At 61.1% G+C, this 241,015-nt stretch overlaps 5 protein-coding genes and 1 non-coding gene across 10 annotated transcripts; 2 read left to right on the top strand and 4 right to left on the bottom strand.

The window, feature by feature from the left end:
- Positions 1 to 3,675: 3,675 nt before the first annotated feature.
- UBE2Q1 (ubiquitin conjugating enzyme E2 Q1) lies at positions 3,676 to 10,761 on the bottom strand. The gene is made up of 13 exons (XM_044266452.1): positions 10,420 to 10,761; positions 8,171 to 8,275; positions 7,747 to 7,851; positions 7,287 to 7,337; positions 5,898 to 6,038; positions 5,712 to 5,796; positions 5,439 to 5,499; positions 5,255 to 5,345; positions 5,089 to 5,147; positions 4,958 to 5,006; positions 4,776 to 4,871; positions 4,539 to 4,605; positions 3,676 to 4,152 (listed from the first exon to the last, which is right to left on the bottom strand). Exons 1-13 carry the CDS (start codon positions 10,744 to 10,746, stop codon positions 4,121 to 4,123), a joined length of 1,269 nt encoding a protein of 422 aa, XP_044122387.1. The 5' UTR covers positions 10,747 to 10,761; the 3' UTR covers positions 3,676 to 4,120.
- A 4,042-nt stretch (positions 10,762 to 14,803) lies between these two features.
- Positions 14,804 to 14,909, top strand: LOC122918918. The gene has a single exon (XR_006386705.1). It is a non-coding gene; the product is annotated as a U6 spliceosomal RNA (small nuclear RNA).
- Positions 14,910 to 18,807: 3,898 nt separating this feature from the next.
- Positions 18,808 to 26,446, top strand: CHRNB2 (cholinergic receptor nicotinic beta 2 subunit). The gene is made up of 6 exons (XM_044267598.1): positions 18,808 to 18,813; positions 19,965 to 20,162; positions 20,327 to 20,371; positions 20,777 to 20,886; positions 21,665 to 22,565; positions 26,202 to 26,446. Exons 1-6 carry the CDS (start codon positions 18,808 to 18,810, stop codon positions 26,370 to 26,372), a joined length of 1,431 nt encoding a protein of 476 aa, XP_044123533.1. The 3' UTR covers positions 26,373 to 26,446.
- Positions 26,447 to 30,688: 4,242 nt separating this feature from the next.
- On the bottom strand, positions 30,689 to 67,372 carry ADAR (adenosine deaminase RNA specific). 5 transcript variants are annotated; one of them, XM_044266457.1, is made up of 15 exons: positions 67,310 to 67,372; positions 46,088 to 47,478; positions 44,399 to 44,582; positions 43,912 to 44,060; positions 43,373 to 43,517; positions 43,084 to 43,274; positions 36,868 to 37,090; positions 36,520 to 36,691; positions 36,078 to 36,171; positions 35,635 to 35,757; positions 35,301 to 35,434; positions 33,739 to 33,921; positions 33,337 to 33,449; positions 32,923 to 33,050; positions 30,689 to 32,836 (listed from the first exon to the last, which is right to left on the bottom strand). In XM_044266457.1, the coding sequence occupies exons 2-15, from the start codon at positions 46,774 to 46,776 to the stop codon at positions 32,599 to 32,601; spliced, it is 2,766 nt and encodes a 921-aa protein (XP_044122392.1). In that variant the 5' UTR covers positions 46,777 to 47,478; positions 67,310 to 67,372; the 3' UTR covers positions 30,689 to 32,598. The 5 variants fall into 5 exon arrangements, with proteins under 5 accessions (XP_044122392.1, XP_044122391.1, XP_044122389.1 ...); XM_044266456.1 differs by lacking the exon at positions 67,310 to 67,372 and adding an exon at positions 66,802 to 67,066; XM_044266454.1 differs by lacking the exon at positions 67,310 to 67,372 and adding an exon at positions 51,977 to 52,045 and having other exon boundaries at positions 36,943 to 37,090.
- A 35,153-nt stretch (positions 67,373 to 102,525) lies between these two features.
- KCNN3 (potassium calcium-activated channel subfamily N member 3) lies at positions 102,526 to 220,430 on the bottom strand. The gene is made up of 8 exons (XM_044266466.1): positions 219,508 to 220,430; positions 187,172 to 187,267; positions 149,580 to 149,998; positions 122,719 to 122,860; positions 116,871 to 116,981; positions 109,398 to 109,525; positions 108,643 to 108,712; positions 102,526 to 103,864 (listed from the first exon to the last, which is right to left on the bottom strand). Exons 1-8 carry the CDS (start codon positions 220,378 to 220,380, stop codon positions 103,574 to 103,576), a joined length of 2,130 nt encoding a protein of 709 aa, XP_044122401.1. The 5' UTR covers positions 220,381 to 220,430; the 3' UTR covers positions 102,526 to 103,573.
- Positions 220,431 to 228,169: 7,739 nt separating this feature from the next.
- Positions 228,170 to 231,932, bottom strand: LOC122918798 (translation initiation factor IF-2-like). Its single transcript, XM_044267621.1, has 3 exons — positions 231,835 to 231,932; positions 229,377 to 229,530; positions 228,170 to 228,847 (listed from the first exon to the last, which is right to left on the bottom strand). The coding sequence occupies exons 1-3, from the start codon at positions 231,930 to 231,932 to the stop codon at positions 228,170 to 228,172; spliced, it is 930 nt and encodes a 309-aa protein (XP_044123556.1).
- Positions 231,933 to 241,015: the final 9,083 nt, after the last annotated feature.

Below are 241,015 nucleotides of genomic sequence, written 5' to 3' on the forward strand. Positions count from 1 at the left end.
GACAGCAGGGGGGCAGCCGAGGGCAGCAAGGGACAGCAGAGGGGCAGTAGGGGGCAGCCAAGGGACAGCCGAGAGGCAGTAGGGGAAGTTGGGGACAGCAGAGGGCAGCAGGGGACGGTAGGGGGCAGCAGAGGCCTCAGGGTGCCTCTCAGTGTCTCCCCTTCTCCCAGTTTTTGGAGCTGCCCTTTGCATATTTGCTGTGTGCCCCAGGCCTCCGGTGCTGCCCCAAGTCTGCGGTCTGTGGTACAGAGCAGGGAGCACAGCCCCCCCGCCCCGCCTTCTGCCAGAGCTCCGCCACTTTCCTGTCACGTACGCTGAGTTTTGCTCAGTTTCCCTGGGAAAGGAATCCGTTATGGAAGAAAACTAGGATCTGGAAACCACTGATGGACATGGCTCTCCTGACCAGCTGTTTCTTCGGATCCGAACACCTGTCGGGGCGTTTTCACGTCCTTGAGAGGGTGCGGGCTCTCCTCTGCTCCGCCTTTTGTCTGGGGTTCGGTGGGGTGGGAAGGGTTGAGAGAGTGTGGGGAGGTGGGGGAGCCAGGAGGGCAGGGGGAGGGGGCACAGGAACAGGGAAAGGCCCCTCCCCAAAGCACCGAGGTGAGGGCCAGGGCCTCGGCAGCGGGGTGCCCCCCAGAGGTCATCTTGGGTCACTGCATGCAGAGGGCCCCGCGGCCTAGCATGGGGAGTGCCGGGCTGCGGCCAGGGCCCAGGAGCTCCGGCCAGGCGCCTGACTGCTTGGGGGGGGGCGGGCATGGAGGAGCCCCAGGTCCTGAACAGCAGCTCCCAGACAGGCCGAGGGGCCGGGGTGCCTGCCCCAGGCCAGGGGCTCTCAGCTCTGGTGTGGAAGTTGAGGGGGCTCTGAGAGGTCAGCAGACTGACAATTTCCCCCCTCAGGGAGGAGGACAACAAGGTTCAGAAAAGTGACAGGAGCTTACAGCTGGGGACAGGCCTGAGGGCCGACTCTGTGGGGCCGGTTCCGTGCTTTCAAGTGGCCCCGCGTTGGGGGCCACGCGGCGGGACCGAGCAAGGGAAGGCCTCGGAGCAGGGCGTCTGACCCCGCTCCCGGCACAGAGGAGCAGCTCGCTCCCGGCCTCTCTGCTTTCCAGCATCGGGCCCTCCAGCAGGGGCGCTCAGCACCGAGTGAGTGAGCGCAGGCCGGGGCCCCAGACGGCCCCACAGGCCCCACAGGCCCCACAGGCCCCACAGGCGGTGTGCAGTCCCAGATCCCTGCCAGGAGGGAGGCGCAAGAGTGAGGCCTCCTTTGATCAGCTCTTCCTGCCCTCCCCTCCCACGCCCACAACTGGGTTCAGCCCCCCCCACCCCCCGGCCCGGGGAGCCCGCCGCGACAGGCACAGACTTGCAGGTTCGCAGCTGTCCCCCTCTTCCCCGCGGCCTCACCTGGAGCCACCCAGCCTTCCTGCTGTGCCGGGCAGACACTTGGGGTTCCTGCTGGGTCACCCCACACATCCTGGTGTTTGGACCTTGGAGGTAACTGCCCGTATCTAAGGTCGTAGGTCCATCGTCACCTGGGCCCAAGGGCACACCTTGACCTGGCTGAGGTCATGGGGGGGGCGGGGGCGGGGCTTCCTTCCCACTGAGACTCTCTCTTCAAGTCACACATCTTGATGGTCAGCACGCCCCCTCTCCATCCCATTCTGTGTCCCTTGTCCTTAAGCACAGTGCGCTCTTGAGGCCTTGAGGTGAGAAGGCCACCAGTGCCGGGATTGCTTTGACCCCCATTTGGCCTTGACCCCCACCTCACCTCTCAGGGCTGGTCTCCCAGTGTCTCAGGTTCCCAGCTCAGCCTGAGCGCCCGTGCCACACCCAGGAAGCTTCCATGAGGTCGGAGCCGGAGGTAGCTGGTGGGTCCTCCCCACGTCTCTGGGCGCCCCCAGAGCACGAGAAGTGGCCCTGAGATTCCGGAGAACGGAGGGGCCCACGTTTGGTTTTCCTGGCGTTCCAGGCGAGAATCCGGAGCCTTGCACCAAGCTGTCACCTTGCTGAATGGACAATGGCAGGTCTCAGGGGTTGGGGTTTCGCTCCTGTGTAGCCGCCCTCCCAGCCCCTCCTGCAGACCCGCTGTGGTGGGTCAGAGGCTGCCGCCCCCTGCGAACCCCCGCGACCCGGGGAGCGTGGTTCGTCCCCCTCGGTCTTCCCAGGGCAGAGAACATTGATTCAGGGTGTTTCGAAGCTTCTTGTGCTTAGGAACGTTACAGTCCCTCGTGCGGGTCGTCATGGAGGGGAGCGTTAAGTCTGAAGGGAAAGGTGGAGGGTTCTCTCCCGCTCGGTGCTCTGCTCCCGGGAGCGGGCGCCTCCCTTCACGCCAGTGGACGCGGACCCCACTGGTCCTTCAGTTGTTGTCAGGGGCGGCCGGCTGGCTCCGTCCGTGGAGGGTGTGACTCCGGGTCTTGGGGTCGTGAGCTCGAGCCCCTCATTGGGTGTGATAAGTTAAATAAATAAATGTAAAAAAAAACTTGTATCAGAGCCAAACTATTTAAATAATTTTATTTGTTTCATCCTTTGGTAGATGAGAAAATACATTACAAAATACATTGTACAGAGAACAGCTCACAGTACACATTACTAAAAACACCAACTACATCCCAGCCAGGGCTGGTGTGAGTTCAGAACAAAGCCACAGAGGCCTCAAGACCCAGATTCCAGCTCTCTGGAGTGTCTCCCCCGGGGCCCCTCTTGATCTCGGCCTCCATGGACATTAGCACCTGTGGCAGGTGGTGTGGGCAGAGCAGGAGCAGCACGGGGCAGAGCTGGCAGCCTCTCCCTGCGCCCGAAGCAGCGACACTTACGGTCCCCAAGGGAACAGGAGTTGGGGGCAGGGATGACCAGGGTCTCCGACAAAGCAGGACAGTGTTGGCGTCCCACAGGCCCGTGGTCCTCAGCCCGGGCTCCCCCACGCCAGCCTACACCGGCCTCGCTCGGCCCAGCCCCCAGCCCGCAGGCGGACAGCCCAGGGGCAGGCTCACGGGCTGGGTGGCAGCCAGTGTCCCATCGGGTCCACACAGCACCGCACAGCCTCCCCACCCCCCGTCCCCTGACCAGCAGTTCCCAGAGCCAGGGTGAGGCCCCGGGGGCCCGGAATGAGCCCCTGGAAGCGAACCTTCCCAGCAGGACCCACCTCAGGCCAGCAGCTTCGAAGAACCCCCAGTTCTCTGGGCCAGACAACCTGCTTCGGAGTTCTGCCCGTCTTCCCGTGTGAGCCTGACGGAGGGAGAGGGCCGAGCCGTCAGTCTGGGCCAGGGCAGGCCCGTCCGAGGCAGGGGAGCCGGGAAGCCGGGGAGCAGCCCCCCACCCCTCCATTCATTTTGAAGCAATTCTCTGAAGCGGCCTCTCCAGACTCCATCCTCACTTTCTCTTAGAAATTTGGAAACATCGGTGACTAGTAGGAACAGTCGCCGTGAGCATGAAGCGTCAGTGCAGCCTGCCGTCGTGGCTCGGCGGGCAGGCTCTGCGTTCCGAGGGGACAAGTGCTGGTCGCTCCAGGGGGGCCTCCGGGAGGAACCTGGGGGCAAGCCGGGCAAGCCTCCGCAGCAAACTGCAGCCTCTGCTCCAGCCGCCGCGCCCTGCCCCTCCCCCACTGCCCAGACAGCGGGGGAGGGGGGCATGGGGGGGCGGGAGGTGGAAGAAAGAGAAAGATGAGTCAAGACCAGCATCTTCAAATTAACAAACTGTAATTGTTTTCCCAAAGATACATTTTTCATACACATCCGTCATACACTGTAACCAAAAAAAGCAGTGTACATGAAATAAGAGAAAATAAATTAAAAATCCATAGCATAGGTAAGGAGGCTCTAGTCTGGAGCACGGCTGAGTTTCCAGCAATAGAAGGAAAGTCTCTTCTAGAAGAATGCCTGCTAGCAGGGGTTCCAGCCAGGTGGTCGTTGGTCTGTCAGTCGGTCTGGAGTACTTGAAACAGGTCTGTGTCTGCTGTTTTCCTTAGCGTTTAGAATAGCCATCATTGTCCTGCATTAGGGCAGAGCTATCACGTCCAGGAAAAACGAGGGAGGGAACCACAGAGGCGGCGTGAGATCCGAATACAGCATTCAAAGGGAATTGGTCCAGTGGCGCCTGGGGAGGAGGGAGGGACGGTTCTCCGGGTTTAGCCATCTTCCTTGGGGGGTGTGTACCAGCCTGCAGAGAAAAGCCAGGGGACAGTCACCGGGCGCAGGCCCGAGCCTGCCCTCCCAGCCCTGTCCCTGAGGGCACCTCCAGGGTCATGGGTCAGAAGATCCCAGCAAGGGTTCCCAGCGTGGGGACTGGGAACCTGCCTGCCGTGGGAGGACACCGCGACACGAGCTTTCTGGAAAGGCGGTCGGGCCGAGGGCAGCACCGAGCCCTGCCAAGGACGGGCAGGCGCTGCTCCTCTGGGAACCGAGGGAGTGGAAGGCAGCACCGCCAGCCCCTCTCGGGAGGACAGGGCGGGCGCGTGCTCGCGGGGAGTAAAGGCACAGGAGCCGAAGACGGGGTTCTTGCTCTCTGGCAAGAGCTGACGACCCGGGGCCCCGGCCGCGGCTCACCGTTCTTCTCGTGGATCTGCACCAGGGACTTGTAGGACTGCTGTGCTCTCGTCAGGCTGTACTGGGACTAGGACGGGAGGCCACCATCAATGCAGCGGGCCGGAGACCCCGGTCCCCGGCCTGGCGCTCCGCGGACCCCGCGCCCCCTGCTCCCAGGCCTGCTCAGCAGGGCGCCAGCCAGAGGCCTCACCCTGCGGTCCGGTCCTGCGTGAGCGGCCCCGCGGCCCGGACCCTCACCTTGTTGGCTCCGAACTGCACGCGTGCCTTTCCCTTCACCAGCGTGGCGCAGATCTGCATGATCACGGACTCGATGGAGTAGGCGCTGCTCCAGCCCTGGGGACGGGGGAAGAGGACGGGTCAGGAGGCTTTTCAGAGGCACCAGTGGGTGCAGGCCCGGCCCGGCCAGGGCCCCGGCTCACCTGCTTGGTGAGGAGCTCCATGCAGATGGCACCTCCGCCCAGCACGTACCTGCAGACGAGGGTCCGTCAGGCGGCTGCGGCCGGCCGCAGCCCCGCACCTCGTGCCCCCGCACCCCCGCCGAGCCACTCACCCTCCGGAGAGAACGGGAGACACAACCCTGACAAACGGCGGGTCGAAGGGGAAGTTATCCTGCGAACGAGACGGAGACGCCGTCAGGGGGAGACGTGCCCCCAGGCCTGCCTGCCCGAGGCGAGGACGGCGCCCGGCCGAGCAGGGGCTGCCAAGGGAAGTCTTACTTTGAAGGAAAAGTTGAGGAGAATGAAGTCCGCTCCTTCCTTCTCTTTGAGGATCTGGAGATCGTTGTGCAAAGCGCTGTCCTGGTCGACTCTGGGAAGCAAGGAGCGTGGGCTCAGACGCTGGGCCCCGCCCGGGAGCCCCGACACGGCTCTGTCCCCCAGGCCGCTGCCCGCCCGCACTCACTTGAGGAGTTTCACGTTCCAGTCGTACAGACTGTCATTCACGAGTTCGACTGCATAGTTTCCTGGGAAGAGGGAAGACCACGGCGTCATCAGGAAGGCTGGACGCAGCCCCTCCCAGGCCGACAGAAGGGAGGTCCGAGGCTCCAGGTCCACCCCAGGCGGACACGCACATGACCTGAGCCGCGGAACGGAGGCGCCAGATTTGTGGGCCGAAAAGCTCCCGCAGCCCCCGCGTACCCCAGCACTTCTCGGGGGCCCTGGGACGCACACTCACCGCCTTTGAAACTCTGTGAGCGGTAAATGTCCCTGAGCTCCTTCATGAGCCGGTCCGTGGCCTGCACCGAGCCGGACACCGCGCCCTGCACGGGAGAGCACGTGCTGGAGACGCGCCCGCAGGGCCGCACGGGGCCGGCGCAGACCCTGCAGCCCCCCAGCCCCCTCTCCCGGGGAAGGCACGTACGTTTAAGTAATCTTGCCTCTGGTTCTTCTTAATCTTCTCCAGGATGGCCAAGTTTTCCTTCCCGATGCCGTCATCTTCGGATTTCTTGCCCTCGGCTGGCTCCTCCTCCTTCATCTCATAGTGATCCAGGTCTTCTGTGTCCTGGAGCAGCGTGGGGCAGGGCGGTAGAAAGGAAAAGAACCGGCACAAGTTGTGCAGGGAGCCGCCGTTCTCCCGGTCCCGTCCAGTCCCGTCCCGAGCCATGGGAGAGGGAGGAGCAGCGCGTCCATCTGGCTGGGGACCACCGCACCCCTCCACGGCTGGAGCGGGTCCCAGCCCTACTCCCTCCTCAATCTGAAGTTCTCGGGCGGCAGAACCACCAAGGACCCGGGGAGGCAGGCAGAGACTCAGCCGTCTCGTCCCCTAGAAGGACCCTGCTGCAGCGGTCTCTCAAGCCCTCCCTTGGCAGCGATAGTTCCTCCGTGAGTCCTAAAATGACTCTGCCTGGCACCGGGACTCAAGCTCACATCTCACCGGGTCCCTAGGGCTCCCGGGAGTTCTCAGGGCTGCGGCTCCGGCCGAGATCGGGTCAGAAGTCTCCCGCCCGCCCTGCCGGTGAGAGGGCTGGGCCAGGCTGCTGACACGGTAACGAGGGAGGGGGTGAGGTCAACAACGGAACGAGCCCCTCGCCCCGCTCCGGGTGGGGAGACACACAGGCTGCCCGCCTTGTGCAGAAGCTGCGACCCCAAGGCCACGGAGCGAGCAGCTTACCCAGCAGGACGTGGTGACCGTCAGCCCACTGTCGCCCCAGCAGCCGCCCTCCCCAGAATGCCCGCCGCGTGCCGGGTGCTGTCCTCGGCCACTTCTCCCTGTCCTCACACCGCTGTGCGGTCGTCAGCCCCCCCGTCCAGACCAGAGGGCGGCGGCCAGGGAGGCTCCCCGGCACCCACGGCGACAGCGGAGCTACGACCCGATGCTCCACGGGCCCCAAAGCTCAGCTGCTGACCACTGTGCAATGGCCCGTGACTGTGGAGACCGGGTCAGGGGGTTCTGCACTTGCCGCCCACTGCGCAGCGCACCCCATGCACAGCAGCGGGGCCCGCGCAGGAGCTGCTGCGGTCCCGGCCCACGGGCGAGAAAGCCTCAGTCCAGGGAGACACGGCGAAGCTCCCCAGCAGGACACAGATGCGTGTGGGCCCCACGGCAAGGCCCCGAAGCCGTCCTGCTGACCCCGTGGCTCAAAGGCGCGGGGGATGGGGGCAGGCCTGTTTCCTCCAACACTGGCTGCTCCTCCGGGTCCCAAGTCTGTGCTTAGTCCTCCCCAGTCTAGACCGCAGCGCGTCAACAGTGGGTGCCAGGACGGCCAGCTGCAAGGGCTGCCCACCGCCGCCGCCCGGGGGGCGCCCCTACCTCAGGCATCTCCTCATCTTCATCTTCAGAAGACAAGTCCTCCTGCGTGCACTGTGGGGGCGGGGAGGGAGGGCAGCGGTCAGAGCCCCGGGTCTGGCGTTGGGGTGCCTGTCCGCACGCCCCGACCGCTCCACCAGCCAGGTCAGAAAGGAAGCCACAGCCCCGGGGGCTAAGAACCCCTCCTTTCGCCTCTACACCGAGGCCATGCTGTCGGTTCTCAGCGATGGGCCTGGGTCCCAGTGGCTACCCACTGCTGCCCCTTCCTCTCAACCTGAAGACCCCGCCCGTGGCTAGGCATGACGGGCCAGGCCACTAGTGCCTCACCGGGAGACGGAGCACCGAGGGCCACGACCCGGTACGAGTCTGGAGGGGCGGGGAGAGCCCCGGGGCAGGTGTGCGTCCGTGCGCGGGTGCTCACGGGCGCTGTCCGCGGGGCGCTGTCCTGCGCCGGGCCGCTCACCTGCTCCGCCGGCAGGGGCTGGTCCAGCATCTCCACGTCCGGGTGCTGAGGGAGATTGTAGAGCTTACACAGGTCGGAGATGATCCTCTTCAGGTGCTGCAGCAGCTGGGGTCGCGACCGTGCGGATGGGGTCAAACGCCCGTCCCCGCCCGCTCCGCACAGGGCGCGTGTGAGCTCCTAACTGGCCCCCCACCCCCGCGGTACCGAGTTCTCTGAATCCTGGGGCGCGGGTGGCTGTGGGGGGCCTTCATGGGACCCGTGCCGGGTTGGGCGCAAGGCTCTCCCTCCAGCTTCGGAGAGCACTTCCTGAGGAGTCTGCCCCCAGGTGTGCCCTGTCCAGGTCTGTCTCCCTGTCACAGGGCGTCTCCGTAACAGGGGCCTCCCAGCAAGAAAGAGCCCCCCGCCTGGCACCCTGGCATCTCACCAGAGTATTCCCTTTCTTGATGTCCACCAGCCTCTCCAAGACGGCGGCCAAGTTCGGGTCATCGGACTCCACTGACCAGATGGGGGGCACAGCAGGGTAGGACTCCTGAGGGGAGAGAGCAGCGACAGCGGTCGAGACGGGAGACCCTGGGAAGGGCTAGGTTTGCCTGCCTCCTCCCCAGAACATTCCTAGTCCCTCTGCCCCTCCTGCCCCCAACAGAAGTTCGGTATCCAACTGAACACCCTCCCAACCAACCCCAGACCAGAAGTCATCCCCGAGGGGGCCCTTTCCAAAAAGCCTGAAGGCTTTTCTCTCTTCTCAGGAGCAGGCGTCCGAGACCCCGCAGCCACGCGGCCCACAGTGGGGGGTCTCCTCTGCACAGCGCTGCTGCCGAGGCGGGCTCTCCCACTCCCCACACAGAGCCCTCCAGCCCCGCCGCTCCTCAAATCCCATGGTCCGTTCAGGAAGGGGTCCCCTCATCACAGCCACACTAATGTGGAAAAAAGCGAAGGTTCCAGATCACTTTCACTTTAGCTGGGGAAGGAGACACGCAAATAGATCGCGTCTCCAGAACCTAAAAGAAAGAAGCTGGAAGACTCTTCCCCACCCGGGTCACCCCCAGCAGCTGCCCTGGAAGGCCGGTTCTCCCCATTGCTCCCTTGGGAGCCTGCCACCCTCTCCGCCCAGCGTAGGCTGCAGGGCTCCGCATGGCGGGCTGGAAGAAGCCTACGCTGCGAGCATTCCCGGCATTCCTGAGCCACGGTGCCAGATGCAGCCTGACCAGACTCCCCCTCTGCCCAGACCCAGAGGCCCAGGTCAGGCTGAGTCTCCCTTGCAGGGGCCACGGGGAGTCTGCTGGAGAACCTCCTCACGGAACTTCCTTCCAAGCACAAAGCCAGGCGATGGCCTCTGGCCGCTAGAAGGAGGCAAACCTACTCTCCAGGAGCTGAAGTCCAATATAGGAAGAGAAGTCAGCTCCTGGGGCTTCTACCCACATCAGGGAAACCTAGCCACTGTCTACTGGGGGACTTAGCCCCGTCGCGGCGCTAACCCTTGATGCTAGAAAAACCGAACACGAAAAAGATGATCAAGTCTTCAACCAGTCCTTCAATCTCAACTTTTTAGTGCAAAAAAAGTGGAGAAAGAAGAAATAGGACACACGTTTTGGTGGGGCACCATCCAACCCAGGCCAAGGCTTGCCATACACCTTGACCTGGTTTGATGGAGGGAGAGAGAAAAGAAGAACCACGCAAACGGCAATCACACCCCCTGGTACCCAGACCACTCCAAGCTGCAGTCAGCCCACCTGCCCCCTGGCTCCCTAGCGCCCCTGGCAGGAAGGACACTATCGAGGCCAATAAGATCAGCCAGTATCAACCCATGTGAAGCAGTGAAAAACCTCCTCAGGTTATCACTCGCTGACCCTCCTCCAGGGGCATCTGAAAGTGCACGGGCAGAGGATACGTAAGGTGTCTCCTAGATGAGCAAGCCTAGTACGGCCTGATGTTCACTGGGGAGAAAAGGGGCCGTTACCGCTCAGAACCAAGGGGATGGTCTTCCCACCTCATCATCAGGAAAGGCAACCACCCAGGACAACTGGAGATACCCCAGGGCACAGGAGCGGAGTGGCAGATCTGCCACCAGCTGGGGCAAGAGGAGGAGAGTTAGAGGTTACACTGGAATAGAAAGGGAACCAAAGGGGGGGGGGAAGAGTCCACGATCTGCGGATCTCCACTTGGGTCATATTCAGGGAGCAAAGGGGGTCTCCTGAGAGGTGCCCAGGCAGGGATCCCACAGGTGGCAACGGCCTAAGTCAAAGGTAGGAGCGACCAGGGGGCATCCCTGAATGTGCGGGGCTCCAGGCCAGGGAGGTCCCTGCGGCTGAGCTCAGGGCAGAGGCCTGGAGCCCCGCGATGACAGCAGGGGAAGAAAGGGGCCTTCGCAGGCGGCAAGGCAAAGTCGCGAGGGCCCAGATCACGACCCTCGGGATGCGGGTGAGCGGAAGGGGCCAGTCGAGGCGCCATATGTCGGGGCGCCCCTCGCCACCAAGGGTCCGTGGCCGACTCCGGGCGCACGGCACAAGCTCCAGCGGCGGCAGCAAGTGGAGCCCGCGGGGACCGGGCCGAGCCCCGAGACGGGGTGTGGGGGGGGCCCTGGGCCTCCCGGGTCCTCGGAGAGCACGAAGCTGTGCGGGGTGGTCCCGAGTCCCTGACAAGGGGCCCCGCACGGGCGCGCCGAGGGGTCCTCACCGTGATGTTGCAGTGGATGCGGACGGGATCCCCGGGCACCGGCCCCCGCGGGGGCAGATGCGGTCCGGGCGCGGCCCCCGCCCCGGCCCCTCCAGCCCCGGCCAGCAGGAACTCGCAGCTCAGCTCGTCCAGGCAGGCGCTGGCAATGCGGAAGCGCTCGTGGCCGCGGTGGAAGATGGACTCGAGCAGCTTCAGCTCCCGCCTCAGGCAGGGCCCCGGCCCCGGGCCCCCCCCCGGGCCGCCCCCGGCCCCCGGCGCCGCCCCCTGGCCCCCCAGCTGCTGCCCCGGCCCCGGCTGCTGCTGCCCCTGCGGCTGCGGCTGCTGCATCCTCCGCTCCGCTCCGCTCCGGGGCCGGCGGGCCGGGAGCCTCCGGCCTCCGCTCGGGCTCCGCCGCCGCCGCCGCCGCCGCCGCCGCCGCCGCGGTCCGCACTTCCTGATCCCCCCTTCGCCAAGATGGCGCCGCCGCCGCCTCCGGGACGGGGCCCCCCCGCTCGCCGGCCCCCAGCCGCCGGAAGCCGCGCGCCCCTCCCCCTCCGCTTCGGCGGCCCGCCCCGCCCCTCACGTGACCGCGCGGCGCCGGCCTCCCTCACGTGACCTCTCCCTCTCGCCCGCCCCCTGGCGCTCGCCCGCCGCCCTCCGCACGTGACCTAGGGGCTTCGGGCCCGGCGCTTTCGGAGGCTGAGCGCGTGCTTACGCACGTCGTGCGCGCGCGCTCCCGTCGGCCCTGCCGGCGCTCCCCTGTCACGTGTCCGAGCGCCGCGTGCGCCCAGGGCCCCCCCTCCCCCGGTCCCCGCGCGGACCCCGCCTCCTGCCCCGGCGTGCGTGTCCCGCCCCAGCCTGCGCGCGCGTGGGGGCCTCCCGGCGCCCGTGGGGACCGCGTGGCGGCTGCGGCGGCCGGCGGGGCGACCGCTCGGGGGCGGCCACGGGGGGCCCTGCAGGCTGGTCCCCGCCCCGCTGCCCGCCGGCCGCGTGACCTTGGGCTCGTCCCGCCCCCTCTGAGCCTCAGTTTCCCCGCCTGCGCGGAGGCTCTGGGCCGGCGGTGCGCGCTGCGCCTTCCCCGAGCGACTGCGGGCGGCCGAGGGGAGACGCCGGGGCGGGGTCCGGTCCGTGCTCGGCCGCTGACCCTCCGCCGCGTGAGCCCCGCGGGCGGGGACGAGGCTGGGGGCCGCGTGGGCTTCCCTCGGGGCCCGGGCGCTTCCGCCGGCCTGAGCGACCGCAGCGGGGCCTGGGCGGCGGCCGCGGCCCCTCGCAGTGGCCCCGGCCCTCGCTGGGGGCGCTGTCACGAGGCCCGGGGCCCCGGCTTGGCCTGCGGCGGGGCCCGGAGAGCTCTGCCCGCCACGCAGCGCGCCGGCCGGCCGGGTGGCCACCCCCTGCCCCCCGCGCTGAGAGGAGCTGCGGACGCCCGGCCCGGGCTCCTCGTTCCCCTGGTCGGCGGCGGCGGGCACGTGGAGCTCGGGGCGTCTGGAGACGCGTCCTGCCCATCTCCGTGGGGGAGCGCCCAGGGGGGCTCCATGTCCCCTTTGTGTCCGGGGGTGCGGGGCGTGCAGGTCGGTAGCGTGAAAGGCTGTGGTAAGAATCCCAGTTCCCGAGCTCTTCCCGGGCCAGGGCCTTGCCGGTCCCCCAGCAGCCTGGCTAGGTAGGAGCCTGTACCCCCGATTTACAGGCGGGGAAGGAGTGGCTGCCCAGGGGCGCGGCCGGTAAGCGGCTCGGTCCGTGGCCCTCTGCCCAGCTCGGCCTCCGTCTGGCTCCCCCTGATGCTTTCTCAGGAGGGTCTCACCTAGCTTGACGGCAGGCCTTAACCAAGAAAGCCGCACAGATGCAGCCATTTGGAAAATCCTGAATTCCATATTTATTTATTTATGGTTTAAAAAAAAAATTTTTTTTTTAATTTTAGAGAGAGTGGACAAGGGGAGAGGGGCAGAGGGAGAGAAGAGAAAATCCTGTAAGCAAGCTCCACGCTCAGCCCAGCGCAGAACTGGATCCAGGAGTGAGGTCATGACCTGAACCAAAACCAAGAGTCAGACCCGTAAGCGGCTGAGGCACCCGGTCACCGCTGAATTGCGTACCTTTTTTTCTTTTTTCTTAAGACTATTTATTTATTTATCTGACAGATCACAAGCAGGCAGAGAGGCAGGCAGAGAGAGAAGCAGGCTCCCCGCTGAGCAGAGAGCCCGATGCGGGGCTCGGTCCCAGGACCCTGAGATCATGACCTGAGCGGAAGGCAGAGGCTTTAACCCACTGAGCCACCCAGGCGCCCCTGAATTCCGTATCCTATAAAGGGTTTTAATAGGAAGAAACAACCCAATGAGACACTCGCACCGTGTTGCCCAGACTCCGGGTTCCCCAGGGAGGAAACTCAAAGCCATCAGGGAGCGGGGAGCGCCGTCTTCCCCCGCCGCGGTGCTGGGCGTCGTGGCTCTCAGGCTGGAGAGCCCTCGGGTGGTAGCCGAGGGCGTAGTCCTGTCCGGGTTCTGCTGAAACGTGGGGGGCAGGACGTGGGCAGGACGTCCTTAGACGTGGACGGAGGTGATGGGTACAGTCCCTGAGTGGACCCTCGGGCGCTAGGGAAGCAGGAGTGAGTAAAACGAGGCCGTGCACTTGGGTGGGGGCACAGGTGGTCTGGGAGGCCCGCGGACTCCCCAGGCTGAGCGCGATCGGGAGGTCGGGGAGAGCCGGCCCGTCCTCACCTCTCCCTGCCCGCCGAGGTGGGGGAAGGAAGGGCCAGAAGGAGCGACGCCGCTGAGGCGGGCAGCGCCTTGGGCCTGGTGACACTCGAAGCCGGTCCGCGGACGTGGGCGTTCCTTGAGGGCCGAGGAAGAGCGGCCCGGCAGGTTCCGCGCGGCCTGTGTGCGTGGGCTTCGGTTCCTGCAGCAGGGGTGTGGCGGGGCCGTCGGGCGAGGAAACAGAGCAGCGCTGAGAGCCGCGCTCGGGGTGAAGACCGGCAGTTTTGGGGGAAGCGCCGGTCAGCGTCCCTGCAGTCCAGGGCAAGGAGAGGGCAGGACACGGGGGGTTGGGAAGAGTCATTCTGGCTGCTCTATGGAGGACGAATTGTCGAGATTTCTGTTTTCTCCAAACGGGCTTGTGTTCTCAGAGTGAGAGATGCCCTGTCCGGGCGGCAGCGAGCGGCTCTCTCCCTTCACTTGCTCACGGGAGCCGGAGAGGCCCTGGGGAGACGGTGACTCCTGGCACACAGGGCAGGCTCCTGCCACCACAGCTGGTACTCGCTGGGTCCCGCCCTCAGGAGCGCACGGTCATGGGCGAAGGGCAGGTGGATGTAGTCAACTGTAATAGCTGACGAACACAGGTCTCCGGCTCACAGCCGTCAGGGCCTGGAAGGGTGATACCCGTCAGGGTTAACTCCCAGAAAGGAAGGTGAAGAGGTTACTTCGGTGGAGACGGAGGACAGTTTGAAAGAACCCGGCCCCAAAGCAGGAGACTGGGAAAAAGGGTACGGGGGAAGGGCAGGCAAGGGGAGGGCTGGGCGTAGGCAGGAGGGTCCGGCCGCTCAGCAGAGGCAGGGTGTGTTCATGTTGTGAAAATTCACTTGTAATTTATGTGTGTTTTGTGTGCTATATCTGAGTGCACATAAGTTTGGAGATACACGAGACCTACCTGTCTATGTAGGCATCTGCTATATAGATATATATCTATTCTCTGTAGATGCTTAATAAATAAATCATTTTATTTTATTTAATAAAAATATCTTTTTAATGTATAAATTCGATATTTATATGGTAAGTGTGTTAACAGTCTTTTCCTCTAGGAGGTAGGACCATGAATCTTTTTTACTTTGTTTTGCTAATTTGTGTTTTCCAGGTGGTTTTCATGAGTATGTATTACTCTGGTAATAGTTTTTAACAGTTAGGTAGTTTTTAAATTTAAAGTAACTTGAGATGCCTGGTTGTTTCAGTCAGTAAAGCATCTGCCTTAGGCTCAGGTCATGACCCTGAGATCCTGGGATCAAACCCCATGTTGGGCTTCTTGCTGAGCAGGGAGCCTGCTGCTCCCCCTGCCTCCTGCTCCCCCTGCTTGTGCTCTTTCTCTGGCAAATAAATGAATAAAATCTTAAAAAAAAAAAAAAAAGTAAATAAAGGAAAGCAGCATTAATTATAGTGCCTCCCAAGAGAAAAAGTTCCTTACCATCAGAGACAATGGGAGTGTACCCGCAGAACTTTGCCCACCTTTTTGCCTCAGGGCTGACCCTTCTAGATCTGTCCATCACCCTGGATGGTTTTGGCCCCGTTCTCTCTCCCTGACTGCCTTTCTTTCTGGTGGGGGTGGGAGGACTGTGTGTGGGAGACATGAGGGAGGGAGGTCCCACTATCCTGGGCACCAGTGGTTGTACTCAGAGGACCTCTGCCGAGCTGGAATTAAGCTTGAATGGGAGCTCGCTTCTCAGCACATAGACTGAATTTGGATCGATACACAGAAGATGTGCATGGCCCCTGTGCAAGGCTCACCTGCGAATTCATGAAGCATTTCATATTTTATTTAAAGATAAAATGAAAAACTGAGAAGCAAAAGCTGGGGAATCTGAGAAGACAGAGACCAAGGGAAGCAGCGCAGGGCTTCAAGAAAGCACAGGACCAGTCCGTCAGCCCAGAAATAAGAAGCCACTTTGGAGAGATTTTCTTAAGAGGACACTCACAGCCTTCCTCAGTCACCCTGCATCCACCCAGAGAAAAACCTGAGTCCTAAGTACTGAAAGACCCCCTTCCTCCTTGGTAAGGTTTGTTTTAGCAACCTATTGAAAGACCCCCTTCCTCTAGGACCCCCTTCCTCCTTGGTAAGGTTTGTTTTAGCAACCTATTGTCCCCATAGCCTGATGGCAACACATTGTCTGTGGTCACCCGGTCTGTCAAAGGAGAGACAAATGAGAAACGAAATGTACCGGGACTTTCCAGAGTGCTGTCCCAAGGAACCGCCAGAACGCCCTGACCCCAACGCCCAATCATGACTGAATCAAATTAATCAATTAGACTCCTGTAACCATGCATATCTGCTTCTGTAGGATCGCTTCCTGCCACCGCTTCCCGCCAGAACAAAACGTTACAGTGCCTAACAATGCTTGATTTAGGTTAACCAATCAGATTCCTGTAACCAAGCATCTGCTTCTGTAAACTCGCTTCCCACCACCCCAACCTTGCCCTATATAATCTGCTCCCCAACTTAGCCCGGCACGCTCAGCCCACAAAGGCTGATGCGTCCGCAGGCGCCTGTGTAACCAATAAACCTCTTGCAATTTGCATCCAGTGGAGGTGTGCTGTTTGATTCTTGGGTGCGACTCCAGGATCTTTCAGTACATCTTCGTGCACAGCTCCCTGGCCCTCTTGTTAAGGACTTTGAAAGACCTTTAAGCCACCTTGTCTTGCCGACTTCCTCCTCTCGGAAATCTCGGTTTCGGCTGCATTTCCCGCAGAAGCTTGGGCACTCCGACTCTCCCCTCCTTGTAGCACCTTGTCCACATCCCCATCACACTGAGCAGTGAGCCTTTGCCGACAAACTGTGACCTCTTTGTCGCCCGGGTGCTTTGATCACTGTATCCTCAACACCTGTACATCCTTGAAAAGCAGCAGATACTCAGCCAACGTCGATCTGGGCTGTTGAAGCTGGGTCTTTTTCCCACCTCCAACCCTTCCGCCAAATGGAATGCTTGCACACATTTCTTCTCTCCCCCCCCCATATTTTATTTATTTATTTGAGAGAGAGAGAGAGAGACAGTGAGAGAGAGTATGAGCGAGGAGAAGGTCAGAGAGAGAAGCAGACTCCCCATGGAGCTGGGAGCCCGATGCGGGACTCGATCCCGGGACTCCAGGATCATGACCTGAGCTGAAGGCAGTCGTTCAACCAACTGAGCCACCCAGGCACCCTCTTCTCTTTCCTTTAAGGCTTTATTCTCCATGCTTTTCCTCGCTTCCAAGATTTAACTGAGGAGATCGTTACACATAGGCATTGGTCCTGAAGCCTGTGGTGCAGGTCTGTGCCCACTGCCACGTGCATCACAGGCCGCTGGCCACCCACTTCTTTTCTGGTACTTGTCTTGTTTTCGCCCTTCAATATCAGGAACTGAGGACGTGTTAAATATGTTTCTTTTAGCTGAGTTTTATTTTTTTAAATAGCAGTTTCTTGGATTTATTTATTTATTTTGGATTACTTATGTATTTAATTTTTTTTTACAATAAACATAGAGCATATTTGTAATGAAAATAAACACAAAATCAAAAATTTATAAAAGACCATGCAGTGTAAAGCCAATGTGTAGGCCATCACTGAGAGTAAAAGGCAACAGCTGATTAAAGCATCAAGTATTAGCTGATAAGAAGAAAGGGTTATAAAGGACACAGGGCCATTATGGACAGAACAGCTAATACCTGGTACAGAGAAAGTAGTCATTTGTTGTGTCAAGGCAATGGGCTGGTGGAGGGAGCTTTTTCTTGGAAACCATGACCTCGGTAACATTTTACTTTTTTTTTTTTTTTATTTGACAGACAGAGATCACAAGTAGGCAGAGAGGCAGGCAGAGAGAGAGGGGGGGAAGCAGGCTCCCTGCTGAGCAGAGAACCCGACGCGGGGCTCCATCCCAGGACCCTGGGATCATGACCCGAGCCGAAGGCAGAGGCCTTAACCCACTGAGCCACCCAGGCGCCCCAGTAACATTTTACTTTAAAGAAAAATAAATATCCTGATTTCCTTAAATCTTAAATTAAACCACAATATATAATTCATGTCCAAATGAGTGTGATGATACTGGGTATTGAAGAAGGTTTAGCCGAACTTTAAAAGGAATTTTTCCATACACAGTAGAAGACGTCAGGCCTACACTAGCCCCTTTTCTTCTTTGTTGAGCCTTCATGACAAGCCTGGCGCCGTTCTGGTTCAGGACCTGGCCACAGAGGCAACCACTGCTTTAGCGTGGTTCCTTCAGCCATTGGACACCGTTTGCGAACAGCAGAGCCTTGTCTTAGTCCTTGGACAGATACAGCTTCCTTGAGGAAATGACATTTCTGTCAAATATCAAAGTTGACTAGTTGAGGGGAAACAGGTGACAAGAGAGTGGAGGGAACAGCATGTTAAAACCCCCGGCACTGTGGAGGATGGGGCAGGGGTGGGGCAGGGGTGGGGCAGGTAGTGTTTACCGTCTGGAAGGCCTCACTGGAAGCTGGAGCGTGGGCGGGCGGAGTGGTCTAGAGGAGGTTGAAAAAGTAGGCAGAGAGGGACTTGGAGCCTGGACGTATGATAAGGTTGCTTGAGTCAGGAGTCTGGGTTGTAAGTGACAAAAATCCACCCAAGAGAGAAGGGAGGACTTAATTGGCTTTCATGGTCAAAGATGTCATTGAGTCGTGAACCCTCTGGCTCATGTGAGCTCTCCTCTGGGTTAGCTTCGTTCTGGGGCCTCTGAGAAATGGTCCTCTGCTCCCTCCGTTGCACAGAAGCCAAAGACTGGAGTGGAAGGGAGGGGAGCAGAGCCACTTACCCTTCCAGCATCGAAGGCTGCCCTCTCTTCAGCCCCCCCGCCCCCGGGGAAGGAAGGTTGGCCTTCGAGGGAGTCCGTGGAGGTAGAGAAGGGGACAGGTGATGGATTCCGTTTCCAGACTCCAAAGCTGTTTGCTTTTGAGAAACAGCAAACTCACAGCCCCTCTCTCTTTCCGGAAAGGCCTAAAAGGCAAAAGGCTTTCTCCAGCGGCGTCCTGAGCCTTCCAAGGAAGCGGGAGCATGCGGACTGGTAGGAGCGAGCAAGGAGGGCGGGAGCCCCAGAAACTGCTCCCGACGCCCGCCCCTCATTCGGGCCCTCGGCCCCACTGCGCTGAGCAGGTCGTGACCTATTTGTCTTACTGGCTCGGCTTCTTCCCGCCCTTCTCAGAGTCCTTCAGGTCCTGCCCCAACTTCGGGGCTCCAGGACGCCCCCGTCCGGTGACCCGCTGAGCAACGAACGTCCCACCCAGGGACCCCCTTTTTTCCTGGGCTTCAGCGCTTCCGCCTCCGGGGCGGAGACTCCTCCCTCTCCCCGTCCGCGTTGTGTTCCCTGGAAGAGCAGCCGGGAAAGCGTCCGCCGGCTCGGCCGGGGCGAGCGAGAAGCCGGCTCCCTCCCGCCGCCGCCCGCCGCCTCCCGCCGCAGCCCCGCGAGCGCAGGACCCTCCGGCGGCGCGGGCGCGGCTTCAGCACCGCGGACAGCGCCCCGCCCGCGGCATGGCCCCGCGCTCCGGCCCCGCGGCGCTGCTGCTGGGCTTCGGCCTCCTCGGGCTGCGCGCAGGTAAGGACCAGGCTCCAGGCCGCAAGGGGGACCCCCAGAGGTGGACGAGCCTGCAGGGGGACGCCGGGGCGACCGCGCAGGGATGAGGACATCCCGGAAGGAGTAGGCGATGCAAGAAAGCAAGCGAGATCCGGGCAATGGCGGTGGGAGGGCATGGGCATGGGAAGGGAAGGGAGAGGGGGTCTCCCCAGGCTTTCTGGGGTGGCAGGAGGGCTCACTCTGCGACCGGATGCCATTTGACTTCCCGTGAAACATGATCTCCAGAACTCCACCTGGATGGGTACCCTCCCGTGGCATCATTTCCTGTGTCCTACATTGTAGCCTCCCGATTCTGGCCACTCCACAGGGGCAAGACAGGAAGGGGAGAAAAGTGGCTTCTCAACTCTCTTGTAGGGTGGGATGGAAGGCTTGGAAGGGAAGGTGCTCTGCCAGGCTGAGGACCACCAGGAAGGAGCTCTGAGGGCTGGGGGTATATCTTTGCAGAGCCGTAGGACAGACAGTCTGTGCAGGGGCGGGTACAAAAGGATTGTGCAGCTAAACAAGCTTCCCACACCCGCACGCCATCTCACGGGAGGTGGGCTCCCCATGTGTGGAATTTGGGGCTGGATACATGTTCAGATCCACAGCACAGGCAGCCCAGCCATCCACTCCAACCCAGTGCCTGTGAAGGTGGGTGTGGAGTGGGGTCACAGTCCACGTCACAAGTGGAAGTGCATAACGTTACTTGTGTACAGAGATGGACCTGGCTGAGGTAGGGCACCTTCCCCACCATCCCAAACCCTCCTTGAACTACAGGGACTTTTTAGGAGAAGCCACAAAAGCAAGAAATCTCAAGTCTAGGGGCACCTGGGTGGCTCAGTTGTTGAAGTGTCTGCCTTCAGCTAGGGTCATGATCCCAGGGTCCTGGGATCAAGCCCCGCATGAGGCTCCCTGCTTGGCGGGGAGCCTGCTTCTCCCTCTCCCACTCCCCCTGCTTGTGTTCCCTCTCTTGCTATGTCTCTGTCAAAATCTTAAAAAAAAAAAAAAAGGAAAGAAATCTCAAGTCTTTTGAAACCACAGCCTGAGAGCTTGCAGGAAGAGTGGGTCTCCACTAATCCTTACAGAGTGGACTTTTAGTCTGGACACATCTGTGTGAGGCTGTCTGGTCTCCCTGGCAGGTGATCTCAGAGAAGAATTTCTCTCTGCGGGGCCCTCATGGGATAACAAGCATTTTGCTGTATCTTTAGGGATGGAGTGGGGGAAGCTCCTGTTTTGGCCTGGTTGCCCCACTTGCCTAAGGAGAGTGGGATGCTAGGGGGGTCCTCCTTGCCTACTTCCTTCATCCTGCCTCCCGCCCCCCTGCCCAGGAGTCTGGGGTACAGATACAGAGGAGCGCCTGGTGGAACACCTCCTGGACCCCTCCCGGTACAACAAGCTCATCCGCCCGGCCGCCAATGGCTCTGAGCTAGTGACCGTGCAGCTCATGGTGTCCCTGGCCCAGCTCATTAGTGTGGTGAGTGCAGGTCCCAAACTCTGCCCAGCTGCTGAGGTCAGAAAAGCCAGAATTACCTCTCTGGAGCCCCCTGGTTCGGGGAGGTATGGGAAGGATCGTCGTGGGTGGCTGGGGCGGGCCTGCAGGCCGGGCGGCCTTCTCAACAGCTTCTCTTCTTCCTGTAGCACGAGCGGGAGCAGATCATGACCACAAATGTCTGGCTGACCCAGGTTAGTGCTCGTCCTGCCCCAGTCCGCACCCCTGATCTGCTCTTCCCTCCTTGGGTTTTTTGCATGTGCTTTCCCGTCTTTCAGTCTCCTCAAAAAAGGCAGAAAGGTACAGACTCTGGAGAGCCGAACAACTGGCCTGGAAGCGTGGTGCTTCCACTCACCAGCTGTGACTCGGACCATGTTAATCTCTATGAGATTCATTTTCTTATTGGTAAAATATAGATTCTAATACCTTGGTTTAGATGTGCAAATTAAATGAGAAAGTATCTTGCCAGCCACATCTGCTGGGCAGAGAAGTCACTGTGGGGAGGGGCTGGATGTTCAAAGCCTCCTCAAGCCAGAACCACCCCCCCATCCTTGACCCTGAGCCTCAGCTTTGCAAGGTTCCCTCTCTCCCTTTCCCAGGAGTGGGAGGACTATCGGCTCACCTGGAAGCCTGAGGAGTTTGACAACATGAAGAAAGTTCGGCTCCCGTCCAAACACATCTGGCTCCCAGATGTAGTTCTGTACAACAAGTAGGTGGCCTTGGAGCAATGGGAAGGCCGGAGGAGACCACAGGAGTGCTCTGGGAGGGATGGGGTCTTAGGGAAAGTAAATGAGCTCATGCAGTGGGGCAGAAGGGACTTCTCGCTGGCACAGACACAATCACTATGCAGGAGACAGACCCAGATTAGTGAGGTGTAATGTGGAGAACCCAAAGGACTCCAGGGTGATTTGGGCCATGGCCAGTCCCCTCCCCTCCAAATCCGAGTCCCACTGTTGGGAGCAACAGTGGGATGTAGACAAGGTCTGACAGCCCCAGGGCCCTACTGATTCAGGAATAGGCTTTCCTGGAGGATTGTTCAGGATCAAAACTTGGAGGCCCCAGTGTCTCCTTTGGGTTCCATCCCCTTTCCTGCAAAAATCCCATCTCCTTCAAGATCCCCTACCACTAGTGGGTGCCTTTCCTGCTCCAGCTGCACCTGTCCCCCTCATTGCTTGGGGTTCCTTACTCTGGTCTCCCTGGCTCTCCCGACTTCTCTGCCAGCCTCAGGGAGCAACCAGCTTGCACAGTGCATGACAAGCAGCAGGTGTACCCATCACCCACCCTCCTCTGCTTCCAAAAGGCCTCGGGGACCTCCTGACCACCAACTCACCCAGTTCCCCCTCTTGCTCAATTCCCGCCCCACCTCTCCATGCTCCTGGATGCTTACCCTCAGACCTGGCTCTCCTCTCCTCCCGCTCAGCGCTGGGTGGACGGGTGGGGCGCAGGAACAGCGTCAGCCAGCGCTGGTCCTGCTCGTCCCTCCGCAGTGCTGACGGCATGTACGAGGTGTCCTTCTATTCCAACGCCGTGGTCTCCTACGACGGCAGCATCTTCTGGCTGCCGCCCGCCATCTACAAGAGCGCCTGCAAGATCGAGGTGAAGCACTTCCCGTTCGACCAGCAGAACTGCACCATGAAGTTCCGCTCGTGGACCTACGACCGCACGGAGATCGACCTGGTGCTCAAGAGTGACGTGGCCAGCCTGGACGACTTCACCCCCAGCGGCGAGTGGGACATCGTGGCGCTGCCCGGCCGGCGCAACGAGCACCCGGACGACTCCACGTACGTGGACATCACGTACGACTTCGTCATCCGCCGCAAGCCGCTCTTCTACACCATCAACCTCATCATCCCGTGCGTGCTCATCACCTCGCTGGCCGTCCTCGTCTTCTACCTGCCGTCCGACTGCGGCGAGAAGATGACGCTGTGCATCTCCGTGCTGCTGGCGCTCACCGTCTTCCTGCTGCTCATCTCCAAGATCGTGCCGCCCACCTCCCTGGACGTGCCGCTGGTCGGCAAGTACCTCATGTTCACCATGGTGCTCGTCACCTTCTCCATCGTCACCAGCGTGTGCGTGCTCAACGTGCACCACCGCTCGCCCAGCACGCACACCATGGCGCCCTGGGTCAGGGTCGTCTTCCTGGAGAAGCTGCCCGCGCTGCTCTTCATGCAGCAGCCGCGCCACCGCTGCGCCCGCCAGCGCCTGCGTCTGCGGCGGCAGCAGCGCGAGCGCGAGGCGGGCGCCCTCCTCTTCCGGGAAGCCCCCGGGGAGTCGTATTCCGGGCCGGCGCGCGGCGGGTCGGGGGCGGGCGGCTGCGGCCTCCGCGCGGCGGTGGACGGCGTGCGCTTCATCGCGGACCACGTGCGCAGCGAGGACGACGACCAGAGCGTGAGTGCGGGGCGCGGCCGCTGTGGCCTCCGCGGGCTTCCAGGAGGCGGAGCCGCGGGGGCTGGGGCGGCGGGACGCGGAGGCGGCTTTGGGAGGGGCCACGACCCGGAGAGGCCCAACCCCCGCTGCCCCCTCCCCTCCCCCCGAGTCTGCGCTGGCGGCTGGTGGTCCCAGTTCCCCGCACCAAGGGCTGGGGGGGGGTCCCTCGCGCGCCCCACGAGGGGCGGGTTTGGGGGCGGTCGAAGGTGGGTGGGGGCAGAGGCGCACGTCCACACCCCCTTTCTGCGCCTTCGGGACGGCCTGGTGAGATCGTTTTGGAGGAGGGACAGGTGGAGGCGGAGGGGGGTTCCCAGAGCTCCCCCTCCTCGCGGTCTTTCGGGCGCGGTGCCGCGGAGCGGGGGACGCGGGAGCCCCGGGCCAGCATACCGGCCGCTCCAGGCTGAGGCGAGGCCGCGGTCGCCATGGCGACAGGCCAGGTTTCCGCCGGGATGCCCCCCAGTTCCCTTCCCGGGGCGAGGGAGGGCGGCTCCAGCGCTGCCGCCGGGGGGTGGGGCTGGGGCCTTCAGAGCCTGGCGTTCCGTTCCAGGGAGGGCAGAGCTGGGGGCGTCCGGAGCCAGGGCTCCGCCAGGGACAGATCGGGGCGCGGAGGGCAGGACCAGGCCCGGGGAGACGCCCCCGCCCCCCCTGCCGCAGCCCTCTTGGGGCTCCGGGCTTCGGTGGTCCCTGCTCTGTGCTCAGTGCTCGGGGGTCCGTGCAGTGGCAAACGTGGACGCTGCACTGGCAGCTCCGACTTCGCACGTCCACGCTGCGGCGCTCCATCTACAGCCCCACCGCCGGCTGGCTTCCCCTGCAGTCCCCCCTACTTAAGGTAAATGGCATCACCGTCCACCCAGGGGTTCAGACCAAACACCTGGAGTGGTTCTTGACTCTTGTCCCTCTCACCTCCACCACCGCCCAAGTCCCGCTCTTCGGAGATCCTCTTTTCTCCCCCGCTCTCCAGGCTGCTCCCCTGGCCGTGGGTGCGCCCTTCCCCAGCCCTACCTGGCCCCAGGCAGAGTCTCCTGAGCCAGCTCCGTCATCCAACCAAACCCACGCGGTCTCCTCACCTTGTGCCTTCCCTCCCTGGCTCAGGTCACTGGGTCCCCCGCCGTCTGGTCTAAGCAAGCAAAGCGTTGTGTGCCTCAGGATGTTTGCACACGTTAGTCTCATTTCCTTTTAAAAAGCTATTATTGCTGGGGCTCCTGGGGGGCTCCGTCAGTGACGTGTCCGACTCTTGATTTCGGGCGGGTCATGATGTCAGGGTTGTGGGGCGGACCCCACCCTGGTCTCTGCTTGAGGAACTTTCCCTCCCCTTCCCTCCCCCCTGCTCTCTCTCAAATAGATTTTTTTTTTCAAATATTGTTACTGTTAATATTTGCTCCGGGGTGTGGTTGCAGAGGTCGTGACCCTTTATCCTGAATGTTTCAGTGTGTCTGTCCCCAGAATAGGGATGTTGTCTTGCATATCCAGGATCAGTGATCAAATCCAGGAAATTCAACATCCATATAACATCTTTAACTGATATAAAATCCATATTACAAGTTTTCCAGGGGCGCCTGGGTGTCTCAGATGGTGAAGCGTCTGCCTTTGGCTCAGGTCATGATCTCAGGGTCCTGGGATCGAATTCCCGTGTTGGTCTCCCATGGCTCCCCAGGCTCAGTGGGGAGCCTGCTTCTCCCTCTCCCTCTCCCCCCTACTCATGCTCTTTCTCTCTCAAATGAATAAGTAAAATCTTAAAAAAGGTTTTCCGGGTTTTGGGGCACTTGGGTGGTGCAGTCGGTTAAGCATTCAGCTCTTGGTTTTGGCTCAGGTCGTGATGTCAAGGTCATGAGTTGGAGCCTCACATCTGGCTCTGTGGCAGCTTGGGGTCGGCTTGAGATTCTCTCCCTCTGTCCCCCGCCCCTGCCGTGCACCCGCTCTGTCTTTCTCAAATAAGTAAATCTTAAAAAGCAAAAAAACCAAAAACATCTCCAGCTGTGGTGCCCATTGCAGCGCTCTCTGCCCTGTCCAGGATCTCAGGTTGGATCCAGTTGTCCTTTTCTTTTTTCCAGTCTGGAACAGGTTTTCGCTTTGTTTTTCACCGCATCAACATTGTGCTGGGTGCCGACTGGCGGAAGGGCCTTGTTTCTTTCTTTGCTTTGTTCCTGCCAAAGCTGGTGCCTTCTTATGGTCCAATGTGACCTTCCGTGTCCCTTCCTCAAGAGGCCATTCCAGGGGCGCCTGGGTGGCTCAGTGGGTTAAGCCTCTGCCTTCGGCTCGGGTCATGATCCCAGGGTCCTGGGATTGAGCCCAGCATCGGGCTCTCTGCTCCATAGGGAGCCTGCTTCCTCCTCTCTCTCTGCTTGCCTCTCTGCCTGCTTGTGATCTGTCTCTTTCAAATAAATAGACAAAATCTTAAAAAAAAAAAAAAAAAAAAAAAAAAAAAAGAGGCCATCCCAGACCACACCCTAAAGGGTGTCTACCGCCTGGGGTCTCTGTCTCAGGTGTTTGTTTCCTTACCAGCATCTAGCAGGGTAATTATCTTATTCTTGCTTCTGGATGGTAAACCATAGCCTGCGTTGGTTCCCGCTCACACCTCCGTGCCTGGCCCGATGCCAGGCCCACGGTAGGCACAGGCGTGAACAAGTTCTTTCCTCAGTGCCTGACCCAATGTAGGTGCAAGCGGCCTCCTTCCCGGCCCCTGGATGAACATGTGCAAAGGCCCCGCCTCCGGCCTGAGCGGGGCAGACCCCGTGAGAGCCATCAGACCCACACCACATCCTCTTTCCGGCAGACTGGTGCCGCCCGGGAGCGAGTCCTCCCCTGGGGGGCCTGTGCGCTGGAGGTCGTGCTGTCGGGCTGGATTCCCCAGGTGGCCCCGGAGGGAGGGGGCCTGCCCAGCCAGCTGCTGGTTCAGTCCTCCAACCCCCATTTACTGGCACTGACTGTGTTGCAAAGGTTGGGGTTGCAAAGTGAATCGGTAAGGTCCCTGTCGTTAGGAACTCGCGGCTGGCTGGAGTAGGGGTGGGTGGCAGTGTGCAAATGGACATGGCGATTCTGTGCGGTCAGAGCACGGTGAGGGACGTGTGGCCACCTGCTGAGGGGCCCAGAGAGGACAATGGTTTATTCTGAGCAGGAGTAACAGGAAAGATCACTCCAGAGAAGAGGTAACACCTGATTTGGGCTTTAGAGGATGTGTAGGAGTTCACCAGGCAGAGAAAGGGCAGACCAGAATTCTAGACACAAAGGAAACTCAAAGGCATAGAGACTTGAAAGCAGAGAAGTGTGGGTTAGAGGGTGGAAAGGACGGTGAGCGGGAGGGTGCGTGTTTGTCACAGGCAGGTCTTGGATCCGAACTTGGACTCTGGAGGGGCCCTGAAGGCCGTGGGGCCACCAGAGGCTTCTAAGCAGGCAAGTTTGGAGCCATGCTTTGGAAAAGTCGTTGTGGGGTCATGGAGGGAGAGGAGTGAGGTGCGTGTGTACACACGTGTGTGTGTGTGCGTGCATGTGTGTGTACATGTATGTGTGTGCATGTGTGTTGTAAAACCTGCTTGTCCCCCCCCCCCCCGCCGTTGTCCAGCACCACGTGACTGACACCGGCCTTTGTGTCCTGTGCAGGTGAGTGAGGACTGGAAGTATGTCGCCATGGTGATCGACCGCCTCTTTCTCTGGATCTTCGTCTTTGTCTGTGTTTTTGGCACAGTCGGCATGTTCCTGCAGCCCCTCTTCCAGAACTACTCCCCTGCCCGCTTCCTGCAGGCCGACCGCTCGGCCCCCAGCTCCAAGTGAGGCCGCCGGCTCCACGCTCCACCTCACCCTCCGTGCTTGGTTGGTCTGGTCGTTTTAGGCGGAGGAGGACGAGTGGGCTGCAGGTGGGGGGCTGCTGGTGCAGACCCGCCTCTCCCGCCCCTCCCGCAGCCGCTCCCGCCCCCACGGCAGACAGCCAACCCTGGAGGACCCCAGCCAGGTTGGTGTGGGGCTGGGCGGGCATGTGGGCTACGAGCAGGGGTGTGGAGATATTGGGGCGTGCACACGGAGGGAAGTGTGAGGGGCTGAGGCGGGGCAGAGTCCCAGGGCCCCTGAAGTGGCGTGCTGGCCTGACACAGCAGCTCCAGACCCGACTCGGGCCTACCCTCCCTACGTACGTGGCCGTGGACTGGCGGGTCTGTCCAGGGCTTACCTGGTGCTGTGGCCAGACCCCTGGGGGCCCTCCAGCCCAGCCCTGCAGCCCCCTGCTTCTATGGGCTCCAGAGCCCAGCCCCAGGTCCCTGCATCCCTGGACGTCCCCCCACTTTCTTTCTTGTTCGGGCCGGGTGGGGCGGCCAGGCTGGGCATTGGACCCCTGAGTTTGGAGCTTCCGGTGCTCCGTTTGGAGCCCAAGGGCCAAGTCCTCCAGCACAAACGCAGGGTCTCCGGTGGTCGTTCCCCACTTGACTGGAGCAGGGCTTTGGAGTCAGAGAAGAGAAGGTGTTCGCTTTCCGCAGCTCCAGGCTCTCTGCCCACAGCACAGGGCGCCGGGCAGGAGGGAGTCAGCACTGCCTGGCTGTCCCCCGAGACCTGAGCCCGGCCCAGGCCAAACCTCCCTACCATCATCGGCTCCCTAGAAACACAGCCTTTGCTTCTGTCCCGTGGACTCGTGAGGCTATGTCCTGACGCTGCTCCCGGGGTCCGGCCGGGGGACCGGGGGCTCTTAGCTGAGGAGACAGGCCTCTGACGGGCGTCCTGCCCCCACTCCTGCCACGGGACTGGCTCTGCTCTGTGGTCCCGGCCTGTCCTCAGCACCAGCAGGGGGCTGGTCCCCAAGGGGGCTGTCTGTCCAGCGCAGCAAGAGGGCCGGCTGACACAGACCACGCTGTCCTCTGGAACCCGGCTGGAGCCCTGCTTGTGCGGGCGCGGCAGAGCTGGGAACAGTGCCGAGGGCTCGGGGGGACGCACCGCATCCGCCCCGGGACCAGACGGTCTCCGTCTGGATGCCAGTCCCAGCTCACAGCTGCTTGCTCAGCCGCCGCGAGCAAGTCCGTTTGCTTTTCTGGGCGTCGGCGGCCTTGTCTCCCGAGCGGGGACAGCAACGAGGAGGAAGCAGCCTAGTCTGCTCTTGGCGGACCTTGACCGGGTGTGCGGTGTGGGGGCGGCCAGAGCGGGGGACGCCTGATCCTTAGAGCCTCGCACAGCCCTCCTCTTCCTCTCCCTGGAGCAGAACCCGCCCCAGCAGCAGCGTTGCGGGTCTGGGGACCTGGCACTGGAGGAGCGCGGCCCGGGGGCTCTCCGGGGCCACGCGTCAGGCCTGATGGCCGTGGTTCCCTCAAGCACCTTCAGGGAAGCGGCATCCTGTTCCCGGCCGAGCTCCCCAACACCGGGGTGCCCTCAGGGCCTCGGGGCCGATCTTGTCCCATCCTGGCTGTGGATGTCCCGCCAGCCGCCGGGCAAGGTGTGCCTCAGCGCGTGTCCCCGGCTGGCCGAGTGGGTGTCTTGGCCTGCAGAGACCCCCACTTCCTGGGCAGCAAACAGAATTTCCTGTGTTAAGCTGGAGCCGCTGCTGGGTCAGAGTCCCGGTGGGGGGAGCGTCCCGGAGCCTGAAGAGCAACCGGAAAGGAACCGTCCATCTGGCGGGTCGGGTGCCAGCCCGAGGCCCGGCTGCTGGCTGTCTGGGCGCCTTGCGGTGGCCTGGCCGCTGGGAGTGCTTCCTGCCCGGCACGGAGCCTGCTGTCACCGGGGGTGCTGGAGTCCCGCTGGCGGCTTCCCCACTCCCCCGGAGCCTCTGACGTGTAAGGAGACCCCAGGGAGGCGGGGGGGGGGGGTTTGCTGCGACTCAGGAAAGCCCCTTGCTCTGGCCTTGCTCCTTCCCGCTGGTGACCTGGGGGCAGCAGAGCCTGCTGAGGCCACGGCGACAGAACGTCACACGGGGACAGAAGGTCGCGCGGGACAGAAGGTCGCACGGGACCGGGTTAGCTGGGCAAGGCCTTCGGGGTGGTGCCTCCCACTCCAAGGGGACCGGGCCAGCAGCAGGAGGGAGAGGCAGGGGCGGAGGGAGGAGGCCCACTGCTCAGACGAGGTGATGGCCCGCGTGGGGACAGTTCGAGCCCTGGGGACGCCGGGAATCTTGGGACAAGCGTCGTCCCTTCTCTTCCCTTGGTGCTGTTGGGGAAGCTCCCTGCCCTTCTGTGGGGGGCCGGCTCTGCAGAGAATCCGTGCCCCGTCTGGAGAGGGCGGTGCAGACCCTGGAGTGGGAGCCTGAGCGAGGTGGGCTTGGGAGGGGCGGCTGGGGAAGCGGCGGGCATCGTCTCCATCTGCAAACCACCTTGCCCGAGTAGCGGGGCAGCGCATGCCGCCCGTCCCTGACGCTAGGGGCTGCCGCAGCAGGAGAGCAGTGTCCTGGCGGCCGGCGTGTCGTTCGCCACAGCTGCACCCAAGGCGTTCTCCCAGCCACCCTGCCCTGCAGAGGAAGGCCGTGCCTGCGGGAAGGGGAGAGGCAGGGGGTGCTCTGGGCAGCATCTGGGCCCGACGTCCGCCTCCTCCCAGCCCCGGGGACAGCCTGCAGGGAAGGGCCCCTGGCGACAGGAGACGCGCTCAGCTGAGCCGTCTACACCGCTGGGCCATGACGCAGGCTGTGGGAAAGCAAGGGGCATCTCTGAGTCGGTCCCCGGCCAGAGTGCACTCGGCTCCCTCTCAGCCTCTGCCTCTAGGGGCCATGGCCACGTCATCCCTCAGCCCAGCGGGTGCCGGTCGGTCACGTGCCAGGCCGGAGTGAGAATTGGCCGCGTGTTTCCGAGCGTGAGTGTCACACGGCTCCCGAGGGACTCTAGGTGTAGGAGCCGTCGCTAGGATGCCTCACCCCCGCGCTCAGAGCCCTGGTCCCCCCACACTAGCCTTGGCCTCCCTTCTCTGTGCTTCCGGAATATTTGCACTGGTCTAACCCGCCTCAGGCCGGACCCCTTAGGCATTCAAGATTCTCGTAAAGAAAATTGTTTCCCAAGCTGTCTTGTCTCTCTGTTCTATCTGGTGGTCAGTTTTGGCACATTTTGGGAACCGTGGGCAGGTGCAGGGCTGGAGAAACAAGGCTCGGAGGCACGAAGGCACGAGGATGGGAAGGGAGCAGTGACCGTGACTGTGGTCAGTCCCAAACAAGGGCACTCAGTGGATGGGAAAGAAATGGCCTAAAGGCCCAGAAATAGCTCCTGGGGGGGCAGGGGGCTCTTAAATAAGGGCCCCAGAGGCAGGGTCGGCCGGGGTCTCCTCAGCGCGGGCATGGGGCGGTCAAGGTTGTGGTCTGTGTGAAGGCCGCACCTGTTTCCAGAACCCTGGTTTGCTCTGGTCCCAAACCCGGCAGTAGCGCTCAGCTGTGGCCTCTGAAGGAAGGCAGGGTGATGGGGACAGACGGTGCCCGCTGACGACACTCCCACGGGCAGACCCGTGTCCCAGCCCCTCCGAGTGGGCAACGGGGACAGCTCGTTCCTCCGCATGGGGGCTGGCGTTCGCGTCCGTTGTGAAGGGGGCTGTGTCCTGAAGACTTGGGTACAGTTTCCCTCCGGTGGGGGTGGGGGACAGGAGCAGCCGGAGGGGTCCCCATACGTCCCTGCAGGGGGGACATCTCAGCCCTGGGTCTCGGAGGACCACGAATGACACCCACACACAGCTGTGGCCCTTAATGTACCCCCAAACCCCAAAGTCACTGGCCCTCCTGGCCTCAGCTGTCCCATCTGTCACGGATGGGGAAGGAGGCTCCACAGGGACTGTGTGTCCTCGGGGAGGACAGTGCTTCGAAAAAGGTCGGACGGATGTGGTAGAGACTGTTGCAGCAAGGGCAGTGTGTGGGGGGGCGCGTTCTTTGTGGAAGTCCCGCGGGGAACACGCCAGCGGCTGCCCAAGACCACGGCCCGGCTGCTCCTGGGCCCCCTGAGCCCCCGCTGCACACGCACCTCCTGCTGCTCGGGGCAGGGGCCGGGTCGGACGCCCCCGCAGGGCACGAGGGCTGCGCGTGCTGTGGGACGTGCTGGCTTTCCCGCCCTGAGGACCAGGTGTCAGGCTAGGGCTCTGTCCCCAGAAACCGCAGGGCCACAGCGCCTCTGCCCCGTTCCCTCCCCCGGGAAGCCACACTGGAGACGGCCTAACAATTCAGATTCTCTTTATTTCCGAGGAATGTATATGGTTAGTCACGGTTGTCAAGGGACACATCAAAGCTGAATCGAGGACCCCAGGGCAGCCCCCCCGCGCCGAGTCCGTGCCTGGGCCCCTCCCACCCGCTCCTGGAGCCGCACCAGGACCCAGACCTGCACAGTTGCTCGTGTGAGTCAAGGAAGTAGCTTCGAGCAGCGACGGTTTCACAAGTGATTATTCAGAGGATGCACAACAGCCACGGTGCAGACAAATCAACTACAAAGACCATTTAAAAAAAGGAAGAAGGGCGTCCTGGTTGCTAAAAACAAAGAGCAGACAAGAAAGTAGAGCACTGCGGGGGGGCTCTGCTCCTCCAGTCCTGGGGGCACCACGGGCCCCCTTCCTGCAGCAGAGGCCGACCCTGGGGCTCCCGGTCCGAGACCCTCCAGCCGCCTCGAGGTGGGGCGTGCTGGGGGCCGGGCCCTGCCCCCCAAACACAGGCCCTGGGTCCCGCCCAGCTCCTTGGGACACTTGGCTGTTCCTCAGACTTCTTTAGTATCCTTCTAAAAAACTTGGTTTTTTGTTTAAATTTTGGTCAATTTTTGGTCAGAAGCACAGAGGGAATAGTGGCCACAAGAACGAAGTGTGAGTGTGTGGGTACGTACTGCGGGAGACGGGTCCGGACCGGCTGCCTCGGTAGCAGTGAGTGGGGCACGAGGTGGGAGGCGGTCACCAGAGGGCTGGGCCTGGACGGTGGCAGGGACCAAGGGGTCACTAGAGGCGGGCTCAGGTCTGGTTGGCGTGGGCGAGCCGAGCTCCAGGGAGCTGGCTGGGGGTGTAGACAAGCTTCCACCTCATGTGGTTTCAACTGGGGTCGGGCGTCAACTCTGCAGAAACCCCCCACCCCGACAGCCTGAGGCCTGCCCTTCTGGAGCTCTCCAGCAGACAGAAGTCTTGGGTAAATGAAAAACTAAATCTGATTTTAAAATCTGTGTACTTCTAGGCTCTCTGCAGCAGTTAAGAATCAACATTTATGAAGTTTTTAAAAACTAACACGCCCATGATTCGGCCAATTCCCCCTGGTGTCACAGTCACGAGGGAGGGAGGCGGGGCGCAGGGACCTGGCCCGGCGTGATTGTTCCGCCCATCCTCAGGCCTGATTATTGGGGCAGAGGGGACTCGCGGTGCAGGACCTCTCCCTGCTGGGGATTGGGGTCTGTGTCCCCGCCAGCAGGACACCCCCCAGGAATGCTTCTGGAGGACGGCGGGGGTGGTGGTCCCACAAGGCCGGTCCGCGTGGCAGGGTGGCTGGTGTGACCCTGCGGGGTTCCTGTGGGCTCGCGTCCGAGGCCAGCCCTCCCTGCCGCCCAGCCCCCCGCTGGCTAAAGTGCAAGACCCGAAGGTCACCGAGGGCCCCTGTGGGTCCCGACGGCCCTGCCTGGTGATGAACCGAGCGCGCTCATCAGCTCCTGTTCTCACACCTGTTTCACCGAATGACAGTCACCTCTCTCGCGGAGGAAAGGAGAAACGTAACAATCATAAGGAGGGAATCGCAAAGGGCAGAGGGAGACAGAGGCCTCCAGCCCTGACCGGACTCGACGCGGCCCGGCCTGACCCAGACACCGAGACGTGGGTGCGGCAAACACACGGGGTGGAAGCAGAAACCAAAGCGGGCCTGAGCGGGGCGGGGGGGGGTGCTCATGGGGTGGGCGAGAGGGGATGATGCGCCTCCCTCCCGGTGCAGTCGGCGGGGGCAGGTGGGCGGGCAGGCCTGGCCCCTGGCAGAAGCAGGGCACGGGGACACCACAGTTCCTGGTGTCTCGGGAGTGCTTCCACCAGAGAAAGGAGAGAGGAAAAGGACGAGTCCAGACAGACACGCCGAGGAAAGCTCCAGCCCACCGGGGTCCCCGTCCCTGGCCCCTCACACGGGGCAGAGGTAGAAGTTCTTCTCCTCCTGAGGCTTGCTGATCCAGTTCCCGTAACCCATGTCCTTCAGGCTTTTCTTGAAGTAGTTCTTGGCGATCTCGTACTCTCGGGCGGCTTTCTTGGCCTCGCCGTAGGACAGTCTGAGCAGGTCCCTGCGGTACCGGAAGGAGCAGAGCTTCTTAAACAGGAGGAAAATGTTCTTTTTGGAGACCCGGGACAATTCATTCCGTGGCCTGGAGGAACAAAACCGCTCATTACTCCCTAGGGAGCCCAGAAGGCGGGGCGCGCAGGCAGGGGCGCAGGCAGGGGCGCGCCTCACCCGTCCACGGTGCCCCGGGTCCCATCCAGGATCTCCAGGTCGTAGCCGTCCGCCAGGCACCAGTTGACGCTCGTCTCCTTCGTCTTCCCCGACTGCCTTTTGGAGTCGTACACGCTAACTCGGCCGACCTAGAGGTCCCGGGAGCGACAGGGGCAGATGGAGACCTTCCGGAAGGTCCTGCCGCAGGGACTCAGGGCCCCCCAGAGGGGGCATGACTCGGGATCTTTCCTCTCGGGTAGGACTTGTTTGGCACAGACTCTGGTCCTACTAAGCCCAGCTCAATTCGATGGGTCCCAGACCAAACAGAAAGGCCCCGGCGTCCGGCAGGACGACAGGACCAGCTCCTGGGACACCGGGGAGGACCCCCCCACCGGCCACAGCAAACATCAAGAGAAAGTGGAGGAGCTACAGCACCTTGGGGTGGTTGACAACGAAGGGGGGCCGCAGTCCGTCCTCGAAGGCACTCCCGTCTCTCGTCACACGGCAGCAGATGGCACGGGTCAGATGCCCTTGGCTGAAGAGGTAACCTGCGTGGGGAAGGCGGGTGCGGGAGCTTGCTGTGGGCACTGCCGCGAGGCGGAGACACACAGGGGCGCGGAAGTGCGAGCGGGTGGTGGGGACCACGGTGGCAGGCCTGGCTGGCGGAGGCTGCGCCGGGGCACGTGGCCCCAGAGCCGCAGGCACATTTCGGGCTTCAGGTGTGCCGGGACGGGCTTTTGGCGGGGGAGGGGCAGCAGCGGGGACAGGTCGGGGCGGGACGACCAACCAGCGGGAGCAGCAGTGGGGAGGGGGCGGCGGGCAGCAGCAGCCCCTCACCCAGCGTCACAGACTTGAGGTACACGGGCTGCAGGAAGTGGGTCAGCAGCGCCCCCTGCAGGCCGAGCACGTTCCAGCGCAGGATCTTGTCGCTGCAGGACATGGTGCGCAGCCGCTCCCCCAGCCGGATGCCGTCCCACGTGGGCACGATGTCGCTGGACTCCACTGGGATCGTGCCTTCGCCTGCGGAGGGACTGAGGTCAGAGCTAAGCGGGCCCCTGGGCCAGGCCCCTTCCCGGCGTGGCCTTCGCACGCCTCCCACGTGGGCCAAGGCTGTGTGGGGTCAGTCTTCATGGACTGCACCGGCTAGTGCTGGGCTACTCCGTGCGGGAACAACGGAAGCAGAACCAGAAGCAAATCCTTGTGCTCCTGGAACGTCCATGGGGGTGGGGCTGGAAGGGTCAGACCCACAGCAAGCAAGCAGAGCAGTACAGACAGAACTCTGAACGGAACAGTGCTCGGAGCCGGGAGGGAGGGACGGCAGCGGACAGTGGGGGGGGGCCTCCAGGGTCGGAACTGCCAGGGTAGCAAAGACACCAGAAAGAAGCAACAGCTGAGTTTGACAGTTTCAGACATTGAGAACAGCACAAGCAAAGGCCCTGTGGCAGCGAGAGGCTGGGCTGTCCGCGTCACTGACGAAGAGCCAGTGGGCTTGAGGCACCTGCATGTGTGCAGGCCTGGCTTCTGCGTGAAGGGTGGTGGGAAACCGTGTGGCTGTTTTCAGTGACCGCTTTACTGAGATCGAATTCACCCATTTAAAGCCACGATGGTTTTTCGTATGTTCACAGGGGTGCAGCCCTTCCCATAGTCAAGATTAGAACCTTTCATTGCCCTCAAAAGCAGCATCCCCACGTGCACCAAGCCCAGGCCCCAGGTACACACACATCCACTTCTTGTCTCCACAGGGAGCCCTGCTCTGTATTCCCGACATTCTGCACAAGCAGAGGCACGAGACGCAGGACTTCTGGGGACTGGCTGCTTTCTCGGGGCTCGCCTGTGTTGTAACAGGAGCCAGCGCCACACCCCTCTCATGGCCGAGCCGACCGCACCATGCAGACAGGTCCCGTTTGGGTCACTCGCCAGCGGCCAGACTGGGGTGGCTTTCACCCCTCGCCGTTAGGAACCAGCAAGCACTCGCCTGTTCTCCCGGGGGCGCACCCTGGAGCGAGCTGCTGGGTCCTGGGCAGCTCTGTGGGTTTTGAGCAGGGAGGTGACCTGGCCTGAGTGGGCGGGGGCGGGGTGAGGAGACACGCCCCACCGAGGGCCCCGGAGGAGGGGCCGGCAGACGGAAGGCAGCTGCGCAGCTGCACACCTGGCGCCCACCTCTGTCCCTCCTCGGACTCGGTCCCACGTCCCTTCTCCCCCCGCCCCCCGGCCGGGAAGATCAGGGATGGGAAGGGGACTCCCACGCCTGTCTCTAGCCAGGGGGGCACTCCGCCTCCTACCTGACTTGCCCAGCTCTCCGACTGCAGATGCCGGGTGGAATCGTGGCCTTCTATGCCGCACCCCCGTCCCCAGGTCACCCCCTCCCAGCAGGAGCCTTCCCGCGGCGCGCCACTCACCGTTCTCCACCTTGGTGCGCAGCTTGCCCTGTTTGGGGTTCTCGAAGACGGGGTAGTGACGGGAGTCGGAGCTCTCCACGGCGCGGTCGCTGCAGGACTTGTCGAAGAGGGCGCCGTCCCCACACGGGGCCGTGCTGCAGGACAGGGGCGTCCGTGAAAGCCCAGCTGTGCGGGGGCCTCCCCAGTCCCCGGGCCCTTTCCCGCAGCCTCCCGCAGGCCGCTGAGTCCAGTGCGGCCCAGGGAACGGCTCCGCCGGATGGGCCGGTTCGGCACTCGGATGCCCGACCCCGGGGCCTGGCAGGCTGGCTCTGGGGGCAGCAGAGACCACACGGACCTGATGTACAGATGGAACGACACGCTCTTCTTTATCTGCAGCTTTTCTCCACCCCTCGCAGGCTCGAATATGCTCTCCTTTGCCGTCTGGGGGTTGTACTTCATCAGCTCGCTATAGAGGAACCTACAAGGGGGGCCATGGCTAGGACCACGGTGGCCTCTGTGGCCCGGCCCGCGTCGGGGAGGTTCTGCCCGAGGCCCGGACACCTCGGAGAGCCAGCAGTCCTCTCAGGTCGGTCTCGCTCCTGCCCTGACCTGCTGAACACGTGAGCTGGAGGGCAGGCCGGCAAGGGGCTCCCCAGGTCCCAGGCGCAGGTGGAAGGCGTCCGCGCCCCGACAGGACCAAGAGGGCCTGGTGCGGACAGCGGGCTCTGCAGCGGCGCGGCCCCAGCCCCGAGGGGTCAGGCGTGAGACGGGCTCCTGGGCAGCCCCCGGCCCACCCACCTGATGAAGCCCCGCCGGGAGATGATCTCCGCATGGCAGTCATTCACTGTCTCCCCCTTCAGGCTGAGCGAGTCCCCCTTCACGCAGCGGTTCCCTGGAAAGCAGGCACAAGCGTGATCCTTCCCCGGGAAATGAAGGCAAACAGGCTAGAGGCTGTTTGGCTTTTCCTTTTTTTTCTTATTTGAGAGGGAGAGGGAGCGCAAGTAGGGTCTGGGCAGGGGTGGGGCAGGGGAGGGACAAGGGACTCCCTGCTGACGTGGAGCCCAATCCCACCTCTCAGGGGCTGGATCCCACTGCCCAGAGATTGGGACCTGAGATCACGGCCGGGGCCTAGATGCCCTGGGGCGCGGGGTGCAGAGGCAGTCTGGGGGGGGCTGCGGATGGAGCCTGCCTCAAGCCCCGCCCCGCCCCCCACCGGGCCTAGGCCCCGAGCCTCCCTGACCTGTGCCCAGGCTGACCACCACCCCCAGGTCGTCGGAGGCCTTCTTCATGATGACGGCAGCCAGGATCTTGCGGCCGAGCAGCGAGGGCTGGAAGCTGTTGGTGAGCGCGTTGAAGCAGCGGTGGCTCAGCATGGCGATCTGGTCGTGGAAGGTGCTGCCGCTGAGCGGGAGCTGCGGGCACAAGGCTGCGTCAGGGATCTCGCGCGCGGGCCTGGCTCCGCGTGCCGCCGGGGCCCCCGCCACAGCCCCCGACGACGGCCCAGGACGGCGCGTTAAGCGCCAAGTCCGCCCAGAGAGGAGTCAGCAGGACCCCACAAAGAGAGAGCACCAAGAGTCGACGTCTTAACTGTCTTTGGCTGTGCTTCTGGGGACCTGGAGAGGAGCATAGTTCTTCTGAGACCGGCCCCTGTCACGGGGGTTACCTCTGTGAAACCCATGCGCTCGGCCTTCTCGTTCTCCCCAATCAGGACGCGCAGGGCCGCATCTGCCGCTTCCTGCTTGCCCTGCTTCTTGCTGTGCGCGCAGACGGCGGGGAACCAGCGACCCCCAACTTTGGCCTGGTAAACGAACCTTTGGGAGGAGAAGCAGGGGTGAAGACGAGCGTCCGACCAGATGGCCGTCCGCCAGGCAGCCCTTCCCCGCCTGGGCCCTGGGACGCGCGGGGGCCTCTGCAGAGACAGAGGCCACCTGTCTGCTCCCGCCGCACGCTCACCTCTACCCTGACTCTGCTCAGCGGGAGACGTGCTGAGACCCGACGCTTCGTGCGGGCGTCCTGAGCCCCTTGCCGGAGATCGGAGGGGCCCCAGAACCGCGGGACACAGCGGGCCATGGAGCCCCGACGAGGCGCCCCGGTCCACGGAGGCTCGGGGCCGGGCTCCTGAGCTGCGATGTCCCTCATGCGGGCGGTGGGGGGCGGTGATGGCAGCCCCAGGGGAGGGGACGTGGCGTGAGAGATGCCGGAAGGCAGTGGGGTCCTGCCCGAGACTCAGGAGAATCTCACGTCTGTTCCACGCGTTTGAAAAGAACATGAGTTCCGTACACACACACACCGGCTCCCCTCGGGGTCGTCGTGGGCTGGGTCCCGGCCCAGCACCGTAAAGCCAGTCTTGCAGTCAAGTGAGATAAAACCGACTTCCTGGTTTTCCAGAGCAACACAAGTTAGGGCTACACTCCACGGAGCCTCTCAGCTGTGCAACGGCCTTAGATCTAAACAACACACGTCCCCTAATGAAAAAGCACTTCAGTGCTCACAAGATGCTGACCACCGTCGGAGCTTCCAGTGACTCGAAACCACAGACCACAGACGGCTAAATACGGAGAATTTTAGACATCGTGAGAATCACCGAAGTGAGCCGAAAGATGTGCCGTGAGCGGACGCCGCTGGAGAGAGCCCACGCCGGCTTCCGCAGTCCCGTGAGCAAACTGCCGTGGACGCGGCAAACGGCCGGCCACTGTCCGTGGGACCAAACATGGCGCGGGCTGAGGTCAGGCTGGGGATTGGACGCCAGGACCCCCACCAGCCGCCCTCCCTATGCCCAGTAACCATAGGCGGCCTGTGGTTTGCCTTTTCCTGGCACGCTGAGGACACCGAGTTAAGGAAGCCAAGACCCCGAAAACGAGAGGGGGTGCGGAAGTGAGGGGCACGGGGTGGGGGGTGGGGACACCTGCACAGCAGAGCAGGTGCAGGCAGGCGCGTGAGGCAGCGGGAAGAGAAATCATCTCTCCTGTCACTGCTGCCCTTCCTCACTGAAGCGCTGCACACGGGCGTCGGATAGGAGGAAGAAGAGGGCTTCGCCGAAAGCCTGAATAACAAGGAGGAGATCTGAAGAGTGGGACAGAGAAGTCAGAACAAACCAGCAGCGAAAATGCGGGGAAAGAGGGCCGAGGCAGCAGGGAGCAAGAGACCGTCCCTAGGGGCCTTCTGTGGCCAGTGTGGACGGGCCAGGCCTCCTGCCCTGGCAGGTTCACGCCCCTCCCACCGCAGGCCTGCGCTGAACCAGGCCCTGCCCAGACTCCGGCTTTCTCTGAACCGTCCGTAGGAAGTCCGGCCACGCCAAGCAGACTTGCAACCCACCATGCACCTTGAGCTCCTTCGAACACACACGAGACGGGAGACCCTACGTGTCTCTAGGGGATCACTGGTTCCAATCTGGCCCCTATCCAAACAGAACGGAGACCAGAAACATTCTCTGGACGAACGAACAAAGGACGGAGTGTAGTGTAGTGGAGAGGCCGCTGGAGGCTGGAGGGTCTGGAGAGCAGGAGTCTAAGACAGAGCCCAAGACTGGTCTCCTCGAGGGAGGTGAAGGGGCTGGACGTGAGGACCCACACCCGGCCACTAGTGTGAGCTACTGGGGGGGGGGGGCAGTGAGGTCGCCCATGGGGACGGGAAGGATCAGAGGAAAAGAACGTAAGAGGTGAAACCCAAGAGCTCTCCTTCAGGAGGGTCGGACTCCAGCCCAGTCGAAGCGACAAGGAAGCTGGAGGGGAGCCCCGGGTCCTGCAGAGGTCTGGGCCCCCACGGCTGGTGCCTTCCGGCAGTGAGATGCTGACATACGGTCACCGAGAAGGGCAGACGGAGGGAAGCAGTACCCTCCTGTCGCAGAGCCAATACGGCGGACCCCTGCTCGCAGCCCCGGGGGTCTTCACGCCCGCCCCTCACTCCTGGTAAGTTCTTAAATCCTGCGTGAGTCCTGGAAGTCCGAGGGAGAGTTTCCCGCAAGTGGGAGGGGAGCCGGACAGAAGGAAGGTGGGGGGTGGGGCTGGTGACATGGAACGGTCACTAGGCACCAAGGGCAGGCCCTGCGAGCCCGCGTGCCCGTCACAGGCCAGGAGGCCCTCCGGGTGCCCTGGGCCAGTGTCCTCGAGTCCTTCTTACCGGGCTCACACTCTCCTGGGAGGAAGTCAGAGCCAAAAGACAGACAAGGACACGAACAGGTGGTTCATATCCAAGAAACGCAGGTAACATGAACGTCAGGAAATGAGTCAACATCACTTACTACAGAGACAAATTCAAAATAAGACACTGTCGTCAGCTCTCCTGTAACCACCTGGGGGCGCCTGGGGGGCTCAGTGGGTTAAGCCTCTGCCTTCGGCTCAGGTCATGATCTCGGGGTCCTGGGATCGAGCCCCACATCGGGCTCTGTGCTCAGCGGGGGAGCCTGCTTCCTCCTCTCTCTGCCTGCCTCTCTGCCTACTTGTGATCTCTGTCAAGTAAATATTAACAAAAAAACACAAAAAACGAGCACTGGGTTACTGCGTAAGAAATCGTTCTCGTCGTTAAGTATGGAAGGGGAGGAAGCGTCCCTCATCTCCAGAAGCAAACACTGGCCGTTTCCCATTCTCGCAGAGCGGGCCCCGTGCCTGCATCCCAGCCCCCCCGAGCCCCCGCTGTGCCCACGGGAGTTCCACGGCCCGTGGGCACACACCGTGTGCGGTGCCGGGATGGGCGCGCCCCACGATTCACCAGTCCGCACACCAGCTCGGGTTGTCCGTTGAAACAGCAGAGCTGCCGTGCAGGGTGCGGGAGGGTTCCTGGGGGCGCCCCCCGCCCTGAAAGCGCTGCTCTCCGCTCCCCGCCGTGACGCTCGGAGGACCCCTCACGGACACGCCAGCACGCTGAGCACGTGTGCACTTAGCTCACGCGCCTCTCCGTGGAAGAACCCCTTACTTGTAAAGAAATCAGCCCCCGGTGTTTTACTCTCAGACGGCCTTTTAAGACCCCAATTCTCCTGACACCCACACCTCTGTCTTCCTGACCTTCTTTCATGGAAAGGCTTTGCCATTCCAACGTTCTCAAGTGAAAATCCCCACTTTTACCTGTGATGTTATGATTTATGTATATATTTTTAGGATTTTATTTTTAAGCAGTGTCTACACCCAACACGGGGCTCAAACCCAGAACACCGAGCCAGCGATGTTCTGCTGAGACGCGGTGGGCAGCCCCCTCCCCGCTGTGTCTGCCATGAGAGCCGGCCCGGGCCACGGGCCGTGCAGGTCCTTCAGAACTTTCTGGCTATTCTAGATTTTTTTCTTTTCGCTTTTTGAACACTTCAGTTATTTGTCAGAGCGCGTACAGGCAGGGGAGCAGCAGAGGGAGACGGAGAAGCAGACTCGGCTGAGCAGGGGACCTGGGACCCCCGGATCCTGAACCTGAGCTGAAGGCAGACGCTTCACCCACTGGGCCACCCAGGTGCCCCACACAGACTCTCGTATGAACCCGGGAATCAGGTCTTGCGGGTCTCCAAGAAGTCAGTTCCACCCCGTCCCCGGCAGGATCATGTGAAACGTAACCACTCGTCCGGGCCCAGCCGCGGTCATGAACCTGGGTTTTCTACCTCATCGCAGAGCCTCGGAGCCAGCGTGTCCTGCCCGGAGGGTGCGCATTTCCGCCGGCTCAGCCGCTGCTGCCGACAGGCTCCTCTCCTCTCCCGCGTCCGCGAACCGCTTCCTCCGCGCGCGTCGGCCCCGGTTTCCCAAGTCCCTGCTCTCCCGCCTCCCCCGCCCGGGTGTGCCCGCCGCCGCTCGCGGGCGCTCAGGGGCACGAGCCCGGTCTGCGCCGGACGGCAGCGTCCTCGCCCTGCCTTCTCTGTCCTCACGGGCTGGCGGAGCCGGCGTGCCGAGAAGCACGGGGACCCGGGCACCCCCGTGTCCCGACCTTGCCGCAAACAGCTCCCCGTTCAACACGGAGTGGACGCCTGGCGGCTGACTTCAGAGCTACGCTGTGACCCCGCTCTTCAGGAGGTACGCGGTCATGCCTACTTATTAACGGCTTGGCTTTTTAATCTGAACGGACGTTGGATTTTATTAAAAACCTTTTTGGAATCTCTGGAGAGGACTCTGAGCTTCGCCCTTATTATTATTTGGTAAATAATAACATCTTGACACAGACTAATCTTTGCACGGCACCAAGACCCCATTTCTCACGTTTTAGAACAGCAAAGGTAAAAATTTGGTTCAGATGTCCCGTTTCCAAAGTTCACGTTACGCCACTCCCCCGTTACTGAAGACCTACGTGAGTACCCATTTCTACCAACCGAAGAACATCTGAAGAGGATTTTTGCCTTTACGAAGAAAGGCAAGAAGCGAAGACCGCACCCAGCGCCGGCCGGGCAGGGAATCCCAAAGGAGCTGCGTCCTTCCGGACTGCAGAGGGCACCTGCCTCCGTACTGGGCATGACGGGCGAGCCATTTCCCAGCCGATGGAAGCGTCCACCGCTCTAGTCTCGCTGCGGGGAAGTTCGGCAACGTCTACCGAAATTTTAGACGCCCGTGGAGACGTCATTCACGGGTGTCAGAGAGTGTGGAAGTGACCCACACACCGGTCACAAGGGACTGGTGGACAGCCCAGGTCAGTGCACTGGGGAGCCACGGGGCACCTTCACACAGAGAACAGAGCGGGACCCGGACACCTCACCCAGGTCGCCCGTTACGCATGAACAGCCTGCAGCGCTCAGGGCACACGTGTGTCTGCGACGAAGGGGCCGCCCGCCGGCCCGGCTCGCGTTTAGGGGAGGACGGTCTGGAAGGACGCGCGGGGCCGTGTCCGGGCGCGAGGTCGGGGGGACAAGATTCTTGCGTTGCGTTTTAAGGCACGTATGACCTACACCAAGAGCGAACCCCTCGGAAACTGCACGGCCCGGAACCGCCCCCGCCAGCAGCCAGAGCAGGAAGGACGCCTCCGGCAGCAGGACTGCTCCGCACCCGCACAGGGAGGCCCGCGCCGGCAACGGCAACATCCTCGTTCCCGGCCCAGGCGACGGGCGGGGCGTCTGCTTCAGGAGAGACCTTTGTGTCTCCTGCTCCATGAAACCGCCGTAAGCCCCAAGCACCTGCGCCGCGGGATCCGCAGCTGCGGGGCTGCCCGGCCACGGGGCCACGGCGACTCGCGCTCTTGGGCTTGTGACAAGCCCCCTGGTGCTGAGCTTATATTAAAAAAAATAAAAGATTTAGAAAACGTCCAGAAATATGCAGCTACGGAAGGACTGTGACGGGTGTGTGCGTCCGAGACACAGAACGGCGTGTGAGACACGCTGGTCAGTGGGGAGTCGGATGCACGAGGACAGGATTTATACTTACTTTTGTTTAAAAAACAAAATGAAAAAGTAATATACGCATGGAAATTTCTAGAAGTACTAAAGACACTGGTTATGTGTAACTGTGGGGAAGGAAACTACCAGCCTGAGGAGACTTTTCCCTGCATACTTTCTCAAGGAGCCCGAGTGATTCTCTACACCCGTATGTATTCCTTTAAAAATGAAATTAAATGCTGAGCCTTCAGCTCCGGTCATGGTCCCAAGGTCCTGGGATCGAGCCCCGCATCGGGCTCTCTGCTCGGCAGGGAGCCTGCTTCCCCCTCTGTCTCTCTGCCTACTTGTGATCTCGCTCTGTCAAATAAATAAAACCTTAAAAAATATTAATCAAAACGGAGCACACCTGCTGTAGGAGTGACTGTCCTCTCCAGACAGCCAAGGGGATCTTCCAGGCCGGCCTGCCCCTGTGGCCCCGGGGGCAGCCTGTCCTCTCCCCTCTGGCGCGCGGCCATGCGGGGCCTAGACACTCACTTGGGCTCGTGCGGAGGGCCGGACTGGTCGACCAGCTTGAACTCGGCTGCGAAGCCGTGGGACCGGGCGTACTCCAGCAGGCCGCCCACGGGGTTGGTGTTCAGGTACCGCACGAGCTCGCCGATCCTCCGGACCTTGCTGGGCAGCCCGGACTGCAGGGTATCGAAGGGCTCTGTGCTCGTGCCCCCGGGCTGAAGGGGGGTCAGTGCACAAGGAGGAACTGTGAGCACGGGGGCAGCTAGGGGGTGCCGGGGCAGTCCGGGGTCCCGGGGTCGCCACGATGGCCCACCTGGGTGTCCAGAGGTGCTGAGCTGGTGGCCTCTCCGTGCAGAGCCTTCATGGCTTCCTCGGCTGCCATCTGCTTGGCCACCTTCTTGCTGGGGGCACTCACGGTGGGGAAGGTGTGGGCTCCCATGGCCACGCAGTACTGGAACCTGGCAGGACACAGAGGAGCTGGGTCAGAGCGGCACCGCTCGCCTCTCTGAGCTGGTACGGCCTCTCCGCGCCTCGGCCCATGCGGCCCTACGTGTCAGGGCCCTGGGGCCTCCTCCGGGAGCAGAGTGTGCACAGCCCCGGGGTGGGGGCTGCAGACCCACCACCAGCTACCGCCAGGCCAAGCGGCTCCCTAGCGCTTGGTCCCCGCGTCACCCTGAGGTCCTAATCCCAGGCTTTCCGCGGACCGGCGCGGAGCACGCCGCGCGGCTCCCCCGCTTCCCGTGTGGAAGACAGGCGACAGCTCAGCGGGACGACCGGCTGCCCCTCGGACGGCGAGGAGGGCGTTACGGCTCTTCCGGGAAAGCCCGGCAGAGACGCGGACGCGAGATGTACTTGGGGTCGTGGGCGGGGCCTTCTCTGGACAGGAGGCGGAACTCGCAGGAGGTCCCCAGCTTGTGCACGCACTCCAGCAAGGTGGTGACCGGGTTCTTCCCCGAAAACAAGGCTGCGGCGGAAGGGGCGCTGGGCTGGGACTCTGCCGACTGCAGAAAACGAGAGAGAGAGAAACGCCTGAGAAACCACGGCTGCTGCGTCCCGGCGGGGAGGCCGGTGAGGGGTCAACCCCGCGCGAGGGGCTGACGGCTCAGAGGGAGCGGCCGAGGGAGGTGGCGGGCACGGCAGCAAAGGTCGCGTCACGAAGCCGTCCTGCGTCCGCGTCTCATCTGCCAGCGACGGAGCCTGGACTCGGCCGTCTCGGAGGCTGCTTTCCAGTGTGGCGGTCTGTGACCCCAGCTGTGCTGGGAGGCGGGCAAGCAGGGGCGCTGGGCGTGGGGCCAAGGCAGGGGCAGAGCACGGGGCCCCCAGAAGGCAAGATGCCTACCTTCTCTGACCCCTTCTCTGTGGCGCAGTCGTAGGGCTCTTCTGGTCGTCCCCCGTCCTTGGCTTTTGCTTCCTCGAGCAGGATGGTCATGGCTTTGAGGGCCGCATCCTGCTTGGCCACCTTCTTGCTGCCGGCTTCCGCCGGGGGGAATTCTCGGCCACCAATGATGACTTGGAATTTAAATCTTGAAAGTGAGGAGATGAGTGAGTGCGGGCCTGGTTGTCCCTGCCACCCTCCCTGCGGGGCCCTGCACCCTGGGGCCCTCCTGCTACGCACGGGGGCTCCCGTCCCTTTGGAGCCTCAGCCCCGACCTTCTGGAAACACGGCAGCCAGGGACTCCTCCCAGAGCTCATCAGAGCAAACACAGCTCCGGGGAGACCCGCCATCTCTCAGCAATGAGTTAAGAGAGAGCACGCACAGAGAGCAGGAGCCAAAGCCCCCACTGCAGCGACCAGCAGCCTTGTTCTAGAGCGGCGGGTCCACTGGCTGCCGCCGGAGCGGCTCCCGCAGACAGCAAAGCTCCTCCTGCGCGGCCTCACACGCACAGAGCTCCGAGCCTGCCCGGCGTCATACTCACGGCACCTGCTGGCCCCGGGTCTGCCCCTGCCCCCACTCCCTGGAGACCCGGCCCTACGGTTGGGTCTGAGTCACCTAGGGCCCATCTGTCCAGAGGCCCTGGTCACAGAGAAGACCAAAAAGCCTTGGTTCTGGGTCTCTGGACTTAACCTGGACCTCCAGTGCTCAAGTTTTCAAATCTATTCGGGTATTTGCTCAACCTGCAATTTCGTTGAAAAAAATGGGTCAAACTTTTTACTTCTTAGATATTCTGAAATATTTGTACGTTGCACCGTTTCTTATAGCTGGAATCCAAAGAAAGGTTAACCACAAAACCTACTGCTCTGCCCCAGTTCTGGGGGGTGGGGAGTGGAGGGGAAAGAGGGCGCGACGCCCTCCTGGCCTCGGTCCCAGACACAGAGCAGTCCTGGCCCTGCTGGCTTTCGGACACACACTCCCCGTCTAGACTGCGCTCCTGCCGGCTGTCTCTGTCATGAAGTGAAGATGATGGACAGAAGGAGCAAGGGTCACCGCTGGGAAGCCACCAGCCCACTAACCTAGAGGGCAAGGGGACTCTCTCCCGCCCCCAGTGGCCCGCTCAGGGGCAGCATGCGTCCTCTGGCCTTCAGCAGCCCCATCTGGGCAGCCCCCCGTCTCCCCGTCTGTCCAGCAGCCTGCAGGGGCCTACGGCGTGGGGCCTGGCTGGCTGGTGGAGCAAGGAACCTTCTGCCGGCACAGGTCAGGGGGCACGTAACTCCCACCTCGGACAGGCGGGCAGCTGTGGATGCTCACACGACCTGGTCCCCAGGGGAGCTGAGCCACACGGGGACCTGCTCCTGCTTCCCGTGTGCACGCCCCGGGCCACCCCACCTGTTCTGTGCCTGTCCCGGGAACTCAGCTTAGGGAAGGGAGGGAGGGACCCCGGCATGGATGTGGGGTCCAGGCTCTACCACCTCCAGCCCTCGGAGGCAGGACACTGAGGCACGGAAGCCGGTTCGAGGACGCTGCTTCCAGCCTGAGGGTCAGCCACCCCCTGGCTCCCCGCAAGACACAGAGACCAAGGGAAGAGGCGGGGGCCCCGCGAGGGGCGAGGCTGCCCGGCAGGGGTGCGGGCGGCCGGTGGTGGTCTCTCACCGGGGCTCGTGCGGTGGCCCGCTCTGCTCTAGCAGGTTGAACTCGCAGGTCTGGCTGGCGAACTGGGCGTACTCCAGCAGCCCGCTGATGGGGTTCTTCAGCTGACACTCGGTCAGCTTCTTGTACGGGGAGCACCGCGGCCAGCCGTGGCTGTAGAAGGAGGGCATCTCCATGATGGCACGGAACTCGCCCGGCGCGGCGCGGATGCTGTTCAGGTCGTCCGGGATGTCGTCCGTGGCCCACTGGCCGTTCTCGAAGTCCACGTAGCCTGTCCTCGTGGGGCCGTTGTCGTGCGCCGGCGGCTTCGGCCTCACCGGCTCCGGCGCCGCCTCCTGCCTGCCCTCCGGCTTCAGGACCGGCTCCTGCCCGTTCCGCACCGCGGCGGCCGCGACACTGTCGGAGGCGTCCGGTGCGGCCGGGGGATGGGAGGGGGGTGTCGCGTCGCCTGTGGTATCGGGGACGGCGGCCGCGTTTCTCTTCATCTGGACGCGCTCCCGCTTCTTGTCGGTCAGGTGCCACACGGGGGGCGTGGCGCCCAGGCGGTACACGTCGCCCTGCCGCTCCAGGTCGACCAGCACGGCGTTGACGTCCCGGGCCCTGCTGAGGCCGATGTTCTTTGCCACATTCAGGGCAGAGGCGCCACACACGTTGAATAGGAAGTCACAGACTTTCTCCCTGATCTCGGCCATGTCCAAAGGCTCGGGAGGACCTTCCAAGCCAGGCTCGGAGCTTCCGTCTTCAGCTTCCAAACTGGGGTTCAAGGTGGGCACTTCCCAGCTGCGGCCGTGGGCGCTGGCTGCCCGGCTCCCGGCCTGAGCGGCGACTCTCCACAGAGGGGGCGTTCCCGCCTCCCGACACAGCTGACCCTTCTTCTCCAGAGAATACAGAACTCGATTGACTTCCTTCTTCGGGACTCCAAGCCTCCCAGCCAGATCATGGGCCGTGGCAGCCGTCCCTTCCCCAAGCTGCTGCAGGACGAGCTCCGAGACTCTCTCGACCTGGCCCTGGTGGATAGCAAGCTCCTGGAAGTGTGAGGAGAGCCTGTCCACACCTCTCCACGGCAGAGAGCGGCCGCGCGGGGGGGGGCGCGGGCACGCCCTCGGGAGCACCTGATGTCTAGGAGGCACAGCTGCGGGGACACCCCAGGCCCCCAGCCCCCTGCTCCTGGCAGGCAGTCCTGGAAACCTCGGCCTGAGTTCGGAGACCAGCGGTGGCAGTGATGGCGTCTGCTTTCCAGTTAGGGGGGCTTCAGGGAGCAGCCCCTTGAGAAACTCTATTTGCCGGAGCTGGAAGAGATTCAGGGAAGATCCAGGCCCTGGCTGCTGCTGTCTGGGCCTGCTGTGCTCATGGCCTCGGAGGCTCTGGGGGCAGGATCTGGTCAGTGAACACCCCTGCAGAATAAGAAGAGGGAAGAGAATGTGAACAAGGACCTGGGCCATGAGCCTGTCCCTTCTCTCTGCCTGGGGGGCCACACCTGCCTCCCGAGGGGTGGAGAGGCAAGGGAGAGGTAGGCGTGTGACCCAGCCCGCACTGCCTAGGGACCGCCACCCGAAAGAGCAAAGCGAGCGGGAGGCCGAACCGGGAGCCGTCAGGGGCACCCGAGGTGGCCGTGGCAGCTGGGCCTCTCCCGTGAGCCTTGCAGGATTCTGGGGGGCTGAAACAAATCCTTCCACTTTGCAAAGTAAGAACCCTTTTAAGATTAAAAACAAAGAAATAAATGTTATTTTGTTTTAAAAACAAAAACACAATGATAACGTCAAAATGCCCAGGGAGCCCTGGACCAGGATGTGCCCTGGGCAGGACAACAAACCCCCATGCGCTGCACGACCTGGAGCTCAGTCCCCCAAGGCCACGAGGGGCGCACCTTCCCGTGTGCAAACCTCACAGGTTTACTGCTCGCCACTGCCTCCCCGGGAGGCCGGAATTTGGTTTTGGGCGGTGGTGGTGGGGGGGCGGGGGGATGATTTCCTTGGGGAAGGACACACCGGCTTCATGTTCCAGTGTGGTGGCCAGGTTTGGAAGAGACACTGGCACTTCTGCTCACACCGCCCAGCCTCCCACAGGTGTCTGGTGTCTTAGACACCTTGGTGTCACCCCCCCAAGGCCCTGCACTGCCCTCTCCAGAGCCGTTTCCACCCCCGTCCTTCAGGATCCTGTTCCCCAGGACACGGGCTGCCCTGACCTGTCACCTCCCAGAACACTGTGCACCTGTGACCCCTGCCCCCACCCAGGGCAGAGCTCATCCTGTCCCCGGAGCTGCTCACTGCAGCGGGGAGAGGGGCAGGAGGTATTTAAGGGACCTGGGGGGGCGACCTCTAGCAACAACATCTCCTCATGCTGGTCCACCCCCCGCCCCCCATCTGAAGGTCCTGAAAGCTCCAGCGACCGCAGGCAGCTGTGCCCACCTTCAGTAACCGTGGCCGTCACCCCCCACACCCGGGCATGACCTGGGGACCCGAGCGCTCGGCTCCTCACGCTCACCACCCCCTCCCTCCTCTGGCCACCCGAGTGGCAGGTCCAGTCCTCACTCATTCTCCCTGTTCCGCTAGCTGGGGCGACACCCACTCCTCAAAGCCTGAAACTCTCCCAGGAAAGGACCCGCTGGGGCTGCCGCTGTGGCCCAGAGCAGGGACGACACGCGAGCCCTGGGGTCCGGGGGCCGAGTTTGCTGAGTCCTGCTCTTTCCCGATGGCAACCTCCCTGTGCATCTCCTGCTTCCGCTTGGGACTCCCAGGGAGCCCCTACGCGAGTGGCCGCTGTGGCTGTGGGTCCGCAGCCCCCAAGCCTTCCTCATTCTGACCCTACACACGCCTCCACTCAGCCCGGGTCTCACGGCCGGCTCCGTCCTCTGCCCACGGGCCCTGCCCCCATTCCCGCACGCAGGCTTCCCCAAGGTGCTGGAGAAGGACACGGGCGGTGGAACGCCCTCCTCTGAACTCGGATTCCGTTTCTCCGGCTTGGTGGTCCACTCAGGTTCCCAAACACGCCCTGGACAGAGGCTCTTCCTTACAAACGCCCCTCACGCCGCCTTCTCTTCTTCTGTGTCCCCATGTCCCTTGTGTGTGGAGGAAAGGGACATGTGTGGAGGGCCTCCCCCTCCTCCCCCAGGTCGACTTCATCCACCCCCCAACATAAATTAGCGCTCCTAAGAAACAGTGCTCCAACCTCTTTCCTCTATTTCCTCCAGCCACTGCCTTGCAAAGCGAAGACTTGAACTTCCAAATGCCTGGACGATCTGCCCACTTGGATACCCCGCCCCACCTCGAACAGCACATGTTCCGAACCAGACGAAGCCTCTCCCTCAGCCCCGCCCGTTCTGCTATTCCCAGGACTGCGGCCAGCGCTGTTCTCACCGTTATGCGGGGCAGAGACCCAAGCCAGCTTTGCCGCCTGCCTCCCTCGCTCAGCCCCTGCGTCGTCTGGGCAGTCGCTAAGCTCGACCTTGTCCACCCCCACCCCATAGTTTCTCATACACGCTGTCTTTTTCCAGCTCTGGCCTCTAATTACTTCTCACCAGGCCGTCACAAAGCCTTGATCTTTGTACCCGTACATTCCAGTCCAGCGGACCTGACAGCTTCTCTACGGCCCCATTACAAGTCTGACCCTTTCCTTCGAGATCTCCTTAGAGGCCACCTTCTTCTGGAGACATCTGACTCAGCCCGTGGGTGTTTCCTCTCCTCGAGCCCCTCCCTCTCACCTCCTACAATACCGTTCCTTTACCTCTGGTCACACCGTTGTGTGTGTTTGTTTGTTGGACCGGCACCTAATCACTGTGTATCACGAGGCAATTACCAAGACGGAGTGTCCAGAAAGGGTGCTCACGGACTCACTCCCGATATTCTCCATCAAGCGCTAATGGGGGAGACACAGTCTACTTCACAGTGAACGCCCAGGAGGCGGGGACAGTGTCTCAGTTATCTCTGTGCTCCCAGCACCGAAGACAGCACCTGCCCTCAAGCTGATCCCGAACCAACATTTGCTGAATCAGTGACGGCAGCAACAAGCAGTCTGTCTCTTCGTGGTTCCTCCTGCCACCCTCTACTAGGGAACAAAGTGTATGTGGGCACAGAGGGGAGTGCCCAGCTCCCCGCTGAATTATGGAGACTTCAGGGATTTCCCCACTAGCTGTTGGAGGGACCTTGGTCGAACAATTACTTTGCAAAGTGGTAAAGTCAGCTTCTAGCTAAATGTACACAGCTGCTACTTGCCTAAAACCTGCACAACGTGTGTCTGTCTCCAGAAGAGGAACCACAGATTATGGCACACTCATGCCACAGAACAGCAGTGTTTTGTTTTTTTTTTAAACAATGTGTTACAATCTATTCATACCCACCTGGAGAAAATCTAGCAATGACACAAGGCTGAATTAATAACCACAAAAAAGCAAGCTGAAGAGCCGGTCGGCTCCAAGCTTGTCCTGGAAACAGAAGGAAAAGCCTCACCCTTACGTGCACCTGTGCGAACCCAGAGACAGGAAGGAAGGAAAGTCGATGTGTGAAGGAAAGAATGGGTGTGTATTTGTTCGAATAGTTAAGGAACTCTGCAGGGAGATTATTAATTTTATCTTCACCCCCAAGTCTCCTAATAGTGAAGCCAGAGCATGGTTTGCGAACAGCCCCAGGGAGAGCCACTTAAGGGAGTGAGAGGGAGCCCGTGGGAAGCAGCCCGTGGGGACCCTTCCTAGTCCCTCAACACCCCAAGCCACTTCATGGCCACGCCCCATCCCGTTCACTTTCACCCAATCTCCTACGCTTGGGATCCAGAGCTGAGCCCCCACCCGTACCACATGGGTTCCACTGAGTGATATATTGGTATGTGTGAAGTGAGGCTTTTCCTTCAGGCCAGGGGCCCCCCAATCCTTTGGAAGAGGAGAATGAAAAAAATTATGTAACTTTTGAAAAGGGAAGTCTAACTTACATACATAAAGTTTACCTTTTTGTGTACTCTGTGAGGTTTTCTTTTTAAAAGATTTATTTGAGAGAGCGCGCGCATGAGAAGAGGGAGAGGCAGAGGGAGAAGCAGATCCCCGCTGAGCAGAGAGCCCAACGTGGGACTCGATCCAGAACGCCAGGATCATGCCTTGAGCCGAAGGCAGTTGCTTAACCAACTGAGCAAGCCCAGGCGCCCCGCACTCCGTGAGTTTTGGCTGTACAGACTCAAAGCACGCACAGCCCTGTTACTACCACCCATGAGGATACACAACATTTCCATCTCCCGGGCAAGTTCTCCCTGCTATGCAGTCAGCTCCTTCCCCCACACCCAGGCTCGGGCAGCCACCATCTGCCTCCCGGGCCCCCAGAACTGCTCTTCCCATAGTATGGAGGAAAGGGACCCAGGAGTACGCGGTCTTTTGAGCGCAGCCTCCCTGCCTGGCCTAGTGACTGGGGGGTTCCACGGGGGCATCAGGGGCCCCTTCCCGTTTCTGGCCTGGAGCGGTCCGCCGAAGGGCGTCTGGGCTTTGCCAGGTCCTGGCAACAACGGGGACAGCTGTGCCGCACACAGACCTGCTCCTAAAGGTAAGAAAGGCTAATTTTCACTTCCCAGAAGCCCTTAAGGAAGTGGGAAGGCAGCAGAGAGCAGAGAGGGGAAGTGAAGCCTGCTTCCCAGGAGGCGCTCACGCTGGGCCCTCGCAGCGACCGAGGGGCCGCCCCGACCCCCGGCGCATCCCCTCCCCCCACAGGCGCCGCTTGGCTCCGCGGGGTTAACAGGCAGGACGCGACCTCCTGGAACACGGCGCGCGCACCGCCCCGCGCACGCGCACCGCCCCGCGCACGCGCACCGCCCCGCGCACACGCACCGCCCCGCGCACACGCACGGCCCCGCGCACCGAGTCTCCGACCGAAGCCCCAGCGCACGCGGGGTCAGGGGCGCGCGGCCCGGCCGGCTTACCTGCCTGGGGTCCATGGCGTCCCCGACGCATGTCCTGGGCGGTGCCGGCCGCCCCCCGCCCCCAGGCGCGACCTCCCCGGGCGGACGGCCCCCGCCGCGCAGACGCCGGGTGCCGGAGCGCGGTCAACAGGCGCGCGGCCGCGGGGAAACGGCCCCGCTTCGATTTCGCTTTCGTTTCTGCGGAAGGACTTCCCCTCGACAGCGCGCGGGGCGGGGCTGGGAGCGGCCGCCGTCGGCTCCGATCCATGCGCGCAGGGCGGCGGCCCCGACAGCCGTCGGCGGGAACGCGGCCGTCAGTGCAGCCCTGCCCTGCGCCGGAGCACGAGGGGCCGCTGCGCCCCCGCCCCGCGGAAACAGCCGGAGGCCCAGGCCTCTGCCTCCGGGTCCGGTGCCTCCGGCGGTCGCAGGTCTCTGCAGTTGACGAGAACCCACTGTGGACGCACAGTGCCAGCGTGTGAGAAACGAGCCAGAGCGGACAACGGCACGGCTCAGTTCGGCTCCTCCTCCCAAGCACCACCTCCCCCATGGCCCCAGCTCCGCCAGGTACACATGATTCCCAAACAGATGTGGAACCTGAGGCTTAAACCGCGCTGCAAATCCAGGTCTCACTCTGCAGCACCCCCTGGCTCACTCCGTAACTTGTTATCTAGAGGGAAACGCAACTGCTTTTCTGAGAGGCTTACACGGTTGCTCTGCTTGGTGCCAGAGATCAGTCCCAGGGATAGGGCGTCCCCAGCCGTCCCCAGCGAGAACGGCATCTGTGTTTCACCCACCTTCCTCCCCACTGCCTGTGAGATTCACCAGGTGGCCCTTCCCGGCCTGAGCTCCCGCTGGGGCTTCTCTCCACCATCCCCCCTTTCCAGCGTGTGACATCCCGATTCCACCTTTCTAGTGCGGTGAGCTTTCTCCGCTGTGCCTTTGCACATTTATTCCTTGGCCTGGAACGCACTTCTTCCACTCCTGATTAGACAGTCTTTCAAAACCTGCTTGATCAAGATGTCACCTCCAGGGAAGCCTCAGTCCACTCTGGCCTGGGGGGGGGGTGCAGTTGGCCATTCCTCATTTTGTGCTTCTCCATGACTAAGCACCTACCCCCATCCTCCAAAAATGACTCGTCACCAAAGAGAACTTCCCAAAGCACCTAGTGAGCGCTGCAGAAGGTGGAAAGCACTGGGACAGTGCCCCCCCCCCCCCCGCCAGCCTGGTGGGGAAAGGCGGCGAGAATGCTGGCAATGCTGGGCATTACTGGGTTATGTATCTGCCGCGAAGAGTCTTCTCCTCCAGGCAGAACAGCTGTTACAGAGCCTCGCAACCCACAGACAGCGCCCTTCAGAGGGCCGGCCGACAGACCCTGGGTAGAAAGAACAGGAACGTCCAAGGAAGAAACTGAAAAGATCAACAAACCTACAAAACCGCACTCCATACTTCTCACTGCCGGGGGTAAATGTTCAGAAGTCCAGAGACTTACTGCCTATCCCCCAGACAGGCACCTTGACCATCCCTGACCGTGGGGACAGACCAGGTGGGAGCTCGGGGGCAGAGCACTCCCGATCACCACAGGAAACCGGTTTACCGGAAGGTGTGACGATACACGTGCAATTCTTAGCAATTCCACCTCCGGACGTGGCTGCGTGTGCGTGGAGTTCAGTTCCTTATTCCTAACAGCTCCCAGCCTGGAGGCATCCCAGAGTCCGTGAAAAGGAAAACGGATGAAGGGTGGCTTCTAGAAGGGTTGATGGGATGTTCTACAGCAGCAGGCGTGACAGAGCTTTACCACACGCAACGATTACCGGGTAATGACCGAAACATGACAGTGGGGGCCGGAGGGAGTCACACGCGTCCTCTCTGGTCCGGAGCACATGAAGTCCCAAACCAGCGGGACCGTTGCAGGCACTGCATCAAAGCCAGGACGGGACTACCTCTAGGGAAGAAGGAGGGCTTCTGACTCGGAAGGAATGTTCCGGGTGTGGGTGACATTCTAGTTCTTAACGTGGGTGCTGGCTACCATTCCCACGGTTCACTACGTTGCACACTTGTGCTTTATGCACACTTCTGCAAGGATGTGCTACACTTCATCTGAAAAGGTTAGACATCGCCGCAAGCTCTCCCTACTGTCCTTCCAGCCTGTTCCTTGTGTTCTACTTCCCACGTAAGTAAAACGTGTTAGGTCTTAACGTCTGTTGTCTTACGTCTGTTTTCCTGCCTTCTGGCTAAACAATCCCACAGACTCTGCCCTTCTACAAGCTCGTCTAGAAAAGCCTCAGTCGCAGCCCCCACCACCACCTGCGTCCCTCTGGCCCTGACTTGGGATGCAGCGATGCAGAAGGGGACACGCACTCCGGAGGTCAGCGAGGGCCGTGTAAGGACATGGGCTCCCAGCCTCTGCCCTGATAGCACCTGGCTCCCCCCACCGCCACCCTGCAGCCTGCCACTCGGCGGTGAGGTGCTGATGTCACTCTCTGTCCTGTTCTCATGTAGGGACTCAACAAACTGTGCGGAGCACTTAAAAAAAAAAATGAACCCAAAGTAACATGTCAATTGCAGAAAATATCAGAAAATGGGAATGAACTGCCTGCAATCCTCTGCCGTTAATTCGCCAGTGCAGAATTTTCCCGTGCCTCCTCTGGGCATAAAGTCACCGAGAACGTGCAACGCCCCCCTCCAGGGCCCAGGAGGGTCCACTTGCTGAGTTCCCCTGCGTGCGTATACCTAGCGCTCCTGGCCAGCAACTGCCTTCCCCAGGGTTTACCACCCAGGATACGGTGTGTGCACAACAGCCCCTCACTCTGCGCTGCCGAGCTCGGTTCTGGGCCACTAGGGGCCCCTGAGCATGGGGAAGGATGCGTTATTTAGTTTCCAATCTCAGTTATCTTTGCTTTTAAATATAAACGTTAGTCTGACTTTGAAACGATTCATTTACTCACGTATAACCGGACGGCGCGCGTACTGACAGCGGTCCTCCGACCCCGGCGCCTCCTACAGCCAGACCTTACACGCGTTCGGGCTACGCCCAGTGGAACCATCTACGTCCCTTCTGGAAAGCAGACGTCTGCCAACTCCTTCAATATTTGCTCAGAGCAGCGATGCCTCAAGAACGTCCTGCCTACAAGTGTTTGCTACTCAACTCGCAACATTTTATTAAAAAAGTAACAAATTACTAAGTTTACTTTTAACTACTAGGCCTCCTTTCAGAACAGGGCATACACAAAAATAAACTCCTGTTCTTTTTTTTTTTTTTTTTAAGGTTTTATTTATTTCTTTGACAGAGAGAGAACACAAGCAGGGGGAACAGCGGAGGGAGAGGGAGAAGCAGGTTCCCTGCTGAGCAGGGAGCCTGAGATGCAGCGCTCGGTCCCAGGACCCCGGGATCATGACCTGTGCCAAAGGCAGACGGTAAACCCACAGAGCCACCCGGGCGCCCCAGTAAAGTCCTGTTCTTCACTCTTACTTTATCCATGACAAGCAAACCGCAGAGCTTCGGGGCGCGCCTGCACTGCCCGCCTCTGCTGTCGGTCCCCCTCAGGTCTTCGTACTAGATTTATTGCTTCCCTGCAACGGCTCCTGCAGCCGCATGAACCCCGTCTCGGCACTCTCAGGGGCTCCCCGCAATGAGCCCGCTTGCTCTGACAGCCCGAGGCTTCCCCCCGCGGGCTGGTGACTCGCCCGACCGCCGAGCGGCGCTCTGCAGCCGTGTCTGCGCTGACGCCGGGGGTCGGCCACCAGACTGGCTTCAGAAGCTATGGTAAGAGGCGCCTCCAGGACTCGAGAAGACACAGAGGTCTCCAACAGCCCCTCCAACAGCAGGAACCCACCCAATCAAGAGTGGCCAGTAAATGAAAGAAAAGTGGAATTTATCAACGTTTAGCTGAGAGCAAGTGTTACCATACGTGCAAGATGCAATGTTAGCCGTAGCCAAACCATGTAAGAACTCTGGCTGCCAGGCCGGTGCTAAATATTTCACAGGAAGTTCAAACCATCAACACACATTTAGTCTGCTAGAACCCCACAAGATGACCTTCTTGTGACTTTATGCATCAAGTCCAGACTCTCTTAATCTGCCTCTCCTATATGAGGCTTGCCAGGCACGGGGCGCATGACTGCTTGCTGGTCTGGCTACTGGCCCAGACTGGGGCTCCTCGGAGTCAGGGTCCGAAGGGGGGGACCTCCCATTCTCTCTCGCCTTCTCTTCATCCCTGGGGCCCGGCCTGTGAGTGGATGGGCTTAGTCCCAGCTTCCTGCAGGCATAATGTCCCATCTCCATGGTCTGCAGGAGGCAGAGGGGCAGGTCGGCCCGGGCCTAGGCAGGCTCAGCCTCTGCCCTCAGCCCTGCTCTGTTCCCGGGTGAGCAGCCTGATGTCCCCAATAGTTAATTGCCGAACAGCTATTTGCCAGACGGCCAATTCCTTGAATGACCAATTTACTAAATAAATAATATGCTGACTTTACTTTTTTCTTTTAGCTCTCCAGTCTTAACTGAGCAGTTTTTAATGCTGTCTTCGTAACAGTCTTCGAAGAAATGTGCGCTGCCCGTGTCCTCTCCCAGCTGCCGCAGAGCTGGAGACTGAGGACACTGGGGACAGCAGGAGGGCTGGAGGCTGTGGGACTCCCACAGAACTCAGCGCACTTGCGGGACCCTGAACTAGAGCATTTCCAGGTGTCCACAGTGTTATTCAAAAAGGGAATGAAAAAGGCTTTTGCTATTCCTAACATAGGTCTTTTTTTTTTTTTTTTTCCTAACATAGGTCTTTAAAAGCATTTTCTTCAGCATTGACAAGTTCACAAACATACCAGCTACACAGAGTAGGAGCCGGTGAGTAGACAGAGAGTTGAGGAGGCTGACCTTGCAGACAGGAGTGATGCAGACACAAGGCAAGAAACATAGGTAGCACCCAGAAACTGGAAGGGGTTCTCGCCGAGAGCCCCTGGTGGGAGCGAGCCCTGGGACACCGTGACTTTGGCCCAGTGGCAGAAAGTTTGGATCTCTGGCCTCTGGAACTCTGCCGGATCTACAGTGATTTGCCCCGCAGTTCTGGGGAACGAATCCGGTCCTTGATGGTCAGGGATGGTCTGGGAGCTCCCACTGCAAAACAGCAGAGCCCGTGCCCTGTAGCCAGGGATCTCCGGATCCAAGGCACCTGGGGCAGAACGCGGACACGGACCGGCTGTCGGAGAGGACGTGTGTGCAGCCCTAGCTCCCCTCGCTAGCTAAGCCAACAGCACACCTTTCCGGTCACCGTCCAGCTGAATTAGCATACTTTGTTTCATCTGAAAAAATAGAACAAAAAACCAACAGCCAAGATCGTATCTAAAATTGGTTAGATATTCCCACTAGAATGAGAAAATACGGAGGGCTGCCATTACTACTGTTATTTTATTTCTTCAGTTCTGAGATGTACCCCTAACATTTCTGATACTATAATGTGAATTACAATGTGTGGTACATTTCATGTGGTAGCCCCCAAAAACTACTATTGAATCAGTAGCGTGTTCTGTGCTCAACTGTCTTGGAATGAAAGAAATATGGTATCAAAATTGTTTTAGAAATTCTAGCATATAATGGAAAACAGAAACATGAGATAAAAGTAAAAAAAACCACAACAGATTATGCGCAGATAATATCAAAACTCTAATTGATCGCAGAATGAAAGACTTTTAGAGACCAAGGGCCGTCAAGGAATATGGCTGGATATAAGAAAACTATACAAAACACAACTTCTTCCTAATATGTAGGACAAAAATAATGTATTTTTTAAGAGCAAATAAAACATTTTTTAAAAAGGGGAAGAGAACATCCAGGAATAATCTCAAGGGCCGTGAGCAGCCTACGTGGGGAGAAGTATAAATTTCTGAAGAAGTCTGAGACAGAAGGCGCACGCACCCCACATGCGACGGCAGGACAGTTTCTGGACGCCAGCGAGAGCCGAATGCAGGAATGGTTTACTGCAATTTCTGAAGAGATTAGAGCAGTTAGGAGCATATCTGACCAAGTGACCGGAAAGAAGACAGTTACACTAATTAATTCACGGCCGTCCTGGTATTGAACAATAATGGAGTTACAGACGGACAGAGCAGAACCACATTCCCTAAACAGACCTAGTGTGTGTGCGGGTCCAATGCATGGTAGGGCGGCAGGAAGGAAGCCAAAAGCAGCAGTGAGGGGAGGAAGGGTGTGTCAAAACATGGAGCTCAGCCAATTCGTTGGCTTTTTGGGGGGAAAATCTATTTAGAGCCTTGCCTTATATTAATAAACCAGAATAAATTACAAATGGATTAACGGATTATCTGTATTTAAATAAAAACACTAAGAAACAAAGTCAGTATGTATGACTTACTTCATAGCAATGGAAGACATCAGAAAGGAGAAGGACATCTGTTCACTGTAGAGAAGTTTCGTACTTCAAAAAATATGACATTGTTTGAAAATATGTTTAAAAATGTATTAAAAAAACCAGGGAGGGAGCCACTGTTACAACACACAGGCAAGGCCAAGCTCATAAACATACACGTCCATCAGCTACTTAAACGAGACGGCGAGAACGGACGCAGAGCTCACGGGGCCGGCACCGTGCTCCAGCCTTTCATCCCCGTCACCGGGGAGAGAGGGACACTACTGCAGACCCCATGCTGCAGAAGGGGAAACTGAGGCACACCAAAGCCACAGAGGTTGCTCAAGGTAATACAGCCAGCAGCTCCCAGAGCCAGGATTCCGACTCAGGCATTCTGGCTCCAAAGCAGGTGCCCTGGGCCACGACACTGAGCTGTTCCCGCTGGAACTGCGGCCAGTAACAAGACACTCGCACACACACAAGTATGACAGCCTGTGAAACACTTGGGAAAACATTCAACCACACCCATAAGTAACGACATAGTACGGTCTATGTCTCCATTCACAAAACTGGCAACGCAAAATGACGTTACTCAGTGCTGGCTGGGGACCCGATGCTGAGCTTCACAATCTAGCCTTGGACTCTAGGAATCCGCTCTGGCCCTACCCAGAATGTTCTCAAATATGATCCGGTCATCGCCATCTCCCGTCCTGGAACCCGTTAGACCTACCCACTGGTCTTTGAATAAAGGCCCAAGGTCCTAACAAGGTGTGCCGCGTGCCCCACTTCCCCGCCAAACCTCCGCTCATCAGACGTCACAAAAGTCATGTTCCGTTCTGTTTGTCCAACGGCCGCAGAGCACTCCTGCCGCCTTGAAAGAGCCAAGTCACACACTGTTTTCTCCTCAAGCCCTGTCCGTACGCCAGAGGGCAGAAGGCATATAAAATTTACAGTTCCCATAACTGTAGGAGAGTTTTCTTTGTAGTCTTTATCGCTACTTGAAGCTACACGTTTGCGCGATCGTTTGATTACTCATGTCTGTCTGTCCTGAGCACGCGAGCCTCATACACCCGTGACCCAGCTCAGTGCTCTGGCAATGGAAGGTGCTCCACAAACATCTGTGGGGGGAGTACCCACCAATGACTGGATCAAAGAAAGAGGCGGGGGAAAGGAAACGAGAAGGGAGGAGGAGACGCAGACACTACTACGCTGGCGGTAACACCAGTGATGGCTTCCACTGCTTTTTAAGGCAGCTGGACGTTGTGTGTCAAATGTCTTAAATGTTCGTAACCTCAGTTAATAGTCAACAACAATTATTAATAATAATGTAATTTAGGGGCACCTGGGTGGCTCAGTCAGTGGAAGGTCCAAGTCTTGGTCTCTGCTCAGGCTTTGATTTCAGGGTGCTGAGTGCAAGCCCTATGTTGGGCTCCACATTGGGCATGGAGCTTACTGAAAAAAATAGAACTCTATTACTAGTCATGACTGATAAACATAATCATAAAATCCTAAAGATCTACCTTGGGAAAGAGCATTTGAAATCCAGTATGAAAAGTCATGTTGGCTATAGCATGGTTCACAACAGGAGAAAACTGAAAACAGCTTTAACGTCTCCGGCTGGAGACGTGGCCGTGTGGATTCCGGAAGCGCCATGGATTCTCCAACACACAAAAGTGGTATTTACAGAGTTAACACCATGGCAAATGTTTAAATCAGAGTAAGTGAACGGCACAATTTTCGCTTCGGAAGACAACATACAGAAGGAGCAGGGCTTGCTGACCACCTGCCCCACAGCTACCCTTCCTCCCGGAGACAGCCCGCTTCCCCGAGGCCAGACTCCCTCCCCAGACCCAGAGGGCGGACGGGCCGAGTCCAACCACCTCCTTCAGCAATTCCGCTTTTCTTGGCAATCACACGTGACGGTTTTGGCCAAGAACACACAACAAGCTGTCTGCGTTTCTTGTGGCAAAGGTCCCTTGCCGTGGCCAGGCGATGCCCTGAGATGACAGAGTGCCGGGCGGGCTGGGACCCTGCGGAGGGGCCGAGTCAACCAAGGCCGCGACCCACGAGCCCATGGTGAGAGACGCCGACCTGCATGGACGGGCTGCATTACCAGGACTTGCACTCATTGCTTAGTCTCCTACAATTTTCAAGTTTTCTGTTAGAAAGTATCTATCGCCCCCAGATAGGGGAGCAGTAAGAATGGAAAGATAACTACGAACGGCATGAAACTTGCCCTTCCGGAGCTCAGAGCCTGGTCGCGGAAGCGGCCGGGGAAATACACGATTGAAGCATCGGTGCGGCACACGCCGCAGACACCCCGCTGCCGGGGGAGCTAAATGAACAGAGTCCCCGTCTCTCAACCGGGTGAGGACACGGAGCAACTGGAACTCTCACATGCTGCTGGCGGCAGCGCGAAACCGAGTCACGCCCCGGAGGCTGCCGCTTCCCCCCGAGGCGAAGCACACGACCTCCCTCCAACCAGCACCTGCGCTCCCGGGGCGTCCCGAGGAAGACACAAAGACACGGCCACAAGGAGCCGTGCATGAGGACGCTCACGGAGCCAGGGGTACGACCGGGAGGGGGAGCCGCCGCCTAATGGGCAGAGTTCCAGATCTGCAAGAGGGGAAGCTCTGGATGCTTCACAGTGTGCATGTAGGGACGCGACTGCCCCGGACGCGTGAAAATGCTAAGACCGTAAATGTCCTGGTAGGTGCTTTATACCTCGATAAAAATGAAGAAAAAAAATATTCAGAGCTTTACTCCTGAAAGCCGTAAGCTGGAAACAAACCAAAGTCCGTCCCATGGCGCGCGCGGACACTGATGCGTGTCCACGCAGAGGGCAAGAGCAGTGCGCGTTGTAGGATCCCCCTGGCGTGAGGCCGCAGAGCAGCACAGCCAGCCCGTGGGTCTGCGGAGTTCTGGGGACAGGGATGACCAGGGAGGGGCAGGAAGGACCTTTCTGGGGCGATGGAAATGTTCTATTTTCCTGATCTAGATGGTGATTAAATGGGTATGTATTTGGCAGTATTCATTGGAACATTTGTTGTCTACGGTACATAATTATATCATAATGACAAAGAGCTTTAGGGAAAGAGTGGGATGAGGAACTGGAAGGGGCTAAACTCGTCTTGGCTACCCATCGAGGAGCTGCCGGTGGGACGAGAGAGCTTCTTACAGCGGATCGGCTGCCGCAGATAAACGCGGCCTGTGCCGCTAAGAACACACAATTCAGAGACCCACACATGTGTTTCAACCTCAGCTGCATACAACAGGCTTTGACTTGTTAATAAGTTACTTTAAAATGGAAAAATATATGACACATACACTAGTGTAACATAAAATAAAGCACAGACCTTCATCTAATTCAAACTGATTTTATTTAAAACATTACACAATATTTTCATCAAGTATTTTAAAATTGGAAAAACTGGATATTAGCATTTTAAGGTAATAAAAAAGCAAAACATAAGATACTAGAATACAGAATGAAGAAAAAGCATTTTAGAGCTTACAAGCAAAGCAAGAAATCAAAAAGTACAATATTTGTCTACAGAATAATGAAAAATGCGTTTTGTATGTTTAATGAAAAAGCCAAAAGTAGATGGCAAACAACAAATTAGAAAAATATCCACAGCAAATAAAGTTGTTTGTTTTTATCATGAGCAAATATTCAGGTTTTTTAGGGCATTTGTGTAATTTATAAAAAAAAAATAACTTAAATGCAATTAGGTGAATAGAGAAATAACTGAAAATTTAAAAAATAGAAAAAAAATGGTCAGCACATGCAAAAAGATTTCAAACTTAATTATAACAGAAGATGCAAATTAAAGCCAGACAATGTAGTGAAGCTTTTCCTTTTTTAGGTGAAGTGCCCAGCCTTGGGGTGGGCAGGCGGGGACAGGCACCAGGAGCGCTGGGCGTGGCAGAGGACGCGGGGCTCACTTTTCTGGAAGTGGGTCAGGACCTGGCCTGCTCTGCGCACCGCAGCAGGTGGGTGGAGGTTAAGTATGGGCTCACACGCTAGCCCCCTCCCCCAAATCTCCACCACTACCAGAACTACCGGTCTGTGTTAGAAGAAGAAACAAAAGGGAGTGGCTGTGGCATGGACAGGTTCCTGGGGGGAAAGGCACAGCCACCCCCGAGGACGGATGCACTCTGTGAGGCCCGGGGCCCTCCCTGTAGAGGATGACCAGCACCCGAGCAACCCTGTTCTGATGGCCGCCCCCACGCCGCTGGCTGGGTGGCTCCGTGTCCCCGGGACCACCGGTGGGCGCAGTGGAGGCACCAGGCCACGGAAGGGGAGAGAAGGCGTGTGGCTGGGCACGCAGAGCACGGAGGCACTGGGGTGACAACCCGACGACCGAACACGTGGCGAGATCTTACGTCCACACCGTGTATCCACACCTGGGTACGCAGATCTAACTTCACTTCTCCAACGGCCACACTAACTCCTCCCCGAGAAGGAGGCGCACACCTCTGGGGGGTGACAGGGGCTGCACAGAGGGTCTCACTGCTCACGGAATTTTCTAATTGGGATTTTTTTTTTTTCAAAGATTTTAGGTAATCTCTACACCCAACATGGCTAGAATCCCCCCGCCCCCCGCATCCCGAGATTAAGAGTTGCCTGCTCCTCTGACCCAGCTAGCCAGGAGTCCCTCTAATTGGGATTTTTTTAGACTTTCTTGAGTGTTTTGGTATTTAAGAAGAAAAAAGAAGTTTTAAAGTTCACAACCCTTATTCCCAAAACTCCAGCTGAAGAATGAGTTATTTGTAAAAGGCTTAGACCAGTGCCTGGTACACTGTAGGTGCTCAAATAAATGTTTTAAAAATAAATGCCCCAGGAAACGGACTCAAACCATGGGAAGAACCTCCACACACAAACTGTCACAGTTCAGAAAGGGCGAAGCGTGGAGGGAAGCACTTCCACGTGGCTGCTCCGTGGGGCCTGAGTCTTGGCCTCCGCAGGGACCTCGGGAGTGCCTCTGCCTTACCAGGGCGGGCCCGCGGTACCGGGTTACAGAATTCACAGTGAGAACGTGGTCTGTCGTACAGACTGGAGTCCTCGCCAACATGACATCAGTGTTTTCTCCCTGTGGGCAGATGGTCATTCATTCATTTAATAAACATTTATTAAGCACAAATATGTGCAGGCACTGTCCTAGGTCCTAGAGAAACAAAATTCTTCTCCTCATTACTTTCACAAAGCTGATGTTCCAACGAGGAGAGACGGGCAGTAAACAAACCGCAGGTATCAGCTGGTTCACGTACTTTCAGAGGAATAACACCAACCCGGGCTGGGAGTGCTCGGCTTTACAGCAGGGGTCTGTCCGGGTGTTTACCCACGAACAGGAGAGAAGGGGCCTAACTCACTGATGGGGGTCCCGGACGGCTCCTGGGAGGCAGTCAGTCGGATGAAACGGGGGAAGGGCGGCTGCAGCTGCCACACAGGAAGGGTTAGGAGGCTCAGGGTCAGAGCCACGACAACAGCAACAACTTGACGGACACACAAAATCAGGGCAGTTCGCTCCAGTCAGAAGGCTTTGGAAGGGCCTCAGAGAGGCGCGCTAAGGGCGTGTGTGTGCACACGCACACACAGTGGTCACCCCGTGCGGTGGTGGAGGGATAGGACTGGGCCTGTGACACAGCCCTGGCCAGCCACGGGATCCCTGTCTCTAGTGACGCCGCTGTCATTAGTCTACAATGCAGATGAGGACCCTACAGTCACTGGCTTGGGGCTGCCGGGGCTCAGCTTTTTCAGCATGTCTGGAGAAAACGAGGCCAATAACCAAAAAGGGACACAGAAAGGCAGGGCAAGGTCTTCCCGACATTCTTTCAGCCTTAGGATCTAGCCGTACCTGAAGCTCGTCTCTGGATCTCCCAGTTCCGTGACCACAGGCGGCTGGGGGACTCTTTTTTGGCAACAGTTTATGGTTCGTTTCTGCCATTCGCAACCGGATGGACAGACCTTTTTTTTTTTTTTTTAAAGATTTTATTTATTCATCTGACAGACAGAGATCACAAGCAGACAGAGAGGCAGGCAGAGAGAAGGGGGGGAAGCAGGCTCCCCACCGAGCAGAGAGCCCGATATGGGGCTTGATCCCAGGACACTGAGATCATGACCTGAGCCGAAGGCAGAGGCTTAACCACTGAGCCACCCAGGTGCCCCCCCCTTTTTTTTTGCAGAAAGAGATTCACTGTGTACATGGTGGTGATGGGGCACAGGGGCAATGAAGGATAGGTTGTGGGAGACTCTGTTCCACTAAGTTTGATAAAGACAGTGAGGTAGGTGGCTCTGAGGCATCTGGGAGGGCAGAGAAGCAGCAACGGCAAGTCCGGGGGCGGGGTATAAGTTACAGTCTACATGGATGAGTAACGTAAACCTGTGAGTTTCTAGAACCCACTCCGGGGCCCTAAGTCATCTTCGGAGAACACAGAACAGCTGATCACAGACACCAAGGACACCTCTGTTTGAAACCAGCTTACCGTCCACATGAATGCACACCAGCCACACGTCTCGACCAAGTCATAAATGTTGCCACAAACTTAACATTTGAACTCTTTACCCTACACCAATCACCCAGGGTTCTCCAGAAAACTTAGTTCAGGCAGCTGGAGCCATTACAGTCCCATTCTAACATGTTAAAGCAAAACACACGGCTGTGGTCTGTAGCGACCTTGAGAGATCGCTACAGACGCCCAAGGCTCGGACCCTCTGCTCGCACGTTTGAAAACTCAGCTGGTCACAGGTCATGTCAGCATCCGGTCTGAAATGTACCTTCTAATCTTTAAATCCGTGAATAAGAAAGATGCTTGTATAAGACCATTACCATGGAAGAACAGCTTAAAGAAGCCTTCGTGTATTAAGCAATGAGTCTCGTTCTGGCAGAAATAACAATACCTCAAGATTTTTTATTCTTTCCGAAGGTAATTACCAAATACCTACTGTGTGCCCGTGAGCCTTTCCTTTTTCTCTGGGTGAAAAGGCCAAATCTCGGTTCACATCTGGATACTGCTGGGTACAATGTAAAAGATAATTTATCACTGAACAACTTGAAATATTATTCTTTCAGCAAATACTGGCCCTCTGAGCTCTGCCTGTGCCTCCCTTGTCCTGTGACCCCAGGTTCACATGGCTAGGACTCTAGTCAAGCCTGAGAAGTTTGGATTCCAGTTCCAGTTTTGCCACTGACTAGGGCCGGGATTTTGGCCGAGACTTCTGCATCGCAACAGTGGGGATATGCTTATTTATTGCACGGGGTTGCGGAAGGTTTTAAATTAGTGGATGTAAAGTGTTCTTTTAAAATTATTATTATTTTTTGTTTAGTTAAGAGAGAATGAGAGAGGGCGCCTGGGTGGCTCAGTGGGTTAAGCCACTGCCTTCCGCTCAGGTCATGATCTCAGGGTCCTGGGATCGAGTCCCACATTGGGCTCTCTGCTCAGCGGAGACCCTGCTTCCCTCTCTCTCTCTGCCTTCCTCTCTGTCTACTTGTGATCTCTCTCTGTAAAATAAATAAATAAAATCTTTAAAAAAAAAAAAAAAAAAGAGAGAGAATGAGAGAGGGAGAAATCATGAGAGGGGGAGGGTCAGAGGGAGAAGCAGACCCCACTGAGCAGGAAGCCCGATGTGGGACTCGATCCTGGGAGCCTGGGATCGTGACCTGAGCTGAAGGCAGACGCTCAACCAACTGAGCCCCCCAGGCACACTGATGTAAAGTGTTCTGTACAGTGTCAGGCACGTAGCAAGTGCTCAATAAAGAGAAGCTACAATTAAGTGAGGCGTTAGTCTCTTTCCAGTTCTAAAATTTTATGAGGTCTTTAGTGGAGAGATTACGGATTTTGAGATTCCTCCGCCTACCATCCCCCCAAGTCGGCTTCATCACATCTGGCAAAATAGCAAAGACCCAAATAGCAGAAAGTTCCCCCTCTCCATCGGCTGTACCCACCGGCAGCCTTCAGCGAGAGAGCAAGTTCAAGCGTCGGGGTCCCGAACCCTGATAGCCACAGCTGGACACTTCAAATTCTGACAATACCCCTGCCAGGTCGACGGAACGACCCCCACCTGGTCAGTAAGGCCGAGGAGGTCAGTAACTCCCTGAACGTTACACCGACGGCAAACCGCAGACCCGACTCGCAAGTCCACGCCCGGTTCCACTCCTCCTCCGCCTCCCATACAGCGCGCGCGACTGCTGGTTTCGACAACGAGGCAGGGATCTCGGGGCTCGGGAGCGATGGGAACGAGCCTTCCTGGGCAGGGCGAGAGGCGGCAGCGTCGCTCGTCCCTCGGATGCCCCTGCGTCCGGCGCCCCCCGTGACCTCCCGGGCCCCGTTCCCGGCAGCAGCACAGGCCTGCGCGCGCGGGTCCGCGGGCCGGGCAGCCCAGCTTCCGCCGCCTCGGCCCAGCGCCTGCGGGGGCTCCCCCGCGCCCAGGGACAGGCACCCGGGCGGAAAGGCGAGCCCCGCGTCCGACATCACGCGCGGCGCCTGCGGCAGCCTTACCCTCCGGCGCGGCCCGAGAAGCCGCCGAGCGGACGCAGGGCGCAGGGCCGGGCGGTGACGCAACCAGGCCTCCTGCAGCAGGGCCCGGCCGGGGCACCGCGCGGTGGCCGCGACCCGCAGCGGGCGGTCCGCGGCGGACGCCCACGCCTTCCCCCGCGGGAGGCACGCAGGGCGCGCGGGCTGCCCCGGGGCTGCGGAGCGGGCGCAGGCGGTCCCGGCGCGGAGGCGCGGGGCGGCGCGACCCCGGACCAGCCCCGGGAGCCCGGCGTCCGGCCGCGGTCCGCGCCCAGGGCAGCAGCGCCGGTGGTGCCCAGCCGCTGGGCTCCGGTGGCACGCGCGCCCGAGCACCCGCGCGCGCACCCGGCGCGCCCGGGCCCACAGGCACGCGCACGCGGGAGCACACGCACGCGCACGCACCCCCCTCCCCCGGCGCGCACCCCCCGGGCGCCCCTCTCCCTCAGCGGCTCGGGTGGGGAAGCGGGTGCGGAGAAGAAAACTACCTCCTTACCGGCTGCGCTGATCCTCCGGGCCACGGCGCGACCCCAGAGGCTGCCACGGCCGCGGACCCTCCCCGCCCGCCCCACCACGTAGCCGCCGCCGCCGCCGCCGCCGCCGCCGCCGCCGCCGGGAATCAATGGCCGGGTCGCCGGGTGCTGACGTCACGGCGCGCCGGGCGTGGGCGGCCCCACGTGACCGCCGCCTCTTTTGTCCGCCTGGCGGCGGCGCGGCCGTCGCTGCAGCTGCCGTCGGGGCTCGCCGGGGCTCGGGTGCTGGGCTGAGGAGGCGGCCGGGGAGTCCGCGGTCGCTCCTGACACGCTCGGGCCGGGGCCTGGCGCGCCGAGAGGCCCGTGGGCTCCGGAGAGCCGCGGCGCAGGGGCCTCGTCCCCGGGCCGTGGCGCTCGGACGGCTCGTTCCGCCGTAGCGCGGGGCGCCGGGGGCTCGGGCGGGGACGGCCCGCCGCGCTCTCCGCGCCTGAGCTGCGCCCCGCGCTCCCGGCTGCCCCAGAAGGAGGCGTCGGTGGACACCCCCCGTCCGCCGGGCCTCCCCGTCCGACCGCACGCGCCGAGCCCCGCCGGGCTCCGAGCAGGGGACGCGGCCGCGGGTTCGCGCAACGCTCTCGTCGCTTCCGCTTTCCCCGCTTCCGCGGCCGGGCGGCGGGGCGGCTGCTCGCTGCTGTCCGCGCCCCGACGTTCGCAGGCGGCTGTCCGGCTCCGCTCCGGCCGCCTCCGCAAGTGCCCGCCGCGGGGACAGCGGGCTCGTTGCTCTCGGCGCTCCGTGTGCTCGTTGGTCACTGATCGGCCTCGCGGCGCGGCCGGCAGAGACGGGGAGGCCGGCCCCACGCGGAGTCCCCGCCGCAGAGTCCCCGCGGGGCTCGTCCCGAGGGCCTGCCGTCCCCACTTGAGCGACGGCCGGAGTCCGGGGCTCCACCGTCCGGGGCCTCGCCGGGGCCGCCTTCCCGGGACCCAGCCCCGCTCGTGAGCGCGAGCACCTCCTGCTGCTACGTCGCTGGGCTTCAGCACGGGGACCCTGGGGGCGCAGACGCGCACGCCCGAGGTGGTTCCTTGCATTTCTTTCTTGTCTCTCACCCGCTCGCCAGCGGCTGGACGTCTGCGCGGTCTCCGACGGTGCTGCTGTTGGAACAGGGCCTCTCGGTGCTCCTGCACAACCACTGCCCCGGGGCGTGATGCCCGGCGGTGCGACGGGTGGGCCTTGGCCGTGTCACTCCTTTATTCCGAGGGGCGGTGCCGGCTTGCGCTTCTGCCACGTCCGTGTCTTCCCGGCTGCTCCAGACTTCTCGTTTTGGGGCAGCGAGATGGGCGTTAGATGGTGTCTCACCCAGCCTGATAGGCCGTCCCCGAGGTGACGCATCGGGTGCATTCTCTGGGCATCTGCATCTTCCTTCGCCGAAGTGACACTGTCGGGGCTGCGGGGCTTTCAGGGCGCGTGAAGGAAGAAGATGTGCCCCGAGATGGCAGTAACACATGCGGGCTTTCCCTGGGTGGCCTTGACAGATTTGTCGTGGGACGTCGCTCCCAGAGCTGGAGCATCCAGAGGAGGAGGAGGGCGAGGAAGTCCCCAGATGGTTAGGTGACCTTGGGCCACAGCTCAGCAGGAAGTCTCTGGGTCAGAAAGCTCCCAAGGGCAGCCTCAGTGTGGCGGCCTCATAACCACGGGGTTTACCCCGTGACCAGCAGGTGCTGGTCGCAGTTTCGAGAAGTGTGCAGGACAGACCAGTGGCCACAGGTGGCTAAAAGTCTGCTGGTTGGGGCCGTGTTTAAAACAACCGGGTGTGTAAAAATTTGCGCTTGGTACTTACTGGCAGGCATTGAACTTACGGGCCCCAATGTGCTGCACAGAGACGAGTAACCTGGGGGCCAATATGCAGAGGCCATCCTTGGCTCACTTGTATGATACCCAGTTCATGTCTTTTGGTCCTTTTTTTTTTTTTAAACTGGATTGTACTGAATACTACACTTGGTTAGTTAGATGTGTTGCAAGTTTCTTTCATATGTGCCTTGTTTTTTCACCTCCTGTCTTGATAAATTCATGTCGTTAATTTTGAGTTTATAAATATTCTGGGTTTTTTCCCCCATCCTAATATATATTAACTTACTCTTCTAAAAATATTTAGTTTTGCTTTGGACATTTGAATTCTTATGCTCTCTGGAATTTAATTGATGGTTTTACTTTCTACACACAAATGTCTCCCCCCCCAACCCAGGTTTATTTTGTTTCACTACCCCACTTTTCCCAACTAATTGTCATGTCAGCTCGGTGATATAGTAACATTCCATTCATGGACGGCTGTATTTCTTTCTTTTTTTTTTTTTTTAAAGATTTTTATTTATTTATTTGACAGAGATCACAGGTAGGCAGAGAGAGAGGAGGAAGCAGGCTCCCTGCTGAGCAGAGAGCCTGACGTGGGACTCGAGCCCATGACCCTGGGTTCATGACCTGAGCCAAAGGCAGAGGTTTTAACCCACCGAGCCACCTAGTGCCCCATGGACGGCTGTATTTCTAAACTGCTTAGTCTGTTCTCTGGACAAGTAAGATAGCTTACTTAGTGTCCACACCACACTGTTCAGTTACCATAGCTGTAGAAAAGGTCTTGATTATTTAGTAGGGCGAAACTTCTTTAAGTTTCTTCTTCATTTTATAAATGGGCTATTGTTGGTTCTGTGTTTTTCCATACATATTTTAGAGCAAGCTTGTCAAGTCACACAGACATATGCACTGGGCCTGTTGGGATTTAATTGACGTGGCATTGAATATACATATCAGTTTGGGTAGAATTCATGTCTCTATGATTCTCAGTCTTCAAATTCATAAACAAGGGATAGCTATCTTTTTATTGGGTCTCCATGAATGTCTTCCAAGTGCAGGTTTATTGTTTTCTGTTTCCAGATCTTACACATTTTGTGTTGGGTTTATTCCTAGATACTTCATAGTTTTTTTTTTGCCATTGTAAGTGATATCCTTTAAATTGACCCTTTGTAATAGTTTATAGATAAAGTAGAAATAAGTAGGAGTTTTGTAAATTGTGGCTGGATAGAACAGTTTGCCATTGGTTTTAGTAATTTGTTTTTTCTAATAATTTGTTGATTTGTTGATTCTGTATAAACAATTATTGTATGAAAATAATGTCAGTTCCAGTCATTTTGCTTTTTATTTTCCTTAAAGTATAACACTGGTTAGGACCTCTAGTGTAACGTCAGTAGAGATGGTGATGTCTTCTTGACGTTCTTGACTTGGGCACTTCATTTGATCCTGATTTTGAAAAGGAAATTTAGAATTATTTTTTAGGTTTTTTGGGTACATAAATTTAGAGCAGTATTTTTAGAGGCTTTTTGTAAATCCCCTTTGTGAAAGAAGGGTCTTCTTTTTTTTATAGTTTACTGAAAATTCTTTATTTTTTTTTAATTCTTTATTTTGAATGGACATTGAATTTAATCAGAGTTTTCCTTTGGCTATTGAGATGATCATATTTTTCTCACCCTTTAATATATTAATATGGTAAATGCCATTTATAGACTTCCTACTATTAAATTATCCTTGCATTCTTTTTTTTTTTTTTTAAGATTTTATGTATTTGAGAGAGCACGAGAGAGCAAGCAGGAGCGGGGGGAGGGAGAGGGAGAATCAGGCTCTCTGCGGAGCAGGGAGCCTGACACTCAGCTTGATCCCAGGACTCCTAGGACCATGACCTGAGCCAAAGGCAGATGCTTAACCGACTGAGCCACCGGGGCACCCTGTCCTTGCATTCTTAGGATAAACTACTCGACCGTAAGGTATGACCAATCTTACATGCCTTTGTGCTCAGCTTATATGCTGTGTAGGATTTTTGCATTTGTATTAATGAACAACATGGGCTTGTGATTTCGCTTTCTCATTTTGCCTTCACCTGTGTTTTAAGGCTCAAGGAATGATACAAGGAGTGTGCTATTTATATGTCCTCCGGAAGAATGTGAGCAAGATTGGAATGCTCTCTCCCTTCAACTTTCGGTAGAATTCACGTATAAAACCATAAGGGATGGGCGTTATCTTCGTGGGAAGACATTTATTTATTTTTATTGTTAAAGTAAACTCAGCCCAGACTGGAGCTCCAGCACAAGAGCTGCCCCGGGGGCCGATCTCACAACCTGCTGTAATTCTGTTAATACTTCTGTGAGTGCTTAGATACCTTATTTCTCCTTGAAGTGGTTTAAGTAGTATGTTTCTAGGAATTTTCCCATTTCGTCTAAGTTTAACGTTTATTGGCATGTCATTGTTGGAGTGCTCTCTTCTCGGTCTCTCCTGTGTTTGCAGTTAATTTCTTCTCTTTCACTTACAATATTGCTTGGAGTAGACGGTGTTACTGTTCCCTCAATACCGGCTCCCCTTCTTGGAAGAGGACCAGACATCCCCACCTACGGTCGTGGGAGGGGCCCCTTGTGTACCCGCCCAGCTGGCAGTCACTGGAGTCCAGACGGCATCTATCCGAGCAGGAACCTGAAAACATATCCTGTGTGTTTGCCCTGGCCCTCTTGATCTTTCTCTTTCCCACAAAGATGGCATGTCTGTGCCTGGGGGTCCCAGGACGGAGAGGACGTGTGGAGGAAAGTCTGACAATAGGTCTGTAGTTGAAATATGCAGTAGCAAAAAATAAATGAGATTTGGGATTTTGTCAGTTGCCACAGCGCATTATAGTGAAAACGGACTGAGGAATTATTTATCTATATCTTCTGTTATTTCTTTTCTTAGATAAATCATTGTGGAGGTTATTTTTATTGGCCTTTCCACAGAACCAACTTTTGGCTTTGTTGATTTTCTCTATTGTATCTTGGTTTTCTATTTCATTTTCTATTTCTGTTTCTGTCCTTACAATTATCTCTTCCTTCCACTTTCTTTGAGTTTATTGTTTGTTTTCTGCTTAGTTTTTGTGCTTAGTTGATTAATTTTTAGCCTTTTCCCCTTATATAAAAAGCATTTAAGGCAATAAGATTCCCTTGGAGCACTACTTTTCATATCCCTTGTGGTTTTTTCATTTTCTTGTTTTTGTTTCTTTGTTTAAATATGATCTGTGCCCGGCATAGGGCTTGAACTGATGACCATGGGCTCTGCCGCCTGAGCCCACCAGGCACCCATCCCACAAGTTTTGACAGATACTGTTTTCATTATCATTAAATCATAAAATGTAAGTTTTTATTATGGTTTCTTCTTTAACTCATGAATTATTTAAAAAGCATGTTTAATTTCAAAATTTATGGAAATTTTATTTTTTCTTATTTTTAAAGATTTTATTTATTTGAAAGAGAGAGAGCACTCGTGTGCAAATGGGGGGGTGGGCAGAAGCAGAGGGAGAAGCAGACTCCCTGCTGAGCAGGGAGCCTGACCTGGGGCTCATCCCAGGCTCTTAGGATCATGACCTGAGCTGAAGGCAGATGCTTGACAAACAGCCACCCAGGCACCCCAATCTATAGGAATTTTAAATTAACTTCTATTTACTTGCATTGTGGTCAGAATGTAGTTTTTGTAATACTCTTCTTTGAAATTTGTTGAGTTTAGTCTGCTTGGCTCACTAGCCATAGATAAAGGTGGTAGATTTGTCAGTTTCTGCTTGTAGTTTTATCAATTTATACTCTATATTTTAAACATATTTCATAAGGTGCCTATATATTTAGAATTGTGTTATTATAATTTGGGGATAATTAAATCTTATGTCATTACACAGTTATCTCTTTCAAATTCTTTTTTTTTTTATTTTTTTTTAAAGATTTTATTTATTTATTTGACAGAGAGAAATCACAAGTAGGCAGAGAGGCAGGCAGAGAGAGGAGGAAGCAGGCTCCCTGCTGAGCAGAGGGCCTTATGCGGGGCTCGATCCCAGGACTCTGAGATCATGACCTGAGCCGAAGGCAGCGGCTTAACCCACTGAGCCACTCAGGCGCCCCACTCTTTCAAATTCTTTAATGCTCTTTATCTTAAGTCTTATACTGTCTCATCTTAATATTGCCAAACCAACTTTCTTCTAGTGAAAATTTGCTTTGAATACCATTTTGGTGCTGTTATTTTCAACCTTTCTAAGTTCTTTTGCTTTAGATGTACCTACGTAGATTGCCAGATTTTTGAAAAATCTTACCTGACACTCTATGTTTTGTAACTTTCAACTTTTGGTTCACATATATTTATTGTAATTCTTGATGTATTTAGTCTTTGATTCTATTTTCCTTTTTTATTTCTATTTGTGCCATGTATTTTGTTTTTGGCTTTTTTTCTTTCTTGCATTAGTATTTTTGGATTAACTGAATTCTTTTTTCAAACTTTATTTATCTTAGAGAGAGCATGGAGTGGGGAGCAGAGGGAGAGAAGCTCAAGTATGTTCCTCGCTGGGCGTAGAGCCTGACGTGGGACTCAGTCTCACAACGCTGAGGTCACGACCAGAGCGGAAATCAAGAGCACGGTGCTTAACCGACTGAGACCCCAGGCGCCCCTGAGTTCTTTTTGAAACTTTTTTCCTATTCTGTGTTTTTCTTTCTTAAGATCTGGAGTCATGCCGTGTCTTTTTGGGGGCTATCCTTGAAAGTTACCGTGTATCTTAGTTGAACAAGGTCTAAAGTCTCCAGACGCAGGGCTGAAGCTCTCGGGCCGGTGCTCGCCTTCTGACGAGTACAGGACAGTGGTCCGATTGTTCGTTTCTGTCTTTTGTTTTCAACACCACAAATCTGTCATCCTCAGACGTCCGTTTGGGTTCTCGAACAGGGAAGGAAGTCGAGCCGGTGAGGTGCGCTCGCAGACCACCCCACTTAGTGCCACGGGGGTGACTCAGCCTCGTGGGACCAGCCTCCAAGCAGCCATGTGAAGTCTGTCTCAGGAAAGTCTGCCTGGGGAGTATTTAAAGACACCTTCAATCGCTCAGTAAACTCTCTTGGGTAAGGAGCGGAGGAACCTTGCTGCAGACTCCTGTTTTCCTTCTGTCGTGAGGGTCAGCTGCCCCGCCCTCCTGTGTTGTCTGTGTGTCCATGTACACGTGTGTCCGTTGGCATCTGATGACTCCGCATCAGTGGGGTGGCACGGGACGGGAGACAGGAAAGGTGCTGGCAGGAGGAGGAGGTCGGGTGAGCCTCCGCATGAGTACGGTTGGAGTCTGTGCCGGCATGGTCCCAGCCGGACACCCGTGGCTGCAGCCCAGGTTATGGGTTCTGGAGAATGGGGAGGCCAAGAGGCTGAGCTGGAGTCATGAAGAAAGCTGAAGAGGGAGACTATTCTCAAAAGACGGAGCAGCGTTTCGGAGACACAGTTACGGGGAAAACCACCAACCCCTTAAGAGATGCAGTAATAGGGGCGCCTGGGTGGCTCAGTGGGTTAAGCCTCTGCCTTCGGCTCAGGTCATGATCTCAGGGTCCTGGGATCGAGCCCCGCATCGGGCTCTCTGCTCGGCGGGGAGCCTGCTTCCTCCTCTCTGTCTGCCTGCCTCTCTGCCTGCTTGTGATCTCTCTTTCTCTCTCTCTCTCTCTGCCAAATAAATAAAAAAGAGAGAGAGATGCGGAAATAGTGGTTTCTTGCCGAATGAGGATTCCCTTCATGTGCGCTCCTGTAAATGTGGTTTTACTTCTGTGACTCTTTTCTGTCATCTGAGGTTGGATAAACATGAGTTGAAACCCCTAGCGTTGGGAGTCGGTAGGCGTAGGGAAAGCTGGCTGCCGGCTGCAGGAGTGTGCATGGGCGCGGACATTCTCGCTGTGGTCGTTTGGGAGAGACCAAATGAAGGCAAAGAAAAGCCTTTGAAACGGCCTTTCTCAGCAGCCCTCCAGGAACGTTACTAAATATGTTAAGACATCTGAGAGAGCCGGATCAGAGTGTTCTCTTATTTTCTGAGGGTTCTCAGAGGTATTACTGGCAGAATTTTTCATTTGAGAGAAAGTTCGAGAAATACCTCTGGGTGCCCTTAAGGGCTTCCTTTCTCAGACTCACTGAAGTAGATGAGAGTAGATAAAAATCCAGCAAACCTATTTCAAACCAGAGTGTATCAGGTCAAGCACAATTAAAAGGGTGGGTAAAGGATTTCTACAAGGTCTGTCTGAAAGCATGGAAAACTACCAAGACAGCAGAGCCCGTGTGGCTAAGATGCTGCAGGAAAGGGAGTCCCGTGGAGGGAGACCAACGCTCAGCCTCACGTGAGCTCTCTGCCAATTCCAGCGTTGAAGCTGAGAAGATGAGAAGAGCTTCTGGAAGTTTCACAGCAGAGGTGATACCTGGAGTTCAGGGCTCATCCGTGAGAAGGGGTCCTGGTAAGCATCCCAGGGTTCCTGTTGGACCCCAGGAGGAACAGTGAACCAAAATAGCCTCCCCTCACAAAGACAAATCCAGCTTGAGTCTCCCAATCTTAGGTTTATTTTATCTTTAAAGATATTTATTTATTTATTTGACAGAGAGTTAGCAAGAGAGGGCACATGAGCAGGGAGAGCGGCAGAGGGAGAAGCAGGTCCCCACTGAGCAGGGAGCCCCATGCGGGGCTCAATCCTAGGACCCTGGGATCTGACCTGAGCCGAAGGCAGACGCTTGACCGACTGAGCCACCCAGGCGGCCCTCAATCTTCGGCTTATTCAGGTGGTTTGTCCCTACCTTAACCCCTTCTGTAAACAACCGTATATCTTCTCTGGGTGAACACAGTCCAATGCTTCAAATGATCTCTAACCTTTTTTGCCCATGGGGTCCAGCACTTAATGAAAAACTGACCTAGAGAACAGTGGCACCTTACCCAAACCTTGGAGAGAAGCTGGGTAAAGAGAGAGCCCCGCAGAAGAGGCGGGTCCTAGAGTCAACACACGCAGACTTACGATAACTAATTCTCGTGTTCCGGAAATTAAATGATAAGATGGACAATTTCAGGAGAGAACAGGAGACTGTAAAAAAGAACCAAATGGAAACTCTACAACTGAACAGTGCCATGAAGGATACTAGTAATAAATGGGTTTAACTGTGGATTAGCGTATATGAAATAAATATAGTAACACTAATATTGCATAAAGGAGATTTTAATGTCAAGAGCAAGATAGAAGAAAAGGAAGAGGAGTATTCCTTTTTTTTTTTTTTTGGAAGATTTTATTTGTTTATTTATTCTACAGAGCTAGAGAGCGGGCAGAAGCAGGGGGAGCAGGAGGCAGAGGGAGAAGCAGGCTCCCTGCTGGATCCCAGGACCGTAAGGTTACGACCTGAGCCAAAGAAAGATGCTTCACCGACTGAGCCCCCCAGGCACCCCTGAAGAGGAATATTTCATAGTGATAATGAGGTCAGTTCATTAAGAAGATATAACAGTATAAAATTAGTAAATACCTAAGAACAAAGCATCAGAATATAGAAGACAGAAACAGTGATAGTAAAGGGAGAAAGAAGTGGTTCATCGAGGTGGGAGACTCCAGCATGCCTCTCATTCACCGGAGGACTGAGACAAGGCACAGCAGGTAAGTGTTTCAAGTGTTAGAACATTCCAGAACATTCGCCAAAGTTGGCTATATGTCAGACCATAAAGCAACTCAGCCACTGTTGAGTGATTGAGATCCAACCAAGAATATCCTCTGGCCGCAGAAGAATTAGTTTAGTAATCAGCAACAAACAACGAACTAAGATACCCCAGATGTTCAGAAGTCGACCGACACGTGTGAACCTGTGGCGGAGTGAGCCGGTCACAGCGGAGAGGATCGCATATGGCGAACTAACTATGTGGAAAATACCTAAGCTTGTAGGAGGCAGGAAAAGCTCTGCTTGAGGGAAAATTTGTGACCTTAAAAATTGATCACGTGTCAGTGAAAGTACAGAATATGAACCACGTATATTAGCACAATATACAAAGTAGGAAACGAGGAGGGCTGGGGATCGCGATGCCAGTGTCCGTCTTGGGAGGTTAGAAAGGGAACCAACGACCGCGTAGAAGGAGTGCGACCGTGCAAGCTCCACGAGACGGAGCCCGGGTTCACCGCCGACTCCGTGCGGGTGCGAGCTGGTCCTTTCAAATAACTGATAACATACAGAAAAGCCTTGGTCCCATGTCAAGCCCAAAGGAGCAAGGCACAGAAAACCAGCACCAAAAAGGGGACAGAGCTGTGAATTTCCAAAAGGTCCCTAGAGATCTAATGTGCACCTGAGACTGAGCGCCTCAGAGGGGGATCTGGAGAACCCGTGGTGTCGGCATCTTCGGATTCGTTCCCCGTCTCTCAAGCCTGTTCAGATTCCCCCAGTGAAGAATCTTCCAGTTTCCTGCCTGGAGGCACAACCCTGGTTGCTTTCTGGAAGTCGAGCAGGGCGGGAGGGCCGAGGCGTCTTCCTGGTCAGAACAGAAGCTCTCCCTGTATCCGTCCAACCTCCTAACGGGCGCCCTCGCCTCTGCTGGATCTGGTGACCCTAGACCAGGGGCCAAAGCCCAAGGCCCCCGCTGGGGCGCGAGAGGCAGCCCTGGGGGAAGAGGGCGCTCTGACGGTCTTGCCGTTTCGGCCACGGACTCTCCATCAGGGTTTCATCTCGGCCCCTGCCGGTCCCCCCAGCGGTCCCGGTGCCGTGAGCGGCCGAGGTGGGGGTCTGGTGCGCACCCATCTACCTCCTGCACACAAACCTTTTCTCCGGTCTGTCTCTCACCTTGCAACCCGGCCTGTGCTGTCAGGCATTGTTGGCGTGTTTTTAATTACAATGAGGTCAGATCTGTCCAAATCTGGCCCTTTCCCTTGTGCTGTGTCCCGCCCAGCTCGCGGGGGAGCCGCTCTGCCCTCCCTTCACCCCCGAGCGGGGCCGGCGCACTCCCGCGTCATTACCTACTGCAGACAGAGCGTCCGCGGGTCCAGAGCTCTCCGTGAGGTTCCGCTGACTTCGGAAGGTTCCTGCCCCAGTGCGACCCCTCCTGTCGCTGTCCCCGTCCGCCTGCTCCCGCCTGCCCTCCGGGGTAACGGTACCCTCGCTTCTCACCGCCTCCCTCGGCGGCGCCACCCGGCTGTCGTCCTACCCCTCGCCTCCGTCTCCTTCCCGTGCAGCTCTTGCCTCGGACGCAGAAGCTGTCGCTGTCTCCTTGTACAACACGTGGTCTTCCCTGAGAGTCTGACATGTACAGGAAAACAAAAACTTAATTTACTTCTCCGACCACCCAGAGAAATGCTTTAGAAGCAGGGAATCAAATGTCTGCTGTGGCGGGTCCCCGTGCCTTGGGGCCAGCAGAGCCCCCTTTCCGGGAGGCATCCAAGGTCCGCCAGGGCTGCTGCCCGCCCCAGGGTGGGCCTGGCTCCCCCACGCAGCCGCCGGCGTCTTCCCCACCTTGTGAGGGGCTTGGGAGGCTTCCCCCTGCTGCCGCTGTGATGGAGGCTGGTTGTGAGCTCAGCCTGTCCAGAGGCCAGCTCGTCCCCGGGGGAGCGAGCCAAGGAGGGAGGGATGACGGTGAGCCCTGCCCTGGGAGGCCCGGGGCCTTCTCTGGGGCAAGCAAGGGAGAAGTGGCCTGGGACCCGCGTTCCACTGGTCTTCATTGAATGTGACAGAAAGAAAGCAAAACTGGGAGTGGAGGAAATACTGACCTTGAGATAAAGCTTTCTTTGAAACAGTTTCTAGAAGGTCCTTTAAAGGCAAACAAGACACATAGTGAAAACGTTTCGAGGTTGAGGTGAGCGTGCTCTGTATGGACTGTGAGGCATCTCCGCGAACAGGTTACGGTTCCAGAACAAGTTAGTCACTCGTCTCAAAAACTAAAACCTGCCTCCAATGTCTAACCAGTCGGCCAACCAAACATATCCCCTCACATTTTTTTCTTTTTAAAGTACAACAAATGTCTTAAAATGTAAGCCCTAGGCCTGCAGTTAGGGTCACTCCCACTCCAAGTTACTAGGGGAGAAATTCGTAAGGAGGACACTGATCTATAAGCAGGATATTCTCTTATGTTAAAAAAATAAAAAACCCACTTTCAGAAAAAATAAAAATGCAAAACAGGAGAAGAAACGCTAGCTATCAGCTTCGAGGACCTGAGGGGAACTCCCTTAATGCCAGCGGTCCCTGTGTCACTCAGGGTCCCCGCCCACTCGCCTGTCTTCAGCCAGGGAGGATTAAGCCAGTTCTCAGTGTGGTCTTTGTATCCAATTTCTTGTAATGTCCCAATGGTTAAAAAACACAACTTTCCTTAGAGAGTCTTAAGTATTTTTGGATGAAGCTTGAAGCTAATTCGGCTGTTGGCACCAAATTTCTCCAGTCCATTTTGTTCCAGGAAGAACCGTGTTCTGTCGGGAGTAGTGTCCTTACCACGGCAAGAGCCCGTCTACGTCTGAGGCCGTATTTAACGAAAGCAAACTCTACTTTATATCACTGTCTTCCCAGCCCAAGAATGTATGATGCCACCCAGTGGAAGTGTGGCCTGTTGACGGCTCCATTGGCTTAGAAAGCATCACCCCCAAGCTGGGCAGGTATAAGTGGCTTTGCGGGGGAGCAGAGGTCCCTGCTCAGGGCAGGCTGTCGCCCAGCAGGGCAGGGGAGGAAACACTTGCACTCATGTCCCTCAGGCTGGGTCAGCTGTCCGGAGTGTCTTACCGTAAGCTCCCCTACGACTCTCAGGAATGGGGTTAAAACGCTCCCTTGGGTTAGCGTAACAATCGTACTTCGATCTGTCTTCGGTGTATCATTTTCCACCCCAGCAGTCTTCCTGTTCACTTTTCAGTCTGCTCAGTCACTGCTCAGCTGAGGAGAGATTTCTGTGTGACAGGCACGGGGAAAGGACCCTGCGTCCGGGGCCTCAGAGCCTCTGACCGCCTCTGCTGGGTGCTCCTCTAGGACCCGCCCTGGCCGTGTCCTGAAATCGCCAGGGTCTCAGTGTCCGCACCTCTAGAACCAGGGCGACAATACCCTTCTTGCTCACTTCAGAGAGTTGTTGGGAGGCTCGCGTGATGGAACAGCTAGGAAAGGACTTTGGGAGTGAAAGCGTGCTACGTGAACGCGTCGTTCCTCACCACATAGCACCCGAGCTGCTTCTGAGATCGTCCTTCGTGGTCACTTGCGCACCTCGTTGCCAAAGCTCCGCTTGTCTAGGACTTAACCACTTCCGGCAAACTCGGTAGTGACTTCCTTACTTAGTTCCTGGGTCACCACCCCCACCAGCGCCGACAACAACATTCACAAAGCCCAGGCCCTGATGGGGCGCCTGGGGGGCTCCGTGGGTTAGGCCGCTGCCTTCGGCTCAGGTCATGATCCCAGGGTCCTGGGATCGAGCCCCGCATCGGGCTCTCTGCTCAGCGGGGAGCCTGCTTCCTCCTCTCTCTCTCTCTGTCTGCCTCTCTGCCTCTTTGTGATCTCGCTCTGTCAAATAAATAAATAAATCTTTAAAAAAAAAAAAACAAAACAAAAAACCCAGGCCCTGGGATGTGAACATGCGCAGTTTCGGGCCTCCAAGGGTAATGTGCTTCCCGCATGGGTTTGGACCCCGGGGCGAGCCACAGCTTCCCTCCTCGCCCACTGCTACCGGTAAGTAGTTGACAAGCAGACTGCCTCCCAGAGAGAAGCCTTTCAGGCCCTAACGGCTCCTTTTGGGGCGCCGCAGTCCCCTCACTGCCTCGCAGGTTTGGCCGGGGCTCCCAAGCAGCTGGTGACACCAGCGCACGTGGGGGTTGCGTGTGGCCCTGCTGTCTCCGAGGAAAGAAGCCGGGAACCTCCATTTCTTCTTCGGCCCCTTGGCTGCCATCGCGGGTTGTGTGCATCTCTTTAAACACTGGCGTCCCGGAGTGGCTGGGTCTTTGGCCCAGTGATAAAACGGGCTGTTGTGTTAATAGCCACCTTCATCCCATCCGCTCGGGAAAGGGAATTGGGGCTTTAAGATACCGTGTATAATAGCCAAGCAACACGTTACATGTAGGAATAGACAAAAGACATGTAGGCTCTCTATGAAGAAAATGGTACCATGTTATCAAATAATTTCTTAAAAAAGGATGAACCATGTTCACGGATAGGGCAACTCCTAGCACATCCGTTGCAAATCCAACAAAATCCTCTCCTTCCTCTCCTTAGACCCCTGCGGCCCCTCGGCGGGGCGGCCCCTCACTGCTAACTTCCCTTCCATCCGCTCTCCCTGAACTTAGTTCCGGCTCCCATTTCCGTCCCAAACGAAACACCTCTTCCCTGTTGCTTCTTGGCAATCTGTCTTCCCGCGATGCAGCTCTTTGCCCAAGTCCTTGTGTAGACACGCGTCCTGCTTACTACTCTCCAGTGGTTCACGATCATCGTTGGGAAAGAGCCCGGATTGCCCAGTGAGGCGGCCAGGATCCTCCCCGTTTTGCTCCAAACCCCGCAGAGCTGTCTAGCTCCCCAGGAGGCGCGGGCTCTTTGTACTGGGTTCACTTCTTCCTGTCGCCCCTTCACTCTGTCATCTGGTGAGCTCCTGCTGACTGTTCACAACCGACGTCGGCTCTGATCCCCTCCCGGAAGCTTCCCTCCATCTGCCAAATGCGGATAATTACCCCTCTGCTATGTGGATTTGGTATCTGTCTCGTGGTAGGTAGGGTTACCACATATCCTGGTTTATGCCTGTTGTCCCACATCTGGGTAATGGCCAAGCAAATGGAGACCAGCTACGGCCCCACGTAGTGTAACAGGATTAAAAACCAAGACTGCATTAACGTGACTTGAACTCCAAGAAAGTCATGCCCAGGAAGATGAAGGGGGCAAATGGCTTTGTTGTTTGTTTGAGGAATTTCTAGAGACTCCGTCTCGCCGAATCTGGACTGCTCAGCGGGTCGTCAGGGTCAGAGCCCCTTTTCCCAGCAGCCGATCGCTCATCTGGCTCAACAGATGCCTCTCTACTGCTTGAGCCCCTTCAAAACCCTCCGTCCACCACCCTGAGGTGTTACGTCACCGTCTCGGTCATCCCAGTCACCCTCCAGAAATCAGGCCTCCAAGCCTTCCCAGAGGGCTTCCGCGACTGCCTCCTGCTGAGGCAGCACCAAACAAGTGGTTTGTCCACGTAGTGGTCCCATTTCTCACGTAAGCAACCAACTGAACGTTGCTCAAAACAGGTCATTTTGATGATCTCCCTGAGGAATCAGCATCAGAGACTTCAGGAATCAAGGACTCTGAAAGGAATCCCAGTCTGGGTGATAAACTGAATGATTCCTGTTATGAATTGGTTACTCTGTTATATACGAGAGAGATATATATAGTTCTCTTGTAATCCTTATAATAACCCCACAAAGTAGGTATTACCGTACTACTCTTGGGAAGATATGAAAACAAAGACCAGAGTTCAGTCAGACCCAGGATCCCGTGACGACTGTAAGACGCTGGGCTACAACCCCGGAATCCGGCCCCCGAACCGGCATTCCTTTCTTAAAAAAAGGAGTTTACCTTTTAATTTTAAAACCACAAACTTAGGGAAACATTACTAGTACCATCTCCCCCCTTCCCAAAGCACGGGAGACTAAGTCGTCAGCCTGATGCCCCAAGAGCCCCGGAACTCCGGCATCTGTCCTCTGCGCGGGGACGAGCTCCGCCCGTCCGGGATGCTGACGCCGACACAGACACTGGGCTCGCGTCACGGCTGTGAGGACCTGCAGAGCGACATCCTGCCCTGAGGTCTCCCATCTCCTGACTTCCCTTCACACTTGGCTTGCCTGCGGTGACCTCAGCGTGGTGCGGGGTGTCTGGCTGCCCTGTGCCGTGTGCCTGCGGGTTCGCTGCTGTCGGGTTAGGCTCGGCAGAGGTGGGGTCCCACGGGACGGGGCTCCGGCTGGCCCCGTTGTGCTGACGTATGGTCCCCTCGCCCGACTTGGGGGCTGTCTGCCAGGCTTTTTCCCTCCGTGTAATATTTTGTGGGGGAGGCATTTCATTTTATTTTGGATTATTGTTGTGGTTCTAACTTTCTTCCTACCCCACCGCAGCTTTACTGAAGTATAATTGACAAATAGAATTCGTGTGTATTTCAGCCGCCTGATGTGATCTAACTTGATGCAGTGTTCGGGTGTGAAATGCTTGCCACACGCAACGGTCGAGGCTGTGCTGGGCACGGGGACGAGGATGACATGGCGGTAACTGTAGCAGAATAAAAAGAAAAGAAACAAACCAGAGCCACTGTGAGATTTCCAGTTCGTAATGCTGTGTCAGTCACTGCGGCCCCTGAGATTTGCTTTCACTCTCCAGGATGGGCTCGTCCTGCAGAATCGAGACTGGGTGGCCTCGGACCAGCATCTCATCTCCCCGTGCCCGCCCCTGGCGACCCCCATGCACTCTCTGCTCCCACGGGTTCTGGTCTAGGTCCCACAGACAGGGAGGGCGCGCCACACGGGGCCCTCCTGTCCTCCCTGCACTCGGCGTCGTGCGCTCCGGGCGTCCCCCGTGCGTCCGGCGGCTTTCAGGCTGCAGGGCACGTGTGCGGCCTTCGGCTCGGCTGCTCCGCGGGGCTTGGGGCGCCCCACGCCTTGGCTGTGGGGGATGAGGCGGCCGCGACCACGCGAGCGCGCGCTTCTCTTGGACGTGCTGATGCTCCCCTCGCACGCTGACTCGGGAGTGGGACCGCGGGGTCGCGGGGTGGGTCTGCGTTTCCCTGTCTGCGGAATGGCCTTCTGGGGACGGAACCGGGAAGCTGCGGGCGCAGCCGGCCCTTCCTCAGCCCGTCCCGTTTGTGCACGGTTTACATCAGCCTGGATTCGTGTTTCCTGTGTCTTTCGGTGGGTTGTGATTTGCTCCTTTGTTACTTATTTCGATGCACTGATTTTTCTAGATTTGGCCTCGGGGGTGTTCAAGGTGCCTCCAGATCCTCTTGACGCTGTGTCATTGTTTCCAGCGACGGTTTTGGCGGGTAGAGAAGTACCTTTCTCTGATTCTGGGGCTGAATTAGGCCCGTGCAGAGCGTAAGTGAGCCGCTGTGCTCCGAGGACCGTCTTTCGTGTTAAAATGGAAGCTCCCCGCGGAACCCGAACAGACACCAGCGAGAGCAGCTTCTCACACGGCCTCTGCTCCAGTAGGAGATTAATTAGAAACCGAAGCCTAGAATATTTTTTAGTTTATTTTTAAAAATCTGTGATTTGTTGTTTTGCGAAACTTGAGTAGTAGTTCTGCAAATTCTCTGCCGCCCTTAGGGAGTAGGTCCTGTCCGTGAGCCGCTTCTCTGGTGCTGGGCGGTGAGCACCTGCCCCTCGGGGCTCCCGCGCGGGCCACGCACGGGACTGGCCCCGCAGCCCTGGGTGCACGGCCGGGCGGTCATGGCTCGGTCTCGCTTCTGCCCACAGGATGGCAGCATCTGGCCAAGGCTTCCTCCCCACCAGGGGCCTGGCTGCCTCGGAGTCGGGAAATACCCTGTTTCTCCCTGAGACCAGAGTGCTGCAGCACTCCCGCGAAGGAACCCTCTGTAAAACCACACGTCGTCCGCTGGGCGCGCGCTCGTCCCCGGCTCCCGGGCGAACGACATGATGGCGTTGGGCTGTGGCACCCACTCCGGAGCGACTCTCCGGGCTAGAGTTTGTGGGGGCTGAAGCTGAGCGAGCGGGCTGGAGTCCGAAGCTCACGTCGCGCACACGTCGTTGCATGACAGAATTGTTACTGGAGAGGAAGGAGGAGACCAGCGACTGGGCACTTGCCATATGCTGTGCGCTTTGTTTTTATTTTAATTTTTAAAAAAGATTTTATTTATTTATTTGAAAGAGAGAGAATGAGAGAGAGCGAGAGCCCGAGAGGGGGAGGAGCAGAGGGGGAAGCAGCTCTCCGCTGAGCAGGGAGCCCGATGCGGGACTGGATCCCGGGACCCTAGGATCATGACCGGAGCCGTGTGCTTTAAAGCAGGGCCGGTCGTGGGTGAGCCGGCATCACGGTCCCCGGGGCACTGGTTCAGTCTCACGGTGCTGACCCGTCCCCATCACTTCTGTCTCAGTGGGTCTGGGATGGGCCTTTCACTGGGTTCCCACTGCCCCCGACACTGGTCTACGCGTCACGTTTGGGCCTCAGCGGCCCCGTGCCGTCGGTGTTACTGTGTCTGTTTTGCAGACGAGCAAACGGCACAGAGGGTTCACCACTCGCCTAATGCCACACCCCGCTAAGGGGGGCTGGGCTCAGACCCTGCTCCGCGCGACGGCAAGCCCCCTCTCTGTCCACTGCTCTGATTTCTAGGGAAAAGGGCTAGGGTTAATTTGTAAGAGCTTATCCCTAACAGTCCATCTGCCAGTCTCTGGAGCTCGAGGGAGGGAGGGGCGGCCGGAGCCAACAGCAGGTGCGCTGGCGCGTGAAGGGACATGAGGCTCTGCGCTACTCATTTCAAATTCAAATGTCTTTGGAAACAAAATATCGATGTTATAGGTATTTTAATCACCAAACTCCAACTTTGAAGCTAGAATGGGACATGAAAATAAGGCACAAGTAAGTAATTATAAAATCCATTAGCTTGCCTTAGAGAGAAGACACAGTCTGTCCGTGGAAATAAATGAGAAACTAGAAGCTGGTCGGCTTTCTCCGGGAGTGAGTCAGCACATTCAGGCCTCGGCTCCAGGCCCCAGCCGCTGAGGCCCTGGTGCGTCGGCCCTGTCTCACGAGAACCTGGTCTCTCTCTCTTACCAGGCGCAACTGGCCTCCACCCACCCCCAACCCCGATTTCATACAAAAAATGAAACCTGATTTCTCAGAGGCAGGGATGGATTTTATTCTGAGTATTTGTGGGAAGGGCAGGACGTGGAGGACGAGGGTGGAGACAGGCGACCTCGGCTGGGGTTGCCCGCCCCGCTGGAGACCGAGGCCTCCTCCCTGTGGCCAGGCTCCGGCTTGGCTCCCGTGCCTGCTCTGGAGTCAGGCCTCACCTGTCTGGTCCAGACCCAGCAGGGCACCGGGGCTCAGCCGAAGAGGGCTTGTTAATAGTCACGGCAGGGCCGAAGCGGGCCACTGGGGACTTCTAGAGAGGGAGCCGCGGGGCTGCCCAGCCCCCAGCAGGGGGGTCTCACCAGCTACCGGGGCGAGCCGCCTCCAGGGAGAAACTCAGTTGTTAGAACCTGTTTGTTCTGAACTTCCAGAGCCGCCCCAGATCTGAGGGTTTCTGAGGGTTTCCTCTTCCTCCCATCCTTGCAAAGAGTCACCACTAAGTACTTGGAAATGAGGGCCTCTGTCTGGGCCCAGGCTCGTCCCCAGAGCAGCAGAGTCACCTCTGCTGGACGAGCATCACCTCCCTGCCCCTGCCCCCCAGCCTGCCGCTGCCTCTCCAGCTCCCCGGGAGGGCCGCAGGCCAAGCTCTGGGCTTCCCAGGGACTGTGAGCTCGCCGGGAAACGGGAAACGTGGTGGCTTTGGAGGAACAGAATGCCATAAAGCAAGATCGTAAACTGAGAAGCTTTACTAGGCAAAGCAAAACCAGTGCGTGAAAATGTTCCTTGGTCTGGAGGTCAGGAGCCATGGCCTTCAGGGGCTGCAACAGCGGCCAGTGGTCTTGGCTCCAGGTTTTCTTTGCCTGTCAACTGAGCACCTGCCGCCACTGGTCGGCCGCAGCCCAAGCTCAGCGGCTCTGCTCGGGGAGGCGGGGCTCCTGGGCTGGTTCCAGGTCCAGGTGGAGGCAGGGAATTCGTGGGTCGTGGGTCGAGCCCCGCATGGGGTTCTGCGCTCCGTGGGGAGTCGGCTTGGGATTCTCTCCCATTGCCCCTTCCCCTGAGCTCTCATGCGCTCTCTCTAAAATAATAAATCAACCCTTGGGGGGCGGAGGATTACCCTATGATCCAGTACTTCCACTTCGGGGCGTCACCCAGAGGAAACGGTGGCATCGCCCAGACAAGACAGCGGCCCCATGTTCACTGCGGCTCTGCTGGTAACAGCCCGGGCGCAGAGACAACCTACGTGGCCACGGACGGACGGACGGCTGGGTAAGGAAAACCTGAGGGACACAATGGAGTATTGTTCAGATATTAAAAAGAAGGAAGTCCTGCCGTTTGGACCCCACGGACAGACCCTGAGGGCATCACGCTGAGTGAAGCAACTCAGAGAAAGACCGGACCACATGGTCTCGCTTCTCCATGGAATCGGCACAAAACCGGACCCCAAACTCCCAAGCTCAGAGACGCAGAGGACAGATCGGTGGTTCCGGAGGTGGGGTTTTGGGGTGAGTGAGGCGGGTAAAGAGAGTCAAAGGAAACAAAGTCCCAGTTAGAAAATAAAGCAGCCCCGGGGACGGGACGCCCAGCATGGTGGCTCAGGCTGGTAACGGCGCCTTCGACCGAGCTGCTCAGAGAGCCCATCTGGAAAGTCCTCATCTCAAGAACCCAAATCGCAGCCGTGTGGAGACAGCTGTTAAGCAGACTTGTGTTAGGTCACATGGTATGCAAATACGGAATTGCTGGGCTGAGCACGTCCGAGCACGATGCTGTAGGTCAATGAGACCTTCATAAAAACCAGTCAGAGATACACACAGACTATATCAACTATATAAAATGCAGGTAAGTCAGGTGGATTGGGAGCCACAACGATCCTCCTCCTCCACGTTCTTATCTGTAAAAGCAGGGCGCCACTGCCCTGGGCACGGCGGTCAGGCGGGCGGAGGGGTCCCACCTGTGTGCTGCTCGCGGGGGGCGGCTCGCCGCAGGACCCCGGCCTCGGGAGCCGCTCGAGGACTCTAACACCCCTGCCGGCCGCCTCTCTCTCCGCCTTTCCTTGCCTGATTCGTATTTCAGCCAATATTTGCTCACCGTGCTGGGCGTTGGGGATACAGACGCGCCCCAACACGGACCCGGCTTTCTGCCACTCGGCACCCAGAGTCAGGCGGCCCCCCTCAGGGAGGGCTGTCTCCACGCATCCCGCTGGCCGCAAAACCGAAGAAAGCCCAGTGTGGCTCTGCTGGAGCAGACACGGACTCTGAGGTCTGGCGGACCTGGGCGCGAACCCCGGCTGGCTTCGTCTACGGGGAGCGGGGACACTGGCCTTTCCGGGCTCGTGTGACGTCGACCGGAAACGCGCGCCGGAGAGGCCACGGCCAGTCACATTACTGAGCGCTCGCTTTGAGTCCCAGGCGCGTTTCCTACACTCACCCACTTGGAACTCACAGCCTCCCCACGAGGCAGGCACCACCACCTGTTTCCGGAGGCCCAGAGACGCTGAGCAGACTGCCCGAGGCCAGCCAGCCGGTCTGCTGCATAGCCGGCCCCGAATCCAGTGTCTGGGTCCATGGCCGGGGTCTCCCTCGCTGCCCCACGTGGCTTCTCAGCCGTCCACCTGCGGGGCGTGGGACGGAGGAGCCCTTTGTGCTAACCCTGGGAGGTTCTGACTCCGGAGGTCGGGGAGAGCCGGGGAGGTGAGCCGGGCAGATCCGGACGTCCGGGCTAGGAACCAGGCGGGCGTAAGGGAGTCACTGTCATCAGAGTGAGGGGTGTGTTTTTGGTTTTTGTTTTTAAGATTATATTTATTTATTTATGTGACAGAGAGAGACATAGCGAGAGAGGGAACACAAGCAGGGGGAGTGGGAGAGGGAGGAGCAGGTTCCTGCTGAGCAGGACTCAGGGGACTCGGGGATCATGACCCGAACTGAAGGCAGATGCTTAACGACTGAACCACCCAGGCACCCCCAAAAGTGGGCATGGAAGGATATGGTGGGGTTTTCTTGGCCAAACGTAGGTAAGGACGCTCCAGGGGGAGGGAGCGTGCAAACCCATGGGAACTAACTCAAGCTCACGGGCCTGAGTTGTGTGTGTGTGTGTGTGTAAGTGTGAGCCAGGGAGCTACGGGGGGAGGCTGGGGAGTGGGTCGGGGTCCCCACAGACGGGGGACAGCACCTGGGGAACTGTCTTGTGGGATGTGGCATGATTTGATCTGTAGATGGTCTTTATTTAGAAGCTTGTCTTTTTGATTCCAGGAACTTTGGCCTGTTGAAGGAAACGAGCAGGGAAAGGAAATAGCGATTTATAAATGGATTTAGCCACAAGCATCCTAGCGCGTCTGGTGAGAGCAGGAATACAATGTTGACAACCGCATGCACTGTGAAGGGTTATTTCGCGGACTTCATCTTCAAGGAACAGGAGGAAGAAGGTGTTTTCGCAGAGCGGGGCAGGGAGGCGTGACAGGGCCGGGGGAGACCAGTCTCTGGGCTGGGCCTTGGCCCCATGGAGGGCGGTGAGGACAGCCTGACTCACCGGCTGGGGACGAGCCCGGAGCTGCGGGGGCTGCTGGCCCGTGGGAAGGCGGCAGGCAGAGCACTGCGAGAGCAGGCTGGGGGCAATTTGTCAGCTCCCCCCACTTCCCGGGGACGGCACGACTGTCGGGCTGTGCTTTCGAGGCCGGGACCCCCGTGTTAACCTCGGGACGGGGGTGGTTTGTGGACTCCCGGCTGTCCCGTGAGCTGTGTGAGCCCCGTGTTCCGTGTGGGGCCACGGAGACGCCCTGCTGGGGTTCCCCGCCCTCTGGACGTCGCGCTGGTGTCTCCACGGAGTGAGGCGCGGGACAGAGGGAAGGGCACCGTCGTCCCTCGGAAGAGGGGAAGCTACGGGGAGGAGTCCGCTCCTTCTGGGAAGGTTGGGGGAGGCTCGCGGGGTGGAGGAAGCACAGCGAGGCCGAGGCCGTGCCTGCGGCGGTGGTGGCCCCAGCTGTCAAGGCTCCTGTCTTCGCCGCCAGCCGCCCCCCACAGCACTCTTGCCACCCCCCCCCTTTTAGAGACGGGGACGGGGCGGCACGGAGCTCCTTCTGCAGAGTAGGAGCCGGGACGCCCCCAAGTCACCTCAACCAGTGGGGCCGAGCCGGGCTCTCGCTCCTCGGGGAAGGGCGTGCGGGCGCTTCTTCCTTCTCGGCTCAGCGCGCAGGACCCCCTGCCACGGGCCCCACGGCCTCTGCCGACCGAGGCTCCGCTCCGCCCGGCGGACTCTGGAGGTCACTTACGGGCGCCTCCTCTGTGCCCTGCCGTCCCGGACCCCGCCGCAGTGGTGTGCCGCGGCCCCGTGGCGGTCCCCGCGTCGGGTCACCCGCCGCACCGCGTGCTTGAAGACGGACGAGGACACGCTCGCCCGGGCTCACCTAGCCAGACGGAAGCCTGGGAGAGGTTCAGGGCCGAGAGCTGGGGCACCGCCCCGCGGCCGTGGCCACGCGGTGTTAGCTGTGCTCGACTCCGCGCCGCAAGGCGGCTCTGCCCTCGCGTCCTGGGGCGCTTTGGCCGCTGGCCGGTCCTCCGTGCGCCCCTCTGCTGTCCTTCGGCTCAGCTCCCGCGGCATCCCTGCGTCTTCCAAGCAGTGCTCGGCCGTCAGCCTTCCCCAGCCGGGCCCCGCTCCTTCCCCCGCAGCCGGCCGGGCGCGGACTAGCGAGCTGTGACTCCCACTTGCGCGTCCTTGATCACTCGCTACGCAGACCCGCGTTTCATGTCTCGGGCCTGTCCTGAGTCCTCTTTTGTGAAATTCCCGTGCCCTTTCTTGGGCCTGTTTCCCTGGTTGGCTTCCTGGATTCGGTGCGTGGGTGAGCCGCGGACTTCTCCCAACTCACGCCTCGTCCTCGCGCTTGAGAAAAAACGGAAGAGAAGGATTCAGGATACGATGAACTCTTGTTCAGACTTGCCGGTCATTCTCCCTACGGTCTGGGTTTTGGGGGTTTTGTTTAAGAAATGATTTCCGTTGTCTTCTGAGTGTCACAGTTTTTCTTTACATTTATGTTGTTAACCCAACCAGAATTCATTTTTGTGTATGAATGTAGATAATCATTGCTTCAGTGCTGCGGATTGAAAACTCCGTTTCCCCCGCTGGTTTGCAAGGCCGTCCTCTGATAAGTCAAGTTTCCATAAATGGATGAGGCTGTTTGTAGGCTCTCTTGTGTCCCATTGTTCAAAGACCATGTCACCTTAATAACTAGCGCTTTGTGAGGGCAGTCTTTTTTTTTTATTTAAGATTTTATTTACTTATTTGACAGAGAGATCACAAGCAGGCAGAGAGGCAGGCAGAGAGAGAGAGGAGGAAGCAGGCTCCCCGCTGAGCAGAGAGCCCGACGCGGGGCTCGATCCCAGGACCCTGAGACCAAGACCTGAGCCGAAGGTGGACACTTAGCAACGGAGCCACCCAGGCGCCCCCCCATTCTGCTTTTCTTAAAATTGCTTTCAACTCATTTTGAGATGTATTTTCATTAAATTTCTAGTTTACATATTTTAAGTTTTCCATAATGATTTATTCGTTGATTTAGGAATTACTTATGATTCTTAATTTCCGAAGGAAGTTTTGTTTTCCTGTTTCTAGTGTGTATCGCCTTGCAGTCAGAGTGCCGTTTGCGTGGTACCAGTCCTGCGAGTGCTTAATTTTCATTCGTGGTCCGTGTACTTAACACCTGGCGAAGGGCTCAAACTCACGACTCTGAAGTCAAGAGTCTCATGCCGCACCACGGAGCCGGCCAGCCATCCCGTAACTTTATTTCAATATAAACTCTTTCTATTACTCCATAATTTTTATTATCAAATCCTCAGGTCCCCGATATTTACCTTCCTTTCGCGTCACACCGAGAAGACTCTCCGCGTCCTCCTCGTCCCAGCTCTGACACAACGCGACATGACGTGCGGCGCGATGATGTGACACACTAGGCGTGAGGCCTGTCGTCAGCGCCGGCCATTCCTCGTAGACCAGGTGGTTCACGTCACCACTTCCTCTGTCACCCGCATTCCACCTTCCTGGTTAAAGGGCCTCTCAGAGTCCATGTTGACATCCCCAGTTTTCTTGTAATCTGATTTAATTTTCGTATTTTAAACTTTTGTTTGTTTGTTTAAAGTAAACTCTATGCCCAGCGTGGGGCTCGAACCCACAACCCCGAGATCGAAAGTCACAGGCACCTCCAGCTGAGCTGGTCCAGTGCCCCGTGTGTTTTATTTATTTTTTTTTTAAAGATTTTATTTATTTATTTGACAGACAGAGATCTCAAGTAGGCAGAGAGGCAGAGAGAGAGGAGGAAGCAGGCTCCCCGCTGAGCAGAGAGCCCGACGCGGGGCTCGATCCCACGACCCTGAGCCGAAGGCAGCGGCTTAACCCACTGAGCCACCCAGGCACCCTGCCCCGTGTGTTTTCAATGTGGGAATTGCAGAAGGCATCTCTCCTAAGCTCTCCTTCCGTCACTGCTCTGCGAAACGGACCCGTGCCCAGAGGCTGCTTCTTGTGCCCCAGGACTGTGGCCAAAAATCCGCCTCCACATGGCTTTGCTCTAAAGCAAAGTGACTGGCCCAGGTGATTGGAAGATTCAGTCAGCAGCCCCCGGGATGTCCCCAAAGTCCCCACTGCTCCCTGGCTCTGCTTTCTGTGGCTTTAGCTCACCCTCACGCTCTGGACACTGGCTCCCTGTCACCCCTGCCAACCCCTCGTGACACACATGGTCGGCTCCGTTCCCAGTAGCACCTGCCCCAGCCCTGGCCCGGGGGACCCATTCGCCCACACTGGCTTGATTTGGGGCCTGTGTGCATCCGTCAGTGAGGGTGATGAGGTACAGTGGTCGGCTGGGGCCTGGAGAAGCCCACCATGGGTCCCAAACCAGGATTGATCCCACCCAAATGCACCACGGAGGTGGGGGAAGGGAGATTCACCAAGTTAAAGACAGTGACTAGCTACTGCCTGGAGCCCTGGGGTCGCGGGGGCCCTGGGGGCAACGAATGAAGTCTCTGTGGCTTTCCCTCGTCACGTTCGGACGAGGGGACTGTGATGTCAGCTCCTCCGGCGGGTGTTCAAGGCCAGAAGACTTTTCTCATTTGAACCAAAACCAAACAGGGTCCTGTGCTCCCAAATGTGTGTGTCCAGTAGGAGCGCAGCTCTCAGAAGAGAGTCTGTAAGAAGCCCCCAGCACACACCGGAGGATTTCTAAACTCCGAGGCCCGGGCGCAACGACGTCTGTCTCTTCGGCTCCCACGAGGCAGAAGGTGGAGAGGGTGTTGGAAGGAAGAGCATTTGAGCCGCAGCCCCGGGGCCGCGGACCTGGCACTTCCCGCCGGAGCGCCGGGTGTGGGTGCCCCGCCTGTAAACGCGCGGTGCAGGAAACGCCGGAGTGTGCCTGCCGCGCGGTGCTGGCGAGCAGGAGGCAAACAGGCCTGGAAAGGAGCCTGACCCAAGAGGACATTGCCCGCAGGTGCGGCGACGTAGGGCGGCCGTCTCCAGCCTTTGGCTTTCCAGGGGACAGGACGGCGCCTCAAGGGACGCCCGGGCGGCTCAGTTAGTTTCGCGTCTGACTCGCTCGGAGCTCAGGGCCTCATGCCGGGGCCGTGAGTTCAGGTCCCGCGTCGGGCTTCAGGCTGGGCGCGAGCCCACTTTGGGGGCCGCTGGGTGTGCCGTGCGCCTGCGCACAACCGAGCTAAACCTCGGACTCCGGCACCGAAACGCAACGGAACCGGACGACCAAACCCAACGCAGGTTACGCTGACTCTGGCTGACCTCCCTGTCCTCCTGCCGGCGCCGCCCGGGTGAAGATTCACGCCCCGGCCCGGCCGCTCGGCCCCGCGGCGCTGGGTAGACCCGCGTCACGCCCGTAACCGGGTGGGCCGTCCCTCCCCAGCGGCGGCTGCTGTGGGGTCGCCAGTGCCCGCTCCGAGCCGCCGGGCCGCAGGCGCGTGGATCGGAAAACGGCCGCGAGGGCTTGGGGCGGCCCCGGCTCCGCAGCGCCCGGGGCGTCCCCGCCGTGGCCTGGCCACGAGCCGGCGCAGCGTCCGCCCGGATTCCGATTCCGCTGCGTTTGGGGCAAATCGCTCTCTCCAGGCCTCTCGGCAAGGTCAGGGGTGGGACCCGCGCCCTCGGCCTCCCCTCCCCCCAGCAGCGGGGGCTCCGCGGGGTCTCCGGCCCCCGCGGCCGTGTCTCGCCTGACCAGCAGGGGGCGGGCCTGCCCCGTCCCGCCCGGGGCCGCCGTCGAGCCGGTCGGCCGCGGCCCAGCTTCCCGCGCACGGAGCCGACGACGGTCCGCCCCGGGGCTGCGCGCGGCGGGGAGAGGCGGCGGCCCCTGCCCGGCCCCTGCGTCGGCTCGAGGGGCGCCTGCGGCTCGGAGTCCTCCCCTTTCGGGCCCCATGAAAATGTCGGGGCGCCCCCGCGTCGATCCAGGGCGGACCCTGGGCCCGGACGGGCCGCGCGGGGACAAGCCGGGCGCTGGGCAGCCGGACCCGCACCGCCGGCAGCCGCGTCCCGCCGCACCCCGGGCCGGCAGCGGCTCGCGGGGCCAGGACGGAGGGCACGGGGGGAAACTGCGGAACAGGCCGCGCCGAAGCCCGCGCGGCAGCCAGACCTGGCCCCGGGGCTCCTCCCCGGCTCGGGCGTGCGGACCTCGGGGGACCCCGGCCGGGCTGGGGGCGGGGCTCGGCCTCCGAGGCGGGGGCTCAGGGCTCAGCTCCCCGCGACGCCCGGGCCGCGCCGCCTCCGTCCTCCGCAGCCGTGGCGCTGGGGGCGCGCACGTGGGGGGGCGTCGGGGGCGCGCACGTCGGGGTCCGCAGGCGCTTCCGGCAGGGGGAGGCGCGCGGCCCTGAGCGAGAAGCCCGCGGGCGGGTGTGTCGCTGCCGGGGGCGCTGCTCTCCCGGGATGTCCGCCCGTGGCACCGGCCTTGAGAGCCTCCCGGGAAACTCGTTGCACCGCGGGGTCCCGGGGCGGGAAGCAGGTCGGGCGCGGCTCTCCCTCGGGTCCAGTTAGCGCCCGCGTTTGCTGGGACCCGGCGCCCCGCTCCTTGGCCTCAGCGTGAGGGGACGTGGCGCGGGCCCCGGACTCCGCCTCCACAGCGCACCGCGACGCCCGCCTCTGAAGCTGCCGCCGGCCCTGGCGGCTCCTGACGAGTCTTCCCCGGCTCAGGCTCCCAGCACAGCCCGGAGGGGCATCCGCGCCGCCTCAGGGTGGCAACTAACGACTGCGGGGACATCTGTGGAGACAGCTGTGGGGTGACTGTGGGGACAGCTGTGGGGACAGCTGTGGGGGCATCTGTGGGGCCATCTGTGGGGACAGCTGTGGGGCATCTGTGGGGCATCTGTGGGGACAGCTGTGGGGCATCTGTGGGGACAGCTGTGGGGGCATCTGTGGGGACAGCTGTGGGGTGTCTGTGGGGACAGCTGTGGGGCATCTGTGGGGGCATCTGTGAGGGTATCTGTGGGGACAGCTGTGGGGGCATCTGTGGGGACAGTGGCAACCTGGAGACTCTCCCTCATCCCTGGGGGCTTCTAACCAGGGAGGCGGGTCCCTTAGAAGCTGTCACGCTGCGGGAAGACAGGACCTCTGGCGAAGGTGGAGAAGCTGATTGGTCCAGACGGTTGGTTCATTGTAGGAAGCGGTGCGGGAGCCTCGAGATTTCCCTGGGGTCCCTCTGCCCGCCTCCAGGGCAGGTTCCCACCCGACGGAGGAAGGAGCTGCCCAGGTGTCCGGAGTCGGCCCGAGCGCGCACAGTATCTGGAACCGAACCCCGGCCCGGCAGTTCGGTCCACTAATGGCCACGCCGTGCGCAGCGCGGGAAGAGCGCGCCCTTCGGACGCGGGTGCGTGTAGAGTGGACACCGGTCTGGCCGCTGTTGCTGCTGCCCACGGAGACCGCAGAGTGAACCACACCGGGAAGCCGAAGCACCGAAACCATTGGTGTTGATCGAGTCCCACTGAGGGGAAAGCAAAAGTCACTGCAACAGGAAAGGGTTTTCCAAAGGACAGACCAGCTTCCTCTTTGGTGACCCGAGAAAATGGACCACAATCCCATTCAAAACCTTCAGGCACTTGACTTTTTTTTTTTTAATATCTTTTACCTTTTTAATAAAAAGTAAAAAACAAAAAAATACATCAGTGTCCTGAACAGAACTTCTCTGTGTAAAGGTGGCACTTAATGACACGGGACCAGACAAAGGAAACGGGGCTGCGAGTAGCGATACGACATGTCGCGAAGCGTCTGTGGGCGTGGGCATCGCGAACGGGTGTGCGGGTGCGTGTGTGAACCTACGTGCGGGCAAACGTGTAAGGACTTGCCTACATATGTCACACACACACATTTATACTGACCTCTTTAGATCGAAGTCCAAGGCACTTTTTACAATGAACAGGTTAAAGCCATTAGTTCGAACAGAACCGTTTCTGGGTACATATCGATGACGACGCTAGTATCACAAGCCACCTTTCCCTTGCTCACCCTGGAGTGTCTCTGGTTGGGGTAACGGTTAGGAGAACTGGTTGGAAAAGAGCTTCGGAATGTGTCTAGATGGTGGAACTAACTTCTCTTGCTGGGTTTCCTCTGGGGAGGACAGGCCTCGCGGGGCAGGGCCCGGAGGCGGGGGGTGCTGACTTGCTCAAGGAAGGAGCCCAGATACAGCTTTTCAGTACTGTGCGGAGCCCGGCCCGGGGACCCTTCCAGAGGGACCTGCCCTGGGGCTGCCTGATACTCCGACGGCCCTCCCCGTGTAGGCTAAAAGCAGAAACCCGGAAAGGGACTTCGAAGTGCATCAAGCTACAAAGCAAGCCCTTTAAAAATCAGACCGGGAAGAGGCTGCCCGTTTGGCGCGCCAGGCACGTTATATGACCTGGAATGGAACTGTACGATGCATTTGTTTTTATCCTTATGATTATACAGGACTTTCCTCTGTCAAGTAATTCTGTAAATGAGGGTCAAAGAGCAAATGGTTTCCTTTCCCAGCTATTAATGATGCCAGTTACCGTTGCTGTGTGGTGAGGCCAGAGCGCTTCAATATTTAATGTCTGTACAGATGACTTGGGGATCTTGTTAAAATGCCAGATTGGATTAAGCAGGTCTGGCATGGGCCTCAAGAGTTTGCCCTTCTGAGTTCCCAGCTGCTGGTCTGCAGACCCCACTTTGAAAAGCCAGGGTCTGCGCGTGGCCACATAGCCAAATTACTGTCCAGGGGTCTGCTTTCCCCAGAGCAGGAATTTGCATTGGCTTTCGTGATCTAGACTGAATAATAACTCCGGGGGGGGGGGGCAGGTCAGAACATATTTGCTGTCTCTAAATGAAAGTCTTAGTCTGAGAAGCGCTGGAAGAAAAAGCCAGAAGGGACAGTTCTATTTAGTAGCAGAAAAGTATTAGGAGACAAATCAGTTACCACCAGGACATTCATCGGCTGATTATCAAATTGAGAATAAACTAATTTCCATTACCCAGTGAGCGAGTGACCTGCTCAAAACAGGTGCCCTGGAGTTCTGATGGCTTCAATGGAGCCCAGCCCCCCCGGAATCGGGGAGTAGCAGACGCCCAGAGCACTCTGCTCACGAAGAAGAAACCGTGTGTGGAAGTGAGCTCGGCCGTGCACGCGGCCTGAAGCTGGGTGCTCTCATGCTTTTCCCTCAGAGGAACCGGCAGCAGAGTTTGACCGGACCCCAGGCTTCCCCCGGAGAGACCTGCTGTCTGTGCTGCCGCGTTCGCCGGGTGCGTGTTCGGTGTGAGAAGGGAAGAGACGCAGCCTCAGGGGCCCTGATGCTTCTCGGCGCCCTTTCCCCACCCGGGGCGCTATCAGCCTAAAGTGATAACAACACTGATTCCAGAAAACCCTTGTTCTGTAACTAAACACACCCTGCTTTCGTCTGGAAATAGGCCCTCTGTCCCTCAGAGGAGGGACGTGAGCAATTCTCCACGTGTCTTACCTGCCACTGAGACGCGGAGTGCGCCGAGCTCCTGGGCCGCTCGGTGGGGAATGTCCCCCAGATCTGCCAGCGCCTCGGCGCAGCTTCCTTCCTCTGGCTACCTGACCGCTCCGGCGGCAGGAAGGGAAGCCCAGCGCTGTGCCGGGTCTTGCTGGGGTGTCCTGCTTCCTCCGTCACATCCCCAGGAGCTGTGCTCACCAGTAGGGGTGTGGGGCCGCGCACGGGGAAGCCTGCTTCCTCCGGGCTCAGGCCAGCCGGGAGGAGCTCATCGGCTCACTGGGGTCTCCCTGCCTGAGGGACGCTCCTTGAATCTGGCAGAGAGAAGCACAGGCCACCTAGAAGTCTGAGTCCTTTGTGTCACCCAAGAACAAGACTTCCTAATGCCCGATCCTGACATTCCCAAAGGAAAGCCTGGGCAGCTGATTCTGAGGCTCCTATCACTTGCGCGAGGGGACCCTGGCATTTCCACGGGGAACCCCGTTCGTGGATCGGGCTGGCTTGGCACAGCCCCTAAGGGAGTCATGGCTTTTAAAATCTCCTCTGAAATGGCTTGGTGGAGTTTCAGGGACAGCGATTCCTCTACGTTTGGAACAACGTTCCTTTGTCTCTACTGGGCCCGTCTGAGGGCACGAGGACGCGGCCGCGCAGGAGGCTGAGCCCCGGGTCTGGGCGTCTGGCCGCCGCTCGCAGCGATATGTACTCAGAAACAGTCGGGGGGCAGCGAGCGACCCTGGGCTGTGCAGACCAGGCGGGTACAGAACGGTCATTGAAAGTTACAATGTATTTTATAATATAGCAATATACTTCATATTTAAAATAAACTGTTATGCTTTCTCCTATCGTTAAAAAATAGCAAGCAGTACAGAGGCAAGATGCAAATTCATATCGGAGCTCACACGGTGCTGACCACGACGGCTTCCGTTCCCGAGTTCGCCACGGAGACGCGCTCTCGCTCTTGCTCTCCTCCACCCGGCGCGGGACGCGGGACGCGGGACGCGGGACGCGGCTGGGACAACGGCGAGTCGTCGCGCCATGAAGATGTCCGATGCAGGTGGACTGGTCCTGGGCGGGACCGCGGGACCCAGCTGGGGAGCGTCATTTATTCCCGGTCCCTCCTCGGACCCTCAAGCTGGCCGCTCCAGGCAGATCCGTATTTGATTTGTCACTGATTTCTTTCTTTTTTTTTTTTTTTGGCTATAAATTCAGCATTTCTTTGGGGATCCTGACTACAGGTGGGTGCTGAGTTTTGTGCTTTTCCTCCATCAGCTTGGCTGGTCACAGCACTTCTGTTCGAGCGCATGGTCCAGGCCCAAGACGCAGCTTCCAGAATGTGCATCTTGGCGCGTAAACGACTCTTCGCCCGGCACTTGGCACCTGGATTTGGACGTTGTCCGCGGACGCGTTGTGAATGGTTTTGTTCAGAAGGATCCAGTTCGAGTCTGGGCGTTTCCAGCACTGGTGTAGGAAAAACAGCCCAGAGCGACTGGTTTTCTCTGCGGGTGTTTACGAGATGCCGCGCCGAGCGCCCGTAAAATGACTCCATCTCTCGGGACAGAACCTGCGTGTGACTTGTCTGTCCGGCGGTTCCTCCGGCCGTCTACCCACGGGCCCTGACAGAAGCTTTCGGGATGACGGGCGCTCGCCAAGGGCCCGCAGTCCACGCCGCAGTCCCGGGGACAGCCCTCTCGTGGTGGCGTCAGTGGCCCCTTTCCCACGTTGTGCTTCCTTTGGTGGCGGCCGAGGAAGAAGGGATCGGGTGCAGGGCGTGGCCAGGGCAGCCGAGTGCGGGGGAGCTGCCCCACGCCGACCGGGAGGCCCCCAGACGGCTGTCTACGGTACTGAAACCCAGTGCCGCCCCGAGCCCACGGGGGCGGCCACCAGCGGATCCTTGCTCTGCTCTGACGCCACTTTCAGGGAAGCAGAATGACGGCGTGGATGGGGGACGGAGCTGAGGGTTTGAAAGCAGGGACTCAACAGCGGGAGCCTGCGGCGGAGCAATGACTCCCCAGCATCTCAGTGGTGCAAGGAACACCTCCTGTTCCTAATCTGGGGTGCGCTGTGGCTCGAGGGAGCCCCGAACGGGGACAGAGGTCCCATGCGCCAGTCACTGCGCAGCCGACACGACTGATTACTTGCTGTCACCTCAGAGGCTACACCTGAGAGGCGGCGGGATGGGAACAGCCCGGCTGCTGTCAACTCCCCTAAAGTCTACCGAGTACGTCGTACCCAAGCCCGTGACTCTTGTCTTCCTGTTACGCACAGAGAAACTGAGGCACTAGGTGGTCACGTTAAGTGGCCCAAGATGTGGGTCTGGCCTTAGAGCTTCCTTCCTCTGATTTTCTCTCTTTCTTCCTGTTTCCTTCTTTCACTCACATAGAAATCACAGGGAATCTAAGGGGGAAATCCTCAAATATATTAAAGTCATGATTTCTTCACTGCTGTTCCTTCTCGGCCTTTCACAGAGGCCGAGAGCCGCAGGTGCTCGCTGGGAGTTTGCCGGCGCCTGCGTTCCCCGGGCCCCCGGGGTACGAGCTCTGCTGCCGCGCCACGGGCACCTGCTGAGGCCGGAAGTCGGTGGCGACCTGGGGCCTCCCCACCCCCCATGCCCCTGCATCTCATGAAGCATTTGGAGAGAGGTGACGTCATGAAGCTGCACATTAGGGACAGGGCAAGGGCAGCTCAGACACTTTATGACAATTTATTGATGAGGATGGGACAGCGGTGGCCTTTGACCCAAAGGTGCAGATTTGTATTTGGACTTCAGTGTAAGGAGGAGGGAGTCCCTCGTCTGGCATAATTTACCAACTGATGCCATGTCCTAAAATGCCATGGAGACCCGTGGTCTTAAAGGATCACAGTGCGTCCCTGACTTGGCAGTACATGAGGCTAGAGTATGGCTTACGCGATGGGGGTGGCTCTATGGTTTTCATTCAAGTGTCCAGACATTTTGGGGACTATTAGGGTTCTCTCCCTGTCATTAAGGTATCAGAAAGGTCCCCGTGGGGCTCTGCGGGCAGGGCAGCCTTACAGGAGTGGGAACGCCCTCGGTTGAGTGTGAGCGCGAGGTCATTGTAATGAATAGTTCTTACACACAGCCGATTCTCGAGTAGCTAATGAAACCCTCATCATCGAGTAGTCCTCTGTCCCTGAACTTGAGAATAAGGAACCAGAAGGCACCTGACGCCTTTCCCCGTCTGACTGTGACGCTGAGGCACGTGGGATTTGCCAAAAGGTGGGCCAAGGGACGGACACCTGGAGGGACTACACTTCAGGCAATCAGTGCTGAGGTCCCCGGGATTGACCTTGCTCCCGGAGGATGGAGAACTCCCCCATACGCAGCTGAAACACGGGTTCAGAGAGCAGCCCCCAGTTACCGTCTCGAGGTCAAGAAGCAGATACCATCATCGTTCTTTCGCCAAGGAAATGGGCCACACCCAGCTGTGGCGCTACCAACAGGCCAACTCATGCTACAGATGCCCACGTGTTCCTGGGATGCCGGGGCCGCTGCTGCTGGCGACGAGTCCAGCCCCCCCTTCACCACGGCTGCGGGCCTCGTCTTCAGGCTTCACGGAGGGGGACAGCGGGGAGGAGGGCTTACAGAATCCTCCACAGACCCGGGCGGGTCAACGGCAATCTGGGTGGGGCTGGAGGTGACCTTTGCGTATCATTCATTCGAGGTCAAGACTAAATCCCTAGACATGTGAATGTGTACACACGTGTGTGCTGTCACACACGGGATTCCAGTGGGACGGAGAGGGCGAGCAGAGGGGCGTGGGGGAGGGCCGTGGATCAGTACCGCCTGCCACGGTCTCCACCTTGTGAGACAGAACTCTGGCCACAAGGACACCGTGTGCTGATCTATCTGCGTGGACATCATCGGTTTGCGGTTTTGGCTGTGCTGTTACTGGAATGAAGCACCATTCTTGCGACATAAAAGAGGAGGGGATCTTTCCGATAATCAATCATTAGAAGGACAAGTAACAAAATAAAGAGCCAGCAGCGAGTGTGGCTCTGCAAAGCAGCCGATGGAAACACTCCCGGGCGTCACCAAGATGAGGGCAAGACCATGCGGGGACAACAGCAGGAAAGAGAGAAAAGAGGAAGTTTGGCAAGAGACCAGATCTTCTGGGAGTAGAAGCTGGGCTCCGGACTCATCTACCTTTAGCAGCCTAGCGATCCCCACCCGCTGTCCCTAGAGGACCTGGCCCAGCTCTGATGTCAGGGATGTGACAGTGTCCCATGCCCAGAGAAGCCCCCAGAAGCACCACACACAGCGGACACGCTGGTACACGCTGGTACTTTCCCCGAAACGGCTCATCCGGCCCCACCCGCTGCAGCGAAGCCCTCACAACGAGAAGAGTGGGGAGACCCATGAACGCGGCGAGCGGTCACGTGTGGACGTGACACACGGCATCCACACGCCTCCCCCGACACCCGTCACAGTGCCGGACCAGGGGGTTTCTCAAGTTTCTTGGAGTTTGAGACAAATTTGAATGCATTTTGCACCAAGATGAACAAAATACAGTAGGAACGGGCTGCTGACAGATCTGTGGCTCCTCCCCTAACCCACAAGCCTCCCTACAAGCTCCCTGCTTCCCAGAATCTCTCATTTGGAGGGGGTCTCGGGTCAGGAGGAGGGGCCATGTGGGCCTCTCACCACGTGTCCCGGCTCTGCTCTCAGGGAGGCACTGGACCCCTCTGCGCTCCTACCCCCTGGGGCAGGAGCAGCGCTGCCGGGTGCGTGAGGCTGAGCGGAGGCCCCGCACCACCTCCAGGGGGTCTCCCAGGGCTGCACCTGTGTTTACACGCCCCCCTCCCCACATGGACACACGGTCACCTGCTCCCCTGGAACACAGCTGTTCGGATATAAGGAGAAAATTTGGCACAGGCTGTTATTTTCAAAAGGCTGCTTCTCTCTCAGAAGCTGGCAAGGGCGGCCGGCATTCGTCTCAAACCCCTCAAGGCTGGTGTGCGTCCAGGCCGGGCGCCTGGGCCGTGTCTGAAGGGGTCCCCATCTTCAGGGAAGCCCAGAATGTGCCCGATGCCAGCAGACTACCTGAGCTGAAGGCACCCGCACTCGGGTTCAAGCCAACTCCACATGCGTCTGGTGCCAGCTGTGTGCGGGACAAGGTGTCAGGTCCCCGACTCTTCGGGTCGGGCTCAAGCCAGGCCAGGCCTGCGTTGAGTGTAGGGGGTGTGCGTGCACACACTTGTAGACACACAGCAAAATCTGGCTTTTTATTTCTTTCTCTCTCTCTCTTTTAGTCTAAATTGGGTTTTATGACTGGTTAAAGTACGGGAGGAAAGCACGTCTGTTTTGGCAGGTTGTGGGGCTCTCCCTGCCTTTTGTCGCCCAGAAGCTTTCTGAGACAAATGGCGTGGAGAGGGGTGTGCTCAGGACCCCAGTGGTGAGGGACCCCCGCCCAAGCCTGACACCACCCCCGAGGGACCCTGTCCTGGGCTCCTCCGCGGGCCGCCCTGCTGCACCCGCCCCGCCCCCGGCCCTCCCCCGAGACCTGAGATGGAGCGTGGATTTCTGTTCCGCCCCAGCCCTGCAGCCAGGGCGCCGCCTGGGGCCGGGTTCTGCCACTTCCTCTTCCTGCTCCCAAGCGGAGGCACCTAAACAGAGATTAGATTTCTGGTTTCAAGGCATATCGAACCAAGCACGCTGAATGGACACGAGTCGGGTCATGAGCTCGGTCTCTCCTCTTGACGGTCCCTGGTCCGGTGGGTCCTGGATGGCAAAGTGACCAGGAGAGAGTTGATTTGCATCTTAAGACCTATGGGTAATGCTTCTGGAGGGGGGTTATCTAGCAACTGCTTGAGCTCGTGTACGGGGTCGGGAAGGAGGTGGAGCTGACCCCGAGGGGGCTGTCGGAGGGCGGGGGCGTGCGGGTGGCGCCCGCGGGGCCGGCCCGGGCCTCGGCGAGGGCGGACAGGAGCTGCTGCTGCTGGCGCAGGGCGTCGGCGATGACCAGGGGCAGGGAGCCGAAGCCAGCGGCCAGGTGCTCCAGCTTGGACTCCAGGCTGCCGATCTGCTTCTCCAGGTCCTCGCTCCGGTCGTTGAGCTCCGTGATCAGGTCGTACATGACGCTCTGCATCTGGACGGGGAGACGGGGGACGGGACACCGCGGTCATCGCAGGCGGCCCCCGGCTGGAGAAAGGACGTGCCTAGGTCACAGCAGGAGCCGCGTCCACACTGGCACGTGCGGCCTGGGCCGTCCACAAGGAGACCCGCAGTGCAGGTGGGAACGCGGCCCGGCGCAGGGGTGCAGGGGGTGGGGGGCCCGTCCCGGGGAAGAAGACGGGCAAGTCTCGCCAGTCCCCGCGTCCTTGCGGACCGACCTCTCGGCTCAGAGGCTGCGGGAGCCTCGCGGTCAGGGGGTGCCATACTGGGCGGTGGACAGCGCGGGAACTTGCCGTGGGCCAGGACAAGACTGAGCCTTGGCTTCCTTATAAAACAGGAGTAATAACGTCACAGGTCATGACGCTATTGCCCGTCGGCTGTCGGCTGTCGGCAGCACGGCCGCCGGAAGACGCCGGATGCGGAGACTCACCGCCGGCCTGGTCCGCAGACACATGGACCTGCTGTGCGGGATCGCAGCCCCCCGAATGCCTGGGCCACGAGAGGTCTGCTTCCCATCTGGGACATCCTGAAGGGCCAGTCCACCCCCAGAGCTCCCGTGGGCCGGCGGAGGCCTTTGTCCGTCTGTTGCGGGTCACACCACCCCCCAGCCCTGTCCTGTCTCCTTCATTCTCAAATGGGCCCAGCAGTAACCGTCCCCCTCACTGCTGTCTCCCCGAGTCCTGGCCCTGCTCCACACGGCACCCCATCCCGATCCTGCTAACCCGCTCAGCTTGCCCCCCTTTTCTCCCACCTTCTGTTGCACGAGCGACAGAACCTCCAGGTTCTGCAGCACCTGGGCTAGGCTGCCGTCACCCTCTGAGAGGGACCCTCCTTCAGGGGACAGGCCTTTGCTGGCCATGTCACTGCTGTGTCTCAAGGGCCTAAAACAGCACCTGGCTCGTGGGAGATGCTCAACTAAGAGACGCACAAACATACAGACGCACGCCTGGGGGTGGGGGCTGTCCCTGAAGGAGGTCCTCGGACAAATGGGTGAGCGAGGGAGGCAGGTCCGGGTCCCTTCCTCCCTCGACCCGATGTAGGAATTCCACTGATGGGGACAGACGTGTCACAACACGAACCATTCCCAGGTACCTAGAAGGTTTCTCAGCATTTACCAAGGAGACTGTGTGGCTGGAGGGAAGGAAGGAAGAGCCCAGGGGCCCCTACCCGGGACTGCCTGGGAATGAACCCTGTGGGAGGGCAGGGGGCCCATGGGGGAGCCCCCAGGGCGCTGAGACACAAAGGACTCTTAAAAGGAATCCAATGAACTTGGCTTCTGAGAATTATGTCATAAAACTGGTTCAGAGCAGAGCTGACAGTGGGGGCTCAGGCCCGGGCACCGTTCCCTCCGGCTGCCCGACCACAGATCTGGGAGCCCCAACTGCCCCAGCACAAAGCCCCACTGAGCCCTCCCACACCCCTCAAGCCCGGCTCCTTCAGTGGCAACCGGGCCACCTGCGCTCCAACCTGTACCTCCTGCAGGCGCGCCCCCAGGGCCGTCAGCTCCCGCAGGTGCACCCCCAAGGCTGTCCCGTGGTCCGATGGCTCCCCATCAGGCCACTTTCTGGTCATAATTAGCCCCGAGAGCGGTCAGCTATGTGACAGCTGCGCTTCCCTGCCAGCTAACAAGTGACCGCCCTGCGAACCCTCGGCCCCTGGGTCTCCCACTCCCTGTGGCTGCAGGCCATTGCTCTGGGCCCCCGGCCCCTCCCAGGTAGTGTGGCCCTCAGGGCTGAGGGTCTCCTGCCGGTCACGTCGCGATCCTATTTGCCCGAAACTCCAAGTTACTCCAAGCCAGATGCAAAAACTTCTGAAGCCGTGGCCACGGGGGGAGGGATGGAGGTGAGAAGAAAGGCAGAGTATAAGAAGGTGACAAAGCATGAGGGCTGGAGAGGGGTGGGGACGGGGCCACCACAGAGGTGGCAGGGAGGCAGCCGGGCCGGGGCAGGACGCCCGGGTGGAGACCAGACTCGGCGAGTGCAAGGGCGGCCATCGGACGCATGAGGCTCCCGGGACATCCAGGCCACTCCCTCCTGTGCCTGCGCGGGGCCTGGGCCCTGGGTCTCGGCGGCCGGACCTCAGGGTGGCCTCTTTGTCCCTTTGGATCCTGTCTCCTCGTCAGTGCTCATCATGAGAACTACCACTTGCAAGACCTCCGTGTCGTCGACCACAGTCCCCACAGACACTGTCTTCCTGGGTCCTCGAGCCTCAGATGCTAGGAATTCTGTTTACATTCCAGTGAGAGAACCTGCCGCCAGCCCGAAAATACCCAAGTCCCGCCCGCACTGCCGCCCTGTGAGGTCGCTGTTCCCTCCCGAAAATGGCATCTCGAGCCCGTATGCCGTTTTCCTGACCTAGCGAGGACTGAGGAGCAGGGGTGGGAAGGTGGGGGCCCGGAGGACACAGCACAGACAGAACACGGCCATGTCGCCTGCTCTGCTGCTTGGGGACAAGGTACGGGGTGGGGGGGAGGGGGCACGTGAACCCAAACACACTGAGCTGCAGCCAGGGGCCTGGGTGCGTCCCCGGGAGGGAACGAGCAGGTGGAGGCAAAGCCCCCGCATCTGGGCTCGCCCTGTCCCCATGGCAGTCCTGCAGAGGCTCCCTTCGCCCTTCCCTATACACCTCTTCTTCCAGGCAATTCACTGTGATTACTGATGGGGTTTCAGTTGCCATGTGGGTCCCCGAGCCCGACTTGGCAAGTGCAAGGGCGGCTCCCGGGACGTCCCGCCCGCGGCTCCCGGGCTGCGTCTCTGGCAGGTGCTCTGAGAGGTGCTGACGTGACGCAGGCTCCATGTCGGTTTGTCCCCAGGAGAACATCAGCGACAGTGTGTCCTGCCAGGGGAGGGGGAGGCGGGAGAGCCCGCTTCTTGTGGGAGAAATTCTGGGGCGTGCAGGAGGCTGCGTACTCCTGCCTCGCGCTGCCAAAACGGCCGGGTTTGCCCTGCACGGCCCTCCTGGCTGCCGCTGGCTGGCCCGAGTGCGGACCCGTGACGGGGCTGGCCAGGCACCTCATCTCTGAGAGTTTAGAGCCAAGACCACCAGGAGGCCACTGTGTCCTCACCGGCGGCCAGAGCGAGAGCAGGAGTTCTCTGGATGGGGCTCCCGTGTCTGCCAGGAGACAGAAGCCACAGTGCAGAGGGGTCAGCAGGGGACAGACCTGAAGCAGGCTCTTGCACAGGAGAGGAAAGAGAGGGTGAGCCCCTCCCCCAACGTGGGGATTGCCTGTGGCCCCTTCTCCGTGGCCCCCCTCGAGTCTGGCCCACCGCTCTGGGGCTCTGGAATGAGGCTTCCTTCTGTCATTCTAAGAAATGCCTTGTAAACCTACTTCTGGTGCTTCCTGATACCCGAGACCCTGGGGGCTTCCCACCCACCATCCAGTGTCCTCTGCCGTCCCCCACGTCCAGGTTGTAGGGCCCCAGCTCCGCGGCAGCAGCCGGCCGTCGGCACACAGGCCCGAGGGCCTCCCGGAGCTGTGCGCCCCTGCCGTCCCTGCCCGCAATCCCCCTGCCTGGCTGGGGAGGCCCTGGCTCGGACCTGAGCCCGTCACCAAGCAAGGCGCCTGCATGTGGGCTGACGGCGGCAACTGCCTCTCCTCCCACAGGCTGCGAAGTTGCCCAAGAGAGTAGCTCTGGGTCACCCAGGGAACGGCTTCCATGATGATAACTGACGTTGCCGGAATGTTCCGCCAGCCTGGCCCTGGGCTGAACGCTTGAAGTACAATCTTTACAGAGAGGCTGTGAGGGGAGGGGCCGTGCTGGGGGAGCAGCAGCCCCAGCTCAGCCCGCGGGGGGTCTTCCGCTCCCGGCTGCCGTGTTTGCGAGAGGCAGGCGGGCTTCTTTATGGAGCTCACGGGATTTATGGCCAGTTTGCAGCAGAAGTGCGGAACGGCTGAAAGGCCGTGGGGCCTGAGTCCTGGGGCTCCCAGGCTTCTTGCGTTTGACCCGGCCTTTATGCTCACCGTGGGGGAACCTGCCTCTTGAGAAGGAAAGTAATGCCCTCCCCACCACCAGCCAGGGGCCGGAAAAGCTGGTCTGGAAGGATTACAGGAAGCAGCAAATGAACTGCCAGGTGTTACCGCCACGTGCCGGGCAGTGTGGCCCCCGTGTCTCCAGGCAGGCCTGGTAGGCTGCTTCCCTGCAAGTCGAGCTCATTCTTGGGGCATCATCACTGCATAGCATGAGATGAGGGGCTACAGACGGACAGACCCACGGGCGCGGACAGACCCACGGGCACAGACAGACCCACGGGCGTGGACAGACCCACGGGCGCGGACAGACCCACGGGCACAGACAGACCCACGGGCGTGGACAGACCCACGGGCGCGGACAGACCCACGGGCACAGACAGACCCACCCACGGGTGCGGACAGACCCACAGGCACAGACACCTACGGGTGTGGGCAGACTCGGGCACAGACAGACCCACCCACGGGCGCGGATAGACCCACGGGCGCGGACAGACCCACGGGCGCGGGCAGACTCGGGCACAGATAGACTCGTGGGCATGGACAGACCCATCCATGGGCACGGACAGGCCCACGGGTGTGGGCAGAGCGGTAGCCGCACTGTGACCATGGCTGGGTTTCCCGGCAGTAGAACCCCTGGCAGGAACCCAACCCTGGACTCCTTTGCCCAAGGAGGGGCTGTCCTTGCTCTCCCTGCTCGGCACCGCATAGCTGGGACGTGGCTGGGTCCTTGCAGCCACGGGAAGAGCTGAGAGCCCAAGCACATTCTGGGCTCCGCCACTCACCTTGGAGAGGTCCACCAGCGTGTTGGCCTGGTCGCTCAGCTTCCTCTGCTCCATCTTGACGCTCCTCAGTCTGTGGGGAAGAGACGTGAGTGCTACAACCCTCAGCCCACGATGGCTTAGCCTCACCTACACATTCCAAGACGGAACCAGTGCACCTGACTCTGGAACGCAGCACGATTCTCAGGGGCCACGGTCACAATCACGGGGCCACGGTCACAGTCATGGGGCCTCAGTTACGATCATGGGGCCTTGATCACGGGGCCTCAATCACGGGACGTCAGTCACGGGGCTTTGGTCACAATCATGGGGACTCAATCACGGGGCTTCAGTCTTGGTCACGGGGTCTCGGTCGTGGGGCTTTGGTCATGGGTTTCCCGGGTCCCCAGGAAAGCGGATCACGTCTCCATGCGGTGACTGCTGTCCTTGCCATCTCCCTGGCTCGGTGCCACCTGAAGCCCCCCACCCCAGACCACCTTCCTCTCTCCTCCACCCCACGGTCAAGGGCCTCTGTTCTGGACAGCGTTCACTGCAGGTGCCGCTGGGGGCATGTCAGGGGTGTCCCCACAGGCTCGTACCCTTCTCCCCCCATAGCATCCTGCTTGGGTGCTCCGGCTGCGGCCGCCGCAAACGGAGAAACAGAACGATCTGGGTGCAGCTCATGGCCCCCAGGGCTTGTCGGGGACCCTGCACAGGTCTCCCCCGCACCCCGGGTCAGGAGGTGCTGGCCACGGCCGGCGGGCGCCCCGCCTACTCACTGGTGGATGGCCTGCAGGAACTTGCGCTGGTGCTTCCTGACTTTGGCGTGGTCGATCTTCTTCAGCAGCTTCGTGTGCTTGTAGATGAGCCACGTTTCCCGGAGGACGTTGGCTGCTGCGTTCTTGATCTGGGGAAGACAAATAAGACAAGCGGGTCGCAGGTGGTTTCCTGGTTTCGTGGACTCTGTCTCTGGCGGCAGCTGAGACCGTCTACTTTATAAGGACACTGTTCAGCCCAGATCTGTGGTTCCCTTCCCTGATTCACGAACTCTTAGAAAGGAGGGTCACGGTTCATCTTCTAGGACTCCCGTCTTGGACACAGTGGATGGGCCGGAGCTGTTTCCTTCTTAATGACTTCAGACTGGCCCCAGCCCGCACCCCCCAGCCCCGGGGGTCGGGCGCCCCGTGGGCGAGCAGAGCCCCACGCTCCACTTGACATTTCCTCTTACCGCCCGGTGCCTTTCCGGGGTTCAGACACCGAACAGCTTTCCCATCAGCTGGAGATTTTAAAAGGTCTCTTTGAGGAAATGCCTTTCCCACAAATGGAGCGGGAGGCCTCTGCCAGCCCATCGTGTCCTTTTCCAAATGGCCAAAAACATGTACACTGTTTACACTGTAATTTTACATGTAAATGTAATTGGCTTAAAACTGACGCCATTTCAAAGCAGCATCTGAAAATCAGTGAAGATCCTTGGCTGTGAAGCCAACGGCGCGTCCTCGCCAAGCCGGGCTCCTCTGTGGGCGCGGCGACCCCGCGCTCCGACTCGTGAGGCTGTCCTCTGTTGACGTGGACACCGCTGATGCCACCGGCTCTCCCCGGAGCCGGGACGCGTCGACGGCATCCAGATGGCAGGGGACAAAATTTTAATCCAAACACAGACAGTAACAAGAGCAAGAGGAAACAAGGCTTTGTGAGGAAAGGCTCCCCTTTCTGTGAGCCACGCAGACGGGCCAGGCCCACAGGCCGGGGCTACGGGTCTGTCACTCTGCCTGGGAGAAACCGAGGCAGCAGCCAGGAAAGATCTTCACGAAGCCGCGGAGCTCGGGGCTTCTCCTTCGACCGACACAGCAGATGGGATCTTGCGAGGGTGCTGAGGCGTGTGGGAAGGCCTGGGAGGCACAGTTGTCCAGGCCGAGCACTTCTGTGTGTACGTTTTAAAAATTTATTACTGCGGCTGGATTATATTTTTCCCTGGCGCTGAAGTGATGTTTTTGAAAGAACAGCTCAGTCTTCTCAGAAATGTCTAAGTGACTTAAACACAGCTTCCTTGCTCAGTAAAAATCCACTGTGAAAATGGTTTTTGACGACTTAATTGCCCACTTCTGGTGCTTCCTCGCCTGAAAGGAAGCAGGTGGTGGGGAGCGGACGCCAGAGACAGGGAGCGCCCGGCGAGCAGCGGACGCGGGGTCTGTCCGGGCCCCGAGTGGACAGGAGCCTCCTGGACAAGGGAGGGGGCACGTGGGAGGCCCCCCACGGCCCCGCCTCTCTCTGTAGACTGCGTACCTCGGCCGGCTTCTCCTGACGGGTAAATTCTTCGCTTTTCCTGGGTGCTTAGGTTCCAGGGCAGGCGTCACAGAAAAACGGGAGAAAAAGCCTGTCTCAGGGGCGCGGACGACGGCAGAGCCCCCGCTCCCACGCGTCCTGCCCGGGAGGCCGGCCCAGCCAGCAGCGCCGGGGCGGGCGGCCGTGGACACTCGCGCGGGTGTTGCTGGGGAGCGGCTGGAGCGGCAGAGCCACGGCGTCCTCCCTGTTCTTCCAGTCACTGAACAAAGGCTTCACCCTACCGTGGGGGCCAACGGAGCCTCACCCTCGGGTGCGCGGGAGGCCCCCAGGAGGCAGGGACGGGGACGCGGGGGCGGGCCGGGCGCAGGTCTGAGCGCCTCCCGCGCATGGGGGTTGCTCCCCACAAACCCGCCTGTCCCTGGGGCGACCCCCGTTTTACGGAGGAGCAAAGCGAGACGCAGACAGACGCCGCGAAGCCTGCGCTGACCCGAACCGAGCACACACGGGCGCCGAGTCCAGCCAGGAGGAGGGCGCGGTGGAGACCGTCGCCGGGGCCAGCGTCACAGGCCAGCCGACGGCAAGGCGCGCACAGGGGCCACAGGGGCCCGGGGCCGAGACACACAGAAGGTTCCGGCGCGCTCTGAAGAGTGACCCGCCGAGACGCCCTCTCTCCCCAGCACCGTTTCCTGTTGCCCAGGATCACGGAGCCAGAGAAACGTTAGCCTTTTCTTTCACCCCTCGGGGCCCCCGCGGGGCCATGTCATGGAGCGAGCAGCCCGGGCCCCCGGCACTCTTCCGCCTGGGCGAGGCCAGGAGGTCACGGCCCGCCGGGCGGCAGCATCGTGGGTGGGAACGGGAGGCCCGTGTGCTCAGGAAAGCAGCGTTAAAGGGCGGCCTCGGTGCTGACTCTGAAGCTGACAACAAACAGCCTGGCACAAGGCTAAGTGAATCAATCCCACGAGACAAACAGACACAAGCTTCCAAGGGCACCGAGCCCCCGCCACCGACCAACCAGAAATGCCGCAGCCGAGTCGTGCGGCTGAGGACCTTGACCATCAGCGGGGAAGGAGCAGCTGAGGTCACGTGTCCCTCCTGGGATCCGCTGAGCTCCTGTGGGGGCCCGGGCACCCTCTGAGTGCTCCTGGCGGGCAGGGGCACCCAAGCTGCTCCTGAGTGGGGGCCAGGGGCCGCGCAGGGATGAGGGAGGCTGGCTGCCGTCCAACGGTCCTGCCTGCACACGGGAGCCGGCTCTTCTGCTCCCCAAACACGTACTCACACGAGCTGACTGCTTGCCGGGGTGCACGCGTTCTAGACCCTAACCTGGCTGCGTGTCCCCTCTGAGGGCGTCCGGAGCGCGGGCTTGGGGACCTTCACGCAAGGCTGGGCCCGGCGCAGGGAGGCGGCACGCGCAGTGGTAGCGGCCGCCCCCGCAGAGCGCTCACGGAGCCCCAGGCCGCGTGCAGCGCCTCATCAGCCCCCAGAGAACCCGCACACGGGGCTGCGCCCCCTCCCGTCCTGCCACTCGGCTCCCTGAGACTCAGTCACTTCCTCGCTCCTTCCCACAGCAAGGAGCACCGAGCCCGCTCGGAGACGGGAGTACTCGGCTCTCGGGGCTCACCGTGCGGCCAGGCCGTCCGCGGCCTCGGGGTCAGGTAGTACCACGACCGAGAGCTTCAGGGGAAGAGACAGCTCACAGCAGTGACCGCACGGGGACCCTCTGCGCACAGAGACTGGCCACGGGCTCTTCCACTCCCGGCAGCTCCACGGGTGTCCTCCCGCCACGGGATGGGAGCTTCCTCCCCGCGCCCCACCCCTGCCGGAGAAAATGCTCTGTTCCCTGAGCTCCTGACCCGCAGCTCACTCAGGCCACCCTCCCCGCTGCAGGAGGACACGAGACACTTCCAGAAACCCCAGGGACACCTCCCCATGAGGCTCCAGGGAAGAAAGCTCCCTGGGGTGAGGCCGGGGAGGGGAGAGGACGCAGATCGGGCCCGGCAAGCGGGGTGACAGAGTGGGTTCAAGGAGCCCCTGGGTCGGGTTTAGGTGACCCGAAAGCTGAGTGTCGTGTCCGAGAACCTGCGGATCAGTCCTCCTCCAACACTTGACTGAAGGCGTTGCTGAGGGACGGGACTGGGCAGGGGCCTTGCTCTGTGTGCTCGCCTTGACCCCCAGAGACCTCCCGCGGCCTCCCGTCCCCTCTCCGCTCCTGCCTGCTCCCCAGCCCGTCCAGCCTGTCCTGTGCCCCTTCTCAGGCTTCTCTGCTGTCAGGCTCAGAACTGGGCTGGGCCATGTGGCAGGCGGGAGCTTGGGGCCGGGAGCGAAGAGGGCAGGAGGGCAGTGTTTTTGCCGTGGGGTCGGAGCTCCTGGCCCTGCGCAGGGTGGCGGCCGGCGTGGACCTGTGCACCGCCATCGGCACGGAGCTCTGCGGTGAGCCGGCCAAGGGCCCTTCGCCCCCACAGGCCTGGGACCCCAACCCCCACGCCACGTCCCCAGGACCCCACTGCTCTGGAAAACCCACGGGGTTGGGGCTGGAGGCCACGTGCCGGCCGCCCCAGCTGGGGTCCGGCTGCGAGCCTCGTCCCCTGGACCCCTTCTGGCTCAGCAGCTGTGTCTGCAGGCCTCTCCGTAAAGCCAGCCTGTCCCAAACCGGTCTGGGACCGAGGTGTTTCACAGGCCCTTTCCGGGGGTTAGTACTGATAGCTGATCTGTCAACTACTTGATAAATTCTTAAGAGATGAAGGCCTGTGAGGAGAAAACCGTTGGATTATCCGGCTGGAAGAAAAGGCGTTTCAGCAGGACAGCGATAAAACCTCTGCATCTGCTCGTAACCAAAGAAAAGGTTCCTTGAGCGTGAATCGGTAGGTCCGGGGGTTACTAAGGTCCTGAACAGGGTGGTGACTTGCTCATCGCGGGGTCTGGGAGCCTCAGAGGGGCCCGCAGGGAAGCCAAGAGCAGGACGACTGGGGTCAGGGAGGCTCAGGAAGGGGGAGGCGGCGACACCAGGGACAGCGCTGAGTGTGCTGGGCAGCGGGCCTGGAGCAGCCGGCGTGCGCGAACGGCCACGGCGAGGTGGAAGCAGGCCGGGGAGCTGCTCGGCCCGGGGCCCAGGGCAGAGAAGAGTCCAGGTGCTGTCGGGTGCCCAGGCCTGGAGACCGGGGGAGTGAGGAGAAACGAGCGAAGGGAAGGCAGGAGTTTGGTTTTGGTCTTACTCATTGACCTTGTGGGGAAATGCACATCAGTAAAGTTCAGGAAATCCCACGGCAACGGGAAGGGCACGCAGTGTTCGGCCAGCGGCGCACCTGTGGCCCTGCCCGAGGTCCCGCGGGGACAGTCGACACGCAAACACAACACCTCCCGTCTGTGCCGCAGCGGAAGCCACGCGTCCGTGGGCAGCCTGCCCGCTGGTTAGAAGAGCGGGTGGGCTCTGAGGGCAAGAACCGCCTGGTGCCCAACTGGGTGTCCCCGGAGCAGAGGGTGGTGTCCGGCGGGTGAGCCGATGGTGAGCGTGGGGAGTTCCATAAAACGGAGACGCGGGCGCCCGCAGCTCATGTGGGGGAAAGCGGGGAGCCGGAACCCTTCTTACAGCCTCTCTGTGCGGCCTTTACCTGTCATCTACCAGCCCGGAGGGCAGCCAGAAATGACAGTCTGGGAATGGCAGTGGCCGTGACCCTGGGAGGTCACCACGGGAAGGTCTGGTCGCACTAAGTTCCGGGTCTCATTGCCGCCGAGTCGAGCAGCGACACAAGTGGAGAGAAGGCCGCGGGCTCGGGAGAACCAGGACCTGAGCTCCTCGCCGGGGCCCCCAGCCGGCCCTGCCCCCTCCTCGCCCACACAGGAGAGACTCTCCGGGCCACCGCGAGGAGGGTGCTGGGACAGCGAGCCCGGCAGGACACGTAAGCTAGAACCGTCTGCGTATTTTTTGGACTAATAAGTCACAACTCCTCTCTCGCTCTGTTTGCTTGGGTGTTTGAAGAATTAGGTTTGCCCGTGTTTGTCGTAACAGGTGCTCTTATCTGTGGGACGCACGGTGGCCCGCCCTCGAGAAGGTTTCTGATTACGTCCGGGCCACCGCCAGCCCCGGGGAGCGGAGGCCAGGGCTCGCCAAGTTCACGGGCACCTTCCTTCCAGCAGGGCTTCGGCGAGGAGCCTCTGGAAGCCAAGAGCCCAGCTCTGCGGCAGCCGCCCCTTCGCGGTGCCGGCCCCCCCGGGAGAAGATTCTAGACATTACAGGGAGTTCCAGTGGACGGAAGCGTCCTCAGGAAAGCGAGACGGGTTCAGTTCAAAGGCGCCCGGCGCTGGTGATCGGCCGCGTACGTGTTGGTTGGTTTCAGCCCTACTTTTCCCATCCGAGTGGCCTTGAGGAGGATTTACAGAATTACTCCCGCAGGACGGGATCAGCGACACGGCGCGGTCCTTCCGCAGTCGGGCGCGGGCAGACTGTCCACTTGCCCGCCGCGGGACGCGGGCTCTCCTTGGCTGCTCCCCCTCCCGTCCGACCCGCGGGGCGACATGCGGAGGGAGCGCGGGCGGCACGAAGTACCGGGGGCAGCGCCGATGTCCTGAAGCCGACCAGGAGGCGCGACCGCGCCGCCGGCTCCCTGCCATCATCCCTGCGCGGCGAGGCCAGCCAGGCTGGTAACTTGCTCCGCGCCGAGCTGGACGCGTGTGCGTGTTGTGGGGCCGAAGGGAACCCCTGGGCCACCGGCTTCCGGGTGCGGCCCACCCAGGAAGCCACGGGAACAGCCCCGCGCCGGGCCATCTGGATGTGACATCTGCTCCTGCTGTACCTCCGATGCGCCGTGCCCCGTGCACGCGCCTGCCCGCCGACTAGGCTGGACCAGGCTGGACGTCAGCCGGGGCCCGGGCGTCTGCACAGCTGGGAGCCTCCTTGAAGGATCCGATCCGTGGAACCGAAGACCCGACACTCAGCCCCGCGGAGAGCTCTGCTGGGAAGCGCAGAGGCTGAGGCCACGGCGCTGGCCTCCAGGCCTCCCTTCTCACCGGCCTCCGACTCTGCTGCCGACGCTGCTTTCCCGGCTGCGGCGGCTGCACACGGTGTCCTGTCTGACGTTCAAAACCCAGACCGGCTCCTGCTCGCTCCGGGGTCCCCTCACACTCCAGTGCTGAGCCTGGAGGACGGGCCGCAGCGGCCCAGCCCCCGCACGGGCTCCGACGCTCGTCTTGGAAAGAGGAGTTTTGCAGGGCGTCCTCTAGCTGACCTCTGTCCGGCCCGCAGCTCTAGAGAATCCTCCATCGACCAGTCATTACGGAACGGCCCCTGCTCTGCTCGTCTGGCTGTTGTCCTGGAAGGACCGGTTTCCGTCCCTTCTCGGACAATCCAGCCGTGGCAGACTTTCAGCTCCCGGCCCTGCTCCTGTGCGTCCTCAACCACAAGAGAGAAGCTTTGCCCGGAAGCCCCCAAGGGGGACTGGAGGACACTTCGATGAACGTCATTTAGAAACGGAGGCTCTGCTGGGATGAGCGTCTTTACAGATTTTTTTAAAAAAACAATTGGATTTAGATACAATATCGTTTTTAACACTCTACCGCCCTCCCTTGGCCCGGCCGGCTCAGTCAGAGGAGGAGGAGATGCTTTATCTCAGGGTCGCAAGTTCGAGCCCCACATTCGGTGTAGAGAGGAGTTAAATAAATACACTTAAAAAACAAACAAAAGAAAGACAAGACTCCACGGCCTTCCTAACTCCGTCTCCTGCCGGGTGACGGGTTCCCGGCCGTCGGGGGAGGCGGTGGACACGCCACCAGACGTGCAATTCCATTGTCAGGTGGTCCAAACCGCGCGGTGATTTGGTGGGAGACGCAGCCTGGAATGCGCCACGGCACGGCACGGCACGCCCCTTGCGTGGAAGCCGTTCGCAGGTGTCTGGGCCCCGGCCCCGTGGCGAGGCGCGGCCCTGACCCGTGTCCTGCCCCGCGGCCGGAGGCCCCGACGAGGTGCGCGCGCCGCTTACCCGCTTGGTGAGCTGCGTGTCCATCATGAAGTTGTGCACGTGCTTCTCGGCCTTCGTGAGCTCCAGCTTGCGGGCCACCACGGCCACCACCAGGGCGGTGCAGCCCGCACCCTGTCGGGGGCAGAAGCGGGGAGAGCTCGTGAGGGCTGCAGGGGAAGACCGCGCCCCCTGCCCGCCGCCGGCCCGCCGTGGGCTTCCAGGAGCGTGGGGTGCTTGGGGTCCTCTGGCCGGCCGGGCCCCGACAGCCGTGCCGAGGAGGAGCCTGCCCTGCTCCCAGCTGCGCCTCCGGGCTGACCTCCCTCTTCGGCTAGCCCCGCAGCGGCTAGTGGCGGGGCTGGGTGGGGACTTAGGGTGAGGGGAGTGGAAAACAGCAGACGTTCACCGGCAAGGCTGCGCGGGGGCAAAGGATCCCCACACCAGGCCCTGTCTCTGGCCTGCTCGTCCAAGCCCACCACCGGCCCCAGAGAAGGGGGCCGGGAAGACAGAAGGCCATGCTGATACCACTGTCCGGTGACAGAGCTCCAGCCATGCACCCAACACTGTACCCCACACCGCACCACACCGCACCCCCAGGAACAGGTTTGGCGTGGGTGTGTGAGCTCTGGGACGGGGCTTGCTCTGCACTTGGCTGTGACCCAGGGACCTTCCAGGACACTTGCCACAGACACTGTGGGAACACACAGCTCCTGCCCAGACCCTGGCTCGGGGGAGCCTGCCGCAGCCCTCAGGACGTCCCCCCCACCATGTTCTCATCCTGCGCGGTACACGGGGTCCCACAGAACCTCCTCCGCGGGCCCTCAGGGCACTAGCCTGACGGCCCCCAGACATGAGCCGAGCACACGCCCTGGACCCCACCGCCCGCGAGCTCAGGGCCCAGAGCTCCCCCCCACACTCATCCCTTTGCAGGGGCAGCAGTCAGTACTGCCCTGGGTCACCCCTGCCTTGCCCCTGTCCCACCTCTGCCCTCTCCCTGCCTCCCCCTGCTGTGCCCCTGACCTCACCTTGCTCTGCCCCTACTTCGTCCCTGCCCACCACTGCCATACCTCGCCCCTGGCCTTGCCCCTGCCCTGCCCCTGCTCAGCCCTGCACACTGGCCGGGACTGCTCTGCCCTCCCTCATGGGAAGAGAGGAAAGTCTGACCGTCTAGAGGCCAAACTCGGACTGTGGTTACTGTGAGCCTGACTTAGCCCCCGGAGGTCCCGGGACGCAAGGGCTCCGTCCACGACATTTCCGGCCTGTTGGTCTCGCAGACATCAGCCAAGCAGACTTCAGCCTACCCGGCATCAGTCTACCAGACGGGCTTAGCGACCTACCCAGACACATGTGTTCAAACGGTCTGTCTTGGGGGAGAGCGGGTGGCCGCAGGCGGGGCTGGCCGGCCGTGTGGGGCTCCGGCTGAAGGGGGCGCGCCTCCCGCAGCTCCTCAGCCAGCCCTCCGAATGACCTCCCGCTTCCTGGTACTGGGGTCCACCACCCACCGCCAGCACAGGAGCTGGAAAGCGTCTGTGTCGGTGGCCCCTCTCTGCCCTCTGCCTCCTTGCTTGCTCGGGGACGGCTGTGTTTTCCTGGCATCTGTGTCTTGCGGAAAACCATGCCCAACTCTCAGGAGATCTGCACGGGGACACTGGACAGCCTGGGCCATAGCTGTCACGTAGGCCTCCGAAAGCAGCACATGGCTTACAGGCCCTGCTCCAGGGGGAAGGGGAGCACTCCAGTCCCCTCAACCAGATGGAGGACGGTCCCTCTCCTCCGTGGGGAGTTCCCAGCCCGAACAGAGCGACGTGTCGTACTGTTAAAAACGAGGCGTCTCCTTTGCCTCCCCTGGGGCCAGGAAAGCAGAGCTCACTTCAGTCGCCCCTACAAGCCAGGGGGTGGGCAGAGGCACCGAGGACGAGCCCCGCCGTGTCACGCCGCACTGGGGACCCCATCAAACGAGCAGTCACGCACCAGCCTGGACCTCCAGGGTCCGGGAGAGGGTCCCCGGCCCCTGCTGTGGCTCCCAGCCCAGCCGGCGAGTGCAGGGGGCCTCTAGCTGGAAGCCAGTGTTTTAATGAAGGAACCACCTATTTTGTACGATCAAGATAAATTTCTGCATGGAGACGGGAGGTGGACAGGATTATGTTTTCTATTTCCTTTGACTTAAAGATGCCAAGACTCCCTCGTGGCTAATTCTCTGGAGGGCACTGGGTTCTTAACCGTAAAGTCTAACCTGAACAGATACAAGGAATATTCTCAACTTCATTTTTCTTTAGAAAATCCGTCAGCTGGATGTAATTTGAGAAGTCGCCCGTAATGAAGCCTCACTTGGTCATTTCCTTGCGAAGACGGGGTCAGACCCCGGCAACCTCCAGCAAGCGGTGAGTGGCCGCAGTCAGGTTGCGGGTCCTCTGCACGGTGTGTGAGAGGCGGGGAGACGGGAGCAGGGAGGGGTAGAGGGAGCGCGCTGGAGCAGACACCAGCCGGGACACGCCAGCCGGGCTGGAGCCGGGGAGGAGGGCAAGGCTGGGTGGCGGGGTTGAGCCAGGGGGAACAGGGAAGCAGGAGCTGCGTCGGAGGGTAGCGGTCCAGGGGCACCTGGCGGCTCTGCCGGTTGAACACCTTGATTTCGGCTCAGGTCCTGATCTCAGGTGGTGAGACCGAGCCCCAGCAGGGCTCTGCGCTCCCTGGGGAGTCGGCTCAAGACCCTCTGCTTCCCTCTCACTAAAATAAATAAATAAGTTTTCAAAAAAGAAAAAAGAAGGTCATGTCCATTTTGGCTCTCTGCTGGGCACGTTACCGGAGCCGGCCCCTCCTCCTGCGCTCTCTTGTACGTGGTCTGTTGGTCACCTGCGTTCCCCGGGGTCGCGGGCCCCCGTGCGGAGGGTGCGTCCCGGCCTGGGGAGGCTGTAGGGGCCGGGCACAGAGGCCTTGGCGCGCTCCCGCCAGCCGGCGGGGGACAGAGGAGGGTGAGCAGCTGCTGGTGAGACTTCCATGACTCGGCTTTTGCCTTCAGATGTGCCCAGTCCTGAGTCACAGTCCACAGCAGCTGGGCTCCTGGGTCTCCTCTGGCCAGGATGGGCGGGGTCCCCCTCCCCAGCACCCGAGATGGGGCCGAGCTGCAGACGGAAGCCTGGGTTTCACGCAGGATTCTGTTTCTCCCACAGGCTCCACGTGGGGACTGGTCTGAAAGCAGGTGTTTCAGGGAGAAGCTGCTCTTCTCACCCTGCCTGGAAGTGCACGTCCTGCTGAGCCTCCAAACAGGGACTCAGAACCTGCCCCCACGTACCCTTTGCGGCCCAGAGAGCATCTCCCCAGAGGCGGTGGTGGGGGGCAGCGGGTAGTGGGCTCGGGTCCCCCCCTCCCCTGCACACAGCCCGCAGCTCCCATATGTTTGTCCCCGGCTCAGGGAGGGTCCGTAGAGTGCGGCTTAGCCGTCCTGACATGGGGCTCCCAGCAGGCAGTCCTGGAGACCCCTAGAGCCCCCAGATGCGGAGCAGAAAACCTCCACGGCCGGCCAAAGGGTGTGGCCACGTCCGGCTCTGGAGGCTGAGTATCCACAGCTTTCTCTGTCGCCGTCATGACATTCTTCAGGGAAAGAGGCGCGTTTTGACCAATCAGCTTCTGTGGCCGAAACCCCTTGGACACACCAGGTCTGGGCCAACAATGTCAAGTTGCTCAGACGATCACAAACCCTGCCTAATGGTTGATAATTACACCGTTTCTGGGACTGCCGGAGAAAACAATGATTAAGACTATTTACAGCCCCGCACACAGATCCTTCCCTCCCCGCGGGCAGCCGAGCCGGCCGCGGTGTCCATGGCAACCGCACGGGGAGCCCTACCTGGAGTGCGGGCTCGGCTGTGAGCTTCGGAGGGGCGGCGGGAGGCGGGGGAGGGGGCGGGGGGAGGGCAGCTCCCCGAAACCCAGGCAAGAATGACTCAGCGAGAAGAGCCGTGTTTGTTAGAAAAATGCCACCAGGGGCGCTGCCTTCAGCTCAAGTCACGGACCTGGGGTCTTGGGATCGAGCCCCGCATCCGGCTCCCTGCTCGGCGGGAAGCCTGCTTCTCCCTCTCCCACTCCCCCTGCTAGTGCTCCCTCTCACTGTGGGTCTCTCTGTCAAAGAAACAGATAAAATCTTGAAAGAAAGAAAGAGAGAAGGAGGGAGGGAGGGAGGAAGACACGCCACCAGGTTCCTCACTGGGGCCACCCCGGGGGTCGTGCACCGGTTGCGGGGGGGTGGGGGCGGGAAACACCGGCAGTGAACGCAGCCCCTGAACACGGAGAGGTGAGGTGCGCATTTTGGGCAAAAGAGAAGACGAAGGGCCTGTGCTGTGCTCTTAGTGCGGGAGGGGGCAGGCCTCTCCGGGTGCTCCTGTCGCTGTGGCCACAGCTAAGGCCGGGAGAACAGGCCGGCGGCCACCACCGGGGGAGCAAACCCCGTGCTGAGCCCGCCCCCAGGGAGCAGGGGTGGGGCCGGTCCCGCCTGCCGGAGGCTGTCAGAGAGCACCGGCCCAGAGCCCAGAGGGGGGGCAGACCCCGGGTGCAGCTGCCAGCCTAGGGGTCCTGCTCTCCGCGGAGCTCATCTGCTCTCCGGCCGCCCCAGCCACAGAGCCTGCCGGGAGCCGCTGGGACAGGCGGACTTGGCCTCGGGGCAGCATTTCACGACTTTCTGGAGGGGTCATTGCCCGGGTCCTGCTGGAGCCCTGGCAGACAGGCTGCTCCTGACGCTCCGGACGGACGGAAGCCTTCGTGCGGGGGCCTTCCACTCACCCAGGACGTCCCGGCCCCCCCACCCACCGCTCGGCTGCTGCCCCCAGCCCGCTGGCTTCGTGGGGGGCCGTCAGGGGGCAGATGGCACAGCTGTGTCCCGGCAGGAGACGGCAGGGCTGGGCCCTCCTGCTCCGGCCCCGACCCTAGGGCCTCCTCTGCTCTGAGGGGCCCACACTCCGGCCTTGTCCCTGAGGTCAGTGCCAAAAGGGCCCCAGGCTGCAGGGGTGGGGCTGGGGGCAAGCCCCCCAGGTAGAATTTAGTGCCCTTTTTGCTGCGGAAAGGAACGGTTCCCTCCCCGAGGGAAAACCTGAGGGGCACCAACAGCAAAGACTTTCACCCAAGTGTGCGGGTTGTGGAGGGGCTCCCCTGGGGGGACTGTGACACCCACGGGGGACCTAGAGCTGAGCGGAGGGCCCGTGCGCCCCCACACCCCGCCCCAGCCACCCCTGGCTTCACCACGGACGTTCTCCTCTAGGCCTCGGGGTCCCCAGGGGGTGGCTGTCCTACAGACAGCAAGGCCCAGCCTCGCGTCATCGGGTCGGCGCAGGAGAAGCGGTAGGCGCGGCGGCCCGTGGCTCCTCGCTGGAGACGGCGTTGGTGGCCATCCTCACCGCAGGCAGCCCATCGGGAGCACAGGGCAGGCCTCCCGTCCCTGCTCTACCAGTGGCTCCAGGCCCAGGGCCCTGCCCAGCACCCCTGCCGGGACGTCCAGCTTAGCTTTCTCAGACCTAAGTCTGTGGGGCCCTAGGGCAGGAGGGGGACAGGCCAGTGCAAGCCCTGAGGCTTACTGAGGGGAGCTTACACAGGTGGGAATGCAGGGTCAGGCAGGCCAGTGTTGCCCAGCCTGTTCTGGGGGGCCCTGAAGAGGCCATTAACTATCCAGAACCGGGGAGGATTCCTGTTTTAGGAAAGGAAGGCAAACCCGTGAGAAGCACCTGCCCTCCCCACCGTGCAGTGTGAGCCTGTGGAACCTGCCGGCAGACCCCCTGAGCTGCCAGGAAGGCTCTGGTCTGTGCAGCTCCCTGGGGGCAGGAGCCGGGGGAAGGGGGAGCGGGGTGGGGGGCACTTTGGGGGGAGCTGGGAGGGGGGAGGCACTCACCATGATGCCGGTGAGAAGACAGACGCCTTTCCCGCAGTATGTGTGGGGTACCATGTCCCCGTAGCCGATGGACAGGAATGTGATGGAGATGAGCCACATGGCGCCCAGGAAGTTACTGGTCACGTCCTGCTGGTCATGGTACCTGCCGAGGGAGAGACAGGGTTCAGTGGATGGAACCGCGGACCCTGGGGTAACAGCTGCAGGCACACCCGGACTGGCAAGGAAACGGGTCTTTGCCAAGGTGGAGATGGCGGGTGCCAGGAACTGAAGGCACCACGACTGCCCACCCGGTGCCTGACGCAGCCCGGGTCCCCACCTGCTGCCAGCGTGCCCCAGAGGTGCTCCGGGCCGCAGACGCCCTCTCAGCGCTGCTCAAACAGCTCTGGAGGAAATCATGCGGGAATAAAGTTCTTTTCCTAACGACCTCCTGAGTGTGCGTAGACGTGACTGATCAGAAATCACAGGCCCCAGAACAGGGAGAATGTAAAAAATAAATCACCAGCACATCTAGCAGTTTCCTGTAAGAATGCTGAGGGATCCCAGAGAAGGGGCACCTGCCCAGGGCGGAGAGGGAGGCTGTCGCCGTGGGGGCTCTTGGGCCGTCTGTGGGGGTGCTGGCTTCTCCCGGTGGAGCTGGACGGGGCTCGGGCTGCCCGCCTGGGGAGGCACCCACCGGAACAGTGTTGCCCCGTTCACGGCCCGGGGTGTCCTTTCCCTGCTCCCCTCACCCCAGACACCCGCTGAGTGCCAGGCTCTGCGCCAGTGCTGCCGTGCAGAGCCCCTGCTGCCGTCCGGATACAGCCCCTGCCCCTGGGGCTCGCAGCTCGGGGAGGGCTGGGGAGGAGGCAGACATGCGCAGAAGCGGGTGGGCAAGGCGCCTCTCCAGCAGGAAAGGGCAGTGCCCTCGATGCGAGCGGCAGGCTGGGCAGGCTAGATAGAGGCTGGTTGCCAGGCAGCTGGGAGGTGGGGTCTCAGACAGAGGGACCGAGGGTCTGGGCCTGCGTGTGGCAGGTGGGCGGGGCTGGCCCCGGGGCGGCAGGGCAGGTGAAGGTGGATCCCTTCTCTGAACGTTTGCTAACAGGATCCGCCTTACCCCACACCACAGAGGGGAGGCAGCAGGAGCGAAGCAGGTGGAAGGCACAGGTGACAGCCTTCATCACCCACCAGCCCGCACCGATTCCAGGGCGAGCACCGGTGACAAGCTGTCCAGCCCCAGCCCGACGCCTGGACCAGCAAGCAGAGATGTGCGCATTAGCCTCGAAGCCGTCCGTGCGGGGCACGCACGCCCTGGTCTCTAGGACGCCCACCTGCCCTCCCCGGGTTGGCTGCCGCCTCCTCCTGCCTGTGCCCGTCGTGCCCCGCAGGAGTGGTGCCGGCTGGTGCTGCCACCTGGACGCCCAAGTCAGAGGGTGCCCTGCTCCCGTGCCAGGGGTCACCCCTCCCCTCCCCTCGGCCCCTGTCCCTTCCATTCCTGTGCGCTGCTCTGGGGCGGGGAGGGCATGGGGACAGACCCCCGCTCTGGCGCCTGCACCTAGCTGCCGTGTGGAATCCTCCGGGGGAGGGGTGGGCTTCGGGGTCTGTGACGCGGCCAGACTCAGGGCAGGCAGACTGTGGGGGCGCACATAGAGACAGCCCCACGCGGCAAGCCTGCAACACGGACACAAATGTGGGTCACCGGCTCGTCCTGAAGACGTCTCCCGACAGGTCTGCGGACGGCAAGGTTGGGGCACAGGACAGAGAGGACGTGAGCCTGTGGCTGTTGGCCCTGCTCACCCGGCTTCAAGCCCCAGTTTCCCTTCAAGGGGCTCCAGCCTGCGGATAAGTGACCAAACTCATCTGCTGCTAGGACTGGACCCCCCGGGCCTCACTTGCGCAGCGCCCCGCTGCCCGCCCAGAGCCCGCCCCAGCACGCGGGCCGTCCAGTCGCTGCCGAGGGCAGGTGCCTCCGTCCGGGAAGCATCTACCGAGAGACGGAGGAGGCGGAGTCGACCAGGGAGCGAACAGGCGTCCGCGCTTGCAGAGCTGCCTGGTACGGGGGGGGGAAGGAGCCGATTCGTGACACAGCAGGGACACGGGGCACTGGGTATCGGGGAAGGCTCGTCCCAGCCGCCTGCAGCAGTGGTGATGGCGGGCGGGCCCCACACGGACCTGCTGGAATGTCTGCAGGTGCCCGAGAAGCGACGGGGAGCCGCAGGGGACCCAGGAGGCCGCGGACCACGGCTCCGGGACGAATCCATAGCCTGTCTCTGCCCGCGTTCCTGGTCCTGCTGCGCGCGGTCCGCACAGTGTCCCTGTCCTTGCAAACCCGAGGCTTAACCTAGTGTCCCTGGGGCTCAGCGGCCCCACGTGAGTGGCCTCCGAGAGAAAGAAAGAAGAGCTCAGAGGGGCGTCAGCAACAGGCAGGCGTCTTGTGGTCACCTGACGCCCCATTCACTGTTTCCTCACTCAGGATCCCTTTCCGGGAACTTCTCTCTCGTTCACATGCACAACCTCGCTGGCGGTCATCGTGAGCGCGGGGATACAAGCGGTTCTCGGGGATGCCCCTCACTGCTCACTTCTCAGACCTGAGGGCTGTCCCCTCTGGGGGGTGGGCACGAAGACACCCCCTGTCCCGCGTCATCGGGAGAGAGGCATGGGGCTCACTGCGTGGGAGGCGACGGGCTGTGGGGCAGGGGCCGGAGAGGAGAAGCTGTTTCCAAAACTACTGACAACTTTACGGTGGTTTCCACGTGCCACAAATCACACGTTCGCGTCATGCCATTTTCTTCAACAGAGAACTTTTCAGAGAACCATCTTTTTCTTTAAGGACGAGGGAGGAAAACGCGTCTTTCTTTTTGAGGATAGTTATTATACTTGTTAATTTCTCATTTTTCATTTTTTAATATTACGAAACAAATGATAGGTACAGGCGACCGTGCGACACTTGGAAGACTTGGGGTCCCAGAGTCTCTAATGGGAAAGACGAAGACCGAGTCAGTTAAACACAGAAACGGGCTCCAGATCCCGTGCAGACTGTTGGTAGGGGGCAGCGCATGGCGCGACCCTGTCCAGAACGAACACTGCGAGCGAGACAACACGGGACCAGGAGATGCGAGGTGATGCCGGACAAGGGGGTCTTTCTGGAAGGTCTGGGGGTCAACGGAGGGTCTCCCAAAAGGCAGAGAAGAAAACATGAGCGTATCACCAGACCCCTCTACCAATTCAAATGATAAGGGTTTCAGAAAGAGAACTGGAAAAAAGGAGGAGGAAGAGAGAAGTAATCATTAAAGAAATCATTAACAAAAATTTCCAGAACTAAAGGACATAAGTTTCTAGATCAAGGGCCCCCTGTCCCCAGTGCAGTGGATGAAAGACTCACACTGAGGCACATCACTGTGAAATTTCAGAACACCGGGGGAAGGAGAGGTGCCACGGGGCTTCCTGAGCCAGCGAGGGAGGGAGGGCAGGTGAGGGACTGAGGGAGGGGGAGGGCCCCGGGGGATGGGGCCTAGAGGAGCAGTGGCCCAGGGGTACGGGAGCCCAAGGAGATGGGAACCAGGGGGACGGGACCCAGTGGTCCTGGGATGTCGGCCAAGTGCCAGGCTGGAGCAGGTCAGAGGACCTGGGGGACATTTCTTCAAGAAGACAAAATTGATAGAAAATTGAATATGCCTGAAAGTCCTGAGAACAGGTTGGACCACGGCCAGCACGTGGAGCTGAATTAGGGACAAATGCACGAAAGGCGCTGAGCAGGCTTCGCCGGGAGCAAACGAGATCGGCAGGACAGGCTCCCCGCTCTCTCTGGAAGGCACAGCATGAACGGAGTCGGGCACACAGTGGTGGGAGGTGATGGCCAGCGGGGTTAGGGAAGGCTGGCGGCAGCGGCAGGAGGCCTGGGGCAGGGGCGGGCGGGGGGGCCACATCCTCACCTCCCACATGGGAAGCGACCGATGGCGCCAAAACAAGTTTGAAAACCAGCAGCACACGCGTGTCACTTAGACACAGGGAGGTCACCAGGGGCCGCACTGAGCAGGAGGCTGCGGAGAGCTCCCTCTGGAGAGGGGCAAGGGGGAGGAATGGGCACAGAGCCCGGACCCTGCAGCGCGACCTCGAGGAACTTCTGTGACAGCCGACGTAAAACCAAGCCGAAAAATGCACGTCACGTAAAATTCATTTGTGAAGCACAGACACGAAGACGCCAACAGAGCTCCCGCGCCGGCCGCCCACGGAAGGGCCACGGCGCTCTCTCCTCCGCCCGGCTCCGTGTCCCTGAGTCACGCTCCCTGCGGCCCCCCCACACAGGTGGGCAGTGCTTCCCTTCTCTGAAGTACCGCTCCTGACTTCTGTCCATTTTTCCTTTGCTTTGTTTTTGTCTCTTTTTCTTATTGGTTCTAAGAGTCCTTTTTATACTCTAGATAAGAACTTCGTCAGTTTTCGTGTTGAAAATTCTTTTTCCAGTTTGTGCCTGTCTTTTCATTTTCTTTGTAGTGTATGTGATGAATAGACGTTCTAAGTTCTTCTGCGGCTGAATTCATCATCCTGGTCACTCGTAACCAGTGACGTATTATTTTTAAAGAAACACTTGCCTGCCTGTGGATACGAGACTTTCAAATGTTTCTAAATGTTGCCTTTCACACTTAAGTCTTTAAGTAATTTTGTGTACGGTGTGAGGTAGGGATATGCCTTCCTTTCCCTCGAGCAGGTAACCCGTCATCCTTGGCCCGTACAGCGAGCAGTGTCCCCCCACCCCCACCCCAGCCATGTGGATTTTACACAGAAGTGACACAATTTCGGGGCTTTCTCTTCTGTTCCATCAGCCTGCATGTCAAGCCCCGTGGTTCCTTTATACCCCCTCTGTAGCCTTTTCTACATACCTTCCCGGAGCCTAAAGCGGAACAGGTGCTCAGTAAGTGTCTGTACAATGACTGTGCCCGCTTGTTGCTTTTCCTGCCCCCGCGGGAAAGCGATGCTTGCTTCAGAAATTCAGCGAAGCACGTTTCAGCGAATCTCTCTTCGGCAGGTAAAGTTCTGTTGGCTGCCGGGTTCCCTGGACTTGGAGTCCGCTCTCGCCATTAAAGAGAACTCAACTCCTTGCCGGTAGCTGTGACCATGGATCCTGGTGATTTCATTGCCGTCCATCCTGGGTCTGGTTTGTTTGCTGGACACTTTCAGGGATGGAGCCAAGTGCACTACCTTGTCCTCACCTTCCATTCATGGTCCAGCTTCACACAGTCGGAGCCGCCCCCAGAGCCGTGGATCCCGTACTTACGTTCTCCAACAAAAATCCCAGTAATAGGGACCCCTTGGATCCTCAACTAGGCCTCCTGGTAGGCTTGGATACCACGGCTGCCTCCCTTCTCAGAACCCCACGCCTTTGGCACTGCCGGGAGCCAGCTGTCCTGGTTTCCTCCTGTCTGACCATCCTTCTTGGATCCTTTTTCTGGCCTCCTGTTCAGCCCTTTCTGCCACATGCTCACCTTGGGCAAACCCCTTTCCTTGCTCCCACCATGCCGGCCACTGTCCTCACTGACCCTTCTAAGGGATGCTTCAAGACCCAGCTCAAACCTCGCCTGCCCCTCCCGGCCACAGTGCGCTCTTTGCCTCTAACCCCGGCCAGCCCAGCGTTGGCCCTGACCACGCCCTGCCTGCACGGTGTGGGACACCCCAGGCTGTTCCGTGTCATGGTCGGAATGCAGGGGCTGGAGGGCCAGACTGTGTAGGCTTGAATCTGGGTTTGCCCCTTAGTATCTGCATGACCTTGTCCTCAGTTTTGCTGTCGGTAAAAGGGGAGAACTGTGCAACAGGCCCAGCGGCACTGCTGGGGCTGGCTGAGCGCAGCGGCGGTCGGCGACCCCTGCCACCCCGTGCGCGCCCGGCCTTGCCGCCCCAGAGCCAGTGCGGTACCGGGAGCCCACGCCTGCCCGCCCAGTCCTAACGGGTTCGCGACCTGGAACACAGCACTTCACTGTCTCGGAGCGTTTCCTCTTTAGGGACGCGGAGTGTCCTGTCTCCCCTGACCGGGTAAGGAGGCTGTGGGGAGCAATCAGGGCGGAAGGGCTTTGCCAACCTCAGATGGACACACACCCGGTGTGACTCCGCCTCCCCGCGAGTACCACCGCCTCTTCGCCCCTCCCACTCGGGCTCCTTCCCTGGGACCCCTCCCACTCCCGCTCCTCCAAACAGACCCTCCCCTGGGACTCGCCCCCCCATCCCACCTGCACCGCTCTTACCCAGAGACCCTCCTCGCCAAGGTGCCTCCCCCCACCCCAACAGCTTTGGGCTAGTTCTGTGTTTACTGACTGTCCGGCCCCCATTAGAACATCAGCCTGGCTCGGAACTTGTTTGCCGCTGTGTTTCCAGCGCTCAGTCAGTGTTGGTTGAGTGAATGAATGAATAAAGGATCCCTTGTCGTCATCACAGGCTGGCAGGCCCAGGCCTCTTGCCCCAACTTTATCCTGAAGCCGTGACAAGCACAGGAGAGTGAGTGGTCACAGCAGCTTCCCGGAGAAGAGCTCCAGCGGCAGTGAGCAGGGGCGGGTGGGGCCAGGGGATGGGCACCTGCTCAGGCCCTGTGGGGGGCGGCCAGGCCCTCCTTGCGACCGGACAAGCTCCGGCTCCCAACAGGTGCTCTTGTGAGTCCGGGATTCACTCCTGGCCCTGCCCCTGCCTTTGTCCAGGCCGCCTGTCCCCTCCGCTAGCCGCGCACGCCCTCAGAAGGCGGGGGCTGTGGTCCCAGCTTCGGGGGAATCGCTGCCGAGTCTGGAGTCCCGAGGCGGTTCTGGGAGCCACTAGTGGGGTGGGAGAACCCGACGCGGGGGTCAGCCGGGCGGTGAGTGGCTGGAGGGCCGCGTGCTGGGCTGCAGGTGAACTCACATTTTTCTTAAAAACAATTTCCCCTACACACATCTCGAAGTGTGAGATGAACGGCCTCGGGGACCCAGGCTGCCGGCTCGGCCACCCGCTGGGATGCCAGGCCGGGGTGAGCGCTGTGACCTCAGCTTTGTCGCGAGAGCCGGTGGCCTAGTTCTGAAGAGTAGGCTTTGAATTTAGGAAAGGAGTGATGCTTCCTTCTGCCTGGTAATCAAGGCAATAGCCCCTGATCTTTCCAAGGCGAGTCTAATCTCTTCCTTCCAGCCCCAAGAGCTGCCGGCGTGGGTGCAGGGTCTCCAGTTAGTTTTGAAAGGGGAGACCCGCCCCCCCAACCAAAAAGCACGATGTCGCCAACCAGCCAGCTGCGAGTCCCCCCCCAGCGGACGTGGCCCCTTGCCCTTCTGTCGACGTAGCTTGGTGTGGACTTTCCTCGCAGATATGTGGACACGCACCTGTCCCCTGGCGGTTTTCTCCGCAGGTTTTTGCCAAATGTGGAAGACGCAGGCCAGGGGGCTGGCGTCCCACCTCTGGGTGCCTCTCAACAGGCCGCGAGGGACCCCTGAGCAGGGACGCCAAGATCGGCTCCTCTCGGTGGGCACTGCCCTCTTCCTGGGCTCTGCCTCCCTTTCTTCTGCTGAGAAGTTCCCTGGCTTCTCCGGTGGACGGCGGCGCCCTCACCGCACAGGCCGCTTTCATCACCGAGGGGAGCGCGGCGACCTCTCCGAGCTGGAGCTCCGGATGGCTCGCCTGGCAAACCCGTCTGAGTCAGTGTCTCTGTGCAATGTTTTCTTTCTTCTTATTAAAAATATTTCCATGTTTCCCGATTTGGAAATGTTTCATAAAAATGCATGAAAACGGAGAAAAACAGCGTGTTTGGAGAAGCGCTGTAGCACGGGAAGCGTTTCTCCCGAGGCATTTGGAGGTGGCGCCGGAGAGCACCCGGGGCGCGACCCAGCCCCGCCGGCTGTGAGCTGCCCCCAGCGCCGCGGGCCCCTCCGCACCTCCGTCCTTCCCGGGCGCTGCTGAGAGTCAGTCGTGGCCCGGCTCGGGCGGGCGGGTCTGGGGCTGGCTGGACGCACCCTGCCGTGGACAGCTGTGACCCGCCAGGCGACGCGCGGGCTTGGCCGCTGCCTCATGGACCGCACTGTCCCGGGACGGAGGCTGACACCAGGCAACACGACAGCAAAAAAGGCCAAGTTCACTTGAGACAGGCGGGCCCAGGAGCGGCCACAGCACCTGGCGGGTCTCTCTGAGAACAGGGCACGCCGGCCAGTCAGGAAGAGCAGGGGGAGGCGGGGAGGGGACCCCCAGGTGGAGGAGAGGCAGGCGGATGAAGAGGTGCTCTCCAAGCCGCCCGCCCGGGGTCCCATGAGCGGAGCCCGTGAGCCGTGAGCCCCTCGGGCCTGCGCGGCGGGTCCCCCGTGCCCCCACCCCAGCCTCCCCACCCCCGCCCCAGATCCACTGTTCCTTCTGGAGCCTCTGCTGCGCCCCTTCTCCCTCACCCTTTCTCTCCTTCCCTCCAGGTCCCCTCCCACCACGGGGTGTGATGCCTTCTCCGGGCTCGCCCTCCTGCTTGGCCCCGCAGCAGCCCAGGGGAAACCCGGTCTCATCACCCTCCCCTCCCCGGGCTCTGCTTTCTCTCTGGCCGGCGCTGCCCCTGGTTTTCATTCGGCACCGCCCACCCGGTCTGCCACACGCAGCTGTTTTGCTCCTGGCTGAGGCTCTTCCCGACGACCAACCACCATCAGTCACTGACTTGGAAGCTCTTAGTTTTTCACGTACAGAGACAGAATCCCAGTGGCCGGGACTCTTGTAAAGCGTTTCCTCCAAGACCGTAGAGACGGTCTGTTTCTCATCTCAGTTGATTTCTGGGACCCCCTCTGTGTGGTGGGGGGGCTGGACATGTAGCTCTGCGTTACGAGACAATAAGAATCATGACTGCTTGTCAGCTGCTGGCCAGGGGCAACACGGGCCAACCTTTATGTGCGTTATCTCGTTAATCTTCACAATAACGAGATCCTAACGTCATTTCCTGTTTTCTTGAGTTGGAAGCTCAGGGCCAGTTGTATCAGGGAACTTGCACAGAATCGAACACCTACCATGGCAGAGCCGAAGAGTGAGCTGGGCTCGGGCTGACTCCGCAGCCCCATCCTCAACCGTATCAGGCCTTGGAGGCAGTGAAGGCCCAGAGAGGTTGACCAGAGAGACCGGAGAGACTCAGCCTTTTGTGGGTACCTGATCCTGGATCTGTATCGCAATGAGCCGGCCTCATGAGGGAGCAAGCCAGAGCCAGGGCTGCCCTGTTCAGCAGGACAGGTTGCACACTGAGCAACTCCAGGAGTGCCATTCATGGAGACTTCAGTGTGAACGCTGCCCCCTGGAGGGCAATGCTGTGTAGGCGGTGGTCCTGGTTGGAGCCTCAAAAGAAAGGGTGTGTTTGTCCTCTCAGTTATGCTTCCCAAAGAGAATTAAAGGCAGGCAGCTCCCCAGGTGAGCAACTGTTGAGGAGGGCGCAGAGCTGCTGTCTTGCCTGGGCGGTGTTACGGTGGGAGGGGAGGTGGGAGGGGAGGTGGGGCCCCCCCGGGGACCAACGACAAAGAGGAAGAGGATGAAGTGCCCTGGGAAGATGTTGCCTTGTTGCTGATGCCCAGAGCTGTGGGGCTGCCAGGGCAGGGCGTGGGAGCTCTGCCTGGACGGCCTCCCCTGCCATGGAGAAGAGCCGGTACCCAGAGGAGGAGGGGGCAGGGCTGCAGGACTCTCCAGACCGCCGGCTGCTGACGCGTGCAGGGTGGCTGTCTCTAACCTCTTTCCACTAGCCAGGGCACGCCGGAGGCACATGTGCTTGGACTTCTGGAGGTGGGCTCTGGCTGCAAGAGTGACCAGTCTGAGGGAGGCTGGGTCTCAGGGGCCGGTCCAAGCCCATCTGTGCCTCAGCCAAACCACCCAGACCTCGGCTGACACGATTAGGTGGAAAGTCCTGGAACACATCAGAAATCATGTGGACTGGAGGAGTGGAGACAGCTGGCACGCACCCGACCCCGGGCGGGCCCCCCCCCCAGCAACAGAAGGGACGACCCTCTGGTCGTCCGTCTGCTCTTCTGTGAACTAAGGGGGCCTCGGCCCGGGGCTGCAGGCTGTGAGGGCGCCGCCTCGGTCCACGCGCACATGGGACGGAGAGCTGCGGCCCCTGGACCCGCCGCTAACGGGACACATTGGGGAAGACGTGGACTCCTGGCAGTCTCGGTGACAGATGTCACGGAACGGGCTTCTCTTGGGGCCCGTTAGCCAGAGCCCCAGGACTGTCTCAGAACGGGAGAGACAAGGGCTCACGGGGAGGACCTGGGCAGGAGGCGCTTTGCCTGTTGGGTCGTCTCTGTCCCTGCGAGTCACAAAGGCCTGGGGTCACCTCCCCCATGGTGAACCTCACTCCTTTCAGGTGAAGAGCTGGGGGCTGGAAGGGGCGAGGGAGCCCGGGGACCCTCGCCACCTGCTGCCTCCTTCCGCCCGGGGCACCTGCCACGTGTGCCCGTGGTCGGCCCTAGGAGAAAGACCCCCAGCTGGGGCCCAGATTCTCTCCGACTTGCTGTGGGCTCTGGGCAGCTCACTTCTCTCCTCTGGGCCCGGGTGTCCTCATCCGTCACACGGGAGAACGCAGCTGAGCGAGCTGCACAGCCCCTTCTGGCTCTATGTTGGGGGGTCTTTGATCACACTCTGCCCCCCGCAACCCCCTCCTGCCCAGGCTCTGGGGAGCTTGCAGCCGGGCACAGAGCGCACACCAGATGCCAGGTGTTTTCAGGGACAGGTGGCCTTTGGCGTCCCGTAAGGAGGTCAGCGCAGTGGGGTCACTTTGGTCCTGCGCCCCCCACCCTGCCCCGGAGCTGCAGCGCGGCCTGGAGCGGCTCTGGCCTCTCCGACACCTTCCACCCTTGAACGTAGCAGCTTCCTGCAGGAAGGCGGGAGAGGCTGAGCCTCAGGCCAGCCCAGGCCACTCTCCCCCACTCCTTCCCGCACCCAGCGAGGCCCCAAGGCCCTGGCTCCTTCCTCCCGGCGCCCAGCCCCGGTCCTTGCCCGGGCACAGGATCACAAAAGCCGCTCCTCCTGCGTTGCCGGGCAACAAACCAGCCGGGAAACTCCAACCCACCTCTGACCCTGCTCTGGACGCAGCGCGGAGGCGGGCGCCCGCGGAGCCGGCAGCAGGAGGAGAAGCTGCCGCTGGCACCGAGCAGAGACCACGAGGAGAGGGAAGGCCTCCTCTATCTGGTTATTTTGGGATCAGATCCCGGGGCTACTGATGGGGATGGTTCCTGCGGCCAAACCCCCACCCCCCGCCGGCTTCTGTGTCTACCTGGCCAGCGATTCTAATTCACGCACCCTGGGCGATGGCCCGACCCCCCACAGACTCTCCGGGAGACGCAACTGTCCCCAAACGAGGGTCGGCACTGTCCTCCTTGTCGCCCGCTCTCCCAAACACAGGTTTGTTCGCTTGTTAGCTGGAGTGGCCTTGGGCTCTGGAGCCTTGGAGTCCCAAGTGGGTCAGGGAGGGCCAGGTCATGGCTGCCCAGCCATCAAGGGACCTGGAGGGAGGTCAGGAGGACCCAGGAGCCGGCCCCAGCTGTGACAGAGGGACAGCTGTACTTCCTTCCTCTCCTCCTACACACCCACCTCCTGCCCGGGGAGAGCCACAGACTGAGAACCTCGGACGAGGGCACAATGGTGAGCAAGGCCCGGCCTTCCTTCCGGGCCAGAGAGAGCACTACGGAAGCTTCCAGCCGGCCTCGAACAGGCTGCCGGCTGCAAGGAGCCAGCACCCGGGAAGGAGGGCGCCGTCCCCCCCGCCCCCAGCCCTGAAGCTGGCCCGGTGCGGCCACAGAACAGTCTGGCAACCTCGGGACGGTACCGTCATTTTCTAAACTAATGAAAAGCCTCAAGACACATTTATCCCTGAATAAAAGCCACGGTTTAAATTATAAACAGGAACAAAACAAATTAAGGGTGCTGGTAACTAAGTGGGGGCGGTGTTGTGTGTTAAGCTCGACAAAATAATTATGAATCTCCGCCCGGGGAACTACACTCACTTTATGAACCCCGGAAGTGCGACCGTAAGTGTTTGCTCTATTAGTTCGGACACACACGTTCTCAAAAAATGCCAGCCGTCTCCAGCACACCCCAGCCCCGAGCCGACTGCGGCCCTCGGGGCGACGGGCCACGCTCCCCGGGCCTGCCCACAGGACGCGGCTTCCCACGAGAAACCCGCGGTCCAGGAGCAGCAGCCTCCCCTCGCCCGGGTCGCGGAGAGCGTGCCCTCCCCCAAACTCCAAAGCCACCTCACAGCCCAAACTGAGAAAGAACCTACATTTTCTTTCACATTCTGCTCTTTCTCCCCTGGGCCCAACGTGGTCACAGCAGACAAGCCCCTAATTTACTGCACCCGAGAGCCGTGCGGCAGCCCTCAGGACCCCAAGGTCCCAGGTCGCCACCACCCCGCGAGTCGGGGGACAGGACGGTCACGGAGCCTGGTTGAGCTGCCAGGCCCTAACCCCTGAAATGCGGACTCTGCTCCCCTCCCAGGGCCGTGGGGGCCTGGAGTTTTCCGTCTCCCCAGCTTCCGCGCTTCATAACCCTCTGGGGCGAGGGGCGCTGCAGTTCCAACCCGCAGGTGGGAGGCACGAGAGCAGGGACAGAACGACCCGCTCGTCGGGATCCGGCTCAGGCTCAGGCACTTGTCTTAGTTAACGGGGGGAAGTGCCTCGCCCGTGGCCTCACGAGGTCCACGGTCAAGCCCGGCTGCGAGTCTGGGCTTTCTGGCTCGGGGCCGCCGCCTTCTGTCCTGCACACAAGGAGCCGTGCGTTTAGCACCGCGAGGTGCTGCTCGAGCGTCACTAACGTTACGAAACGGAACCACGCCGGCTTTGTCAAGGTGGACGACGGCCGGACTGCCCAGGGCCCTGCGGCGGACGCGGGGGGTGTGGACTCATCCCCGAGGGGGAGCGGCAGAAGTTTCTAGGGGTAACAGGACCTACCCGGGGGAGTACGGTCTGAAGCCAGAGCACTTACTCTGACAGTCCCGCCTGCGGCGGCAGAGCTCTGCTCAGGGACGGGGCCGGAGAAGACGCTACACACGGATGTCACAGAATAAGAACCGCAGGGCTCAGCGCCTGAATAGAGCTGGGGGGGGCATGGGGGCAGGGCTGGTGGACGGTTTCAAGCGTAAGAGATACTAATGGCCCAACGGCCCTCCTCCCCGTCTTCAGCAGTAAAAGAACCCAGGAACGAGCAGCGGTGATTCATAACACAGACTATTTTCCATCCTGGCAACTGACCAGTGAAGGCAAATGAAAATGACCTACGTTACTTCCAGGAAACGTCTTTAAAGAGAAAGCACTCTGATTTTGTCCCTTCCTCCCTCCTGCAGCGTAGGCAGTAGATGAGATGGCTGGAGCTCCTGCAGCCTTCTTGAGCTCTGAGGAAGAACCATGACCCAAGGCTGGCAGGGCAACAGGAGAGAAGGAGCCTGGGTCCCTGATGCTCTGGAGCACGGCTACCGGCTCTGACTTACCCTGTCCAGTCCTCTTCTGCATAACAAAGAGACTTCTATTATTTTGGATTTCCTGTCCCTTGCTGCCAAAAGCTAGCACTGAGAAAGCTCTTGAGAAGAAGAAGACAAACACAGACTAGCAGAGAGAAATTAGAGGCAGCCTGATGATTCTGAATGGAGACTTGAAGTCCGAGACAGCACATGAGAAAATGCCTGTGATTCACCGTGACACAGTCAGGAGGTCCTGGAGCACTTGCCTGCCTCCTCTCCCGGCCACGACTGCGTGGAGCTCTTCTCCCCGGGGCCTCTTCCCCAGCGGGTTTTCTCCCTAGAGGTGCCACTCTTAGAACGAGCCAGACCTTCTAGCTAAGCATTTTCAGAAGCTCCCAGAGCCCTTGGCTACAACCCCTTAACCCACCTGGTTCCCCACCCCCACCGCCACGGGCCTCCCGCCCTCTCTGTGGCCCAGGCCTTGCCGCAGCCACACGCTGGTCCTTTTCCTGTCCTTCAGGTGACTCCACACTCTACAGTCTTCGCCAGCCCAGGGCCTTTGCACATGCCATTCCCTCCTCTTGGAAAGCTCACCCCCATGGTCCATATATGGCTCTTCAGGTGCCAGTGGACACATACCCTCCCTAGAATGACTTTCCAGGGAGGTCCCAGCTGAGTAGGCTCACTCTCCAACCCCACTACTTACCAAAAAAGGTCATTGCGACCTTGTGTTTAACTCCTTTGCAGTACGCAGGAGAGACCTGCAATCGCTTATTGGTTTCTATCAGTTTTCCCCACAGACTCTCCATGAGGAAGGAGCCCGGTCTTATTTTCTGAGTGTATTTAACGCCTGACACAGTGCCTTGTGAGCAGTTGGACTCCTTGTGATTAATATCATCACAAGGTAGCAAACGTTCACAATAGAGCATCACCGCTCAGGGGAGGGGCCTGGGAGGTGCCGCACATGTGTGTGTGGGGGGGTGTTCGCTGGGGGTGGGTTCGCTGGGGGTGGCCGAGACGTAGCAAGCCCAGTTCAGGGACACAGAGCAGGTGGAGGATGAACTGGAAGGAAGGTCCCAGGAGCCGGGGAGGAGAGCTCAGCACCCAGTGCTCAGGCCGTTGGCTGGATAAACTGTTGCATTTATCCAAGGGAGAGCCGAGGCAGAGAGGTGGGCCCCCAGGCTAGACCCCCAGCCCTTGCTAAAGCTGGAGCAGGACATGAGCATCTGGACATCGAGAGCCTTCTGGCGTTGACCTCACCTGTGGCTCCTGTCCCATGGTGGGCCACACCAGGCAGCGGGGCTGTCAAAAGTGCAAGCCCTGAGCAGGCATATGCCACCCTGGGTCTCACTCCAGTTCCCAGCCCGGAGAGCCTGCTCTGGGGGCCTGGGCCCTTCCCATGGGCTGCTCTCACGCTGCGTTAAAGGAAGAATAAAGGGATGCCTGGGTGGCTCAGTCGGTCGAGCACCCACTGTCAGCTCAGGTCATGATCTTGGGGTCCCGGGTTCGAGCCCCGCATCAGGCTCCCTGCTCAGTGGAGGCTGCTTCCTCCTCTTTTGCTTCCCCTTGCCTGGCTCATTCTCTCTCTCAAATAAACAAAATCTTTTTAAAAAAGATGGGAGGTTGCCTAACACAAGGGTCACTGGATTCAGTCTGGGGTCCCCACTTGGTGGGGACACAGATGACCCAGAAGGAGGATGAGCAGGAAAGGCAGTCTGATGGGAACAGAGCCCTGGGAGGACCTGTCCAAGGAGCAGGGACCATTTATTTCAAGAAGATTAGACAGGTTCTCGGTATTTCGGGCCGAGGGGAAGAAGGGACTCCAGCCTGCTTCCCTCTCACTTCCCTCGGGTTCACGCCATGCTAAGCACTGTGCTCTCTGGGAGGGGCTTTCGGCAATTCTCCCATTTCCTAGATGTTCTAAGGCTGGCTTACCCGCAGGGTTGCCCGCCACTAAAAGCCCACCCCAGCAAGGCCCAAGACCACATCGGCCCAGATGGGGATGGTTTAACCACCAACCAGTGTTGCTTGACTTTCTTTTGTGTTGATGCAAAAAACAGCTGAGACCCAAGTCACAAACCACTAGGAGTTTAATTTTAATCAACATTAGGAAGGTACTTGTAGGTCAGAGCTGTCTTTGGAGGTGGTGAGCTCCCCGTCCCAGGGCGTGTCCAGTCAAAGCTGACTCTGGTCACATTAAGTACGTGTACGACCAGGACCCAGACTGTCCCTCGCCCCAGGTTCAGGCCACGTCCATCCCTGACTCAGCCTCTATGCATTCACACTGTTGTCTGTGGGCTCAGCTGAAGCAGGTTTAAAATTTCCAAAAGGAGTTTTGCTCCCTAGGCTTCGTGCCCCTTCTTTCGTTGGGCAGCCTGCGCACTGGGCAGCCTGCGGGGCCTTGCTGGTGGGCAGCTCCCAGGGGCCTCTTGGGAGAACAGCGCGATCAGGTGTTAGGGTTTGTGGGTTCTCGCTGATGTGGCCCAGGCAGTGCAGGGATGAGGAGGGAGCCCGCAGAGGGGAGTGTGTGCAGGGAGGTGCCGTTTGGAGTAGAATGTGTTCTTGTCCGACTCCTTCCCAGCTCAGCCTCTGAGGGCCTGTGGCCAAGTCTCAGGGGATGGGGGAGTCTGCATTAAATGGAAGGAGGAAATCTGATGAAAACATACCCCGAGGCGGTGGTGGGAATTGGGGGGGCGGACCACAGGGCTCCACGGCAGGGTGGGTGGCGGTGTGGGGGTGGTGGGGAGAGCACACTGACCCATCCTGGGCCACTGAACGCTCAGAGGCCTGTGGCTGAGGCTCGGTCCCTTGCTGGTGGGCGCCTGCCCTAGAGATGCAGGGCACAGTGGGGTCACCGGGGACAGAACAACCCGAAGTGGAAAAGCTGACAGAATGTGGTTTTCCTGTCTTAACTAATGCCAGCCCACACATAGCCGTGGCTGACGTGGCCTCCAGGAACCCCTCCCTTTCCTGACCTTCGCTCACTCAGAAGCCTTGTGGTCCTGTGGCCTCCTCCACGGGCCCCGGGGGTAAGAGTGAAGCCGGAGGCCCTTAGGCCTCCCTGTAAGAGTCCTGCAGCTTCCCTCCAGCTGTGGGCCCAGCTGTGGGCCACTCCGGGCAGAATTGGGACGACGGTCATTCAGGCCAGCTCCCTAGGGCTCCTCTCTCAGAGACGCAGCGAGTGGGGGCCTGCATGTCCTTCCCGCAGGAGAGAGGAGGCTGGCTTCCTCAAACAGCCCCTGAGCCTTCCCAGCAGAGAGGTCAGGGAAGCCCAGGGTGTAGTCGACCCAGGCTGGAGTGATTTGGGGATTGGCTTGGCTGGAAAAATGGGCAACTTTGTACCCGCCTTCCAAACTCCACGCTTCCGGACGCTGACTTTACAGACTGTGGTCATCTCCCCAGGTCTTCACTCTCCTGAGAGCTGCCGTCCGCCACCGCGCAAGTAACTTGCTGTTATTTAATATAAAAGCACAGATACGCCGGCCACAAAGCCATTTCACGCTTAAGTGTCAGCACAAAGTCACTGCGCACGGGGAAGAGGCAAGAGAGAAAGTGGGCTGTGGAGCAGTAAAGATGGGGCAGCGTCCCGCGAGCACCTGACGCCCGAAGGTGGGCTGCTGGGGCCGGGAAAAGGGAGGCAGCCCCGGAGCAGAGGCCCGGCCCCAAGTCCTGCTGACCAGCCGCGGCATCCCGCAGCGCACGGAAACCGGCCCCCCCGCACCCGGCCCTGCGGACCCCGCCCTCCTGCCCCCACCTGTCCGCGCTCCCGGCAGCAGCTTGTCGCCACGGAACCACCGGTCCACACTGGCGAGTGTCCGGCCGGCCCCGTCCGGGGCTGAAGACCCCGCAGCCCTGCGTCGGGTCACAGCGCACCCGCAGACGCCACCTGCGCGGACACGGGCTCCAGGTCCTCCCAGGAACGGCCCGCGTCCCGCCGTGGGGGGGTGGCAAGCGCGCACCCCGGGGAAGAGGACTCGCCGGTTCACGGAGGCCTCCCTGGCCGCCAGGGCCGCCGACCGACAGGCGGGACGGGGACGGGGACGGGGACGGGGACGGGGCGCTTTGCCGCCGACCGAGAAACGTTGCAAGGAAACCCGCGCGCCGCGACCTCGCTTTCCGGGCTCTGCGGACGGAACAGGCGGGTCCTGCGCGGGACCGACAGCGGGTTTGTGGCGGGAGGAAAGGCACCTGCCGCCTCTTTCCGTCAAAACTAAACACGGGCCGGTGAAGTCGAGCGTTTTCAGGAGACAGCGGAGCGTCGGCGGGAGCCGCGGGTAACATCCCGCAGACGCGCAGGACGCGCGTTTCTGAGCATTTCCCCGCGTTTCCGAGCTTTGCCGACGCGCCCGGTGCGGGTGTGAACTGGGCGACGCCCGGTCCGCGTCCGTCTCGTCCTCGAACCCCGTCCATGCCCGTCCATGCCCGTCCATGCCCGTCCCGCCTCCGGCTTCCGACGCGCGCTCCCACCTGCGCGTCCCGTGGGCGCGAGTGACCCGCGGCCACATCCCGCCCCTCGTTCAGCGTCTGGTTCCGCAGCCCCGGGCGGGGCGTCCCTCGATGGTCGCAGCGGAAAGCGTCCGTCCGTGTCCGCCGGTCGTCCTGGGGCGGCCCCTCCGCCTGCCCCCTGCGGGAGGGGCGACCGCGGGGTCAGCAGTGTGCGTCCGGGTCCCGCCCGGAGCGGAGGCCGCACGTGGTCCTCGCTGCGGCCCGGGGACCCGCGAGGCCGTCCGCGCTGCTGCCAGGGCTCCGGTGTCCCGTGCGGCCTTTTGTCTCTATTTAACCGACGGCCTCGCCCCGCGGGGACAGTCGCTCCCACCGCGTTTGTGCGCGCATTTTCCCTGCGGTGACCTTCGCTTTCTTGGAACCCGTGTGTCTCCGGGAGGACAGGCTGGAAAGTGGCCCCGGCGGGAGCGACCGTCGCCTCCTGCGCGGCCTCTGCGCTCCTTCCCGTCGCAGGACCGAGGCAACGGTCGGGCTTTCCGGGGCTCGCGGGGCGGCCGCGGTCACATCTGCCTCTGATCCACCTGGACTTTCGTCCGTAGCTGGTGGCAGGCGGCTCGGACCTGATTTTTCATCCAAGTCTCTAACCCTCAGTCTCCCCGGGAACGTTTGCCGCGAACCCACGGCTTCTCCCCTGGATCTCCGCTCATCGCTGGGTGCGTACGCAGGAGGGCTAATTGGGGGCTTTCCATTAGGATTCATGCATCTCTTATTACTGATTTTTTCAGTAATGCCCCAGGGACTGAATGACTTTAGTCTTATAATACATTCACCATCCGGCAAAGCCCCTCAGTGGTCTCCCCTCTCAAAACAGTGAAGCTGCTGTCATTTACTAAAACATCCTCAGAATCAGTACTCACCCCCCCTTAAAATTCCTAATTTTGTGTTTTCTAGCTTTTTTTTTTTTAAGATTTTTTATTTCCTTGTCAGAGAGAGAGCACAAGCAAGGGGAGCAGCAGGCAGAGGGTGAAGCAGGCTCCCTACTGAGCAGATCCGGATGTAGGACCCAATCCCAGGACCCTGGGATCATGACCTGAGCCAAAGGCAGATGCTTAACCGACTGAGCCACCCAGGCATCCCATAGCTTTTTTGTTTTTTTAACTGTTTTTTTTTTTTTAAAGATTTTATTTATTTATCAGAGGGGTGGGGGAGAGAGCGAGCACAGGCAGACAGAATGGCAGGCAGAGGCAGAGAGAGAAGCAGGCTCCCTGCCGAGCAAGGAGCCCGATGTGGGACTCGATCCCCGGACGCTGGGATCATGACCTGAGCCGAAGGCAGCTGCTTAACCCACTGAGCCACCCAGGCGTCCCCCCATAGCTTTTTCTTGATTAAACTTATTGGAAGCTGATATCATTGGGTGTATGGATTCTGTTTTTCACTTTATTAACTCTGTCTTATAATCTGTTCTCCCGAAGTTTTGTTCTCCTAGTGAGTTTCAATTTATTTTATTTATTTTCATGCTGACTTTTAAAAATATATATATTTTATTTATTTATTTGACAGAGCGAGATCACAAGTAAGCAGAGAGGCAGACAGAGAGAAGGGAGGAAGCAGGCTCCCTGCCAAGCAGAGAGCCCGATGCGGGGCTCCATCCCAGGACCCTGAGATCACGACCTGAGCCGAAGGCAGAGGCTTTAACCCACTGAGCCCCCCAGGCACCTCCATGCTGACTTTTTTAAATAAAGAATTTCCAGGATATTTTCCTGTGTGTGCTACTTAGGTCACACTATGAGTTTGGGTGCCCAGAGTCATTATAATTTTTAAAATAAGCTTTAATGGTGGTTTTGAATAATTATTTTTTGGACAAGTGTAGCTAAGGAGATTGCTTTAAAAAGTCCCCTAAAGTTTCCTTTTAATTGAATTTTTATGGCCTTGTGGCTGGAAAATATGTCTGTAGATATTTTCTGATTATTTTGAAATGTGTGGCCAAGAAGTTGATTGATTTTTTGTGAATGTTTCATGAATGCTTAAAAAGAAGATATATTATTTGTTTATGGGCTACAAAGCTCAATATTTATCAATTATTAAAACAGTTAATAACTCAGGTCTCGAGCTCCTTACTTATTTTTGCGTAAAAGTTCACAGCTTACTGTGTATGGTACTTTTATCCATATTAAATGGTTCTTCTAGGCCATTTAATGCTTTTTGCTTTGAATTCAAGTTGGTTTAAAACAAGGACTTCTAGTCAATTGCCATTTGTATTTCCCTAATAAATCTCTGCTATTCATTTATTTTTCTAGGTCTTTCCACTTTAGGAACCTCTTCTGTAAACAGCATGGAATAAAATTTTGCCTTTAAATCCCATCCTGAGAGACACTGCCTTCTAACAGAGGAGGAAAACTCAATTATGTCGACTGTTATAAATTCCAAGTTTGTTTTTTCTCATCTTCTTTCATGTTTTCTGTGTTTTAGCATTTTTCCTACTTCTTTTGTCTTTCTGTCTCTGCCATTGTGTGTCTCCCCCAGGGATGTGGACAGTGCACGTTCTCAAGGTAGGGAAAAGTGGGGCTCTCGGGCAGGGGTTCTGGGGTCTCGGGTCTGTCAGTCCCCAGCTCTGGGACCCGGCGTGCTGCTTTGACGTCTCCCTGCCTCAGCTCCCTCCCACGGGAAGTGGAGATCCTCGTGGCCCCCCACCTCATGGAGCTGGGGTGCAGGTTAAGTGAAATAAAGCTGCTGCCGCTGCTGCTTACTCTACTGTCCCACTTCGAAACTTCTACCTGGTGGCCTGTACGGTTAAAAAGTCGATAAGGCTTTTAACGTTCTCTTCCACCTAACATGATGATTTTAGCATACTTTTACTAAACTTTCTTAGCCTTCTCCCAACTTTTTAATCTGGGGCTTTGCAACTCTCTAATTGGAATCTAATATGGAATCTTTTATCACACGCCTGCTCTTTCCAGAGCCTACATTTTGTTTGACGTTAGAATCTGGTTTTGCAGTGGCGGCTGGCGGACCTGGGTCTCACGCCTCCCTGGCTGCCGCGCTACGCACCCACCCTACTTCTTGCACGAAGACCTTAACTGTGATCCGTTCCCCAAAACATGCCGCTCGTTTACCTTCTGAGCCCACAAAACTCTCCGGATGAGTTTTGTGCTTGTTTTCCCACAGGAGGGACACTGATGTCTGCAACTTTGGCTCCTGAGGAAGGTCTGCTTCCTGCTGCCTGTTGTGTCCTAGGATTTGCTTAACCTTTAGGTTCAGTAAATTTTCCAGAAAAAGAGTCTATTAGGAGATGTTTAGGTGTGGCTTATCATCCCTGAGTGACTGAGAACCGCTGTTTCCATCCGCCTAATCTTAACCGCCCCCCCACCCCCACCCGGGCTGCCAGGTCCAGAAAAGTTTTCTGGGTGTTTGTCTTTGATTATGCTGTTATCCAGATCAGCCCAGTTTCTTCCTCCAAATAAGTCTCATTCCCGGGTTTAGCCTTGATTCTGGAGCCTCCGGATCTGACCTGGCGTCCACCTCTCCTCTCTGTGTCCTGCTCTACATTCGGAGAGAACTTTTAAGTGCGTCCTCCGCAGTCCACATGCTAAAACACTCTGTGCCTCCAAAGTGAATCTTCTTTGTGCTAAAACAGTTTTAGTTTTCTGGAACTCTGTGCTTCTGTGAACCAACACGGCTCGCTTTCATGTCTGCTCCCTCGTCCGTCCCTGGCAGAAGAGCCTCCAGCACTGCCGGCGCCCCCGCCCCCTCCGGATGACGCACTGTCCCGCATCTGCCATCACTCTCCTCTTTCTTAGCTCATGGGTCTGGTTCCTGGGGTCCCGCGGCGGAGTCCCCCACGCTCGGCCGGGAACTCCCCATTTGCGCCGTTAGGGGGGACCTGCCCAGACCTGGCACCCGCACCCCCGGCTGCCCCTGCCGCCAGGGCGACTGACGACTCCTTCCTTCAGCTGGAGGGCAGGCTTCACCCCGCGTGGCGGCACCTTCCCCGTCCTCACAGCGGGTGCGGGGAGACCCCAGAGCAGCGGTCGGCAGGCTTCGGGCTCCACGCGCGCCTGTTAGCGCGAGGACGCTGGGCGCGGCCGTCCTGCCCCGTGAGCGCTCAGTGCCCGCTCGCGTGCGAAACGCACGAGGGCCCCAGTTCGGAGGGATGCCCGCGGGGCCGCTCAGCCGCTGGAGCTCCCGACTCTTGATTTCGTCTCGGGTCACGGCCGCAGGGTCGCGAGAGAGAGCCCCTCATCGAGCCGCTCCCGGGGCCCCAGACTCGGTGGGGAAGGTGCGTGTCTCCCTCTCCCTCTGCCCTTCCCCCTCCCAAATAAATAAATAAATAAATACTTGTTTGGGGGTTTGTTTTGCAATAACAGTAACTGTGACTAGAAACTCTGGTCACGACCTCCCACCGTCCCTGGGAGCTCAGTGTGCCCAAGCCTCTGACCAGACGGCCCAGGACAAATGTGCGACTTGCCCGCAGCTCCATCCACCCACGTGGGCTCGGCCTGGGAGCTCGGGTCAGCCCCACACGGCGGCTCCTGCCGCAGACTGCGTCCCTACACATTCCTTAGGGTCGAGCCCCCTGCCAGAGGTGGTCGGGGTGTGGGGGGAGGAGACACAGAGGAGGGGGCTCTCCTCACTTCCTGGCTCCGGACGGCGCAGACCAGAGTGGGGCAGTCGCCCGGGTCGTGGGCCACGAGGGGAGAGGAAGGAGGCCTCTGCTGATCCTGGAACAGGAAAGGTGGCTGTGGGCAAGAGGAAGAAGGCGCCAGGCGCCGTTTCCTCGGCTCCGGGGGCAGGGCCTCCAGAACCCAGTTTCTCATGAAAATACCGATATGTAGAAATGGATGAAAATTCACCCGGTCGCCTCGGCGGCCGGCTGGCGGCCTGGCTTTGTGCAGAGCTTGGAGCCGCGGGCCGGGAGTCTGACGCAATCCCATGGAACAGGCTGGACGTGCCTTGGGATCACAAGCCAGCATGCTTTCTCCGCGATCCCCGAGGCCTTTCTGCCGCCTGTGGGGAGACACGCCTTCGTCTGGGAGCCGGCAGGAAAGCCCACTTCCCCAGCCCGCCGCCCGGGGACAGGGCTAATGAGGGGCTTCCTCGGATGGGCTCCGGGAGGCCCGTGGGAGGCGGGCATGCAGCCAGGAGAATCCCCGAGAACGCGGAGGGCCAAGGGGCAGGCCCGCAGCGCGGGATGGAAACCGCTCTGGGCTCCGGGAAACAAGCCTGCGCGGCCCCGGCCCTCCCCGGAGCAGACGCGCCGCGTGATCGCTCACTCCCTCTCCTTCCTCAGAAGGAGGAAACGTGAAAAACCTTTACTGTCACATAAAAGCCAACCTAAGAGACGAGAAATGCCTTTTAAAATGCGTCTCGCTGGAGAGGGATCTCCATAGCAACTTGAGAAGCGCGTACACAACCGGAGAGGAGTGCAGGCTGGCGAAGGGCACCGGCACGGGCGCGAGCTCCGGGAACCAGCAGGCGGGAATGTTCTAGAACCCGTTGTGCTGCCAGGTGGGCCTGTGCGGGTCACTCACCCTCTGTGCCACCGTGGGTGCCAAAGCCTTCCTCGGGTCTGCCAAGCCACATCCAGGCCCCCTTGCCCGCATGGCCCCCTGCCCGGCCTGCCGTCCCCCAGGAGCAGCCCTGCATCCAGTTTCTGTCCAGTCTGTGCTCAAGTGGCTCCTGTGTGGAGGTCTCTGCCCCCCACCCTGTACTGGGTGCTGGGAAAGCACAGGGACCCTCCCCGCTGGATTCCAAAGGAAACTGCTTGGTCACGGTAGCAGAAGTGCTTCCCTGAACCTCAGGAGCCATGCTTAGCTACACACGTTTCACCGGTCTGCAGGCCACACTCCCGAGAGTCTCACGCGGAGCTTTACTGGGCGGCTCCCAGCTCAGCCCCCGGGGGTCCCGGGGGGGGGTGCGGAGGGAACCGTGGAGTGCCCAGCAGCCAGAGGGGGCCTGGGGCGACCCTTCGGGGGCCCCGGAGCCAGGAAGGCCCTGCAGGGACCGTCCTACAGGAGGTGAGGGGCCGGGGCCTGGGCCTTCACATTCACAAGGGACCGGACCTGGATGCCCGTGGCCCTGGACTCCATTCTTGACCTGGCCGAGGCTGCACCCTTCAGCCAGGGTGGTTCCAGGCCGGGGCCGGCCATCACCAGCCCCTGCAGGAAGGCCCGTGGTCCAGAGTGAGCGTGCGGGGCGCAGGGGCGGGGGGCACGGTGGCCGTGTGTGAATTTACCACGGAGGCAGCACCAAAGACAGCAATTAAGGGAAGGGCACAGACAGCAGAGGCCTGGGTCCACGCGCCGGCCCTAGCGGCCGTGAGACTCGCTGGCTGGGGCGCCCCCGGGAGAGTCCAGGCCACAGCGACCCTGTGAGCTCCAGCGTCCGCCGGGGGTGGGAGACAAACAGGCTCCAGGTTCGAACCGACTCCGCACTTCCTGACCCTGCGACCTGGGGCCTCTGCTTGTGTTTCCACAGTTCCAAGGAGGGGACGGTCACGACGCCTCTACGTCTGCCCGACGGACGGCAACAGAGGGGACCCTCAGAAGGCCGCCACCCAGGACTGGCGGGACAATGACACCCACCGAGGCTGTGACGTCCTCGGGCTCCGCCAGCACGGAAGCCGTTTGGTCGAAGGGCCTCTCCACAGGACAAGGGGGACCGGCACGAGGACGGGGATTTGCTCGTTGACTCTCGGGCTCTGCTGGACTGTGGGCAGAGGCGCGATGGGCTGCGGGGAGCGGCAACCCGGCGTCCGCCCAGAGGCCTTGGCGGGCCGGTCAACGCCAAATGAAAGGCAACGGAGCGCTTTGCAAACTACACACTTGGAAGCATGCCTGTTTTGGGGTAAAAAATGGTCCCCACCTTGTGGCGGGTTCAGTACACAGCGACACGTACTCGCAGACACTTTGCCTGGGCTCAGCCAGACGGCGGCGGAGCGTGGACGCCAAGGGGCGCAAGTGAGCCGCGGGAGATTCCAAACACCCTGAGGGATTTGCAGACTCAATCATGGTTGTCGGAAGACTCTGCTCCAGTCGACCAGAAAGCAGAACGGCGAGGCGGGGCCCTGCCTGTGGAAGGACCAGCTGGTTCCGTCCACGAGGAGCCGCAGAGTTCCTGACGGTTACCACAAGCTCCCGGCACCAGGCCGGTTTCCACTGTCACCGCCCCGCAGCGGGCAGGCCCACACGCTCCCTCGCTTCTTTCCAGCAACAGAGCCTGGAAGGTGGGGACCACGACCCCAGCTTGCAGGGACAGAGCAGGGGGCCAGAGAGGAACAGTGACCGGCATAATACTGCTCAGCCCGGAGTACATCAAGGGATTTCAGGCTGGAATCCAAGCACCATGTTTCACCCGGGAAAGGCTCATGAAGTCCTCCCAACACCCCCCCCCCACCACCAAGAGCAGATGCTGTGGGCTCAGCTGCCACAGGCGGGGTTCCGAGGAGGAGGGCATCACGAGTCTCCGGGCCTTTGCACGCAAGAAGTGTGTCCCCACTCTGACCGGCTTGCAGCGACCACCCTGTTCTGCTTCGGGGTCCCTGTGGCTGCAAAGGGACCCCTCTTGATCTGACTGTGTCTGCTGGACATTTACCTGCAAACAGAACATCTCCAAACAGGGGGGATCTGGCTCGACACACACACACACGTGAGAAGTTCTCGGCTAACTCTCCTCAACCCTCTCTCTCTTCGTCTCTGCTGGGACGCTGGTGCTGGAACACGGGCCGCACAGCCACCAGCAGACTGAGGGGCGCTGCCGGGTCCGTGCAAACCGCCCAGGGTCTTGCCCGGCCTCCCCACGTGATCAAAGTAACTCCTGTCAAGCGAACTTCTCCTCCTTCCTTCTGAGAGATCCTCATTTCAAAACAAGGACCCTGAGCCCCAGATGGGTTCAGGGACTTGCCCGAGGCCTCACAGCAACTTAGGGAGAGAATCCAGTTTCTAACAGATGTGTTCAGACTCCACATGGGAAATCAGATTAGAATGAATACGCAGGGCTGGCTGGAGAGGGACAGGAGTCACCAAGGGCAGCGTGGGGGGGGGGCAGGGGAGGGAGGGGCCTCGTCTGGGCCGTGAGGCTCAGGGAGGGCAGTTCAAGGGCCAGTGCTCTGTGGTAGGGGTGGGTCTCCACGGTCCACGTCCTCCCACTTGCCCAGCACCAGCTCCTGAAATGGTGTTTCCGAGTGTGCTCTTGCCGCATCGAGCTTCTCAAAATTTTAGTTTCGCGCCATCACCAGATGACCTTGTTAGCAAATTCTACTCAGTAGCTCTGCGATGATGCCTGAGCTCTACCTCCCAACAAGTTCCCAACGATACCGATGCCGCTGCTGTGGACCCCACGCTGGGGACCCACCCCTCAATAGCGCACAGTGAAAAGGGTTTTGGGGTGAATACTTGTGAGACTATCTGGACTAAACAAACTAAACCAGATTCCTTACTACAGGCCTTGCAGAAGGCTTGAAGATGCTGGTGAGGGGAAGGGATGATGCAGAATTAGCAAGTGTCCCCGTGAGAAAGAGCGAGTGATGACACAGAGCACGTGTGCCCAGCGGTTTGCAGAGGCCTGGACTGCGCCCGGCTCCCCGCTCACCTGGATGCACCCCCCTTCCCCCTCCCCCAGCGCCGGGGCACCTGCTGGTCCTCCAGCCTGTGCGTGTGCGTGTGCACCCCAGCCCGCAGGAGCGCGCGATCCCGCCTCCAGCCCCCAGGGAGCGCGCACCGCCCCCAGCACCGCCCCCCCCCCCCCCCCCCCCGCGAGCGCACACCCTGCCTCCAGCCCCCAGGAGCGCGCACCCCCGCCCCCCAGCCCCCCCATCCCCCAGGAGCGCACACCCCCGCCCCCAGCCCCCGGGAGCGGCGGCCCCGCCCTCCAGCCCCCCCAGGAGCGCGCACCCCGCCCCAGCCCCCCCTCCCCCCAGCCCCCCCAGCGCACACCTCGCCCCCAGGCCCCCCCAGCCCCCCCAACGCACACCTCGCCCCCAGGCCCCCCCCAGGAGCGCGCCCCCCGCCCCCAGCCCCCCCCCACCCCCCCGGGAGAGCGCGCCTACCTTTCGCAGACACGCACGGTCCAGGCGGCGATGATCCAGAGCGAGATGCTGAAGACCAGCAGCACCGTGCCGGGGCAGATGGTCATGAGCGTCTTCATGACGAAGCGCGTGTTGAAGTTGATCTTGTTGAGCGCGCCGATGCTGCGGGACGAGGCGTCGGTGAAGAGCTTGCTGTGCAGCAGCATGACCCGCGCGATCAGGTAGAGGCGCAGGAACATGGGGATGGACAGGATGATGTCCACGTCGGCCTCCGCCCGCGACGGCGCGTAGGAGAAGGCCAGGCGGGCGGTCCAGAAGAACTTGTACTCGCCGGGGATGGGGTGGATGGCGCACACCAGCATCTCCAGGCTGATGTGCAGGATCCGCTCGTAGGTCATGGCGATGCGCCAGTCGTCCGCGCCGTTGTCGATCACGAAGAGCTGGCGGGAGCACAGGGCCGTTAGAGGGGCGGGGGCTTGTCTGGGGGCGCTGTGGGGGGCCCCGCCTGTGCGCTGGGGCCTGCTGGCCTCTCCAGACCGCTTCCCCCCGCCCGTGTCCTGAAATAGCTCTTCCAGGAAGTGCCCAGGAGCTGCGGGTCTCGCTCAAACTGGCCCCTGCCCGGCCCTGGAGGGGGTGTGGAGATGAAGGAGTCATGCTTCCTACCCAGCACACCCCCGAGGGGCTTCGGAGAAGGGGCCCCAGCCGCCAGGGTCCCCCGTGAGGCCTGGAGTCCCCCTGGAGCCACACTGCCTGGGGAAGGATCCCAACCCCATGCCAAGGAGCGCTGTGACTGGGTTTGTCAGCGAACCTCGCTGTGCCTGGGCCGCCCCGCCGCGGGCCGGCACTGTGACGCGGCCCTGGGGCCGTGTGCATGGGGGTCAGCAGCCCATGGAGTCCCGGAAGCCCCTCACCCGGACTGCCGTTAGCACCACAGGTGGACGCGCTCAGGGCCGACAGACCGTCCTCGCCCTCCTGGCAGCTGAGGCCCCGGCGGCCGTGCCGTGAGGGTGAGCCCTTGCTGTGTGGCCGCCACTGCCCGATGACGGGGCCCACACGGGGCAGGCCCAGGCCTCACGGAGTCCACCCGAGAGTCCAGGCCAAACAGAACAGCGCTGAGCTATTCCACAAGGGGAACTAGAAGGCACTGTGGGACCAGCGGGGCTCAGCGGGGCTCATGAGGAAGGTGTGACCCATAGCGGGAGAGGTACTCGGCCCAGCACCCCGCCGGCACAGCACCCCGCCGGCACAGCCCTCCCGCCCTACCCCGTGCCGCTGAGCCGGGGGTCGGGGGAAGCCTTGCAGACACCGCTTTCCACCATCTGCAGACACAGAAAAGCCCTCAATGGCTGCTCAGTGGGTCCCCTCTGCTCCTAACTGCCACCAACGGGCCAAGCCATGGCAACGGGACTGCTGGCCACACTGTTCAAACAGGAAATGAAAACCATCCGTCCTATAATAAAGAACTGCATCGGGTTACTATAGTAACGGGGTTCCCCGTGGGCAGGAACCTCTGTGACTCCCCGATGGGGAGCAAGACTGCAGCCCTCCGTGTTCTGAGAGAGCGCGCCACGGCTCTGCCACGGCCCTGCCACGGCCCTGCCACGGCCCTGCCACGGCTCTGCCCAGCTTGCAGGAGGGGCTGATCTGGGGGCACGGACACCCCTGCCTCTCGCACGTGCTCTGCCAGGTTCAGTTTCCTGGTGCAGGAGGAGGGGTGGGGGGCCATGGGGCACAGCGGGCGAGCCACAAGGAGGGCTCCACGTCTGGTTCTTAGCTGCGCGACCTTCAGCTGCACGCCGCTCCGAGCCCGTTTCTACCTCTCTGCCACGGAGCTCTTCCTTTCAAGCCTGCCGACCTTGTGGGACAAGCATTGGGGCCAGCAGTGCAGACGACATGAGGAAATGTGCTTCACCAGCCACTCTCAAAATGGACCGGGGACACTCATCAACACGGGGTGGGGGGGTGTTGGGGTGGGCTGGGGGATGGAGCTGGCCACGGACAGCCTCTGCCAGCTGGGGCACCAGGCCAGGGCGCTGGGGTCTGCAGGGTAGCCGATGTGGCCCAGGAGACTGCACTGCTGTCCCACACGAGGACCCCCTTATGACTTCTGGAGTCCCAGGGCAGACCCCGCCTCTCGACCTGGCGGTCCCCACACACTGTGTCCTCACTCAGCTTCCTGCGAGTCCCTGACACTCGGCAGAGCTCGGGGCGCACTTGCTTCTTGTCTGGCTCTCCCTGGGACACCAGAACCACTGGGAGAGTTTGGGGGAACACTCGGACCGGATCTCTGAGTGGGAGGCACCAGGACTGGGATTTTTGTTGGAGCTCCCCAATGGACTGAAGGGTCTCCCGGACTGGGAGTCACTAGCACAGGCCTCCTGAGGGACAGGGGCCGCGTCCTCCTTGTTCCCTGGGGCACCGCCAGTCCCCAGCCCCGTTCTGCACTTGGAGCAGGTGTTGGGTGGACCCGTGTTTAGTGTCTGGGGGACAGCGGCTTACTGGGGGAGCCCACGGGGTGAGCGGCCCTCTCTTGGGCTCAGTGTCCTGCTCTGAGGAGGGAGGCGCCGGCCAGACAGTCCCCAAGATGCCGTCTCCTCTGAAGACCGTCTGGCTCGGCGCCTCCCTCCTGTGTGTCCAGGGGGCTCGTGAGCTCTCCGGCGACAGGACCTACTCCTGGCGCACGTTCTCCTTCTCCAGCCCCCAGGAGGGCAGCGGGCGCACTGTGGCAGGCACAGGATTTCAGTAACTAAGCGGTATATAGCAGGACGACTGTGTTATGTGAAAAACAGGACAGATGGCCTGGGCCCCTTGTCGACCACCCAGGATGGAAATTCCTGTGGAAAACTCATTCCTAAGCCTGTGACCAATGAAGTACCTAAGGGTTCATCTTAGCCACGGGCTGGGCACCTCCTTTCCCAGGGGGTGCTCCAGCCGGAGTAAATAAAGCCCCAGGAAGTTCTGGAGCTACTCCGGAACAGGGCTCTTGAGACCGCAGGCCCAGAGGGGTGAGAGGAAGGGGAAGCAAGTCCAGCAAAGGACCGTCCTCCCCTGGGGTGTGGTCCCAGCCACACAGCCCGGGTTCCACAGCACCCCGTTTGAGAATGGTGGAAGCACGCCGAGGGGATGTGGGGGCCTGGCCTGGGGCAGGGGCGCCAGGGAGCCCTGGAGAGCTCGGCTCTGGGCAGTCACGGAGAAGCCACCTCCGAGGCCCACGCTGACCAGTGGGTTTCCTCCTACTGTGGTTCCTCAAACACTGGTTTCCCGGGGTGGGGGCTGCCCCACGGTCCCTGTTGCTGGGACTTTCTTCCTCCTAAGCCCCCAGGAGCGATCTCAGCCCACTGGGTCTGCCCGGCCGGAGGGAGCAGGGCGCAGGGCAGGCCCGCAGGCCCGGGCCTCTCCTGCCGCGGATGGCGCCCTTGCCTCAGGCTTTCCGGCCTGTGAGGGTCACCCCCAGAGCTGTGGGACGGGGATTTAACATGACAGAAAGGTACCATTTCTGGACTAGAGAGAAGGGAGAACCAAGTCAGCTCGACTCCATTCTAGAGAACAGTTGGCAAGAGCCGACGGCCGGCGCTCCTGGACTTGCAGCGGGGTCCCTGACCGGCCCCACCTGGCGGCTCAGCCTGGCCGACCCCGACCGAGCTCAGAACCCCATGCCGGCCGCGGCCTGCAGCCTCACCCACGAAGCGCACTCTACACTGGAGCGCGGGCTGCCTCCCGCCCTGGGAAGGCCGCCGGGGAAGGGACAAGCCCTCGGCTGTGCGGAGACAGAGTGCCCACACCTGGCCCCAGCGGCCGCCACGCACTGTGACCGAGGGCCATTCACATGTCCCCGGCCGGGAAAAGACCCATCTCCAAAGTTCAGAGTATGCTGGCCACTGAACGCCCGTCCGTCCGTGGCAGCGTGAAGCCCTGTGAGTCAGGCCGTCCTGAGTCGGGGACCCTGGAGGTGAGCTAAGGCAGGGGCTGTCCCGTGCTCTCCCCCACCAAGGACGCAGTGATGTGGGGACGGGGTCCGTGAGCTGGACTGCGGCGGTCACTCCACGGCGCAGATGGCTACATCTACAGTTTCGTGTGTCGATTATTCCTCGATAGAAAAGAACCGACCAGGTGAGGACACGGTAGGGGACACAGTGGGAACTTAAACACAAGTCCGACCCTTGTCCAGGAACCAGCTGGTGACCTCACGTAGGTCTGGCATGAGAGGCAGGGCGAGGGCACGCCCAGGAAGCTTCTGGGGCGAGGCAGGGCTGGGATCCCGTCTGGCACGCACGTGTGCAGGCGGCCCCCCGCCCGCTGGCTCGCTCCTTCACACAGTGCTTTGCCTCTCCTCCCAGTGCGAGGGGCCGCCACCCCTCGGCCCCTGCGATCTGAACCCGGCCACGTGCCTGGCTTTGGGGCATAGCGGGGGTCAGGAAGGGTCTGTGCCGTGGAGCCTGCTTTGACCTTGTTTTCCCCGGCGCCCCCGCCTGCCTCGCACAGCAGCCGCATGACCCCGGGGAAACCAGGCCAGATCGCTGACCCTCAGATCATGACGGATTGAGGGTCGTCTCAAGACACCATCTGGGGACGCCTTCTTATGCCACAAAAGGAACATACCACACTGGCTCGCGCACTTAGGGAGCAGGCGTGTGGGAAGAGTGCCCCCCTTCCCTCCAGCGGGTCACGGCCCTGGCCCCCTCCTGCCCCTGCACGCTCCCCAGTCCGGGCAGGACAGTCTGGCTGCCATCACGGAGCTACGGTCTGGGGACGGGACCGTGACAAGGGCGCGCCAGCTCCCCCCACCCCTGCCCCGTCCTGCGGACGCGCCATCTCGCAGGCCCGCGCCTGACCCCACGCCGCGTCATCCCTTCGCTGCAGAGTGCTCCTCCCGGGAGCAAGTCCGCCGCAGACAGAGTCCAGCACAAAGGCAAGACAGAATGTCCGGTGTGCACGGGGGAAGCCTGCAGCGAGTTCGGGAGCGCCGAGTCCTGCCGGCAAATCTGGGGGTTAGCTGAGGAGTGGCCACGAGCAGAGGGGTCCGCGTAGTGCTCTTCGTTGAACGGCCCGTCCGACGTGCGGAAAAGCTCCGACTTCCGTTATTTACGAATTCTCCAGAAACGGTCAGGTTGGAGCTGAGGCTCACGGCAGAGAGCGGGTCCCTCGCCGGCGGCCCTGCCGTCGTCCAGCCGTGGGCGTGCTGCCTCGGTCCCTAGAACCGGCCCCCGCCCAGGGCCAGCTGGTCCCCTCAGGACAGGTGCGCCCCAGCTCCAGCCGGCGGGGGTCGGCGATCGGGCGGGACAGGCAGGCGCGGCCCGCCCCGAAGCTCCCCCCGGCCCCGTCACCCGGACGGCAGAGCGCCTGCCTTTCCCACACGGGAAACCAGCCTTTTGGGGTTTTTCCTTTTAGGCAAAGTGAGTTTGGAGTTGATTCACTGATTTGCCTGCTTCCCTGTGCTATTTTGAAAGCCCGAGGCCTTTCAGGCTCTTTATATAAGCAACACCTTTCATCGGAATGTTCTCGGCTGTTAGGGGAGATCCTGCTCAGACATTTTCTGACTAACCTGAAAAACTTTAATTCTCATGCAACTAGGAATTTTTTTAAATTAAAGGAGAGGAAGTGGAAAGGCCTTTTGTGTTCTCTACTGTTCTCTCGCTGCGGGAGAAAACCTCCAGGGAAGATTTTCATCATTTAAAAAATATATATATGCGGAAAAAAAGCAAAAAAATTAAATATTTTCTTAAAATCCAGTAATTATTTATATATTATGTTACATATATATACATTTTTTAATCCTGGAGCATATATTATGCACATGCACTATTACTATGGGAGTTTCCATGGAAACATTGCAAGTCCTGTAATATCTAATTAGGTCTCCCCAAGGACAAGCTCTGATTGCCAGGGTTGAAACGCACGTCTGGGTTTGCAGGGATGGTTAACACAAAATCCCCAGTCAGTGAAGGTGCCATGTTGCTGCTGAAGAAAGGGAGGAAGGGGGGAAAGCAGAGGTGTTCAAAACGGACCTCTGAACGAGGCCAGCACGTACGTGGGCTGCCGGGAAAGTCTGATGACTCCACCACCGTGGAGACCCTCAGCGGGTTGGGGTGCGCTCGCCAGCTCTGCGTCTTTCCAAGAAACCCTCCCCGTCGGAAAGTGCTGTGCCCTGGGTCCCCTGGGAGCTCTCAGCCTGGCAGAGGCAGCCCACAGGCTCCCGCGGCACACACGAGAGCCACAGGGACTTCTGAGCCTGGGGCTGGTTTGGGACTGCTGGGGACCAGGGTGACCATACACCCTTTCCTGTCCCCCACTCTCAGAGGATGAAAGTCAGTGGTGGCAGTTGAGAAAGCATGTTTCACGCACATAACAAGAATTCCTTGATCCCTGGCCGTGACACCACTGGGGACGGCATTTTGTCACTGACCGTCCACGTGTGGGCAAGTCCCTGTCCCTCTCTGGTCCTCGGACTCCCCATCGGGAGCGCGGAAGGGTGGGTCCGTTGGTGACCTTCTGTTTCCTCCTACCTGTGGAGCCGTGTGGTCTAATGGGGCTTCTCACAGGCGCCCGGTATGGGGAACGGATAAACTCAGAGCTGTTCCACGAAGGGTAGAGAGAGCAGTGGGAGGCCAACCGTTCACCAGCCTCTCTAGCCTGCCGTGGTGGCCCCATACACCTCTGACAGCCTTTCTGTTGGAGAGCCATGGTGGGACCAGCTGGCCTCTGGCTGCAGGGAGGGATCAGGCATGGGGCTGGACATCAAGGTGCTTTGGGTCTAAGTCACGAGAAGCTGATGCTCGGGCATGACGCTGGCCCAGACCAGTTCATCGGTCGGCTCACTCACTCCTTCACTCATTCAGCATGGGCTGTCCCTGTTATATGACCGCCTCCATGCCCAGCTCTAGGGATAGAGTGGGAACAAGTAGACAAGGCCTCTCTCCTTAGGGAGTTAATGTTCCAGTGGAGACAAAACAGATAATAAACATGTAAACACTGCACTTCAGGGTGCCATGCCAGGTCCCAGGAGACTAAGATAGGGCAGAGGCGATGAAAGCGGCCCGGCTGCAGAAGTGTCGTCCCGGCAGGCCACCCGGGGCAGCTCCCTGAGGAGTACACCTGTGAAAGGTGAGCCTGCAAACACATGCATCCCAGGCAGGGACAGTAGGTGCAAAGGCCCTGGGGCACGGCGGGGCTGAGAGAGTTTGAGAGAAGAAAGAAAGAAGGCCAATGTGGGAAATAAGCCAGGGCAGCATCAGATGGGGGCCCAGAAGCCACGGGGGAGTTGTCTCCGGGGGCGGGAAGGCCACCAGCCCATGCCCGCCAGGCCTACCCCTGAACACAGACTGCCCATGGGTGGAATCTGTGAGTGTGGTAGTCAGCCCAGGTGGCCATAACAGAGCACCACACCAGGCCCGCTGCATGGCCGAGCGGCTGTGTCACGGCCCCACAGGCCGGGGGTCTCAGATCAGAGGGACAGCGCAGCCACATTCTGGCCAGTGCCCCTTCCCACACGCGGCCGAGGCCGCACAGACACTGCTCTCCCTGGCTCCTCTTCTGAGCCGGTCCCATCTGCTAAGCCACTCTTAAGACCTCATTTAACCTTAATGACCTCCCGCAGACCCTATCTCCACACACAGTGGTATTGAGGGTTAGGGCTCCGGCAGGGGATCCGAGAGAACCCGGTGCAGCCCCCGTGACATTCCCGTGTGCTCACGTCCCCCAGGAGCCCAACCACAGGCTGCGACCTCTGAGTGCACACGGGCCGTCACTCACAGCCTCGCTGTCTCCCGTAAGGAAGCAGCGTGCCCATCGAGCGGGGGAAGAAAGTAAAGCCACGGAGGCTGACCCCGCCCCCCAGGGCACCCCCCGCCCCCCGTCAGCTGCCCACCTACCAGGCAGAGCCCTCTAGGTTAGGGACCAGCTGGCTTGGGTTCTACTTTGTTTCTTATAAAGAAAGTTCAAGGCCACTTCTTTCAGAAGAAACGTCCTGAGCGCAGGGTCAGTACACCAGAGGCCAGGATCCGCCCCACCCCCACCCCTGCCCCGTGGTGACCAGCCGGCCAGACTGGTCTCCTGCTGGGGAGCTAGGACAGGGCTTGCATTTCCACAAGACACGCTCCTGTCCCCTTCCTTGACCGCGCTCAGCCCCTCCTGGGTGCAGACCGGATGGCGCAGAGGCCCCGGTGGGAAGAGACCATCTTTGTTAGGGGCCCCCCGGCCCCGCCAGCACGTTTGCTGATGCAGAGGATTCCTCTGACGCACACCTGCAGGGGTTCGGAACAGACCTCCTCTGGGCGTACGTCACCTGCCCCGGAAGTGAACAGGAGAGCCAGGGTGGGGGGTCAGGAGGAGAGGGTCAGTGGTGGCTGAGGAGCACCGGGGGGCCAGGTGGGAGGTCGGGCCACTCAGGAGCAGCTGTCACTGCCCGGGGCAGGAAGGCTCAGGGGTTCGTGTGGTTGGTCGCGCCTGTCCTGTGGGGAAGAACCCAGGAGGTGCCCGTGCCCACAGGGGTCCCCACGTGCAGGACGGGCTGCGGAAGTCAGCGGGCGCAGGAGTCTGGTACCCAAGGAGCTGCCGAGAGAAAGGCGGAAGTCCCCAAGAGTCCCCAGAGACGTTTGGAGAGACACCAGGTTCGTCCTCGTGTGGGGTGGGAGTTCGCCCAACTCCTCGTGAAGCGAGAGCGAGGAGGCCCGGCCCTGGGTCAGGGCGGCCGCGGCCTGGGCCCGTCCACCGTCACCGCTGCTAGAGCAGATGATGGGAAAGGCAGGCCAGGCTGAGGCCCTGCCCTTCTGGGAGAGCCTTTCGGTGGCTCCCCAGAGTGGTCAGGACCCAAGCCAACCTCCTGGGTGTACGTGGCAAAGGGGACCTTCCCCACGTGGCCCCACGTGGCATCTCCTTCCAGCCAACCCTGGTCACTCATGATCACAGAACTCGTGTCCCCCTGAGCTCCACATGAGCAGCGCCCTCCTGTCACTGTCCTCCCCGGGGAGCCCCTCTCGGCCCTGAGGACGCAGATCAAAGCCTCTCCTTTCACAGGCAGAGTCAGATGCCCCCCGGGACTCCCCCAGCCCTCTGTCCCAGGCCGCCACGGACGGGCTCAGAGAGCAGCCAGGAAGGCCCGGAGTGCTCACCCTAGCTCCGGGGTACGTGCGGGAGGAGCAGTGGGGGGCTGGCCGTCCCCATCCCCATCCCACTGGACACCATGGGCTACAGCCTCCCTGCACTTGGACACTCCCTCATTTAGCCCTGACAGGGCTCGGGGATGGGTGTCATCATTCCCATTACACAGACAGGGAAACTGAGGCTGCGGGCGATGAAGTAACTCGTTCGAGCTGCACAGTTCACAAGGAGCAGATCTGGGCCCCACAGCGGGTGTGGACAACCCCAAGCCCTGTGTCCCACGCCGGGCCCTGCGAGGGGTCTCGGGGGGTGGCCCCCAGGGTTTGCCACGCGGCCCAGGCAGCGGGCGCCTCTGGCAAGTCAGGGGGCAAGAAGGTTCCTGAGCACCGCGATGTCTGGGGTGAGAAGCACTGTTTTCCGTACGGGCTTCTGATCGTTTCCATTTGCTTTTGCCGCGGGAACCTGTCCGGCAGAGCGTGTGGAGAGGCCGTGCCCTCACCGGTCCTGCTCACCACGGGCAGCATGTTTGCTAAAAACAAAGAAGCTTCTGGATCTTTCAGCAGCTGGGGGAGCTGAGGAACCAGGTTGGGACCAGGCGTTCGGGGTGGTGGGAATTTCTGCCCCCAACTGACTGACATGCCCGTCGGCTTGGGAACCGCTGAGCCCTCCACTCAGGGGGCCGTCCTGCCGGGCGGTGGGGGCGGCTGGGCTTGACCCAAGTCGGTCTCGGTCCTTGCTGTGGCCTCCCATTCACAGGGCTGACGGGCCCAAGACCGCGCAGCCAGCGAGGGGTGGAGGCAGGACTTGAGCCACAGTCCATGCTCTCATCTATTAAAAGAGCTGGTCCCCACCGGAGCCGCCGCACCAGAGGCCTGGCCCTGCGGCCTGGGCTCCCACCAGGCTCCTGGAGGACAGGAGGCCTCGGGGCGGGGCAGGGCCACGGCGGGCGCCAGGCTCCAGAAACGGGCCGTCCCAGGACCGTGCAAATGGTAGCAGATTCTCTGAGAGTGGGACAGGTTAAGGTCTTAAGACGATTCATTGTGACTATTTAAACAAAAAAAATTTTTTTAATTGCTCACCATTTCTGTGATTGTCCGAGGCAGAATCGTCTCTCGCAACATATGCACAAGGTAAAGCTACCAGAGTATTTAAAAGAGAATTACTAATAACTGCTAATAATTAAAGGAAAGAAGAAGAAGTCAGTGTGGAAACAACGGAACACACATCAGAGGGAAGCCGCTGGATAAGCCGCGGAGCTCCGAGTGGGACTCACAGCTGCTGGTTTTAAGAAAGGCCTGGACCTCGGGGTGTCGGCTTCCAAAATACTCGTGATACAATATCGCCCGAAGAGTGAAAACTGCCATGTGGCGGGATTCCTCTTTCTTAAAAAACAGCAAACAGAGGGCACCCGGGTGCCTCAGTCGCTAAGCCTCTGCCTTCCACTCAGGTCACGATCCCAGGGTCTTGGGGTCGAGCCCCGCATCGGGCTCTCTGCTCAGCGGGGAGCCTGCTTCCCCCCCACCTCTCTGCCTGCCTCTCTGCCTACTTGTGATCTCTCTCTGTCAAATAAATAAATAAAATCTTAAAAAATAAAAAAAGCGAACAGCACCGCGCAGAAGCCAAAGCCGTGCCTGTCCATGCACAAAGACACACAGCAAGGCAGCGGGCGCCCTCGGGCCATCTGGTCCCCACGGGCACGCCGAGGACACGGCTAAGACCAGGGCCGCGGCTGGCTACTTCCCTGCAACAGCAAAAGCACACTCCGTGAAGACGCACGCATGTTGCCTTTGTAATCCTGGAAACCCAGTGAGGTATTTTTCTGAAAAACTATCCCGGGAACGCTACCAGCTGAGCCCCACGAGGACGTTCTGTGGTCGTTGTTGGAGGGACACGGGTGTCCTGAGCCTTCCCTCCCTGTCGTCTTCCACAGACAGCTTTGAGCCCAGGAGGCTAGGAACAAAGCCAGGCTCCCCTCAACAGGCTGCCCCCGGGCCAGTGTCATCACCGGGCATAGCCTGGCCCCTCCCCCCGCCACGGAAAGGAATTCCACAGACTCTCCCTCCCGGCTCCCGCTTACGAACATTCACGCAGGCAGGGAAGGCTGCAGACCGTCTGCGTGCCCGCCCAACGTGGCCAGAGGCCTGGGCTCCTGGGGGAGGGGGCACCATCTCACTCCGCCGGCCCGGCATTCAGGAGGGAGGGCCGGGGACAGGCCCAGGAGCCACAGTCACCAAGGTGGCTGCTGGGGGTGAGGCCTCACAGGGGACTTGGCCACCACGTGCAGGCAGAGTGCCAGACCCCATGGGCTGTGCTGGGGACGAGGACATACATTCCTGCCCGGCTGGGAGCTGGGACATCTACAGGCATTAAGCAAGGACGAGGCTGTGGACGCAGCCAGCCGGGCGGCGAGCAGAGGGCGGAGGGCGGCCACTGTTTGCTCGGCGTGGACCCCTGGGGCACCTGCTCCCAGTCTCCCAAATAGAAGGCCGCACTCCAGAACTCCTCCAGGCCACGGAGCCGTGCCCTCCCACCTCGGAGGCTGCCCTTCAGATGTCCAGGACCCCGAATTCTCCACCTGAGCCTGCTGCCCCAGCTGCACGCCCCTTCCCCAGCTGTCCTCCGGTGGGCAGAGCACAGCTGCCCGTACGGGGGTGCGGGGCTAGAAGCCCTGGGGCAGGGGGGAAGGCTGGCGGGGCTCCCGCCTGAGGGCTGATGTGACCCCAGTGAGTCCTCAGGGCAATGCAAGAGCTGGGGATGGTAGGGACCCAGAGCTGGGGGCTTGGGTGCTGGCCCCAGGTCCTGAAGACAGGGGTCTGCCCATACCCTTTCTGTCTGCGGGTTGGGTGGAGACAATAGCCGAGGGTCTTTTCTAGACCGTTCGCAGGTCAAGCCAACAGGACTCTCCTACGGCCCTTCCTCCCTCCACCCACCTCCGGGGCTGCCCGGCTTCCTGACTCACTCTGAAGAGGGTTCTGCTGGGTGTTACCCAGGAAAAGGGGCCACTGGGTCCCTGTTCGGAAATGTCTCCTGGAGGTTCACTGGGCTTGTTTGCATATTAAAGGTTCTGAGAAACCCTAAGGAAAAGAAACCCGCTGGCCCCAGAGAGGTCGTTTTCCACGGATTCCTACTCCTGTTTCAAGGCACGCTTGGAAGTGTGGGGTGCGGGGGTGTCTCCTGAGACCAGGGGCCCGCTCTTCCGTGGCCCCGGACAGCCGCACACCCACGCCTCCCTCAGCAGGGGCACCGTGGAGCGGGGACCAGGCTGCGGCAGCCTGGGGTGTCAGAGGCCACATCCCGGGGCTGTGGAGGAGATTCCGGAACAAACAGCCCCCCGCCCTCAGCAGGTGGCAGGCACAGGTCTCACCCACAAGGACAGACTCCTTCAGTCCCCGAAACACCCCGAAGCGGGGCCCTCTGATTATCAAGTTTAAAGATGAGGAGGCAGAGGCAGGGTGAGTTAGTGCCTCGCCCATGGTCACCCAAGGTCACGCAGCTGGGCAGGGAGGAGGCCAGCCCAGGCCCCGCCATCTGGCTCCAGGGTCCGTGTGCGCCAGCCTTCCACGGCTGCCCTAACACGTCTGCACAAAACCCGTGACGTGAAACCACACGAGCTCTGCTCTCACGTTGTCGGAGGCCAGAAGTCTGACATCAGCCGCACTGGACCGAAGCCCAGTCCGTGGGCAGGGCTGGCTCCTGCCGGGCCCCGCGCCCTTTCCTGCCCCTCCCGCCGCTGGCTTCCCGGTGAGTTCCCACACCTCGCGCTTCCTCTCCGACGCGCTTCTGTAAGGACACGTGTGACCACGGTCAGGGCCACCCGGAAAATCCAGCATTACCCCCCGTGTCGAGATCTGAGCGGGACCTGCTCAGTCCCTTTTGCCGCGGAAGGTGAGACTCGCCAACTCCAGGGACTGTGCCCGGGTACCTGGGGGCCCTCATTCAGCCCACTGCAGCTTCTAAATCCCTGCCCCGTGAGCGTGACTCTCGAAGCCACCCCGGGGGGCTGTGGCCATCCTACACCCAAGGATGGCTGAGCCTCTGAACAGCCAGTGAGCTGCCAAAGTTCCCCCGGGGGGTAAAGGGCGCAGTGAGGACAGACGTGGCGGACTGGCACCCGTGCCTCTGCACCCACCCCTGCGCCCCGCCCCCGCCCCTGCCCTCCCCTGCGCCTGCTGCTGGAGGGCTCCAGGTGTGCAGTGTCCCGGGGGGTAGAAGCAGGTGCCATTGTTACCTTCTAGATGAGCCCTCTGGCCCCAAGAAAGCGTGAGGCGGGCTCTGACCTGCCCTCCCGCATGATGTGCGGCCGGCGGCGAGCCTCCCTGGGAGCTCGGAGGCACCGGGTGAGGGACGCCCCGTCTGGAAAGCAGAATCTCAGAGGGGTTTGCACTCCTGGGCTCCCTGTGCCCCGGTCTTAGTCACCATCACCGAAGGCGGAAACAGTCGCCCCAGTGCCATTACCCATGGGTGACAGGAGCCGCAGAGTGCGGCAGAGGTCGCCGCGGGACCATCGCCTGAGGAGGAGGGACCTTCTAGCTTCGCTGCGACAGGCACGAGCCTCGGGGACGTCACAGCGCCCGAAATAACCGTCACCGTCAGGAGGAGCCCGTGCGATGCAGGAGGCCCGTCGCGTCGCCAGCCCCGCAGAGACAGAGCAGGGGAGGCCGCAGGGCGGGGGCAGGAGGGACGGAGGGTCCAGGCCCGGCGGGACGGGGTTTCAGGCCCGCGTGGTGACGGGTTCTGGAGGCCGACGGCGGGAGCGTGTTGGGTGCCCTGACCTGAGCCCTTGAAGCGGGCGACACGGTGGATGTCCTGTCGCGTATTTTATTGCAACTTTAGAGAGAGTCCGGGCAGAATGGGGTCACGTCTGTCCCTTTCTTTTTTTTTTTTTTTTTAAAGATTTTATTTATTTATTTGACAGACAGAGATCACAAGAAGGCAGAGAGGCAGGCAGAGAGAGAGAGAGAGAGGAGGAAGCAGGCTCCCTGCTGAGAGAGAGTCCGATGTGGGGCTCGATCCCGGGACCCTGGGATCATGACCTGAGCCGAAGGCAGAGGCTCAACCCACTGAGCCACCCAGGCACCCCACGTCTGTCCCTTTCTGTGGCGGGTGCAACGGGGCTCCCCAGCCGTCTGCCCGTGGCCTCTGGCGGGGGGTGCTGGCTCTTCCAGAAGCCCCCACCCTGCTGAGGAAACAGCCTCCCCAGGCGTCAAGACAGAACCGAAGCCCTGGGCCCGGGCGAGGCGGCCGCACCGATTAGGCCTGAGGGACAGCGGATGCCCGTCCTTCCCGGGACTGTCCAGAGGCAGCCGGCGCTCGGACCGGGAGTTTGCAAGTAGCTTGAGAGCGAAGTGAGCCTCTCCCTGGCTTGACGCGCACGGATTTGTGGCAGTTGTGTCCCCCAATGCCAAACAAATGGTTACAAGCTACCTGAGGGTGTTCAAACTGCTCTGTTAGCGGGAACCCAGCAGGAGGGACAGACCTGCGGCAGGACTCGCACTCCCCGGGCACCGTGCCAGCGCCTCGGAAAGCCGCCAGCCCGTCTAAGAGCGCCCCGTCCGTGAAAGCACCGTTCCGCGGGGCCGGGGTGGGGGGCGGGGGGCGCAGGGGACAGGATCGCAGGGACCTCCAAGCGGCAGCAGAGGGAAGCCATGCAGGGCGGTGGCCGCCTGAGGAGGGCCGTGGGCAGAGGAGCAAAAGTCCTTTCTCCACTCTGGGGATCCGGAAAGGGAGCTCCCTGGTGTTGCTACCGGGGGTCCCTCTGCCGGGGGTCAGCCTTGCTTCTAGAGCCAGATCCTCCTCCCTTACCAGGCTGTTGCGTGAAATGGCCTTTCATCCAGCCACAGGAGGAGGGGGACTCTTCGTGGAGCCCCGTCTATAAACACAGGCTAACAATAGGAACCAGAATGTTCCGCAGGAAACCGGCAGGACCTGCCCTCCCCACACAGAGCACGGAAGAGTTTCACAGGAATCCCTGCAAGCGTCCTTCCCGATTACAATCCCAGAACCACAATAACCAACAGATGAGCTTACTCTGGTGACATCCAGGAGACCCAGCTCTCTTTAAAAGGAAAGGAAATTTGCATGTTTTGTTATAACCATCCTTTATTCCAGCTTAACTGGTCCCTAAGAGCCTCTCACTACGGCAAGAGCGATTCTGGCTCCAGAGATGGCCAAACCTTGCTGAGGGAGGGGAGGGAAGGGCATTAGAGAAATCCCCCCAGGGAAGTATTTTCTAAATAGAATCCCGACCCGTCCACCTGGGAAAGAAAGTCCTTTGCAGTCTGTTCGGACGGACGGACGGACCTTTCCTCGCCTCTGATCCAGGTGAAGTTGTGAGGCATTTCTGTCCCTGAAGATGTTGGCAGAACTGAAAGCCTCTGTGCACAGTCCCCTCCTGCGGCACGTCTCCGGAGACGTCCTCACCTCCTGCGTGCCCAGCCAGGTCAAGGGCGGTTCCCCGAGCGGGGCCCTTGGCTCTGCCGAAGGAGCAGGAGGCCCCAACCCCAAACCACCCCACACAGGAACGTGCTCGGCTAGAGCACCTTGAAGCTGGTCTGCCCATTCCAAGGGGGTACGGACAGTTCAATCCGGAAACGAGGGCTGTTTAAAAGCCGCAGTGAACCAGGTGCCAAGCGAGGTGGCAGACGTGCAAACCAGGGAACGGGAAGCGGAGCTGCAAAACCACGGAGCTCTTCCGCGGCTGGCAAGGGCCTCATTGTCTCCGCCCACAGCCGAGGCCCGGGCCTGGGTAACCGCGCACCTGCCCACGCACCTGCCCCACGGCCGGAGGGCTGGGCGCCTGCTCCGTAGAGAGGGTGACAGGACCAAGTTCACACGCGGAGTGCGGGGGCGGCCTGTGGGGGCGTGGGACCGGAAAGGCAGCCCGGGAGGGCGGCAGACCCCGTTTGAAAGGCATAAGCCACAGGAAAGGATTACCATTAATGGTAACTGCTAAACCCCGCATTTTCAGTGAGTCCTGAACGATCCTTATAATGAAGAAAGGAAGCATCGAATCAGTATTAAGTCTCGTAACTTATTCAAGAGCTTGGGAACCATGACCCAAGACGTTTGGGGTGGGGCACAAGGAGAAGACAAAATCCCTGCATAAATTACCTGTAAGATGGCCCAGAGCAGTGACTTCGCCGCCTCAGTCAGGGGCTGCCAGAGACCCCGGTTACCAGGCCAGCCTGCACCTGACCCCCAGCTCAGCCCTGGGGGGCCCGCTGCTGCCCACCAAGGACGTACGGGAGGCCTTGTCCCCAGAGCTGCAGACAGAGCCGCGCTTCTGCTCTGGGCTCTCTGTTGTGCAGATGAGGACCTGTCATCTGTCTGCTAGGGGCCTGCGGGCCCCCAGGGTCGGCCCTCCCTCTCTGCAGGCTCTCTGCGGGTCACGGCCCCTCCTCCCTCCTCATGTCAGCCACACTGGCCACCTTCGGACTGGCTCTCCTTCCCGACACTCGGCCTCCTCGCCTGCTGTTCCCTTGGCTTACAACCCGTTAGCCGGGTCCCTCCTGGGCTCCTGGTGGCCCTTCCCTGCCCTCCCTTAGATGACTGAAGTAGTTGCCACCTTGAGTCACGTGTGTGTCTTAGGGACACTTGTGGAGTCTGTGTGAAAGGCATCTGGCTGTGACCGGGGCCCGTCTCCGTGGCCTGAGGACCCATGCGGCTGCGGGTCACAGAGGCTCGGACATCAGGGCACCTCCGTGATCTGGAGGCCCCGGCCCTCCCTGTGCGGATCTCATCTGCTCAACTGGCCTCCGAGAAGGATCCTGGCTGCCTCGGGCTGAGCACCCGACAGAAAACCCTTTCTGAATGCACAAGAACACGTAAGAAAGAGCGCACAGCAGGGTCCCGCTCCAGGGACAGCGACGCAGCCCTGCCCGCTGGCCACACTATAAAGAGCTTCTCTGAGGTTGGGGCTCAGCGGTGGGACCTCCCAGCTGACGTCGAAGGACCGTGCAGGTGGTAGATAATTCTCTCATCCACTGGATAAGGCATGGCGGGGGGTAGGTTCAGGGATGCGGGAGCCTGGAAGGCCCCCAAGAGCCCCCCGGAGATGACTGTCACACGAACAAGGAGTCCATTATCCCCGAGGTAGCTCTGTGTGCACCAGGCTGGGGGGCTCTCCGCCTGGACAGGGGAGGCTGGAATGGGAGCTGTAGGGGGCAGTGGTGGGGAGGGGTGGCCCGAGCCAAGGCCTGGAGGCAGGTGCAGGGAGCTGGGGGCTGGGCGCCGGCACAGGTGAGACGTCGGAGCTGGGGGGGAGCGGACGCCTCGCTGCAGGACGGAGCTGAAGGTTCAGACAAGGACAGGCGTGTGTGTCTCTTGGATTCCTCAGCAGCACTGGAGGTGGGGTGAGGCCGTGAGGGAGGGCCAGGAGGCGGGGGGCCGGCCAGAGACTCCCGGAACAAGCCGCGTGAGGCCGGTGTGGGGAGGTGGGTGAGGACGGTGAATGCCGCGGCGAGACCTGTCCCGGGGGACGCTCGCTCTGCGGCACCCGACAGCTCCCAGGGTCTCGGGAGCCCACGGGTCTCCGCCTCGCACCCGGATTCTTGGCTCTTCCCCCCAAACCTGAATTCTGGCCTCCAGGGCTCTTCACCGTCCGTCCGTCCCCCCGAATCACAGTCGAGCATCGTCCCTCCCCCGTGTGCGGGCAGGCGGAGGGCAGAGCTGGCCTCCCTCACGTCTCTGTCCCCCGCCTGCCGGCCCCGCGCCAACCCTGGGCAGCACCCTCGTGCGCACGGAGTGTTGAGACAGAACTACCGGAGCGAAACCCTGAGGGGCGTGTGCGCCCGGGCTACGGTCCTCCTGTCCACAAAGGCTCACTGGGAGCGAGGGACACACTGGCCGTGTGGGAGAGAGTCGTGTTCCAGGGACCGTGGTGTCCGTAAAGCGGTGGGCTCCGCAGGGGCCGAGGGGCGCCGGGAGGGAGGGGAGCGCGGCCCTCGGGTCCGCGGACGCCATGCTGACCGCCGGGCGTGCACCTGCTCCCGACGCCCGTCAACAAGGGCGGGACGCGGGGGCATGCGGAGGGCGGCTGCGGCTCCTCTGACTGCCGCTGGCTTCCGTGATGAACGTAAACGCTTTACACATGAAGCCGGAGGAGCCCAAACAGTGACCGAACCGGGAAATGGCAACGGCCACTGGGAGTCGGGGTCCAGCGTGTCATCCCGCCGTGCATGGCCCCGCGAGCCACTCCGCTTCCTGAGGAGCCTGGAGTGGCCCCGAGCAGCTGCTCTTCGGACGGGGCCACCCCCAACCCCTGGGGCCAGTCCCAAGAGGAGGAAGGGAGGCCCCGGCGCGCCCACCCCACCCCTTCCCCGAGGACGGGAGGCAGAGACGGCTTTGCCGTGGGGACTCTCAGCGTTGCAAAGGTCACCACGTGACCACGCACGCTGGGGCAGGGTCGTGCTGATTCCGGGGACTGTCGAGGACGGGCATGGGGAGAAGTGGGACCCTGGAGACTGGCCAAGCAGGGCGCCAGTCCGGCTCCTCGAGGAACCAGCTGTGTGATCTGGAGACTCCGGGCCTCAGGCTCCGGAGCCGCAGCACGGCCGGACCCGGGAAAGGAGGTTCTCCGGGGCGCCCACCCTGACGCCACCCATCACTGCCCAGTTCTGTCCACTGTCCTCGTGGGAATTTACAGTGGCTCACCTGACTCGCACGAGAGCCTGTCCCTGTCCCTCCCCTCAGGCCGGAAGCTCTGGGATCTCTCATGTCACGGCTGTAGCCCCGGTGCCCGGAAAGAGCAGCGTCCTTCACATTCGTGCTGAGTGACCTGAACAGGGCACGGTGCCGGCTTGTGGCGGGTGCCGAGGGCATGGTGGTCAGTCCAACCCAGACGCCCGGACACCCAGAGGCCCTGGACACCTGGACACCCAGACACCTGGACACCAGGAAACCAGGACACCCAGACGGCTGAGCATTTGGAGCAGAAACCCAGGTCTGGCCTGGAACAAGTCTGTATCTCACTGTGTGGACTTGGGTGAGTGGCCTCCCCCAGAGGCCTCAGTCTCCCCGGTTTGGCGAGGAGGGTGATCAGAAGACGGCCGCTGAGGCCCTCTCCAGGATTCTCTGGCTCCGCAGGGACTCTGGGCCAGACAGGACCACGGTAAAAAGCCACGCCGGTACCGGAGCCCACGTGTGACCCTCAGCTCCACAACCACCGTGCAAGAGACGCCGGAGACCCAAGTACCACTGCGGCGGGGGAGGTGGGCAGCTAGCAGCTGCCCCCAGTCCCACTCCCCTGCCCCATCGGCCTGGCCGCCTGGCATCAGGCCTGGCAGAGTTTTAGCAGCCTTGGAAGCGGCTGGAAAACCCAGGAAGGAAGGAGCTGAGGAAGGGGGAGGGAGGGAGGAAGGGAGGGAGGGAGAGAGGGAGGGGGAGGGAGGAAACAAGCCGGCAAGGATCCAGCTGGGGGTGTCACTGTCCCCATTCCCAGATGGGGGGCACTGGCGATCCCCAGGAACAGCAAGCGACAGAGCAGGAACTAAGGCCGAGCCCTTGCCAGGACGCCTCCCCGGCTCGGCTGAAGACCGCGGTGGGCCGGACGCCAGCCGCCAGCTTCCTGCCTGGTCCTCAGGGTTCACTCCAAGTGAAAATCAAGGCATGAAGCCTCGGCCAGTCTGGGAGCCACCGCTGTGGGAAGCGTTGTCCCCGCAAGGGAATGACGGAGTGGGGAGAGCCGACACACCTGTGGGGGACCTGCCTGCACCCCTTCCAGGGGCCAGCAGCTCCAGCCCCAGGGAGAGGGGGAGGGGCCAGCAGGGGAGGGGCCGGAGTGGGGGGCCAAGGAGCCTGAGGCCATTGAGGTAGGAAGGGGCAGAGCCTGAGCGCAAACCCCGGGGTCCCCCTCCCCGCCCCCTCAACTCCCCAAGGCCAAGCAGACGGGGTGCTGAAGTCCGTGAGCCCCGGAGCCGGTGTCTCTGTCCCACTAGCGTACGGTCTCACACACACACAGGGCACCCGTGGACTCCGCCCATGGGGGCAGGTGAGTCCCATCCAGTGGGGATGAGAAGAGGCGAGGGTTCTCCCGTCTGAGCTCTGTCAGCAGACGGCCGGGCCCCTTCTCTGAGACAGGGTCAAAGGCTCAAGGTCACTGCTCCTCACTGGGTAAATGCCCAGTGGGGCCAGGCATTTGTCCCATCCTGGTCAGGCCCCAGTGTGGACAGCCCCTGTGGACCAGCTGGTCAGAGGAGGGACGGGCGAGCCCCCGGGGCCCCTCCGGAGCACCCAGGTGCCCTGGGGACAGGGAACCCAGGGCTGACAGCAAGCCGCTCCCAACCTGCCCCAGGCAGCCGAGGGCAGGACCCCTGGGAAGGTCCCCAGAAACCCTGTGCAGCTGGATTTGAACTGGCTCCGAGTGCTGGGGTATCTGGGGTCTGCACCCCACAGACCATCGGCTGCGTTCTTGACAAGCCGCCCACCCAGCTCTGCAATAGGAGGAAAGCCTGTCTCTCCGGGTGCTCCTGAGCCTGCCCAGCAGACCAGGCCACAGCCCTGCCAGAGAAGCAGCGGTGAGCGCTGCTTCTGTCCAGCCTCCGGCTCCCTGTGGGTCAGTGCCCATCGGATCCCCATGGGGCCAGGCCCCCTGCCGATGCTGGCGCTCGTGGTGGCCTCGCTGTCCTCAGAGAGCTGTGGCTCTACCCCAGGGCCCGGACAGGGGAGCCAGCGCTGGTTTGGGCCCTTTTCTGGCCCAAACCCTCACCTGGAGGCCAACGCTAAGGTTTGATGTGAGCTCACAGGGCGAGCTCGGGTCGGGCTTGTCACAACCGGTCAGGATGCAGGAGCCCCAGGGAAAGCCCTTCCCGGACCAGCGCGGACACCCCCTCCCGGGCATCAACTCTGGGGCTGGGCAGTGGGAGCCGGAGTCTCCCTGGGCCCAGGAAGCAGGAACTCCTTCCCTAGATGCCAGGCCTCCCCCAGAGACACTTGCTACACGGACTGTGTCCCCCAAGCTGGCAGGAGGACTCAGCCTCCGTCGCTGGAGACTCTGGGCAAATCCAGGATGAGGCCGACCCCCCACACCCCGCCCCGGGGCTGGCTGTCAGGTCTCTCGGCCCTGCTTCCTCTCTCACTGTCCCTGGCGACAGAAAGCCACTCCTCCTGGGAGAAAGGGAGCGGGGCCCTTTGTGTCCCGAAATGAAGTGTCAGCACGGGCCACTTACCATCCCGAGACACCCCAGAGCCACTTCCCATTCTTTTCGGCCCACGACACTATGGGCAACCTCTGTGTGGCTTCTGGGGGGCCCATTCACGGGAGGGAAATAGATCAATGAGAAAGCCTGGCCCCGGGGGGCTCTGAAGAGCTCAGTCATTCCTCTCCGGGCCCAGCGAAAAGGACAGAGGACGCCCGTGCCCGCCCCTGAACGCAGAGCTGACCAGAAACGTCCTTTGACCAGGGAGCTATTTCTTGTCTTCTATACGGGAGAACAAAACCGCTTTCTGAGGGACATCTCTCCCGCTTCAAACAAATGTCCCTTCCGTGACTTATTTTTAAGTGCACTTGCCTGCGAACGCACCGGAGCAAACGCGGGGGCCGGGAGGGGCGCCGGACACACAGCGGCTCGCAGCCCCCCACCCCACGCAGGACCCGAGGTGGAGGCTCCCTGGAGCAAAGCCCAGATGACCCTCCCCCACTACATGAGGAGGTGTGACCTAAGCCCTCTGCCACAGGGCAGCCTGGGGGGGGCCCTCCCTTCAGAGCAGGGAATAGAGCAGAGCCCAGCCTTTGCCCCTGCCCCTTGCGGCTTCCAGGACCGCACCTGCCCAGCCGCCTGCGGGCACCGCTGGGACGAGCCGACAGCCTTGGCCGCGCTCCTGTCACAGGCTGGGCCAGGGCCCCCCAGAGCATCCAACCTGGCCTCCCCCCTCCCGAGCCCCTGGCTGCTCAGCCCGGCCTGGCCTGGCCCGGCTGCCACAGGGGTGGGGGCCTCGCTCTGGCTGGGAGGAGAAGGGCTCGTAATCACGGGGACCGGGCGGTAAGAGCCAGTCTGTGGTGAGTGGCCACAGGGGCCGCCGTCCAGGCTTGGGGAAGGGGCTTCACCTGGACGTCACCAAAGGTACTTCCAGGAGACTGCCGGCGGCGGACGAGTATCTATAACCCCAGCACAGGAGGCAAGACAGCACCTGAATGGTGACAGAGAAAACCGACGGAAGCCCTCCAGCCAGAGCCGGGCATCTGATGAGACCTGAGGAAACCCGTTCTGCCCGCGGGAGGACTCCAGCCACAGCCCCGCCATCCCTGCTGCTCCCTCTTCTGGGGGTCCCGCAGAGACGGGGAGGCGGCCTCCCTCCTGGGAGCAGCCCCGCTGCCGCTGCCGGTCAGGAGAGCCTGCCCCTGTCTGCGAGGGCCCTTCCTGCTGCACATGGCAGGTGTGGAGCCGCTAGGCTCCCCGGGGCCACACCAAGGATGCCTCACTGGGGGACGGAGCCCTGGGTCGCCCCGCCTCGGCCCCAGCTGTAGGACTGGGCCTTGGTCTCTGGCGGGGCCCTGTGACCTTGTTCTGAAGTGCCCTGGGGCTCCCCTTCCCTGCGCAGACTCCCAGAGGCTCTGGCCAGAAGAAGAGGGGACATCAGTGTGCACCTGCCAGGCACGTGCGGGGCTGGAGGCTGGGGACGGCAAACAGACCCGGGACCAGCCGGCGTGTGGCGACAGGCCAGGTCAGGGTTGCAGGAGAACAGTCAGGCATCTGGACGTTTCTGACAGCGAGACCCTGGGAGCTGCAGGTCAGAAGCGACGCCTGTCACGTTGGGAGCAACCTGCCGTCTTTACTGGTTCCCACGATGGCCCTCGGAAGCACCGCACCCACTCCTGCCCATCCGCACACAGCGGATTTTCTTCAAGACCAGGAGACCTGCGGCCCCATGGAGCATCGTCCCCACCCCCGGCCTCCGGGGCGACAGCCGCTTCCTTCTCAGGGCGCGTTTCACAGCTTGAACCCAAGGAGTGTTGAGGCCTGTTAGCCGTGTCCGAGCCCCGGGCTGGGAAGCACGCCAGCGGCGAGCACGGCCAGCAGCGGCAGCAGCTGCTCCCACAGCTGGCGGATGTGCTGCCGCGTGGGCCGACGCCAAGCACGGGGTCCGCGGGGTCAGGGGGGACAGAGGGACCCCTCCCTCAAGCGGCCTCCCGGGAACCTCACTGCCACCGAACGCGCCACGGGCGTGGCTGTCCCTGTCCCCGGCGGTGCCACGGGCCCACTGCCCTGCCTGCTCTTTGCTGCAACTGCCCCTTGCCCAGTGGAGGCCCCGGACTCCAGCGGCCAGCAGGGGTGCTGCGAGGGGGCTGTGCGCCGTCCTCACAGGGAGCCCACCCCTGCGCCTGTGTGTGGACACCCTCAGCCGGAGAGGGGTGGACACCCTCGCCAGAGCCCACCTCCCCGAACCCACCGCTGCAGAATGCGCCGGGCGAGCAGACGGGGAACCAGTTAGGGTTTCATTTGCGCTTCGGGACACACCTTCTCCTCCACGGTCCCTGCGTCCCCACGGCATGGGCGTCCCCCTCTTTATGACCCCAGGAGAGTTCTGGGTTCAAACCCTAACCCCCGCACTGCACTTAGGTGCCCACGTGTCCCCCCTTCCCCTCCCCAGCACCCCTCACTCCCTCCCGAGACCACGCGCTGTTCGGGGCGGGGAGCCCACCGGCCCCGTTCCCATCCTGGCACCGAGGAGGCAACTGGAAATGGGGAGTCCAGCGGCGCCAAGGGGAGGGATACGGGCGAGACTCACCGTCCTACCGGCGCCCGACGCCCACATCCCGCGTCCACGGTCCCAGCGGCCCCACCCCCCGGGCACTGTGATGGTCCCTGTCCCGAAGGTGAGGCCGCTGAGAGAGGCGGCCCCTCACCCCAAGGTCACGGGCGGGAGCTGGCACGCTGGGACCCACGCCTCGGCCGGGCTCCGGAGCCCGACTGCAATCAGGCCCCACACGCTGCCTCTCCCCCGGAGCGGGCGGGACAGAAAGTCTCCGCACCCGCCGCCACGGCTGTGAAACAGGCAGAGTGACCTTCCTCCAGGGACTCAGCTGCCTTGTGCTGGACTTTGCTGAGGGCAAAGGCGACCTTAGCCCACCTGCCCGGACCTTTAAGTCCGCGGTAACATAACCGAGCTTCCTCTGGAAACCTCCTTTACTGCTCCCTGCCCCCCCGTCCCTCCCCCGCCCCGACTGCCGAGATACACATGGGCAATCCTCCTCCAAGCACAGGAGCCACGGAGACACATCTGAGGGACCTCACGACTGAGTTTTTACTGAACAGTAATAAATGACCTTTCCCGACAAGAGCTAGCCCCCTCGGGATCCTGGAAACCTTGTTTCCGAAACACCTGGGAGGCAGACCCTCTCCCTAACCCCCTCCCAGCTTGGAAGTACATAATGGGCCGCTCCTCACGGCCCCGGCGCAGATCCCCCGTCCACGGGCCTGTCCCCTGCTTCAATAAAACCACCTTTCTGCACCAAAGACGTCTCAAGAATTCTTTCCTGGCTGTCGGCTTCGAAGTCCAAATTTCCACGTCAGTGAGGAACTTAAAAACCAGTTTATTGTATTTTCTAGGAGAAACCCTTCAGAGAAATATAACGTGCAAAGGGGAAATTAATACAAGTCAGCCCCGTGGACAGCCCTGACAAGGGTCCGAGAGGTGCAGGAGGCAAACAGGCCCACTCCGGGGGGCCTCCGTGCACGGCCACTTCTGAGGGAGAAAGGGGGAGACACGGCCACTCAGGACAAGGGCCATGAGCTCAGTCTGGGGCAAGAGGGACCGTCCCCACGGTCATGAGACTGCGGCTGTGGGGCAGGCAGGCCGTGGACCGGCTCGGAGCCGCGACCCACATCCAGCTCCGTCAGAGTCACCTGGAGGGGGACCTGGGGGCTCCGTCACCGAGCGTCTGCCTTTGGCTCAGGTTATGATCCCGGAGATCCGGGGTTGAGCCCCGTGTCGGGCTCCCAGCTCGGCGAGGAGTCTGCTTCTCCTTCTGCCTCTCTCTATCCTGGTCTCTGTCCCGAATGAACAAATTAAAAATCTTTAAAAAATAAAAAATAGAATCCCCAGTGCCTCCCGGGAGCAACTGGGTCTCGGAGGGACGTGGGCCACAGCGCTGTTGTAAAGGGTGGTGCTTGGGGTCCCCGGATGGCTCGGGAGCTGAAGCCTTGGCCTCTTGGTTTCCACGGACCTCCGTGGTCATAGGTCATAGGGTCATAGGGTCAGGCCCCATACGGGTCTCCCTGCTCAAGGGGGGTCTGCTTGGGATTTTCCCTCCCTCTGCCCCTCCCTGCTCCACACAGTCTCTCTCTAAATAAATAAATCCTTACAAAACATAAAATAAAATAAGTAAAGGGTGACTGCTGAGTGATCCAGCCAAACGTGAGGACCCCTGGTCCAGAGCCTGCACGGGTGACTCCCCAGAGCCGCGGCTGTCCCGCCGGGATCCGTGCCGTGTGGAGACTCCAACCGGAAAAACTCCCTCCATCCCCCCCCCCCCACCATTCAGGCCCGTCCTGGGGGAATGAGTTGCCCCTGGTTTTCTGGGGCACCTCGGTGAGAGCTGGCGGGTCTCGGGCCGTGTGGCTGCAGACGCAACTCCAGGCTCGTGACTTGGGACGGGCCATCGAACGCAGAGTCCTCATCTGCAAATGGGGGGACGGTGGCCCCCTGGACGCCCACATCCTAATCCCCAGAACCTGGGGATATGTTCACCTACAAGCAAAGAGGACCGCGGACACGGGCGGGGTAGTGCCGTGACTCGGGGCCAGAAGAGCAGGGCGGCCGAACCCTGCCTACCCGGGGGCACAGCGCGACGGTCCCGCCACAAGAGGCAGGAGGGGTCAGTGCCTGAGAACCAAGGGGAGAACAGAGGAGGACGCCAGCTTCTGGGAGTGGGGACAGGCAAGGGGACGGAGCACCCCAGAGTCCGAGAAGCTTGCCGCCGGATGACCGCTCGGGTTTAGTCCTGCAGGACCCATTCAGGACTCCGGACCTCCAGAACCTTGTGACAATAAATGTGTGTTGTTTTCAGCCACTAAATGGATAATAATTTGTCACAGCAGCTGCAGGAGACGGACAGCAGATGTGTGCGGAGAAGCCGGAGGCCGTGTCAAGGCTAAACGAGGGGAGGTCTGCAAACATGGCCTGGGAACAGTTAGCTGCCGTCACCACGTCTCCCGTGGCCGTCCTCTGGGGGCTGCCCCCTCTCCGCACCCCGGCTCCAGAGCGGGATGCGTCAGCCCTGAGCAGGCGGGGGGCCTGGCCCGTCCTCGGGACACCAGGCAGGCGGCTTCCTAGCACCTGCGCGACGGTCAGACGCTTCGGGCTCTCTGTGGCCCCTGCGCGGCCTGGGCAGGTGACAGACGACGCGATCCCGTGCTGTCACCCGGACAGCTCCCACCACACGGGAATGTGGCACCGGCCCCGGGAACTACGTTTACCCTGAAGGGACGCCCAGATCAGAATGTCCTCTGCTGCGTGATCCTGCCCTCGGCGTCCCCCCGGTCCTGTTTCCAGAGCCAGGCGGTGCTGGCTGCACAGCTCAGCCCTGTCAGTTCGACTTGAAAGCCACACGCACGAAGCCAGCCCACGGCGACAGACACCACGGGCTCAGACGGGACAGGGGGGCAAGGCTGGAGCGCGCCAGCCAGTAGAGCCGCAGGACAGGGCAGCACTGGAAGCAGGCGGGTGTGGACAGTGCCCACAGGAGCTCAGAGGGGAGGAAGGAAAGGAAGCCTGTGTCCTGGCAGCCAGCCCCAGCGGCAGGAGCCACGGCAGCAGGGCCCCGGGCGGTCCCCGCCCACAGCAGCGGCTCTGGACAAGCCGTCTCCTGCATTCGCTCCTTCGCAGACCCTGACAAACTGAGAAACCCCCGCACCAGGCTGGGTGAGGTCACTGACCCCGCAAGGAAAGGAGCCCAATCCGCCACGCTGTGGGAGAGTGGCCTTGTGGCCAGCACGCACCCCCAGCCTATAGTTGGCGCGCCGCGGACAACACAAGGACGCAGGCGCCCTGCCTTGGGCCACTCGGTCTCCAGGCCGCGTGGAACAGTGTCTTCTCAGGGAAGAGCAGAACTGTAAACCCCTCGAGCCTCTGGTAAAGCCCCACCTGCTCTGTTCCCGCAGCACATCTGCAAGGATCCGACGGCACGGGCTCCGAGAGGCCCGGCTCCCAGCGAGGTCCTGAGCGGCCAGGCGGACCCTGGGGCCAGCAGATGTGCTTCCTGGGGCTCTCACTGGGGAGCCGGACTGTGCCGGGGATCTGCCTCTGTCTCCCTAATGACCTCCCAAGGAGGGAGGCCCGTCACCACTTCCTCTGACCTGTGCTGGGCTGTGGGTCGGCACCGGTGCTGGCTTGGGGCTGGGGTCTCTTCCCACACCCCGGGTCTCAGCATTGCGAGTGAGGCCTCCCAGTCACCCAAAAAACGCTGTGCTCGTGTGGCTGCGGATGAGCTCCCCGCTTCCCCATCCCTGAGCCCTTCTGGCGGACGGGGCTGGGCCTCTCTACGGGCGGGTGACGGGCTGCCCCGGTCTGCTCGCCAGCCCCCGAGCCCCCACTTCTCACCATGGCCGTGCGGCATCCGTCCCCCATTCCCTGCCCGAGCACACCCCTTCCCTAAGGCCCCTCGTCCCACCTGAGCCCAGGAGCTCTGCCCAGCCCTGGAGGCCCAGCCCAACCGGCCTGCCTGGCACCCGGGGGTCCGTGCCGTGCCCACCACACCTGCCGCCTGCGTCACCCCAGCGCTCGGGCCAAGGCGGTGGTGGGACTCGAGCCTTATCTCCCCGTTAGATCACAAGCCCGCTTAGGGCAGGGACCTTGCCGTCCCCGCGGTGCCCCGCTCAGAACAGACCTTCAATAGCTCAGAATCAAATGAAATAATCACCTTTTGTCCGGTCCTCCAGGCGGCAGACGACGGTTGCTATTTCTAACAGCAGCAGGAAGACAAACAGTGCCCTGCCCACCCCCTCCCCCAGTTCCACACACAGTGGTGATCATTTCTCTTTGCTCTCAAACCGAGGTTTCTAGCACATTCCGGCAAGAGGCACCAGTGAGGGCCAGGAGGAGCCTCGCCCCAGCTGCACAAAGGAGGGAACTGAGGCCAGGGCAGGGCGGGGCCTGAGGAGGCGACCGCAGACACAGCCCCTCGGAGCGGCCTGGCAGAGCCCAGCCCAGTGACCGCGGCCATCCTGCGCCCGGTCAGAAGGGGTGGCCGTGCCGTGGCCGGCCGCGGATGCCGGCATGGGACTGCGGCCTGCAGACCACAGGTCAGCAGTCATGCCGGGCCGGTGGCTGTGGCCGGGAGCGGCTTCGGGACTGTCGTGGAAACATGCTGTTGTGAAGCCTCGTGGGGCGGCGCGGTGCTGACCCTATCCTGCAGGCAGGCGGGTCCACAGGCGGCGGCGGCCACCCCATGGCTCACAGCTCCTCCCCGGCAGGGAGTGCGGCTCCGGGAATGCAGAGCAGATCTTCTTCTGGGAGGGTGGGCTTGGGGGGAGCACAAAGCCACAGCCGAAGCAGAGGCCACAAAACGCTTGGGACAAGAAAGATCCACAAATCCTTGAATTCCCGCCTGTCCATTCCTCCTGTCTTTAACCCACTGAAAGGAAGAGTCTCTCCCCAGATGCCGTTTCTGGCTCCAGGTTTCTATCCACGGTTTGGGTGAAACGATTATGTCAAGCGCAGGAGGACAGGAGGCCAGGAGGACCCCAGCACAGAGACAGGACCCGGACAGGCAAGAGGGACGAGATGAGCAAGTGGGGGGCTGCCGAACAGGCAAACCGAAGACGAGGCTTTCCCCCCAAAACGCCAGCTGTGCAAGCAAGGGTGGGAGACGGGGTCAGGGACGCGGAGCCCGTGGCCTGGCAGCTCTGTGACAGGCGCGTTTTCATCAGCACGAGATTCCGTACTCACAACCAAGCTGGAAGCATGGCAACGGCGCCAACTGTCCTTGGCTGCGGGAACAGAGCACGAAAGCAGGTGCGTGGTGCTCCGTACTGACCGGCTCGCAGGCCTTGGCAGGTGCACACCAAGTGGGCTGAGCGGGGAGCAGGGGGGCAAGGCAGACAGGGCTGCTGCTAACCACGCCAGGGAGGTCGGGGATGTTTCATCTGGGGAGGAGAAGACCCTGGCAAGTCCAACCGGGGAGGCTAGGGGGTGAGGCTGCTGACCCTTACCACGGGACAGCCAGAAGGACAAGGAGGTACGGGGGGGTGGGGGAGAGGAAGCCACTGAAGCCTGGTCCCCAGCCCAGGCCACCGACAGGCCGAGGCTCAGCGTCTAAGGGGAAGGTCAGCTGCACTTCAGGCAGGCCTTGGCTCTCGGGCCCTGGGAAGGCAGGGGCAGGAAAGAACAAGAGCCAGGAGGGGGCCTGGCCAGCCAGCCAGGAAGGCTGCATCGTGGCAGGGGTGCATCGTGGCAGGGGTGCATCGTGGCAGGGGTGGGACGGGACACCAGGCCCCAAGTCACACAGCTATTGCTGTCCTGAACATGCCCGGCCTCCTCTTGCAGCTGGCCTTGGATCCAAGGGGAGGACCCCAGGGAAACTAGAAGGAAGGGGCTTCTAACAGGCAGAGGGGACCCGTGGAGCTGAGCAGAGGCTGGGGTCCCTCCTAGAGGGGCGGCTGGGGCAGAGGGACAAGGAGCTGCTGCCTGGTCTATTCTGGTCACCATCCACCCCGGGCTCTGCCACGGTGACCTGTGCCCATTTTTGGACAGTCCCCCTGGCTCAGCCCAAATTCCGGGCTGCCTTTGGGCCCTGTGGGAGCAGAGACAGGAGACACGGTCCGTGGCTGGAGCTCCGTCCCCGAGGCGCTGAGGCTTCACAGGGCTGGGCAGGGCTGACCCGGCTCCAGCCCTCCCCCTCCCTGCCACAGAACGCGGGCCTGTCGCTCGCCTCTAGGCCTCAGCTGGCTTCTCCCAAACAGGGACGGTAACAGAACCCACCTCCCGGCACCGTGAGGAGGCCTTCCTGAGGTCACAGGGGCACAGCGGGCACATACAAGATCAGCAAGCAGAGGGGACGCCACAGGCATCGTGACATTACAAACCACTTTCCCGATCTAACCCGGGGGTCAGGGCACGGCAGGGCCGTGAGTGGGGACAGGGGAGGCAGGTTCATGTCTGCGCAGGCCACGCTGGCGGGAGCAGGGGCCTTGGGGGGCGCCCACGCCCATGGGCTATTGGTGGTGTAAGGTTACATGGGAAAAGACAAAGCCAGCTCTGGGGACGGACGGCGGGGTCAGCTGCACAGCCGTGGGCGCGACTCACGGACGAGCTGTCCACTCTGTAAAAATGTCGGATGTTGTGTTCCGTGTGGTTCACCACGTGCTCAAGGGACAGACTCACGATGTGGCCTACGGACCACAGCCCTGGCACCCACCCCTCCCCCCATGGCGGTGTCTGTACCACGGTCGGGGCAAGAGGGCCCCGCTCGACTCAGCTGTCCTGACTTCTCTAATTCAGAGATACACCAGGCCCGGCTCGTCTTCTCCGGTGACTGGGTGTTGGGGAATTCGACCAGTGGTGATGTTACCATCCTTTTTCTGGGGACACTACGACACGCACAATCTTCTCGGCGGTCCAACGGCATGACAACCGTCCAGAACACGAGACACTCCCCCAGTCCACGGAGAGCTGGCTGTCTTTAGAATCATGGCATCCCCACGATGTCCCACGCAGTGACCGGCACAGCAGGGACAGCCACGGGGGCAGCTAGGAGAAGACACAGGCCAGGGAACCTTGGGGCCAGGCCTGATGGAGAACTGCCGTGTCGCGTGAAGACAGTAGCCATGATGACACTAAATGGGACGGATTAACCCTGGGAAAGTCATGGGCGGCCACGCAGGCCCACAGGGACACGAAATGTGCCATGTCGCTGGGCACTGGGCCCCGGGGCCTCGGGCAATTGGACGTCCATCCTCAGAGAAGGAGACCGGGGAGTTGGCACTGGGAAGGAGGCCGGTCACTGACTCTAATTATCCTAAAAGCTTTTAGATGTCGGGCCGGTTCGTAGTTGTGAGAGGCGTACCAGGAGTCCCTTCAAACTCTAAGATGTTCGAGCCAAAGGACGGTCTGCGATTGTCCCCGTCTCAGGTCGGAGGCTGTTCTGAGGCGAGAGTGAGCTCCCTTCCTGGACAGAGGCCAGGGTGGCCGGAGAAGGGCAAGGCCACCCGGATAGCCCCACACAGAGACAGGGCTCCACGAGGGTTCAAAGGCAGAGGACGCCCCCTCCGTGTCAGGCTCCTGGAGCTGAGGAAGCTTCTGGAGGAGCCGGCGAGAGGCCTCCGCTGCAGTCGCCGAACCTCTTAGGGCCACAGTCTTGAACCTGCTGACAGACACCGCACGCGCCCTGTAGGGGCACCGAGACAGAGCACATTTCTAGCTGACATGACAGAAAGTCAGTAGCGGTGTCTGAGACAACACAGGCGGGCCCCGTGGACTCCGGGAGGGCCACAGGGCAGGGAAGGCTTCTTTGGGGCAGGAAGGGTTAAACCCAAAGGTTTAAAGATTTAGCAAATAAACCTAAAATGTCACATGGAGACTGCCAGGCCAGTGTGGTCACCATGGCAATCCGTGGCCAGTGGCACAGGGGAGAGGAGGGACCAGTGACGGTGGTCGGGAAGGAGCCCCACAGGGTTGGCTCACAGACCCGGGCCCCAAGCCACGCAGCCGCAGAGGCCAGAACAGGGCCGTGGCCACGGGGTCAGTTGGCCACACAGAGGCTCTTCGCTCTCCTAGATGAGGAGAGAAGACGTCCGCCTGCCTGCCCCCATGCTTGTCCTCGTTCCTTTCTTTGTTCTCACTGGACACCTGCTCTGGGAGGCGCTCCAGCCCCGGGACACAACAGTGAGTCACGTCGTCCTCTCTGCACGGACTCACAGCCGGGAGCGGGTGCCGGCACAAAACGGGGCTGCACTTGATGAGGGGTCGGAGCCAGCGACAACCTAGCTAGGAGCTAGGCCCACGGCCCAGGGTGGCCGGGGGCAGTCCTGGAGGTCTTGGAGTCTCAGGCAGTGCCTGGGCCCCCGGCCCATCTTGGAGCCAGTGAAGGCAAGTGAAATCCATCAGCCAGCCAGCCAGAGACACCCACCCCTAGGAAATGTCCCCCAGAGGCCTTCGAGGACAGAGACCACAACCCACTGTGGTTAGGCACCCGCCACGTCCCCTGGAGGACAGACATGCCTTCCTTCTCTTCGTTCTCCACTGCCCTGAATGCTCCAGGCCGGTCTCTGCCCCCGATGAACATGGGACTCACCCAAAGCCTCATCTCCCTGCGACACCTGCCTTGCCCTCTGTGACCACACAGAGTCACACATACCTCTTGTGATGGCGCTTCTTAGGCTGGTCCCTGTGTGTCAAGGTCTAGGACAAGCAGCCTCCAAAGGCAGGGAATGGCCTGAATTATTTCTGGATTCCCAGCATCTGACCAGGTAGTCCTGGGAGTGGGGGTGAGTTCGGGGGGGCCGTCTTCCACTGAGAGAGTGAGGGTGAGGGTCTGGAGCCAGACTTCGCCTGGACTGTCCTCCCGTTCCCCAGCGGGAGACACCACCAACTCATCCATGGGGCCTCGAAGCATCTGGGCCAGGAAGGCCTCCCGCAGCCCAGAGGGCAGTGTCCCTGCGTGGCCTGTGACACTCACAGGAGGGCGCTCAGGCCGGTGGTCCTGACACGCCACGGGAGGCGAGCTCCTCTGTGAGGGGACATTCGCTTGACCATAATGTATGTCCTACAATTCGAAGCCGAGAGCTTACCGGCACTTAATGGAAACACCCACTGAGACACACTTGCCAGATCCCAAGTGTCCCACTGCACAGGTCCGTGTCCTGACCCAGCGGCTGGAGGCCCCATCTCGCTCCCGTCCTTGTGTTCCTCGGGTCCAAAGCAGGCTAGAAGCCTCTGGAAGGTCTGGAGGAGATCGCACCCCCAAGCTAGAGTGGCGGCCTCAGTCCTTGGACTTCGGACGGGACCCGCAACCACGGGCAGAGTGACCGCCTCTGAGGCTCCAGCGCACGCGGGGCTGGATGCGTGAATTTTCTGCCCCTGCTCTGGGCCCCGCAGCTTCCCGCCCTGTGGCTTCACCAAGGCTCTGTCCCTCCCTCCAGAATGGGGGAGCTGCCCCCCCACCCTGGCCCCAGGCTCCCAGCCAGGGCACCCCCTACTCACCTTCTCCCACCCCCCGCAGGCCCCTCCCCACGAGAGCAAGCCCCGCCTCCCACACGCTCCCAGCGAGCCCCCGACTCCTGCCGGCTCCTGGCCCCGAACCTGGCCCATCATTTCCTCCCCGACCCGACTGGCCCCTTCCTGGCAGCTGACCGACACACGCAGTCTCTGTAAAAGCGGACCAGACACCCTCCCTTAGCACTGCGTCCTCTCCAGCTGCCACTCTGGCTTCCTGCAACCGAACACGCTAGCTCCAAGACTGGCCTGCACTCCCCGTCTCACTCCACCACAGCCCTGCGGCTGCCCTGCCCAGTGGAGGAGGGGCACAGGGACCCTGCCCCAGCCCAAAGCCCATGACCCATGCCCCGCCCCCCGCACTGGGGGCCTCTGCAGCCCAGGCCTGGAGACAGCTGTGTTCCTCCCTGCCCTCCCCTGCCAGACCTCAGACTCCGCAAACTGACCTGGTGATCACGCCCACCCCCAGCTCCTCCTGGGGCTTCAGTCTGAAGGGCACTGCCAGCCCCTGAGCTACCTGAGCCGCAGGAAGACTCCTCCCCCGCTGCAGACGGCGCCTCCATCCCAGCTGGCGACCAAGTCTGGGCAATTTCTCTGCTCGACTCCTCATGCACAGCCCTTCCTGCCCTGGCTCTCGTCTTGCCGGGTTAGGTCATCACCAAGCGGGGCACACAGCTTCCCGCTGGGGCTCCGTCCTCCCTGGATCCACGTCCTCTCGCCGATGACCTTGTCCTGGAGACAGCGGGGTGCGCTGCCGTTTCCCTCTCCAGGCCTTGGTTTGTTTTGCACAAACTCTAACGCACGACAACCCTTTGTTGTGGACACTATTATCAGCCCCATTTTGCAGAAAGGAAATGAGCTAAGAGGGATTAAGCAACTACCTCAAGGCCACCAGAGACACGAAAATGTGGCAAAGAGCCTGATTTGCACCCACACCCGGCTACCCAACCGTCCCCATTCCCTGCGACCCTCTGCCCTGCCTTCCGGGTGGAACCAGAGACCTTAGCGGGAGCCATGGCTTCAGTCAAGGGCGGTCACGACTTCGGGAGCAAAGGTGATTGCCCGGTTCCCAGCGCCGACACTGGGCTCCTGTGCCAGATGTGGCACAGAGTGGACCCCACTGCGTGTGAGGCCAGGGCGAGAGCGGGGGACAGGAAGGAGTCCGGTGCGGGGGCACCAGTGGCCTCTAACAGCAAGCGCTGCAGCCCCTGGGCGGGGGCTCGGGGGTGATGCCGGACCGGGCCCGGGCTCCCCCAGGGAGAGCGCTATTGTCGGAGTTTTGGTAAATAAATGAAACGCCTTGTTTTTATGTGTGCATGTCTTTCCAGGTTACGCTGGCCTGAGGTTACAGACGCCTGAGCTCTGAACGCTCCCTGCCCCCGAAAGCCAAGCAGAACCTGAGGAGAAATGGGGCAGCCGTCTTCCAACGACAGAGCTGCCCTGTGGGAGCCCCGGGCCCCCACTCCCCCTGCTCGGGGCCGAACAGATGTTCCTGCAAGGCCCTCTTCGCCCCGGTGGAGAGCAGACTTTCCCGGAACCCGCGCGGCCCGTCCTGGAGAGCCGCCCTTTGCCGGCCGAGAGCCCCTCGCTGGGCCTTCCAAGCCCGAGGCTCCACGACAGGGAGCCAGACAGAGCTGGGTTAAGAGCTACCCGGTTTCAGAATTCTCCCTCGAAGACACAAGCCATCCGGACTGACAGGAGGGGAACGAGTCCACAAGGCACCCCAGCCTCCCTCGCGCCAGGGCCAGGCCCGGATGCCAATGTCCAGGGCGGGGAGGGCCGTGCCCAGGGTCATGTGTCCGAGCCACGTCCCCCGCAACTGGTGCGGCCAGCGGACGTGGTGGGCGCCCTTCACACAGGCCCCTGCCCCCGCCCCTCTGAGGAGCCAGGCCACACGCCCTGCTTCCTGTGGCCCAGAGGCCTCCCCGCACTGCCTCACCCCTGCAGTGTTCCCAGCGCTGCCCTCCCCCAGCGGCTGCTGCGCCCAGACCTAAGCCAGAGCAATACAGAAGGTGGACGCTTAGGGTCCCGCTTAACAGATGGGGACACCGAAGCCCAAGACCACAGGCCGAGGAAGAGTCCCACGTGCTCGGAATCTAGGGCCCTTTAACTCAGACGCCACAGACGCCTGCTCTGTCAGCCGCCGCGGGCCCCTGGACAGGCAAAGACTCGTGACATCACCATTCCGAAGTCTGGGGAGAAAGACCCAGACAGGCAACTGCAGTGTGTTCGGGCAGGGTGCGTCCTCGGGAGCCCGCAGGAGCCGGCTGCCTCCACGCCGACTGCCGAGACCCAAACCCGCCCGCGTCCCTCGGGCACGAGGAGGTCCAGCTCCATGCACAAATCATTTCACTGGAAAGGCAAGGGGACAGAGGAGCCGGGGACTGGTGACTCCCCTCGTGACCTGGGGGGTGGGCACGGACCACGGGGCACAGCTCTGGCAGCCGAGAGCCCAGGCAATCCGGGCCGAGGCGGGGCCGCAGAGGGGAGGGTCGTCCACCTGGAGGGGCACAGAAAGAGGTCACAGGAAGACCAGCAGCTTCCATTTCATAAACACCTACCCTGGACTCCACTGGTACCCCCCTCAGGGTCCAGCAAAGTGGGTGAGGGTACACCCATACTTCACATGGGGAAACTGAGGCCCAAGAAGCTGTCACTGACCCCAGGTCATGCAGGCCGAGGTGTCCGAGCCAGGACTCATGCCACCGGTTTCAATTTGTTTCTCCAAACTCTGAGGGCCAGGCCGAAATAAGTGCCCAGAACAGCGTCCCCTACTGCCCGTAATTTGGGCAAAGCGGAGAGGGCGCCGAGTGAGCTGTGGGCACTGGGCTGGGCCGGGCTGGGCCAGCTCTGAGGCCGTGGCTGCAGCCCGAGCTGGGAACACGGACCCCACAGGAATCAGAGGATGGGGCGTCTGGAGTGGGAACTGCAGTGTAGGGCAGAGGCTGCTGCCTGCTCCCCGGCCCCCTCCCTCAAGCGGGGGTCCCCGCTAAGCTCTGGGATTCTGGCTTTCCTCTTGGGCCTGGGTGATACCTTCCACACAGGCCCGGTCGATAGGGAGCAAATGGCCTCCCTCCAGATGACAACACAGCGGTTCAGAGGGGTCAAGGGAATCCCTGGGCCCCACAGCTGGTTTGGGCCAGGGGAGAACCTGGGCCCTCCGGCCTGTTGTGGCCTCTGCGGGGGGCTGACTGGACAGCGGTCAGGGTCAAAGGCCCCCAGCTCCACGCAGCTCCGAGCCCCTGACAGACCATGGTGGTGTGCAGACGGAGCCTTAGTGCACACGTTCTGTCTGAGCGCCTGTGAGCCCGGAGAGGTGCGGCTTCCAGACCTGTGTCCTCGGGTCATCCACAGCCGGGAGCCCAGCCAGCCAACCCGGGGCCACGGACACCTCTGAGAGCATCTGCCCGAGCAGCCGGCCCCATCTGAGAAGCCCCACAACAACAGGGACGAAATTTGCATGGCGTTTCCGGCTCACAGAGCACTCCTTGTCCTGTCCTCTGCAAAAGGTGTTCCAGACAGACGGAGAAAGGTCATGGCTGGCCAAGGACTCACTGTAGGACGAGGTCCCAGCCGGGACCCAGCCCAGGTTTTCTGACGGTGAGCTCTGGTCTTTGTCCGGCTGTCGCCCGCAGCCCAGATGTGGAGCGGGCGGCGCTCCCCCAGCCCTGGGACGGGGATCCTGTCCAGACTCCCATGCATGGGAGGAAAAGCATCTGGAGTTCTAGAATGACCCAGCCTGCAGCGGAGGGGGCCTGGCGGCGGGGGCCGGGGTCCTGAGAAGTTGCTGCAGATCTCCTCAGTCCTGCCCCCGGCGCCGGCCCAGAGAGGCTGCCTGTCTCCGGCCTGGATGTGCACCCAGAGGCCCAACCGGTACTTCTCTGGGGGCCGAGTCACCTCTGAGCAGCGAGAAACAGCAGCCCCTTACCCACGTCAGACTCGCATTCCACTGAGAAAGCGACGCACCCCCAGCCTTCAGGGTCCAGCGGCATAAAGGCCACACCACTGAGACACGCAGAGTACGGCTGGTATCTGGGGCCGTGCACGTGTGCACACGCGTGTGTGTGCGTGTATGGGGACGTGAGATGGGGTTGCCTCGGTCGGGTCGGGAGGTCGGTGGTTCAAGCCCTGGAACTGTCCGGCAAGAGACAGAAAAAGTACGGGGCTCTCACACTGCCTGGTGAGGGTCCTGACCGGGGCAGCCCCCCGATCTGAGGCCATGTTCGCCTCTGGGATCCCCAAATGCAGATGCCGTCACAAGCGTTCTGAAGGCCCAGGGCAGCCCCAGTTCCCTCTCTCGTGAGGGTCCAACCTGGAAGGGAAGGGCCCTGACGTCCGACGCCCTCGGGGCGGGGGGGGGCGGCACATACCTGGACCTCCCGCGTGTGGTAGGCAATGATCAGGCCCAGGAGGATGGCGGTGGACAGACTGATAAGGCATTTCAGGGCCAACGAAAACATGGAGTCCTGCGGGAGAAACGGAGAGAGAATTAGGACGGTCAGGAAGGGGCCAGCCACGGGGCTCTGCAAAGGGAGAGGGGCGCAGGGGCCCGGCCCAGGCGTCCCTCGGGCTGAGCATCCCCCCTCCCGGCCTCTGTTTCCCAGAGGTCGAGCCTGTTTGCATTCCCGGGGCTCAGTTCGCAGGCGTTTGGAGTCTGCCTCGGTGCACCTAAGTCGTGCGATCACGACTCCTGCTTGCCCTGCTTTTCACAGTGAGGGAGTCAGTGTCTCGCCAGCCTGGGCCTCCCTTCCCTCTGAGCCTGAACCAGAGGACTCCTGGGCTCCTTCCGGCTCTGACCACGCGGGGTGTCCGCGTGAATTAGAATGTCCTGCAGGTGTTCTCCCCACCCAGGTGAGGTCAGGAGCAGGGAGGGAGGCAAGGGCAGCCGAGGGGCTGCTGGGGAGCCAAGGCGGGTCTCCCTGCAGAGGGTGGGGCAGGCCGGGGTGGGCCCCGTGTTCACTGCCTCTTCCAGCGCCGGGCCACACAGGCTCCAGACACGGCCCCTTCCCAGCTCTGTGACCTCATGCTGTCTGCTCCTCCTCGCTCTGCCCCAACTGTCCCCTGTGTCCGTTGGGGGTAACGTGAGACCCTGCCTCCCAGGGCCGCCGGGAAGAACGAAGGCATGTTTGGAGATGTAAAGTCTCCAGACCTGTGCCCAGCAGGGTCAGCTGTCCGGGCTGGGGCGCAGTGCCCTGCTGGACATTGGGAAGCCAGGAGGTAGGGGCGACCCCTGTCCCCCGGGAAGATGGGGACACCACCTGAGCAGAGCAGCCGGTGGGCCAGGCGGCAGGTCGGAGGGCTCAGTCCTGAGACGCACAGCCTGGCAGCGACGGCCCCGCCCGTGGCCAGCGGCTCCACAGGCAGCTTCTGCTGCACACGGGGGCGTCACATGGCTGCTCACAATGGCTCACAATGGCCTTTGGCCTCTATCCCAACTGGACGTTACAGAAGGCGGCTCCAGGGGTGAGTGGCTTGGGCCCGGGTTCAAAACCAAAGTGTCTGACTCGCACCCAGATTCCTGCCCTCAGACCCCCGGCCCTTTTGCAATGAGAAACAAGCGGGAGCGAGGTCGGACCCACGGGAGCAGATCCGAACGGCAGTCCTGGTCGTGGGAGGCGTCTCCCAGCTAGGAGACGATGAAGGGCCAAGTGAGGCCCCACAGGGCTGGGGAGGGCACCACGGCCGGAGGGGACAGACCACCCTGGACGCGCTCAAAGGCAGAGGGACAGCAGCTCGGGTCTGCAGGGTTAGGTGGTGGCCCCGTGCTCCCCAGCCCTCCGCCCGCAGGCCGAGACAGCAAGAAGCTCTCCCTGGGTCTGTCGCCCCCCTGCAGGCATCTGGTACAGTTGCTGGCTGGGCCCCCCTTTGTGCTGGGGACCCGAGGAGAATGAACGCAACTGTGCCTTCCTTCCTGCCCTCCTCCCTCGGACGGTTCAGCCCTTCTCACTGCGGGAGCCCGGCGGGACTAGGGGGTGATCAGCTGGAAGCTTCCGCTGATCTGGTCTTGCACAGGCCCCAGTCTGGGCGCCGCGCAGGCTCCCCAACCAGGAGCCCTCCATCCACACTGCCCCGATGACCGTCTACACCTCAGCCAGCTTCCACGGAGGCTCTGTGGTCCACACTGCAGTGCAGAGCCGGCGGCCGCTGGCTCCGTGCACACACATGGACAGGGCCTCAGGACGCCCTGGGGAGGGTTCCCATCTCTGAGAGCAGGACTGGGTGCTGGAAACACCACCCAAGCCTAGAGGTCCGACCTACTGAGGACTGAACACAGCCCTGACCCGGCCGCTTCGGGACGAGGCGATCATCCCGACAGGGACAACGGGGCCGGCTCTCCCTGCTCTCGAGCCGGAAATGGCCCTAACTTCTCCCTCCAAGGGCTCAGAAGGCTTCTGGGGAGCGTCACGCCTCCCCTGGGAAGGCCTCGGGCTCAGCTGCACATTTCAACATCTAATTTATTTCTTTTGGCAGAAATGAACTAAAATCCGAATCCAAGTCCTTTCCCATCATTTTTAGAGGACGAGGTGGAGGGAAAGGGGCCGCCCCCCCCCCCGGGCCTCTTCCTTTTGTTCTAAAACTCAAAGCCCTTACATAAGAGGCGCCTTCCACCCGCTCCCTGGTTCTGGTCAGCTCAGCCCCACGGGGGACGAGCGTTGTCCCCGAGCCGCGGGACCCTCTCCTCCCTGCAGACCCTGGCATTCTCTGCCACGTGTCATGAAAAATAAACTCGCAACAATTTTTAGTAGCTGGAAAACATGTCAAAGTCTGGCTGGACTAGAAATGTCTCCCAGTTGCTAAAATGTGGGATTTCCGTCTTTCTTTGCTGCCTCCACTCCAGCGAAGCTTGAAATCGATACCGTTCTTGGGGGGACAGTCGTGAGCAAGTCAGCTGCGCCCACCCCATAGGGCACGGGCCACTCGCTTTGCCCCACAGGCTCCCACCAGAGGGGCCGAGGGGCTGCCAGGCTGGGCGGGGTCCCCTCGGCGTCTCCGAGCTCTTCACGACGGAGCGGTGACCCCAGCACAGAGGAACGCGGAGAAACATCCCCGCAGATGAATCATTTTAAAAGCCATTTATTCCTAAATGCCCAGCGCTGTCAGAGTGGGCACATACGTTCGAGAGGGGCCAGCGAAGGGCCATCAGGTGGCCACTTAAAACCATTTCTGTCAAGAGTACGTGAAGAGGAAAAGCCTGTGACACCCGGAGAAAAGCCCCGACACCAAAGCCGCATAGATGGTCCTTCCCCGTATTGTTAATTGTTTTACTTTTTTTAACCTGAAAACGACTGAGACGACAGCATCGCACGATACAGAGCGCCGGGGCTCGGGCCGTCGCGAGCTGCCCTGCAGCCAGCCTGGGGGAGCCTGCCGCCCGGAGAGCGCCGCGCACAACAGGGGCTTGACGGGTGCTTCTGGAACTTTCCCTCCACCCACCGCGCGCCGGGTGCCCCCACAGACCAGGCCACGACATCTCCGTTGTGTCAAGAGTCGGGGAGACAAGGTCACACAACTAGCCCAGATTTCAGCCATCGACCGGACTTTCCACAGACTGGTCCTCCCCGCCGGCTGAGACCGCTCCGCCGTGCTCACGGAGACTGACGACGGCCGCCCATCGGGGCCGCGGACGAGACTCCTGGGAGAGTGGGGGGGCGCCGCCTTCCCGTGAGGGGCCCCTACCCACCGGTGAGCCCTCCACACGCTGTGGCCTTTCACCGAGGACTCCGGCTGGCCCACGGCACCGCGGAGGGTGGGGGAGTGTGTGTCCCCCGTCTCTGCCCAGCCTCGTGGCCTCCAAACGCGGGGCACAATTGTAGTAGCGACGGCAGCTCTTCCCAGAGACGCTGGAGTCCTAAATGTGTTTGACTGTTTGCGACTCTTGAAAACAAGAGAAAATCGGAGTCCCAGGGGACGGACCTGAGGCTCACCAAGGGAAGAGCGTGCAGGGGACCCCCCAGCTGAGCAGACGGCCCCCAAGCGTGCGTGCGTGTTCCTGCGTCTGTGGTCGCCCCGTGGTTTCTGTCACCGGCCAGGACCCCGGGGCGGGGGACGTCATCTAACACTTGCATGTGCTGGACGAAGCTCTGCACGCCTCCCTCCACCCCGGAAACCGTAGCTGCAGAAACGTTCTCGTCTAGAAGGTCACCTTTCCCTCAGCCTCACGGAGAGGCTGTCAACCGACGGCCGCTCGGCACCAGCGTGACCTCCAGCTCTGGACCGGCTGTCCCGGTCAGACACGCTCCGGAACGCGGCGCACGTCCGAACCAGCCCTGGGGCGCAGGAAGCCCGGATTCCTGGGTGCTGCCCTCTGCACCCCTGCCCCTCCCTCGGCTCTCCCGCCCCTGCCCCAGGACCTCTCCTTCTGCCCACTCTCCGTCCTTCATGGCGGTGCCCCGCGGGGCTCATGGCCAAGCTCAGCCCCTCCCCCGGCGCTCCCAGCCTCCCGGGCCCAGCGCGTCTCCCGGGCCAGCAACTGGAGGCTGCGACGGGCACCAGACGCTCCCCCGCACCGGCTGTCTGCGGGGCCCAAACATTCCTTCACTCCTCCGTCCACCCTGCAAGCGTTTCCTGAGCGCTCAGCCATGGCCAGGCCCTGCGCCGGGCACCTATAAAACGCCAGGGGCTCCCCACCCCCGCCACCCCCACTCGCTGAGCCGGGATCCCACCAGGTGGGGGACGGGGCAGGTGGGGAGGCCCAGAGAAGCCGGGCTAGGATGCTCAGAAACGGGCAAGAAGCCCAGGGGGACGGAGGAGGCCTGCAGGCGGCCCTCTCGGTGACAAGGGGCCCTTGACCCTGACCCTACGCCCTGCAGGTGAGTGAGGAGTGCGGACAGCACCTTCCCAACGGAGAGGCTCTGAGCCGGCCGGCCCCCCACCGAGTCTGGGGCGCCTGAGGGATGTTCACAGAGGGGAGGCTGCACCAGCGACCCTGCCTCCGGCCCAGATGCCAGCAGCGACTCCGTGAGCTGACGGGGGCCGGGAGCGGGGCCCGGACCCATGACCAATGGGAGACAGCGTCTCGCCCCGTCCTCAGTCCCTGGGGGATCCTGGCTCTGTTTCGGGGAGCTCGGCTCCCAGCCCAGATGCGCTGCGCCCGGAACACCCGCCCGCCCACCGGCGCCTCCGCGGGGTGGGTCACGGCCACGGCCACGGGAGCCCAATGGCCCACCGCCGCGAGCTGGCCCGCGCCCCAGAAGGACGGCGTCTCCCTTCATGCACTCCTGGGGTACCGCCAGGCACACGGTAGGTCAACAAAGACGAGCCGAGCGTTAACTCCGAATGAAGACGGCCGCTTGCGTCCTGACTTTGCCGACAGAGCCAGGTGCTGCGACCCCGGCTCTGGACCCTCCAAGCAGCCCACCCTCCAAGTGGGCGTCTCTGGACCGGCCCAGGACGCGCACTCCCTCGCCCACCACCCGAGCGAGGAGGCAGGGCCCCGGGGGAGCCGGAGTCTTGGCCCGCGGACCATCCAGGCCCTGCCTTCCTGGTGGCATGGACCTGTCTCACCTGCCCCCTGACAAGGCCCCCTCATTTCAACGCTGCCCTCCCGTCCCCTTCCAGCACGACAGACCAGGGGCAGCCTCAGGTCAGGGCTGGGGGAAGGATGCATCCCAACAGGCATGGCCAGGGCTGCCCAGTATGGGGAGGGCAGCGGTCCCAAAATAGCACCCACCAGGTCAGGTTGGCCTGGGGCACTTCTCCGTGGCCTTCACTCAGTCATCCCTAGAAGGAGATGGAGCTGGACGTCTGAGGACACCAGGCATTGAGGAACAAGGACATTCGGGTCTGAGCAGAGGGACCGTGGCGCTTGGAGAAGCCAGCACAAAGGCCCAGACACCAGTTAAGAGATGACCCACCCTGGCCCGGCTCTCCCCTGCCTGATGCCTCAAGGAAGGAAAAAGGTCATTTGGGAGACGATGGTACTAAAATCCTGAGTCAGACGGGTCACTCCCAAGGCCACAGACATGACTCCAGTGAGGGAGCCGGTCTCCTCTGTGAGGTCTGAGCCGACGGGGGCCGGCAGGGCGCGTTCTCCAGCCCACGCTTGTCCACAGTCCACCTTCCTGCCCACTCACATCACGGGCAAAGTTTCGTGCGGTCCAGTGCAACATTCCATCCCACGCCTGCCTCGTGCCGGTCAGGCTCTGCACGGGGAGGTCCTTCCGAAGGCAGCTGACAGCTGGCCCACAAGGGAAGCCCTCGACAAATGTTCGCCGGGCAGTGGGTGTGTAAGGGTCTGTCCCCACAGCCCCAGAGGGGACCTCCACGCCAAGGCAGAGTGAGAACCAGGGTCAATCCCCCAAGCTCTCCAGGCAGCGTGGGGCCCGAGAGAAGCCACCAGGCCCCAGCAGCCAGGCCCGCTCTAGAACTGAGGGACGTTGGGGCCACGGCTGAACAGTTGACTCCTGGGTACTGACATCTGAAAAACTTCAGTGATTCTAACGTGCAGGACAGGGATGGGAACTGCTGCTCCAGAGGCACAAGAAAATTCCAGAAAGCTGGGCACCACCCCAGGCCTCAGGACAAATGCCAACCAGGTGTGTGGATCCCGAGAATCTTGGAGTGAAAAGGAAGCTCAAGGGGCACCTGGGGGCCTCCGTCATTGCGTGTCTGCCTTCGGCTCAGGTCATGATCTCAGGGTCTTGGGATCGAGCCCCGCATCCAGCTCCCTGCTCATTGGGAAGCCCACTTCTCCCTCTCCCTCTGCCCCGGCCTGTGTTCCTTCTCTCCCTGTCTGTGTCAAATAAATAAACAAACTCTTAAATAAATAAATGAATAAATAAACCCTGTTAAAAAAGGAAACTCAAAAGCCATAAAGTTAAATAACACAGGACTCTCTGTGAGAGTTCTGGCATGTGGTCAGTCTACTTGAATACCTCCAGGGACAGGGAACTCACTCTCCATCACTACTTTGGAAGGCTCTGACTTCCTCAAAGACGTGGATTCTGTCTTCTCGGGTGCTCTGCACCCAGTAAAGAAACAAACAAAGCCCCACTTTGACAGTAGTATTGGAGACGCCCGCCCCGGAGTCCTGGATCAGCGGGACCCTGCCCCAGGCACAGAACGCCATGCCCAGGGGCATCCTTGGAGACCGGCCGGCCACACAGTCTCGCTCGGCGAGAGGACGCAACGAGCACGGCTGGCTCGGCACCCACCAACTCCAGCCGGGGTCGAAACAAGGCTTAGAACCTGGGTGCCGGCCTGTGCACCCTCTCTTCTCTGCTTATGAAAATAAAACCACGCTGCATTTTCACTCTCCATAAGCTGGATCCCTGTCCCGGACATCACCTCCCAGTTTCTCCCCTGGCCGCTGCGTCTCCTTCTCCAGTAAACGCTCCTGACGGTCTTCCGTCCGCCCCTGCCCGGGAAATGTGAGAGCCCTTGGCCTGCGGGCACCGGCCCGCTCCCGCCCTGCAAGGTGCACACCCACCACTGCTCCTCTGCGGCGGGGGCTGACGCTCCCCTGCGTCCCAGGAGAGGCTCTGGGGAGCGTCAGTCCCGACAGCCTCAGGGTCCCAAGTCACAGAGAACCACGTGACCTTGCTTTGCCCCAGGCGGGACAGAACCCTGGGGAGGACTGCCTCGTTTCCCATCCCCCTGCGCAGACAGCACTGCTCCCCTTGCCAAGACCCTGCCCCCACGGTTCTTCCAGCTGGCAGAAGCCCCCGCCCTCTGAAGTGTTCTAGAATGTTTGAACAAATAACCGCACTTCCTCGACGGCTGGCTTCAGAGCGTTTCATGTGCTCTTGTTTAAGCCCATCGGGCCCCAAACCAATAAAAGGGAAGGAAATCACTTCGCTCGCGGGAGGTTGTGTGCACACACGGGGCTCAGCCTGGCCCAGCGCCTCCCACCTGCCCCAGGACGGGCAGCCCGGCTCACAGAGCTGCCCATGGCCACGAACCGGGGCGTTCGCCCTCAGATGCAAGTGACGAGACAAGCTGCACCCCCGGGGGGAGAAAAGCTCGTGCTGGTCTTAGAGACGCCAAGTGGGGCCTGCAGACCACCCCGGCCCACCCCCGTCCCTCCCTCCCCTCCTCTGCCCACAGTCCCACCTCTCCGGCCGGGCAAAAGCAACGCTAGGATCTCGGTACTTCTGGCCTCATCCGACGACCCCACTGCCCTCTCCCAGCCGGGTGCCCGAGGCAAGCCCGTCCACATGCGCCAAGTGTTCCCTGAGCCTGGCAATGTTTGGGCTGAAAATCTCAGGATCCCCAGGAATCCCACGTGGTGAGAAAACCATGGCAGGGCTGGCTGCGCGGATGTCTCTGGGGGCGGATCAGAGCGTCCCAGGTAAGAATCAGCCCTGTCCGCACTCCGCCCCCCACACGGTGCGCCCCTGTGTGCCCCCGGGCCGGGCTGCCAGCAGCAGGATGCTGAGGACAGCACCCCTCCCTCCCTCCCACAGCAGTGTCCCACCCCGGGTGCACAGACTGAGCTGGAGGGGGCCTTCTAGGTCACCTAGCCCCACTCCCCCTCTTTCCCAGCAAGGAAATGAGGGGCAGAGAAGGGCTCTCTCCTTCTGATCCGCTCCAGGCCACAAACCAGTAGCAAAATACGCTCATCTCGCCCTGAGTCTTCTGAGGGCTGGGCTAGTGCTGCCCCCCATCCCGTCGGCCGCCTGACGTCGGGGCCCCATCTGAGCCCCCTGCCATCCCTCCAAGGGGCTCCGCCTGGTCTGGGGGCGGCATTTCTCCTGTGGTTAATTCAGAGCAAATCAGGGGAAACAACCCCGACCTACTGTGGGTTCTCCATCTTGTTTTTGCTTAAAAATAGAAGAGCTTAAACATAAACAAAGGGAAATGGTCTGGAAAAAAAACCAGTCAGCACGGAACAATGGGTACTCCGGCCCCCGCCCGGTCAGCACCGGGAAAACTCTTTGCAGAAACTCAGCTCCGGGCCTGGTGGCCGCTCGCACAGGCCCCAGTTGTCTGCAGGTGCGGGACGATGTCCAGGAAGCGATGCAGACCCAACCCAGGCTGTGAATAGGCCACATGGCACTTTCCTGAAGCCCCCTCTCCCACCTGGCACCAAACTCTGGCCCACCCTTGGCCAGAGGAGCCGCCCATTCAAGTAGCAGGCCCCCCGCGAGCCACATCCCCTGCCCCTGTCTGAGCTGGCGCCTCCGCGGGCCCAGAAGAGGCGGACTGGGTGCCTGCCTGTGCAGAGCTTCAAGGCTCTGCCCGGGGTCCCTGGCCTGAGGGTCTCTGGGATGCGGCCCGGCCCCATGCAGCGCGGGTAGGACAGGGTCCACACCCAGGGGAGTCGTGAACCTCAGTTCCTCCGCACGTTTATTTTACCTGCTCCCGTCCTGCAAGAACTCGACGGGCCCCACCTCCTGGCAGGGGCTCACCGCCCCCCGGAATGGGCTCACAGCAGAACAACTCTGCGGCAGGAGCCCAGGGTTCCCGCAGGCACTGTTCTGGGGACCCTGCCAGCAGGAGCAAACTCCACAAGGATCCCCCAAGTCCCGTGACCTGCCAGACCCCAAGTCTACTCATTGTCCCCCATTTCCACATAGGATCTCACCCAATCCTCACAACAAGGAGCTGTCATCCCCACTTGACAAATGGGGAAACTGAGGCACAGAGTGATTGCACTACCTGGTGAGGTTCCCAAGGGGAGTGCAGGACCCTCCTGATTCCAACCTCGGGTGCGGAGGCCCCTGCTCCCTGTGCGTGTGGTCCCTTGGCAGCCACTGGCCTGAAGCCACAGCTGCCGGCTCTCCCCGCCCCGGGTCACAGAGCCCTTGACCTCAGCCCACTGGCCGCCTCTGCGTGGGGCTGACCACAGGGAAGCCAGACCGCAGGCCACAACTGGACCGGTCCACTCCATCCTCATCCTTAACATACCGACACAGAGGAAGAGTCCTTTCTTCCCTCCGGAGTTCTTCCGACCAAGAGTGGGCAGAGAGCAGCCCAGGGTCTGTGCATGGCACGGCCACGCCTCCCAGCGTCTGTGCATGGCACGGCCACGCCTCCCAGCAGCCGTGGGCAGCGGGGGGACAGTTTGCACCTGCTGCCTGGCATGATTATTAATACGAATAGTAGCCACGAACGTGCTACTCCCCAAAGTCTCCCCGTCCGGACAGAGAATCTCACCATCGTCCCAGACATGGAGCCTCTGTCAGGTCTGGGAGGCCTAGGCGCCCGGCGGCCCATGCCTCCCGGCTTCCACGCCCGCCCTGAGCCGCGGCACGGCGGCGTTCCGGCCATGAGCAGCCCCTCTGCCACGGTCCCGGCCCCCAGGCTTGTGGACAAGCATCATCTTCTGGATCGAGCCTCGTTAGTGGACACGGCGTCGCTGCACCCGCCTTCACAACGACGGTCTGTCGCTCCTCCCCGTGTTGGCTCTGCCGTGGGCAGCCACGGGCCTAGCGGGCCTTCCGCTGCCGACCGGAACTTCTCGGCCCAGAGGAGTCGCGGCAACGGTGGAACCTCAGGACATGTTCACGACTAGACCGTGTCCCGGACACCAGCGAACGCTTCCTGCTCACGAAGCATTTTGGGGCCTGGTTTTCTAGTTGACTTCTGGGATGTAAGGACGGCCATTCCCAGCTCACAGATGGGGAAACTGACATGTGTCCCAGGGCCGCACAGCTCGGGACCCCAAATCTTCTAACACTGTGTTGCCCAAACACTCTTTTCTTCACAGACCCGTGAATGCGGCCTGCCTGGGGGTTCTCGGGGACGTGCCATTCGAGCTGCAGTGGCCGGACAGCCCGCCCCGGGCTGAGGGGACGGCCTCTGAGGGCACCGGGAGCTGGGCCTGCCGAGGCGTCTGTCCCTGCAGGCTTCCCCGCAGACGGTCCTGGACCTGGAGCCTTCCTCACTGACAGGAAGGAAAAGCAAAGACAGAAACTCCAAAAAGAGTATGTCCACACCAGGACACACCAACACGGAGACCCAAGCTCCTCCGCCCAGGGCTGAGCCGGGAGATCCTGGCTGGCGAGGAGACAGCAGGACGCCTGCAGCCCGCTCTGGGAATTTCTCGGTGTGAGATGGGGACACCTTCGCTTGAGGAGCTCCTGCCCCAGATGGACGGTGTCCTGTGCTGGGCACAGAACGTGGGCTCAGAGCAGACGGCCGAGGTCCTCCTCCAGCCCTACGCTTCAGTTTACAGATGGGAAACCGCGCCACCAGGGGACGGGAGCAGCCTTGAGCACAGCCTGCCAGGGTGGGGCCGAGGCCGCCCGGGGCCTGTCCCTCTGAGGGGTCCTCTCTGGCTGTGGCTGGGACCCACAGCAGGAACCAAGGATGGTCCAGGCACCAGCTGGCTCCCCTCGGCCGTGCCTCTTGCCCCAGCCACCCCACAGCTGTGCCCGTTTCCCAGGGACAGGGTTGGCGATTGTCAGCTCGCAGTTCCGGGTCTGAACCACACTCCGTGCTGGGCCCCCGAGACCCCGCAGCGCCTCGGCTCCCATGGGGGGTCATCCCCGACTCCGAGCTGTCCTAGTTCTGTCCCCGTGACCTGATGCTCAGTAAATACTTGACGAGCGAGTAAGTGACAGGAGGGCAGAGCACGAGGAACGACCCCATCACAGGTCCGGCCGTCCAGGCCGCGCACGTGGGACTGGCAGGAGGTGGCGGGGGGAGTGGCCTGGAGCCACCGACACTTTGCTCATCCCACAGACTCAGCAGATACTCACTTGCCCAGAACACGCTGTTTAAGCCTTTGCACGTAACAGCTGTGAGCGCAGGCGAGGAAAACCGGAACCCCGGACAGCCCCCACCGAGGCTCCTCGCCCTGGGAAGCTCTGACCGAGGGAGAAGCGGTGCTCCTGGACGAGAGCCTGACCTCCCGCCCACAGCCGTCTCGGCTCCGCTGGCGAGGGGCTGGGGCCCCGGGCAGGAGCGGACGCCGGGCCCCTGAGCCCCCAGCACAGAAGGCAACCTGCAAAGCCTCACCCATTAGCTCAGGGGCAGGACGGCTCGTCCAGACACATGACGTGGCCCCAGCTTCCGGGCCGCCTCCCCAGACCAGCTGCTGGTGTCACCGGGGGGCCAGCAGCCGGGACGCCCAGCCGGATGGATGGTCTCGCTGAAGAAGCCCAGCTGGGCCCTGGGCTTGGGGGAGCCAGAAGGGCGTTCCGCGGGCTGGAAAGGGCCAGGCAGTGCGAGCCATGGGGGTCAGAGGGCACATCCTTCCTGGGGAACTCTGCGGGCTCCCTCCAGCTGCCACCAGCTGTGCGCGGCGACATCCAGCAGACATGGGTCAGGTGGCCAGAGGTGGACGGACGACATCCGCACTGGGGTCTGGGCCCAAGTCACCCAGCAGCTGGGTCCAGACCCGGACAGTAGCTCCGGAAACCCCGAGCCCTGCACGCCCGGCGGCGACCCGCCTCGCGTCTCCAGGGCCCACAGAACGGAGGTGGGTCCCCTGAGCAAGGCCCCTGCATGACTGGGCTCCTGTTGCCCTCCCCGGCCTCACTCACACCACAGACCTTCCCCTTCCAGCCCCACACGTTCCTCGGGTGCCCTCAAGACCCCGCTGTGAGCCTGCGACCCCCAGCAGCGCCCCCTCCCACGTGGCCCCTCCTCTCTGCGTCCTCCCCTGGGAGCAAGAGTGGAGGGGCAGATCCCACGAGCCCCGGGGGTGCGGGGACCAGCTGTCCGTCCTCTCGTGGGGTCTTCGTGCCCCGCCGCTCGCACGGCGCCTGGTACCTGAGAAAAGCTCCATTCCTGTCTGCGGAATTCATTATCTAATGGGGGCGTATGTGGCCCATGGGCAGCTCGGACAGGGCCTCCTTCCCTTCCTCACAGAGCTCCTGCCCCTGCGGAAGGGCCAGCAGCGTCTGGCCTGGGTAGGTTAGGAGACGCTCTAACCCCCGATCTTCCTCTCCTCTCCCTCCTCCCCAAGCCTAAGGGTGGCAGCGGCCACCATGACCAGGGCTCAAGGGAGGCGGTGTCTGTGCGGGAAAACCGCAGCACGGGGGCCCGGGAGACCTGGGCCTGGGAGACGCGGGCAGTGCCTCAGCCGACCGAGGGGCAGGTCACAGACCGTGATGGCACAGCAGCCGGGTGGGCCTCGGTCGCCTGTGAGGTCACACCCACCGCCCCTGCCCTATCCCCGGCCTGTGCATCCGCATTACGAGAAGCAGCTCCTGTGTTTGGGCAGAGCCGAGAGGCCCCGGAAGGCCCCTCGGGACTCACAGAGACGCGGTTTGATGGACCATTTCCTTTCGAAATTCTGCTTTCCCCACTCAAATTAGGAACAGGGGTCACCCGCTGGGCTTCCCCCGACCATCACCAGCTGGTAGGGAGGAAGGTGCCCAAGGGGCAGGAGGGCAGGGGACCAGACCTGTGGGTGGAGGAGGTGCACACGGAGTGGGCGGGCTGAAACCCTGAGAACACAGCAGGGCCCTGGGCTCGGCCAGGCTCGCTGTCACCTGCACGGCCGAGGGGCTCCTGCCGTGTGCCTGGGGCAGACCCTCAGCAGACCATCTGGGTGTTTCCAAAGCAGTCCGGGCCTTCCGAGCGCATTTCCGGGGACCCTGGCCACCAGGGGACTAGTTTTGGGGGTGGAGAGCAGAGGCAAACAGATGGAGTCGGGGAGCCGTATCCAGAGCGGACAGCTGCGCCCACCCAGCGTCTGGGGACGGTGCCTGGGGAGTCGGGGGTCTCCAGGCTCAGCCTGAGAACCGGGCAGGGGCAGCACCAGAAAGCAGACCTCCCTGTTCTCTGTTTGTCTCTTGTAATTTATCTAGTGTTTCCCAAAAGGTCACTGGGTGGTGATTTCAATATTGTAAAATTTGTAGAGATGCTCTAAAAGAAATGTATAAATTTCACGGGTTTACGCTGGCTTAAAGGTAATATATTTTATTAAAAGCGTCTATTCTGAGTACACTTGGGGTAGGATTTGCTGACAGGCCGGCTAGAGATCCAAAGGGCCTGTGCTATGAAAAGATTCCCTGTGTTTTGGGGTGGCAAGAAGAACAGAGTCAGAGGTACTTGCCGGGGTAGGATTTGTGGACGGAGGAGAAGGCAGAAAAGCGGTCTGTGGTTCACCAAATGCTACACAGCCCCCCTCCCCAGAGCAGGGACCTGGGTACGAGCCCAAGGACCCCCTTCTCACTTCCCCTCTTGGGCTGCATCTGCTAAATCCAATCTCTGTGGTTCAGAGGGAAAGGAACAAGGAATCGCCTGAAGGAGAAAGACCCCCACCGCACCCCGGGGCTGGCTGGCAAGAACCCCTCCTCCCTTACTCAGGCTGGGACCCCTGTGGGATCTGGGGTCCCTCACTCCTCCCCCCAAGCCCCTCCCCTGCTGCATCCCCACGGACACCCTGCCCAGAGCCCCCGAGATCGGAGATCGGGCCACCACACGCAGGCCAGGCGCACTGTAGGCCAGCACCTTGGGCTTCTGCCTCCCGGGAACCTCGTGGGGTCTAGCGCTCCCGTCCCCAAAGCCATCAGGAGGAGACTTGTGGGGGTACCCCAGCTAAGTGACCCCAGGGTTAAGGAGGGACTTTTTGAGTAAAGATGGGCCAAGGAGAGCCACCAGGGTCAGGCCTCAGGGCAAGTCCTTCCTGTCCCTCCAGACCCCACACTGAGCAGAGCGGGTCAACCAAATAACCCTCCCCCTCCTCCGACCCCCAGACCTGTGATGGCCGCTACAGACTTTGCCAACCGTTATGTCCCCTTGGGAGTTTCCAGAGTCCCTGAAGGGCAGGTGGCCCTGGGCTCATCCACCGGGAGGGCTGGAAGCACTTCAAGATCTACCGGCGACTCCCAAATGGAGCCGCATTTGGTACCACGGGGGCGCGTGCTACTGTCCCCCCCATTAATAAGGAAACCGACCCTCAGAGCAGCTGAGAACTCGCCTGGAGTCACCCGGGCTCACACGTCTCTGAGTCCAGCCTGGGTCCCCCGATGGCTCCCGCAGGGCGTCTGAACTACCAGGCACAGTGCTCGCGCCCGGCACCCCTCCAAGCAGCCCGGGGGCCGGGACCCTGTGGGCAGCGCTGGGCCTGCCCCGCCCCCTCCAAGAACCCCACTCCAGTTCTCTCCACTTCAGAGGCCCGAGAGGCCCCGAGTCCCCGGTGAGATGAAGGAGTCACACTCAGAGTGCCCGTGCGAGTCCGCACGGCCGCTGCTCTAGAGAAGACCAGGGACGAGCACGTGGGGCGCTGAGCCCAGAAACCCACGGCTGGCCACTGGCTGGGGGCCTTGGGGCCAATCGCGTCCCCTCTCTGAACCTCAGAGCCCCCATTCTAGGGTCTGTGTGGGCCCAGGAACACCTGCCCCCGCAGGCAAACGGAGGCCACACGCGGAGGGGCACCCACAAGACCCCCCGCTTCAGGGGGTGCCCTGGCCAGGCTGGGGCAGAGCCCAGGAGGGGGCAAGATGACGAGCCCCTGGGATCACCCTTGCCTGCCCCAACCCACTGACCTGCAGCCCACGCTGCCTTCTTCCAGGCACCACGCGGCCACTGGGTCCCACGGGGGCCATTCAGGCCGCCCCCATGAGCCTTCCTGGGCCTCCCAAAATTAACTCCCCGTGGGACTTTGCTCCTGGGGACACCTCCCTCTTCACACATCCCGCTGACCACGCCCACCACCCGCTTTCACCGCGGGGCCCTAAGAGCCACGGAGAGCCTCAGAGCCCACCTGCCCGAGCCAGCAATGGGTCAAGATCAGGAGGCCTGGCCACCAGCCGACGGGGGCCCAAGCCCGCACTCAGTGGCCTACTGAGCAGCTTGGGCGGGGCGGGGTGGGGTGGCGCGGGGCCTGCCACTGCCGGGGGACGGGGGGGGGTCGGCAAATGACAGCAATGAGCTCCGTTTTGTCTCCACGGTCCGCACACCCAGCGTGAGCCCCAGCCCCCAGGGCACGGCGTCTGCTCTGTGAGGACCTGAGCGGGACACCAGCCTGTCTGCAGCTGGACAGGCCACTCGGCCTTCCCAGGAGCTGGACGCCCCCTCCCCGGCCGGGCTCACCCCTGCAGCCTCCACACAGACGCTCCCCTTGTCTAGAATAAGAAGCTGCTCCCCCACCCCTCCAGGCATCAGAACTCACGTGCCCCCACCTCACCTCAGCATTCAGGTAGGCCAGGGCCCCAGGGGCCGGGAGGGACACGCAGAAGGTGGGCTGCTTGGCCACAGAGGCTGAGACCCTGGGAGGCAATGCGCAGAGGTGCCGGAGAACAGCCAGGGAGTCAGTGAGGGGCTCTCGCCCGCACTGGCCCCAGCATCCGGGGCACACGGACACTGGGATGGGGATGGGGACTCCCAGGGAAGGTCGTCTGAGCAGGAACGGTGGCTGGGGGTCAGCAGGCCAGAGGGGGAGGGCGCAGTGGCTGGCCCACAGAGAACGGGCGCCCCCTCCCCATGCCCCAGGACGACATCACGCGTCCATCGCGGCAGTGTCCCCAGGAAGCTCACACTGCCCCTCAGAATCCTTCTCAACACCGCCCTTCTGGCAGTTAGCCCTGTGGTTCAGTGGACGTGACCCCGAGGAAGCCCCGCCCAGGCGCCCACATCCCGCCAACCCTGCCGTGGGCCCCTCCGAGAAGGGCCTGGGCTCCCGGTGCCGAGAGTCACGGAGCCCACCTGCCTGGGTCCATGCGGGCTCCGATGGAACCGGATGCACCTGCCCTGGGGAGCAGATCTGGAAGGGGGGCTGCTTGCCCCCCGGCCCCGAGAGCCCCCTCTTCCCCGCAGGGCCTGTCCACGCAGGTGCCCGGAGGCCGGTCTGATGCACACGTCTGCTTCAGGCGCCGCACGGCCGGAGGTGTCTGGTCCAGAGCAGACCCGACCTCACCCTGCGCCGGAGCCCTCCGAGCCTCTGGCGGGAAAGAGACCAAGCTCACCGTCTGGGCCCCCGGACCTCGGCCAGTCCTGGGGCCACTGTCCCCCTCGTCTGGGCCTTTCCAGTCTAGACAGAGACGCTCCACAATCCTTTCACAACCCTTCCACGTGGGCCGTCCCACAACCCCGTTTAAATCACGGCAAAGAAAGCCGGGAAAAGCTCGCTTCGATGCTCATGGGCTTGTTACCCATGGGAGGAGGAGAAGCTCGGGTCCAGCCCGGCTCCTGCACCCCCACCCCCCTGCGGGCAAGGGGCACCCTGCCGGTCCCTAGCCAGGGGCTTTCCTTCTCAACCCCCAAGGGCCGGTCCCGCAGGGCGGGGGGACACACCCTCTCCGTGCCCACCTCCAAAGGGCCTGGCAAGGCCGCTGCAGCCACGGCCCGCATGCCTCCCCCTATCCTACCCTGTTCCCTCTTCCCTGCCGGGGTCTCTAGGCCCCAGGCCCCCAGCTGCTGCCGTCCTGAAGGCTCCCTGGGAAGTGCCCCTCCCCACGTGGCGAGCTTCCGGGGACTGGGGGCCGCAGGACCTCCGCACCACACGGGCGAAGGTCATCAGCGACCGGGCTCAGGATAGTGGCCGCAGCTCAAGCCAGAGGCCGACTCACCTGTACCCGTTCTCTTCAGTTGTACCTACTTTTCCCCACTCTGCACAGCAGCGTCCCTCGTGTCTGCCCCTGCCGGCCCAGTGCCCGGGCCCCTCGGCACTCCGCCTCACAGCGCAGCACCCCCGAGACCGCCCTCAGGGGACTCCGCCCTGCTGCTTGCTGCCCTTACGGCAGGAGGGGTGCGTGTGAATGAAGAGCTGTCCGTCCCCGGCGCCTGTGGCCATCTGGACCCACCGTGGCACCGTGAGGCAAGCTCCACAGACCCACCCCTGCCCATACACGTGGGGACACTGAGGCAGACCCCGAGGTCAAAGCCATCCTGGGAATGGCAGGTAGAGCCCACGCTTGGCCTGGGGGGTCCCTACCCACTCCCCGTCCAGCCACCCTTCATTCCCATGTGGACATTCACCCGGACCCCCTGGCCCGGCTTGGTGGAAGGACCACAGCCCTCGCCTCACCGGACCTGCTGCCAACGTGCCTGCTGCGTGGGAGATGCTGCCCTTTGGAGAACCCAGGCTTCTGCCCAGGTCATCGGCCCCAAACCCCCTCTTGGCCGTTTGTTGAGTGAAGGACAGCCCGCCTGTGCCCTTACCTGAAGCGTTCACACAAGCCCCCTGTGCAGGTGCCTAACCTCGGGCCCCACACACAGCTCCGGGGGGCCGGACGCCAGGACGCCTCCCAGGCAGGAGAGGCCGCGCCCCACCTCCTGAGCGTCCAGTGGGGCCCCGAGCCCAGGGCCGGCAGCTCGGGATGGGGGGGGGTTCTCGCAGCTCTGGGCTCCAGGGGGGCCCAGGATCCGAGCAGAGCAGAGCAGAGCAGGCCTCCAGCCTCACACACAGCCTGGCCCCCAGGGGCGCGGAGACGCCAAGCCCCACACGTGAGCCTCCCCTCACCTCTCCTCGTGAACGGCGCCAGCCCCGTCCTGCCAGACGCCCTGTTCCCCACCACGAGCCGCCCCTGCTGCGGCTTGACCACACCGCCCGCCTCCAGCGCCTCCCACCACGCTCTGTGCCCTCAGACCTGAGTGCCGACTCCCGGCCCGTGACCGGCTTCTGGGCCCTTTTCCAGTCTCTGGTACCCAGCACTTCCAGGAAAGCCTGTCTCCTCCGTCCCTCCCGGAGATCACCTGGCACTGTCCACACTGGGCCCCGGCCAGGCTGTCCCTGCAGCTTGGAACGCTCTCCCCCTTGGCCTCACAAAGCCTCACCATCCCTCCCAGCCCAGCGCACCCTGCGAGGCCTGAGAAGCTCTAGACACCAAGAGTCCCAGGTGTGCCCTCAACACGCTGCCGCGCCTGCCCCAGGAGGCCTCACCCCGGGAGCCGGCCACCCCCCAACCACGAGCTGTCTGCCTCCGTGCCCCCCAGCGACTCCGAGGCTGGTGCCCATCATAGAAGGGGCATCTGCAGAAGTCCGCCCAGGAGGTGGAGACCCTTCCCCACGGTGGGTCCTGTCCGTCCCCAGGGCTCAGAGCTCAGAGCAAACACGGATTTCCTGCGGCAGCCCCTGGGGAATCCTGGCCCACTCCCCCCAGAAGGGTCCTGGCAGTGCCCAGGCGGGTACACTCCAATGTCTCTCCCCTGCCAGGAAAACCTCCCGCTCACCCCGCTCTGTCTCCCACTCACACGGCAGAGGAACAAGGACCGTTCCCGCCAGTGTAAGGAAACACCAAACAAGGGGCCTGATGCAGCAGGTCTGGGAGGAGGCCGTGTGGCCTGGCAGGGGCAGAGGGGGTCCTGGGCTCCCCTCCCCAGCAGTCCCCTTAGGGATGGGGTGACTGTCCCCGTGCCCACCCCACCCACCCCCCCGCCTCCTGCCCTGAGTGGCCCTGGAGACACCATGGTCCCGATGACGGACCAGAGCCAACCTGCAGGGAGGCAGACGCAGCCACTAGGAACAAGGAAATGCCCTGCAGAATCCAGCCTTGACCCGGGCCTCCAGCTGCTGGCCCAGAGCCCATGGCCACAAGGGCCGCCCGTGAGCGAGGCCGGGGGCACAGGGTCAGGGCGCCGGGTCAGGGCACTGGGTTAGGGAGCCGCGCTGCCCCCCATGAGATGTGAGCGGTTCTTACTCACCCCGAGAACCTGTGAGTGTGCGTCCCCCAAAGCAGGGTCTCCCAACCTGGGCGACATTTGGGGCCTGGTGACTCTCGGCCACACGCCCGGCCCCGCCCCACTAGCAACATCCCTCTCCTACTTGTGACACGCAGAGACGTTGGCTGACAGTGTTGAGTGCCCTCGGGGAAGCAGATGCCCCAGCTGAGAAGCCCTGATCTAGAGGCCCAGAGTTGCGTCCTGGGCATCACAGGGGGAGGACGGGTCCCCCTATTCTCTCTTCCCTGTCTCATGCCAGAGCAGACGGCCTCCTGCGCCGCGCCCCACCCCCTCCCTGGGGGCAGCGCAGGCCTGGCCAGGGAAGGACGGGAACGCGCAGGTGCCCAGAGCCGGCGCTCGCGAGGCATCTAGTCCCTAGCGGGGACCCCGCATCAACACGGCTTCAGCACGCGCCAAGGCAGGCACCAGCCGCCCTGCAGCAGCGGGCAACGGACTCAAACATGGAGCCGCCAGAGTCCCCCAGCCCGCGAGGCCCGGGTCTGCCCCACAGAGCGCCTGTGGCCGGCAGGTCTAGACCTCACCCTCCAGGCCCAGGGCCCAGCATCGGCAGGCGATGGAGAAGGCCTTCAGGGCCACTCGTGGACCCCTTCCCGACTCCCCTCCCGGCAGTGAGGGGCCAGGTGGGACAGCTCCCCGCAAGCCCCCCAGAGCCCTGGACGGCAGGTGAGCGTGGGGCCCGTCCTGAGGAGATGCTGCCGCCTCCCCTCTCCCCTGCCCCAGACCTACGAGTGGATGCGCAGGAAAATCAGACATGCGGACCCGTGCGTGCGTCTTGTTTCGGTGAGTGAAGTCAGGCCCACGAGCGGACCTCTCAGCCACGGAGGACCCTCCTGACGCGCCAGACGGACCTGGGGTCAGCCGAGAGCAGGAAAACATGACTTGAAATGTGGCTCTGACCCAGAAAGTCCTCTGGGGCCTCCGAGGAGGGCGCGTGGTGAGGCTGGAGGGAACACAGGTGAATGTTCTTGAACGTGGCCCAGGGTGCCACAGACGGTTTTCGGGAACGGGCGGGGAGCCAGCCGTCATGGCAGGGACCCAGACAGAGCCCCCCACCCCAGGCCCTGTCCTCCGACCTCCCACTGTCTCTGGGGCACGTGCTACGCCCTGACACACCTCAACCTCAGTCCAACCCCGGAATCTTCCAAATCCCATCTTCCCCCAACACGTCCCTCCCCGGCCCCCATGCCGGCGCACGGACACCCCATCCTTGCATTTGCTGGGTGACCTCCCAACTCCTCCTTTCTCTGCCCCCCTCCCAGCACCAGAGCAGCCCATAGCCGGCCAGGGATAACCTCCACCCCAGGACTCCCAGGGTCCCAGCACACCTCACCGTTAGCCTGTGCCCGCCTGCCAGGCCCCATGGCCCTCACCGGTCGCCGGACTGGGGCTCCTTTTTCCCCACCCCCTGTCTGTTCCCAACTCAGCAGCCAGAGGGTCCTGTTAAAATGTGAGTCAGACCTCGTGATGCCACTCAGAGGCCTCGGTCTGCCTCACCTCACGCCACGGAGCCTGCAGCGCCCCCCCCATGCACCCCCAGGCCCTCGTCCCTTGGGGAGTCGGCCTCGCAGACCCTCGCAGCCCTGAGACCCCACCGTCCAACACAGTGGCCCTTGGCCATGTGACCATTGGGCCATGTCACGCAACTAGTACAGCAGGATTTTAAAATACATTTCCTGTCTAGCATTGACACTTAAAAACTGATGGTTGGGGGGCGCCTGGGGGGCTCAGTGGGTTGAGCCTCTGCCTTCGGCTCGCGTCATGATCTCAGGGTCCTGGGATCGAGCCCACGTCGGGCTCCCTGCTCAGTGGGGAGCCTGCTTCTCCCGCTCCCTCTGCCTTCTGCCCCACTTGTGTGCTCTCTCTCTCATATAAATAAATAAAATCTAAAAAAATATATTGATCGTAGGGGACCCACAGGTGCCAGTCGGTTAACCATCTGACTCTTGGTTTTGGCTCAGGTCGTGACCTTGGGCTCCGTGCTCCGTGGGAAGTCTGCTTGGGATTCTCTCTGTCCCTTCCCCACTCACTCTCTAAAATAAATAAATCCTTTTTAAAAACTGGAAGTCCATGTTTTTATTGGAAAAAGTTCAGATATACTTGCAACAGCTTGGGCGTGTGAGTCCACTTCTCTCACTGTCAGTTCTGAACCTCAGTACGGATCTGGGACTCCACGGTCGGGTCAGGTCCTGGGGGCACACGCTGGACTTGAAAGACTCAGATGAAGCACAGAGTGCGAACAGTCCACAATCCCCTCCACTCATGACTCGTCGCAACGGGGGTCTCTTTGCTCTGCTGGGTTTGGTAAGAAAGAGCGCGGACAGGAACTTCCCGTTTCTCTTCCATTCTACGTGAACAGGCTCCTGGGCAGCGCTGGGCCTCCCATCCGCAGGGGTGAAGCTGCGCAGGCTAGCGGGCCCAGCCCACCCAGCCTTCCCGGCCCCCCTTCCTGCTCCCTCACCTCCGGAAGACCCTCGCTCAGATGTCCCCTAGGGGAGGCCTTCTCGGACACTGGCTCAGAATCCCCACTCTCCCGTGCCTTCCCCTCCAGCTTTGCTTTCCTTGATTGCATTCAACACCTCCCAGCAGGGCGCCTGTGTCAGAGTTCAGCCTCCGTTTTAGCCACGACCCGGGTGCTCCCGGAGGCCATGGCTTCCGTCTGGCTGTGGTTTTTTTCCACCATCCCTGCAGGGGAACGGGCACATGCTAGACATTCAACAAACAGTAGCTGGAGATTCCTCTGGGGAGGGCGGGCACACAGTAGGTGCTGGAGATTTCTCTGGGGAGGGTGGGCACACAGTAGGTGCTGGAGATTCCTCTGGGGAGAGCGGGCACACAGTAGGTGCTGGAGATTCCTCTGGGAGGGCGGGCACACAGTAGGTGCAGGTGGGGCTGCTACCGGATCACTGGGGAAACAGAGGCAGCCAGGTGCAGTCTCACCAGGGAAGGTAAAAGCAAGTAGTGAGGTCCTTGCCTCAGATGCGGCCCTGCCCCACACCCCCAGGAAAGCCGCCGTGGGCACTATTGGGGAAGGTACATTTACTCTCCTTCCCATCGATTTTTATTCTCCCAGTGAGAAGACAAATCTGTTTCCCTTCCACCAAAAGGCCTCAAGCCATGGCTACTTACATTATAGTAATTAAATCCCTGCTGCTAGGAGGGCTCGGGAGGGAGCAGGCCTCAAGCCAAGGGCTGGCCTGCAGGGAAGCAGGCAGTGGGGAGGGAGGCTGGCCAGAAGGGCCTGTCCCTCTCAGCTGTTTCCCAAGAGTGACAAAACCCACTTAGCCACAATGATCTGGCAGGCTTTGCTCCGAGGACTGGGGGCTAAACCTCGGCCCGCCATCCCCCCCCAACTCACTTCCTGACCCCATCTGGCCCTCACCTCCCTCCTGGAGGAGCTGTTCTGTACACAACCTCACGTCTCCCATTTTCCAGATGACAAAACTGATGCCAGAAGCCAGAAGCCAGGCCTCCCAAACCCAGCCCAGGGCCTGCGTCGGTACCCACACCTCTGCTGGTGCTTAGCACGGGCCGACAACCACGTCACACGCTCTGCCCACAGTGGGGCCCCGTTTAACCCCCACACTGCCCCAGACGTGGGGCCGCAATTAACCCCCAAGGAGACAGAAGACAAGCATGAAGGCAACTTGCCCCACGTCACGCACGCGTAAGCGACAGACACAGGGTTCAAAGCCAGATCTGCTGTGCCCCCCCCCCTGGGCCAGGCTCACCCGGGGAGTGGGACCCCCAGAGCCAGCTGGGAGACGGCCCAGGTGGATGACAGATGTGGAGGGATGTGGGGGCCGCGGGGGACAGGCCACGTGGGAGACCTAGCCTCAGGCTGGGGGTCAGATCCAGGCCACGTGCACCTGCTTCTGTCCCTTAGAACACGGACACCCTCCCCAACCAGCCTGCGAGCCCAGGCCTCAGCGAGGGTTGGACCCCAAAGCCAAGCAGGACACCTGGTCCCTGTCGACCTCTTCCGTGGGGGACCTCAGCCCCAGAGCCCGGCTCGTACTCCAGCATCCCGGGGTTCCCGGCGGGTCAACAAACCTGTCAGTCGACAGCCCTCCCTCCCACCGAGCTCCAATCACCCACTGAAGCTCTGGGCGAGGCTGGTAGGGCCAGGAGGGGGCCAGGGAAATAGGGTTGCAGTGGGCGGGGTGGACGCCTAGGAGGAGAAAAATGGCTTTGGGGCTTGAAAGGGCTGAGGCCAGGAAGCGGCCACACAGAGCACAGGCACCGAGGGCACTCCCGGGTTCAGATCACGGGTCGGCTCCTTCTTGGCTGTGGCTCTGGGCAAGTTCCCTGACCTCAGCTGGGTCGTCTGTCCATCGGGACCATCGTGGGAACTGAGGAGACAAGGTGTACGGAAGAGCCTCAGTGTGTCCCTCAGTGTGTCCCTCCCCTCCCCGCTCTGTCCCCGTCTTCCCTCCTGAATGCGATGCACGTGGGAGCCGTTTCTAGCGTGAAGTCTTCTATTCTATGAGAGCAACGTGTTCTCCCGAGCTGCTGAGGCGGGGGGCATCACACACGCCCCAGCCCACCACAGGGGCAGCTCTCCCCGCCCCACTCCACCCTGCAGCGGCTCTCGGCCCCGCCCAAGCCACCTCGGTCTGGGGGGTCCTCTTCTCGCCATCAGACAGCGCGGCCCGGCCTGGTTTCCTGTGCCCAACACGGCACCACCAGACCCGCAACAGCAGGGGAGGCATCCGGCAGTGCGGACACCGGGTCCAGCCCAGAGCGGGCGGGGTGGGGGCCAGAGCCACGGGACCAGCTGAAGGGTCCCCTGGAATCCCATGGCCACTGGGCTCTGGGAAGAAAAGCCGAGCCTTGGAGACCCACGTGGGCCAAGGAGCCCCCAGGGCCTGGTCTGTGCCACGCTGAGTCCCCCATCGCCCCCCTCAGCAGAAGGAATGATGATCCCACTTTCCAGACAAGGAGGCCACTGCCCAGGGCCACTCGGATAAATCGTACACAGTCAGGGTCAGACCCCGGGCCTGTGTCGAGAGCCGGAGCTGTTTCAGGAAGAGGCGGCAGACAGCGGCCACCTCGCTGACGAGACCCTGACGCTGACCAAGTCCTCAACAGCGCGGACCTGTGCGCTCCCGGAGCCACGAGCAGGGCTGGCCGCCTGCAGGAGTTCAGCGGGACTACGACTTTGCCCCCCTGCACCCTTGTCCCCTGCAATGCTGAGTGGCCTTGGACTAGTCACTTCTCTGGGCCTTGAGATCTGTAAAGCAGATGGCCCGCCCTGCCTTCCTCACCCCTGCGGGCCCGCAGAACTCGGCCGCCCGGCTTAGAGGTATGAATCCACACCTGGCCAGTTGTGCCCCCTGCTCCCCCTCAGGCCACAGCCCATCCACCCTGAGCCTGACGCACAGTGACATGCTCAGCCCAGCCCTCCTCCTGGGGGGAGGCAACATCGCCGATGTCAGCGGTTCCCACATTCCCACACGCGCCGACGCACGGGAGCCACACGGGCCCCCCAGCCCAGCAAGCCAGCACCTGACCCCGGGGAAGCCAGAAGAGAGAGGAAATGGCTCTGTTAAAATCGGGAATCTTCTTTAAAAGGAGAAAAGTTCTGCAAAATCCCCGTACGGACGCCGGCAGGTGCCAAGTCCAGCAAAGGCGCCAGGAAGGTCTCCGAGGCTCGGCAGCAGCTGGGGTGTGCGGCCCCCGGAGCCACGAGCCCCCGTCGTCCTCGCCGGGCTGCTGCAGGCCATTCCCTCCACGCACAAGCGGGAGAGCGAGGCTTGGGGACCCGGCGTCACCGGCCTGACGGCCCCCAGCGGTGAGGGGCTGGATCAGACCAGCCCCCCGCTGCCCAGGGGGCTCCTTCCCCGCCCCTGGCGGGCCCCACTTCTGCCGGGGTCCCAGTCGGTAAGTGCCCAACGGCAAACCACGGTTCGCGAAGACGCGGCTGGCAGGCCGGGCCCTGCGCTCCCGGGGGTGTGCGGTGGGGGCTCAGCCCCTCGGAAGGGGCCTGGAACGCAGCTCTCCTGCCCATCTGACGCTGACATCACGCCTGTCCCTTAGGAAAGTGCCCGCCGAGCTGACTGGAACGCAGCAGACGCCAGTCTGCGAATTCCTCACACCGTCCGCGCAGCGCGCATCCCGGGCCCCACGGCTCTGCCCGGAATCCAGCTCTCGTTACCTCGCGGCCAGACGGCCCTCATGGAAGGAAAGAAAAACCAAAAACTGTCCCCCTCACAGGGCAGGCCCTGACCCCCGGCACGTCCCCCCGCACCGGGGGGCTCTTGGCGCCCTGGCGTGCCCGGCGGGGGGAGCCAGCAGCGGCCCAGAGCCAGCAGCCAGGAAGAAGCAGTCCTCTCCCTCCCCCCAGCCCCGCACTCCCTGTCCCGAGTCTCCCGAAAGCCTGTCGTCCTGAAGACCCACGAGGAAGCCCCCACGTGGCCTCGGCCCCCCGCTTCTGTGCCAGGACGGCCTCCTCGTGGGCCCACCGCCACCCTCCGTCCCTGCCCAGCGCCGTCCCACGCACGCTGCCTCGTTCTGCTCCGTCATCGGTCATTGTGCGTCCCCTGACCTTCCTCCCGGACTCTGAGGCTCTGGCCTGACTCCATGGCCTTATTTTTGTTCTCTCCACCTGTCCCGTTTGCACGGACACACCCAATTAGCTGTGCCCAGGCCACGGATTGCTGACTGTGGGTCAGGACAACTGGGTCCCCGGAGGCAGGAAGGCTCCAGAAGCCCAGGCCACCACAGCAGCTCCACCTTCCAGGGAACATCCTGCCTCCCCTCACTTGTGCAGATGCACCCAGGGGGACCCGTCCAGAAACACGACGGGTGGCCTGTCACCCACGGACGAGGAGGGGGCACACGCCGCACGTGCTCGCCTCCTCCAGAGCCCGCGTCTGTGGCTGCTGGTGCAGAGGGTGACGGGTGCCCCGCCCACCCCCGCGCCCTCCCGGAGCCTGCGGGTTCACAGGAGCAGCTTCTAGGCACCAGGCTCGTGGACGCAGCAGTCGCAGGGGGCAGGGCTCAGTGTGTGCCTGACTCTGCGCCGGGCACTACGGGCAGGCGGGGGCTGGGAGTCCCTCCGGACCCGGGAGAGATGGGCTTCAAACTCAGGAAGCTCCCTGCAGACCCACCCTCAGAGGCCGCCGAGTCTGAACTCCAACCCAGAGCCCAAGCCCTTGACCGCCACCGTAGCCTGGCTCTGCCGGGGCCACCAGCTCGGAGAAAAGCCTCAGGTCTTCGGTGCGGACACGGAGCTCCCGCCGACTGCAGGTGTCAGTGAAGTACTAAGTCGCCCGGTGCCCTTGCCCTACTGCTCCCTGCAGAGAAGCTCCAGGTGACCCCTGGTCCCAGGAAGTCCCTGTGCGTCCCTGTCCTCCCTCCCCGCCCTGTACCCTGCCCCAGCAGGACAGCTCCAGCCCCCTTCCCTCCACTCTGCCCAGTTAATCCTGGGGACCACCCGCTGTCCACAGGGAGCCTCTCCAGTACCCTGAAGTGCTGCCTCATTCCTCAGCACCCCCAATGCCACCAGCGGACACGGAGGTCAGCCTGGATGGGTGCACCGGGGTGCAAACCTGGCCCCCGACGACAGAAGTTGAGGACAGTAGGCTGTGGTCTTTGCAGCGGAGCAAACGCACATGTACTGAGACCAGAAAGGGCTGGAAGGGGGTAGGTGTGGAGAGAACCCTGCCCTCATGCTTGAGTCCAAGAAACAGAGGCCCAGAGAGGCCAAGGGTCCTGACAATGGCCACTAAGCGAGTCGGAAGCAAGAGGGGGAGCAGACGGGCCTTTCCTGAACACTGACTATTGCGAACAGAGCCAAACACAGCCTTGTGCCAGGGAAGGAGGAAACTGGGCCCTGAGGATGAAGAGGGAAACCCCAGCAGCCGGGACGGAGAAGCCTGTACCAGTTCCCTCACTCGAATCCCACTGAGATCTGTGGCAGGGTTGGGGACAGGGAGACAAGCAGGCGCTGGAAACCTGGCCTCTGGCTCCAGAACCATCGCCCCCGCTCAGGGGCCCTGGGCGCAGACCACAACCCACTCTGCAGCCCAGTTTTCTGCCTGCCGCTGTCAGTAGTGACCCCAGGGCCGCCGGAGGCGTGAGGAACACCGGCACAGAGGTACGGTGTGCCGCACACACAACCTGTGGAGCCCGGTAGGTCGCCCCGGCAGGAGCCTGGCCACCTGTGCTGGGGAGGGAGAGCTGCCCACGGGAGGGCTGGGGGCCTTGGCCGGCGGTGGGGGGAGGGTCCTGTTCCCTGGTGAGCCCTGCGCCTTCCCCAGCCCGCCTGGCCGGCATCACCCCAGGGCAGAACCCGCAGGCCTCCCCATGGGACGTGGGCCTGCGCGCATCTCAGCCCAGACCCACGCTGCCCCAGGGCCCCACACGGGTGCCCCCCAGGTCCCCGCCCAGTGCTCCGTGTCATGGCGCTCCAGCCCCTCAGCCTTGACCTGCCTCTCCCCCCCCGGGGACGAGCAGCTTCTCCAGCAGCAGCCGGCAAGGGAACAGGCCTGGGTTCTCATCACAGCACCCCACGGGCTCACACGGCAGCCTGGCCTGGGGACCACAGGGCAAGGGGACGGGGCCGTGGCCACGCCCACCGCTAGGACTCAGGAGCCCCCACTGCCTCGAGGGCGCCTGCAGGCCCTGCTGGCCCCCAGCCCTCAGCAGGCCGCGCGCCTGAGAACGGCGTCCCCCTCTCTCACCATTTAGAGAGGAGTAGCTGCTTTTCCGGTCTCTCCCTCTCCCTGAACGGAGAAAACTGGCCGAGACGCCCTCACAGCCACACTCTGTCACCTGCGGGGTCCCCCAGGGTGCCGCGGGACCAGCCACACACCGCAGCCGGGCCGCTCCCTGCAGGGACACCAGCTCCTTCCCTCTCAGGGGTCTTTACCTTCTGTGTTTCAGAGCAGATCTCTGGACCCTGGCCCAGCCTTGTGACCCCCCCCAAAAGCTCAGGAAGGGACATGCGAGGTGGCCGCCAGCTTCCCAGCAAGCCCGTGCCGCAGACCCTCACCCAGCGACAGCACCAGGCCCGGGCGCAGGGGACGCCGCCGGGAGGGAGGGGTGTCGGCGAGCACCCCAAAGCCTCCCCAGACGGCTACAGATGGCGCGAGGACGCGCCACGGACAGGTGCGCGCTGCCCTGGTCCCCTCTGGGGTCACAAACGTTTGACTCATTAGTGGGCCGGCCACAAAGGCTGTAAATAGTGTCGCCACCACCCTGGGCGGGGGCAGAACCTCGTTTCCATATTCTCAGAGCTGCTCCTGCCCACCCCGGGCAGACAGTCAGCGCGACCTCAGAGGAAAACCTGTGTCTGGGCTCAGACCCTCCCACCTCCCGCAGCCCTGTCCTGCAGGCGCCACTCGGGAAGGGGAGGGGTCTGTCCCCTTCAGATGCCAACATTCCCGAGACCACAGAGGCATCTCCTCCCAAGGGCCAGGGGTCCCTGACAGCCACCCGCCTATCCCAAGGGGCTCCTGGGCCTGGCAGGTGCAGGCTGTGCTCCCAGCCAAGCCGGCCCACTGCTCTGCCCTTCAGCACGCAAGGTCTTTGGGGAATCGAACACATGGCTGGGGAAGGCGGGGGCTCAGAGACCTGGGACCTGCAAACCTACTCAGTCATTCTGGCTAGAGGCTGAGTGTGGACTCCCTGACCTCTGCGAGGTCAGCAAAGACACACAACATGTTGGCCCTAAGGCACCCCATTTTCTTTGAACAGTAAATGTGCAGGAGACCTAGCTCCCCTGGGCATGCAGAGGGACCTGCCCTTTCCCGGGGGGGTGGGGAGGTGTTGTGAAGAAGGACAGGGAGCCAGGCACGAGGGCGGGGGGACAGGGCAGTCTGGGAGCACGGTCCCACTGCCCCACGCCCCGCCCCTCAGCCTGGGCAAGCCCAGCAGCAGGACCAGGCAGAAGACCGCTCGGCCCAGGAGGTGAGACCCAGTTGGATGGCAAGCCCGGGGCTGGTTGGGGGTTGGACACAAACAGGGGACACGGCGAGCTGCCTCGCTGCACCAGCATTTCCTGGCCTCCCCTGAGGTGGCCCCGCTGCCTGAGCCCAGAGGTCCCTGAGAACCAGGCCCCCCGGGACTTGCCAGCTGGACAGAGGCACAGCCGAGCCACAGCAGGAAGCAGGCTGGGGCAGCGGGTGCACAGCCCGGGGAGGAGAGGGCCTGGCCCCAGCTCTCCCTCCAACCAGCTGACAGAGCACAGCAGGGAGTTCGAGGCCTCCCGCCAGCTCGGGAAGGTCACAGGACGCCCCGAAGACACGGCGCCTGAACTCCGACTGGCACAGACGCAGCAGAGCCCAAATCACTCAGAGTTCCCAGCAGGATCTCTGGGCCTGGCCCGCTCCCCGCCGTCAGCTGGGGCTTGCGGGAAGGGGACCAAGGACAGTTCACCTCGCACGGGGCCCCCTTGCCCACGACCTCGGAACACGCTCCAGGCAGGCCCTGCTCCTTCTCAAGGGCGCCGGGCCACGTGGCAAATTCCTCCCGGCAGCCGATACCCGCCGGGGACGCAGCCCCGAGGAAGGAAACAGAGAGCCCCGGCAAGCAGCAGCTCCCGCGCAGGCCAGCGGCCTCCCATCGCTCGGTGAAGACGCGTGTCCCTCTCCCAAGGGCCTCTGAGTGGGACGCGCCACCCTCACTGTGACGGCCACACTGGTCAGCAAAGCCGACAGACGCCCGGAGCTCTCCGGCTCGAGACACAGCTGCCCAGCCCAGCCCTGGGCCCGCCACAGCCGCGCGGCCCTCTGTCCTGACCCGAGCCCTGTGGCCACGCGGAGCCTGTGACAGGCCGGGGAGGCGGGGGACACACGCACCATCCCCTACAACAGAGCCATGATTAGAGCCGTTTGCAGACAGAAGACCTGGCCCCTTCTCACACCTTCTCCCTGACAGGACACAACTTCTCAGGCCACGGCCAAGGGAGCGCTCCAGCCTGCGGAGACTCCGCCAGAGCTGGGCCCAAAGACACCCCCCTCATCGCCACTATTAATAACAATGACAACAGGCCCGAGTGGGAGCCGTCCCCGTTGACAGCTGGGGAGACGGGCTCGCAGAAGTTACCCTGCGGCTCGTCCAGGATCACAGCCCTGGGAGCAGCGGGCTGGGACCCAGACGTCACCCGGGCTCTTTACAAAGACCCTGTTCGTGACTGGGAGCGCCGGGGGTTCGCCGCCTTACGCGTCCTGCGTCCGCGCGGCCTGACCCGGGAGGCACCCTGAAAACGCGTGTCCCAGATTGACTCAGTGTACAGAGGGGCAGATGGGAAGGCTGGGGAGCAAGGCAGTAGGTTCCCGTGAGCCCTGCTGGCCACAGCCCACACTGTCTCAGGACAGGCGGTCCCAGCCCCGCACACGGCCGTGGTGGTCGGCAGCTTAGAACCGGTGAGGCCCAGCCCCATGGGCCCGCCTCCCTCTCCTTCACACCAGGGTCTGGTTTCCCCGGCTCTGGGTAAGGCCCTTTCCCCGGGCACTCGTTCAGGAAGGCGCCCGCTCCAGACCCTCCCCTGCCGGCAGCAAGCCCGCCCCCCCATGGCATGAAGACCAACGTGCCCCACGCCGAGAGCCATTCCCTTAAGAGCTCTGAGCGGGGGGGGGGGGGGGGGGGGGGGGGGGCCTGGGAGGCTGGTTTTGCCCCCTGCTCTCACCCCCTTGCCCTTGGCCTTCGTCAGTCTCCCTCAGGGAGGGCTCCCGGCCCCCATGGGGGCCTGGGGGTAGGCAGGGCTGTGCCGAGGACGGCAGCCCCTCCCCGCCCCCTCCCAAGCACCCGCAGGAGAGGCAGCAGCTCAGAGGCTCGCTCCGGGATGACTAAGTGAGCTGCTATTCCCGGGGAAACCCCACTCACTCCTGCTCTCCGAGGGGCTCCGACCCTTGCACTATTCGGATGCAGGCAGCTTCCAGGGGCCGCCCTCCACTGGGGCAGCCCCCTCCCCTGCAGCGTGCCCCTGGGGGACCCTCCACGTGCGAGGACGTCTTGGTGCTGGCTACTCAGGTGGCCTGACAGGTCTGCCCGTGCCTGCGGGAGAGAGAGGCTGGGAAGGAGGGAAATCCGATCGGCACCTCCCAGGCTCTGCGGCCGGGCTTCGACAAGGAATGTGGCAATCCCGCAGCAGCTGTGCCTGAACCGAGCTCTGTTTGAAACCTCCGACAGCTGAACCCCTCCCGGCCTCCCCCTGCCCAAATGACCAATAAGAGAAATCCAAGGGACAAGCAAGCACGCACACACGCCCTCCCCCACGACACATTGGGGGTGAGGGGGACAGCGGGAAGAAATCCACTTGCCCGCCGAGTGCCCGGCGCCCCAAGCCCTCCGGCCTGCCGGCACACCACGGCCCCCAGCAGGCAGAGCCCTGGCGGAAACCCACCTGCCTCCCTCCCCCACGCCCCTGGAGGCCGTGATTTCTGAGCCGCGCGCCTCAGCCGGGTGTGCACACACTCCGCCTCACTGATCCCGGGGCGCGGGGAAGCCCTGTCAGCCCATCTGAAGGAGAGGCGCTCCCCGGGGCCAAGGCCAAGGCGGCGCCCACCTGCTCTGCTGGGGACACCTGTAGCCGGTTTGCCGGCTGTTTACAGGCAACAGCCTCTGCTGAGGGCTCTTTCCTGAGGGAAAGGACTGGGGGGGGGTCCTCCTGCCCCTTTTCACCGCTGCCCCCAAGGGACCTGGGTCCCCGGTGCTCTGCCATCTAGCCCAAAGTCTGTCAGGGACAAGGGGGAAAAGAGAAACTTGGGAAGAGAGGGAGAAGCCAGAGCGAGAAGGGAGAGGATGGAGTCCCCGCCCCCCACCCAGACATTTATTTCTCTTCTATCCTCGGGAAAATGGAGCAGGGCGGGGAGCAGAGGAGGGAAGTCGCAGGAACTGGCAGGCACATCAAGGCAGAGGGTAATTAATTGGTGCGTTAAGCCGCTGGGCTCTGCTCGGTACGAGGGAACCGGGAGGAAAACGACGTCTCGGAAGCGAATCCTTCCTCCTCCCTAACACAGTCTGCAGCAGACAGTGTGCGGGGAGCCCCCCCAGGAAAGCGAGGAATGAATTCTCCCGGGATTCAGAAGGAAAACCATGGGAAGTTCGAGTGCTCCATATAATTGAGCAAACGCCTCTCCCACACCGCCTCGCCCTCCATCAATCTCTCTCTCTCGCCTCTCTCAGTTGCTACCTACATATCCCTTTTGTTCAAGGTATAAAGAGAAATCGCAGCCCCTACCTTTGAGTACAAACCCCAAGAGAGCTCGGTCTCTATCACCATAACAACAATTCCAAACATCCCAAAAATCAGAGCATAGTCACTGAGCCGCTTCCTCTTTTCAAACAGGGCCCTCCTGTGTCCCAGCTTATAGCCAATGTTCTGGGTTTTCCGCTTGTTGGCTTTGGGGAAGGTGGCGCTGCTGGGGGTGGTGCCGCTGTGCTGGTGGTTGTGGGTGGCGTTGGGGTGGTGGAGCAGGGTCTGGTGGGCACGGTTGTCCTCCCGGGACGAGATGACGATCTCGGGGGGGTTGCTGGGGCTGAAGAGCTGGAGGGGCTGGCCTTCAGGCTCGGCCTCGATGAGGTTCCTCCGGGAGGCGCTGAGCCGGCTGAGGGGCTTCATGACCCCACCACTGTACTTGCAGGAGCTCATGGCGATCTCCGTGAAGGGGTTGCTGTCCCGCCGGTGCACCAGGGGGCTGGCCTGCCGGTGCCGGCCGCCTCCAGCAGGCCCACTTGTGGCTGTGGAGCTTGGAGAGTGGCCAAGCAAGTGGTCATTGAGATTGAGCTGGCTGCCCTGCCTGGAGGAAGGGTGGAGGACGGCGGTGGAGTTGGCCGAAGGGGGGCCCCTGAGCGTCGTGGGAGAGGAGTGCAGCAGGCCGGGCTGGACGGGCTGGCTCTGGAGTTGGGCGAGCAGAGACAAGGGATGTGGTGGTGGCGGCGGCGGCTGCTGGAGCTGAGCGGGCTGAGGCGGCGCCAGGGGTCCCGGGGGCTGCTGGGGGGCTGCTGCCGGCTGCGGCGGCTGCTGCTCGTCCCCGGACGATGGACAGGGACACTTGGGGTCTTCATCCAGGTCCCCCACCCCCGAGTCATGGAAGTGCCCAGAAGTGTCCATCTTGGGGCCTGGCTGGATTCCCTGCAGCACAAGCCCCCACCCCAAAGCCACCCTCGCTCCGAAGACGGCCTCAGAGAAAGCCCCCACCGGCTGTCTTGGCCCCAGTCTTCTTTCTTTGGCTTCGGTCCTCTGGGGCTGCCTGGGGTCCAGACGCCGCCACTCAAGGATGCATTGCACTGGGCAGGAGGGGCCTGGAGCGGGAAGCAGCGGAGAAGGAACTCCGGCTCCGGAGGTGGCCCTCGGGGAGCGCGCAGGGCCAGGCTCAGCCTCACTCCTCGCGGGCTCAACAGCTTTGCTCCCCTCCTGCGGCCGGCGCTGCTCGGCAAGCCAAGCCCACTTAGTGGCCGCGGCGCTCATTGGCTGGGCTCGCGTCCCCCCGCCCGCCTCCTGGCTCCGCCCCCGCGCGGGCCCCTCCCCGGAGGCGGGGCCTGCCGCCCGCGGTCCCCTCCCCGGGCCGCGCAGCGAGGGCTGGGAGCTGTAGTTTCCGCCGCCGCCCCCGCCCCGGGCCGGCCCTTCTTCCTGCGACAGGTGCGGCCGGAGCCCGCGGGCCGCGGCCACAGGGACGTGCGCGCCCGCGGGGCGCTGGGAGGCGGCGCGGGGCCTCGCGACGGGGGGAGCCGCGCGCCCTGAGCGGGGGCGGCCGGCAGGAAGGCGCGCGGGGGGCGCGGCGGGCGCGGCAGGTGGACCCCGAGCGCCCGGGGCTGGGCCTCGCGCTCCCAGCGCGCACCCGGGGCGCAGACGCGCGGAGCGGCTACTCCGGGGTCGCGTCCCGGCCGCAGGGGCGGGCGCTCGCCTTCGGGACGCCGCAGTGAGTGTGCCGGGCGCCCCTTTGTCGTTCCCAGCCGTCGCGTCCACTCCGCGCGAGTGATGTCATCCTCCTTCCACGCGCGAGAGCCGAAGGGAGAGTCACGCGAGCACGGAGAGGTCGCCTGGCAGACGCGCCCCGCTGGGAACGGGGGGTGCTGGGGTTCGAACCCGGCGGGCGTGACGCGCCGCTCGGTTCCCTCTCCCAGGCCTTCCGCCACGACGCGCGGCCGGCGATGCGGCGGGAGCACCGAGAGCGGCCGTGCACGAAGAACCGGCCTCACGAAGCAGTCCCAGCGGAGGGGCCGGCTCCTGGGGCCTGGGGTCAGCAGAGGGTCAGGCCCGAAGTACCCTCCACCTGCCCCCCGCGGGGCTCTGAGAGTCAGAGCTGGGGACAGCGGCTGGCTGGCTTCCCCGGGGTCAGGGCCATCACCGCGTATTTATTAAGCGCCCGCTGTGTGCAAAGGGAGTTCCGAAGACATGGAACCAGGTGAACGCATTCCCACTTCTAACCGCGGCGGACTCAGGGATCAGCCAGGAAGGGGTCATTGTGGGATTCCCCAGGCACACCTGGGGTTTCAGGAGGGGGAATGACTCCTCTGTCCAGCGGCTTCCCTGACTGGGAAGAGGAAAGAGTAGGAGAGTCGCCCACACACACAGAGGCACACATGTCCGTAGGTACACACGCACTGACCCGCAAGCCCCTGTACACGCACCCGCACACACGCACACACCCGCACACGCGCTCACACACACAGCGGGTCGCTAGAACCGCTCCCTGGAACAGTGAGCAAGTGGGCGGAGCTCCCACAAATAGGCCAGAGGACCCCATCATGCGGGACTCCCCTCTCCAGGCCCCTACTGGCCTCGATGACTAAGAACTAAATATTACTTGTACTCCGTCACAGCCCCAGAAGCCTGAATAGTCACAATCACACACAATGACCCTGATTGCTGTTACCATTGCCAGCGAGGCGTTCCTCCCCCTGCGCCCCCCACTGCCCCTCCAGTCATCAAGCCAGGGTCAGACCCGAGCTTGCGGCCTCCCCTGTCTTCCCCACCGGTGCAGGCCCTCCAGAGCCCACCTGCCCTCCCCCTTTCCCCTCCCCCCATGCCCAAACAGAGCACCTGTTCGGTTCAAGGCTCCAAATCACACACAGGCTTAATGATTTCCTAATAAATTACCATTACTATGTTGTTAGTAACAGAACATGCTGTTAGTATTGGTTCTCAGTCCCAGATACAGCATCTGGGCTGTGAAAAAAATCAATTTTCAGAGACAGACTCCAGGTCTGGGCCCACTGCACCACCGTGACCGGCCTCCTGCCTCAGCTGACCTTTCTGGGCCGGCCTCCTGCCTCTGGCTCTGCTGGATGTGCCTCTTGGATCCAAACAGGGACTGTGAGAGTGTGTCCTGCTGTCGGGGTGGGGACAGCTGGGGGGGCAAATGTTCAGAGCCAAAGATGGACAGCAGACTCATTGGGAAGTGGGCTGGGGCTCGACACTGAGACGAAGAAGCCGTCCACGCAGCCGCCTGTTGGACTGGCGAGAGCAGAGCCTGAGGGCCTGGGCTGGAGTCCTCGCTGCCACATCATGGCCACGGGATCACAGGCAGGGCGACGCCCTCCTAATCGTCGTCGTCCTGCTCGATGAAATGAGAGCCCCTGCCACGGGGTGTGGAGGATTCGACGCAGGTCGGCACGAGCGGGCCATCCCACGAGACGGCGCCGCGGCTGCTCAGCCCCGGGGACCGACCACATCAGGTCTTCCGTCCTGGCCAGCTCTTCTCTGCTGTCCACCGCTGCCTGTCCAAACCCTCCTGGTCGGGAAGCCCCGGCACCTCCCCGAGCTCCCAGCCATAACCATGTCTTCAGAACCCAAGAGGTGGAGCCATCAACCACTTTACAGATGAGGACAGCGAGGCATTAATTAGGCAGGTTTTAAAACTTGCCTACAGTGACTAACTAGAGCTCGTGGTGGAGCCGGGCTCAAATTCAGGTCTGTCCAACCCGAAGACTCCAGCACTTTCCATCCATCCTGAAATCCTTACCAGTAGTATTCAGTCTTACTGGTATTTATGAAACTAAGCTGTACCATACGACTCACGTAGTCAGCCTTCGGGGGCTTGTGGGCTCACGATGGAGGCGAGCTACCCTCCCACGGGGTGGTAACCACAGCGGAGATCCCCACGTGTGGTCCAGGCAGCAGGGTTCCCCGAAGGCAGGATGGCATCAGCAGCGGCTTCGTGGAGGTGGTGGGTCTTGAACCACACCTTGAGCGATGGGCTCTTTCTTCAAACACTTTAGGCCGCTTTGGTCTCCAGGACCCCCTCAAAAGACCTCATGGGCTCTGTCCCAGAGCACTGCAATAAGCGAGCATTGCAAAAAAGCAAGTCAAAGAGGATTTTTGGATCCCCAGTGCAAAAGTTATGTCTACATGATATGTAGTCTCTCAAGTGTGCAAACTCATGATGTCTGAAAAACCAAGATATTTACCTCAAATGGAACATACTCCATGGCTGGGCATCTGGCTGACTCAGGCGGAAAAACATGAAACTCTCGATCTTACGGTTGTACGTTCAAGCCCCACCTTGGACGTAGAGGTTACTTAAAATCTTCCCCCCCGGGACGCCTGGGTGGCTCAGTTGGTTAAGCAGCTGCCTTCGGCTCAGGTCATGATCCCAGCATCCTGGGATCGAGTCCCACATTGGGCTCCTTGCTTGGCAGGGAGCCTGCTTCTTCCTCTGCCTCTGCCTGCCATTCTGTCTACCTGTGCTCGCTCTCTCTCCCCCTCTCTCTCTGACAAATAAATAAAAAAAATAAAATAAAATAAAATCTTCCCCCAAAATAGCCTATTGCTAAAAAGCACTGACCATCACCCGAGCTTTCGGCAAGTCACAGTCACTCATCACAGGCCATCGTAACAAATAGAATAAGGAGAAAGCTTGAAATATTGCAAAAATGGCCAAAACATGACACAGAGACACAGAGGGAGCAAATACTGTTGGAAAACAGCACCAATAGACTTGCTCGATGCAGGCTTGCCACAAACTTTCCATTTATTAAAGAAAAAAAAGCAGTATCTGTAAGGCACAATAGAGCAGAGAGGGATAGATGGTGTGGGTCCGTATAAAGACGCAGTGGGGCTTTCGAGCTCAGGGAGCACGGGGAACGGGAGTGAGGAAAAGGTGGGCGGTGGCCTCCAGCTGCACACCAGGCCTGCTGCCACTTGTCCCCTCTGTCCCCTCCACTTCACCCCTCCCCACCTCCCTCTCCATCCCCCAGCAACACTACCTTCTTCCAGCTCCTCCAGCAAGCTCTGTTCCCTTCTGCCTGCCATGCCCTTCCCTACGCCCTCATCTGAAACATCGTTTTTGCCCTTCAAGAGATGACTCACAGGGCCTCCTTCTAGGAGGGCTCCCTGAGCTCCTAGAATCCAGACCAGAGGCCTCCATCCCCATCTTCGCACCTTGTTCTCACCTGTGTCCCTGTCTTTTCCAAGCAGCCCAGCTGTTCCCTCCTTGTGTGTCCTTCTCCCTCTCGACTGTGACCTTCTTGAGGACAGGCATGAGGTCTTCTCCAGCACTGGATCGGCAGCTCTTGCCCATAATAGATGCTTAATACAGATTAACTGAGCTAAACTGAGATCAAAACCCAGGAGAGGGGCGCCTGGGTGGCTCAGTGGGTTGGACCGCTGCCTTCGGCTCGAGTCATGATCTCAGGGTCCTGGGATCGAGTCCCGCGTCAGGCTCTCTGCTCAGCAGGGAGCCTGCTTCCCTCTCTCTCTCTCTGCCTGCCTCTATGTCTACTGTGATCTCTCTCTGTCAAATAAATAAATAAAATCTTTAAAAAAAAAAAAGAAACAGGAGAGGTCACGTGGAGGCTAAGAAAAGGAAGTTGTAGTACTTGCCACAACAAATAATGGCCACAGTGTCCTCATCAGTAAAATGAATGAAATAGAAGAGACCAGACCTGTGATCACTAACCTTAGAGTCCCAGAGTCTGTGGTCTGTGGAAATTGTTACTCCAATTAAAAAAAATTAATTAGTAGAACTGACCGAAAATAGGTTTCAGAAAAATAACAACTTGTTGCTTACACGGCTGTCTTTCCCAGCAGACTGTGGACTCTAGGAGCACAGAGAAGGCTCTAATGTGTTTTCTGTATCCCCAGAACTAAGCAAGGTGCCTGGCCATGGATGTAGTCATTAAAGGTTTCCTGGACGGCTAGATGGGTGAAGCGTGGATGTCCGGATGACCGCCATGGGGCAGGCGGGCAGGCGGGGGGATGGACAGAGTTCAGATATAGTGATAGATAGTAGTGGGTTTTTAGAAAAGCCTGTGTATTTAAAGGATATCCTCAACCTTCCAGGGACAGACAATCTCATCAAGTCAGCCACGCCCTCCCTCAGACCCTGGATGGCTGGGTCAGGGACAGCTCTGAACCGAACAGCTCATTAGCCCATTCAGGCTCAGTCATTACTATGAAGCTTTGTCACTAGGTCAATTAACAATTTTTTTTAAGATTTTATTTATTTAACAAAGAGATCACAAGTAGGCAGAGAGGCAGGCGGCGGGGGGGGGGGGGGAGCAGGCTCCCTGCTGAGCAAACAGCCCGATGTGGGGCTTGATCCCAGGACCCTGAGATCATGAGACCTGAGCTGAAGGCCGAGGCTTAACCCACTGAGCCACCCAGGCACCCCTCAATTAATGATTTTTTTAAAAGATTTATTCATTTATTTCAGAAAGAGAGAGAGAAAGCACAGGGAGGGGAAGAGAGAGGGAGAGAATCCCAAGCAGACTCCCCACTGAGCACAGAGCCCAGTGTGAGGCGCGACCTCAGGGCTCAGATCACAGCCCGAGCCAAAACCAAGATCAGATGCCCAACCAGCTGAACCACCCAGGCGCCCCATTAATGCTTTACTAATAAAAGAATTCCAGTGTTGGCCCAGCACCTTCTCATAAAATACCCCGTGTCCACCCCCGGCAGCCCTGAAAGGCAGACCAGAATCTACTCTCTATGCTTTACCCTCTCACCCGTAAACTAAATTTTAGAAAGATTTAAGTGACTCATTTGGGTCACCAGTGAGTGTGAATTTGAACCTGAATCCCACTGACCCCAGACTCCCACGTTTCCCACTTGTGCTGCCAGGACCGCCGTTCCCTGACCCCCGCACACAGTCGTACCGGCCTTTAAGGCGAGCGCTCGGAGCCTTCTTGGACCTGCCTCCTCGCTCTTTCCCCCAGCGCGACACCATCTCCCTCTTCTGAATTCCCTTCACACTTTCCTCCTGTCTTTCTGGAGACACTTTTCACCTCCTGCCTTGCATTAGAGTCCTCTGTGCTCATGTCTTTTCTCTGTGTGTTTTAATTTGCACCACGAGCCCCTGGGTGACCGAAGCTTACGGCACAAATTGTAACGCACGCATACACACGGCACCGCACCCCACACCCCGCACCCAGACCGCACACTGAAGCCGTGAGATGCGAGAGCTCGGCACCCTCTGGCCCCAGACATGTGGCTCACCCCTTCCCCACTGGTCAGCAAAGTCCCCTGTCAGTGCTTCTTCTGTCTGAGTCCCCAAGTGATCAGAGCCTGGGGGAGGCCTCTCCCCTCTGAGCGAGGGAGCCACGGCGGCCCCAGCAACCCCCCGCCTCCTGTGGGAGCTGAGGCCCCTCCAGCGTGTACATGGAGGGATGGAGATGCTTGGGTGAAGGAGAACTGGAACCTGCCTGGGTCTGACAATAATGGGGACACACAGCCTCACAGCCCACACCCTGGCGCCCCTGCAGGGGTGGGGGTGGGCTCTGTGCACACCTGCAGGGGTGGGGGCGGGCTCTGTGTGTGCGTGTGTGACTTCAGCCAGCCAGAGGGGTCAGCCCCACATTCCCCTTCTACAGAGGAGCAAACCCAGCTGAGGCTTGTTCTCAGAGGAGGCAAGACGCCCAGCCCGAAGCCAAAAGGTCTGCCTGCTCATGGGTCCCCCTACTCCCGCCACCACCAAGGCTGGGCCTCCTCCCCTGCTCAGCTTCCGAGACCCTCCCTCGGACAGAAGAGCCGGGGAGGCTTCAGAGCAGCCCTGCAGGGGCCCATCTGGCAGAGGCTGGTGAGGCTGTCCCTGCGTGGGGTGCGTCCTGAGGACAGAGTGGGGCCACCAGGCACCACCTAGGCTGGAAGCCTGGCACCTCTGGTTCCTGCCGACGACCCACAGGCAGGTGCGTGGGCCCCTCAGAGCCAACAGAGCTGGGCCCATCCACGCCTCCTTCCACAACTGGTCTGGGAAAGTCGAGATACACTTTTTAGGGCTTCTCCTGACCCGTCCTCCGCAGCGCTGCTGTGAAAACTTGCGGTTCTGTCCGGATGTCATGACAGGTCAAGGGTCAAATGCAAGGTGCTGATAGCGCGCGTGAAAGCGTGGGAACTGGGTACGCAACCCTTCCTCACCGCGAGGTTCTGCCAGGCCCAGCAGGAGCTAGTAGGGGTGCCCTTAATTTGCAAACCAGGAAATGCTGCCACGGGAACTGGGCCAGGGTGAGGACCTTGTGGGCTTCTGGAAGCTGAGGGAAGACCCACGTAGGTCCCAGCCCAGTCGGGGCTCAGCGGCCGGGCCTCCTCCCTGGAGTGTCGTAAGGGGCAAAGGCCCGCACATCCGGCACTGAGTGCGCAGAGAGAGCAGGTCGCCAGCCCGGCCTGGGTTCGCCAGGTGGCCCACGGCCAGCCCCACGCCGCTCTGTTCACCCAGCGGAGATGCAGCCTCAAGGGCGGGGGAGGGGCGGGGTTTGCGTCTGTTCGGTTCCGCGCGGAATCCCCAGGGCCTGGAGCGGCGCCTGGTTTGCAGTGGGCCCCCCCCACCCCCGCCAAAAGCTCAGAGAGAAAAATCGCCCCCAGCAGTTTCACAGACCCAGAGCGCGCCCCTGAGCTCGGACCCCCGCAGGTGCACAGAGGGAGGCAGCGAGCGGGGCAACCCCTGCTGACCAGCCCGCAGTGGTCAGGGAGGGCCGGAGCCCCCGGAACCAGCCCGCCCGCGCCGTGGGCGCCAGCCTGCCGCGGGGCCGGGGGTCTCTCGGCCCCGCTCCGGAGCCTCGCCGGGCCGCGCGCCGCCCCCGGGGCCCGGCCGCGCCGCCCCACCTGGGCCGGGCCGCCCCGGCGGGTTCGCGAGGACTGTGGCGCCCTCTGCTGGTGGCGGGCGCGCACGGCCGCGCTCTCCGGAGCCCGGGGCGGCGCCGAGACCCCAGACCCAGCCGCCCGCGCTCACTTTCCGCCTCCTTCCGCGGGGCCCGGGGCTCGGCTGGTGCCAGGATCCAGCCTGGGGAACACTTCCAAGGGCCACCCTAGCCCCGATCAGCCCCGCGGCCACCCCGGGTGCGGCGGGACGAGGCCGGAGAACCCCGCCCCCCGCGCGCCCCCCCGCGCCCCGCACTTGGTCGCGAATAATGGGAAAGGGCAGACCCCCGGCTCGCCTCCCTCCCCGGCCCTCGCCCGCGGTGCGGTGGGAGCCCCGGGGCTGCTGCGGACGCTGTCCCTCCTCGCGGGTGGTCCGCAGCCCGCGCCGCGCGAGCCCGGAGACCCGGGTCCGGCCGGCGGCGGCGGGAGAAGCGGCGTCGCAGGGGCTGAGCGAAGCGGCGCGGCCAGGCGGGAGTCGCCCGAAATGCAGCACCGACTCGCCCTGCGCGGGGCGGCGGAGCCGAGGCAAAGCCAGAGGGTCTCCGCGTCCGACGCGACGGGTCGGCTGGCAGGCACGGGGCTCGGGCAGGAGAGCGGAGCGGAGGGAGGGCGCGTGGAGGTCCGGCGGCGGGGAGGGGGTGGGGGCAGCCGCCGCGGCTTCCGGAGCCCCTCGCCAGCCCCTCGCCCGGGCAGAAGAGCGGCGGGGGCTCGGGGAGATTCCCAGCAGGGCTCCGGGCCCCTCAGCTGCCCCGTGGGAGGGGCTCCGGGCTGCACCTGCCACGCGACCCCTTCTTTTCCCTCGCAGAGGAGGGGGCCCCCGATGGCCACCGCACGGCTGGCTCGCCCCCCACAAGGGCCTGAGGACTCACTCAGCTTCCACCGTGTGCCCTGAGAACGCTGCGTCCACTGCCGTCTCTGCCCCAAGGCCAGGAGCTACTCCCTGAGCATCCCTCCAGCAGTTCTGGCAGAGCCGCTGGGCTGTCCACCCTGAAAGGTCCCACCGCTGCCCACCGCACACCAGCCCAGCTCACCTGGACCAGGACACCACCCGTCCACAGTCTCTGCTCCAACTGGACAAGACGGTCCAAAGCGGAGCCTCCTTTCACAGTGTTGACCCAAAGGCCACGCACGTGCCACTGGGCGCAGCTGGCCTCCCCCTGCAGGGTCCCGGTAGCCACAAGGGACCTTTCAAGAAAGGGCCTCTGGGGAAGCATGCTGGGCCCTGTAAGCGTTGAACGCATGCACGGTGGCTGCGGTGACCTTCTCACGCAGGTGCAGCCATGAAGACAGAGGTAGCTTTGCCTCACCCTGACCACCATCCAAACCCCCTCCCCGTGTGCATTAACCCCAGAGGAAGAACGTGAACAGAACGGGGAAGCCCATCGCCATCCCCAAAGGCCCTGGAGATCAACACAGACGCAGGTAAGGTCACACCCAAACTCCAGCACACACGTACGGACACATGTGCGTGTACAAAGAGACAGGCGGAGGGTGGGGTCAAAGATCTTGCCAAATCCCTGCATTTATCGCTCTCCTGTCTGTATTTCTGCCATAAGATACAGGGAAGCAAAACAGAGAGCCATTCCTCCTCCAGACTGTCACGGATGTCCCAGAGCCAACCTTGGAAAGAGGGCCCCGGAGGCCCCCAGACCCCAGATGCAAGGCAGCCCGCTAGGCCCACTCACTAGCACGGACTCGCCCCAACAGGGACTTTGTAAGGAGCAGAACTCCAGCCCACGCTCAGGAAGAGCACAAGCACTCCCTGTCCCGGACACAAGGACACTTAAGGACAGTCTGTGTCACAAGTGTTGGGGCTGGAGAGTGGAGGGTCCTGTACGGACAGGAGAACCCCAGCCCCTGCGGGCCTGGTGTTTACTGGGGGCAAAGGAACCGCCTTCGGACAGAACCACAGCTGGGCCTGGGACTTCCTGAGGCCACGGCAGAGCGTCTGACCAGAGCGGCGGCCGCTGGAACCGTCGGGAGGGCTCAGGCACGGAAAGCAAGCAAGCGGTGGGGTGGGGGGTAACGGGACCCGGAGAGTGCGAGGGGCCTTCCAGACCCAGCCCTGCCCCCCACCCAGGGAATCTGCTCACGGCCCCCCGAGATGCTGGAGGGTCAGTGGAAGACAGAACGTGTTTCCTGGGGATGTCCAGGCTGCCTGTCACCGGACAAGGAGGAGGGGGTGTGGGCAGCAGGGGGACACTCCCTCCGCCGTCCTGTCACCAGAGCTGGACTCTGCAGCTGAGAACCAGCCCGCGCTCGGGACCCCGTGACCCTCCACATGGTGCTTCTCGTTGACCCCCTCGTGTGAGGAGCCACCGGGACCCAGAGAGGCCGTGGCCTTGCCCAAGACTTAACACCTGAGCTTCGGGCCCTCACGGCCAGCACCCTCGTCTTGGCTGTGTTCCTGTTCCTGCGGCGTTTGAAAGTCCCGCTTCAGGACGGGGATGGGACGAGGCGGTCCGTCTCAGAATGTGCCCAGCAGCTGCCCTTATTCTAACGGGGAGTGAGTCCCTACAGCCCAGGAGCGCTCGCCGCCTCTGCTCGCTTCCGAAAGTGTTTCCAGAGCAGATGTTATGCGGGTTCCCTGTGGCCTTTGGGGGCCTCCGGGAGGGCCAATCCTCCTTTCTTGGCACAAGGCCCTTTTCCTCCTGCAAACCTAGCGATGAAGCAGGCGAGAGGGAGCCCCGGAGCGCTCGCAAGGCCGGTGCCTTTGTACTCACTTCTTGCCTCCACTTCCATTAGAGAAGCTTCTGGACCAGCCAGGAGGCCTGGGAAGGGGAAGAACAAAGGCAGCCCCGAGACCTTCCCAGAGCTGCTCCCCTACCCTGACTCCATCAGGGGGCTCGTCTGCAGGTCCTCACCAAGGCCGAGTGCTGTCAGACCCGCGATCTTGGCTGATGGACTTCGGGGGTAGAAAGGACGAGTTCACAAGAGATCCAGAGAGATCTGACCCCAAGTCTGGGGCTGCAGGAAACTGATTTGTGTGTTATCGGCACCAAGGCAGGAATTGTCCAGAATCGATTGCCAGACACAAGCAAGCAGCCGGGGTCACCTCCACAGGGCTGGACCGGCTCTCCCTGGAAAGACGCGCTGTCCGCACGAGGCGGCGGGTGGGGAGCCATCAGCACGGTCCCGGCGAACGCTCCTTGCCTTCTCTCCTGCTTCTCCGCCGTCTTCCGGGAAGGAGAGGCGCGTCAGTGGGTGAGGAGAGCCTCCGCGGCCTGGATCAAGAGCCCCAGGCTCTGGACTCCATTGGCGCCTGCATTCCCGGTCCTGCCTCCACTCAGGAGAGGGAGGGGGCAGGTGCCTTGTTCCCAAGGGACACACAGCAGCTCAGGGAAAGGCCCTAGAGCATTCGAGACATTAGCTGTGCCCACCTGCGGGGTAGGGAGCCTGCGTCTCTGGCGCCCACTCCCACTGCAGGACCCTGTACCTTCCCATCCTTGACCTCTTAACAGAGCCGGGAGGCAGTGCGGCCAGACTGACCCAGGGTCCGCGGAGCCCAGCCCCAAGGTCACGCTCTGCCCAGCAGGTCCCGGCCGCTCCTGGCCAGGGGACCGGTGGAGCCCTTGCTTCTCTGCCATCACCCCGGCCTTGGCCATTTGGAAGCAGCTTTGCTGCGCGATGCCCCAGAAGAGGGAAGAGAGACGCGCGTCCACGTGGCCGTTTGTTAGCCGCCCCAGGGAAGCGATGGTGGGGGGCGGCAGAAGCCAGTGACTCAAAGCTGTTTCCACCCGTCCACGGCCCTCGTCACCATGGAGAACCGAGAACGGGCGTCTCCGCCTCCCCCTCAGAGCTGCTGCTGGCGCCAGAGCCCTGATTTGCACTGGGAGCCACGGTGGGTAAGGGACTCAGTCTCTGCAGGAAACGTTTCCCAGCGCTGAAGTGTCCTTAAAGAGCTCTCTGTGCCTGGCCCCTCTTGGTCCCTTTTTAAAAATAGCAGAAAGGAAAACGCACGGGGAGAGGGGGCAGGGACAGACCACTGCTGAGTTTCTGCTGGCTCCTGACACTTGGAGCCAAGGACGCTTCAGCTCAGAGAGGCTGAGGGACCCGTCCATGACTTGTCACAGCACGGGACAGCGAGGCTGGTGCTCCAGTGGACCAGGGGACCCACGGGATTCCACAGCTCATTTCCCCACCGCAGCCCTCACCTGTGAACTCCTACTTCCCTGGAACACGGCGGGCCCGTCTGGGACCTTCTGTCACATCTGCCTCTAGGAAAACCCCACTTGAGAGGGTTTAAACACAAGGACACTCATTACCCCGCACGAAGCACTCGAGGGGCAGACCGTTCCGGGAGCCATTCACTCGGTGGCATGACTCGGCCCCACTGTCCTCAGCACGCCGGCCACTCCCTCATGACCACAGGACCCTGCGGCCTCTCCAGGGGTGCCGCCACCGCCCTTCGAAGTCCAGAAACAATAAAGAGACCCCCTTGTCTTGGATTTCTTTTTAGCGGTGAGGAAAACTGTCCTCTCCGTATCACGGGCCAAAACCACGTTACCTACTCAGAGCTAAGCCAATCCCTGGCCACGGGGGCTGGGACGGCCACGTTGGCTAGACTGGGACGGGCCCTCCTCGGAAGCAGATGTTGATGGGACGAGTGTGGACAAAGCAGGGATTCAGGGAAGAAGTGAGCCCAGCACCGCATCCGTCCGACCGACCGGCCAGAGGCCCAGGTGCGCCTCGTCATGAGGTTCTCCCCCCAGGCGGCTCCCCAGTGTCCACCACAAGGACTGCACCAGCTCAGAGTCCTCGTGACCCAGACGAGGAGGGGGGAGGGGCTGGCTCGCACCGCAGTGAGAACCGCTGGTCCCGTCGGGAGTGGGCTTATCTAGAAGACACACATGTCCCACTCATCAGAGAGATTTGGGGAAGAACCCTTATTAGAGACGTGTCCCGCAGATGCGCGGGAGGCGAGGGTGAAGGCCGGCGGACCACGCAGGGGCCGGGAGCGGCTGCACAGCGCCGGGGTCTTCAATTTCCCGCCGGAGAGCCGACCGAATCTGTCTGCAGACGCTCCGGCTCCCACCGGGGTGTGCGAGGCCGCTGTGTCTCACACCGCAGACCCAGGCCCCTGCAGGAGAGCTGCTTGTGTGGAAGCCAGACACGTCCAGGGCGCCCGCCACGCCTGCCCTCTGCACATGCCCTCAGGGGCAAGTTGGGGAAGGCTGAGGAGGTGACCCAGAGACAGGCAGGAGAGGAGAAAGAGAAAGGTGCCAGGAGCCAGAGGGAGACAGGGCAGCGCCGGCAGAACTAGCGCGGGAGCAGACAGGCAGAGAAGACCAGAGGACGGGGGGCAGGGAGGCCAAGGGGGGACGCCAGAGGACAGGGGGACCCGAGTGGGGAGGTCGTGAGATGAGGGGGAAAAGAACAGGGCTTGGCACACAGCCACCCCACCACCACCTTCTCAGGGACTCTTGTTAACACTGACAGTCACCGTGGGAACTTCCAGCCAGGGGTCACCTTTTTGCCGCAGAGGACAGAAATCCAGGGGTCACTCACTGTTTTTCCAGGCCAGCAGGATCCAGATGTTTCCAGTTCCTGGACCAGACAGTACGGAAGGGCCAAGGGGTCCTTGAACACGTGTGACTCTCAGTTAGGGGCAGGGAGGAAGCAGCCAGGATGCATGGGGTTAGTCGAGCTTGTGCACGCAGACCGTTGGCCCTTCTTGTCTGTGCTCTGGCCGGCATGAGGTCCACTCCACAAACAGTGCACTCACCCCATCTTCCCTCACAGCACATGTAGGCATCTCCAAAAATAATGCCCAGCGCAGCATTGAGTTCTGTTTCTCTCTACAAGCTGCCTAGAGAACTCCTACTCATCCCTCAAAGCCCTGTTCAAATAAGCCTCCTCCGTGAGGCCTTCCCTGGTCCCACAGCCCCAAACAGGGTCAGCTGCTTCCTCTGCCACGGGCCTCAACACTTTGCAGAGACACCCACCAAGGCACTTCTCACGTGGGATTGGGATTTTTTATTTAAATGCAATCAATTACTGTATATTTTATTTTTGGCTTCCGAGACAGCATCAGTAACTCGTAAGTTGCTTCCAACAGCCAGTCCTCATCCTGCCGTGTGCCCCCTTCATGCCCATCCCCCAGTTAGCGCATCCCGCCACCCCCCCCCAGCAGCCCTCCGTTTGTTTTCTACAGTTAATGAGTCTCTTGTGGGGGCACCTGGGGGCTCAGTCTGTTAAGCATCTGCCTTTGGCTCGGGTCATACTCTCAGGATCCTGGGATCGAGCCTGCTTCTCCCTCCACCTCTGCTGCCCCCACACCGGTTCATGCTCTCCCCCTCATGGTGGGTTTGCTTTGCGTTTCTCCGGTGCCAAGCATCATGTGGCAATGGACTGTCGTGTTTGTGGTCCCCGGCCTGTGGGACACCAGGGACAGACAGCAGCTCCACACACATGTGAATTAATGAATGAGTCAGTCAGTCTGATTCCCTGACTAGATTGTGAGCTTCTCAACTCGTACAGAACTAAAGCGAACCCCAGAGCTCCTGAACCGGAGACCGCGCGCTCACCCAGCCCCTGTCACGCATCGGAGTGCGTCTCGTTCCACGCACGGCAGGACAGGCCCCAGGGCTCACACCGGGGCAGCGCCCTTCTGACCTACACGGGTCCGGGAACACCGATGGTTTCAGTGTTTCATTTACTTTTCTGAATTTCCATAGTAATGCTCGCTCGTTATAAAAATGTGCAACGACCGGGGCGCTGGGGGGCTCTAGGGGTGAAGCCTCTGCCTTTGGCTCAGGTCATGATCCCAGGGTCCTGGGATCGAGTCCCGCATCGGGCTCTCTGCTCAGCGGGGAGCCTGCTTCCTCCTCTCTCTCTCTGCCTGCCTCTCTGCCTACTTGTGATCTCTCTCTGTCACATAAATAAATAAATAAATCTTTAAAAATAAATAAATAAATAAACATAGACTGTATCATTAGCCCCAGGGGTACAGGTCTGTGAATCATCAGGTTTACACACTTCACAGCGCTCACTAGAGCACACGCCCTCCCCAGTGTCCATCACCCACCATACTCCTCTCCACACTCCCCCTCCCCCCCAACCATTTGTTTTGTGGCATTAAGAGTGTCTTATGGGGGGCGCCTGGGTGGTTCAGTGGGTTAAAGCCTCTGCCTTCAGCTCAGGTCATGGTCTCAGGCTCCTGGGATCGAGCCCCACATCGGGCTCTCTGCTCAGCAGGAAGCCTGCTTCCGTTCCCCTCTCTCTCTGCCTGCTTGTGATCTCTCTGTCAAATAAATAAATATAAAAATAATCTTAAAAAAAAAAAAGAGTCTCCTATGGTTTGTCTCCCTCCTGATCCCATCTTATTTCATTTTTTCCTTCCTGACCCCTCAAATCCCCAACTCTGCCTCTCCACTTCCTCATATCAGGGAGATCATATGATAATTGTCTTTCTCTGATGGACTTATTTCGCTCAGCATAAAACCCTCTAGTTCCATCCACATCACTGCAAACGGCAAGATTTTGTTTCTTTTGGTGGCTGCATAGTATTCCGTTGTAGACATACACCACATCTTCTTTCTCCATTCATCTGTTGATGGACATCTAGGTTCTTTCCATAGTTTGGCTATTGTGGACATTGCTGCTGTTAACATTCGGGTGCACGTGCCCCTTCGGATCACTATGTTTGTATCTTTAGGGTAAATACCCAGTAGTGCTGTTGCTGGGTCGTAGGGTAGCTCTATTTTCAATTTTTGGAGGAACTTCCATGCTGTTCCCCAGAGTGGCTGCACCAGCTTGTGTTCCCACCAACAGTGGAGCAGGCTCCCCTTTCTCCGCCTGGCGCTTTTAGGAGGGACACCAGGCCCCCTTCGCAGGAGCGCGGCCCATTCACGATCCTCAGGCACCGGTCGGCTTCGGCCCAGGGCCTCCAGCGGGCACAGCTGGAGACCACGGCAGCGGCAGCGTCCACGGGCTCTGAAGGTGGGGCCTGGACGCACGTGACGTGAGCTCAAGGGGCAGGACCAGCCCGTCCTGTTCCGTGACACCCCCGGCCCTCCACAGAGCCCCGCCCGGGCGGGCGAACGGATGAGTGCACAAGGCCCCGCCGGCGTGGGTGAGCCGTGCCTTCCGTGTGCTGCTACTCCACGACGGCGAACACAGCCCCGGGCCCGCAGGGAGGTCGGGGAACGTCGCGGCTTAGCGCGGGGACGTTGTGCCAAGTCCATGGGCAGAGCGCAGCGGGGCAGCCCACGGCTGGCTCAGGGGTAAGAGCCGAGGACCGGCCAGGACCCCAGCCCCAGCCCCACGCCCACGGCTCCCCCGCACCTCTCCACTCTCGTCGGGGGTGGGGGCGGCTGGGCAGGGAACCCACCGGCGGAGAAGGAACACATGGGGCTCTCCGGCGCACCAGGCTTTCAGCCGGCGGAGCAGGGCCCCACGCCCGCGTCGGGGTGAATAATGCGTGGCCCTCCTTGTGGAGCTCACCGTTCTGTCCCCCACGGGCTCAGGCGTGCTCCGGCCAGCCTCCCCCGCAGGCAGAGACCAGCACCTGAGCCGGCAGGTGTCCCAGCACCTGCGTGTCCTGGTCCTGCTGACCCCACCTCCCTGCAGCTCACACCGGGCCCTCTGACCCCCTACCCCTCGGGGTAGGTCTAAGTCCCACCCCTCGCCCCTACCTGGCCCATGGCCACCCCTGTGCCCTTAAACCGCCCCCCACCCAGCCCAGAGAAGTCCTCTGAAAATGCCTATCTGGTCCTGCTGCGACCCCAGAGGGCTTCCCGCTCTCAGGATGACAGCCGCGTCCTCCTCGGTGGGGCTGGGGCCCCGGGCCGGCGTTGCTCCCGGAGCCGCCCCTCCCAGCCCACCTGCCACGCCCGCAGCTCCAGCTCCCCAAACAGCCCACCAAGCCCCTCCCTCTCTAAAAAGTAACAAAAAATTCAAAAACCAGCGAACAAAAATCTCAGTGCGGATGAGGAGTTTCCAACCGGAGAGCGTTGGGTGTGGGGGGAGCCGGGAGCAGGACCAGTGGGCAAGACTGGCCAGGACCGGACAGACCTGCCGGAACTCCCCGCCCTCGAAGAGCAGGGCCTGCGCTCCCAGACGGTCGCCGGCGGTGAACACAGGCGCACACGCTTGTAGAGGGCAAGTTCGTCTCTATGTAAAATGGGCAGGGGTTGTGTCCTCCGACCCAGCATTTCCCCTTCTGGGAATTTATCCTACAGGAAACGTCCCACAAGTGTGTAAAGAGACACGTACACAGGGACATTCACTGTTTGCAAAGACCTGGAGAGAACCCAAATGTGCATGACGGGGCCTGACTGCAGGGCGGTGGCAAAGGACATGCAGAAAAATGTGGTCGACCTGTTTGCATTTTCAGGCAAAGATGTCTACCGCGTTTCCTTACAAGACCAACGTCACGTCCTCTACCCCATTTTTATTTTTGAAAAGAACTGATGGTGTGCTCGTATGCACATGAGCTTCTGGGAGAGAAGATACTCGATCCCAAGTGATGGAAATTTCTGGGGGCTCGGCGTGGGGGCTCTGCCTTCAGGCTTTGGACTTGCACACGGTTTGCGTATCTGCACCCTATTTCGTCGTCGGAAAATAGGACAGGCCAACGTGAGGTCGTGCTGGCAGGAGGGCCCGGACCGGGAGCAGAGGGGAGGGAAGGGGAAGTCCGCGTGTGTGGATGGGGAGGCCCCACAGAACCTGAACACGAAATTTAAGCCTGGATGCGAGGGCCTCCTGACTGTGTGTTCACACGTGACCAGACGAGACCCCAGAAACAAGGCCGTGCCTCCATGGTCAAGGGGAGCCGCACGGGACGCGCAGTCACGTGGCAGTTGTGCTAACCACAGACACACAGGCACCCTCCCGCTGGGGCGCCGCCGGGCCACCTGCCTGTGTCCTCTTCCGGCTGCCAGCTCTCCGCCAGCCCGGAGGGACCCGCGACTTAGGGGGTGGGGGCAGCGCGGGCGGGAGGAAGCCACAGGGATGGACTTGGGAGGGTCCCCTGCGGCCCAGGGCCGTCCTGCTGCTCCTCTGGTTGGTCCCCACCGTGCAAGACCATTGCCTCGGCCGCGACATTCCTAGGGCTCCTAAATTTGTACTTAAAGCTCTGCCTAGGGGCGCCTGGGTGGCTCAGTGGGTTAAGCCGCTGCCTTCGGCTCAGGTCATGATCTCAGGGTCCTGGGATCGAGTCCCGCATCGGGCTCTCTGCTCAGCAGGGAGCCTGCTTCCTCCTCTCTCTCTGCCTGCCTCTCTGCCTACTTGTGATCTCTCTCTGTCAAATAAATAAATAAAATCTTTAAAAAAAAGAAAAAAGCTTTAAAAAAAAAAGCTCTGCCTCCTCGGGTTTCCGCTGGGCTCACGACCTCAGGGTCGGGAGGTGGACCCCGCGGCGAGTCCCCTGGGGAGTCTCTCTGTCCCCGACACCACCCGCACACTCATTCTACATAAACCAGTAAAACCTTCAAACTCGTAGTAAGTACAGGGTCTGGTAAAAAAGCGTAAAACCAGAGACGGATCCGCACGGGCCCCCAGACGAGCACTGAGAATCAGAACTGCCGTATTTTCACTTTGATAAAAGCATCTCAGGATTTAAATTCTCATAAAACGTGAAAAAACTGAAAAAAAATAAATTTTCCTAAGACTTAAAATCACCAACTTTATTAAAAAGTTCTGCTTTGGGGCGCCTGGGTGGCCCCACAGGTTAGGCCTCTGACTCTTGATTTCGGCTCCGGTCATGACCTCAGGGTCCTGAGATCCAGGCCCCCGTCAGTCTCCAGGCCCAGCAGGGCATCCACTGGACTTTCTCTCTCCCTCGGCCCTTCCCCCAACTCCACAGCCCCCCTCACTCATGCCCTAACCCTTCCTCCCTCTCTAAAAAAAAATTGGGGTTTTTTGCTTTAAGTTTCCTACATTAATTCACTTAAGCTACTATTTTGCCTTTTATTTACTAAATGACTATTTTAAAAGAAAAGAAATTTCTTTGAAAATATATGGAAAATGGGGCACCTAGGTGGCTCAGTGGGTTAAAGCCTCTGCCTTCGGCTCAGGTCATGACCCCAGGGTCCTGGGATCGAGCCCCGTATCAGGCTCTCTGCTCAGAGGGGAGTCTGCTTCCCTCCTCTCTCTCTGCTTACTTGTGATCTCTGTGAGATAAATAAATAAAATCTTTAAAAAAAAAAAAAAAAGAAAATATATGGAAATTAATTTCAACTTTTAAATGCTTACCTTTATGTCAATTTACATTGTAATGAAAAAATTCATATTCTGTACTTTTTCTTTGTACTTTCCTCCTCTTTTAGATCATTGTTATCAACAGCACACAAATTAGGTAAAATCTTGACCAAATCAATATAATTGGTGATTTTTTTTTTGCTAAAATAAGGACAAGAAAAACAAACACTGTGGAAAACCATACCCTCGCTGATGAAGAGTATGTGCCTTTCTTACCTGTGCGGTCGTCTCTGGCCCGTAGCAGCACGGCCGGACACGCAGAATCAGAATGAAATGCAATCGGTTTTAGTATTCTGCCAACTCTGAGTTAGTTATTTTCCAGTTTTGTCGTTATAAAAGCGTATTTGTCAAAGTAAGGGGCTGGAACATGATTTCATTTGACGGTTTGCTAGTTTTATTTATAGCCCTCCGATATCTGGACATGCAGGATGCCGGCCACCTGCCCCCGCCCCACAAAGCTCAGGGACCGGCCACTGGCAGGGCCCCTGGGGACCCGGGGCAAGCCCGCTGCTCGAGTGGAGCCCCCCAGAGCCACAGGCCCCCCGAGGCCACGACCTAGCCACCCTGCAGAGGGAAGAAGAGGTTCCCCAACAACTAGGTGAGAACCCACCTTCCTGACCAGGACTCCGGTGACGGTGCCCCCTTCTCAACTCATCAAGGCTTCAAATGTCTGCGGGTTCCATCCCGCCGGGCACCCTGCCCCAGTGTGGGACGGGCAGGAGTGGGTTCTGCGGGCGCGAGCGTGGTCCGTCGGACACCCATGCAGGTAAGACACTCAGAAGCCAGCCTGAGGCAGCACTACAGCCCCCCACCCCAGTGGGCGGACATCCCCGCGTTCCTAGGGCAAGAAGACAGGAGGAGGCCCAGAGAGACGCGGTGGGTCACAGGTGGGAGGCTTCAAGGAGGAAGGGGCGCTCACACGGCTGCAGCCAGCAGGTCATAAGGCAGGACAGAACGCCATGTCCTTGACGGGTGACCTGCAAGGAGCTGTGTCTTAGAGATGGGAGCAGGGGTTGGACCGTGTTCCGGAGCAAAGGGAGGACAGAGGTGGTACCTGCTGGTCAGCAGACAGGGAAGACGGAATGTCTACAGAAGCCAGGGGAGAGGGGCTGCTCGAGCTGGCAAAGTCCCCGCTCAGGGGACAGGTGCGAGGGAGAACCAAGGGCAAGCCCTCTACCCCGAGGCCAGAGTGCAGGCCAGGAGGGGCGCTGGGCACACAGGCTGGGGCTCAGACCCTCCCGCACGGCCACACCAACACTGTGTCTGGGGCCTGAGCTAAGGGACCAGTGTGCCCCAGAGCCCAGTCACTCCAAGGTCCCTGCCATGGCCTCCTGACCACCTCGGAACGGGCTCCAGTTCGGCGGGACCTCACGTGATGCACTACCGCTTGCCAAGCTGGTCGGATTCAGGCCCAGCAACGTCACAAAGGCGAGGCCGGGGGAGACCAACCAACAGCAGGAAACGGGAA

This window comes from Neovison vison, chromosome 10, assembly GCF_020171115.1.
Source record: "Neovison vison isolate M4711 chromosome 10, ASM_NN_V1, whole genome shotgun sequence".
Taxonomy (NCBI): Eukaryota; Metazoa; Chordata; class Mammalia; order Carnivora; family Mustelidae; genus Neogale; species Neogale vison.

Excerpts from the sequence above, each read along its gene's own strand:
- ADAR (XM_044266453.1), bottom strand. Across the intron at positions 44,583-46,087 it reads GGGCCACCGCACGAGCCCCG|ATTTAAATTCCAAGTCATCA; the intron begins GTGAGAGACCAC and ends CTCACTTTCAAG. Across the intron at positions 32,837-32,922 it reads ACCCGGGGCACCGTGGACGG|GCCACGGAATGAATTGTCCC; the intron begins GTGAGGCGCGCC and ends TTGTTCCTCCAG.
- UBE2Q1 (XM_044266452.1), bottom strand. The coding sequence starts at position 10,746 with ATGCAGCAGCCGCAGCCGCAGGGGCAGCAGCAGCCGGGGCCGGGGCAG. Across the intron at positions 8,276-10,419 it reads GCATCCACTGCAACATCACG|GAGTCCTACCCTGCTGTGCC; the intron begins GTGAGGACCCCT and ends CTCTCCCCTCAG. Across the intron at positions 5,797-5,897 it reads AGAGGCAAGATTACTTAAAC|GGCGCGGTGTCCGGCTCGGT; the intron begins GTACGTGCCTTC and ends TCTCCCGTGCAG.
- CHRNB2 (XM_044267598.1), top strand. Across the intron at positions 20,163-20,326 it reads TGGCCCAGCTCATTAGTGTG|CACGAGCGGGAGCAGATCAT; the intron begins GTGAGTGCAGGT and ends TTCTTCCTGTAG. Across the intron at positions 22,566-26,201 it reads GCGAGGACGACGACCAGAGC|GTGAGTGAGGACTGGAAGTA; the intron begins GTGAGTGCGGGG and ends TGTCCTGTGCAG.
- KCNN3 (XM_044266466.1), bottom strand. The coding sequence starts at position 220,380 with ATGGACACTTCTGGGCACTTCCATGACTCGGGGGTGGGGGACCTGGAT. Across the intron at positions 116,982-122,718 it reads GTCTTCTCACCGGCATCATG|GGTGCGGGCTGCACCGCCCT; the intron begins GTGAGTGCCTCC and ends TGCCCCCGACAG. Across the intron at positions 103,865-108,642 it reads CGCTGGTGGACCTCTCCAAG|ATGCAGAGCGTCATGTACGA; the intron begins GTGAGTGGCGGA and ends CTCCCCGTCCAG.
- LOC122918798 (XM_044267621.1), bottom strand. The coding sequence starts at position 231,932 with ATGGCAGAGAAGCAAGGGCTCCACCGGTCCCCTGGCCAGGAGCGGCCG. Across the intron at positions 229,531-231,834 it reads CTGGGCTCCGCGGACCCTGG|GTCCCTTGTGGCTACCGGGA; the intron begins GTCAGTCTGGCC and ends CTTTCTTGAAAG. Across the intron at positions 228,848-229,376 it reads CGGGTGGTGTCCTGGTCCAG|GGCGAGTCGGTGCTGCATTT; the intron begins GTGAGCTGGGCT and ends CGCCCCGCGCAG.